Source organism: Bombyx mandarina, chromosome 23 (genome assembly GCF_030267445.1).
Source record: "Bombyx mandarina strain Sakado chromosome 23, ASM3026744v2".
NCBI classification, from domain to species: Eukaryota; Metazoa; Arthropoda; class Insecta; order Lepidoptera; family Bombycidae; genus Bombyx; species Bombyx mandarina.
Genome location: NC_143229.1, coordinates 7822591 through 8043545, shown reverse-complemented (window position 1 = coordinate 8043545; position 220955 = coordinate 7822591). Strand labels below are relative to the sequence as shown.

Below are 220955 nucleotides of genomic sequence, written 5' to 3'. Positions count from 1 at the left end.
TTCTCCACTATTTAATGGATGTTATTATACATATTTGTAGGCAGCGGCTTGGCTCTGCCCCTGGCATTGCTGAAGTCCATGGGCGACGGTAACCACTCACCATCAGGTGGGCCGTATGCCCGTCTGCCTACAAAGGCAATAAAAAAAAAAAAAAGAAAAAAAAAAAAAAAATATATATATATATATAAACCTTCCTCTTCAATCACTTTATCTATTAAAAAAAACCGCATCAAAATCCGTTGCGTAGTTTTAAAGATTTAAGCATACATAGGGACAGACAGATATAGGGACAGAGAAAGCGACTTTGTTTTATACTATGTAGTGATTTCGCAATGACAATTAACGTAGCCAACATAACTAATCTAGACTAATATTATAAAGAGAAAAGATTTGATCGTTTGTTTGCATGCATTGAATAGGCTCCGAACCTACTGAACCGATTTGAAAAAATCTTTCACTGTTGGGAAGCTACTGTATCCGTGGGTGACGCTATATAATATTTTCAAAAATTAGGGATCCTTATTAAAACTCGAATAATGTAACTCAAGGTGTAAAAAAATGAGGTACCTAGCATATTGCTTACATCGCGTGCGTTGCGAAAATTCGTGATGATAGAATAAATACCTACAATACTTCCGAAATAAATGCACGAATGAAAATGAATAATTATTTTCAAATAATTCTCATTAATATTAATGCATCTTATTTTGTTTAGATTGTCAATGATTTCTTTATGAAAGTTATAGTTAAATCGTGCTTGAATATTCTCTATATAGGTATTTAAATTAATAGCATATCTAACAGAAACAGACACAACCTAACGGGTAGATACAGAAATTTTAAATTTAGGCTAAAAGTTTTGATGAAGAAGAAGTCTACAAAAGAAAGTTTTTATCTTGGTGACATTTTTTAAGTAGTCTATACCATGGAAATAAAGCTTTTATTTCAAATTTAATGGAGCACATGTTACTTTATGACGCGCCTCTATAATTTTTTCGTAGCTACACCCTTGGTTGTTTATTGCCGTACGATGTTCCTATGGACTATAGTTATGGTTTACAAATAAAACTACTTAGCAAGTTAAAGTAACTCCCTACTTTAGCCACTTATTAAAAAAAATACAAATCACAAATTTGAAGCTTTACATGCGTATCCATAAACAACAGAAACGATTACTTTTACCTCAAACTAAATTCTGAGAAGTGATTATGTGTTAATGCATTTATAATGATGTATAAGTCGTCGTGGCCTAAAGGATAAGACGTCCGGTGCATTCGTATGTAGCGATGCACCGGTGTTCGAATCTCAGGCGGGTACCAATTTTTCTAATGAAATACGTACTCAACAAATGTTCACGATTGACTTCCACGGTGAAGGAATAACATCGTGTAATAAAAACCAAACCCGCAAAATTATAATTTGCGTAATTACTGGTGGTAGGACCTCTTCTGAGTCCGCACGGGTAGGTACCACCACCACGCCTATTTTCCGCCGTGAAGCAGTAATGCGTTTCGGTTCGAAGGGTGGGGTATCCGTTGTAACTATACTGAGACCTTAGAACTTATATCTCGAGGTGGGTGGCGCATTTACGTTGTGGATGTCTATGGGCTCCAGTAGCCACTTAACACCAGGTGGGCTGTGAGTTCGTCCATCCACCTAAGCAATAAAAAAAAAAGTATTAACACAAATTAATTTAATTACATTTACATGATGATCCATTTATTTTAAACATATTTATTAATTATTGTCCAGGGATTCAGAGGAAGTGTACTTTTTGATGAATTTAGACCGATTCCTTCCATTTATTTAGTATAAAATTCGTAGATCTACTAAAATACGCACACAGTAATATAATGTATTATAATATCATATAATTTAGATGAAGCAGTTAGCTGTAACGTAAGTCGATTAATTTTTTACACACTTTTAACAAAAAGGAGGAGGATTTTATGAGTTTAGAGCGATTTTTTTTTTTTGACTTTTACGCTTTCTCTTGAGCCTTTCCTGTGCTTTGTTTTTAATATAGCACATATATATGTGTGTATATGGTACGATCCACAACAAGGAAAATAAATTATATGAGTTATATTTTGAACTCTGGTACTTCGATCATTCAATTAATTTAACCCGTTAGGTATCTCTTCCCACGCTTTAGCTACATTCCTCACATCATTCATTGAATTGGATAATCTTCTAGAAATTTATATGAAAAATTTTAACACAGATTTTTTTCTATCTTTTGTAAACGTTAGTACCTTTTAAAATAAAATAGGATTCAAATCGTATAAAATAATTGATTAACACAATTACTTAGATAAATGTAAGAAACGAATAAATGAACCCGGTAAATGTTAAATGTGACTTTCAAAATTGTCGATACAAATAAGTAAAGAAATATGTACTACTATATACTTATGAGGACTTTCTAAAATTATTTATTATTTAAGCGCCATCTAGCGATTAGTAGAAAGACTATGTTGCGAGAAAGGAAACTAATTTTTGTCCTTCATTTTGAATTTTGCTTCTATCGTTCCTTTTATTTAAAACAGATGGCGGTCATCAAATTGCCAGTTCATCTTTTTTATTTCACATAAACAAAATAGATGGCACTGTGCTGGTCAATCATTTATTTGTAATATTGGAATCAGTGGAACCATGATTATTTATCTTACGTCTCATAAGGCCTCATTCAATATCTAGTGACACGCAGCAAGTACAGTTTTGAACGTAACAAAATGGACGTGAGCTAGTAATAGAGAATTAAGTATCATGAAGTTCCTAGTTGGAGACGATCTAACCAATTAACTTACGAGGTGATTTTTCCATTAAAGGCAAATGAGAGTCCGGCCTACTACTATCAGCCCATAGACGTCTACTGTTAGACTTAGGCCTCCCCCAAGCTTCGCCATAACGATCGGTCCTGCGCTGCTTGCATCCAGCAGATCCCCGCGAACCTTAATAGGTCGTCGGTTCATCTTGTGGGAGGCCTACCTACGCTCATCTTCCAGTACGCGGTCGCCACTCAAGAACTTTTCGGCCACAACGGCCATCAGACCTACCTTATCCTAAATAGTAATGAAAAATGGCACCGACAACATTTGTTATTCAAATGTATAATATAACATTATTTTAGTAGATACTAATCAGAAAATTTGTTGTAGAATTTATTTAAGAATCAAATACCTACCTACCTATATATCTATATAAATCTATTTGTTAATACGTGAAGCAAAAACTTTGTACCCCCTTTACGAAAATTGCGCCGTCGGAGGAGTATGTTTCCCACACTTATAGAGAATGTAGAGAAGCAGCGCAGAGTACTTTTTTTTTAATTATGCATAAATGATACATGAAAATAATAAAAAAATCATTACACACTACCATGTATTTGGCAAATTAACACACACGCATAAATACTCTTTTGTTTATCGTTAAAGTCAAATTAAGAATAGATTACTTCAACTATTGTTTGACTTTATCTTTGTTTTCCTACCTAAGCTGATAGCCTTGAGAGGCTATTTCAGCGGAACCTTAACTAGTAGGTGAGCTCACGGGGCTCAAGCCTGACGACGTTGTTAACACGAGCCCTAGCAAGAGCCGTGCTTCGCAGAATATACCACCGGATCGGAAACGCGATCCACTGTGGCGAAATCTGTAATTATAGAAGTATAATAAATAGTCTTTGACAATAGAACCATAATAATGTTGAAACTTATAATTTCAGTTAATTATAGTCGAATTGTGTTCCCCCAGTAGTCGAATAGATCGCCAACTAGGGCACCATTATAGTTAATTGTTCGTTCTGTGTACGCTCTAAAACCATTAATCCGATTGCGATGAAACTTGATACATTTGTTTTTGGAACCCCCGGAAAAGATTCTGTCATAGCACCATTTACGTTTGCATGGCATAGGTGGCTAGTGAATGATTTCAAGAAATCGATATTATTCGTTCAATTATTGATCATATCGATCGTCATCGGAGCGTGACTGAGTTTCACTGCCTCCCTCCTATCTAAAGCAAAAAAAGAAAAAAATAAGTGCCACTACGTTTATTTAAACTGCTCTTTTAATATTTTTTATAAATTATTTAAAACTGAACAATTAATTTGCATAGCTCACAGAATTATGTAGATATTAATAATAATAATAATAATAAATAGCTATTAGTTCAGTCACTTTCTAACGCCAACATTAGAAGAACATGAATAATCGCTAACTAACAGGCACGGATAAAAGATCAAATAATTCTGATATACTTTTTATTTTGTGACAAATTTTCATTTGCTTTCATTGATTACACTGATAATCTGAAAACCAGTGAAACCTGAAACCGTGCCAAAAACGTCACTGCGTTAAAAATATAAGTGTATGAACGCAAATATTACACTCCTATATACCAATACCTACCTACATACTATACATATTACATACGTATATTAGACATACTAATAGGTCTTTACCTACGAAATTGCCGTTGATACTATAATAATAATATAATGACATACTGGAAGTAGGTCATTTTGTATTAATATTTTTTTATTTCTATCAATCAAAATATGCATCCATGGTATAATGCATATCTGTCAGGGCAGACGTAATTTTTTAGCGCCCTTCTTGCAAAGTCAGTTGTACGGGAGCCAACCAATTCTTCAAAAGCACTTTGTACCGCCTATCGGGTATCGAATATTTTCCCTCGAAACATGAGGTTGAGACACAAATATTTTCCCTGCCAAGAAGTTGTCCATACTGCGTTGTAAAACAGTACAAGTCTGTCGGCGCAAGGTGTGGTGTGTACGGTGGATGACACAAACCTTCCAACCTCAGCTTTTGTAGTTTAGAGACCATCTGTTAATCCACATGCGGTCGAGCATTATCGTGCAGGGGCAGTCGGGGCAAGCGGTTGACAAGGCTGGCCAGAGATTCGCTAGCTTCTCCATAATTGTGTCCCGCTCCTAACATTAAACATCAGCAGTAATGGTGCCATTCGATAAGAAACTGTAATGAATTTTACCGGCACTAGACTTTCAAAAAGTGACCTTAAGTTTTTAGGGGTAAATTTCCGTTTTGGGCATTACCTAGGAGCTGAACCAGGGTCTAACTAACATAGTGATCTCTTGGGATTATCAAAAAGGGCCCATTTTTCATCGCATGTGACATTGCGGTTCAAACTCCCTTCGTTTCTACGACTGTTAAGCAACGCAAGGCATATCTTCAGTTTAGAAAACAGTTTCCATGTTATTAAGTAAATTTTATTTGATGTTAGAATTTATTGTCAGCCAATACATTAAGTTTCGTACTGGCCAGGATTGTAAAACGGCAACTTCATAGGTACCTAAAGACCTATTATGAGGTATGCCAAAAACAGTATTACCAAACCTTCAATCTTCAGTTCATATTTTCCTGCTATGACCTAACATAACAATGAGTAAACTTAAGAATTATTCATACCTATTAATCATTACAAATTGCTTGTACAAGCACAAAGTGCTTGCTTTGGTTGTAATTTGTTTTGTGCATCAATAATAATAAAAAAAAAAGGTGGCCACGACCCTCAGACATGAGAAACATAACTGGAAGAGCATTAATCATTACCCTTTAAACTATACTTTAAAATAAATAAAAAATGTATTATTTAAAATATTAAATGGTTACTTAAAATTACATACTTATAGGTAGTAATCAAGTTTTATTGAAAAAGTAATCCAGTTACGGGAACAATTTTAACTCTAGCAAAAATATAAATCGTGCGACCACCACGACTCACCGCATTACAGGTAAAAGCTTACATAAAGCAAATTTAATATGTCGTGTATGACAACAATAAAACTGTTGTATTGTATAATGCTTATAACAATTATAGCAATTCAGCGGTCGCAATTTAGATAAAGATAGCGCTGCTTTAAAGATAAGGGATGTTAATAAAGAGGCTCGATCAACAATTGTTTTGACAATTGTCACACTATTCTCATGTTGGCAGCGTTAAGAAGTACGTTCGCGGGTATCTGCTCGAAATCACAGAAAACCAACAGCATGTGTGCCGACGATTTGATTCATCCCAGGGTAAGTAACCATCAGTTTAATAATGAATTAGTAAAGAGTTGTTACAACAGTATAAAATATCTTAAAGTAAAAACGCATATGTTTTTTACGTGCACTTGAACCACAATTTAAGACATTTAAAGTCAATTTCAGAAAATGAAAAGTAAATTTTACCTTCTAACATCCGTGACCCAGGGAGCTCTTTTAAAGTAGATTATCTACGAAGATAACTGTCAATTATTTGACAGCTACCATAAGTAGACACACCAATACAAAATTTTTAAAGAAATACTGACTAACTCGTAAGACTTGGTCACGACTTCCACGCTGAAAGAATGATATCTATACTAATATATAAATATAAATCTACAGTGGTTTTTTTACGGATGTTCCGTAAAAACCACTGTAGATGCATCCGATTGCTGGAGTCATGGTCCAGACGGCTGGCCGATCCTTCGGCTGGTCGTAGGACCGTCGAGGCGATTCGCCCGGTTCTTGTGAATTGGGTGAATCGTGACAGAGGACGCCTCACTTTCCGGCTCACGCAGGTGCTCAATGGGCATGGTTGCTTCGGTGAGTTCCTGCACCGGATCGGAGCCGAGCCGACGGCAGAGTGCCACCATTGTGGTTGCGACTTGGACACGGCGGAGCACACACTCGTCGCCTGCCCCGCATGGGAGGGGTGGCGCCGTGTCCTCGTCGCAAAAATAGGAAACGACTTGTCGTTGCCGAGTGTTGTGGCATCGATGCTCGGCGACGACGAGTCGTGGAAGGCGATGCTCGACTTCTGCGAGTGCACCATCTCACAGAAGGAGGCGGCGGGGCGCGTGAGAGACGCGCAAGCCCGCCGCCGTCGAGCGGGGCCCAGGGACGCGGATCTCGCCCAAGCCCTGGCCCTCTAAGTGTTTCGGGTGCCCTTCATATGTCGGTCTGGGGACCGGCGAAGGGGGCCTAAGAAGACGACGTGCAAGCTGCTCTGCACGCGTTTTACGCAAGAGCATCCGGGTGATGGAAGGCCGGCTATCCTCGACCCACGCTGGTTCTGACCCAGCGGGGTATTCCGTAGGATAACCCATTCTCACCGGCGCCATCTAGGCGGGCTCCGAATAGCCTGCCGACCGAGAGGGCTGGTGGTCGTGACGCCGACGACCGCTGGTCCGGCGTCCCGAGGGGGAGGGTGATGGGAGAGATGTGCTCCGCACTAAGCGCTTCACTTTCCCCCCTTTGCCTTTTCATGGGTTCTGTCTCATGCGAGGTTCGGACGCGGGTTGTTGAGCGACAGGAGGTTTTAGTCAGTTCGACTCCGACATGCCCGCCTTCCATCCCCAGGGGAGGGCGGAAGTACGGCGATTGTCTCCTGACCAAAAAAAAAAAAAGATGCATCCGATTGACTTGAAACTTGGTATTCATATAGAAAATACATGTACTTAATGGATAGGCTAATATTTATATAAGTCTTGGACTCCCTAATAATAATGACAATAAATGATAATGTTAATTTTAAATGCCCAGTGAAGCGACCGAGTACGGCAAGTTGTTTAATAAAAATCAAATGCAAAAAAACATTACATTACATTTCAGTAATTACCAGTGGTAGGACGTATTGTACCTGCAGGGGTAGAAACGCAAATTCGATCGTCCTGCCTATTTTTGCCGCGTAATCGTCATGGGTTTGGGTTCATATGTCGGACAGCCGCTTGACAATTTTAATAAGACTTCGAACTCATGTCACAAGATAGATCGGTATTTAAGTGATGGTGCAGTAGTTAGCGGCTGTGGCTGTGCTTTTTTTTTTTTTTTTTTTTTTCCCTACCTAATCTGATAGCCTTGATAGGCTATATCAGCGTGGCCTTAACTAGTAGGTGAGCTCACAGGGCTCAAACCTGACGACGATGCTAACACGAACCCTAGCAAGAGCCGTGCTTCGCAGAATCTACCACCGGATCGGAAACGCGACCCACTGAGAAGATCCGGCGAGAAACTCAGTGGGCTGTGTCTGAGGGTTAATTTACTCGTCGAGACCTTCGTCGCAAGCGACGCATCGACAAGGACGATGACCGGTGCTTGAGGTACCTAGAAGCACCGTACTGAGGGTCGTTCGTTCGATTCCCACATCGGGCAAACATTCCTGTGGTGAACAGATTTGTTTGCTCTTTGTCTGGGCGTTTATTATCTATTTATGAATTTATTTAAAAAAAGGTACATAAGTATCTATGTCAGTCTGGTACCCATATCACAGGCAATCCTAAATTGGACCGGATGACCGTGCGCGATTTGTTCCCAGTTATTATGATTATTATTATTATCATCTATGGACCCCGGTAGCAACTGAACACCAAGTGGGCCGTGAACTCGTGCCCTGAACAGTGCAATAAAAATATCGTAATCTTGAAACTTTCCAATAAACACATTATTATTTTACAAGTTCATCTAAGGATTAAAATTGAACTATAAAATTTGTTTGAAGATTACCGCCTCGTTCGATGTGTACTATAAAAAAAAAGCGGATACGAGAAAGATAAGATAATAGTAATATTATTTCCTATTATTGCTTTTAACAACATGTATTGTTTATAGCACCCAGAGATGGACAGATATCGAACATCTAAACAGATATTATGTGTTCGAAATACCTATTATTAATTATCTATCTGTCTACGCATAATCCTTAGTCAGGGATATATTAATTTAGCTTCAAGAATGTGCAGCCAATGCATACAATATTGCAACATAATAAATAGTTATAGATTAGTTTATTCGCTCTAATCTGACAAACGTTACGCAAGGTGGTGTCACCACTTCGATAAAGCGGCACGACACGAGTACCCTCTCATGGTGGCCGCCGGTAATTACATTCCCGATCCTGCGGACAGAGTGGAAGCAGTCGACGTCGCCCCAAACACGTCATTTCGGATCCTCCCGATCCACTAACGGTGTTTTTAGGTACCTCAAGCACCGGTCATCGTTCACGTCGAACCCGTCACTTGCGACGAAGGGCTCGACGAGTAAATTAGCCCTCAGACACAGCCCACTGAATTTCTCGCCGGATTTTTTCAGTGGGTCGCGTTTCCGATCTGGTGGTAGATTCTGAAAAGCACGGCTCTTGCTAGGGTTCGTGTTAACAACGTCGTCAGGTTTGAGTCCCGTGAGCTCACCTACTAGTTAAGGTTACACTGAAATAGCCTCTCAAGGCTCTCAGCTTAGGTAGGGAAAAAAATGCAATCAAACTAATGTCGAATGTCTCTGGACAATGTAGGTACCCTTCTTGGCTGTAGTTCTTGCTAATAATAGTGGATCGGGAGGATCCGAAATGACGTGTTTTGGGCGACGTGGACTGCTTTGCATTCTGTCCGCAGGATCGGGAATGTAGTTGCCGGCGGCCACGATGAGAGGGTTCTAGTGCCGCTTTATCGAAGTGGTTTGATTGCGAGTGAATTAGTCACTGATGAGTAACCAATTTGTGATTGATCGCTACACATTCACCTAGCTACTGTAATACCTACGAACGCTGCAAAATTCTTGATACTTATTAGTACCTATGTTTCAAAATTAATATTATTTTATGAGTCATGTATCTTTTAAGTATAGCGTCATTTTATCTTTAGATTGATTAGGTTTTGATATAGGTAATTAAAAATTATCCGGTCCAAAACCCTTAATCAGTAATATCGGAACGTACCTATAACAATAAACGTGACTTGATGATCTATATATCACATAGGTACTGATAGTTTTATTGAATTATTCTAGCGACTCTACTATTTCCTGTGTCTAATAGGGATGTAACCAAAGCCCGTGAGCGTATAACCACTAATATATAAATTATGTTGATTAAAAAAAAATAGCAGTACCTCATTTAACAAGTGTTTACAGAATCAAAACAATCAGAACATTTCAATGACTTGTTCATCAGACCGTTCAAAAAATGCAACTTAAAACAATGGAGCCATTGGAATGCTAGACAAATATGAAAGTGTTAAAAACGTTGCATAAAATTTTACAATGAATAGTATTTAATATCTATTCATTATTATGTGGCTAAGGCGTATTAGTACGGCGTGATACGAGGCACGGAATGCAGATCTCGGGAGGTGAACACATGTGTGTGCACTAGTGTGATTCTCTTTGGCGTACATGCACGGAGGCACGTCACCGCGTCAGCTATCAATGACACACCCACCTTATGCTAATTAAATTCAATATGAAATGTGTCCTAAAGAGAATTATAGCGTTAAAGATCTCAAAACGAAAAACACAGTGAAACTTTACCTAGATTATCTCTAGTGTATCTACACGTTTTATCATTAAAATAAGCTTTATGTTAGAGCTCAGGCGAATTAGCTTAGGTAAAATATCTATATTATATATTAGATTGACAGGATGAAAAAAAATGCTTTAGGTATAAGTTTTTATGAGGTATTTTTCATAACCCGCTATTTCTAAGCTATGTCGTTTTCTATACATTGATTGACATAAAGTTACGTGGTGAAGGGCACACGTGATCAAAAGGAAACAAATCAAAAAGGGGCACGGTGCCGCGGTGAGCGGGGTAATATGGCCGAAACGTCACTCGACAAAATGCGGGGCGCGCGAGGCAGGACGGCTGGCGACGCGACACGGCAAGGCCGAGGGTGTGGTGCACATGCGCTGAATTGCGTTCATGCCGCCCGCGTTTGAAGGTGACCTTCAACTCGTCGCTCTGTACCGTTCACTATACTCTATGTTCCTTTCACTTGTGCATGACTACACGTTCTCAGAACCGGTTTTTGCCTGAACGCGGATATAAACTTTATCGTCGTACCCGGTGGAATTTATGACAGCACCCTGTGGACTCCAGCACTTGTCGTTCATCATCTATTATCTCAGTCGTCGAGACTGACAAGACAAATCGATATGCGTCAAGCACGAGATGTTGTGAGTACACAAATATTTGTTCAGTGACTTTGCCAAAACACTGTTTCTAGGTAGGTGGCATAGCATAAAATAATTCACAATTTAGTGGTTAATTTACTATTACAATAAAATCATCATGCACTTTCGAAAGTTTGTAATAGAAATATACATAAATGGTAATTTTACTATTAGCTTGATTTGAAAAATTACCGATCATTGTCATTATTGTAAATAAACGTTCAATAGATCTAAAATAAATAATATTTACGTAACCTTATTTTAAAGTCAGACTGTCAAAATATTCCGTATTGCGTCTATAACTATTGTAAGAAGCTGTAAAAATATACATGTAAGAAAAAAAACTAGAAGTCAGAACTACAAGTGTACCTATTTTCCTCTAGATACTAAGGTCATACGTCAAGGTCATACAAATGTAAACGTTTTTATTTTGCGACGTCAATTTACAAGTTTTTAATCATTTTATTCAACTTGTGTATGTGTTTCTTCTACTGGGACTAAAGTTTTCACGAATTCCATTGTTTTAACTTCATTTACGTTAATATATTTATTTATTTATTTATGTGGTTGCGAACATTGGACATTTCCCTGTGACGACATTAACATTATTATTTCATTAACATTATTATTTAAGGAGCTTCGAATAGTAAGTCGCTACTAATGAACTATGATCATTTTAAATTTAATAATTGCTTACCTGTATCAATATTTAATGTACCAAAATTTGAATTTTATTCTATTAATAAGCTAAACAACATTAGATCTGTTTAACTTAATAAAATTAACGATCTGCGAATAATTAGGTATGTTACTTAATCCACGTAATTTAAAGGTATTGGATATCTAGTATATGTCGGCGTTAAGCCAGGGTTTTCACACATAAGTTCTTTTATAATGAAAATACAATACAATTCTACAAAACTCATTACTTGTTTATTAGAAAAAGCCACGTCTAGTCTTTACACAATTAGCCATTTTGTGATGGTTATAACAACTACAGCTTCTTTTATACAAAAAAATGTAATTACTGCGAAACAATTCACAAAGTATGGCTTAATATTCACAATACACATTTTAATGATTTTACATGACTCTGACATTAATTTATTTTATATAAATTACATACTTTTAACTAATATAAACTAACATTGTTATTATCCAGCCTAATAATAGATGGCGCCAACAACATCATTGCATAACAATTAGGTACAATACTTACTTAATTAAATTATTACTGTTAATTATAATATAAATTATTATTAATATTTATGCTTTATTCATATTTAATTATTTATACAGTCATTTGTGTTTTTATACAATAATATAAACATTAAACATATTCTCAACATATTCAAGATCAAAACGGTGTCTGCTAATTATTAAATATGATAAAATAACAGTTTCATCTTGCTAATAATAAATAAACAATAACAGAGAATAAACTAAACTATATATTATTATGTTAATTATTGCCAATAGTGGCGTTTGCGCCCATATATACTTTGCTTTTCCGGTTTCTTTAACAGTTGTTGGGAGAGTTGTTGAAACGTCTCAGAAGCTTACTTAGCTTTACTGGTGGTAGGACCTCTTGTGAGTCCGCGCGGGTAGGTACCACCACCCTGCCTATTTCTGCCGTGAAGCAGTAATGCATTTCGGTTTGAAGGGTGGGGCAGCCGTTGTAACTAAACTTGAGACCTTAGAACTTATATCTCAAGGTGGGTGGCGCATTTACGTTGTAGATGTCTATGGGCTCCACTTAACACCAGGTGGAGTGTGAGCTCGTCCACCCATCTAAGCAATAAAAAAAAGATAAGCTTCATTCATGCAGCCGAAAAGTTCCAGGTCGTTGTGCAGCGTAACCATAGTTGGAGACTCCTCTTAGCTATTGCTGAGACTTAGGTTCATGAGCTGAAAGTTTTATTGAAATATTAGAACTGAACTGAGAATCGGAAATGTACGTTTATACAGGCATAGTGGAATTATTTTCGTGTAATAAATTCAGGCATAATTTCTAAGCGTAAATATTAATGGCCAGGCCACAAAAAAAAGTTTCTCATTCGACTCTAGATGATGGTATAGTAGTATTTAAAATGAAATTAGATTTGATTCTTATTGTATTATTGAATATTTTATTAATCATCAAGAAATCGTTTATTACTAGAATTACGAAGATTTTTTAAAAAAAATCACAGAATCATGTGTAGTCATGTCAATGCTGTATACAAATTACGCCTAAATTCGTGATTTTTTGTGTGAGTAGGAAATTTACACATTCCGATTTCAAATTGCCTTGTCGGATTGAACTAGTTAGAATCGGTGATTTGTTTTCTAATAAAATTTATCAACTCGTAATGATAACCTACAATCGTGGAATCAGAATTAAAGAACATAATATATTTATAGAGCCATGTAATATTTGAAAAATGTACGTACTAAGTCCCAATTTTTAGATTTTCTACTTGCTTTTTTTATTTTATATTACCAGGAAAATAGCCAATCACATCGAGTTCCATATTCTAAACAGTGAAGTTCTAGTTTAGACAACAAACTCACACATGACCATTACTCTTTATAGATTTATGATGTGTTGGGTAATTATTTTCCTCTTTCAAGTTAGTGCGTGCACTTTTGAACATAAATAATAGGTTAGGGATAAAGTTTCTTCACATTTTTTAAAATTCACAATTTTTTTTAATATAGTTTATTTACATTTAACTCAATTATGTAGGTAGTATTTCGTTCCATAACTTTTTGCCATTTTGTAGGACATAATCCCATTGCTATAGAAATTTTGTGGCTTCTGATCAAAATACCGCTGACCTGAATAACCTGACACTGCCTAAAGAATTCTAAAGAGACCGATATTTTGATATGATAACATGAGACCTCACACATATTTAGCCACTCAGTAAAAATTAAGAGAGCTTGGCTGGAAGGTGTTAATGCATCTGCCGTATAGTCCTAACCTTGCACCCTCAGATTTCCACCTGTTTCGGTCTCTTCAGAATTCTTTAGGCAGTGTCAGGTTATTCAGGTCAGCGGTATTTTGATCAGAAGCCCCAAAATTTCGTTATCATGATGAAAAACCACACCCCTTCTATTGATTAATTCCAGCCGCTTTCTCTCAACTTCATGCTTTAATCTCATCAGTTGTTCCCAGTAGAGTTCAGAATCGATGATCCTGCCTGGTGATGACAGCTCATAATGAATAATGCCCTTCCAGTCCCACACATACACAGCACCATCTTGTATCGAGTTAACCCGGGTTTTGCAACATTCTGTGAAGCCTGACCGGCCTTTGACCACGACCTTTTTCGCACGTTTTTGTCGTACGTAATCCACTTTTCTTCACCAGTTATCAGCTTCTTTAAAAATGGTTCGGTTTCATTACGTGGTAATAAAGGATCACAAATGAGTACACGGTTCATTAGGTTTCTTTCAGTGAGCTCGTGAGGTACCCAAATATCGAGCTTTTTGTGTACCTAGTTTTTTTCAAATGAGCCAAAACTGTTTTGTGGTCAGTTCCCAGTTCATCAGCTACGTCGTAATTAATGATATGCTGATCTTTCTCCGCTTTTTCAAAAATGGCATCCATTTTATCCGTAATAGGGCGACCAGAGCGACGTGCATCTTTGACATCAAAATTTCCGGATTGAAAACGCTTAAACCAGATTTGTGCTACTCTCACAGACACTGCACTAGGTCCATAAACATCGCAAATTTTTTTCACGGCTTGCGTTGCATTTTTACCTTTTTTGTAGTAAAATTTTAAAATGTATCGAAATTTTTTCATTAGATTCACTCATCTTGACAGTACGAAAAATAAATAAAATCAAACATTTTCCTAAATTGAATATGGAATTAACTTGTTTGAAATTTAAACTTTTAATGATACCAAAACCAGCCAGATACAAATTGTATAGCCAAAGAGTTTTTATTACAAGTTCATACACACTATACTTAGTCTGACCATAAATACTGTTACAATTAAAAATAAACAAAATATTACATTTGAATTTGGAATCTGTCATTTTTATATGATTGCTCATTGAGTTTTCTCATTTTGGCGCCAATACATTGTACAATATTTTGCGATATTAAAATGGAGTGGGGTGATAAAGAAAACCGAATCGCTGTGATTGCATTACACAAATTAGGTATGGAGTCAAATGCAATTTAACCAGTCCACGTAGTGTTCGTACGAAAAGGGTGGTCAAAGCAGTAAGGGAAAGAATTCGAAGAAATCCTGTCCGAAAGCAAAAGATGATAGCACCTAGAACCATGTCGCGTATTTTAAAAGATGACTTAGGACTTGCAGCCTATAAAAGACGTACTGGTCATTTCTTAACTGATAATTTAAAAGAGAATAGGGTGGTAAAATCGAAACAACTACTGAAGCGGTACGCAAAGGGAGGTCATAGAAAAAATTTGTTTACGGATAAGAAAATGTTTACAATTGAGCAATATTTAAACAAACAAAATGACCGTATTTATGCTCAAAGCTCTAAGGAAGCTTCCCAATTAGTCGACAGAGTGCAACGTGGGCACTATCCGACTTCAGTGATGGTTTGGTGGGGTATTAGCTATGAAGGAGTGACCGAGCCATACTTTTGTGAAAAAGGTATCAAAACATCGGCACAATTGTGTCAAGATACCATTCTTGAGAAGGTAGTGAAGCCCCTTAACAACACCATGTTCAATAATCAAGAATGGTCTTTCCAGCAAGACTCGGCGCCAGGTCATAAAGCTCGGTCTACGCAGTCTTGGTTGGAAACGAACGTTTTGGACTTCATCAGAGCTGAAGACTGGCCGTCGTCTAGTCCCGATCTTAATCCGCTGGATTATGATTTATGGTCAGTTTTAGAGAGTACGGCTTGCTCTAAACGCCACGATAATTTGGAGTACCTAAAACAATCCGTACGATTGACAGTGAAAATTTTTCCCATGAAAAGAGTGCGTGCTTCTATTGATAACTGGCCTCAACGTTTAAAGGACTGTATTGCAGCCAGTAGAGACCACTTCGAATAAGCTTTTATACTTTAAATTGTTTTATATTTATGTATTAAACTAACACGCTGTAAAAGTAATAAATGTTATTTGCCATAGATTTTTTTGTTTTCCTTTGTCTCAGTATTTATGGCAAGACTAGGTATAATGCGAAAAGACTTTTTCCCCAACCTATTATTACATAAAGAAAATTTTATTATCACAATAAACCGAAACAATTATAATTCTTCTCCTTCGACATGCGTAGAACCACGATAAGAATGCCATATCCCAAAGACAGATCAAAGTTTATCGATGTTATTTTTCAGTCACCAATCCAATTTCGCGACATATTTGAGCAATTAATATTTATTAATTGCGTTTAAGTATTAAATCGATGTTACATCGCTCTCGTAATTAATTACCTATAGCTTTAAACGCGATTCTCTAGATCAGTGCTTCTCAATCTTTTTCGTTCCCCTACCTTGTAATAAAACTTTTGAGAAGTATAATAATTTTATGCATAACCCTCAAATTTAACATTGTAAGATATGTAACCGTTTTAACTTCTTAGTATTTCCGTCATTACCATACGTTAAAGTTACAGGTATGGCAGGTTGGAAATCGCTGCTCTAGATTGACGTAAATTCCTGCTAAAACTATCACCAGTATCAGCGCTAATAGCTATCTAAAAGCCGATATGGTGCTTATCAAACGAATTCAAAGTGAAGTGGCGTGACAGTGATGTCTGCAGTCTGGCACACCCGTACTATGACATTGTTCAAGGACTAAGATAAGTTCGATTATATTGTGATACAAAAATGGAGGTGGTAAAATATTGATTATATTGATTTATAAATGTGCAGGTAACATATTTATTTTATTGCACAATCTTATTCCTTCATTGGGGAAATCATTAGTGAACGTATGTGCTTTCGTAATTACATTAATTACATAAAACTGGTAGCTACCCCCAGGTTGATCTCCGGCCTAGTTACAGGACTACAAGAATGAACACTGCTCTCATTTTGCAAAATGAAAATCTGTTTGTTACATGACTAATTACTAAATTTACACATTTTGTCTAATATGCTAATGAATGCCGTCTTTCTTAACGACCGTTTTGTAGTTTGAAGTACATAATTTAATGAAATTAAATACATTCAAAAAATAAAATATGAATAAATGACACTAAAACAATTATAAAGTTCATTTCCGAATTATGTGAATATTGGTGCTGTTTGCAGGACACTCCATCAAGAGTATACGACTGCTAAGAGAGTTTCTGGTTATCATTATTTTGATATATGTATTATTATATTGTTTATTGAAGTTGCTTCATAATGTATTAATACATTACATTATACATACATTAACTCAACCTGTACATAAGTCAAGATGTAAAACGTCGACTATCAACAGTGTGAACGTCATACGATGTTCATTTGACTCTTAAAAAAAACTGAATACATATGTAGCGTGTATATAAAGCATCTACTTCTCGAACGAGAGGCCCGTGCCTCTGGTACGAAATTTTATTTACAGTAGCCAAGCCCAAAGAAAACAAGCACATCAATGTGCGAACCACGTCGCGTCATCGTGACGGTTGATCGGTGTAGTTTCAAAAATACACACGTTGTGATGCCAAGAAATTCTCTTCATGGCACATTCTACTTACATGAAACAATGATTTGCCTCTGAATTAAGATATTTAAAAAAAAAACCATAACCCGAAAAACTAATAAAAACGTATTACATATTTCTATATTAAAATTTATCTGAGCTTAGCAACCGTTATTATCTACCAGAGGTCAAAGTAAAATATCCTATTGACAATCTAATAAAATACAAAGTATTTTTTTTATGTTTCAGAATTTACAGGTGGCCCTTCCAGTTTTACCAGGGTAGGTGGGCGAGTAAAGACTCAGCCAGGAGGGGTGGGATTTGTTAACAGCTACCTGAGCGCCTCCAAAGGAGACCTAACGATTCAAGAGTAGCTGTTTCGCGAATGAATCTGTGGCCGGTAGCCATCATACAACGCAAGATATTCCACAGATGCCTGAATCTCGCTTACGACATTATCAAGATAAGCTCGCATACACAAGTTCCGAACAACAACATTCGGACCGTCGGTCTACCGAGCAAATATCACCCGCTCGGTGGAAGATCTTCCCTTTGTCGTTTAAGCCTTCTCAAAAATCTACTACCAGATTGAAATCGCGACCCGCTGAGAAGATCCGGCGAGAAACTAAGCGGGCTGATGTTTAGTTTAGGTTGCACGTCGAACTTTCTGCCGAGTTCGACGACTACGGTTACCGGGGTCCCTACTCCTAGTGTTAGAGCCAAAGATGTGTAATGCAAGGGTTATTGGATCTGATGGATCCGTAAGGACGTGTCTAGGGCGTAGACGGTGGCTGGCTCCTGCGTGATCAGGATTCGGGGAGTAGTCAGCGGCGGCAACAATAAGGCGATTATCATGACGCATAACGTTATCGAAGTATCCGACGCTGACTTAATGTGTTTCCGGATTGATTCGAGGCCCAGGTCATCGTTTAGGTCAACGTTCCTCACGAACCACGAAGCTCCGACAGCTAGCCTGCAAAAGCGGGACTATAGTGATTGAAGGGTGTCTATGTGTGTGCGGGCCACGTGTGCGAACACCACACTCGCGTAAGTCATGACGGGCCTTGTGCAAGTTTTGTAAAGTGTCACCTTGTTCCGAAGGGACGTTTTACTCCATTTACAGATCATGGGGTAGAGTCTGCCGAGAAGAAACGCGACGCGGTCGCGGACGGATTTTATGGGGCGGAGTGTCATGGATGCATCCAGGGTGACACCCAGGTATTTGACCTTCCTGGCCCAGGGTATGAGTTGGTTGAAGAGGGTGATTGGGGATGTGAAATTTCTCTTCCTAATCCGGGAAAAAAATCCGTGAGGAGATTCCACTTTGCAGTGCTTTTCGCTGGGTTGATGTCTATGCGCCATGTTCGGAACCACTATCTTAAAGTTACAGCTGCGCTCTGAAATTTCCTCGCGATTAGGGATTTGTTTCTACTGGAATACTAAATGTTCGTGTCGTCAACAATAAGGCTAACTGGGTCGGCGGCGACAGGGGAATAATGACCTTAATAAATAGACTAAATAGGGGCGGCGAGAGGACGGAGCCCTGCAGGACTCCAGCCGTGAGCGGTCGCAGTGAGGAGCGGCTTCCCTCGACTCGATATTTAAAAGAGCGGTTCGACAAGAAGTCCCGTATGATAAACACTAGACTGTCTGGCACGCCCATGTTGAAAAATTTGAAAATCAAACAGTTGTGCCAGACTTTGTCGAAAGCTTTTGCGACGTCGAAGAAAAGGGCTCCCGTGTACCTATAACGGTTTTGGTCGGTTAAGCCCTACGAGAATGTGCTTCGTGAGGCGGTCCACCTGTTTTACGCATGAGTGATTTGCGCGGAATCCGAATTGTTTATCGATAAAAATGCCTTTGGATGGAACGAAGTCTCTGAGGCGTTTGTAGAGCAGACGCTCATACAGTTTACCTACACACGGCGGGAAAGATAGTTTTTTTTTTATTGCTTAGGTGGGTGGACGAACTCACAGCCCAGCTGGTGTTAGGTGGTTACTGGAGCCCATAGATATCTACAACGTAAATGCGCCACCCATCTTGAGATACAAGTTCTAAGATCTGAGTATAGTTACAACGGCTGCTCCACCCTTCAAACTGAAACGCATTACTGCTTCACGGCAGAAATAGGCAGGGCGGTGGTACCTACCCGCGCAGACTCACAAGAGGTCCTACCACCAGTGAAATTCGTTCCAGCTTCGAATTCGTCCACCAGTTCGTCATAGCGGCATTGAAAATACATGCCAACATCACGATGAGTTGGGCGGGTGGAAGTTTAATAACGCGGTTAGAAATACCGTCTGAACCGGGAGCCTTGCGAGGACGTAGGTCTTTGATTAGATCCTTAACTTCCATCGGGGTGACGGGTAGAAACGCGTCCGAGGGGACACAAAAGTGTCCAAGTATTATTAATACTAATTCTGTACTCTTTCTTATAATAATGGGAAAGCTCAATATGTAGTAAGTGCTACATTCTCCAAATTCCGCCAAACTAATAGTTAAAATAAATAATGGTTTATAGGAAAAAACAGAAAAGACGCGGTATTGTATTCAGCTGAACAAAACCACATAATCTTTTCTTAAATAATTTAGTACTATTTTATCCCCTACATAATCGTTGGTAGTCTAAAGGCCTAGGGATATTCCAATTACTCACGGACTGGATTCATTATTTAGTGTAACGTAACAGAATAGTGTGACCAATACGTACGATAGTTTCGTTCAACAAAAGCTTAATTTAAACAAAAAGTAATTTAAACATAGAGAACGTTTAAATCTGATGATAAATAAAGAATGTTAGTTATCATCACACATGCAGTCTTACGAATTGTAAGTTTTTAAACGTAAAAAAAATATAACATTTTTGTTACAATTTTTGTATGACATTAAATTAGTTCACATCGAATTCGATCAAAGTTCAATATTCAATTAGAAAAAACGATATATTCGGTTATTAAATATAATTGAAAGTATTCAAATAAATGACTTAGCATTTTTATTTACAAAAACCAATCAGAAATTTTGCATTACGTAGGTATGCCGCCACAATACACATTTTAGCAGTAGGCACCTTAATCTAGTCTGAGCAATACACTAACACAAATACGTTTAATATAATACGCACAAGGAATGCGTATGACGTCATGAGCGAGCCCTCACGTTACCCAATCAGAATGGTGCGCTGAGAGGCACGTCTTGGGATTGTTGCCGAAAGACACAGAAAAATATAATAATATATTCTTTGAAAATTAGTAAATATTAAATTGTTGTTTTAATTACATAATATATTGTTTGTTTCTTATATTGTTATGATTTTTCTATAACATAAAATGAACTTTAATTATTTTCTACATACGCTTTAACTGTTCACACGCATTTCGTTGAAGGATTTAAGAGTGAGATGACAATAGTTCACTATCATGAATGAAACTTGCGCATGTGTGAGTTGAACGCTAGCGGACGGCAGCCCGCAGGCGTGAGCGATGCTTGTTGTTCGTTTTCAACAAGAATCGGTATTCTTCATTTTCTTGCTGTAGAGGCAAGACGTGTAGTAATTTGTAAATTTGAAGTTGTGTTTAAAGTGATTCCCTATTGGCGTTAAGTAAGGAAAATATCTATAAAAAATGGGCATAGTTGTTGATAATTTACAAAGGGTAAGTGTAATTCTAATGCTATAATTTATTTAATGTGTGCAGAGTGCCGGCTCCGTATTGGAAAGCAACTGTAGTGTTGTAATGACCGCTTTGACCTTGTGAAACTCGTCCGCGATAATGATTAATGCTAGCTTATGTCGTCTGAGAGGGTCACATGTGTTATAAATGAAAGCCCATATTTAAAAAAAAACATTAAACTATGTAACAAAGTATGTATCTCATAAAATTTACATTGAATTCGTAAATTTGAAATCTGCGCATGCGCAATGTAATTTTTACTGCCGGATTAGCGTTACGAATACTACATATTTTTCGTTTGTCTTTATTAATGTTTATAAAGTATTTCTTACAAACAATTGTCGGCCACCGGAACCCATGAACAACCACCAAAACCTTGCACACACAAAAGCAAGTTTTCTACGCTCAGAATTAAGTACCTAGAAGGGAATTAGTTGAAGTATCAACTTTATTTACTTAGGTATATTACATTAGATTTGGTCTGCTCGTCGTCATTTCATGAAGTCTGCGCTTAGTTCGACTATTTAATAAGGTCTAAAATTAGCAACAGACTTCCACTCTTCCACGTCAATGTTTAGGTCATTTTGGCGCGTAGGTTGAAAGTGTACATATTATTTATGTTAGACCGATTTTTGTTCTGCAGATTCGCGAAGAATGCGAAGTCCTAAAGATGACCGACAAACAAATCAAAGAAATAATGTGCAGGCTTCATAACGATTTGAAGAAAGGGCTTAGCCGCGCTGATCATGACAAAGCTACAGTAAAGTGCTGGATCACATACATACAAGATTTACCCAACGGAAAAGGTGAAAGATTTAAATTGTCGAAATTAATTATATTTTTAATGAAAATAACCTGTTCACGTTACATTTGAATAGTTTGTTTAAAGTAAAAGTTTTCGTTTCAGAGAGAGGTAAATTTTTGGCATTAGATTTAGGTGGAACGAATTTCAGAGTTTTAATAATAAATTTAGGGGAAAACCATTTTGATATGCAGTCCAAAATCTATGCCATACCAAAACATATAATGACTGGCACCGGCATTGCCCTATTTGACCACATAGCCGAATGTTTAGCAAATTTTATGAAGGTAATTGTAATTTTAACTACATAAAATGTTTTGAAAAGTGTTTTTTATTATTTCATTGTAATATTTATTCGAAATTAAAATAAAAAACGTACGCTTCGTAAATAGGAGCATGGAGTTTATGAAGAGAGATTGGCACTTGGATTTACATTCAGTTTTCCACTAAAACAACTGGGTCTTACAAAAGGCGTATTACAAAGATGGACTAAAGGTTTCTCTTGTTCCGGTGTGGTCGGCGAAGATGTTGTACAGGGCCTTAAAGATGCTATCGCCAGAAGAGGGGTACGTACATTTATCACTTTTTCAACATTACATCAACCAATTTAGTCTGGGATTTTAAAAGAGACTAATATTTCGCGCCCGGTTGAAGAAACGGTTGTTTTATGAACAGATATTTTCCAGGACGTTTCTATAGATGTGATGGGCATACTTAATGATGCCACAGGCGCCCTTATGTCTTGTGCCCATAAGAACCGAAATTGCCGAATCAGCGTAATAATCGGTGAGTTGGCGATGATACCAGCTCTCTTACTTAAGGCATGACTACGGAGTCAACTGAGAGCCACGTATAGGCTTTCAAATTTTATTACGAACCGCAAACGCAAACCTACGAGTATTAATCTGAATTAAATATTGCATGATTGAAATCAGATTCTTCATTCCATTGGTTTTTTTTTCTTTCCCATTTCTCAACGATTATGATTTTCGGACCTCATCAAATAATCGGGTTGTGCATGTCAAAAACAACTTTGTTAATTGGCTTAATTTTTAAGCATTTTCATCTTACTCATTACCGAATAATTTCAAACTCTGTAAAAGTTTCAAATACGACAACTCGAAAATAAATAAAATGATATACTTAAATAACCTTAACCTTCAGAAAAAAAAAAAACTTTTTCTGTAAAGATAAGACAAAAATTTGAAAGCCTCTACGGTAAATCATCCTCAACATTGTGGGCTTCTTTCTACTAATTTTCATGGTCTAAATATATGTCTCTGGAATGGAATTAATTCTATTTACTATAGAATGCATGTTTTTTTCATTCTTATAGGATGTACAGATTGACATATGCGCTATTCTGAATGATACAACGGGTACATTGATGTCCTGCGCATGGAAAAACCACAACTGCAAAATAGGACTCATCGTTGGTAGGTTTCGTTTATTGGATGTGTATATCTGTGTCACGTTGTTGTGCTCGTTTTGCAGCTAACGAAATGCTCTGAAATACGAACGTGTTTGTGTTAACAACTACGTTGCTTAGTTGCCCTTTGGACGGACCACGAGAAGGTCAAAAACGTTCAAACAGTCGGTAAATATTTAGTGATCTGTTAAAGGGTGATCGCGTTGAGTTCAAAAACCTGAAGCGATATCGTGACGTAACATTTTTATACAAATGTTTGCACATTTCTACGTTATGTACTTATTCAAACACATTAGTATCTTCTCGGCTTAAATTCTAACACGAAACATAACATAATCGTGCTGAGTTTGGAAATATATTCATATCTGTGTAGTTTTTCAATAATGATTAGATTTAGATGTCTAAATTGATTGAAAATCAACCACAACCATACTAGTTTTTTACTTGTACTTGTCTAGATTTTATCGTTGGTCAAAAATATTAAATAGCTCGAAAAAGAGCCGTATCATTGTGTAGTCGTGTCACAGTGATGCGACTGTTATCGGATCACCCGTAAAGTGTTTCAGAAATCAAAGTAACGCGATAAGGCATATTTTCATTTTTACACGTTCAACTTATTAAGCTTTTATGGTGCATGAAAAGGAATATTGCCGAAACGGTTTTATCATATTTATAAGTAATCGTTTGTAAATAAACCAATGTAAAATTGTTTTTGACCTCGAAGGTACTGGCAGCAACGCTTGTTACGTCGAGAAAACAGCGAATTGTGAGCTGTTCGATGGCGAACCTGACAAAGAGGAACTGCTCATTAATACCGAGTGGGGGGCGTTTGGGGATGACGGCAGCCTCGACTTCGTGCGGACCGAGTTCGATAGAGAAGTGGACGTCACGTCCATAAACCCTGGCAAACAAATGTAAGCTACATTCGATGTTATGATTTGTTATAATAAGCTACTTCTATACTTTTTTTTTAAGGGAATTTATGACCTGGTTACTAAGACCTTTAAGTCATGTCTTATTTTTAATTTTATTCTTATTTTTATGAAAAATGATAATATGGAGTGAAATGAAATGAAATGAAGATGACTAATTTGAGACATTAATCAACTGGGATGAAATTAAATGAAATGAGATGAGATTATATGGGATGAAATGAGTCGACTATTATCAAAGGCGGCAATCTGACTTTTGGACAATGATTGGTAAATCAGAAAAACGAATTATTGACTTTGTATTCCATTGGCAGTCACAAAACTCTTCGGAACGACATCTTAGATAAATAACAGGTTAACTATTAACCTTTATTTAATGCAGGTTTTGAACCGTATTCTTTGAAGGAGACGATTATATTCAAATAAATCTGTATTGACATATCAATAAATTTTTTTTGTCCAAATGTACAGATTGCCGCCTTTGATAATAGACGACTCAAATATAATCTTAGTAAAATGGTGGTCATTTATTGAGATTTTTTCAGTGGACTTTTTGGAAGATCCCGAGAAGTTACGTGCAGCGCTTTTGTTTCATTTTCCCACATTTGTGCACTTTCACAAATAAAAGTCCTACTTCTATACTAACGACCTTTATTGATAAACAAAAGGTTATCATCATTCGTTCACTGTTTTTTTATTGCCCATGTAGGCAGAGGAGCATACTGCCCTACGGCCTACGGCATTACCTGACGGTGAGTGGTTACCGTCGCCCATGGACTTCAGCAATGCCAAGGGCAGAGCCAAGCCGCTACCTTCCGAAATACAACTTATAAAAATAATGAAACTTGTAAATAACCCTCGTATTAAGACATAAAAAGTTGTTTAATCTAAGTGATACAGTAGCTCGTTTTCCTTGTTTTGGGTTTTGTACATCCTTAATGTCGAAAGATACGATTTAGAACTTAGTTGCTTAAATTAATGTCTGACTAAAAAAAATCCCCCGGTATAATCGTTTTCCTCAATATAATAACCAGTTGATTGTTGTCGGGAATCCCGGTAACGTGAACTTAGAACGTGCGTGTTCAGTTCTCGAACTCAACGAATTTCGACTTCGTATTTCCTGAAGTAATTTTCCTTAAGCTTTATCGTGTCAGACACGTTAACGAAAGATAATAACGTTTATCTCTCAGTCATCCTTCATACGTTGATCTGTCAGATGTCTTTTGATTCGAACAAACAGAGCTAGGCCGATAACCAAGACTGCACCGACTATGCTGTACATTCGTCAAACAACATCAAATTACAAAAAGTACGCGGCCGTTCGTATCGAAAGTACAAGGCCGAATTGCGTTGCACGATAACAGAGGCGTGGTCGTCTAACTGTAAATGCAATATGAAGCTATGTATATGAAAAACTTTAATGTTCACGCGACAACAATACCCATTATGACTGTATCCTCCTCCGTGCGTCGTGTTCCTAAGTGCCGAGGATCGTGACCTTTACGGAATACGTAAAGGTTTTCTTGGGAAAATTGTTAGTGGTGATTAGTTCCTGTGGGTTACTGGAGCCCTAGTTCGGGTTAGTTAACCGCCGCCCGTTGCTTGGCGTTATATTTTTACGGTCGGGTAGGTGGCATACCGACGCCAGCCCTCCTCTTTTCTCATCCGGGCTTGGGACCGGCAATGGCAGGTCTAATGACTATATAGTATGTAGTAATTATGACTACGAATCAATGTATACAAATCTATCTACAGCATTGAAGAGTTGTCTTTTAAAAAGAATTCGCAAAATATGAAATCCGACACGGAAACAATCTGGTTTTTCTAGTTAATAAGTCATTTATTAAACCGGTTATTTTTAAAATTTGGCAACACTACGAGGAAAAACTAATTTTGATACTTGTGTTTTCGGATTTAATTGTTTGAATGATGATAAAAGAATGTTGTGAAAAATGGTGGTAGGACCTCTTGTGCTTTTAAAATTTACAAAACATTATTCGGTTTTTAATTATTTCATGCTTATTTTCCTTTCCGACAGTCAAGAGAAGATGATTTCTGGCATGTACCTGGGTGAATTGGTGCGGCTGGCGCTCGTCAAATTCACTCGAATGGGCTTGCTGTTCGGGGGTCAAGGTTCGGATCTTCTGTTCGAAGGGGGCAGCTTCTATACCAAATACGTGTCTGAAATTGAATCCGATAAACCCGGAGACTTCACCAGCTGCATGGAGGTCTTGGAAGAACTCGGTAATATATTTATCTAATTCTGAAATATGTTCTCAATGCATTTTACAGAAGCTGATTATGTCCAAGCTATACTTTTTTTTTTTTACAAATTATCAAGATAATATATGCGTGGTATACGGCTATACGTGGTATACGGCTACGAACGGTTCAGTAACAAGTTCTAGTAATAAATATTATAAAGGAATACAGTATTAATTTTAAAATGAACTGGCGTATTAAAAAAAGCCATTTAAGTCGATTTAATTACTGTGGTTGGCCTGTGATTTGTTGATTTAATATGCTTAAGCTATAGCTATAGGTTTATAACCGTTTGTTTCAATGTCTTTTTTTTCTACCTAAGCTGATAGCCTTGAGAGGCTATGTCAGCGCAACCCTAACGTGAACTCACGGGACTCAAACCGAAAGTGTTACTAACACTGGCCCTAGCAAGAGCCGTGCTTCGCAGAATCTACCACCGGATCGGAAACGCGAGCCACTGAGAAGATCCGGCGAGAAACTCAGTGGGCTTCTCAGTGGGGCTGTGACTATGGGTTATTCAATGTCAATACGACCTTTAATGTAGAATTTTCGTTGCATCGATCATAAAAATTGAGATACGAATTTTTAACGCGCATATACAGGGTGTCCCAAAATTCAACGATAAGCCGATACCGGTGTATGGTCGGGTCAATGACAGACTACCCATGGAAAAATAATAAAAAAATCCAGCTCTTTTTTTTTTAAACTTACATTCACTTTTTTGTAATATGTTGTAAGGGTTTTGAGACTGTTTTAATGAAAGTTTAACGCAGTTCGTCAATTGTTGCAATTGGTTTGGCATAGAATGTGTCTTTCAGGCAACCCTAGTAAAAAAAATCCAGTGGATTTAAATCCGGAGAACGGGGCGGCCATGCAATGGGACCTAGACGACCGATCCATCGATCTACATGTTCTAGGTCCAAATAATTTCTCACTGGACGTGCGTTCATATTTGTAACCACAGTATCTAATCATAAGGTGTATGTAGGGTATCAAATTACAACATTTTTCAAAAAAGTTAATGTAACTTTGAAACCAAAAGAGCTGGATTTTTTATTTTATTTTTCCACGGGTAGTTATTGACCCGATCATACACCGGTACCGGCTTATCGTTGAATTTTGGGACACCCTGTATGTATATGTATGTACCGCATTTGTGTAAACTTTTACGTAATATAAACCCGAGACTTCGGTCGATCTCGGCAGACAGGTTACTTGATAAGAATTCGACTCGTGTTTGATGTCGTGACGCGGCGGCGCGACGTAATTAATGTATGTACGTCGTGTGAATGAGAGAGCGCGAATCAACAGAGTGATAAGATGTATTAATAAATCAAAAATTCATTTTAAATTATAATACTAATACGGTAACAAGTAAAATTATCATCAGCATCGTGTAAATAATTCGTAAATACCGAAAAATAATAATACTATGAGCCTAAATGTTTAAGGTTATTATGGTCGAATTTCGATAATTCCGAACACTAGTCAAATATAAAACAGTAAAGGAATGACGAAAGGATTATTTCAAATGGTTAGTAAAAATATAGTTTGCTTACGGCGTAGGTGGGAAACTTGCAAAAAATCTGATCGCCGCAAATCAATTTTCAAGAGTCGAATTATTTTGGCAACTAAACGAAATTCTAAACGCGCTCAACGAATGGACGTCAGAGTTTTTATTCAACGTTTTACGTACATATCGGTATTTCATTGTGTCACGTGGGAAGACTAGCTAGCGGTTCACCTTACGTTGTGTTATTTTCCTACCTATTCGCGGGTAGCCTAAGGGGCTATTCTAAACTCGGACGGGTACGTGAGCTCACGGGCTCAACCTGAGGGAATTTGCTAACACTAGCCCTAGCAAGAGCAGTGCTTCGCTGAATCTACCACTCGATCAGAATCGTGACCCACTGAGAAGATCTGGCGAGTAACTCAGTGGGCTGTGTCTATGGGTACGCTGTGTGGTTACCGAAGACATAAGTGTAATTCTCAAGTCTCAGTACTTATTACCGGTCACCTTCCTCGTCGAACCCGTCGCTTGCGACGAAGGGCTCGACGAGCGAATTAACCCACAGACACAGCGCACTGAGTTTCTCGCCGGATTTTCTCAGTGGGTCGCGTTTCCGATCCGGTGATAGATTCTGCGAAGCACTGCTCTTGCTAGGGTCAGTGTTAGCAACTCTCCGGTTAGAGCCCCGTGAGCTAATATAGCCTCTCAAGGCTATCAGCATAAGTAGGAAAAAAAAAGGTACTTATTATAAAACGCACGAATGAGAGCAATCACTTAAGGTAGAGGGGGAAGAGGTCGACCGAAGAAGACATGGATGGAGTATGTGAATGACGATATGAGAGAGAGAGAGAGAGGAGTGAGTGTTGAAATGATAGCTGATAGAAGAGAATGGAAGAAAAAAAATTGCTGTACCGACCCCACCTAGTGGGATAAGGTGGAGAAAAAAAGAAAGAATATAGTCTCTCCTTGATGTTGAGCTCTTTCCAAGAATCGAAACGTTGGTACGATACGCGGTCCACGGAATTCTAAGGAGACGTCTCCAACACCATGGTATTAATGGCTGCTATTTAATTGGTAACTATTCATACGGGAGATAGACCATAGATCGACATAGACTGACATAGACATAGATTGACAGCTATTCGTATACCGAAAATACGCAACTGCTTATTAATTTTAAATGTGCAAACGAAATACCGTAAGCCTCAGGGCACTACCCTAAATACAGAGCAGTTCGGGCACTCTAAATTCATAACCGATGTACACTCACAGTTCATTCAACTTTAACAGCTGTCTCATTTTATTAGTTAGTAAATTCGTTGAAAACAACGGTAAATCCCCCACTAGGTGTATATTGATTAATCATGACCCCGATGACTTGTGAGTTGTGATCGCAAAAAGAGGTAAACAAAAGATACTTCTACTGCAACGTATCACACGTAATCACAACGTACGAACTTTACATTAGGAAATGATTCCCTCAAAATTACAATCACAATTAACACATAATAATGGAAAATATTTTTAGAAAATTTTCTCTTAAATTAATTATATACGAATCCATAGAATTATGAACCCTAAATTACACTATAGTTTATACCAAAATAATTCGGATTGATAGTTGAAATGTTTTATGTCATTCTGTACTGTGCGGAAAAAAAATTTGGAAAAAATGTACGAAAAATGGGCGTTTTTTTTTTTATTAAAAGCGCTGGACTTGTAATTTAATTTTAAACTATATTGGCAATACTCTGATCATAATACTGCAAAAAAATATGATATTTCTTTATTAAAACGGTATAATTTCGTTGAAGGTTTGTCTCACGCGTCTGACGCGGACATGGCGGCGGTGCGCTACGTGTGCGAGTGCGTGTCGCGGCGGGCGGCGCACCTCGTGTCGGCCGGCATCGCGACGCTCCTCAACAAGATGAACGAGCCGAGGGTCACCGTGGGAATCGACGGCTCCGTATACCGCTTCCATCCGCACTTCCACACGCTAATGTGTGAGAAGATCGCTCAACTTGTCCGACCCGGACTACAGGTCAGTAATTTTTTTAGAAGTGAAACTTCTTTAGAAACCTTGTGATGTGATTTCAAACTCGATGAAACGAAATGAAACGAAACGAAATAATAAGTGTGCCGCGATTGGCTTCCCGAAGCGGCTCCGAGCGGCGCCGACAAATCACGAAGCGCTCCACAGGGTCTCGCGTCCCCGACTAGTTCAGTGTGTTTTTTTTTATTCTATATTACTGGTGATAAGACCTCTTGTGAGTCCGCACGGGTAGGTACCACCACCCTGCCTATTTCTGCCGTGAAGCAGTAATGCGTTTCGATTTGAAGGGTGGGGCAGCCGTTGGAACTATACTGAGACCTTACAGCCTGGCCACGGGACATTCGCCGATACGAATATTCGCGCGGTGCGAACGGCGAAGCGTCTAGCGACTAAAACAAGCGCATAGAAATGTACCTAACAAGCCACGCGCACCGGCGACCGGCGAAGCGACCGGCGCACAGTGGGTCGATACTATGATTTGAGTGACTTAGGGACCAACTTGGTTTTTTAACAAATTTTTTTACGTAGATAGATAGAGCTCGTTAATCTCAATAATAATTGTTTTGGGCAAAAATTACAAAAACTTTATAGTTTGGTCAGAAAAATGTGTTTTGTGATTTTTTTGTATGGAGCGGGTCACATTAAATTAAATTCCTGCTAAGTACCGTGAGGTCCCGCTTTGAAACTTTATTTTTCTTACACCTTGTCTAGTCTACTATCATTTGATGCTATGAGCATGTGCATAAAGTTGCAACTCTGCCAAATAAATGGATCGAAAAAAATTAATAAATACATAGAGTAAAAACCTTTATTTTTATTTTCGTAAGTCCTTTTAAGTTAAATTTGATATGGATTAGTAAGTACAAGCACGCAACGATACCCATAATTACATATTACCTAACAAAAATACATTTAGTAGGTCTTAATTAATCAATCTCTCTAAGTATTATATATTTTGTTTCACCATTCGATCTTTAAATCAGAAGACAAAAGAAGATTGTGTAAAATATCCTCATTAGTCGGCAGTCTACTTATCTTTCTAAAATAACAACTCTCTGTATATTTCCGAAAATCTTTATTGCGAGCTTCCGCTGCCTCTTCCGACAGATTACCTATAGGAATGGCACGAAAGGCAAAGCTTTTTATTATTGTATATCACTACCATGTGCCAACAATTTATGGATACTGGAAGGCATATAATACTAGGGATATAAATTAATATACAATTCTGCAGTATATCTACAAAACTCGGAAAAATTGGAAAGGTCCACGCGCTCTCCAGATGCAACAGTCTGAAGAACCACGTGAAACCTCTCTATTAAATCTTTACGTATTCCTGTTATGCGGGCTGTTCCTTCTGCATTCCTGAAAAATCTTCTGGCAGTATTGCCATCATTGGTTGTTCTTGCTTCTTGCTTGACAACATCTATAAGTAAACCGTATTCCTTTTTAAACGCTTAAGGTATAGCGCTCTTTCTGATTGATATTTTTTCTTAGTCATCGCCCCTTGCAACTCCATTTCTTGAAGTCCAAACGAAAAGACGTAAACAAAAAAATGTCATTTAAAAAATAATCTCACAGGAAACTACATAGGATGAAAAAATTGTGAAGTAATAAAATTATATTTACCGATATGAAGGAAGCACTCCATGCGTCTTATCCAGGCATGTAAAGATGGCATTCCATACTGGAATATTTCTTCATTATTTTCTCTTTGATAAGCAAGTGACTCCAAAAAAGTCTGACGGTTTTGCTTTGCAAATATCACAGACAGCAGAAAATGTTTCTGACAAATATGAGGTTATTTTGCCGTCTATCATCGTCATGTGCAATTGATGCTTAACTTCAACTTGTTTGATTTTTGATGGCTGAAGTCTTTCTATTTCTTCTGTTATGCTAGCTTTTATAATTGCCACTGTTGACTGCGTTTCTTTTATAAATTTAAACATTATTGGACGGCAACAAAAAGTTGATGAGGGTAGGTCGTTTTCCCAAACAATTGTTCCATCAAATTTCTGAAGCCTTATAGGAACTAGACTGGTCAAGAAAATAGATGAATCATCAAACTCTGTTTCAGTCTTTTGTTTATAATTACTTTGACCTGGGGCTCTATCAAAGCCTATTTGCTTATAAGCAGTAGCTCTCTTGCTGAGTCGAAATCCGAAGTAATCACATTTAAAAGCCTATATACCGCCAAGCTTAGTAATGCTTGCATTTTAATAGCAGCTCTTTCTTCATTAATAACTACCTCGTCTTTCCCTGGATAACATTTGGTCTTTTCTTGCTTAATTTTATATTAAGAAGGGTATAAATCGGACCCATTTTCATTTGCTGCTTCTCTTAGATTTATATACTGCCACTTACTTAATTTAAGTGAAACTAATAGTGCCTTATCGGAAGAATATGTACTACTTTTCACTTTACTTGTACTTAAACACTCCTTAACTTTTTCTAGATCTCCGGGGTGATTTGACAAATGGTTCATTATTTCTCCTACATCTTCATTTCCAGTGTTACTCAAACTAGCAACTGTAGTAGCTTTCATTTAATCCGGGGTTAACGAAAGCGATTGGTAAATTTGTTCAATGTGCCTGGATCCCAATTCTTCAAAAGGTTTTCGAGGTGTAAAAGTAGATGTCGAGGCTTCTGTAGTACATTAGAGCGTGATACATTTTCAACATCTTCAGTATTAGAAATCTCGAGCCTTTCGTGTACAGTGTTGATATCTTCAGGTATCATGCCTTCGGGCCAGTTTATTGCACATTCGAACTAATCACATTTTTTTCTTATAAACTGTGCGACTACTTCGTTTCCATATTGCACTTATATTTGAACAAAAGTGCGTACAGAATTTTTGGGGCTCAACACTTTTCTCTTCGGTCACGTTCATTTGATTTTGTAGGAATTGAAAGTTTTTTATTATCAGACAGCGACTGTAGTTGCTCTCTTAAAATCATAAATAATCCTAAATTGTTAATAAAATTATCAATTATAACGGAAAAAGGAAGATCACGACGACAATCACAAGACGTTAGTAGTAGTACGAATAAACGAACACTAGTTAGTATATAATAAATATTGTCACTTTATACTTCCAGAGAGACACAAATGTGTACTATATTTTCTACTACCCAGTAATGGCTGCTTAACTAATTATCCTCAGTAACTAATGTTAACTATCCTAATAATTACAGAGATTGATTAATTAGAGACCTACTAAATGTATTTTTGTTAGGTATTATGTAATTATGGGTATTGTTGCGTGCTTGTACTTACTAATCCATATCAAATTTAACTTAAAAGCACTTACGAAAATAAAAATAAAGGTTTTTATTCTATGTATTTATTCATTTTTTTCGATCCATTTATTTGGCAGAGTTGCAACTTTATGCACATGTTCATAGCACCAAATGATAGTAGACTAGACAAGGTGTAAGAAAAATAAAGTTTCAAAGCGGGACCTCACGGTACTTAGCAGGAATTTAATTTAATGTGACCCGCTCCATACAAAAAAATCATAAAACACATTTTTCTGACCAAACTATAAAGTTTTTGTAATTTTTGCCCAAAACAATTATTATTGAGATTAACGAGCTCTATCTATCTACGTGAAGAAAAATCTTAAAAAACAAAGTTGGTCCCTAAGTCACTAAAATCATAGTATCGACCCACTGTGCGGCGGAATGTACCGAGCGAATCGCGCGGTGCGGCGGGCGAGCAAAACAAATGCATGAATAAGGACGGCGCAAGCCACGGAGTCGAGCGGTAGTCGCGGCGAATAGTGCAGTGATTAAATGAGTTTAGTTGTTTTCGCCGCGAAAAATGAACGCCGAAATTTTTATATTTTATATTTTTTATTAATTTTTTTTTTAATATTTTTAAACTCGTCGTGGCCGAACGGATAAGACGTCCGGTGTTGAGCGATGCACCGGTAGTCGAATATCAGGCGGGTACCAATTTTTGTAATGAAATACGTACTCAACAAATTTTAATGTTCACGATTGATTTCCACGGTGAAGGAATAACATCGTGTAATAAAAATGAAACCCTCAAAATTATAATTTGCGTAATTACTGGGGGTATGACCTCTTGTGAGTCCGCGCGGGTGGGTACCACCACCCTGCCTGTTTCTGCCGTGAAGTAGTAATGCGTTTCGGTTTGAAGGGTGAGGCAGCCATTATAACTATACTTGAGACCTTAGAACTTATATCTCAAGGTGGGTGGCGCATTTACGTTGTGGATGTCTATGAGCTCCAGTAACCACTTAACACAAGGTGGGCTGTGAGCTCGTCCACCCATCTAAGCAATAAAAAAAAATAGTTGAAATACTAGCTAGACCAGCTATTTGGAAGTCTAGCCACTCAAAGTATTTCTCGTACTTCTTGTGGAATTCTCCATCTATAGGTATACTCCGATTCTTATTCAAATCATGTACTTCACAATCTTTTCCAAATAATAGGTCCTGAACCAAAAAACTATTAATTTGTAAGCAATATCGAGATAATTTCGATATAGACATTTCGCTGTCGGACTTCCTTACTAGTCGCGGCGGCGAACGTGAGTACCCGTGGCCTGCAAACGGTGCTGCGCGAATGGTCGCCTCGCCCACCGCTTCGCTGTTCGCACCGCCGATCCCCGTGGCCAGGCCGTTAGAACTAATATCTCAAGATGGGTGGCGGCATTTACGTTGTAGATGTCTATAGGATCGGGTAATCACTTAACATCAGGTGGGCCGTGAGCTCTTCCACCCATCTAAGCAATAAAAAAACCCTGATCTTGCGTTGCCAACCTCTTACCCATTGCCACGGACATTTCGCTGACAACAAATCGTTACGGTAAATTTTTGTTTGTAGAAGACATGAGTTTACGTTCTAAATCGAATCCACTCGTTTACCTTCGATAAATACAAAACCGTGACATCCCCAACATATTTATTTGGTTTAGGTAATTGTCTGAATATTAACTGATAGAAACTTACATATTACAATTAATACATAAAACTCGAAATCTCATACAAATGGCTGTTCATAAACAATACTGTTACCTTAACAGTCAACATTCCGAATCCACCGTTTTGGATATCTGTATTATACATTTTTTCTGGTCGGGTTAATTAAAAAATAACAGAAAAGCATATTGCGTTATACCATTTTGTGCGAGAGAGATAGCTAATACCATTTTAAATATAGTACGTCTTTTAGAAAATAAATAAAATAATAATTGTAATTAATTTTGAAACAAAACTTAAGTGTTCGATAACGAGTATAAAATAATGTATGACATTAAAAACATAGGGAAAAAATTTATTTAGCACCGTCATTCTTTAAAAATTATCTCCCTTTGCAACAAACAACTTAGTAATTAGTAATTATATACGCTTATCACGTCTGCCAAGTATATGACACAACCTTCTAGGTATTTAAAATACTGTTAATTGCTTGAAAACCAATGACATAGTAGTTTTAATTAGCAGTGAGATTATCACCATTGTCACAGTAGAAAAAACTTCCGTATGTGTCTCCGGTAATGCAAGGTTAAGTAAAATGAATTACTTATTAAAAAAAAGAAAAATTTGATAAAATTATGTACAAGTGTGTAGCATTTAGGTTATCATTGCCAAACAACTTTTACATGCTCCAGATACCTATACCTATATGCGTGACGTATGTAAAAGTGTTAATCTTATATAAAAATGTCATGCTTAGACCACAATTTTGAATCGAATTAAAATGACGCATTAAGGCATGTAGATAAAATCTAAACAAGATTTACATATTAGATATCAAATACATATAATATAATGAATAGTAGATGCATCACGCTTCTTAGGTATATTTTAATTTCTACAATTCTTATTTATATTACGCACCGGTTTTGGAGTGAAGATAAAATTTAAATTAGTTATAATAATAACGATAAAATTAGAATGATGGTTTTCCTGTAAAATTATGTACGATGAATGTTTTATGCTCACTTAATTCCACCAGCCATTAACGTGAAAATTTAAGAACTTCCTGACTTCATATTTCTGGTAAAATTTTCCTCATTGTCAGAGGAGCTACCGGCCATTAAGTATATGGCATTAAGTAGTTTAGATCTGAGATCTTACGTGACGAATACGCCGATATTGTAACCGGAGCAATTTCAATAAACACTTGTATTTAACATCACATGTGTCATTGCTTTTTATTTATTTAAAACTCTTGTTTTAATTATTGCATAGATAGGTAAAAGAGTTTACGGCTCATCTGATTGTAGGTGGTTATCGAAGCCCATAGAAGCCACAGTCAAAACAATTTCGAAGTCGAAGTCCAAATAATTGATTTTTGTGGGTAAAGCATTAGTCTATTACGGGAAAAATATTTTGGATAGCTCTGAAACATAATGAATTAATGTAAAATGCTTCACGCTCATGCCGAGGTCAGTTTATCGGGAACGCTGTTTAATTAAGATATCACTAAATACAAAAGGTGTGAAAACAATCGCAAAATGAACATAATATATTCATGACTTGCAAATTTTCTACGGCAAATTGTTTTATTTGAGATACCATCAAAAACACGAAACATATTTCAAGGAACTTTAGTTTAAAGCATGTCGAATTTGTGAAGTGTGTCGTTTGATATTATAATTCGAAACAGAATATTTGTCATCGGCTTACGGAGTGTTTCAGTTTTGGTCTTTCTGTGAATAATAATATGATGAATACACAGAAAACTTCAATTTACTTCACAACCACTACGTTCATGCACAATACAATTTTGGCACCCGGCTCTGGAATAGCTCCCCTTCACACGACAGTCATCACTGAGCATTATGATACATCCTTTTTAAGCGACGTTTGGATAAAATTCTCAGTGTGCTTAGTGACAGTTTTTTAACGTTCTCGATAGCGTAAAAGTTACCTCATATTAGTATGGAATGGGATCGTTTGCGTACGTCTGCCGCTAGGGGCGCTGTTCCAACTGCGTACCAAATTGGCTTAACTTAACCTAATTGGCTTTACGCTGTCGAGAACGTTAAGAAACTCGAACTAAGCACACTGCTTTAGGTAGCCGCAAGCCTAGGCCAGTGAGTTTCTCGTCGGATTTTCTCAATGAGTCGAAATTTCGATCCAGTGATAGATTCTGCGAAGCACTGCTCTTGCTAGGGCTACTATTAGCAAATTCTCTCAGGTTGCGGCCGTGAGCTCACCTACCCGTCCGTGAGAAGCTGGAATAGTCCCTTAGGCTACCAACGAATAAGTGGGGGGGGGGGGTAAGTAGCCGCTCGGCTGTGTCTCGTTGCTTATGTCCACGAGCAACCCCGTAATCTCTCATCATAATATGAATGGTCGCAGTCGCGTCTTCCAAATGAATAATTAAAATACACTAACTGTGCAGTGAATGCAGAACGACCACATAATTATGCACTCTTAGTAAATCGTCACAAGTTTGAACTCCTTTATCTTTGCTCGATTAAATAACCTATGACAAAGACGAGCCCCTTTACGTTTCATGTAAATAAATGCGCTCTGTTGATAATTATGTTTTGTAATGTATTAAAGGATAAGCAATGAACTTTGGACAAAGCGATTGATGACAAGAGCGTGTTGACAAACAATATTGAACCGGATATTGGTAATCAAAACTAGTTGTTCCCAATTAATAAGTTAAATATATTGCGTACTCTCGGGCGTATATGTATATTTTATTGGGCTTGGTATTCATTTAAATCTCTTATTGCTGTACGACAATTAACAAAATATTACTGGTGGTAGGAACTCTTGTGAGTCCGTGCGAGTGGGTACCACCACCCTGCCCATTTCTGCCGTGAAGCAGTAATGCGTTTCGGTTTGAAGAGTTGCGCAGCCGTTGTAACTATACTCGAGACCTTATATCTCAAGGTGGGTGGCGCTTTAACGTTGTAGATGTCTATGGGCTCCCGTAACCACTTAACACCAGATGGGCTGTGAGCTCGTCCACCAATCTAAGCAATAAAAAAAAATTAGTAATTTAGAAGGATCCTCCAAAAATCCAAATAATTAACATTGTAATTTAATTCATTACTTGAACAAAAACGGACGTAATTTCAAGTAAAATAGAAATCTTCGGTGTGTCCCGTCTCTGCCTTAGCCTCGCAGTTCTTGTACCCAGAACCTACTGGCAATATCCAAATTGAATTTTAATGGTAGATAAATAAATTGCTCTACATCTTATATACCGAAAGTACTAAAAATTTGAAATGAATAGTAATTTATGAATTATACAATAATTATATTATAAAGAGAGTTTTTAGTTAAAATATTAGTATTTCATCCACAAATTAGTTTAGAGGTTGGGTAACGTCAGACAAATATTGCACAGTCTATGCCTATGTCTCTAAACTCGAGATTTAGCTTAGTAAACTAGTATTATTTTCTACTTATTCTAAGAGTATAATATTATTCCCCTTTTAACTAAGGGAACGGTTAGCTTGTTTGCTGCTTCACAACACGATAATTATTGCAGTCAGCGCTCTGCTTCAGCTGTTAGTCAATTAACTAATAGATCTAAAATAATCATTTTCGTTCATTCCTGATCACATATTAAAATCGATAATCTTTATCTATTTGTAAGTCATGCGCCATAAATCGAATATGGAATAGTCACGAAGAATGCTTAAGAGATAAGATTACGGATAAGTCTTTTGTAATTTAATTTTACTAAGGATTGAATAATAGTGTACTTAGATTAAATAGATACAAGATATAGGTAATTCATAAGATTAAGGAAAGTGTGCCTTTAGTCATTATTATATGTCAATCACAAATAGGCGACAACTGAAATATCACGTGTAAATACGTCATATTAAGATTAGTTTTTGTTTAGTTAAACGTAAATGATCCGTTAAATGTAAATATTACATTACGAAACATATTGATAACGAAGTTTGTATAACGGACTTTACAATATCTATTTAACTATACTAATATTATAAAGAGGAAAGATTTGTTTGTTTGTTTGTATTGAATAGACTCCGAAACTACTGAACCGAGTTGAAAAATTATTTCACTGTTTGGAAGCTACACTATTCCAGAGTGACATAGGCTATAACCTTTTTTGAAAAAAATTAGGGATCCTTACTAAAACTCCAATAATGTAACCCAAGGTGTAAAAAAATTATCTAAAATATTCTTTACATCGCGTGCCCTGCGAAAACTATTGATGATAGAATAAAATAATGCACTACGACTTTGTAGCACACATTATTATTTATAAAAAATGTCGCGACAGCATATGTCTAACTATTATAGTTATGCCACAATAAGTGTACTTTTATTTAAAAAATAAAACAACGTCAAATATCGTTGAAATTTTTGTTTAAGACCCGAGCGGAGCCGAAACGGGCCGCTAGTGTTATGATAAAATAATAAAAATAAATAAAAACGTTTGACTGTTACAGTTCGATCTCATGTTATCCGAGGACGGCAGCGGGCGTGGCGCAGCCCTAGTGGCAGCGGTGGCGTGCCGGGAAGCGGAACAAGGGTCGTAGATAAGTTCAAAAAACTAAACGCCGAACGATCCTTGCGCCCGTGTTCGAGGCGATGCAGCCTGAAGCCTTTCCACTAGTTTATAGCGTATTTTCATAAACGTAAAACACGTTCACGTTCATTTTAGCCCAACATTATTATTACCTATAATTTGAAGAACGCCATAACCCCAATTAATTATGCCTTAACGCTGTTTTCAAGCCTGCTCGAATTAAAAATGTTCACTGCATTATAAGGATTAGTGTTTTTCCTTCTTTACAAAATTTATAGTGTAATAATTACATTTACCAACACATTAATTCAAGCAATTTTTTTCCAAACTTTCGTAATAGAGGATAAGTATTTTTTTTAAATTGATTCTTCAGTTATTGAAAGCGATCGCCCAGTTCAAATACTTTAAGCATTTGCCTTTGCCTTGTACTTAATGAAAGTGTATTGAAAAAGGCCATTTCTTTTAGACTGATGGAAGATGTTACTTGAAAAAAATTCAATGATTCTAGTACTACTGGTACGGCGCTTGAGTGAGACAACATAGATGTAAAGAATAACGAAGGCTTGAGGCTGTTTTAGGGTACTAGGAGTACTGTAGTGTTGAAGGTACTGTGTGCTGTATCGACGGTTCTGTTGTCGCTCTCTGTCCACGAGCCAGGCCTCGTCTCTCCTCGGTTTGGTTGCACCAAACACTTAAAAAAAACGGTACGCGTGCAACTTGGTGCAAGTGAATGAAGTGAAACTTCTTTTTCGATGTGTAGTATTGTGGTTTTCTTCATTTTTCATCCTTAAATCAGATTGCTCTTGTAATAGGGAATGCTGTGTATAAGAGATGCGACGTCTTCAACATTTATATTCGATATATTTTAAAATAAAGATAGAAAACTTCAATATTGGACGCTACTCGTTGCTAACGCTCGCATATAACCAGATATGCTACGCGCATGCGTTGGAGTGTTACGCATTCACTCTCGCTCTGTCTCTTTCTATTCCATGGTAGCGTTAAACGTCTAACGCAACCTCATTGGAAGTCGCATTAGAAGTTTCACTTCAACATATTGGCCGTATTAACTTAAACGTTACTTATTGTACTTAAACGCGATTAATAGACCCAAAAATATCATACGGATGTGAACTACCAATTATTGTATTTACCGTACCATTTAACTTAGCCGATTTCGGTCAACCTAATAAACAATATTACAAAGACTGATTTTATTTGTCGAAGCATCGGTTTTATTAAAAATAAAATCGTCTTAAAGACAAAACGGGATATTCGGAGAATATTACCGTTTCCAGTGACTGTTTTAAAATTAGTTAGGATTTCGATGCATATACCCATCTCTGCCAGCACACAGTCGTTTAACGGAATTGTTTATCAATAACTATCGTTTCGTTGTGCTAGAACTAAGCAATAAATTTTTAAAACGTGTTTTGAATAGGAGGGAAAGCCTAACAGCTGGCATGTTAGAGACGTGAGTCTGTAGATAGTTAAGTATATAGTATAATATTTTAAATATCATATTCAAATAGTTTATATTGTATATTTATTTTGTAATGTTTATCTATTGATTTAGAAAGTTTGATTGATGATATTTAGTTTACAATGGAAGCTATTCGTAGTCTCTGTCACTGAAATACGTTTGGACGACACGTAGCATCCTGTGTGAATCTCAATATCATTTGTACAAATGTTGTACGCTTCAGTACACTCGACACGTGGTGTTTCATTATCTAGATCATTCCATTAGCCAATCACCGAACCACGAGTGTGCTTATTTAGTGACTTAAAGTTAACATGCATATACAAAATTAAATACGTAGTACAACAAATAAACGCAATATTTTCTTACACGTTTGTTCTCGAAGGTTTTGTAGTTCTTCACAATCATTTTTTTAAACTTTATATATTAAAATTCGTATTCATAGAATGAATTAAATTGTTTTTTTTTTGTGATTTTAAATTGTATCGAAAATTTTGTTTTGCATCAATTCATTAGTTTTTATCTTTATGCTGTGATAGATCTTGTAATATTTTCTAAAAATGTAATATGTAGTTATATTTATTTCTATCATTCATTTATTATGTATTTATTAAAAACACCCTATACTAGAACTCTGAAGGAATTTAAAATGTAATATCCAAACTAATAAACCAGTTCGCTAAAAATCCACACTTTGAATACTTCCACAATCTCGACTATTAAAAAGTATCAACTTACTAAAAAACAACAAAAATCTTCGAATAATCATTAAAATCAGCGATAGAATGATATTATAGTTCCTAGTTCTATGTATGAATAGGTGCGTTTTAAGTTATGTAGTGTTGTAAGTACTTATTACGTTCAGTTATAGTTACGTTGCATTGAGTTAAAGTTCTTATATAATGATAAGGTGAAGGATTTCAACGATATACATTAAAATACTGTCGCCGATTTTTTACTCTATAATATTTTATAAAGGTCGAATGGATATACATATATTTTTTTTAAATGAAACATGCAAGAAGAGAAAATTAAATTAATACTTTATTATACCGAACTTGGTTCAAAGTACCATGACATGGGGTAAATTGGGATCCTGGGGTAAATTGGGACAAACCTGCGGAAGATTCTCAAAGTACCTGTAGCACGGAATCTACCTAATTTTGTTTATGTTAATATTTATCAATGTATAGAAGAAAAACCAAGTTAACTATGGAAGTACTACATATGAGTTAAGTTGGTTCCAAAAATTCGTCAAATTAAATTGAAAATAGTGGTTGAAAAGTGCATTTTAAAACAGCTTAAAGAACTTTTAAAAAAAGTAATATTATCGTTGTTTTTTCAATAAGATCACAGTTTATATAAGTTTTTAATACACCTGGAAATACCACAACAAACGGTAAGTTGCAATATTCTTATTTTAAATACAATATTTCGACAAAATAAAAAATTTATATTTTTTCCTTTCTTTTTGGGGAAAATTGGGACGTTTGTAGGGTAATTTGGAACGAGACTGGAAAAATTAGGGACGAGAAAACACAAAATTGGAACGCCAAAAAACAAAATAGGGATGGCTTGTTAGGGTTGTCACTGATATCTTATAATAGATTTTTTAGCCTATACTATCACTTAATTGCGTGATGTAAAGAAGGTTAATGTGTTTATCAGTTAGTTTATGTAAGTATTATAGGTAAAAGAAAAGTATATATATAATTACTTTTTTTTGCGACATTTACCTTGTAATATCTGCCCGGTCGTATGTTCTTTATAGCAATAAAAAAAATTAAAAGTTAAAAGAACTCAAACGAATCAAAACTTTTGTTATTTCATAATCTATTCACGCGTCGAATCATGATTTTGTTAACATTCACAACGAACACACACAAATAAAAACAGGCCTCAGATTTTAAATGTAACATTAATAAAAAATCCGAGATATCCAATTATGAGTGAGTGAATTAATTGAGTTTAGTTATTTAGCTTAGAAAGAATTTCTTTTATTTTTGTTATTATTGGCAGTAATCAGATAAAGCTGTTTTTTATCTTATTCACCTGATATCTTACTGTTGCTCAAAGATCATTTTGAAAATGTTGATTAAATAAAATTGTATTAATGCATTTCCAGTCCTTTTGTTTTCTATTTTTTATTCTATTTTATGATTTTGTTTCAGAGTTGTGATTTTTAAGGAAATTAAATAATAATTTTCTAAAATACAACTTGCACATACTTTTTTTGATCATTGTATTGTTGATTATCATTCACGTCACATCGCTTCGGAATAGAAACCAGCTTAATTTACACTATGTTGTGTATTGTGCTTAAATTATGGATTGTATTCATCATTTCGGTCCATATAAATAATTATATGGCACCTACCTATATATCGCAGTACTGCGAGTTGACAACCCTTACAAATATCCCAATTTAACCCTTAACCGTGTCAATTTACCCCGGACGCTGGGTAAATTGGGACGGCCATTATTTTACCGATTATTTCTTTAAAATGAATAATTAAAATAATGTAACGGTTTTTATCACCTAGGTACGTTCAAGACTCAACTTATTTCTTTGGTTGAGCAGTGACTATTTAATTGGAACTATTTTAAAATTCAATCTGAAGGTCGATTTTGTCCCTATTTACCCCATTGTACGGTACTTACGTTTATACAATAAGTACTAAATAAGAAATTAAAGAAAATACTTAATTTCATAATGATGTACCCACCATGCACAAAAGCACAAAACATGCTGTCTTAAAATCAATTAAGAATTGTTCTTACAAACCGTGTCAGGTGTATCACTAAAGATCGGAAAATTGAATTGTGTTTATCGTATAATATGCATGAAATACTTCATTTTATTTCATTGTTGCATTTTGTTTTGGGTATATCGTTTTTTTTTTTTTTAATTTGCTCAATAAGCTAAAGTGCGACATTCCATCGACCTAGCACTTATAACCAAGATATTATTTTACCTTACATATAAACTTACTTTGTATTCGGGTTTCACTATTTCTGTTAAATTGTAAGTGACTACGTCAGTAATATTATTTATGCTGTTTTTTCAGTTTTTTTTATGTTAGCGAACATTAGTCCGTGGTTGTTAATTTATATATAGTTAGTTACACACAAAAATATTACTTATGTAAATGTAAAGTTTTTTGTTGATGAATATTCTTTTCTATATGAACTGCTCCATCTGTGTAAAGCGTTCATATGTTATTCGGTTTGAGAATAAATTAATTCCAATAAATTTATTGTTTTATTTGTTTTGACGTTGTAGCTAGCCTGTTACACAACTTTATTCCAATTAGGAAGTCCCATTTAATAGATTTTATTATTATGCTATTTTGTCTGTCAATTAATTGTATAATGATTTAGATTGATTGTGTATTTTTTAAACGATGATTTACGACCATGAACAAAAATGAGTATTATATCAAACTAGCTGACCCGGCAGACTTCGTAGTGCCTCAATCGATAAATAAAAGTCCTAAACTTTTGTATAAAATAAACTTAAAACAAAAAAAAAGGAATCCGTCCGACGGGGGACACATCAAAGGAAAAACAAAATTGTTATTTTTATTTAATTCCGAGCATTTTCATATTTATCTACCTTTTAAACCTTCTCTGGACTTCCACAGATAATTCAAGACCAAAATTAGCCAAATCGGTCCAGGCGTTCTCGAGTTTTAGCGAGGCTAACGAACAGCAATTCATTTTTATAATAGATGGATTATGCGAAAAGTGAAGAGTTAGGTACGTTCTAAGTAGTGTCAAAAGCGACTTCGTACCTAATTGGAATAGAGTATAGTAGATTTTGTTTTAATAACATTTTTCTGTCCTGTATTATGGCGACTGTTGCATGACGGTATTGATAGTTAAACAAAAAAAAATATCTTGTTATGTATGTACCTGATTCAAAATAAGTTTCAAATATATATTTCATTAAAACTGGCCTGAAAATTTAATAGTTCATTGTGAAGCTTAGAGTGCATAAACGTAAAGGCATTTTTTTAAATGATAGAATGATAGATAGGTTTTACCACGGAATAGATAAATAAGGTTGGAAAGGCCTTTGCTCTAATTTTGTATGAGAACCAGTGTCGCCGCTTCATCCCCACATTTTAATTTCTACACATACTGTGATTACAAGTATTTCGCACACAACAAAAACACCCACACATAAATCTCAGGACAGATATTCGTTCTGTTATAAGACGGCCCTGTACCCTTTACTGCTGACACATCCCTATTTCCCTGCTCAGTCAGTGTTTCTAGTGGCCAGCAGTAAACTACAATTCCCATTAGCCTCAGTCCATTTTCGATCTCCGTCGTGACAACACGTTTGTTGGTTTAAAAGTTTTTTTTAAAAAGGCAATATCCAGAACCCGTATAACAATTTGGTGGCAGCGGTGGGATTTTAAATATCCCAGGACGTCTCCCAAGTGACTTGTGAACCAAAGTGACATAAAAGTGGAAAAGTGTTTCTTCCCGCGACTGGACTGGACTCACCATCACCAACGGAACAACACCTTCGTAATGTTTTATCAATTATCCATTATATATCTGTAAGTGTCTCAAAATATTTTCGCGAAGTGAATCTGAACACTATCAACGCCAAAAATCACAATCAGCAATCAGCCGCTCGCTCAAGTCTCGCGTTATCGGCCGCATTCCATTGAAACAATAACCGAGCCGAGTATTTTGTTATGACTACCAAAGAGGAATCCAGACGCCTTAAACCGGACGCTGATAACATGGATTTAAACATTCTATTCAAATTTATTAAACCTTTCGATGGATCACGAGAAAGGCTAGTGCCGTTCATCAACAACTGTCAGAGTGCCTATGACCTAGCAACCGACGCAAGAAGACCCGCCTTATTAAAATATATACTAAGCCAATTAGAGGGCAAAGCGGAAAGTGCTTGCTCAATTAAAGAATTCGAAACGTGGGAGCAGCTTTCCGAGTTTTTGACCACTCAGTTTGGTGAAAAGAAGCACTATTCTGCTTTGCTCTCCGATCTACAGAGTTGTTATCAAAACAACGACTCGGTCAATCAGTTCGCATTACGAATTGAATCTTGCCTATCCAAACTATTAACTGAAATTAACATTTCACTAAAAAAGAAAAGCGAACTCGTTGGTCGCGTCGCTGCTATGCAGGATTTAGCCTTACATCATTTTGTCATGGGCTTAAAGCCCCAAATTTCCACAATCGTTAGATGTCGTGACCCAAGTGACCTAAACGAAGCTATCAACTTTGCCCTTTCCGAAGAGAAAATTTTAGAGGCCTCGCAAAGGAAGCATAACTTTATTCCGGGGCCCTCTAATAAAAACACGTATTCACGTCCCAATTACCGACCAAACCAACCTAGAGATTACCATCAGTTTAGACCGACAACGTTTAACCACAACATAAATCGCCAGTCAACCAATAACACCAACCCAAGCAGTAACAGTTCGTATTTCTGCAGATACTGCAAGGCCAACGGCCATACTCTTGAAAACTGTCAGAAGCGTGAATTCAACAACAAAATTTTTCAAATAAACCAAAATCCGCGCACTTTCCAACCTCGACTAAACAATGTCCCTACTAATCGTATTAATTTCACAGAACATCTCACGAATACCCATGACGTAATCCACGATGTTAACGATGAAGGAATAGACACAGTCGATACTTTAAACTAGATTCTGGCTCGCGTAGGTGCTGTCCGGGTCAATATACAAAAAGCAGCACATTTAATCAGCCCCAAACTGACAGACTTAACCTCATATCCAAGTCTAACCGACAGGGTAACCAGCCCCAAACTGACAGACTTAACCTTATATCCAAGTCTAACCGACAGGGTAACCAGCCCCAAACTGACAGACTTAACCTTATATCCAAGTCTAACGGACAGGGTAACCAGCCCCAAACTGACAGACTTAACCTTATATCCAAGTCTAACCGACAGGGTAACCAGCCCCAAACTGACAGACTTAACCTTATATCCAAGTCTAACCGACAGGGTAACCAGCCCCAAACTGACAGACTTAACCTTATATCCAAGTCTAACCGACAGGGTAACCAGCCCCAAACTGACGGACTCAATTCAGACAAATCTAGCACTCTGAAACCAACATCTGAGAAAGGAAACCTTAGGCCATCCACTACTGTGCCAACGCCGGCACTCTCCAACTGTAAGGAAATTTACGAAATTAACATCGATACCTCAAAGAAGCTATTACCTCATGTGCTGGTGGAATCACCAGTGTCCGACATTCCACTCACACTCTTAGTGGACTCAGGATCTGCCATTTGTCTACTAAAACAATCATGTGTTCTCAAACAACCACCTATAACTCCCGAACCAATAAATATAAAAGGCATCGATCCCGGCGAAGAAGCCACCCCTACATTAGGTTACTTTAATCTAAAATTTAAAATCAATGACAACAAATTAATAAACCATAAATTTCACTTAATAAAAAATATAAACCTACCCTATGATGGTATCATAGGAAACGATTTCCTAACAGCTAACAGTTGCAATATTGACTATAGTCGCGATGTCCTAAAAATAAATCGAAATGAAATCAAAATACACTTCTTCGATCAATATTATATCATTCCCCCACGTACGGAAACAGTGATTGAATGTTCCGTCGTAAATCCAGAATTAAAAGAAGGTGTTATAATAGATCAGCACCTTTCCAAAACACTCCTTACGGCAAACTGCCTTGTAAAGGTAAAAGAAAACAAAAGAGTAAACATTCCAGTCGTTAATATTTCTAACAAACCTACTAAAATCAGACGTAACCTTAAATTAAAACTAGATGAAATAGACACCTACCCAATTCAGACTCTCCTGAACGTCGAGAATGTAACTAGACGTACAAAAAAGGTACTAGATTCTTTAAGAACATCTCATTTAAATCAAGAGGAAATTGATGCCCTTCTTAATCTATGTTCAGATTACTCTGATATATTTCATCTTCCTGACGAGCCTTTATCCTTTTCTCCAAGCATCCAACACGAAATTAAAACCACTAATGACATTCCAATCCACACTAAATCATATCGGTTCCCGGAATGCCATAAACAAGAAGTAGAAACCCAAATCAATAAAATGTTGGACCAAGATATTATCACTCCATCTTCCTCTCCTTGGTCCTCCCCCATCTGGGTGGTTCCTAAAAAAGCTGATGCTTCCGGCCAAAAGAAATGGCGGATAGTAATCGACTATCGAAAACTCAACGACATAACTGTCGGTGAAGTGTACCCTATCCCTCAAATGACTGAGATACTCGACCAATTAGGAAAGAGTCAATACTTCAGCACCCTCGACCTTTCATCTGGATTCCATCAACTTCTAATAAAACCGGAAGATGCACCCAAAACAGCCTTCTCTGTCCCGCAGGGACATTTCCAGTTCAACCGGATGCCCTTCGGCTTAAAAAATGCCCCGTCCACATTCCAAAGACTGATGAATACATGCCTCACAGGCCTCCAAGGGTCTCGTTGCTTCTCGTATCTCGATGATATTGTCCTATATGCGTTTGACCTTAAAACGGCCATCCAGAATCTCAGAGTCGTATTCGAAAGACTAAGAAGATTTAATTTAAAACTGCAGCCCGAAAAATGTGAGTTCCTTCGGAAAGAGGTAACTTACTTAGGCCATATAATCACAAGAGACGGCGTTAAGCCTAATCCTGACAAAGTCAAGGCCGTAACCCAATATCCTGTCCCAAAATCACAGAAAGATATCAAATCTTTCTTAGGCCTTGTATCATATTACAGGCGCTTCATTCCCGACTTCTCTAAGCTTGCTAAGTCTCTTACTTCGCTTTTAAAAAAGGACACCCCATTCAATTGGACTAATGAACAGCAACTTAATTTCGAAAATCTAAAAAATAAACTAGTAGAAGCACCCATCCTTATCTATCCTGACTTCAATTCGCCTTTCCTGTTGACCTGTGACGCCTCTAACTATGCGATATCGGCCATCCTATCACAAGGACCTATAGGGCGAGAGCGCCCAGTCTCATACGCATCACGCACCTTAAATAAAGCCGAATGTAATTACAGCGTGACTGAAAAAGAATGTCTAGCAATAGTGTTCGGCACCAAAACATTCCGACCTTACCTTTATGGTCGTCGCTTTACGATCATAACAGACCACAAACCTTTACAGTGGCTATTCAATTGTAAAGATCCTGGATCTCGTCTTATTCGTTGGAGACTAAAACTTGAAGAATATGACTATGACATCAAATACAAAAAAGGGAAAACTAATTGTAACGCCGACGCCTTATCACGTTTCCCTGTAAACCCAGTAGAAAGTCTATCGCCCAAACCCACTGAAGAATCAAACCTACCAGTCGACCCTGATGCAACAAAGGACAATCACTTGAAACCATCTGAAGACCAAAACGTTACTAATCCAAATTCTACCCAAGTCGAACCTACACCAGAAAGCGAACTCATCGACCTCGGTCCTCTTAGCGACATAAGTCCTTACGATGACTGTCCATTAGATTTCAGCCCACTCGGTACCCCTCTAGAACCCAACGATAATAACGAGGTCATTGATCCTCTAGCTATCCTAGATTCATCAAATGATGACTATCCTAAATTTTTAAAAGCTATGTCCAATAAATCCAATACCCTTACCTTCAACACGAACATAAAAGAACATAACCAAAGTATAATGAAAAGCTCTTGTAAAATCATAATAATACCCACATCTATTGACCTTGACGAATCAAACCCATATATCGAAGAAATTTTAAGTAATAACGAAAATTCAGACAACATCATTAACGAAAAGGAGCTTTATACATTCAAAAAATTCTCAAGCTCCGGGAAAACCTTCTACCTTCTCTTCACAAAAGTTCACCACTTCGATGAGTCCTCATATAAGGACATATTCAACACATTAAAGAAAGCTAGAGACGAAATTATGCTCACCGAAACGACAACAGAAATAGCTATAACAGATTTCAAAAATGTTTTCGAAAAATTATCTTTTACCAAAATATACAATATGATAAATTATCTTTTCCATGACACTAATATCGCAGTCAACATTTATCACGATTCCATAATTTACCCCACACTGAGCGAAATACCTAAAATCCTGAAAGAGAATCACAACATACCTATCGCTGGACATCTAGGTTCATCTCGCATGTATAATAGAATTAAGGAGAAGTATTTCTGGAAAGGAATCAGATCCGATATAGACAATTACGTCAAACACTGCTCTCTATGCCAATCCAACAAAGCCCTACGTAAAATAAACCGAGCGCCAATGCAAATAACCACTTCCTCAACAAAACCCTTTGATCGAATTAGCATTGATATCGTTGGCCCTCTACCAGAAGCCGGTACTATCCAATTGCGGTTTATACTCACGATTCAAGATGACTTAACGAAATATTCTTGTGCCTACCCTATATCCAATGCTACGGCAGAAGATACTTGTGAATGTTTAGTCCACTTTATTTCAATATTCGGAATCCCTAAAATGATCGTAACCGACCAAGGCACAAATTTCACAGCTGACCTCTTTAAAAAGACCTGTGAATTCCTTAAAATAAAACAAATATGGGCTTCACCATATCATCCACAAACCCAAGGTGCACTTGAACGCAGCCACTCCACTCTTAAAGAATATTTAAAGTCATTTATCAACGAAAACCAAAACAACTGGCATAAATACGTTTTTACAGCAATGTTAGCTTACAATACCAATGTCCATACTACAACCCAGTTCACTCCCTACGAACTCCTGTTTGGCCACAAACCTTTCATACCAGACTCCATTTATGAACTCCACGCTGACACGACTTATCCCGAATACCTGAAAATGTTAAACCATAAACTTAGACTATCAAGAGAGAAAGCACTCCAGAACATTCAGGCATCCAAGGAAAGATCAAAGGAATACTATGATCGACACACTCGAATTGTAAAATATAAAGTTGGAGATTATGTTTACCTAAAAAATCACCTACGACTAAGGAAAGCTCTATCACCCGTATGGAAAGGACCCTATAAGATAGTCAAAATCCATGGTAACAACACCTTATCCCTATTAATAAACCGACGACATGTTAAACATCACTTTGATGAGGTCAAGATTGCACATGAAGCGGGAAATAGATGATCGTAAAAAGAAAACTAAACCTAATAACAATTACCTACCTTTATTGTTCTTCTTGCAGACTCACGATCTGTAATCCTATCCTGGGAGATGAAAAGGAAGAGTACACTCATACTATCACCTCGAGCCCTGGCGTCTATTTCGACCCGTATGGAGTTGCGAAAATTATGAATGACCACATTCACATCGTCATTCCATTTGACATATCCTTTGCCCCAATCCACATAGATAACATTAAAAACGTCTTTAGTACTATACGCTATCTCTGTCAACAAAGTGAATCTATCAATCACTTTGAATGTCATAACTTGATCCAACCACTTGACTCCCTATTCAAAGATATTATCCGAGACTTTGAATCCATTTCACATCTGACACCTTCTAATTTAAAACGCTCTGCTTGGTTTGCTGGTATTGGAACTGTTTTCAAACACATCTTCGGAACCCTAAATGAAGATGATGCACATAAATATAATAGAGCTATTGCTAAAATACAGCAAGCCAATAAGGATATCAATTTCAATCTGAAACAAAGTATTTACATTTCTAAATCAGCTATTTCAAACTTTAACGCTACTATAAATGAACTTAATAAGAACCAATTCTTACTTGATGAAGCTATCGAAAAATTATCTCTTTCGGTTAAAAACATCTCTGTGGTCACTAATTCTGTTAGCTTTAGAACAAACTTAGACGAAATTATAAATGTGTTGCAAGGCAATCTGTTAACACTTTCATTCAAAATCGAAGACCTTGTAAACAGTGTCCTGTTTTCAAAAACAAATACTCTTCATCCTTCTATTGTTACTCCTAAGCAATTATATGTAGACCTAGTTAGTAATGTTAAGAATTTACCTAGATTTAATGACTTCCCTGTAGAATTGAACTTAGATAATATTCATATCCTAATGAATCTTGCAGAAATAGTATCATATGTCGTCGACAACAATCTTGTATTTGTAGTCAAAATCCCTCTCGTGAATATAGAGACTTACAATTTATATAAAGTCATACCTATACCTGTACCGCACAATCCTAAATCTCCAAATTCATTTGCACTTGTAACTGCAACGAAACCATTCATTGGAATTAGTGAAAATAAGAAACTATACTTTATCCTTGATAGAATAAGTTCCTGTAAGATAATCATTGGACATAATTATATTTGTAACCTTGTAGACACATTCAGTGTTGTCAATCATCCAATTTGTGAAACGGAAATCATCACTAAAGCTTTAGAAACTTTACCTGAAACTTGTATTACGAAATTCATATACGGAACAGTTGATATCTGGCATGAGCTAAATAATAACAAATGGATCTATGTAGAATCAAACAATGAAAAGTTGACTATTGAATGTGACCGTAAAACAACAGATACTATAATATCCGGAACTGGAATACTTACCTTGAATCCAGGTTGCACAGCATTCTGTAAAGAAAATAAATTAGAAGCAAAAAATACTTACAAAATTGATGTTAATCCTGTTGTTTCAAATTTTAATATAATTAAGGACATTTGTTGTAATGTAATGAAGTTCTCCAAAATGAGCATCGATGTATCAATACCCCAGTTGCGCTATGTTAACCTTGACAATTTGAATGTAATTCACGATTTACCTATTAAGCCAACCGATGAAAGTTCCGATGATTTCCTGGATGATCTTTCTGATTATGTTAGTTTTAGTTTTAGCATAGTTTCATTTTTTATAATTTTAAGTTCTATTGCTATTTTCTATTTTGTAAAAACCAACAAATGTGTCTTTCGTAAAAGACTTTCAATAACAAAAGAACCAGATAGTATTTCTACAAGCTCACCAGCTCCTCACCCTCAGCCTCGTCTCCGTATGGAATAAACTCCCACTTACCATCAACTTACCTTTTCTTTCGCAAACTTACTTAAACCCGTAAGTTTACTCTTATGCGGGGGGTTGTTATAAGACGGCCCTGTACCCTTTACTGCTGACACATCCCTATTTCCCTGCTCAGTCAGTGTTTCTAGTGGCCAGCAGTAAACTACAATTCCCATTAGCCTCAGTCCATTTTCGATCTCCGTCGTGACAACACGTTTGTTGGTTTAAAAGTTTTTTTTAAAAAGGCAATATCCAGAACCCGTATAACAGTTCGCAAACTAGCACAAAACACCCGTAGGCATACACACTCACACACGCAAAAAGGCAATAAAAATGTTCATACACGCTAGTTCTTGATAAAATCGATATTCTTTATCGATAAATTATCTGATGAATGAATGGAGAAAATGAAACATGAAATAAATATTGAAAATGAAAACTATTTTACTTTTATTAATTACAAATAGTCACTGTCCCTGGAATAAAACGTATTTGTTAAGCTGTTAGCGCTTGCTATTAATTGCGAATGAATTTTTCAAAAGTAAGTGTATTCTGATTTTTTTATGGTAAAATCATTTTCAGTAAAATGTTTAGAGCAAATAGTACTCGTCTTTGTCTCCAGTTTCCTCTACCTGTCACGTCAATCCATTGTTCCCTAGCGTTAGGTTCTTTAGGAAACCTAAAATTTTTAATTTACTGCATAAGTCAAATAGCATTTTACTTAGATTTTAATACGTCTTAGACAATATAGTAAATATCCGTAAATGAGAGGTCTACATGTCCCTTTATATTATACCTTCACATTAATTCAATGATAATAATTCAATAATAATAATACATATTTATTTTACTCAAAATACGTCTCACTAAGAATATACTAGGTATCATTAATAAAATATAAAATAATGCAAAAATTATCCATGTCAAATGTAAATATAGTCCAGAATTCTGTCGATGATTTTATTTCACCACATGGTCACCTCACTATCGACAAACTGCACCACGGCACTCAGGGCAAAGGCCGAAATTTCAAAGATTGAAGTGTAGAGAACGCAATGCATGTAGTATATTGGAAGCTGACTTGGTCATTGCGTTCATTGGGCGAGTACACATCGCGCAATGTATGCTATTTATAACTTGCTGCAATAATATTGTTAATGTTTGGAATTTCATAATGCTCAGTATATTTTTATGTTTTAGACAAATAATATTGTAATTAAATGGTAATTTCGACTTACCGATCGAAAGATATACCTCCTCGCTCTATACTTGAGGTCTGACTTTTTGTTTTACAAGTTATAATTGCACAACACGGCACTATAAAGCGGAGATCTGTTCGCCCAAGTAGTCCGAAGCGCACTAAACGCGGTGAATGAAAGAATCGGTCGAGTTATGTTTGTACAATCATAACTGTGGCACGCTTGCCCCGCCTACATTACCATTCCAACCTTATTTATCTATTCCGTGGGTTTTACCGAATTTATCTGATGAAACGACTAACGTAAGCAACAACTGTGTCGTTACGAAACTAATCGTTAGCGATATGTTGTCGTCACGCCGACGTCAGTGACGTTTTAATAAATATCTATATTTTACTGTTACCAAATTTCCAAGCAATAAAACCTTTACATGAATCCAGCTCTAATAATATAAGTCCGTTTGTACGATTTTCAAGCTTATATTACAATACCTACGGTTAGTTACATTTATTCAAAAACAGTTTTCAGCGCAGACTGTTGCATTAACTAGTTGGATAACTTCGCCCACCTTTAGAAGTAAAAAGTAATAATAAAAAATACATTTTGCTATTATATTATTTCAGACCTTTCAAATACTTGACAATTTACGTAGTCTCTGAGCCAGGGTCCAGGGGCGAAGCCCTGGCCGGGGGTAGGGAGGGCAGAGCCCCCCGTTCCCATAAAAAAACAATGAACTGTTTTTTAATTTTTAAATAAACTACTACTAATTCAATAAGAACTCTCTGATGAACTCATCTTTGTTTAATACTTCAATATTAAATTTTATTGCCTTTTGTTTATTTCACTTTTAAACTAAACACAATATTGCAAATTACCCGAGCACAACAATGGCGGAGAATTTTAGGCGTGTGAGAGCAGACGTAGATACTAACGCGCATGCGCACTTGTTAGTATAGTCCCCGGCACCTAACTTGGCAAGAGTCGTTAGATGCGCAGAAGTCGTTTTTTAGGTCTCTTTGGTTGTCAAGTGGGACGCGGGGAAAGACGTAGCACCGTTCCGAGCGCGCGATTGGTGAGTCAGTCGACGCTCCCCTCCCGCACTTCGTCCACGTTCCGTTCGCTCCCGGCTACACATGCGCCTACTAAGTTGTAGAAACCCTTTGTTTATATTAAATTTTTGTTAGGAGTTGTTATTATTGTTTAAATTTAGTTTTTGTTACGAGTGTTATTGTTTTAAATTTGTTTGCAATGCCAGGACCAAATACCAATGGCCATATAGTAAATTCAGTCACTGAGTGTTTTTTTTTTTTTTTTATTGCTTAGATGGGTGGACGAGCTCACAGCCCACCTGATGTTAAGTGGTTACTGGAGCCCATAGACATCCACAACGTAAATGCGCCATCCACCTTGAGATACAAGTTCTAAGGTCTCAAGTATAGTAACGACGGCTGCCCCACCCTTCAAACCGAAACGCATTACTGCTTCACGGCAGAAATAGGCAGGGTGGTGGTACCCACCCGCGCGGACTCACAAGGGGTCCTACCACCAGTAATTACGCAAATTATAATTTTGCGTGTTTCATTTTTATTACACGATGTTATTCCTTCACCGTGGAAGTCAATCGTGAACATTTGTTAAGTATGTATTTCATTTGAAAAATTGGTACCCGCCTGCGGGGAACACCGGTGCATCGCTCAACACGAATGCACCGGACGTCTTATCCGTTAGGCCACGATGACTACACGATGTTTTATTATTTACGCCAGTGACGACAGCGACTCTTCGTTATGTCGACGACGAGGAGCCAAGTCCTTCCACCAGCTCAGGTGCTACCATAAATTTAATCCAAGGGGTAGCACTATTAGAAAATGATAGTGACGACGGCGACACATAATTTTTAATATTAAGTATATTTTTTAAAATAAACTTAACAATATTACAGCTTAATATAACAGCTAATACACTTCACGAATTCCTCTCTTTTCTTTAACTTTCTTCAAAACACAGAGGCTTAAAAATAAGTTATGGCAATTAAACAATAAAATAAAATAAAATAAAATAAAATTATATGCGGGCAATAAAAGTGACTACTGTGATACACTACACCAAAACCTTGCCAAGTTACGTGCCGCTTACTATACCCAGGGAGGAAAAATTACACTTTCTTCCCTGTAGAGCGGGAGGAAAACCGATCTTTCGGCGTAGGTAGGAGAAAAAAAAAAGTTTTGTTGCTTCGAATCGCGAAATTTCTATAGTAGAACATATCGGTACATTTTAAGAGTTTATCGGTGTTTTAAATATTCCTAAACTTTCAGTTTGGTTTCTAAAATAAATGAATTAATAATAATTAATTTTTTTATTCTTTATTTTATCACATGCAGTGTATTGTTTAGATCAATCAAGTGCTATTCCTACTTAATTATACTTATGCTTTAATCATAATTAATGTTACAAAGCTAAAAGGTGAAGGTACATAATATGTATATTCCTACATCCTTCTGTCATAATTATTGAAACATGCAGGAGTAAAAAATATATATATATGTAGATCTATTTTTCACAATTACGTACGTACTGAAGTTGAATGCAATCTTACAAAAATATTTTACTTTTTTTTTTATTTTCATTTTTTATATATGCATATTAGATCAATTAGATAACATTTTTTTTAACAAAAATTTGTCAGAAATTAACTTCATTAGTCTTTACAAATAAAAAACACAATGACAAAATATATATTAGGCAGATCCTTTCATTTTAAATTCAAGTCTTTAAATTCATAGAATATATCACAATCAAAGTTAGATATTATTAATTTGTCATTTTTGGGATGAGTTTCCAAATTATAAATCTAATCACTTTTTGAGAATCATTAGAACAGATCAAATTTATAAAAATCATTGCCCCTTAAAAATTCTTGTTTTGTTAAAATCAGTTTATGGAATTTAATAAAAATGAATGTTCCTATGTCATTCAGACACCGATTGTGATGTTGAAACTCCAAAGCAGCACCACTAACATAGAATAGGTTAACTAATTACACAATATGTAGTTTCAAGAAAAGAGTTTTCAAACAATTAGCAGGGCAGAGTAGAACTTCAGCAGATTTCATTAATAAATAACAATAATTTTGTATGCAATTATAATGATTAAACATTGTAATTTAACAAATGTTGATAACTTTGAAAAATGGAGTCTACCATGAATAAGAAATTTTCAAAATACATTTTGATAACTTTTACATTTAAATAAAGCCTCAATAGATAGAATTTTACAACACTAGTATATCTCGAAACTTGAGTGTACTGAATTTTTATTGGGATGATTTATTTACAATTTTATTTGAAACAAAGAATAATTTAAACACGGCAAGCACATTCTGAAGGGGTCCTAGCTGGCCTCTTTGGAGCAGTCAATCTCTTTGTAGTATTTGTGCCATATTGAATACCAGAACCTATCCTTTCAGGATCCAATTCACCAGTTTCAATCTTAGCTAGAATTGTTTTCGAGCATTTCAGAAAAGCTTCTTCAACATTTTCTCCTGTTTTAGCACTTGTTTCCAAAAACATTAATTCTGAAAATTTGTATTGAAAATATTAATTTATTTCTTTTGTGTTTTAATTAAATCTACAATAAATTGAAAAACTTACCATTTTCAAGAGCAAACTGACTTGCCTCAGTAAAAGTTACTTCTCTGGAATCTTCTAAGTCTTTCTTGTTGCCCACAAGCAAAATTACGATATTAGGACTTGCAAGAGTGCGAGCGTCTCTCAGCCAATTAGCAAGAGCATTGAATGAATCTCTAGATGTAATATCATACACTAGCAGAGCTCCTGCTGCGCCGCGGTAATATGATCTGGTCACAGATCGAAACCGTTCCTGTCCAGCTGTGTCCCATATTTGCAACTTAGTTGATTTGCCACCGATGTTCACAATTTTGGAACCAAATTCAACACCAATAGTGTGACATCGATCTTCCTTGACTGAAATAAAATAATAATTTGGTACGTAGATAATACATAAAATAACGTTAATAAGAATAAATTTATAATATATAAACATTACACGGTATTTTATACTTACATTTATTTCCGATAAAATTATTTAATAAGCTTGACTTTCCTGTGCCTGCACTTCCAATCACAAGAAATTTGAAAAGATATTCTGGAACAATATAAAAAATTATTATGGATATTACAGAATCCCAAGAATAATCCTTATGGGTATTTCATATCAGCACTTACCGTACGATTCAGACATATTTGTTATCTTTAAGTTAAGTTAAGTCTAGTAGGATTCAAATACACTATCTTTGGTTTTTAGTATTTTGTTAAAATCAAAACATTGTATGATTGTAATTTACTAATGATAGCTTTATTAAGTAGGTATGTACGGTATTGATATGAATAAATTTTGTTTGAGTGACACTAAAGAAGAACAAAAATACGTAATTTTTTTTAAAATGATTTTATGACCTGGTAACTAAGACCTTTAGGTCATGTCTTATTTTAATTTAGGTAGTTTTCCAATTACAGCAAAAGAGCGCATTATGCGGCATAATGCTCAACGTTGAAAGTTCCAACTACAGCAACGCTTCGCACAATCGAGCACTCTCAAAAGTACTGCTCGCGCGTGATACTCGCAATCGATACCGACTCACTGACAGAAAATTGACAAGTGCTTTTTCTTTAAGTTGGCATTGACCGAAATTTTGTTTTTATTATCGTTAGTAATATTATTTAATGTTGAAAAAATTGTAAGGCTTTCGCTTCGTCGTAGTTCCTTAGAAATCATCAATGTTAATTAAAACTGTGCTAACTTAGCGCACTCTGCTGATGCATTTGAAAACTAATTTACGTTCCAATTAAGCTTCAGCATACTTAATTCGGCATTGTGCGTCACTGAGTCGCATTATGCTCTGTAATTGGAAAACTACCTTAGATTCTTAATATTATGAAAAATGATAATATGGAGTGAAATGAAATGAAATGAAATGAAGTGAGGATGATTAATTTGAGACATTAATCAACTGGGATGAAATTAAATGAAGGAGTACTCTGAGGAATTGTTTGAGATGATACCGTTATCTCGTTTTTACCACAGCACCGCCCGCCATCGGAGTAGAGTTCATCCATACTACCTTGGAGCCACTGCGGTCATCCACAGTGCGTTTACAGAAGTCTTTTTCCCACGTACCATCCGGCTATGGCAGTGATTATCAAACTTATTTATTTTACCGCCCCTTTTGAAAAGCAATTATTTTTCAGCGCCCCCCATTTTTTATACACCCCTAAAACTTTAAAACCACAATTTCATTAATTTAATTAATAAATGTATTAATCTTAGTAAATGTAATACCATGTAGTACATATGTATTTGTAGGTGCTATTATTGATTCTTCATATATGTATGTACGTTACTACGGAGCGTGTATTTACAAATTTGCAAAGTATTATAATAAATAATAATTTAAAAAAACTAAAAAAAATACGCTTTTATAGAAAATTCAACTAAAAAATAGAAAATAAATTTTAATAAATTTGAATTAATATGTGTAAAAAAAAATGATTTTATTGTAAAAAAGTGTAGGGTGCTTTTCAGGATATTATCAAAATAGCCCTACTACTCATATCTGTTGATAAAATATTTATAAATGCTGGTACCTACTATAAAACTTTATGTTTCGACTATTAAATAATACTACTAACAATAATAACTTATTTAACTACGGAAAATAAATTAATATCTTTCGTATTATAGGTAAATATGAGTAATTTTCCATAGAATTTTAGTTTATAATTTAGAACTGGTTCAAATAAAAACCGCTGTCTAAGCCAGCGTTTTTATTATTTGTAATATTTAATATTTATAATAATTATATAGAAATAGTAAACGATGTTTACAATAAGTGAACTGTTTAGGCTTACTATTTGACACTGGATGGTAATGGGTTAATTGTAAAAAAAATATCTAACACTACTTTTTGAACAATAATTATATCCGTATATCTATTTTATATAAAATTTATGATTCTCACATCAGTAATTTCTTATAAAATGATAGGAATATGCTGTAAAATGCCCTTATGTTAAAAACAAGAAAGAAAGTAAAGAAAACTTCAACTTATGTTAGTTTACGTATGTATAATATTTTAAAACTCTGCATGATAGTTTTTTTCCTAATGTTTAAAATAATTTCTGGTGAAATGTAATTAAGGTAAAATTGCTCTAATTTTTTAACTATCATCGATCATGTTCCTTTATCCGCAGAAAGTTGTTACAACTTGATTACGTACGGTGTACGGGCTATCCTACGAAATCTATGTTAAGTATTTTAAGTTTTTATAACATCATACAGACTAGAAATATAAACTAATTATTTGTTATTGTGTAGTAGGTGGGTTTTCATTTTAGTGAAATTTAAAATAATATATAAAGTAAATGAAATCACAAATTATACATCGCCCCCCTAACCCACATGACCCCCTATAGGTTTCAAAAGCCCCCAAGGGGGCGTTATCGCCCACTTTGAAAAAGACTGGGCTATATAATGAGCTCCACTCCACGGTGTTTCCCGAGCGCTATGACATGTCCTTCTTCAAACGAGGCTTGTGGAGAGTATTAAGCGGTAGGCAGCGGCTTGGCTCTGCCCCTGGCATTGCTGAAGTCCATGGGCGACGGTAAACACTCACCATCAGGTTGGGCCATATGCTCGTCTACCTACAAGGACAATAAAGAAAAATATGTAATAAGTTGGGGAAAAAGTCTTTTTGCATTATATTATGTATGAACTTGTAATGAAATCTTTTTGGGCATACTATTTGTATCTGGCTGGTTTTGGTATCATTAAAAGTTTAAATTTTAAAGAACATAATAAGAAATAAATTCAGTGAGCCTACGTAACAATGTATACATACAATACACTTAATATTTGAGACAATATTTTAAAATGTAGGTCATAATTAAGTCTTGTGCATAATGTGTTTCATCACCAATAGTCGTCGAACAAACGATAATTAATCAAAATTAATTAATCTGAGCGATAAAAGTAAAGATATCTAGTAAAGGGGGGGAATTTAAGGGTGTCATTTGTTTAATTAATCATAAATAAATAAAAGACGAACAAGCAATTTTTACAATCGAACATTAACGAACAAACGACGAACATATAATTAAAAATTAAAAAATTTGAAAATCAAAAAAAGGAGAGCCAAATTCAGTAAGCCTGTTACGTACCTATTAATCTCAGTAAATGACCACCATTTTACTGAGATCATATTTCATCCCATATCATCTCATCTCATTTCATTTAATTTCATCCCAGTTAATTATTGTCTCAAATTAATAATCTTCATTTCATTACATTTCACTCCATATTATCATTATTTATCAAATAAATGTATTCACAGAATATTTTATTAAAATAAGACATGACCTAAAGGTCTTAGTTACCAGGTTACAAAATCTCTTAAAAAAATGTATTTTGTGCGAACTCTGTGGTGCACAGGCACTGTAAGCTAATATTTTTGGCGGGAAAGCGAGGAGTGAAGTTGTGTGATTTGTTTTAATTTGTCTATTTAGTGTTTCTTCGGGTTTAAATGTGTAATAATGGTGGTTTATTAACTGTTTAATATCTGTGAAAGTGCACAAATGTGGGAAAATGAAACAAAGCCGCTGGACGTAACTTCTCGGGATCCTCCAAAAAGTCCACTGAAAAAATCTTAGTAAATGACTACCATTTTACTGAGATTATATTTCATCCCATTTCATTTCATTTAATTTCATCCCAGTTGATTAATGTCTCAAATTAATCATCTTCATTGCATTTCACTCCATAATATAATTTTTCATAAAAATATGAATATAAAATAAAATAAGACATGACTTAAAGGTCTCAGTTACCAGGTCATAAAATCCCTTAAAAAAAAGTAATCTAATATAGAGTGTACACTATAAAACTAATATACTAATCTGTGCTTCACAGATGTTTTGTTGTGAAAAATAATTGATATTTTTAATCTCCAAACATGAAAGCTTTATTAATTTTCGATAGTGTTAATGACCTGGTTTTTTCAAAATGGGACGACTCTTTCATAAGGCACCTGAGAAATTTTAGTGTACAGGTAAAAAAAGCTTAAATTTTGTTCAATATTTAATTACGAGTCTAATGTAATTAGCATTAATACATCCATAGCTTTAGAAGATTAAATGTCACAATAACCTGTAATGTAAATTGATTTTAAACTATCTGTTTTTGCTTATTATTCAACGTTTTTTGTGACTTAATGTTGTGAAGGAATTGTCAGATCTCTTGATGCCGAAATCGATCTCTGAAGGGACTTCGAGTGCTATAATATGCCATTCTCAAATGTTGTCTGCGTCTGTAATGTTCTTAGTCCGGGCTGCCTGTTTCTCTGACATTCGTAACGTCCAAGAGCGACGGTGAACACTTACCATCAAATGGTGCGTTAGCTCGTCTGACAGTAAAAATGCGCAACAAATAAAAACCGGTTTTTAACAATAGTTTATACATTAATAAATGTAATTTTTTCAATTTTCATTGACAGGACTTTGAAGAAAATGTAAGTGACAGTGTAAACGTGTCTCAGATATTTACACCCATTATACTATCGCAGAGGGTTATGGCGGCACAATTTGGTAACACATACTCCTCCATGCAGTGTAAAGATGGTACAACAATATTTTTTGATGAGGTAATAATAATAATGAAAACAATATGGATAATTTTACTGGTGGTAGGACCTCTTGTGAGACCGTGCGGGTAGGTACCACCGCCCTGCCTATTTCTGTCATGAAGCAGTAATGCGTTTTGGTTTGAAAGGTGGGGCAGCCGTTGTAAATATACTGAGATCTTAGAACTTATATCTCAAGGTGGGTGGCGCATTTTACGTTGTAGATGCCATGCTCCAGTAACCACTTAACACCAGGTGGGCTGTGAGCTCGTCCACCAATCTAAGCAATAAAAAATAAAAATAAAAACTGTATTAGAAAGACATGCAGATGAAATCAAAAATAAAACAATTGAAGATGTGACTTGGTGATATAACCACATAACTATCTCAATTTTAATACATAATAGTACTCCACTACTAATGAAATAACACATTTCATAAGAAGTGGAAAGAGTAGGATAATGAAAACCTGCTATGCAACTCAAGTTTCCGTAAAAAATAAAAGATAGCTACCACTCCTCTTCATCACCATCCATTGAAATAAGATTAAGAATCTAACATTGAAGATCTCACTGCATTTTTCTCATTCAGATACTGGTTATGTTAAGACAATCAAAGGTGTAGGGCATACTCAAATAAAAAAAACATCATTATTTCACTGTGTAAGCAATGTGCAGTTATGTGAAAGATAAAAGTATAAAAAGATATCCCTACTACTGACCTGCTCTTCTTCTTATATATAAAACATTGAATACTACAGCATTCCATAACTAATTACAGTGCAACCTTGACATAACGAATCTCAATAATCCTCGATTTAACAAATTTTTCATAATCCCCTTGAATTCTCTATAACAGTCAGTGTATATACCTTTACATTGTGAAGATATCTTGCTAACAACCTCTTTAAACTAAATTTTCAACTATCAAAAAAAAGTGTAAATACCTCTATAACGAATTTTGTCAACCAAAAACCCTTATTTATGGTTCCCACCAATATAACCCTTAATCCCATAGTATGTGAATCTGTCAATTTCAACATATTTTATTTGTAAAACAATCAGTGTTTTGTTTGATGGGACGTAATGTAAATAGTGCTGCTCATTGTTGATTTTTTACCTTTTATTTGTGAGTTTTGTTGTGTGAATGTTTATAATTAAATAAATTACCTACATAATGTATGAACTCACCTTGATACTTACTTTTACGGACTTTACTGCATTTAGTTTCAATTATTAATCTAAGGTAAAAATATTGTTACCTCTACCTATTTGTTTTTAAATAGAAAACATATACAGTACATAATTTGATAAAAATGTGTTATCATTTATTTTTAGACTTAGTTCACTATAACAAGATGAGTAAGTAATGTTGAGGTGAATAGAACTGTTTTTTTTTACCTAGTTATAACAAATGGTAGACCAACCTTACCTTAATATAACAAACCTCAGTTTACCAAATTACTTGATATAACGAGTATTTACTTGCTCCCTTCCGATTTGTTATATCGAAGTTATTTTTCCAAAAAAATATCTTGTTCGTGATTTATTTGATCTGAAAAGATAATATTTCATATGAGATTTCGTTTTTTATTGCTAATAAGACCTCTATGCCAGGCTTGATTTTTGTTGTACATATTATTATTTTAATGTAACCGGTTGAGAAGCTAAAATTTATGCAAAATAGACAGGTTTTATAAGCCTGCACTTTTATCATACTTGTAGGTAAAATGTATATTTTCGTAATTTTAGATAATTTGATACTGGCTGTGCGGTCTCTAGATTAACTTTATTATTCTGCTGAGTTTCTTAAAGAGCGTTAATAAGATTCACTAGGGAATAGGCATCTGTGTTCTCTGAGCATATTAAGTTTGCCAACCAGCATTTGGCAGGTCAAGCAAGGGTTGATAATGCCATTCTGCAAATTTATGTAGTGAAGCAATCAACCATTCCGGTTTGAAGAGTGGAACAGCTATTATGCAATACAATAATTAAAACTTAAACAATTTGCCTAGGTGGGTGGTGACATTCATGTCTATGGTCTCCAATGATCACCTAACACCAAGAGCCATGAACTTTTGTACGCGTCTACACTGTAAATAAACATTTCTAAATGTACTTTTGTACTTTCAGTGGTTAGATCATGTTTTTATTATAATATGTGAGGATTGTTTGGATGATGCACATAGAGAACTACTCGATTGCAAAACTCTTGTACAACACATTTGTGGGCAAAACATAAACCTGTAAGTTAAACATTAATCTTAACATAACAAGTTAACTCAATAATTTAATCAAAACATAAAAATAACACGAAAAATTAATATAAAAATGTGAGCTGTTTGTAAAATTTGTATAATGTCATCATCTATTTAATGATATGAAAACCAGTTCTAATAGAACCAAAGATGTTTATTCATTGCAACTTATTCTTACAAAATATGGAAAGATTTCACCAACCTATTTTTTTTTTGTTTATGTATGTATCTATATCAGATTGGTTTTCATAGTACAGGGAATCCAAAATTGTGGGCAGAGGATTGTGTATGATTGTATCTGATTATTTGTTTTTATTATTGAATGTTATTTTTATTATTGAATGTTATTTTTATTATTGAATGTTATTTTTATGTTGACCTATTTTATTGTAGCTTGCACTCACCAATCTACCAGGACTGGCTTTCGGTACTACTGGACTGCCGAACTAAAGGAGACTCAATCCCTGGAGCGAATGGAGTGATCGGTGAAAGCGGTGCAACATCTGCCGCTCTGAATGCACTCAAAACTTCATCTACAGATTTCAAAATTTCCTATTCACATTATCATTTATTGCTGTTCGTTGGAGACAAACTGCTATCGCTGTACTCTAGGTAATTTACTATTTTTTGAAGTTATACTTCTTTAGGCGCGTTATGAAAAATTTATGAGAGTGAAATTTTACGATGCGCGCGCACCGTGACACAAAATTAACAGAGTGAAGTTGCCCACTAAATCGCTCATTACAATACGACTACGACCGACGGAACTTGGCGAGTCTGAATATAGCCGCAGGGGAACTTTCCGAACCATACCGAGAATTTCCGAATTACGATGTCAAGAATAAATGAATTCTGGAAAATTCAGGAAGGAATTCAGAAAAGGGACGTCCAATATGCGTGTTTGAGGATGTTGATTAATCGATTTTTTTTCAAATTGATTAAAATTTAAATAAAAAAAAAAGAAATAAATTTAATAAAAATAAAGTATAACTTCTTACGCGCGTACATAAGTACACGCACCCTTTTTTATTGTCTTAGATGAGCAGAAAAGCTCATGTCCCATCCTGTTACCAGAACCAATAGACACCACTGCAACCACAGGCGTAAGGTCGAATTTAGGCTAAAGTCTGTCCTACACTTGATAATTGAAACACCAAAATATTTCTAGGCAGAAATAAATAGGATGCAACTGTTTAAATAATATGATAATTTTAAAGAATGCATTTTTTTTCCAGCCGTAGTAGTGATGATCTGTCTCCTCCAGATTTAATCCTGTTAAGTATACAATGTATAGCGGCTCAAGAACATTGGAAAGACGCTAAACTTGAAGATAATGAACATTTTGTGAAGCTACCATGTGAGTTGGGTCTAGAGACTTTTGCACTTCGAATACAAACTTTATTAACAAAACGGGACTTAATCTTGACATAGGTGCATTGTTTATATGAATTGAAAAGTGTAAAATTGTAATTAGAATGTATTGTGTATTCCCGCACGGGTATTTAATGCCACTCTCTGTAGATACAACTGAGACCTAGACCTCGCATCTCAATGGACTTATTATTATGGATGTCAGTAATCGTATTGTCATGTCTATGGGGTACAGTATCCACCTATATAGTACAGTAGATTGGGGGGAATAAAAACTAGAGTTAGAATAGGAACAAATCTAGGATCTCACAATACTTTGGTTTGTTGGACTTTTAATTTAATTGCATCGTTTTGTGACTTGTGTTGGCTCAATAATCGAAATTCGACCTTAATCATGAACACCTTAAGATTTAAAGTCGTTTATTACGTTTTGACTTTGTGGTTGATAGAAAAAATAAACTGAGTTACTGAAGTTTGAAAAGGTCTACTGAAAAAAGAAACGGGAAGCGAATGGTAATTAAGTGTCGTATTTTTGTATTAAGTCCTCCATCGTGGGAGCGGTCATTGATCACGGGTTAGTTGCGTAAATACCCAGAAAAATTGGATTAAATTTCGGCATAGCCGCATTACCTGTAGCGTCTCACTCTTTAGGTAGTATTTCTAGGAATACAACCAAAATTGATATTAATAAATTGTATAATATATATTTTTTTTAAATACTACAGGGTTGTCAAAAGAGAATAGTGCAATAATAAATTTGTGTGCTGGTCCAATGGGTACCCCATGTGCCCCGCACTCCATGCACCTCGCCGAGGTCGCTCCCCGTATCACTTTTGCTGTTGTCGCTGATATGGACCTCAGGTACTTCCAATTTTATTAATTACAGCAATCACAACTACTTTAGGTTGTTAATAAAAGTTATCTTAGTGACAAACTATTCTAGGGAAGTGGGCATTGCAGCTAATTTGTCATGTCAGATACTCTCGAATCTAAGAAGAATTTTATTGCAAAGGAATCTGGAATTACTGCCTTCTACGCTTGATAATTTAGAAGTGGCCCTGAAAAAGGTAACCGACTAATAAATACCCTTTCAACTATTTTACGTTCAGGAACCGTTCGGTATAGATTGATTAATTGACGATTTTTCTTATAGACTACAGATTCTTTGCGTAAAAATAAGGCTAATGCTAGTCTATGCGCTCGTTTGACAAGTCGCATGCTAGAGTTGCGCAAGTCCTGCACGACCACGACCCCGTTGACGCCGGAAACCACTGCGACGGCCATGCACACTGCCTTGGAAGCGGTCATCGAGCAGCTCAAACCGGATATACCGAGTCTCAAGTTAGGGCAGGCATTGAAACATCTTAAGAATCTTCTGGCGCCTTACGTGGAATTCCTTCGTGTGAAAGCGATGAGATTCTTCAGTTTGGGATCATATCCTTTTCAATAAAACTAACCGTATCGTAGTGTGTACGTGTATGGGTAGAAAAATGCATGGCGATCTGTGATTGTTTTTCAAGTATTTAATATTGGGAAACGATTTTTAGTAAAGCTAGTTTTCGAGTTTCCTATAAAAATTCTCGAAGCTTCCGATAATAGAGTCACGTTGTTTTTTTTTTTAATTTTAAACTTGGAGCTCGTTAATCAGTGTGGGTGGTGTTATTCACATTGTGAATTCTATGTGCCCCGATAACCAAATAATATCAGGTGACCTCTGAAACCGTTTGCCTGTCAACAGATATAGAAAAATTGCTAGAATTTTGTTTTTAATATTAAAATTTTCTTGTGCGCGATTTTCTGCATCAAATGGTTGTTAAACATTTTTTTTTTATAATTGCATGAGAATGTTTCTACAAGATATTGTTGAGTTACTAACAAAAAATGTAATCACAAATGCATAGCTGATTCGAATTCCACGATCATTTTTATGTTTATTGCTTTATTTATTTATATACTTTAGGTAAGTACATTTTAAAGGTTGTTTCGTTGTCTCGAACTTTGTAAGTCTCGTCTGACGTATGTATGTACAGTGTGTGTTTAATAATAAAGATATAAACGATATGCTCTTCTTAAAACGCGTTTTGTACAAAGCATGCTATGAAAGGTGTTTTCTTGTTTGAATTGTAAAATATTCCACATGTTTACAAACTTTTTCGTTCTTACGCAAGTTAACAATTTACTGACGTGAGAATTGTATTACAATATTTTACTACATAAAACTGTATATTGTCGATGTGTATAAATAACTAGTTATACTCGTCCGCTTCGTACGGGCATTTAAAATTAACATTATTATTTTCATTATTATTAGGGAGTCCATCACTCATATAAATATTAGCCTATCCATTAAGTACATGTATTTTCTACATGGATACCAAGTTTCAAGTCAATCGGATGCATGGTTCAGTAGTTATAACGGAAAAAAACCACTGTAGATATTTTTATATATTAGTATAGATGAAAGAATTAATAATTTGATAACGAAACAATCTTTAATAGTAGCACATTTATACGTTGTTGCGATGTTCGGAACGATTATTTCGCTTAATGTGGGCTGTATGTGAGTGCACGGGCGAGACAGATGTCAGTGGTTCCCTAACGCTGCACAAGTATGTGGAGGAATTCCCCGGCCTCATACATTTCATTTACGTGGATCGGACAACCGGAAGATTCCTGGCTCCAGATATGGCCGATTGCGCAGAGATGTTGCCGCCTGAAGTGGTGAGTTTCTTATTAAATGCTTACTAATCAGATAGTTTAATACTGGTGGTAGAACCTCTTGTGAGTCCGCACGGGTAGATACCACCACCGCGCTTATTTCTACCGTGAAGCAGTAATGCGTTTCGGTCTGAAGGGCGGGGCAGCCGTTGTAATTGTACTGAGACCTTAGAACTTATATCTCAAGGTGGGTGGCGCATTTAAGTTGTAGATGTCTATGGGCTCCGGTAACCACATAACACCAGGTGGGCTGTGAGCTCGTCCAGTCATCTAAACAATAAAAATAAAAAATTGGAATTATCCTTAGTACTACTATGGTTGCGTACAGGACGCAATGAGACTTAATCCGAAACAGGAATAAAATATCACCTGGACGTCGACGAAAAAGAAGTTTAATATGCTAAATTATTTAAGCATAAATACTTATCACTTACTAGCTGACCTGGCAGAATTCGTAGTGCCTCAATCGATAAATTAAGGACCTAAACTTTTGTATAAAATAAACTTAAAACAAACAAAAGGAATCCGTCCGACGGGGGACACATCAAAGGAAAAATTAAAATTGTTATTTTTTTTTACTACCGAGCATTTTTATATTTATTCACCTTTTAAACCTTCTCTGAACTTCCACAAATAATTCAAGACCAAAATTAAACGCCACGCTTTTTTAAAAATAAAATATATTTTTTTTACACTATTTTCAATTTAAAATTAAATTTTATTTTCTATTTTTTAGTTGAATTTTATATAAAGCGTGTTTTTTAGATTTTTTTAAACTATTATTTATTTTGAATTTTTTAGTTAAATTTTCTATAAAAGCACATTTTTTAAAATATTAAGTATTTTAACATCAATTCCTGCCTTATCGACTGTAGATAAAAATTATATAAATTGACAAAAAACTTATTTTGCAAATTGAATAATGGAACAATCTTATCAAATTAGTGTATTGTCATCGGTCCTCGATAAATCTACAAAGTTTGAATGAAATCTGGCCGTTTAAAGTGGGTCAAAATCGCGTCTAAAGGAGTCAGTTACAAACATACATACAAGTGAAGCTTATATAAAGTGTGTAAAAACCGGCCTGTATGTGTGCAGATAAAGAGCACGGTGCGGCGAGCGCTGAGCGTGCTGCGCGAGGGGTACAGCGCGGCGACGTGGCGGCGCGGCGCGTTCCACGTGTGCGCGGTGCGGTGGTGGCAGCGCGGCGCCGCGCCCTGCCGCCCCGCACGCCCCCCGCCGCCCGCCGCCCTGCGCGCGCTGCCGCCGCCCGGGGACATCCTCGCCTCGTTCTACAGGTCAATGTTGCCTAACTTATGCATCAGCCCGCTGAGTTTCTCGCTAGATCTTCTCAGCGGGCGCGATCCGATCCGGTAATAGATTCATTCGCGAAGCAATTGCTCTAATTGTTAGGTCTCCGGCCCACCAGTAATCTTTCAATCAAAAAAAAGGTCAATATTAACCCACTGAGTTTCTCGCCGGATCTTCTCAGTGGGACGCGATTCCGATCCAGTGGTAAATACAGCGAGGCACTGTTCTTGCTAGGGCTAGTGTTAGCAAATTCTCTAAGGTTGAACCCGTGAGCTCATTTAGCCGTCTAAGCACACTGGAATAGCCCCCTAGGCTACCAAGCCATTATCGAAAATAAATTGTTTTTTTTTATGCAGGCAATTGCTCGAGCAGTCATTTCCAAGCGACAGCCAGGGAGTGAACATCAAGGAGTTGATATGCGTCCACTTGGGCCTGTTGCCGGCTTCGACGGCCGTGCAGCAGGCGCGCCGCCTCGCGCACTCCGTACACGAACTCGCCAGCGACATCCCCGCCATCGCCGCAGACCTACTCTGAAGCCGTACCCTGGTTGTGTGGCGGCCTGGAACACCCCGTCTCTTCTAATCGCCACTAAAGGTGTCGCCGCGAAACGGGTAGGAGCGTATTCCTATAGTATAACTATACTGAGACCTTAGAACTTATGTGTCAAAGTGGGTGGCGCACTTACGTTGTAGATGTCTATGGGCTTCAGTAAACATTTAACATCAGGTGGGCTGTGAGCTCGTCCACACATTTAAACAATAAAAAAATGTGTTCCGCCTTTTTCTCCTACCTATGCTGATAGCCTTGAGAGGTTATTTCAGCTTCTCCTTGACGTGTACGTGAGCTTATGCGGCTCTAACCGGGAATGTTGCTAACACTGGCCCTAGCAAGAGCAGTGTTTCGCAGAATCTACCACCGGATCGGAAATGCGACCCACTGAGAAAATCCGGCGAGAAACTCAGTGCGCTGTGTATATGGGTTAATTTACTCAACGAGCCCTTCATCGTAAGCGATGGGTTCGGCGAGGACTGTGATCAGCGTCCGACTGTTATACCAGCGTAATGCGATCGGCAACCGGCATTTTGCGTATTTCTGCCGCCAGGTGGCGCGTCTATTAAATTCTGCTATGAAACTTACTGTAAGTTTTTAAGTGCTAAATAAAATTATGTGGTTCCGTTTCACGACTTCAACGTGACGATGTCTAATCAAATAAAAAAATTATGTTCCAGGAATTAGATCACACTAATGAAAATAGCTGTCTGGCTGACATAGGTACAGTAAGTAGTAGTAAAGTGTCATATTGATATTAATAATAAGATGATTTGTTGAGAATTATACATAGGTGTTGGTAATAACTATAAGGCAAAAAACATTCCAGATATTATTTTTATTTTATATATCCATAGACACTTTGTTTTTTTTTTGTTTTTAGTAAGTTATTACTAAAATAAAAATAATATCTGATATAAAATAAAATAAAAATAATATCTGGATATATAAAATAAAAGTGTCTTCGCTTCGGTATTTTTTAGTTCAGAATGTTAAAAAAAGTATACGTAATAAGACATTTTTAATGAGAATCATAGTCGTGGCTAACAGATACCATATCTGTACACACGTACTTATGGTACAAGTACTTAGCCTAAACAATAAAAATCGTGTCTTTCACTACATAGGCCCGTTGCCAATTTTAAGGCTTCTTTTTATGGTTGAGAGATTGTGCTTGAACCTCAACGAAATAACTGACCCGGTAGTATCAGACATTGTAGGTTCTAGCTTGCCGACACGCCTAATGTGGGTTCAGGCCCAAGTCCCTAAGCTGGGCCGGGAGTTCGTCCACCTATTTTGCTTAGTTATTGCTTATACAGGTGAATAAGCCACCGCCGTATTGATCGATACGAGTACAACTGGAGTCATATATTTTAAGCCACGGCTTCAAATAACATTGCCAGTCAGAAATTAATGGTAATGACATCCACATATGCAATCAAATTCGTTTTTGAGTTTATAGATGGCCTTGTTAATGTAAAAGCGTTTAATGTGGATTATTCTAATTAATATCTTAAGCCCTTCAAATAGCTTCAAAAGCCTCTAGGCATACTTGTATTTAATAGAAATATTACTTGATTAGTTGTGTAACCATTTTTATCTGTATTATTGTACTATGTTTTTGTTTAAATAAAACTAAATATAAACTGTTTTGTTTTATTCAAAGATTCTTAGTATCCAAATGAAAATAACAAATCAAAGTAGATAGCAAATTTATTAAAAAATATTATTTACAAAAACATACCAAAATCTGTTTATAAAAATAATAATAAAAAACAATGAAGAAAATGCTTTTTTATGCTTATTAAATGAACATTAAAATATTATCAAACATAATTATATTAAAAAATAATTAATACAGACTTCAACACATCAATTAAACTTAACAATGAAACTACCTACCTCTTGAGTATACCAGAGGGAAGCAAACAAAAATAGTTTTAGAAATATGTTATTTTTTTTAAATACTTAAGTTTCATAAACTCGATCATAAAGCCTCCTTTTTTTGAAGTCGGTTATAAAATAAATAGCCTCATTTTGTACCTTAAAAGCCGTGCCATAGTAAATATTATTTGGGATATTGTGTTAGTATACTCTGTGTAAGAAATATGAGGTACGTAAAAATGTATGTACATTTGAAATTAATAAGTACAAAAAGCAATATCATCAAGATAAACAAGTAGGCAAATCATTCACCATCAAGGTTATTTCTGCTGCAAAACAGCCAAAAGTAGGTGTTGAAGTCTGCCAACGATTTTAAAAAGGTTATTTGAGACTACGACCTTGGGACGTCTACGGCTGCGAAGGCTGTGAATGTTAATGCTTTAATCTTTGCATAATCTTTTTTTCTCTCGAAGAATGTTTTGACTGAGTGGGTCTCCTTTTATTTATTTATCAAATGCACAACAATGAGGTAATTAGTTGGTAACTTGTGGTTTATATTAATAGGTTTTTAAGAGTACAAAAGCTGAAATATCAAGAAATTAAATCAAACAGACAAACACTAAATAAAGTTGATATTATGGACTTTCCACATATGTATTGTACCACATTCCAATGGAGTGGAGGATTATTAATTCAATTTATTGATATAGATATTTTACAACTTTTACATAAATATTCATAAGTTCACTCAAAAATAAAGAGATAATTGAGTTTGTGCTTGAATAAAAATAAAAACCTTTGAAAAAATTCCAAGAGAAAAATCAAGAGTATTTTTTTTCTCTTATACGCAAGAGAAAATGAAAACAAATTTGTTAGTCTGGGTTATATTCTTACAAAATGTATCATTTATTTTCCAAAAATTTCGAGTTTATTTATATTTACATTTATCTTAAACTCTTCTTTCTGCTAAAAATACAATACAATAAACAATAGCTTACTTCCGTATAAAATCAATTATTCCCATGTCAAGTAGCATTTACAATAATCATTTTCACTATCAAAATTATTACAATATTTTTATAGATACCATAAGATATGTTAGTTGAAAACATATATTCAAGTTAATGTTGCATTGTATTCTGAAGACACATTATTGAGATTAAAGTTTTAAAAGTATACATGTGTTATTAATATAGTTAAGTAAATTATAGTAACCTATTGAAGTAATTGTGGTAACTGAACAATTGTTTATAAAGGATTTTAAGAAGGCACTTTAGTACTCTGGTGAGCTATCACCAAAACACTTCACATCATTGTTTAAAACAATAGTCTTTTTTATATATCTTCTGTCTTCCACATCAAATGTAATTAAGTCTTCACTCATTGTAGTGTCTTTCTGGAAGAATAAATAAATAATTTTATTATTTTTTGTATTGCATATTGACATTATCATAATCATTTTCAGTCAAGTAATTCAAGCAACTGCTAAGTATTACAGTGAGTATAATAGCCGGCAAACTTCTTGAGCATTTGTTGACGTAGTGGGGGTAAGTTTCCGCATGGTACACTCACGTGCAAAAACATTATTTACTCTGCGTCATAATGCAATTAAATTATTAAAATCAACATATGTATTTATTTATATATTTATTAGAACATCAACAAAAAATATAGGTTAATAATTGTAATAATTTAATCTTGGGGTAAAATTGATATTTCTTCTATTAAGTCAAAACTAGAGCTGTTGCCAGGTCTTCGTTCATTCGAAGCGAAGCTGGTATTTGTAATTTTTTTTCGTTATCATAATCTTGACAATGGCAATGATAATGATCATCATCACTGTTTTCATCACCCGAGTCGCCATCATCGTGATAAGTCGACATAGGGCTCATCGGTGTAGTTTACGACTCGGTCGGTTCGATGTTCTTTTTTGTCTATAATTAATTATTTTTTGAAGATATTCGATTCGTAGTAATCGAATGTTACTTTTTTCAATTACCAGCTTCTGATTATTTTCTGTTTTTTTTTTCCATCTGAAGCCTAGCTCTTTCATAATTCGTCGTAAACTTCATTCCGAGCCATTAAAATGTATATCTTCTTTAAAATTTTCGAAGCCTTTCTACGGTACGGAGTTTCGCTGCTTGTTATGTAGTTATTATGATTACATCTTTTTATTACAGATTGAACGAAACTATCCATTCCGGTAACTTTCTTCTTCCCTGATCTTTTCTTACTCGGAGTCCCAAGCACGATGAGCAAGCCAGAGCCTTTAGCTTCGTTAATAATGGACCTAACAGTACTCACTGATGTTTTTGTTGCTTCCGAAGTCTGTTTTACTTTTTCCATAATATCATTCTTCCCCTGTTTTATAATGAAGCAATATACGTCGTACACAATTTTTCTACCCTTTCTTTTGAATACTACACCAGTTTGTCGCGGCATAGTGTATTTTTTATAAAAAATCAACAAACACTCAACAAATAGCAATGGCAACAAAGTCAACAAGCAATTATAACAAAATATAACTTAACGATTAATAACGATAGATTTTTCACTGTACGCAAGCGTACTTTTGGGAGCAAGCGGAACGAAGGCGCGGTGCGGGACGCAAGGTTCGACTGATCTACCAATAACGCGCTCGATACGATTTCCCCTGCCGTCGCGCCTCACCCTCACCACCTCACCAAAGTGATCTAAAATTCGGTTCTGCGCAGTCAAGGTCATTTGCTCACGATGTTTGCCGGTTACTATAACTACATACTAACTACAGTGGGTAGGCATACTTTCACGATTTGTCGGGAGACAGAGAAGAAATTTGTGAACTAATGTTATACACACATTTACGGTAGGCAGCGGCTTGGCTCTGCCCTTGGCATTGCTGAAGTCCATGGGCGACGGTAACCACTCATCATCAGATGGGCCATATGCTCGTCTGCCTACAAAGGCAATAAAAATAATAATAATAATATTTGAAAATCTATTGGGAATTTTTGGGATGGTCATACTATACTTACACTTGTTGATGGCATGTCACTTCTATTTTTTAGAGCTGCTGCATAATTGAGTATTTGCTTTGTTGGACTTGTAGTTATTAAGCATGGACTTGGGTTTCGATCACTGGGAACATCATCCACAGCTGCTGTACTTTCTCCTTGTGCCGATTGACTGCTAGTCGATGCCGTATTTTTGAGATTGTTGATGGTCATCATATCTAGTTTTTGTGGTGCTTTCAAGGCTTCCGCACAAGCTTTAACCATATCAGCTTTCTGTCTCTGAGTCTCTTCTTCAATCATTTTACTATATGAAGCATACAATTCTACTGACTGTTTGTCGGTTAAAATAGAAGTCATTTGTTTTATTTCTGCCTGAAGTTCCCTGATTGTGCTTTCATTTTTTGCTGCAATTTTTGCTTCCATCATCAACCTAACATCAACTGCTTCTTGTATGCTCAGTATTGCTTCAGTTGTGTTTGTATTCTGAACATTTGTTTCTTTTACAATTTTATTGAATACACAATTTGCTGGTAGTTGATGTGCTCTTTTGTAGCCTGTTACTTTTTCACCTAAATTACCTGTGATATCTTCAATATATTCATACATATCAAAACAATTGATTTTTCCAAATCTGTAAGTAAATGTGTGGGTTGATGCAGCAGAAGATGTTCTGTTTGTTAGATTGCAAGTTACAAATGTTTTCTTCCCATGATATTTTTCAAAGTATTTTTGTAGACCTTTTGCAATTAACTTATCTCGAAATGTAGGTTTGATGTTGGTATTCTTTCTATATTTGTACCATCCAACAATTTCTTTGGCAGTATTAGAGAGTAATTCAGACAACACTTCTTCTTTTATTCTTCCAGTTGGAAAATAGAACAGTGACACCGAAGGCAGCGGTAATACAGTTCTAATAACGATTTGAGTATCAAGCCTTGCATTATCACTTTGAGAGTCTGATATGTGATTGGTTATTTGAGATGTTATATCTCCAACTAGAAAACCTTCCTGAGAACATATAAAAATGTTTAGATTCAATTTATTATGTACCTAAAACTACATTGAAACATAATTAATTACTAAAAAATGTGTACCTGACTGCATCCTGAATTTACACATTCATATAACAAAAATGACAGTGCGGTGCCGCTAAGCGACACCTTTTCTGTGTAAGCCATATCTATATTAAGGACTAAGCTTAATTATTATTTCTACGATTGTTACATTACACAACAGTTATCATTATATATGGTAAATTGTTTAATGAGCTAAACAAAATCATTAGCTGCAACTGTTGACGAGACGTCTGTGGTCACGTGATGTCTTCTGTGACATTGACATTGCTCCCTTTGCTTCCCTTGCTTGTTGTTTGAAACAAACGGAAGTTAGCTCATACAATCCAAACTAACGAATGAAAATTGCTACAGGACAGAATTAAACCAATTTAATTGATCTGAAATTACAAGCATTGGACAGTTAAATTTGAGGGGATTGGGTTCTGTAGGTTGATGAGGGGCTATTTAAAAACACACTGCTTCATTATAATTATATTGCAGATAGTTTGAACACTTTTACACCATTATAAAATTATTATCTATATATTTTTATAAAACGCTTACATGATGCTTTGACCGTGTCTAAATGAGAAGTACTGATTTTTTCTTACGAGAAGACAATCATATGTTTTTAAAGATTTAAAATAATTCTAATATTCGAAATCTGTAATCATGTGTCAAGTGTTGCCTGCCATTACATTTATATTCAAACTCCAACAACAAGAAATGGACTTAAAAAAAGTGAGATAAACCCAGGCTTTCTTTTAGTGATAAGTTTAGAAGTTACTAGTTGATCAAGCTCCTTTTTGAAAAAACCCGGAATCCTATGTCCAGAAAATTTCTTTTAATCCTCCTCACGTCTACACTTCAACAGATTTAAAATAAGATACTAATTACTACTATTAAACTGACCTGAAAAGACATTAAGATAACAAAATAAAAAAATTTACGTAGCTTCACTACTAGCGATGCTGGCAAAAAGAGCTAGGCATTAGACAACTTAAACAATAAAGATTTAAATTTCTTCTAATATTTTAATAGTTTTTTACACAAAGTTGAAATTTTCTTAAAAATAACAGCATTTTAGTTTCACTGCAAATCATTATTCTGGATTCCGTAAGAAATTTTAATTGTTCATTAGTATAGTAATGTATCATATTACTACTACTACCCACATAAAGACGGTACGCGACCGTGCCACCTTCATACTAGGACACCTCTACCCAATGATATGTAGGCGAAGTAAAATGTCCCTTAGAAATAAGGTGACACTCTACAAAACTTGCATACGCCCGTCATGACCTATGCAAGTGTGTTCGCTCACGCGGCCCGCACTAACTTAAAATCATTCCAAGTCATTCAATCTCGTTTTTGCAGAATAACCGTTGGAGCTCCGTGGTTCGTCAGGAACGTCGACCCCATGACGACGAGGACTTAGAGTAGAGAGAGTTGTGACTATACTGAGACCTTAGAACTATATCTCAAGGTGTGTGGCGCATTTACATTGTAGATGTCTATAGGCTCCAGTAACCACTTAACATCAGGTGGGCTGTGAGCTCGTCCACACATGTAGGCAATAAAAAAAAATAAAAAAAGCACGTCATTTCGGATCCTCCCGATCCACTAACGGTGTTTTAGGTACCTCAAGCACCGGTCATCGTTCTTGTCGAACCCGTCGCTTACGACGAGTAAATTAACCCTCAGACACAGCCCACTGAGTTTCTCGCCGGATCTTCTCAGTGGGTCGCGTTTCCGATCCGGTGGTAGATTCTACGAAGCAGGGCTCTTGCTAAGGTTCGTGTTAGCAACGTCATCAGGTTTGAGCCCCGTGAGCTCACCTACTAGTTAAGGCGACGCTGATATAGCCTCTCAAGGCTATCAGCTTAGGTAGGAAAAAAAAAACTACTAGTACTACTTTTGTAACTATAGATATAGTTCCAGAATAGTATAAATTGTAAATTAAATTGAAAACTTTTAGTAATGAAAAATAACATTTATAATCACCTATACAATCACAACCAATTTCAAATAAATTAAGTGGATATCTGGCACAAAATGTATTTATGATTTAGTAATAATTAACGAAGATTTACCTAAAGGACAAGAATCCAGGACAGAACGTAACTGAAAAATAAACATATGTCAAATAATTGCGAGAAATATTCAAATTCAATATTTCAAAAGAAAATCTCGGTCTTTGGAAGGTGGTAGCCGAGGATAGTAAAAATTTAATTCCATATATTTGCGAGCGGTGGGTATTTGAAATTTTTTTCTTAATCCGTAATCAAACCATTTACGTAACTAAAAAAATAAGATTTTTACTATTTAAGTTATCATGAGTCATTGAAATGTCCACTTCTAAAATTAGTTGCGCGGTGTTTGTAGTGTTCGTAACAATTTTGATAGAAGCGCACATTTAAATTTACGACGACAAAAATATTAAATTATGTTTATTGTATATTTAAAAACATCAATACTACAGTATCGTTTCTGGCCATAATTGAAATATTTTTAAAGAAGCATTTTTAATTGTAAATAAACACTTATTGTATAATCTCGTGTACTCTACAATATTATTTATTCAGTAAACTAGCGATTTTATAAATCAATAATATTTAAAAAAAATTAGGCATTTATATGAACACTTATTTGCATTTCATATGTGCACTGTTTAGTAAATTAGGCTATTGCTTTCTTTCATACAAAAGCTTCTTTTTTGTCCTAAGTCATCGTCAGCTATAAATCATGTTAATAAATGGTCAACAATCAATGGTTTTATTTGAATTTTCTTGTGTAGTTTTGATGATTTTAAAGAATTTGTAATTATTTACTTGAAGAAGCCAAAGTTTGTTGTGGGTAAATTAAAAAAATATATAATAAAGAGTATGTTTAAAAAGTGTAAGTGGGTTCAAAAGTAAAGACCCAGGGAGAGTAGCAAATCCCCCTCAAATACTAATATTTAAGAATTTAAACCAAATGCCATTAATAAATTATTGTTAATTTACGTATCAAATATATGAATGAATATTTACATATAACCTGAAAGGCGAATCAGAATCAAAATTGGGATTTTCTCCCTTGAAATATATGGATCAAAACAATAAATAGTACTCTAATGACTAATGAGCAGGGCACTCTTGAGGCTAGAATGAAAATATGAATCTGTAAAACTAAACATAGATAGATTATTGTATAGTGATATATTATTATGAAATATGTAATCATGATAAGTCATAATTATCAGCATCGTAAACATTATCACAAAACTGGCTTCATTTTCATGTTTGTTACAGGTACAGTACTTAATAAAAACAGTGCATGTTCAGATGTACTATAAATTTTTTGAAAATAAACAATTATCAAAGACTTAAGACAATTTTTAATTCTAAATTTAAAATGGATGTTTGTAAGGAAAACGAGTGCCTGACTCTTCAAGATAAAAATATTATGTCCAAGAAATACTATCGTCGTGTTGAACACAGGTAAGCCCTTTTGCTAATATCTACATTTTGCTATTTTTGCATTGATTCTATTGTCATGTTAGAAAAGTATCTAAATCTATATTGACAATATGTTAATTAAAACCACCAGGTAAACTGCAAACTTGTCAGCTTAATTTTGGTTACAGAAAAAAATATACTTACAAAGTTGAGTTGTCAATGTAAGTTGATGTCGAGAAAGTGCTTTCCAAGTTTTAGCTATGAAAATTCTGTGAGAAATATTCTATAATATTCTAAGGATTTCTATTGTAATATAACACGACTCACAATCAAGGTAGAGTTCATCTCTACCAATGCTGGAAATATTTACAATGACCCTCCAGGAACCTTTACTGCCACATTTCAACAGGTTTTGAAGTAGACTCCCCTCCTCTGTGTTCTTCTCTACTTTCCCTATCCTTATAACACATATTAACTAAATTAATCCAATGCTAACATGTCATTTGCTATGACTGCCTATGAACAAGCATTATTATTATTGATTTATGATCAAATATAATACAATAGATCCATGTCCCATATTTTAGTGTAAAATTTGGAAGATATATGTACTTAAAATTTCGCAATACTTAAAATTGATGAATTCAAATGCTAAAACAAACAAATTGAGCTTGAACTCCATAAAAATATCTATACAATAAAAATAAAAACGTATTTTTAAAGACTGTTTATTGTCAGCCGATCTAGGCTTTTAAACAATTTAAGTAGTATGCGATAAGATTTTCATGTCAATTAGTAACTAGTTGCTGAGATAAACTAAAGTCTAAAAAAGTATCTCAAATTTTTATATGTGAATATGTGTAAAGAATTGACATTGCAGCACATAATTAAGATAACTACTATAAATCAAAATATGTAGTAGTTTAAGAACTAGCAGTTTATTTAGGCACTTTGAATATTAGATGTTATCAGTCATCCCAACTGCGCAGTCCACTGTGTTCTTTGGTCATACACGCACTAACTCTATTCTTATAAAATAAACAACAACCTTTAACAAATAAACACACTGAAATCATTGCATAATAATATATTTATTACAAGATTCGATTACGTAGGTATTTGTAAATATTTTGTTGTTTTTAACACGCACTTTACATCAGCCGACGACTAGGGTTATCAATAATCACCCAGTGGGGTCAAATTATCATCGTACTGTTTACTTGCCAATAGACTACAGTTCAGTCGCAGTTTCGATTTACAGCGAGTCGGTATTCGATTATTGAATTTAAATTATTCGCGGAAAATGCCTGACGCTTTTGAGATAGCTTATCCCCTGTCGCCATCGGTGAATCCGCAAGACATTCGCGCACGCGCAAACTCGTCTTCGAAGAGTAAACGACCCGTAATTAAATTTTTCGCGGGCGATGAAACTCTAGAGATACCTGACAAGTCAGTTGCTGGCATTGATAAGCCATTGTCCAGAGTAGACCGAAGCGAACTTGAATTGGATAGTTTCGCTGAGTCTCTAACCACGATGCATAGTGCTTGGTTCGATAAGAGAGTGCTCGAGCACAGGTGCGTATTGTTTTTTAACTTTTTATCTAATGTTAACATTGTTGAAGCGTATTTCAACAGGTATTAGTTTTATCAACTGTTTCTATGCTGTATTTTTGTCGGCATTTTGTGAAATATTAATATTGTTGTGTTGTTGGGCGCATATTGGAATTATAATGTGTACCTATATCTATCTATCTTCTTCTTTTTCTTCTATCTTTTTCTTCTATATATGTATATAAAAATGAATTGCTGTTCGTCAGTCTCGCTAAAACTCGAGAACGGCTGGACCGATTTGGCTAATTTTGATCTTGAATTATTTGCGGAATTAAATAAAAATAACAATTTTGTTTTCCCTTTGATATGTCCCCCGTCGGACGGATTCCTTTTGTTTGTTTTAACTTTATATTATTCAAAAGCTTAGGTCTTTTATTTATCGATTGAGGCACTACGAAGTCTGCCGGGTCAGCTGGTTCATGATAAAAATATCGTTACAGTATGTATGTAAATAAATTTCATAGTTGTAAATAGTATGTGCGATCTAAAATTAAAACGTTGTAAAAAGTAACTTTCATTTTCTTTGCTGTCCTATTACTAATGTAATATAAGAAGACTATATGACCAATACATGTGGGTGGACACTTTACCTCGATGCGTAATAATGATTGAGTTATAATAATTTTTCACCGAGTGTCGATCGGTTACCAAAGATTGAAAAGACAACATGATTGCCTTGAGGCATTAGTTCAAACACTTTGTAGTCTAAACGCATAGTTTTTCGCGGCAGAAATAGTCAAGACATGCTTAGCAGAAATCCCAGTATCAGAACTTCTAAAAATACAATGCAATAGAGCGTTTTTTTTTTCATACATTAGTGTTTTTGATGGAAGTGTTTTCATCGCCGAACCCGTCGTTTGCGAGGAAGGGCTTGACGAGTAAATTAACCCATAGATAGACTCAGCCCACTGAGCTTCTCGCCGGATTTTCTCAGTGGGTCGTGTTTCCGATCCAGTGGTAGATTCTGCGAACCCCTTCGCATGCTAGTGCCATTGTTTTCAACGCTTCCGGTTTGAGTCCCGAGAGCTCACCTACACGCTAGGGTAAAGCTAAGTAGCCGCTCAGGGCTAAAAAAGAAAGTGTTGTCTCCATACTTATGTGATTCAAGAATGTCAGCACTTAGGTAGCGCCGCGTCAGTAAATGATTCCGTTGTCCAAAATATATAGATTGATTCGAATAGTGTTTCAATACACTAATTTAACTCACACCAATAAACGAATTGTATTGATTACAATTTAGTCTAACCGAATAAATTGCGATAAGATACCCTGTAGCAGATAAAATAGTGTCTATGAATTTGTTGTCATGTGCCAATGTGCACCAAATGATCGAAAATTTACCACAATATTAACATTTCAAGGTTTAGATAAATTTTGTTTAATGCTTTTTCTCATTTGTTTTTTTAATAATTTTTTTCTCTTGTAAAGACGAAAAAAAAAAACATATTGATACGAAACACTAAAGCTATTAGATGTAAACTTATAGAAAAGGGAAGACAACGCTTTGGCTTTTTTATTTGAAAACTGACAATCTGTATATATTTATTAAATACTAGAACTCGTCAATAGATAATAAAAAATAGTAAATCGGTTCACAAATAGAGGAGTAGAACATGCTACTTAATGTAACCATTTAAAACCAGACGGGCCGGGAGTTTATCCACCCTTTTAAGTAATCAAAATAAAAGTAAAAAAACGCATCTTTTGATATGTGGCTAGCCTTAGTTTTTAGTACGAATCATATTATTAAGGTATCTTACGTAAAACACAATTCCAGGGCTGGCAGAAGAATAGTTTTTTCGGTATTATCAAGTACTCAATAATCCGAAACTATTTACTTGGGAACATTTTTATTTCGTCGAATTGATTGTCTATTTAAAGTTTTGGCTTGATGTACACATTGTAAGACACCCTTTATGTAGATTATTATAATGAATGGCTCTTCATGGTATGAATAATTACCGTTATCATCTTTAACAAAATATAAATTATTACAGCATTCCTTTTTTTCGCTCCGAAAACATGTAAATTTAATTGTCATGTTGTATTGCAATGAAATAGGAAACTAATACTAATAATTTTCAAGTAACTTTGTCTTTATTAGGGTCGTCGAAGTGAATACCTCCAGTTTATTTCCCGCCTAAGAACAATCGTAGATTTTCCCCCTTAATTATATACAATTATAGTGTTGCTGGTTACCGTCAAGAACGGTTCGATCGGTTCCGTTTTAAAAATTTCGAATTCCTTATCCAATGCAGCGAATGTATATTTTTTATTGTTTAAAGTTATTTTAATAAGCTCACGGCCCATCTGTTGTAAATTTGTTACCAAATCCATACACATCAAACATGAATGCCGCCACCCATCTTTAGACATGGAAGTCTCTATTGCATTGTAGAACGACGGTTCGCACCCTTCATATTGACACATTGACACAAATTGACACACATTGACACATAACCTCTTCGCGGAAGAAATTGGCGGGATGGTGATGCCTGCCAGTGTGAACTTACACTATGCCCTACTACCAGTATGCTGTTATAAGAACCGGAACACGCCTCCCGCCTTTGGGCGTCTCTATGTCACCATACGGCCCAAATCTTCCAACCAAAAAATGGGTTTCTATTATTTATGTAAAAAGATGTATGTACGTAATAAAAAACCTATGAATTTTATTGTTACTCAGCGAAAACTTCGTATGTTTTTTAAATAAGAATTAATACATAATTAGCGTCATTTTTTTTTTGAAAAGCAATTCTCACGATGCCAAATGTGCGAATGACTGACTTTAAGGAAGAGTTAAAATGTATTATGTTTGTGTTGTTCAGAAAATGTAGTGGTACAACGTGGGGCTTAAGAAAATAGTGGATGTGAATAAGTGACTAGTGACTAGTAATGGATATGAATGACCATCATGTCTATTACCACGAAGCACTCGTACCCAGAATCATAGGACTGCTTTTGTCGCAATGTGTAAAGTTATTCTAATTTCGCATGATGAGCATCGGCGTTCACCTTATGGTCCAGGAATTTCAGACACGTCTTATAAGTGAGCCGTAAATTTGTTCGCCTATTTTAGTCAGTAACAAAATGTATACCTTGTCAGGTCTTACCGGATAACACGAAACTCATAATAGACATCAATCGATACCAGTGACACGTGTACGTACGTAAAGCTTTTTGTTGTTACAACGAAAGATAATTTTTATTTTATGGTAGCTAGATAGATTCCGGAAAATATGACGGGTAATTTATCACGTCCGGATCATATCACCATTTTTGATAATTATGAACATGGTTTATTTAAAAGGTTGAGATCTGAGATCCGTTAAGTTCGGCAAATTTAAAGAAACAAACTCCCATTGAAAGATTCGTTAAACAATATGATTTTTTTTCAAATTTTTTTTCTTTGTTTTTGTTGAGTATTCAAATTGCAAACATTTTTATTAATACATAATTTATATTTGATATTAAATAAATAAATCATCCAATAAAGTGCAAGCAATTTGATATTTTAATCAGTACACTAACAATTTTGAAAATATACTATATTACTTAGATAAAAAAAATCAAAGTAGTCTTACACTATATATTCTGGCGGAATAATAACAATTCCTTTATAAGTGGCGCTTATGAGATTATTTAAGATTCTAGTTTAAGTCCCTGTTAAAGGAAAAAAAAGCCAGGATCATATATTTTTATTCCATTTATGAACAAACAAACATACCGCTTATCATTTAAACCTCAACGTCACATCTATCACTCAACTTGAGACACGAAATTGCATTCTCAATTGCTGATGCAAAGGCTATCAAACAAGATCGCAACTATAATATCAGTACAGTGAAACCAATCCGTGCGGACTCATATTAATACGTGAAATATTCTGAATGGTTACTAAATTGGTTGCTTTTTAGTAATTAAATATCTTATCTGCTGAAGTCGTTGTATTTTATAGCTTGATAACAATAATTAATATAATGTACACTCTGTTATAGTTTATTTATGAATATCTAAACATTAATTGCGAAATTTATGGGAATTGAACGCAAAATTCAATCTTGATTGTTTTTGATTATCAAAAACATGTACGTATACGTACGTATTGTACGTAAAATGTGTATCAGCTGTTGAGAGCAGCCGTGGTTGGGGGAAGTGATTGTGCTGTTCGGGTGTGGGTTAGGTAGACGACACACCGCAACGGCACAGTCTGACGGCAGTATACGCGTCGCTCTCGTCGTATTTTATCGTGTTTCACCATATGCTAATTGTTGTGTTTTATACAGCGTATTCTGTGACGTGAGAAAATAAATATTTACTGGATTTATCTATTCAAGGACATCGAATTGAAAGTGTTTTGTGTATTTGTGATCGGGATCCCAACTAATCACTTAATTCATTGTAATCGCCCACTCGTATGTGTTATTTGAATTAGGATATCCTTAACAGTAACAAGGCTAGACACCTTTTTGTTTCGTCGTACGTTGATATGATTTGCACTTTTTTTTTATTTGAAACAAGAGAACGGCAATTGTTCGTGCAATATTTTACAGAATTTTGTAACTTCTACTGGCCGACTTTATGTTTGTTGCATGTTATTTACTTAAATTTCATCAGTTCATAAATTCCAAAAACAAAATTAATACATCCGTTGCGTTCAATGTAATCATTGTTTATGTTGCGAGTTTGACACTCGTGAGAATGACTCAACATTCTTCGTTTATTCTTTGTTATTATTCGAACACAGGTTTTAAATAATCTGTGTACATAATATACACCAGTATGTTGCGTATTGTGTATGCATCGATGTGTAACTGCCGGCATATTATATCGATTGGTCAGTCTCCTGGCACAGACTTCCCCATGCGTCTCGCTGCATCCCATTTCATTTATTGTTGTTAATGTATTTATGTCTAATTTCTCTACACTCTATATTATTGGCCAATCCAAAATATATTATTTTTCTTAATTTTGCATTTGTAATAATATAAAAATATCCCAAATTTTTTCTTTGTCTATGCATATTTTGTAGGCCATTGGGAAAATTGAGGTCATTTGTTGATGACTCATGTTCCTGTTTCTAAGTTCTATGTGATAATTAAAAATTGAAAGCTCTCACCTTTGTAATGCATATCGAATGCCTTAAATTAAAGGTTTGCTGTTTTGAGTAACTTTTTATTTATGTGGTTGAGAGCTAATGGTCTACTTGTTATCATGTGATTACCAGACCTCATGGATACCACAACGTAAAAGATATCCTCTCCCATCCGTGCTGATTCGTATTATGCCGTGCCAATAGAACGTCCTTAATCCTTTTTGTTAATATATTTACTGTTCACCACATTCCTTAATATTCAAATGTCTTTTGTTTATTGCAATTGTAGTTAACGTTATTAACACGACGGCTAGATTTTTGAATGAAAACTAATTCTATTCATATTTACGTTAAATATACTTTAACTATTGACTGTTTTAATAATAAACACGAAATTCGGTAATTCGGTTAATAACAAAAAAAAATCGGTTTATAAACTATATTTTGGCTTAGCGTCAGCTAATACCTATTAGTTTTTTTCGTGCAGATTTAATTAAAGATATTTTTCTTTCAAAGGCCACTCCAAAGTCTTCTAGCCCGATTACATAATACATATATCGAGGAGTGAAAGAGTATTAGGCTTAGCGACATTTTTGCAACTTTACAGGACAGCCATATAAAGTTCAAAATCTGGAAAAAATATCATAACAAAAAAAAACTTCTTCAGCTATTTGAATGGAGTAAACTTAATTGAAGTTCAATTTAAAGTACGAACTGATGCTGCTAATACCAAATAAAACGCATCTTTAATTACAAAGATGTATGTATATGTATATGTCACTCCTCGATATTATTATGTTCTCCAATATTTATAGTCAAAATCTCAAAACGCCTACATAAAACTAAATTGGGTACCGGACGGTATTCCTTGCGGTAACCGTTAACTATACAAAGCGAAAAATTTCGAGAACAAAACCGGTCGTGGCCTTGTTACTGTCAATAATCAGTCAAACTAAGATGGAATTTTTCAAGATATTTTGTCTTTAAATTGTTTGCCTACTTAGATTGTTGTGCGCTTAGATTAATCGAAAATTTTAAGAGTGTGTTATCAAAGCATTTAGCATTGGCAGCTTGGCAGGTTGTGGCCATTTAATTTGTTTTGTTAATGTGATGACATGAAGGATCATAAGATGGAAAACGGGACCAGTGTGCATTTCGAAGATTATGTAAACGGGAATGGATCAGCTTACCACAAAGGCGACAGATACACAGCGGCGCCTAACGAGTGAGTTATGGCATACGACCTTGATTATAATTCAACATTTGTATCGACTGCGCTCCAATATTTCTAACCAGTAATCACGTCATGTTTAGTGTAGAAATGGAATCTTCCGATATCGGGAATGTGATAATTAGTGGAACATTTAATAAGGAAACAGAAGTGGGTTTTCTATTTTAGTTTCAACTAATTAGATTCTCAATTTACGCAATGCTTTGTATTTCAAATACTCTATCTATACCGGTGGTGTTTTCATTAATGTTGACATTCTTAATAAAACATAAAACCAGATAATTTTACTTGCTAATTAACGTGTAAAAAAAAAAAAACGATACGTTAAGATATTTTCATTTTTGCGAGTAATTACTTAATTCACTAGTAATAAACTATTACATATTTTGTTAAATTTGAAATAGGTAAATAGTGAAACTGTTACATTGCCCTTTGTTTAAATCAACAAAATGGTTTTTTGTAAATATGATCTGCCAAAGACAGTTTAATAATACAAGCTGTGAAATTGTCGCTCGATTTAAGTACTGGAATAATATTCAGTCGGACACGCCTTATTGGCATGACACTGGAATTCCACCCGGAGAGAGTTGTGGGCGAATATTCGTGTTGACGCTGTTCAAATGCAATAGGTATAATTATAACGTAAATAACTCATATACGTTATTTGACTTGAAGAGTATTAAGCATAAAATATAGTATCTAATTTTATACATGACGACAATTCATTTTCATCAAGTACTAATAACCTCAAAATCGAATTGAACATTTCATCTAGAATTTAAATCTTTCGTTCTAAAGATGTGATTCTAGATTAAAGGATAAGTCGCCCGGTTTACTCGTCTCGAGTGATCTGAATATTGCCGGGACCGAAACTCACTGGCAGGTACCAAATTTTGGAACGAAGTTCGTAACGTAAGATTTTATGTTTGTTATAATAGCCGGCAAACTTCTTGAGCATTTGTTGACGTAGTGGGGGTAAGTTCGCGCATGGTACACTCACGTGCAAAAACATTACTTACTCTGCGTCATAATGCTATTAAATTATTAAAATCAACATATGTATTTATTTATATATTTATTAGAACATCAACAAAACATATAGGTTAATAATTGTAATAATTTAATCTTGAGGTAAAATAGATATTCCTTCTATTAAGTCAAAACTAGAGCTGTTGCCAGGTCTTGGTTCAGTTGAAGCGAAGCTGGTATTTGTAATTTTTTTTTCGTTATCATAATCTTGACCATCATCATCATCACTGTTTTCATCACCCGAGTCGCTATCATCGTGATTAGTCGACATAGGGCTCATCGGTGTAGTTTACAACTCGGTCGATTCGGTCTTCTTTTTTGTCTATAATTAATTATTTTTTGAAGATATTCGATTTGTAGTAATCGAATGTTACTTTTTTCAATTACCAGCTTCCGATTATTTTCTGTTCTTTTTTTCCATCTAAAGCCTAGCTCTTTCATAATACGTCGTAAGCTTCATTCCGAGCCATTAAAATTTATATCTTCTTTAAATTTTTCGAAGCCTTTCTACGGTACGGAGTTTCGCTGCTTGTTATGTAGTTATTATGATTACATCTTTTTATTACAGATTGAACGAAACTATCCATTCCGGTAACTTTCTTCTTCCCTGATCTTTTCTTACCCGGAGTCCGAAACACGGCGAGCAAGCCAGAGCCTTTAGCTTCCTTAATAATGCACCTAACAGTACTCACTGATGGTTTTGTTACTTCCGAAGTCTGTTTTAATTTTTCCATATCATTCTTCCCCTGTTTTATAATGAAGCAATATACGTCGTACACAATTTTTCTACCCTTTCTTTTGAATACTACACCGGTTTGTCGTGGCATAGTGTATGTTTTATAAAAAATCAACAAACACTCAACAAATAGCAATGGCAACAAAGTCCACAAGTAATTATAACAAATAACTTAACGATTAATAACGATAGACTTTCCACTGTACGCAAGCGTACTTTTGGGAGCAAGCGGAATGAGGGCGCGGTGCGGGACGCAAGGTTCGACTGATCTACCAATAAAGCCCTCGATACGATTTCCCCTGCCGTCGCGCCTCACCCTCACCACCAAAGTGATCTAAAATTCGGTTCTGCGCAGTCAAGGTCATTTGCTCAAGAAGTTTGCCGGTTACTATACCTCATGACTTTTGACTATATAGGTGAATCGATTTTGATGATTCTTTTTTTATTAGAAAGCTGACGCTTTCCGTGTGGTCTCATTTCAATTTAGTCTAGTTCTGATAATGGTATTCAAGAGAAAACCATATTATTATAAGCCTTAAATTTGCATTAAGTACGTGCGCGACAATTAGATAAATAACTCAATATCACGCCAACCGATTTCGATGATTATTGTTTTTAGTGTATATTAATTTGCTTTGGAATATCTTTTTTTTATCAATAAAAAAATCTTAATAAAAAATGTATACCCGAATAATTATTTTCTTTATACCTCGAATAGAACTTAAAATTAATATTTTTATAATAAGGAACTTCGTTCCTTTTCGGTGTTCCACGACACCACACATCTTTTTATATTTCACATGTGTTCACAGTTTCCATGAAAAAGTAATAACAAAGTGTCAAAACAATAAAACTCGTAATAAAATTAAATTCGTGAAATCAAGGTGGTATGACGTTACGTTAGTCCGATCAGGTATCCACCATCCTTAGTTCTACAGTATGAATCAACTTTTAATTGCTCCCAAAAGTCTGATTTGCAACATACTGTTTGGTGTAATAATTTTTTTAAACTTGCAACTCAGTAGAGAGGTCGTTGGCAGAAGCCAACTAATTAACAATTTATTCATTTATTTAAGCGTGATTTTCATGTTTTCAAGCAATATTTAATGTCAGTGCCGTAACCTCTATAAAAAACGTAACGCTCAACGTTTTTTAGTGTATAGATAGATGAACGAACTCAAGCGCACCTAGTGTTGAATCGTCTTCTCGCATTAAAACCGTATAATCTCAAAATTTACTAATTTCACAGGAGTGTTTTAAAGGTTTAACATGTATCTAATATTTTTAATTTAATCATCTTTACAACAATTATTTTTTATTTTTTACCAGTTACATTATCTGTCTTTTAAAGTAAGATAAAATTATGTATTAATTTTGTTAATAGTAGTCAAAACATAGGTAATCTAAAAAAAAAAAAAAAATAAGCTACACTCTTTTGACAGTATTTATGAGAAAAATACTGATGTACCAAATGTTTACGCATATTAACTCAATTTCGAGTATTTTTGGAAATTGTAAACTTTTAATGCGAAAAGGCGAAATGTTTGTCGTATCTTATAGACATCACAACGTGAATGCAGCCACCAACGGCCTCAAGCCTCAAATGTTTTTATTTATTTATTGCTTAGATGGGTGGACGAGCTCACAGCCCACCCGGTGTTAAGTGGTTACTGGAGCCCATAGACATCTACGACGTAAATGCGCCACCTACCTTGAGATATACGTTCTAAGGTCTCACTGCCCCACCCTTCAAACCGAAACGCATTACTGCTTCGCGGCAGAAATGTATTGCAAAACGACTATCCCATCCTTCAAACTGGAAAACATGACTGGTTCGCGCCAGATATAAGCAAGGTGGTGGTACCTACCCCTGCGGGCTCACAAGACTCACCACCGTTCAGTAATTATTACGTAAATTATAATCTTCATGGGTTTGATTTATTTACGATCGTAGACTTCCTTCATTATTCGTGAAAATTTAAAGGATTCCTATTTCATAGAATACAGCAAACACAGGTTGTTGGAATCAAAGCTTTGTCCAGAATCGTAGACGCTAAGCCGGAAATTCGAAGAGTTAGCTCAATAAAAATGTTGGTCCCTCAAATTCATCTTAAAATTACTGACAAAAAATATTCGGCGACCCTAAGCAGCGTCGGCAGATTTCTTTTCCGCAATAAAATTTCATTCAGTTTCTTTGAAGCAATTTTATTACTGCTGATTTAAGAGTTGCGTATAGTTTTTTTTCCGTTACATTGTCAAACAATACATTAAAGTATAATAGTCTTTCGTTGCGCTAATTAGTTAATTCCATGCGTTATCGCAAGCTTCGTTGACCTGACGTAATTCTTATCTCAATGAACTAAAGTTAGCTTAGCGGTGTTTGACATCTAGAGTGTCAGCAACGAGATAACTCGTGTGTATTACCCAGAATGCTAACTGAGAGCTTCTTGGTGTATATATTTGCTATGTTGTTGCACTTATGTTTATATTTCTAATGTATCAATGTAATATGGTATTCATATTCTGCATCAAACAGAATAATTAAAGTTTTAATTATTATTATAATTCATAGAAGACGAATCATTTTGATTTTCAATATAATATTATTTAATTAAGCAACTGGTGGTAAACCGTATTGAAGTTCATATACCATATATTATTATGACTCTTAAATCAGTCACGGATTTTAGCAATACCTCCCGGTCACCGTTCTCGTCGAACCCGTGGCTTGCGACGAAGGGCTCGACGAGTGAATTAACCCATAGACACAGTCCACTGAGTTTCTCGGCGGATCTTCTCAGTGGGTCGCGTTTCCGATCCGGTGGTAGATTCTGCGAAGCACTGCCCTTGCTAGGGTCAGTGTTAGCAACACTCCGGTTTGAGCCCCGTGAGCTCACCTACACACGTTAGGGTGAAGCTGAAATAGCCTCTCAAGCTATCAACATAGGTAGGAAAAAATTAATTAGCAATACCTTATTTAACTCAACTTTTTATATGTTAAAAATGAGTTGTTCCAACTCTTAATAGGGCTGGTATTGAAACAGGGAACAGTGATATACCTAGTCAGGTCATAAATTCTGTCACATGTTTAATGTAAAATAATTGAAACAAGTTTATTCATTATGTAACCATTCATATGACAAAATGAACTTAACAAAACACAGATTCTTATGACACTAAAGTTTATTCAAAATGACCTCCGTGATTTTGAATACAGGCCCTCAATCTGCGCGGCCAGTCGTCTATCGCAGCACGAACGAGGTCCATGTCAATATCGGCGGCTGCCTTAATCAAGGATGTCTTGAGTGACTCCAAATTGGGATGAGGCTTTGAGCACGCCTTTTCCTCCAAGTGTTGTCATATCTTGTAATCTAACGGATTCAAATCTGGACTAGAGGAGGGCCAGTCTTCGTGCCGGATGAAGTCGATTTCACGCGCCGCCAGCCAGTCTGGTGTGCTCTTCGCTCTATGAGCTGGCGCCGAATCTTGTTGGAATACCCAGTGCCTGTTATTGAACATGGTATGAGAAACAGGTTCCACAAGGTTCGTCAGGACTGTATTTTGATACACAACTGCATTCGTTTTTACACCTTTCTCACAAAAATGTACCTCTGTTAAGCCCCAATAAGAAACTCCCAACCATACCATGAGCGAGGATGGAAAATGACCTCGTTGGACACGCGGAATACGGTTACTCGCTTCTTCACTATTGTGTGCGTACACCTTATCATTTTGTTTGTTGTAGCTCTCTTCTACGGTAAAAAATTTTTCATCCGAAAAAAGAATTTCCCGATATTTTTTTCCCGCGTACCGCTTCAACAAAGCGCGGCATCTCTTCAGTCTCAGGTCCATTGGACGAGCATTCAAACGATGTCCTGTTTTTCTTCTATATGCCCGAAGCCCTAAGTCTTCATTTAACACCCTTTTCACCGTGGTTCTGCTTAACCCCATCTGAAGGGCCAACAGTTTCTGCTTACGTTTGGGATTTCTTTGAATTCGTGCCTTCACAGCTTTTATCACTGCTGGAGTCCTAACAGACCGAGGGAGACCACTTCTTGACCTGTCACCTATACTAGAGTTTTCATTGTATCGTTTGATGGTACGATAAACGAATCTTTTGGTTATATTCAAATTTTTCAGTATGTTAAAAATTTGAATTGGCGCGTAACCGCAACGATGCAACGCAATAACTGCAACACGGTCTTCTTTAAGCGTCCACTCCATATTTAAAAATGAGTAAAATTCTAAAAGTATACATTTTTATTTTCATGAACAATTCGAAATTCGAATTCAATAAACTTTTTTGTGGCCAGCATGCTAAAAGAAAAGTTTTTACTGTGTGACAATACTTATGACCTGACTAGTTATATTTAAATATTCAGTGTTAATAATGCAAACTATTAAACAATCGCGTGTTTTATATGAAGACGGGAATTTTACTTGATGGAAAACTTGAAACGTGGCGATTGAAAAATAAATTCTAAATCGGATAGTCAATGTTTACATAATTTATCGCCCGAAGACGAAATCAATTTGTTGTTTTACAAACATGTTTTGGCGAGATAATATTCCGATACGTTCTCAATTTGATGCAAAATAAACATCGCAGCACTTATTTGGTCGCTCAATCGGAAGACGTAAAAATGATGTGTTACTAATAGAATATGATTTCTATTTTAGATAGATTACGAGTTACGATTCGTAGGCGGAACCTCGCCATGTCATGGTGTCTTTGGAGGTCATGACGTGAATATATTTAATGAAGCGAACTTTCGCTTGTTTTTGTTACATGTCCCTTCTCACGTAAACAAGTAAGAAAATAAACATTTTCAGTGTGTCACAAAGTTGTATAAAAACTGGTATCTCGTATAAGCAATGTAGGTCAATGTACAAGACCAGTGAGATGAGTAAGTGAGTACGTATGAGAACTGACTTCTGTATAGGATCCAGCAAGATTGTTTTACATTTACAACACAATATTTTATACTCACAATATTACTCGTATATAGTGGAAACAATAATATAAAATACTGTGAATCTATTCCACCGAACATGTTATAGTACTAGGTGACTATCTTCCGTCTGTATGTCAACGTCAACAACAATTCCTTTGTTCGTAAATACGTACATAGGCAATAAGTAAAATATTCTAAACGCTACTAATATTATTAATGCGAAAGTTGGGAGAATAGTTAGATGTTTGTCATTCCAATTTCCGTTACAAACGGATCTACTAATTGAGTAGCAGTTTATGGACCAGAAATTGACACAAACAATTACAGTCAAACCTGGGTAAGTGAGAACTTGATAAGTAAGAAAACTCTATAAGTGAGAGTAATAGCAAGGACCCGTCATTTTAAGCTCCCAAAACCTCTATTAGCGAGAAACAGAAACCTCTGTAAGAGAGAGTCGTTTTTCCCTCATGGACCTCCGTAAGTGAGACTGCTACTTATCTATATATATATTATATAAGCGACAGTCGAGCTTTATTTATTTATATTATTTAGGAGGAACAAATGACAAAACAAATTACAAATTTAACATGTGCTATTTTATGACTCATTTTTAACTTTCGTGGAACTTCCTATCATTGTTTTTGTATTGTTTTCTCGTGAATATTGAACATATTCTATTTCGTGGAACTAAATAACGTTGTTATTTTATCGTATTCTTTTATCGCATTATTTTCGAATGGACACGTGTGCCTGTGTATCGTCCTGTTTGTCGGACTTACTCAGTTTATCGTTTATCAATTGCGAAGGAAAGTTCTGTTCTGCATCATGTAAAAACGGAAAATTAAAGTACTGTCATTAAAGTCATAAACTTAAAATAGTGAATGCATTTGAATGCGGAAAATCGCGAATCGAAATTTAGAGGGAGCATTAGCGAGAAACTCGGGTTAGTGAGAAACCTCTATAAGCGAGAATAAGATTGTGCTCCCTTGAACTCTCGCTTATCCAGGTTTGACGTATATTATTTATCCCGGGAAAATGTAACTAGTTTCGTTATTTCTGAATAACAAATTGAACACGGAAACGTGACACGTCTAATTAAAGATGTTTGCTTGTACACTGTGCATTTATAATTTATCAATATGTTTGAGAGTTATAATAGAGTTATTTATATCAAAAAGAAACTTTTACATTACTTACATTTATATTATCGCATTTTTCATTATTTTGGTCTATAGTTTAAGCTTGATTACTTTCTCTTCAACTCCCTTTTTTGCTATCTGCCGCTTTGGTTAATCGATTACTACATCCCACAGCATGGACATCACTAGAATAATGCCACCGCCCACGTACGCTTCCTCTTACTCTTCTCAAAATTCATCAGCTGTCTAAGTAAATTAATATTAAAGTTTCATTCTTTACATCACTTCAGTTGCTAAGTCTTACAGAAATATATCGAGTATCGTTCTTCGACTTACAATCGCCCTATGCGTTTTGATGAGAATTTTTCCTTCAGAGTTTGGCGAACCTGCTCCACGCTGATTAGCTTCTTCATATTTCTTATTATTTTATTATGCAGTCGCTATAAAGTGTCTAGGCCAGAATTTCGGTCTCTTTTGCTCTGGCGGCCAACTGTTGGTCTTTATCGTAGAACTACACAGTCTCTGACCATCGCATTCGAATATGGTTAATTTAATATTATTTTTAAAATTGAAAAAACTATTTTCAAATTTATTTAATACGGAATGATGATGGATGACGGTTGGATGACTATTCCAATTCGGAATCTTGAATTCTGAAAATGTAACATAATATATTTATATAGTTCGAATTGTAATCCCTTAAAGTAGGTTTATTTATTTACTTAAAAGAATTCCAATATTTTAACTATATAAAACTAATTGTTTTTAGAAAGAAATTCAGAAAGAAATTTAGATATACCTCTTGATGCGTCATCCAGGATGCAGGAGGATCTATTCATATATGTTTATATGGAAGAGCTCTATAAAATTTATATTATATCACATGTCACAGAAAATAAAAATACGAGTATACTCGTATTCACAAGCTGCTATATCGTTGAAATTTAATATTTTTGTGGAATATCCAAATAAATAAAAAAAAAAACCTCACGAACTGTTTTTTTGTTTGTTTCAGAATTTTCGTTAACAGATCGTTGCATTTAGAAAATGTTAAATTTTACGGTTTTGATATGGACTATACATTGGCCGGTGAGTAATAAATTGACATTCAAATAATAATTTGGTTGTTAAAATAATAAATCTTTTGAACGTAATTTTATTTTTACAGAATACAAATCGCCACAGTACGAAACGTTAGGATTCAATTTAACCAAAGAAAGATTAGTAGTCAAAGGATATCCAAGAGAGATATTAGAATTCGAATATGACCCTTCGTTTCCAGTGAGGTGAGCGGCGAAAGTAATAATAGTTTCTATTAGAAAGGACTCATTTTGTCCGCATGTTTTAACATATTAAATCATTAATTTCAGAGGACTCTGGTTTGATACGTTATATGGAAATTTGCTCAAAGTCGATGCCTACGGAAATATTTTAGTGTGTGTACATGGATTTGAATTTTTAAAACAGTAAGTACGAATGATTTTTTGAGACATTATTTATCACATACATGGACACTCTATTTCTAAGGACTATATATGTATACTATTTGACTGGTGGTAGAACCTCTTATGAGTCGGCACGGGTAGGTACTACCATCCCGCCTATTTCTGCCGTGAAGCAGTGATGCGTTTCGGTTTGAAGGATGAGGTAGCCGTTGTAACTATACTGAGACCTTAGGTCTTATATCTCAAGGTGGGTGGCGAATTTACGTTGTAGATTTCTATGAGCTCCAATAACCACTTAACACCAAGTAGGCTCTGAGCTCGTCTACCCATCTAAGCAATAAAAAAAAATATATACATATGTTACATGTTTATTTTTACGGTCATTGGCCTTTGGTACAAAGTGTTCTTTAATGCGTGCAAAATATTTACTTTGTCTAGGTACGTGAATGAATACTCACATTATGAACGTTTGTTTTAAATGCTCTTTGTGTTATTAACAAGAAGTATTGAATAAATTATTATTTTTAATCCTGTAACCCTAGTCTTTTTAAGGCCTGGAATCGGTGTGTTGAAATACATACCGAGGGGTGAAAGACTATTTGGTTTAAGCGACATTTTTGCAATATTACAGGAAGAACCATTAAAATTTGAAAAAATATAATGACAACAAAAATTCTTCGTCTGTTTGAATGGGGTAAACTTTATTGAAGTTCTATTAAAAACATAGAACTATTGATGTTCATATGTACCTTTAATTACAAAGATAAATGTTGCGTATTAAGCGTAATGTCGCTTTAACCTTTCACCCCTTGATAAATAAATTTAGTTCGTCTTTTGTACTACCTTAAAAAAATTGAGCTTATAAAGTTGACATTTATTTTTATTATTTTATATTATTTCAATAAATAATTATTTATAATCTCCGAACCTCACCATCGGGTTTATTGGTTAGGGCTAATTACTAAATCATGACATAAATATTATCCATGAAATAAATTATAACCAGACCGAATATGAAAGAGTGATAATGGAAAACTGGAAAGCATATATCTTTTTGAAAGTTACAACAGAATCTTTACATCAAACTCTGCTAAGTGCAACTTTAACACGTGTGACGTCATTTGGGGCTAAAATAACGATCAGCCATATAATATAAAATCACGCATTTCATTGATTCATGTTAATAATGCTAAAATTAGATTTGATTTTGTTATTTAAATATGAATTTTTGATTTTTACAAAAAGTGTTTGTAATGCATATAACTAGTCAGGTCATAAGTATTGTCACACAGTAAAAACTTTTCTTTTAGAATGCTGGCCACAAAAAAGTTTATTGAATTCGAATTTCGAATTGTTCATGAAAATAAAAATGTATACTTTTAGAATTTTACTCATTTTTAAATATGGAGTGGACGCTTAAAGAAGACCGTGTTGCAGTTATTGCGTTGCATCGTTGCGGTTACGCGCCAATTCAAATTTTTAATATACTGAAAAATTTGAATATAACCAAAAGATTCGTTTATCGTACCATCAAACGATACAATGAAGACTCTAGTATAGATGACAGGTCAAGAAGTGGTCGCCCTCGGTCTGTTAGGACTCCAGCAGTGATAAAAGCTGTGAAGGCGCGAATTCAAAGAATCCCAAACGTAAGCAGAAACTGTTGGCCCTTCAGATGGGGTTAAGCAGAACCACGGTGAAAAGGGTGTTAAATGAAGACTTAGGGCTTCGGGCATATCGAAGAAAAACAGGACATCGTTTGAATGCTCGTCTAATGGACCTGAGACTGAAGAGATGCCGCGCTTTGTTGAAGCGGTACGCGGGAAAAAAATATCGGGAAATTCTTTTTTCGGATGAAAAAATTTTTACCGTAGAAGAGAGCTACAACAAACAAAATGATAAGGTGTACGCACACAGTAGTGAAGAAGCGAGCAACCGTATTCCGCGTGTCCAACGAGGTCATTTTCCATCCTCGCTCATGGTATGGTTGGGAGTTTCTTATTGGGGCTTAACAGAGGTACATTTTTGTGAGAAAGGTGTAAAAACGAATGCAGTTGTGTATCAAAATACAGTCCTGACGAACCTTGTGGAACCTGATTCTCATACCATGTTCAATAACAGGCACTGGGTATTCCAACAAGATTCGGCGCCAGCTCATAGAGCGAAGAGCACACAAGACTGGCTGGCGGCGCGTGAAATCGACTTCATCCGGCACGAAGATTGGCCAGTCCAGATTTGAATCCGTTAGATTACAAGATATGGCAACACTTGGAGGAAAAAGCGTGCTCAAAGCCTCATCCCAATTTGGAGTCACTCAAGACATCCTTGATTAGGGCAGCCGCCGATATTGACATGGACCTCGTTCGTGCTGCGATAGATGACTGGCCGCGCAGATTGAAGGCCTGTATTCAAAATCACGGAGGTCATTTTGAATAAACTTTAGTGTCATAAGAATCTATGTTTTGTTAAGTTCATTTTGGTATATGAATGGTTACATAATGAATAAACTTGTTTCAATTATTTTACATTAAACATGTGACAGAATTTATGAACTGACTAGGTATACTTATATATTATTATATCTTTCAATTTTGTTTATAGACTAGTTTTTAATGTCCGCATGCCATAAATATTTTACAATTCATGTCATATATTTAATTCTACGTAAAAGTTTTATTTCTATGGTATAATATATATTTTTTTTCCTTCAGTTCACAGGTATACGAATTATATCCGAATAAATTCTTGACTTTAGATGAATCGAGGGTTTACGTTCTGAACACTTTGTTTAACCTGCCGGAAACTTATCTGATTGCGTGCCTCATAGATTTCTTCACGAATTCACCCCAATATACGAGGTAAGCGTAATATTAACAATAAATATTTCGGTTACTTATGGCGGCATTTGACTGATTCTGTGGTGCATTAGTTAGCGCCCCTAAATGTTGCGCCGAGGGTCGTGGGTTCGATTCCCACAACGGGCAAACATTGTGCGATAAACAGGTTTGTTTGTCTCGGTGTTTGTTATCCATATTAAATATGTACATATTTATTTAAACGTATATATAAGTATGTTTGTCAGTCTCTGGACGGTACTCATAACACAAGGAATCATAGATTGGGGCGGAATATCCCTGTGTGATATGTCTTCAATTATTATTATTATTAACTTTGTCTTTTAGAGCAGGTAACTTTTTTAATTCGTTTAATCATATAAAAAGCTGAATATCAGTTATCGGAAGACACGTTTGGCCGATATCGTCCACTCCTAGCTACTCCGACTTTTTTAATTTGAATGTGGAATTTTCAATTTTATTTAGCTAAAAAAAAAACAACTATTTTATCCATATGACGACTATGTCCATAATAATTTTGGACTCACATTTGTGTTTTAATATATGTGTGTTGAATTCAATTAAATCATTCTACTGCAATCCGAAAACAATTTACGAGAAACGTGTGGAATCATAATTGTTTTTCACTCTTATAGGGCATGTAACATTATTGACACATATTAAACTGATAAAATGTTTACAGTCTTATCTTAATTCGCATTAAGTTCGTTTTCGTTTGTTCGTGTGATGTTTGTAAACAGACCGTGTGCTTAGAGCACGGACACTGAAATAGATTTGCGTTCTACGTAGTGTTAGTATTTCTACGTAGTGTTCATTAAATGTAATTAATACGTTTAAATGAAATGTAAAAATAAACAAAGTGTTGCCAAATTCTGACACAACCATATTTTGGTATAATGGAATAAATGCTAAATTCTTATTTTAATGAAAATCATTGGTTAATTATGAAATATTACAACATTATTTAAAACCTATTATCACGTTTATTTACGTCACGCTTACGTTTTATTTCTGTCGTGAAGCAATAATGCGTTTCGGTTTGAAGTTTGGGGATGCCGTTGTAAATATACTGAGACCTTATAACTCATATCTCAAGGTGGGTGGTGGCATTTACGTTGTAGATGTTTATGGGTTCCAGTAACCACTTAACACCAGATGGGTCGTGAGCTCGTCCACATACCTAAGCAATAAAAATATTAAAAAAAATCGTTTTTTCTGCTCCGAAAACACTATGTAACAAGTCCTTACCACTGCTGAGAAAGTTACTTGTGATTGCGAATCGATCGGTCCTGGTATGATATAGTCATACGGGCTTGAAATAAATGTTATTATAGTGTAATTGGGACTTCGACCACACGTATTCACCACGTAATAAGTAGACACCAAACACCAAAGTAACCACCACGTAGGTAGTTCAATAGTTGAATCGTGAAAGTATATAAAATACATATAAATATCAAGAGGAAAAAACAATGAATCGAAGTTTCCGCGCCTTATTATTCATAAACTGGTAAAGGCAGTAAATATTTATTTATTTACCTCATCATGTACTTCATAATGTTGATGAAAAGTATATGCATCACAACAGTTACGTATCAAGAATTTCAAAATATATGTTAATAAATGACCTTGATTTTTTAAGAAATGAATATGTAATCTACTAGATAATTTGAAGCGAATATATTGCAGTCCATGTCCTGTTGTTGATACATATTATATTATAGTTATGTATCAATATATCGTTTTTAACATTTTAATTTGTTGTGACTTAGTTTTTGAAAATGAAATAAATGACGACTCAATTGACGTTTTTTTTAAATAAAATTGTTGTTTATAATATGGGTAGATCAAGTACTGAGCAAAATCGAGTATCGTGCAAATCGAAGATAGTCCGGTCTTAAATAGCTTTTCAGTTTCCTTTTATACATTTATTATTCTTTTACATTTTCTTACTTGTAACTAATTAATCTTCATAGCGTTTTCGTAAATTGTTATTTCATCACATTCATAATTTGGTATTTCTAAAACGAATTTTAATCGAAACATTTTAAAGCCTAAAATTCTTTGTTGTGTCATATGACCTTTTATTTTACCATTTAAAAAAAAATGATAAATCATTCGTGTCTTCAATTGCAATTAAGTCTATTTATTTCTCTGCTATGACTTGTTCATGTCGCCGGGAGTTAAAGGAACTAATTAGACGTTTCTTTGATGTGACAGAGTTAAGACGGGAGTGAGATGCGGCGACCTAGCTATGTCCTTCAAATCAATCTTCCAAGATGTGCGAAATGCCGTCGACTACGTTCACATACATGGCGATCTCAAGAAGAAAACTACGGAAAACTTAGATTTGTACCTGAAGAAAGACGAAAGACTGCCGATGTTCTTGTCTAGGATAAGAGAAAGCGGAGCTAGACTGTTTATACTAACTAATAGCGATTACAATTTCACTGATAAAATCATGAATTACTTATTCGATTTCCCGCACGGTGCTAAGGTGAGTCCGATTGATGTTTGTATCTGGGATTATCGATAATACATCGAGTTTGATATCGATATGTTAAATTGTAAATTTAAAATTCGTTATAGTCTTTTGGTATTTGTATATTAAGTAGTTTAGTTTTATTTTAACCTTTATATTTTAACCTTTTATTTTAATCGCGGAGAAGCGGATGTACACGCTCCAGACGTTTTTTTTTTTAATTTGGAAATAAATGTCTTTATTTATAGAGATACGAATATCATTCGTGATTTAAATATAGTTGAAATTCGATGGTATTCAAATGTTTTACATGTGATAATTTACCTCTCAAATGTCGTGTTTTCAATTATATTTTTGAACGCTTGTCTTACACTTCAAACCGGAAGACTGATTGCTTCGCAACGGAAATAGGCAGGATGGTGGTATCTATCCAAGTCCGTTCACAATACGCCTCTATTGTCAGGAATGACGCAATTTTTTTTTTACTTTTTGTATTTCTGACATTATAAAATATGTTAGTCACCTCATTCAGTCTTATTGTGTAAAATCATATTGATTGATTAATGAATTTTCGTACAAAAACCATTATAGAAGAAATTCAAGCCATTTATTTATTTATTTATTGACATGTATAGAGCAATTGATAACTGCAACTCTAATTAGAGGCAATCACAGCATGCATTACATTAATATATACAGAGATTTAACAATACTAATAATAATAATAATAAAAAACAAAAGAAAGACAACAAGAACAGTAATACCCGAGTACTCAGACCACGGCTGAGGCTGAGGTTCAACAACAACTTTTTATAATTTTGTTCCTGAATATAATATTTGATTTGTGTTAAACAGATTCTCTTTTATTTCAGGTCGGTGAGCCCCACCGGAACTGGAAGACCTATTTCGACTGGATCGTAGTGGACGCTAAGAAGCCTCTGTTCTTCGGCGAGGGAACCACTCTAAGGCAGGTCGACACTCGCACCGGCGCTCTGAAGATGGGACATCACGTAGGACCACTGCACGAGGGATCCGTCTATTCAGGAGGTAATTCACAACAGCAATGGGGATCTTTTGAAATAACCGAATTGATTTATGAGTATTTTTTTTTATGATTTCTTCAAGTTCTCACTACCCTCTAGCATTTGAAAAAAATATCGAAATGAGTATCGTCACAAATATTTCAAATTAAATCATTGAAATCCGACCTAACTCTTCTAAAGTTTATTATTATACTGCCTATACACCAACACTCTAAATTTTTAGGAATCTCGAAGTGAACTTGTTATGTATGTATAGAGATATACGAGTATTTTGGCCACTGAGTTTCTCGCTGATCTTCTCAGTGGGTCGCGTTTCCGATCCGGTGGTAGATTCTGCGAAGTACTGCTCTTGCTAGGGTCAGTGTTAGCAACACTCCGGTTTGAGCCCTCACCTACACACGTTAGGGTGAAGCTGAAATAGCCTCTCAAGGCTATTAGCATAGGTAGGAAAAAAATATAAACCAATAATGGATTTTCTTCTGTCATGTCACAGTGTACTACTAGGTGTTTTTTTTTCGTTCAAGCAGCTCATTCGGTCTTTGCGTTAAACACATATAGAAATATAATTTGAATGTTTTGAACAGCTTTGTTTAAAGATAAGGATATTACCTTATATAAATGTAATTACACTAGCGTAAGTGTGTAATCAATGTGTAGTACACGTGACGACGTACAGCGTCGAAACGTGGTTTCATATAATCGATTTGATGTTAATTCAGAACATACTAAGTTTCTATATATCTATTGTATGAGCTTAGAGATGGGATCCGTCGAAGAAAAACCGAAGGTCGATGACCCGGTGGGGGGGGGGTCTTAGCTTATGTATATAGAGCATTTATGGCTAATCGTTGTTACTTCTTATCAGCCCACAGACGTCCACTGCTGGACATAGGCTAATCGTTGCTACTTAGTGTAATTATATGATTCCGTTATGTTGTAAGCACCAGTAACCGTGCTGGTTCCACATCCATGAGGAGTGGGTCGCCGTCGCTCAAATCGACGTAGAAATTTATCATCACTCTGTGTAGAGCTCGTGGTCCTAAATGATGTCACACATGATGACGTTGCGGTCGTAAAGCTTGCGCGATAATTTCGCGAAATAAGTTGAATCCGGTTCCCCAATGAACGTTTTGTTGAATCTATGGTAACACACACATGTCTTTTCGCATTAAAAGTGTACAATTTCCAAAAATATTCGAAATTGAGTTAATATGCGGAATCATTTGGTATCATCAGTATTTTTCTCATAAATACTGTCAAAAGAGTGTACCTAGTGTAGTGTTATTTTTTTCAGTTTACCTGTATTTTTACTACTATTAACAATATTAATACCATTAATACATAATTTTATCTTACTTTAAAATACAGATAATGTAACTGGTAAAAAATAAATATAAATGTGGCAAAGATGATTAATATTAAAAATATCACATGTTAAACCTTTAAAACACTCTGCTGTAAAATTAGTAAGTTTTGAGATACAGTTTTAATGCGAGAAGACGATGTATTGTGAAGTCGGTCTATCTGCTCAGAGGCTGATTCGAAAATAATTTTCTAATTATTTATTATATTATTATAATGATGCTTCCACATTTGACTCCATTGCTGGGCTATCAAAGAAAAAGAAAAAAAATTGTGATAACTTTTTGTTTTTAATTCGTGAAGTAATCGAAACCAATGTTACGTCAGTTTGTGATAACGTTGTAATTTTTCGGATTAAGACGACGCACGTATTGTGTGTGAACATTATCTGTGACCCTTTCAATGTTATCGGTACGATCTTGAAACTTTTACTCGATAAGGGTTGCCAATGTAGTTTTTATCTGTATTTTCAAGCAAACTAATAAAAATATATTTAAATTCAGTAAATAAATCCTTAAAACTTTGTGTCCTTTCATGTTTAGTAATAGAATTACAATATACTATATAATTATAATTAATAACACAATGGTTTATACTATTTTTAGTTAACGAGCGTAACCACGACAGTGACTAATGAAAGGAATGCAAACAACTGAATTTCCTTTTACCCAAAATACCAACTGATATCAATATAAGAATATATATTATTACACATAGTTACATCCACAGATTAAATAGACAACCGGACAAAAATAACGAAAAACGATATAAATTATTTATAAAAGATTCTCGTTTAATTATCTTTAAGACAACCCTGGTGTCCTCTTCTTACTTATCTACCAAGATTACATTCCGCACTATTAATGTCGAACGCATAATATTATACATAATAATATATAGACACGTTAACATTGGAGTACCTACGAGAAACGGAAAATAACTGTCAATTTAATTCGCGGTGACTAAAAATAATTATGGCCTTAGTACGACCAATCACTATTTGATCCTATAGCTTCGCACTTAATATAAACTAGTGGGCCCCCGGTAGTCGAAATTCGACTATAGTTTATTGAAACCATAACTTTGTACACTATTATGATTCCATTGTCAAAGACTACTTCTACCAGTATAATCACAAATTTCGCCAAGATTACACTTTAGACAAATATTAATAAAGACAAACAATACTTACTTAATCTATTCTCAATTTGACCATAGACTATAACCAATACGAAAAGTTTGACAGTAAACTAATGTATTGGTTATGAATAATTTAAAAAAATATTAACAGCTGCACTCCTCTATATTATCTATAAGTGTGGGAAATTTCATACTCCTCCGTCCGCGCCATTGTCGTTAGAAGTTTTTGCTTCACTTATTAATTAATATATAGATGTTATATGTATAATAATTGTTACATTATAATACTCATTGTAAACAAAACTATAAAAAAAATATCTAATATCAATAAAAAAAATTCTAATATTTAAAATAAAATAAAAAAGACATGTCCGCTGAGTTTCTTGCCAATTCTTCTCAGGACGGAGGCTAGTTTTTGTGAATTGGCGGTAGTTCTTTTGACGTTCAACAAGTATGTACTTTCATTTATGTTGAATTTTTTTTTTTTGATTTGATTTAATTTGATATGCTTAATATTTACACATCTCTTCTGTAGGCTCGTGTGACGTATTCACGGAGCTGATCAGCGCCAAAGGCAAAGACGTTTTGTACATCGGCGATCACATATTCGGGGACATCCTCAAATCGAAGAAAATCGGCGGCTGGCGAACCTTCCTCGTTGTGCCCGAATTGGTTCAGGAGCTCCACGTGTGGACGGACAAGTGCCAGTTGTTCGCGCAGCTGCAGACCCTCGACGTTCAGCTCGGCGATATGTACAAGTACGTATCGGTTTATATATCTTTTTTTATTTTTTATTGCTTAGATGTGTGGACGAGCTCACAGCCCACCTGGTGTTAAGTGGTTAATGGAGCCCATAGACATCTACAATGTAAATGCGCCACACACGTTGAGACATTAGTTCTAAGGTCTCAGTATAGTTACAACGGCTGCCCCACCCTTCAAACCGAAACGCATTACTGCTTCACGACAGAAATAGGCGCGGTGGTGGTACCTACCCGTGCGGACTCACAAGAGGTCCTAACCAGTAATTATGCAAATTATAATTTGCTTGAGACAGCTCGTGTGTTGTGGAACGCTTATCCAGGGGCCTTAGACACCGAACGCGAGTGCTGCTGTCCATCTTGAGATGAGATGTTAAGGATACAATTCAACTGGACGGCTATTATATCCTTCCAAATTATATTTGGGGTTTCCATGCGACCGAAATCAAAATAATCTGTACTGTAACATATAATCTGTTCGGTCTTACATTTGTAGTTTCCGTAAGTTGATTTCTTTCTACTAAACTTTTTTTTAAATTTTGAATAAATCTTTTTTATTGCCTAAACAACTTTTTGCGCCCAGCGTATTGGCGCAACTTTAAATGTATTTTTGTAAATTTATACAGAGACTTGGATTCGAGTACAAAAGAGAAACCGGATATATCCAAGCTCCGCATGTCGATACGCGACGTGACGCACAAGATGGATCTGGCGTACGGCATGCTCGGCTCGCTATTCCGTTCCGGTTCGAGACAAACCTTCTTCTCATCTCAGGTCAGTACCTAATATATGCTGCCGCAGTACCTAGTATGCGCCGCCGCACCACCTAGTATATGCCGTCACACTAGCTAGTATGCGCCTCCGCATTACCTGCACAACGTGCACGTGTGTAAATACGTTTCTAGGTGACAAAATAAAAAACAAGTATGCAAAAATAATAATTTAATTGAAGTTTTTCACCAAATACTTTAGGCATTGTTGTAATAAGGTCTATTTTACTTTTTGATTAGTCGTTTTGACTTCTCGTTTACAAAGGATAATATACATACAATACTATACGTTTTATCAATGTGTACGTACCAATGTACCGATTAGATCCGCGTATATAGGAATAGGGTCGCTTTCATTCAAGAATAGTGAAGGCGCGAATAAGGAGTTTTTACTGTACTTAGTGGTAGACAAGCACAAGATGGCGACAGACTCTAGCAGTGTAATGTTTATTATTGGTTCAGGTGGTGAGGTATGCCGATCTGTACGCGGCTTCGTTCCTCAACTTGATGTACTATCCGTTCTGCTACATGTTCCGTGCGCCCGCCATGCTGATGCCGCACGAGTCTACGGTGGCGCACGAACAACGGTTCACCCTCGACACGCCGACCATTGACCGGTCAGTGTTCAACGATAACTAACCATTATTATTATAATTTTTCCTACCTATGCTGATAGCCTTGAGAGGCTATTTCAGCTTACCCTAGCGTGTGTAGGTGAGCTCACGGGGCTCAAACCGGACTGTTGCTAACACTGACCCTAGCAACAGCAGTGCTTCGCAGAATCTACCACCGGATCGGAAACGCGACCCACTGAGAAGATCCGGCGAGAAACTCAGTAGGCTGTGTCTGTGGGTTAATTCGCTCGTCGAGTCCTTCGTCGCAAGCGACGCGTTCGATGAGGACGGTGACCGGTAACCATTATTACATGCCGCCGCTATATATATATCGTCTTCTCGCATTAAAATTGTATAATCTCAAAACTTACTAATTTTACAGGACAGTGTTTTAAAGGTTTAACATGTGATATTTTTAATATTAATCCTCTTTGCAACATTTTTTTTTTACCAGTAACATTATCTGTATTTTAAAGTAAAATAAAATTATGTATTAATTTTGTGTATAGTAGTCAAAATATAGGTGATCTAAAAAAAAACTAAAACTAAACTACGCTCTTTTGACAGTATTTATGAGAAAAATACTGGTGATCCGAAATGATTCGGCATATCAACTCAATTTCGAATATTTTTGAAAATACACTTTTAATGCGAAAAGACGATAATAATATGTTACGGTAAATGTACACTCTTGGGAAATGTACACTTTGACCGGTAAATGTGCACATTTGCCAAAAAGTTAAGTATATGCGATCTGAATATAATGTATATGTACATTTCCTGGCAAATGTGTACTCTTGCCTTCACGTTTTGGTAAATGTATACTCTTACCTTCATGTTTTAAGAAAAGTTACAGTAAATACAAATAAATTGATAATGTTGTTGCAGTAAAAAAATATTTATTTAAATAAACATAATAATACAAAAGGCTTTAATAACGAAAATTATTTTATTTCAAAAATGTTAATGACAAACAAAACATACTTTTCTTTGCATATTATATAGCATGTGGTAGGTTAAGTTAGGTTAGTAGTTGAGCGCATGCGCATGTGCACCACATCACTAGCACTTGCGATTTCGTATTTTGTATGCCGTGCTGACATTTACCAAAACGACATGGTCATTGTGAATTCAATGTACATTTCCCTTGTTAGTTGAATGCACATTAGCCAAACGAGGAGGCAAATGTGCACATTTACCGGAAAATGTGTACATTTGCCGCGATACCTACTTTTACCGTAACACACAGATCCTCGGACAAGTACTAAAGTTTAAAGAAATAAATCAACATCATGTAAACATTTGTAACTGGTGACAGAGGAGATACTATGAACCCGCTTATTTCTGCCGTAAGACAGATGGGTTCTGTTTCTAGAGTCTTCATGTTTCACGTTAAGCAGCATTGATGTATTGTTATCTATGGGCTCCGGTAACCATTTAAGACCATATAGGCTATAGTTCGTTCGTTAAACTGCCAAAAAATATTATTATTATTATAGTTTTTTTTTCCTATTTTCTCATCAAAAAGGTTAAGGCTCGTGTCTACGGCGAAATTTTTTGCTTTTAGTCTTACAAAGACTTGAGGTGTGTCTAAAAATAATTATCATGTTTCATGTTATTATCTTTAATTTTTATAAGCTTGTTTACAGTCTTAGTTGATAGATGGCGTTATTAGGCTATAATATTACAATTAAACTTGTACTTAAGTCGATAAGATCGTAGACACAGCTAGTAAGTGAATAAATAATAATTTCTATTGACAGATCTAGACATCCAAGCGCACAACGTAGCTATGGCGTCGTCACTCTAGCGGAGGACACTTCTGAAGAAAACAGCATCACCAACGCACAAGAACCCATTGATGCCAAAGTAAAATCAATAAGTTTAAAATTGTTTCAATCATAAAATATGTTACATTCCAAGACTTGAACAGAGAAATAAGTTTGATTTAAACATTACAGTACAGTGTGATATGTGAAATATGTGAATTTTAGCTTCATACATGTGCATACACAACAAACAAAAAAAAACGAGAAATCCGTGGGTTCCGTTGCTAGTAGGTAAATAATATTTCAAAAATCGATTCAAGTATATAGTTATTTAGAAAAAAAAAAAAAAACAGTTTGTAAATCGAATTTTAATACCTACTACCTACTTATAAGTTCGTAATGTAAAATGATAATATTAAAAATATATTTTTTATGACTTTAGGCAGCGGGATCCGTGCCCCACGTACGGCCTGAAACACCCCGACAACTCACGCACACACACGACGACGACTGTTCGGACGACGAAGACGTCACAAAGGCGGCGCAACACAAATAAAAACCGTACCTACCGTGCTATTTTGAAATATTGAATTCGAACTGAATAAAGAACACACCGAATTGTGAAATGAAATGTTTGACGTTTGATTATTTTGAAATGTTTTCTTCATGTAACAGAACGCAAATGGATCGCATTTCATGAATGCCTTTATGTTCATGTTTTTATATTTCTTATACTAGAAGTATAAGGTCGTTGTATGATTTATTCAATTATTTGATTTATTAAATTTTTTGTCAATTTATATCCAATCAATAAATTGAAATTGACGATCCACAATAGTAAATGAAAAAGTGTAATTTTTCCGAAGCTATATTTGTTCACATTGTATTATTATATTCGGTTAATAAAATTATACGTATATTTTCATTGTGATACTAAAAATTGAATCTATGCATAGCATATGTTATACTAGAACGGAAAATTATAAAAACGTTTAGAGCATTTTAATTCAAGGGCTCATCGAAGTGTTAATTTTTTATTTTGTTTGTTTTATTTAGTCTATTTGTCCTTTTAAATATGTCGAGATTTTATAACGTTTTATTATTATTATTATAGTCAGCATTCCTAGTAATTTGTGATGATCTGTAAAAAGATTTTATGAAAGTGTCGTAAATTTTTTGGAATAAGTTGGAATTTTTATCTTACAAAAGAGTCGCGCAAAGTTCTCATATGTTCTTCAATATGTTAAATTAATAATATTTCTTACTATGTAATGTACTGTATGAGTAGTCATTTAACTCACTTCAGTTAAAATGTTTGGATAACAACTAACTTTTTCTTCTACATATATCTCGCTATTAAAAATTGGTTTAAGAAAACTTCTATATTTACCTCAATTTATTAATTATTTATCTTTTGTTTATAACTTAATTTCTGTCAAATTTCAAGATTTTAATTATAATATTGTAATCAATTGGAATTCTGTATATTTAATTCAAATTATCGGTCCTGCTTGTTCTTACATTCTTTTAAACCGAGGATAATCGAAATATTCGGCGATACTTAATCGATTAACCATTTTAATGAGCATCAAACCAAAATAGATTTCAGTTTCGTAGTAAACACAGGCTGTGTCAAATTAAAGCGACATTTAAAATGCAATGTTTAACAATTACATGTACATAATTATGTAAAATGTTTTCATGTTTTGGATCGCGTAAGTTGACTGATTTATTGCTCTTGTTAATAATACTTCAACTTAAATGCAATTAAAATTTTATGTAAAACATACTGTTCACCATGCAAGTCTCCTGTTTTAATTGCGAATAATACATTGCGGGCTGGAAAAAAGTATTTTTTTAATAGGCCTTTCTAATCTTCTTTCTCAGGGATACGGCTACCTCGAATCTTTTCCTTTGCACGACTCTCTAAATGACTGAAGGTTGTGTATCGATGCAGAATATTATAATCGTAGTTAATTTATAAGAAATACGTATCAATTATTTTATACACATTGATAATAAAGACCATAGTCAAAATAAAGTTAGTTATTTGAAAGTTTCCTTTTATTTCGATACGTTATAACAACAATTCCTCTAAGTATTCTTCGAATTCTTCTTCTCGAGATTTTTCCTCGGTTTCTTGCACACCTAGAAGGTTTATTGGTATAAAGTCTTTCAAATATAAAAAAAAGGATTTTCAAATCATATCTGAATCAAGCTACCTCACTTTTCTTAGTTTAAACAATAAAAGAAGAATATAAGTTACTATTTTTGAAGTGAAGCATCTTTAGGCATGTCGAGAGTAAAATTTCGCGACAGATTCGTTACGGGTAGAGAGAAAAGATACGATTTAGACAGAGCGAGAGTGAGAAAATAGAGCGTCTCGCGAACCCCTCGACCGTGGAGAGGGAAAGGACAAAGCGAGCTAGGTCGTTATTTCGTTTAGCGGCATTTATTGGATTTCATATTATTATAAATGACTATGACATATGTATGACTACATTGCAAGGCCAACGGTGTGAACAGTTTAGTTTCTAAAATATTTACAGAGAGCGGTATTTTAAATAAGAGTAATAATCATATATTTAGCCTCAAGAACAGGCAAAAGCAAGCTAGGTCGATTCTCTTATACACAGCATTCCCTATTACAAGAGAAATTTGATTTAAGGATGAAAAATTAAGAAAACCACAATACTACACACCGCAAAAGAAGTTTCCCTTCTTTCACGTACACCACACGCACCATATTTTTTTTAGTATGTTACTTTATTTTAGTTAAAGGCAGGGATCTTGACTCATTTCAAGTGGATTTTGTCATGATAGGTACTGAATTCAAATTTAGAAGATTGACACAATGAAATGTAGTTTAAAATATAACAACAATAAAAGATCACCTCTCTAAAATTTTTAAGATTCTAAAACGTGAAGTAGCTCGAATCAATACTTTGGGAATACCCAAAATAGTTCTTCGTCTTAAATTACTGTAGTGAGTGAAGAGCATATTACTTTATGTAATGAGACAGGTAAGTGCATCCACGTCCCAACTTAACTTTTCTTAAAGTTTTGAACATATTTTAATGAAAAAGTATCTATTTAAAAATCTCATTACAGTTTAAGTAGTAATTTTATCTCTCATGTGGTGTACCGTCATCAGAGTGCTACATTAAATTGTGGAATATAATTGAAATGTAGACCCCAAAATAAATCCCGTACGGTGGTAACGCAATAAAATAATGAGCGGATTCTTGTAATGTCTTTTTTAGTTTCCAAAGTACATAAATATATTTTTAATGGACACATTTTTGTTATAGTTTTCAGGTATACTAATTGATGACAAGTGTACGTGAAAATACCTTTCTTCCACAAAGACTCCTCTATATCTTCAGAGGCCTGCATTTGTCCCTTGGAGGTTGAAGGCTCTGCAGGAACATCAAGTGGGGGAGTTTTTGGACCTTCACAATCGCTTTCGTCACCTGAACTCTCATTTTTGTGCTTTTTCTTCCTTTGCGATTTCTTTAACCTCTTTACTTCTCGCTTCTTAGATTTGTAGTTTAACTTGGCTGAACAATCTGGACATAAACCTGGAATAGCACGATTTTTCAAACCCCAATGCAAACAAAGAAAAATTAGATTATCAAAAAAAATATTTTAATGATAAGTATTAAAATTGGTCGCTAGGTTTTCCATACGAGTTCAACAGCATGGAGAGACCATTGTGTAGGGTGCGTCAAAGCTATTCGTTTAAAATTTGAGGTATGTAAAATCGAAGATGCGCCCCTTTGTTGGAAAAATAAACCTAGATAACATTCAATACCAATAGATGGCAATGCTTTCCACTGCACTGATTTCGTCACCCGCGCCGTTAAAGCTTACTATTTTTTAAAATGCAAAATAGTCCCTCTCTGTCCATTTTGAAGGAAGCCATGGCAACAGCTAGTATAACAGGTAGATTACGATTGAAGTTATAAATTAATAACCATAATCCCATAACCTGTGATGTTATTACCGTGAAAAAAACTAAAGTGCTAATTAAAAAAATACCGCCAATGTTTTTAAACAGCTAAAACACTTTCCTGGAACTTTCCTAAAAATTAATAACACTGGATATATTGAAGCATACTGCCATGTTATGCCCGCACTCGCACGAGGTCATTTACCTTCTGAATATAGACGAAACCTATTCCAAGTGTGCCTCCCGTGTCGTTGGGAACGTTTTATTTTTAGGTCAGTTAAAACCTTCAACGCTCAATATTGTGTGCAACATTTTGGATAAATAATTTTCAACGAACGTAGTATTCATTTATTGAAATGCAAATAGAAGTGTAACTTTTTATTCTTTTAGATGAGCAAAGTTTAAAGCACACCTGATAGTGAGTGGTAATTGGGGTATCTATACATCTTAATGTGGGTGTCGCAGCCACTTTTAGAAACGATTGAAGTTTCGATTGCATTATTACAACGGATGCTCTTAAAGTAAGAGAAATGAATGAGAGTAAGAATTGGGGGGTTTAGTATGTTACACTGCTACTAAGAATTGATGATATGGAATTAGTAATAGTAAAAAGCAGACCTCAGGGTCGCATACCCGTATCTTCGCATTACGTTCTCACATTTACGTAGGAATTATGGTTATCGCGCTCTTCAAATCAGATTGCATGTTTGATTCGTTTTTTTTTATTGCCACTGCAGGCAAACGAGCATCATCTGACGGGGAGTTTTTTTTTTTTCGCTATAAGCTGATAGCCTTGACAGGCTATTTCAGCGTAACCTTAACTAGTAGGTGAGCTCACGGGGCTCCAACCTGGCGACGTTGCTAACACGAACCCTCGCAAAAGCCGCGCTTCGCAGAATCTACCACCGGATCGGAAACGCGACCCACTGAGAAGATCCGGCGAGAAACTCAGTGGGCTGTGTCTGTGGGTTAATTTACTCGTCGAACCCTTCGTCGCAAGCGACGGGTTCAACAAGACCGATGACCGGTGCTTGAGGTACCTAAAAGCACCGTTAGTGGATCGGGAGGATCCGAAATGACGTGTTTTGGACGACGTCGACTGCTTTCCATTCTGTCCGCAGGATCGGGAATGTTACCGGCGGCCACGATGAGAGGGTTCTCGTGTTGTGCCGCTTTATCGAAGTGGAACGGGGAGTGGTTACCGTCGCTTGAATGTCAGTAATACCAGGGGAAGAACCAAGCCATTGCTTACAACGTTCACGAGATCATTACTAATAGGTACTACGGATGATTGGAAATAATGGATTCTTATTGGGAATCTATGAGAAATTTACGATATGTGCGAATATAATATATGTTGACTAATCTCCAGGGTTTTTGAGTTGCACCAATAAATATAAGAACAAGTCTATACTTGCTATGCCTTGCTAGCCTATGCTGGCTTTGCTGACGGCTCGAATTTGTTAAAATTTGTTAAATAAGTAACATTTTTAAATCTCTTTGTGTACGCCCTTACAACAATCTATCATAAAGTACAATTATTACTTACTTTAACCATCGGCTTAAGAAAACTATCGAGGAAGGTTTGTGCAATAGCACGTATTTTAAAGTTAAGAATTTACTAGCTGATAGTGCGACGGGGGAACAGAACACTCACTACCGAACGTTTCTTTTTTTGTTTCTTTATTGAATAAAGTTTTAAATATAAAAATACGAGATTCAATGTTGTCTGCGAGGCGGGACAACCCAAGAGTTTTTTTTTGTTTTGTTTATCAAGCTACCGATAGATGATTCTATAATTCGATGAAATATTTATCATTCCGCCTTGTTTAATAATATAATAATAATAATGCGTAGAATTAGAATAAGTAATTACGAAGCGAATGTTACGTATCAGTGTACGTGATCAGAACAATTAGATCGAAAAGAGATGGTTGGATGACAATACTACACAGTACTTTGATATTAACTATAAGAAGTAAATATGTAGCCCGTTCAAATTTCCATCTTAAGCTAAATAAAAGTACCTATGTAGGTACTTACCTAAAATGAGTTGATAATGAAATTAAATTAAAGTTAAAATACATACGAAGCTTCACTAAAGCATTCTTTTTCTCTCCGTCTTCAGTGTATGCGAAGTTGACTTCCCAAGATTTAAGTTCTTGACTATCATTGCACTGCTTGTTCCCGCATTGAAATTGACCTTTTCCAAGAACCACTTCTTTTTCTATTCTCCATCGAAGTGCTACCTAAATTTTTAAGAAATTACATTTTTATCTTCAACTTATGTTCAGTTAAGCCCACCGTTGCGTAAAAGAGATTGGAATGTTCTAGAAACCTATTTAATCTAGTCTACAAAATACATTTTTGTCTTCATATAGTGTTGTTGCTCTTGTTGTGGGAAAAAGATTTCATGGCCCAAATAGTATTCAATGGTTACCGTTATTCCATTGAGGAAGTCGTTTGTAAACATACCTATATTAAATAATTGCATATATCTATGTCAATGAATCGGGTATTTTAAACAGCATACACAGAGCGACTCTTCGATGATCCTATTTGAAAGGGGAAAAAACAATTTTTTCAGACTTCGCTTGTCAATAGTGTCTAGTGAAACTCAATAGCTTTAGAAATGTATTTAATATTGTCAAATTATATTTACTCTAATAGTAAGTAAATAGATATTATGTACTAAAGATATTCTATATTTTAGTTATTAAGAAAAATATGTTTTATTTCAAACTAGCGACCCGCCCTCGCTTCGCTTCGGAAACATTAAATTTTATTATTGATAGCTGAGTCCCGCGATGTTACCTACCCGCGTTTATTGTCGTACCGCGGATGACGCCGCGGGGCGAAGCTAGTCCAAAAAAAGTAGCCTAAGTTACTCCTTATATCATCAGCTACCTATCAGTGAAAGTCTCGTCAAAATCGGTTCAGGCGTTCGAGAGATTAGCCGGAACAAACAGACAGACAGACAGACAAAAATTGTAAAAAGGTTATTTAGGTGTATGTACCGTACCTATATATATTCATACTATAAAACGGTTATTTCAACATTACAAACAGACACTCCAATTTTATTTATATGTATAGATGAGGTTTGACTGTTTGATTTTATCGACCACCCAGGACAGAGGCTTGGCTGTATCCAGAGCTTAACCGATATTTTGTTCTACCTATTCTACTGATGTCGAGGGGTCATACTAGATTCACCGAACAAGTAGGTGAGCTCACGGGGCTCTAAGCTGGAGACGTTGCTAACATTAGCCCTAGCAAGAGCAGTGCTTCGCAAAATCCATCACCGGATCGGAATCGCAACCCACTGTGAAAATCCGGCGAGAAACTCAGTGGGCTGTGTCTGAGGGTTAATTTACTCATCGAGCCCTTCGTTGCAAGCGACGGGTTCGACGAGAACGGTGACCGGTATGCTCGTCTGCCTACAAGGACAATAAAATTTTTTTTTACCTAAAAGCACCGTTAGTAGATCGGGAGGATCCGAAATGACGTGTTTGGGGCGACGTCGACTGCTTTCCATTCTTTCCGCAGGATCGGGAATGTAGTTACCGGCGGCCACGATGAGACGGTTCTCGTGTTGTGCCGCTTTATCGAAGTGGCCTTAGCAGCACTACCTACCCTTGACTGCGGTTTTCAGATTTTCTTAGATGGGAGGACGAGCTCACGTCCCACCTGATGTGAAGTGGTTACCGGAGCTCATCGAGGTCTACTAAATCCTTTATTCATAATATTTAGAGACATTATGCATAATTTACTTTTAAAATGACGTCATTCTTAGGTACTAACTAGTTTATTCTAACAAATCGCCTGTTCGGATCTGTAATGTTTCTGTTCATTCAAAAATTATCGTCATTCTTAAGTATTGTGTAAATATAGAGAGAGATAAAATGTTTTTAATTCTACGACGGATCTAAGCTATTCATAAAAGGCATCTGCCGTCAGTAATATTATGTAGGTACTTGTGATACCTACTCAATGGGTGATAGACAGATGTGCGTTGTAACTGTATAACCTCGCGGGTGAATACGTAGTTCTATATTTAGCTTACAGAAAGGCATTACGGCTATTGTTCAACGCCCCAGTATATCACACAAAGGAAGGTCTCTCGGGCAAAAAAGGCAATTGAATCACGCAGGGGACCGTCCCTACGTCAGCCTTAATGCTAGGGGAGTACGTTAACACGAATAAATTATTTATTCAATGTGGCCTTTGGACTTCGATCGCGTACTGTAAACAAATAATATACACGATAACGGTTGTGGCTTCGCTTACGAAAATAAATTAAGCGGTCAAGATAAGCCTTTTCAAAGGTCGTAAGGACATGGAATGCATAAATCGTTGAGAACTAGTCTTTAAATTATACGTTACGACACCTCAGTACCCGCAATGATTCACAACTTACTTTATTTTCTTTGTATCTGCTTAGATCACAAATACAATATTCTTTGAAGAGTTTGTCGTGATATTTTTTGGCTAATTGTTTTTCCCATGTGTCGGCTACGTCATCGTCTTCCCACAGAAATTTGTGGTTTTCTCTAATCACATCGAGGTCAGTTCTATCTCTGGACGTGTCGCGTTTCAAGCGCGTCGTGGAGCCCTTGGTATTCAGGCTATAAACGTTTACTAGGTACTTATGCAATTCATAAGGATTAAGATTACGCAACCTGGCAGACATCGTTAGCGTAACCTAAAACAAACGTAAAACGATTTATTGAATTCATAAAATAAAAGAAGAACCTTCAACAAACAACTCTTTAATAAAATTGAAAATTATTACATTTTCTCTAAAATATTATAATTTAGCAAACGGACTTATTCTAATTGTCATGATGAGTCTATAACAAGGTGCATTTATTTAAATAGTAAAAATTTCCTTTTAATGTGTCAATAAATAAAAGGCATCTTATGTTATTTTGTGCAAAAGTTAATATCTACTCTGAATATTATTGTCAGTCTTGTAGATTTTGTGTATAATTTTCACATTTGGCTCAATATCAAATACTTAATCTACAAACAAGTCATGTGTGTAAACATTTTATAGATCATTAAATACAATAAATATTATATTAAAATATGATTATTGTCTATTACAAATTCAACACTAGAACAATATTTTATATTTTATCAATATAATTATTTACAAACAGTTTATAAAATGTGGCACAAGTGAAAGTGTAGAAAACATTCATAGTATAAGTTAATTGTAAATATCTTTGGAATTTCGAAATCAATATATTATTGGTCGTAAGGTAAACTTTTCATTTTAGAAAAAAAAAAAAAACATTTGTGATGTTGGAAAAGAAGATCATATTACTGTAAACTTATTACTAAAATTACATTAAAATTGATCAAATTGGGTGGTGATTAACCTTGTTTATTGACCACCAAGCATTTCTGCTCTTCTAAGTTGATACTTCTTTATTATATCCAAATATTTTTTAACAAATCATGTATACCATCTGACTTGCCTATAGGCAATACAAAGAACTTATTACTATTCCCTATCAATATTATTAACTACTTTATTTGGTATAGTTTTAGTCTATGTGAAGTATAGAATAGGCATTTCTAATAAAATATTATTGCTTTGGTTACAGCACAGTACATTACGAAATCACTTTAAATACTTATCTAAAAATTTGGCAAAAGTGTTCTTTATAACTGGATTTATTTTAGTACCTCGAGTAACATTATACAAAAATATTAAAGCTCTCAAGAGAAGCAGGAACAAGATAAAATTTGTGACATTACATATTTGTAGAAGGCCTCAGTAGAAAATATTTCTCTATCTAATGTAAATATTACAGTAAGGCTATCGGAATCTTTGGACGTTTGACCTATATCCACATTAAATATCACTTTTATCATTTCTAAAAGGCAACTTTGGAGATATGTGTGATCTTATCGTAAGAGCACCTGTGAAGGCTTTTTACTAGTATCCTAATGCTATTCTCAAACATGCATTAAAAGTTTATAAATAAAATCCCTAAATTCAAAAGCAACTACAGCAGCACACACGAGTGTATGAACACTCTCACAAACACATAAACACACCATAATGACTAAATTATGAACTAGATCATGATAGTTTTGGATTTGGTATATAACATTTAAACTAAAAATCATACAACTAAAATTTGGCAATGAGAGAATCAGACAATCAAGCTAGTATAAAAGAATCAACCACAACATTATTATAATAATTTGGCAACAATTGGGACCATCTCAATGATCTTATTTGTCCAAGATGCAGGCTTCTAATTTGATACATTTCACATGAACTTTTTCGATATGCAGTGCTGATATTCACTGATACACAACAATTACTTGGCTCTTTCATTCATTCTATCCATGCGTTTTTTCATGTTTCTTCATATTGTCAGAGCGTGTGAAGGCTTTGTCACACACCCCGCAGTAGTAAGACTTCTGTTTTGTGTGAACTGTCATATGACGAGATAACTCACTCTTTGTGACAAACTTCTTTTCACAGACTGTACATGCATGCTTACGTACATTTAAGTGAAACTTCATATGTATGGACAGTGAGCTGGATTGAGAGAAGGCTTTGTGACACAATTCACAAACAAATGGTCGCTCACCAGTATGTTTTCGTAAATGATTCATGAAACCTGTCTTAGTATAATCTTTTTGACATAAATGACAAAAACTAGACTTAGAATCTAACATCCCAGGGAAATGATTATTCATATGTTTTCGGAGCTCCCAGTAACTTGGGAATTTTTCTGAGCACATTCGACATGGATGCTTCCTTTCATCACTAGACTTTGCACTGCATTGGTGTGAAGCAAGCAACTGTTCATTGGAAAACATTTGATTACACTGGTTGCACACATGACTAGCATCAGAATCGGTTGATAGAGTGACTTCCAAGTAGTTTTCAATTGACATAACATTCCCATTGGAGCTATCTGGATCATCTCCATTTAATGGTATGATTTGGTCTCTATCGGTTATGATATCTTTGGTATCCATTTTCTCGATATAATCTTTGTAACCCAGTGAATCTTTATCTGAATTGTTGTTATCAGGCTCTACTAGATGTAGAACGGGCGACACGCTTTGATCTCTTTCAGGCGAACCCTTCTCGTTATCAGATTGCTCAGGCCGTGATGATACGTTGTTGTCCGATTCCCATTCATTTTCGACAATTTCTACGTCGGAATCGGAATCTTCAACACTCGACACTGTTGTTCTATTGTTTTCCAAATGGAATCCGATATCATCGAAACGCAGGACATTCGAAGGAAGTTTAACCCCCACTATTGCTTCAATCGCCTGCCATGAAAGCTCCTGGGGGTTGTTCTGCATATTAGATCGGACTAATCTAACCTACAAACCAGTGTTCAACCATTATAAAATTTAAACCTTTGATACGATAAATTAAAATTATGTTAAAATATTACCTTTTATGTGCACGGCCAACAATTTATTATTATTTTTGGATGACGCCCTTGTTTTCTACATCTAAAAATATTATGCTTTGCACTTGCACTAATCTTTTTTTGCGGAATTTATGGTCATCATAGATTAGACTTCACAAACGAGATTTATGGATTTTAATGGCATAGATCACAGAGGAAACTGGAAAGTGCATTTGTTGGATATGTCTCCTTTGTTAATTTAAAATTAGGACCAGCAAGTGTGGCTGTACGATATTCCCAATTTTTTTCTACAAAGTTCTTCCAATTACGATAATCATCAAGTTTTATTCATCAAGTATCATTTTAACACGAAAGTTGTACTCCTAAAATATTCTTAGAATAATTAGAAATCACTTAAATTTCTATATGCTTGTTAATATTCAATATCATTAAAAATAACTGAATTTATTAAAACCGCGCTAATCGTACTTTAACGAATAATTGGCCGTCTTCACTGACATTTTTTTGTTGATGTATTGTTGAAGTTTGTTGAAGTTTTCAATACCGGCGCATGCGCAATGTAGTCGTGAGGTGATTGATTGCTTATTAGATATAAAATAATTAATAATTGGGAATTTAATTGTTTTTATCATCGAACAATCACTAATAGTCGTCGAACAAACGATAATTGATCAAGTTTAATTAATCTGAGCGATAAAAATAAAGATATCTAGTAAAGGGAGCCAACTTAAGGGTGATCATTTGTTTAGTTAATTATAAAGAAATAAAAGACGAGCAAAATTTTTTACATTCGAACATTAACAAACAAACTACGAACAAGTAATTAAAAATAAAAAATATCCGAAAATAAAATTTTTAATGATCTTCAGTTTCACTATTCAATGTGTGACAATTGAATTTGACAGACAAATTGTTTACTTTAAATTAATACCTACTTAAGTAATGTAAAAGTAAAGTAAATAAGATTTTTTAGGTATACATTAAAACTGAGACGTAATCAATAATATGAACTCACTACAAGAATTACAGGCAATTATTAAATCCAAAGATAATTTCACTAAATTTGTCATAAATTCTGAAGTACCGGCTGTCTGCAAAAATGAACCTTGCATGCTCGGAGTGGATGAAGCAGGCCGTGGTCCTGTGCTCGGTAAGAAACTTAAAATGTGGTGAAAAAATAGATCTAATATTGAGTATGAATGGATGAATATGATCTATCCATAATTATAATTATAATTAAAAAAATGTACTAGTTACAGTTATTTTACAGTAGGGTCTCATAGGTTTATACGGTTTGTATCAATCTTGTTATAGTGAATTTCATAGGTTTTTTATAAAGTGTAGTTAGTACAGTTAAGATTGTAGAAATGTATGACATGTATTTTACAATATTCATCAAATAAATAGCATTAGGATTGTTACTGTTAATCTAGTGTGTTTTGTTTTAGGACCTATGGTGTATGGAGTATCCTACTGCCCTTTAAATCGAAAGAGTATTTTTGAGGAATTGGGCTGTGCTGACTCTAAAGCTCTTACGGAAGCTAAAAGGGATGAAATATTCACAAAAATGTTGACTGAGGAAGACAGCCTCAATAATGTTGGCTGGGCTGTTGAAGTCATATCACCTAATTACATTTCCAATTCAATGTACAGACGAGCTAAATGCTCACTAAATGAAGTAAGTTTTGTTTGCTCTTTGATTCATATACACTCACTGTTAAGGTTGGCGATATTAGTGGAGTGAACTCCTGAATTCATTGAGGCTCTCGTGGATAAATTTTATAATAATATTTAAGTGTAATTAAAGAAAAATCTTGAACAATTTTCTTAATATAATATAAATTTAATCATATCTAATTTAATTTAAATTTAAAATAAACAAACTAAGAATGCTTTTTTATGAATTTGCTGAAAGTTTATTAAAAATATTAAATATATGTAAGCAAAACCACATTACAAAAACACAGTAGAACCACTTAATAGAAGTCATAATATATTGTTGGTGAGCGGTCATTAATCATTACCAAACTATTGCGTGAATTTGGCACACTGTGAAGATGTGGACAGGATTTGTTGATTTAATGTGCTTCACATTACTGTTCAAAAGTTGTGAATTCATTTTTGTTTGGGGTAAGAGTTATTACACGACCCTTTGCTTATGTGTTGAAGGCAATTCATGTCAAAGTTGAATCTTCTAAAGTCCTCTGTCACTCAACAACCTGTGTTTGTGTATCGGATGAGATAAAATTTGAGCAAGGTAGCCTGGGGGCAAGGGCACACTTATTAAAAGAGTCAATGCTATCATCTTGAGGTCAAAGTCCCAATCCGATGGTATAATAGCTAACCCATTTTTTAAATTGCAATGCATTATTGCTTTACGGCAAAAAGCTCTGCTTGCTTCAACATAAGAATATTGCAATACTTATGTTACTGTTACAGGTGTCAATGAATTCTGCAATAGATTTAATTAAGAAAGCTGCAGAAAGTGGTGTCAATATTACAGAAGTTTATGTGGACACAGTGGGGCCTCCAGAGAAATATCAAACAAAATTATCTGAAATATTTCCTTCTTACAAAATAACTGTAAGTATATTTGTTACACATAATAAAACTAAAAATGATTGAAAAACTTATTTTAAAGAGTGAATTATACTGTAAGGTAAATGGTATATAAATGTCATTAATTTCTTTTTTTTTATATTTAGCATTATAATAATTGTCCAGGAAAAATGAATAGTATTTAAAGTAGTATATTGTATTACTTAAATATGTAAATATATTAGCTATTGTACATAAATTCAATTATTAAAGGAGAACTTATATTAATATGAGTTTGGGATTATATTTGATTGATTTACTTAATTAGTAATCTATGTGTAATTACAAACTGTAATTAATGTTTCAAGGTGGCGAAAAAAGCCGACTCTATCTATCCCATAGTATCAGCAGCAAGTATTGTGGCTAAAGTAACCAGAGATCATGCACTAAAAGTATGGCATTTTAATGAGGGACTACAATTGGATCACACAGAATTTGGCAGTGGATATCCGGGAGGTGAGTTTTTCACATTATTTTTTACTAAATGTTTCAAAACACTACCAAAGTTCTGAATACTAGATATTGGGTTAGTAAATGAGGATATACAGCATCATGTATTAGAAAATCTTTAGCAACAAGTAATTTGATCAAGCAAAATGAGCTCAATCACCCATATAACAATAAACAAAAAATATTAATCTTTGGGTGGGTGTAACTTTTGAAGGAATCAGGAAATCTAGGCAACACTGAAGCACCTATCTATCTTTTTTAATGTCATAGAAGGCAGCTGAATGTGACCACCGATGCTCCTACAGAGCACCATAGCTGTCCACATTCTAAATTTGAATAGTTCAACCAGTTGCACTAACAAGGTTAAAGCTGTTATTAGGAAAATTTGGCAATACCATTCGGCTCTCTGCTCATTCCACAGATCCATTAACAAAGAAATTCATACGCGATCGAATCGATAACGTTTTTGGATATCCGCTTTTGGTACGGTTCAGCTGGTCGACAGCAGAACTCATGCTGCAAGAGAAAGCGGCAGCGTGCACGTTTGAAGACGTAGACGACCCTGGCAAAGGAAAAAGTAAAAGCACCAAAACTATCAGCTCATTTTTCACGCTAAAGACCGAAGACAGTAAGCCTCGTAAAAGACATAAGTTTTTTGAAGAGAGGCATTTAAGCACTTGCACTGATTTTGATTAAAAGATTTGAACATGTACGGTTAATTCGTTTAATTTACACAGTCCTGATTTATTCAATTGGTGGATATTTAGTATCGTGCCGCATATTTTTCTTAAAATAACAGCGTTATATCCCAAAATATTCTTGCTCAAATTTAGTAATACTTACTAGTCAGGCACCCTTGCACGGTCGTAGTTGTGGTGTCGACTGAGTTATGTATTGTGAAAATCGTTCATTAGTATTGTTAAAAGATATCAAAGATGTAATGGTATTTAGCTTAAATTTGCAAGTGAAAATAACTGCAGTGCATTGTGATGAGTAGAAATCGCAAACAATTTGAATACGTTTTAAGCTGTCAACTGTTGTACAACAACATGAAGCGTGTTTTATCATCTGGCGTATCTCCAACGATTCAACATTTTGGAAACGCTGCCCGCCGCTAACACATGCTTCTTTTACAAAATAGGTGTTACACAAATTAAGTTATCTAAGATAATCGAAATTTTAGTTGCCAAACAGTACCTACATGTTCAGGTATCGTAGATTGAGGGGAATCAGGACCCTTTCCAATTCCAACACAAATTTCCAATGGTTTTTCTAAGGGTAATACCAATAAAATTGAGATTAAAATGGTTCCGGAGGTTTAATTTTTTACATACGATGCATTATTATACATAGTTCATTACAAAAGATACACAAAAACTTAAGAAAAACTAGCTTGATCCGATTCATTTTAGCTTTGGGGTAAATAAGGTTACGTATGGGGGTAATAGTTTTTCGATAGGGCTGGCACTGTTTAGTTGTTAGGTAAGTACCTAACTTTATGTAATGAACTTTTTAATATCTCTAATGAGTTACAAAACTTTGATGACTAAATAAAACTATTTAATATTCTTAATTGGTGGTTAAGAATACAAAAGTCATTTTCAGTTCAACAAAATTAAATCTAACAACTCAACAAAAGCATTGTGACATCCCAGATTTGTCCCTATTCTAACTCTAGTCCCTATTCCCCCCAATCTATTAAAACAATATGTCATTACTGATTAAAAGAATGATAAAACTTTCGCGAACAAATTGATGCCTATAAAAGATTTGGTAATGCGATGAAAGGCGTGGGCCGGTGGGGTTCATCCAAGAAGGTGAGTTGACGGGGCACGGGCGCTCTCCTTCAGCGAGCATTAACATGCGAGACGCGATGTGCGCGCACATACTTGCCATGAGCAATGCGGAACGTACCGACCTCACTTAGAGAATTTAATTGTGTTCCATTATCATATTTAGGTTCTTTTACGGTAAGTCAAAAGTGAAAACTGAATGAGAGGCTACATCGCTTGTCATTCGTCAGTCGCGATCGATGGCGATAACTTCCTTCGGGCGGTAGCTAAATTTACAATCGGCAAAATGTTGTTTCGGTATTGTGCTGCTTTACTGGCGCTCGCCGTTTGCGCCTCCGCGATAGTAGGCCCGAATAACGTTACCAAGACTGATACGCTGAAAGCAGATTCATATTTGGCCGCCTATTCAAAATCACGGATAGAAGCAGAAAAGGCAAAACAAGGCGTTATCATAGTGACCGCGAAAGACGGCGAAAAGAAAATATCGAATCGTGACGACAGTTCGTCTGGATATGATTATTCTCCACCGAGCGACAGTTTCAGTTCATCAGGATCGTCAAGTTTCTCCGGACCATCCAGTTACTCGCCATCTCCGAGTTACGGAACGCCAGTAAAATTCGAACCTGAAATTACCTATGACACTCCCCCGAATACTTATGGCCCTCCGTCCCCTAATTATGGTCCACCAAGCCATTCGTATGGACCTCCGGCACAAACATATGGCCCGCCGGCTCAGACATACGGACCACCGGCTCAGTCGTATGGGCCACCGATTTACAAACCCATACTCCCTGTCTACGGACCGCCCCCGAAACCATCTTACGGTGTACCGTATGGCATGGCCGGTTTTAATTTCTTCGACAAACTGTCTTTGAAATTAGACATCCTAACGATTGCAAAGCTGCTCCTCAAATTTCTAATATTCAAGAAGATAGTGACAATGCTGGCTGTAGTTTGTATGTTGCTTGTGATACCAAAGCTAATCAATTTCAAAAAAGACGACGCTGTTAATAAGGATGAAGAGGACCGGACCTATGGAGCTAGAAACGGTATGTTTTGATCATTATTTGAAAACAATGAACCCATATCTGTAAGTACTAATGTAAGGTAGCTGTAGCGATATGATTTGACATCGTGAGTTTAATTGTTGGTATTCATGCGTAGTATTTCTGAACATAGGTGATCGCTTAACTTCAGGTCGGTCGTGAGCTCATCTGCGCATGCATACCTAAGTAAAAAAGAAAAATGGTAAATAGAATCATTGTGGTTACACATTACCTTTTACAGTATAGCTAATGACATATTTGTATTCAAAGCAACAGTAATTTCCAGCGACGTTTTTCAACAAAAGCAATAATGTCTTATTGTATTTTACTTATGTTCTGCGGTTGATAACTGCAAAAACGTTTAAATTAGAAAATGTGGTTATTGAATTGTAATTCCATTCAATCACACGATATAATATATCATACCATGTACCCGTATTTAAAGTCTATGCGCAACATTGTGTTAGATCATTGATTTTAAAATTAAAATCAATAAAATAAAGGAGGAAAAATCACAAAAACGTAATTAACGTAGCTAACCGTAAATGCTTTTAATTGCAGTAGTCTGTCAAACTAACTCACGGTTCATTTGATGTTAAGTAGCTACCGGGGTCCACGGACATCACATCTTGAACGCTGCCCACATTAGGAGATGAATATCGGTGGATGAGTTTAAAGTCTAAATAAAAATGTGAAATGAAACCCATTAATTATTTTCGATAGAAATATGCGAGATATTGGGACCTATCCATGCATTGCTTATCTTGAATACTCGTACTACATGCATACTTATAGAAATAATAATTTTAAACTTTACTACGACTGAAAACATCAATGTCGGTTACGTTTTGGTGTTCAATAATGAATACTCTCTCTCCCTCTATCAATTCAATTCCATAATTTGTTCAGTAATTCATTAGGCAGATTTCCATGCGGATACAGATTTCCCTCGAGAGGACCGGACGTTGCATTATATGCACTAAAACAAAGATTTTCGAACCTCAGTTTTTCGGAAGTATTTTTTCTGAGGTATCCTTGCAACCCGTCTACGCTCTTCAGACAGTGTTTAAACGTCCAGTACAAGTGTTCGCCCAGTGATCGAAATTTGATCGTAATTACTAATAAATTTAGTTTAATTTTAAATATTGTATTATCTCATTTGTTTTCTTAGTTACATTTCATGTAAAGAGTGAAAAAATCGTAAAATTTTTGTATCCATAAGATTAGGGCTAGTCGATAGCTATTACAAAACAAATTGGTTGACAAACAGAAGAAAAGGATACCGAATTGTTTTGATTTTTTATCTAACTTCTATCTTCTATCTTCTATCTATCTATATATATAAATATGGATTGTTGTTCGTTAGTCTCGTTAAAACTCGAGAACGGCTGGACCGATTTAGCTAATTTTGGTCTTGAATTATTTGTGGAAGTCCAGAGAAGGTTTAAAAGGTAGATAAATATGAAAATGCTCGGAATGAAATAAAAAATAACAGTTTTGTTTTTTCTTTGATGTGTCCCCCGTCGGACGGATTCCTTTTGTTTGTGTCTTTTATTTATCGATTGAGGCATTACGAAGTCTGCCGGGTCAGCTATTTATTTTATGTATTTGTAGATAATGTTTTTTTTTTTTTAATAGTGGTGCAGTTAACATCAGCGCAGCAGTTGTTGGAACGCGCAATCCTTGTCTACGGAAGGCAGGAACCTTCGTGTGGCGTTATTTGTCGAATGCGCAGAGTCGTCGACGACATTTACGAATTCCAACCTTATACTAGGTTAGTGAAATAAATACTTTACTTGTAAATTCATAAGAGTGCCGTACGCTTTGTTTGTACAGGAAGATAATTTGAGCAATATCTTTAATATTTATTGTGTTGGTAATTTTTTTTTTATTTTGGCATATTTAACAAAATTCTTATAAATGTAAAATGATTTACTTTTTATCACTTGTTATCGTATCCAAACCTTTTGTTGCATGATTTTCTTTGTTTTTTGTTTATAGGCAACGATTTTAAATAAAATAATGTAAAGCATGCTTGTTTTTGAGTGATGGTAGTGAAGCTATACAAGATACAGATACCCTAATTTATTGTAGGAATATTTTATTTTCACAGTCCGTACATCAAGTTTTGTTTAAACTACTTTCAATTGAGTATATAATAGTAATTATAATGACTTTATGTACTTTGTGGAAGTTGTAACAAACATCATTGTTCATAAAATGTATCTAGTTATTTCCTTAATTTCAGAAGTAACAATGTTGGCTCGTCGTTGTCATTATAAAGAGAAGCTAAAAATGAGTCCGGTGCCATCGGCGTTAGTCGTGAAAACTACCTACGTAATTCTACTATTTATTGATTATAAATTATTTAGTTAGTGATTATTTATTATTAATGTAAGTTAATAAATAAACAATTAATATTGAAGTTTTAGTTTTTTTTGTGTCGTGATGCTCAATATGAATTTGCAAACTAATTATGTAATATCAAAGATGTGGGTACACGTAATAAATAAATAAAAACAGGAGAATTTAGGAGAAATTGTACTTTCTCCAAATATATAGGGGCCAAAGACCGACGAAGTATAAACTTCAACAATGCTATACACGGCTCCTTAGCCATCCACGCTGAATACTGATTAGCTTCCGATATATCATCGACGACGAATAATTAAAGAATTGGGTGACGCGCCTTATGCATGCACGGATAACTGAAGGGAAAGTAATTTGAAAGCGTTTTGATTTCCATTGATTTATGGGAAAGGGTAGCACGTCATGAACCGGATTTGTGTTGTTTTAATGTTCAAAAATAATATGCCAACGGTTCAATTTCGAATTTTCACGTATCCGGATAAACGGTTGAATAAGGTAATAATCATTATTGTCGGCCGCAGTTTCTATGGCAAGTGGTTACCGTTAGAATTTCTAACAATTGTTATCTATCTACCTTTTGAGATGCACTAATGTATTTTTAAAAGTTGATTGAAATCGTGTGAAAATTCTTTACACTTAGAGTCGTTCAGTATTTCAATGACTTGAGATTTCAATACGAGAAATGAAAGGGCTATTTCCAACAGATTTATAAAATTAACAGTACGGTTTATGAACCTACACGCGTAGACAGATACCACCAGTCTGCCTATTTCTGCCGCCAAGTAGACATTCCGATTTTGGGATAGGAGAGCATAAAACACCACAAAATTTGGACTTCCTTTATGTTCCAAGGTGGGTAGCAGTATTCCCGGTTTGAAGTCTGGGTTCGAACTAATTAATCCTATGGGGCCATGAGCTCTAATGATTACACTTATACGCATTATTAGAAGTAAGACCCAATTTCTTGCGAGTTATTTTTAATTAAGAGGTGTTATGAAGTTAAATTTTGAGGAAGATTTCGTTTTTGGCCTTTTCAAGTGCGATCATACTTTTCGGAGGCTTTGTTGAAAGGTCCAATTGAAAAGCATGTTTATCATCGACAGAAGATTAGTCCATGCCAAGCCTCATTGGGATTGGAAACCTCTGCAAAGTTTTTATTGAATGCTTCGTTTTTCTCAATGTATGACTTTAGATCGTTGTTAATAATGGCTTTGATCTGCGATATGAATAATTGAGGTTGATTAAGATGCTCTCAAGAAATTTTATTTTTCAACAAGGAGGAAATAAATTTTTAACACAATGTAATCCCAAAGATTCTTTTGATTCTTAATTATTATAAATTTTTTTTTGTTGCTTACATGGGCTCACAGCCCACCTGGTGTTAAGTGGTTACTGGAGCCCATAGACATCCACGACGTAAATGCGCCACCCACCCTGAGATATAAGTTCTAAGGTATCAAGTATAGTTACAACAGCTGCCCCACCCTTCAAACCGAAACGCATTACTGCTTCACGGCAGAAATAGGCAGGGTGGTGGTACCCACCCGCGCGGACTCACAAGAGGTCCTACCACCAGTTCGATTTATGCTTCAAATTTGATATTACGGGATTTTGGGAAAGATAATAAGGGAATTTAGGAGAAGCCATTTTATCAGCTGGATGTCTACTGCAATGCCAAACTCTTCTCTGTCACAAGAAGTCTGATTTCAGCTTTTTTTTTGTTATTTTGATGATTGAGCATTTCAGGGTGCTTTTTCAAGCAGTTTCCTATAAAAGATTTCTGAAATACTTTATTGGATTTTCTTTGACGCCACAAGATTTAAAGGGTCTATTAATATATGCTATATGTTTATACTTATATAATACATAATATATATTATCTTATCAAAATAGTGAAACAACTTGCTCCTTTTTTTTTCCTACCTAAGCTGATATCCTTGAGAGGCTATTTCAGCTTAACCTAACTAGTAGGTGAGCTCACGGGACTCAAACCTGACGACGTTGCTAGCATGAACCCTAGCAAGAACCGTGCTTCGCAGAATCTACCACCGGATCGGAAACGCGACCCACTGAGAAGATCCGGCGAGAAACTCAGTGGGCTGTGTCTGTGGGTTAATTTACTCGTGGAGCCCTTCGTCGCAAGCGACGGGTTCGACGAGAACGATGACCGGTGCTTGAGGTACATAAAAGCACCGTTAGTGGATCGGGAGGATCCGAAATGACGTGTTTTGGGCGACGTTGACTGCTTTCCATTCGGTCCGCAGGATCGGGAATGCTTGTTTCCAATCAGCACTACCATTATTCAAACATTGACTTTCCGAGTAGGTACGTATAAAGTAAAAAATATATTACTTACTAGTATGTACTTATTAAAAATGGAATGCATCGTGATCCCGCCTTGGTGTCAATTTCAATATCCACTCTATTACTGCCGCGAAATATTACATCTAATAACCTGACATATTACATCTAATAATAAAATGATGACTATAAATAAAGAAGATATTAAAATGACCGATCATATACAGGATGATGGTATTAAATTCACTGGTGGTACAGGGTTTTATGCGCCCTTACGGGTGGATATTGTCACACCTGCCATTTTAAAGGGTGGGGCAGCCGTTGTACTACAGAACTGAGATGTAGAACTAGTGTCTCATGTTCACATTTCTAAGCATAAAAATAAACTAAGACAGTTAATCTCACACAATAAAGGTGACGAACCTAAACAAAATTAAAATCCGTGTAGAAATGCAGAAGTTATATAAATTATTGTAAATAAGATAGGTACATGTTAGACAGAAGGCACATGAACAATGACGTTAATGATCCGGTGTGCCAATTACATATCAAGAATCGCTACGCGGGTAAATCCCACGGCAACTCTTTTCAGTTACTGTAATAAATTTCAGCTGCTCGTATCTGAGAATTTTACTGGGCAATGTAGGTTATTTTTTTAATATCTTTGTTTCAGTTTTTGAGCTCTTTGCAGTGTCGTGGGCAAGTACCAGTGCTGGCTCATGAACTTCAGCAATTTAAGGGGCAGAACCAAGTCGCTGCCTATTAATATGTACCGATTAGTATCTCGTCATTTGTCAATGGTGGTGAGGTGTAAATTATACTAATAATTGTGAAACACAGTTAAAATGTGAAAATTTGATATTAAATATTTTACGTTTGTACTTACAGTAATCCTGTGCTCATCCTGTATTTATGAAGCTCTCGTTAATTGAAACCAATTCAATGTAATTGAGTTGTCCAGGAGGGGGCAATATACTGACTCGAAACTTAGCAACTCTGTACCTACATACTTACCCAACATATTTAGAGTATTGATTTATCTACTTCTTACCTTTTCTTATCTTTTAAATGGATAATGCATAAGGCTACATTTATTTAATTAATTTAAAGACACTCATTTGTTGCTGTTTTTATATATTTCATTGCTTAGATGCGGTGCAGATATTTCCACCGCAGCCGTCTTCTTTCACGACTCGACCAATGTTTGAGGACCTGGCGGCTTGCCTCAACGGTCCACAGATCGCTTGAATTATTGAGTAGCACCTTTAAAACATCATGTCAAGTATGCTATTTTTACTTTTAGTCAAATTTTTACACCACGTTGTGAATTTATTATATTTAGATATTATAAGTCTAATTTCCTTACAAGTCTCTTTACAAGTCTCTTTTCTTTCAAAAGTCTAATAAAATACTACGAAATTAGTTCTTGGAAAATGGGTATAGAAGTTTTGAACTCATCTCAAAACTTTGCATTTGTAAACTTTAAACGGGATTCCTTCTAACTCTATATATTATTAAATTATATATAAAGGCACCATTTTTATCTACGTTAAAAGGGTATTTACACCAAAAAATGTAGAGAAGTAGTTTAATTTTTAAAAATACTTTTTGGGGCGCTGTTTAGGCCACAAAAAATTCTCTGCTACTCGTGCGAAGCTGGGGCGGGTTGCTAGTTAATTATAAACGCATCATTTGCGTTAATTATTATTTCCCTTGACCTAATATGTATTTTGGGCATGTGCTCCAACTGCGGGTGGATAATACAGATGACCTTCTATTAATCAAGAGTTGACGTTTTTAATCACAAAATAACGAACGCAATTTTATATGTTTTGACCTAAAATTGCATTTATTGAGTGAATATTATTATCTATGCTAAATGGCATTCAGTATAATATTGTATTTGATGTTTTAGTACCACTTTAAATATTTATATTTTTGCAGTTCTGTGTTAGGTACGTTAAACCTTTCTTCTATAGAGAATTTTTACCCAATGCCATCGGAGCTTATAAATCTCCGGTTCCGTATAAAATCACACAAAATTAAATATATAAATATTTACGGTTTTACGGTTTAAACTCGTGTTTTTTTTATTATCATTATATTATTCCCAACATTTCGAATACCTTACAGTTTTATCACGAAGACAGTAATAATGGATCGTAATTGGAAATAAATAGTCGGAAATACTACGGTACAGTATAGTCGAAATATGTGTGTGTGTATAATATAATATAATGGCATTAAAAACGCGAGATTAAACCGTAAAAGTGGTTTTAATTATCCTTGAAATCAGGTCGGTCGCGGTATCGCTGGTCCATCAACGAAATTCATCACAAACCAAATAAGACAAAGCGAAGTTTGGCATTGCTTCTAATTTAAACCCATAGTCATTTCTTTCATAATTAAAGTTGTTAGCTGCATTACTAGTGACGGTGATATTACTGACACTCTGCCTGTTTACAGACAGCTCGTTTTCCAGCTTTGTATCGTAACTTTCAATATTTCTTTCTCAAATCGCTCTCCTGGGTAATGAGGTCGCCGCACGGTTATGTAGATACGGCCGTCTTGCCCTTTTCTGTCTTTTTCAGCGGGATAGTCGTTATTCCTCAGCAATCGGTACTTCAAGAATGGCTTCACCTGTGGCGGATTAAGTTATTGTGTCTATCGGCTCCCGTGATGGCTTCAAACATAATACAGCTGACAGACGAGGTGAAGCTTTTGTAACAAAAACGTGCAATAGGTGGTTTACAAGTCGTTTTTAACAAATTTGTATGTCATGCACGTATTTAGCGATAGTTAAGGCGACTCGGATTACGATTTATTGGTTTCTTGAAAATTACGTTAACTTACGTATGTACAACTTTAGTAGGGAGGGGTTTGCATTAGTATACCTACTATAACGTGGACACGACAATGAACTTGTCGGAAGCGATTGTCACGCCCGCAGCAACAAACAATGGCCCATGTTACATTACCAGCACAGATAGTGCCAATTAACCGTTCCGTGACCATTTCAATTCAGAACAGTTACTTTAGATTCTTGGCCGAAAACTTAATGTATCGCCACGTCACAACTTTAATAAGTTTTCAAAGCTAAAGCTAATAACAAAAAACTATCTTTAAGGTGTAGTATTTAAACATAATTATTTTATTGGAACTTTAATTTGTTTTCTTTTTGTCAAGAATCTCTATGATAACGGTGATGATGATTGAATATTATTCATACTTGAATTTCGATGTAAACAAAGAAAAATGCAATTTTACACATAAACATAGACAGATGCCACCCAAACTGTATTTCCATTCTGATAAAAGTTTTTAAATGAACCGAAATAAATAGAAGCATTCACCGTGACAGATACTGTGTACAGATGCTCTATTTAATCCATTGTAAAAGGCAAAGGATGGGCAGGTTGGTTGTTACTATCAAGTGCAGGATCATTCGCCTGGAACGTTGATGGCTCACTGTGGAATCTGCACGTGTAATCGACACACGTGTGCGTCGACGCACGATATTACGGAAGCTGCTTTACACTGTGCAACAGTCCTTAGCTCAATAATAGCCGCGTAGTGAAACTACACCCAGTGATGTTTTTGTGAAGCATTAAAAGTTCGCGAATATTTTGAAACAATGGAAGCTCCACGTCAACTCCATTCACGTAAGTATTCATCTAATAATAACACAAATACCGCCCTTTGTTTTATCTCCTTAGTGACTTTAATTAGCGATCGAGACCAGGGTAAATAAGAAAGAACATTTCATTAAATCCTAACCTGTAAAACTTAGATAGCTTTTCTGTCCATTTCAAACCAACGTCCGTATTATTATCGGAACAATGGTGTTTTGAAAAGCACAAGAGATTACGATCATAGAATTTCGAAACACGTAAGACCTACATATTCAATGACTGAGAACTAGATAATATAATTATGTAATCGGATAAAACAACATTGCCTCTTTTAATAGGGCTTGTACATGATATAATTAATAAATTAGACCTGTGCACGATCATACACTCAAACTGTAATAGTCGAAGTTGCGTTTTAAGGCAACATAATTTCGCTACAGAATATTAAGGAAGTTTTATCGGTGATCTTCCAAACGATATCTCTTATCTGTTTCATATCTATGTTGATGTTGTACAACAAGCATGGTTTAGTCGATCATTTTTATTGTGTGGTTACGTATTGTTATTTGAGTTATTTTGTAATAAAATTTCAGTGAGATCCAATTTATGGAATATAAAGAGTATTCGAGCAATATTCATTCATCGGCTTGGTATGTAAATACTCGAATCTATCATTCACCGTTTCCAATTCGTTCGTTTGAAATCTTGCCAATTTATTCTACTATCGAAATATTGGTTTCTAAATAACATCATAATGTTCAGTTTCCGTAGTCATTTAATAGTAGAGGGCCGGTAAAGTCGGAGGAAGGAATTTCGGAAGGACGTTGTCTACTGATTCCGATAGAAATCGTTAAGTACATCCTATTGCGCTTGTGCTGGGTATAGTTTGTGAGCAGTGGTCGGAACGGCCTCTTCTGGACACGTACATACATATACATAATATATTACTATTAAAAATATTTTTTTATAAGACTTCTACAAAGTGTTCCAACACTTTTCATTGCATTATTTGCCAGTAAAATTTTCGCTCCAACTAAACTAATAGTGATTTACTGATTCTGTTGAAATATCGATGTTTTTTAACGTAGTACTTCTTTGTACTTGTTTTCATGTTTTGTTGCTGTAGTGCGTTATCTTAAACAAAAAAATTTAGGGACTGTGTCTGACTCATACCCAAGTCATGAATATTCTAATGATATATACCCATAGATAATGGCTTACATTTTATACACAACGAATTCCTAATTCATGAAATAAATCTAACAAGTCAAGTTGTTACTCATCATTCTTTGTATCATCATCAGTTGTTTGTACTCACAACATAAAGCATGGCATAGTAAATCTCAACTATTGCTATAATGTTTTTTTGATTCTAAATTAAATGGGACTGTTGTTTTTTTTTATTGCATAAATGGGTAAATGAGTTCACGGCCTACCTGGTATTAAGTGGTCACCGTAGCAGACATCTACAAAGGTCTTAGTTTTGACAATACAACGGCTGCCCCACCGTTCAAACCGAAACGCATTACTGCTTCACGGCAGAAATAGGCAGGGCGGTGGTACCTAGCCGTGCGCACTCACGAGACTTTCTATCATCAGTAAAAAGAAAAAAAAGCGTTTGAATGATTGCCTTTGCTTTCGGTTTTAGCTTCGGTAGCGCATATTGGTAATTATAAGCGGGTACTGGTAATTGGGCGAGGATACTGAGCCCACAGTTTATAGTTCCATTGACGTAATGTTCTGCCATAATACACTACAACCGGATATTTTATCAGCTATTTGCAAACGACGTCATGGCTCGCCATATTTTTCTTCGAGCATCACCACAGAGATGTTGTCCACTTGAGACATAATATTCGAAAGCCAATAGAAGTTCTTTGCTCCAGAGATAGGTACTAATGTGGTCTGCCCGCATTTGGAATATACTTACAGGCATCTTGTGTGACGCTAGTTATTAAAACAAGAACGTTAGGAATTAGGGAATTAAGAAGGATAATTAAACCCAGATTTGATGTTAGAATTATTGTTAATTCAATAGCGGTAGTAATTGGTGCTTTTGAAAGTCCAAATTGGCCACAGCATCACCATATAACTCTATGAATGTTCTATGAAGACTGCCATGGCATATAAATGCAATCCATGCAATATATAAACCCGTATTTAAGTAGGCTATAACCTATTTTAATATGATCGATTTTTCATGTAACATTAATTGTTTTTTTCAGATCGCGTAAATTTTGGATGAAACAAATTTTGACATTGGAAGACATCAAATAGTCAGAAGTAAAATGCCAGAGCTTGGCCCGATGATGCGCGCGCTCGAGTTGCAAAGAGTGATCGAAGACAAAGTGGCGGAATGGCGCGAAAGGTCAGCCCGGGTCGCCGGCGCAACCGTGGCCGAGTCTTATCAGCAACCACTCAACTTCAAACGGCACACACATAGACGCAAAAACAGCGCTGAAATAAACAGAATAATCGCAAAGTATTCGAAACCCTACAAGAGAACGGACGAACCCGGTCACGTCACACGGGACGTCCCGGGAAAAGTACCGACGCGACCACCTAGACACAAAAAGCTATCAGTCACTAAAGGATTGTCTAAAAGCGAGGACAACCTTGCCGCTGTTGGCGTTATGGAAACAGTTCCCGACAAAACCGAACACGTGAAACCACCGTTTAATATTTCAAAGTACAAGACGAAGAGCTGCGAAGACGTAACCGCGTTTGTAGACGTCCATCATAATATGAAAAGCAAAAATTTTGAGCAGCACAGCATATTAAATGCAAAAGTCGTCCCGAGCAATTCAAGGCTGAAACTCCACAGCATCTCAGAAGATATATCCGTTGTTTCTGAATTAACGGACAGTGGTTTCGAGGTCAGGGACAAATCAAGTTTTATTACCTCTACACCGATTTCGAAAAGGAAGACTTGTCCAGTGAATAGTTCCCTGACAAATTTAGGTGTTGAAAAGTGCTCTATTTATACGAACAGTGTCAATGATCTTAGGAAAGGTCGCTCGGAGCCGGACATCCTCGGTGCGAATAAAACTGAATCAATGGACGGTGTAAAGACTATCGACTGGCGAAAACGATGGAGACAATTAAAACCGCCTTTTAAAAAAGGTACTTTCGATTGTCTGCTGCTTTGGAGGGGCCGAAGACCGCGAGCGACAGTGGAGTCTTCTCGTAGGTAAGTTATTTAGAAACATTCAGAGTTAATTTCCTACAAGATCCGCTAATTTAATCTATTGTTATTTTTTTACGGCAATTTTTCCCTGAACTTTGCCTCGAAAATTGATTGTTGAGCGTGTTGTGAGTCTTCACGGGATAGCTGGAAACACAATTGAGACTTCGCGTGGATTCTTAGGCTGTAGCCGTTTAGCATCACGCGGGCCAATGGCTAATAAATAATAAATATCATAGGCCATTTAAATTTTAATAAATGTTAGTACGTATTTCGTAATCACACTCAACATTTTACAAATAAATTATATGTGACCTTATAATTTATCTCATTTCGTAATGAAATAGTTTAATTTTAGTGTAACTTAAATAACTTATTAAATGTGTATTTTACTATGAAGATAAAAAACAGCACAAAACTCATGACATTAATAATTACACGCAAGCAAGTTTATTTTAATTTTAACTATTTAGTCATAAAAGTCTTCCATTTAAAAAAATCAAAACACTAGTACGATGGCCTTTGTAAAATTTAAAACGTAATAATATAATATTCAATAATATCATTTAATATCCCAATAATATTTTAGGTAATAATCACAGATTTTCTATGACACTTCACTAACACTTTATCCGTCTATAATGTTTACGTTTTATAATTGCTAATTACTTATCTACTAAAAATAAATATGGTACTGTGGTACGTTTCCTCTAGAAATGATATCATTTTGTTGTGATTTAATAATGTATTAGATTGACATGTCGTAATGTAAATAAATATACTGGCGTAGCAGTCCGGTGCCTTAGATAAAAAGAGTATTATAATTTATTGCAATAAATACGGGCTTAGGGGGAATTTAAAATGTTTTGCACGTACACGGGTTGTTATTTCTTCATTGATAAGTATTATATTAGTATTATATTTGTGCATCTTAATCACAAAGCAGGTCACCGTCCTCGTCGAACCCGTCGCTTGCGATGAAGGGCTTGACGAGTGAATTATTAACCCATAGACACAGCCCACTGAGTTTCTTGCCGGATCTTCTCAGTGGTTCGCGTTTCCGATCCAGTGGTAGATTGCGCGAAGCACTTCTCTTGCTAGGGCCAGTGTTAGCAACTTCGTCAGGTTTGAGCCTCCTGAGCTCACCTACTAGTTAAGGTTACGCTGAAATAGCCTCTCAAGGCTATCAGCATAGGTAGAAAAAAAAATCACAAAGTACCCAGATCAAGAATGAGAGCTATTCATTCTAGACAAAGTTGCTTCAAAATATTTTTTCAGTGATAATTTTATTCGGTCGCTTTTTAAAGTATATTTTTCATTTTCACATGGCAGTGTGCTAGTGACTTGAATGCCGGCGGCCATTAAGATCTATTAGGTAGGTACCTGTATCTTGGCATTTTGTGTAATTCTATTCGATCTATGGTTAGTTTTACGGTGGTTAGCGTGAGTTAATGAAAGCGTTTGTTTATTTATCATTACATAGGTACATAGGTTAGGAATGCAGTTCCTCTTTACTCAGTTTTCAATATCACAAATTTACTTGTTTTACTCATAATCCTATTAAGTGCCGATTAGGAATTTCCTTTAAATTCGTATTTAAATAAATTTGGAATAGAGCAAGCTCTGAGTTTCGCCTTGATTCTTCTCAGTTGTGAAGCCTTATAAAAATTTAAAGAGCCTGTGAAAGCTTACGTGAATCAAAAACGTTTGAAAAAAAAATATTAAAAAATTATCTAAAAAATTGCTATTTATGCCTAACCAGTATTTAATACCATTTTTTAAAATGTATATTGTGAGCTACCTACTTACTTACTATGAATTTAGTCAAATTAGATTTAAAAAAATTGAATTTTCAATACTAGATTAATCTGTTACCGAAATTCCAACGCATATGCATATTAGTAGAAAATTTAAAGATATTCAATTTTATCATGTAAGTATCGTGTTGCTCCCAATTAGTATTGCAATAGCATCCGCTAGCTTTATAATTACCTAGTTTATGTTTGTAGTTTAAAATGTGCTATTCAAGGAAAGTTCTTAATTTAAAAAAAAATCATCAATAAATGCCATCGTATTTCTATAGTTTTGTAGGGTCCACGAGGCGTAGATATGCATACATAACTTGGTTAAAAAGGATACCAAAATCACCCATAAAAATTTAATTCCAAATTTCATATAAAAAAAATCTTAGGATGATACTGAATTAATAATATATACATAATAACAATATTGGTTACGATCTATTTGCTCAATTAATTATCAATAAAATGTATTGTAATGACGAATTAATATCATTTATCTCGGGTCAATTCTGTGGCATTATTTCGTTGTCGGTGTATCGAGTTCGGATCTGTGTGCTTAGTCTGTAGCAGAGTTAATGGCACAAACTAAGCTCACTGAAATGTTGGTTCTGGTGGTATCCTAGAACACCGCCGACTGTGATGACCGATATAGAGTTGTTTTCGCCAACGACTTCGTCGCCCCAGGGAGGCCACAGGCTTACTTTCAGCATTGACCGCAGTCGCACTTTCTTGATCTCCGGTGTTCAGTAGCAAATGAGATTCAAACACGGGAGTTATTTAGTGAGTCCCTTACATCACTTCTTCCGTCTTTGGTGGTCCCCGCTACGACATAGCGAGGTGACGCATATCTCGCGTGTAATAGTAAATGTATAATAATTTGAAGAACAACAATAACAAGTAAGTGAAGCGTTCGTTTTTTGGAAGTTGGGTAATAAATGACAAAATTCCATTATTTTATAAATGTATCTAATAAAATTCATTATTCGAAAACGGGAATCTTTTTGCAATAATATATACGAGAGCTACTATATATCTTAGAATGGCAAATATGTATTAAAACAATGAATTTCGTTGGTACGAAACAGGTGTAATCGTGAAATCGTTCATTATTGGATGGATAGATGGCGTTAGCAGTACCAAGTTAAAATAAAATCCTTTTATATGTATTTCATTTTGACAACAAAACTATGCTTGGTTTATTTCGATCAATAATAGTTTACAAAACAAAACGTTAATATTATTCAATTTCTTTATAACAACAGAATAAAAAAATTGTAATATTATGAGATTTTATGGAATTACCTTTTTTATAGCATAGATGGGTGGGCCAGCTCACAGCCCACCTGGTTTTAAGTGGTTGCCGGAGCCCATAGACATCCACAACATAAATGCCGCCACCCGCCACCTTGATATATGAGTTCTAAGGTCTCAGTATTAGTTACAAAGGCTGCGCCACCCTTCAAACCGAAACGCATTATTGCTTCACGGCAGAAATAAGCAGGGCGGTGGTACCTACCCGTGCTGACTCACAAGAGGATCTACCACCAGTAATAAAATGTAAATGCTAATTCAAAAAATTCCATTCATGGAGTGTTATACAAGTATATTTAATTCGAGACACGGAAATTGTACCTACTTTTTTCTTATTGTTTCTGGGACCCTAAAAAGGGGACATTTTCTAAATTTAGAGAGCATCGTAACATATAAATTTTCTTTCATTTTGTTATGTTTAAACGAGAATTACAGTTTTTTTTTTCAATAAGCCTAGTAGTTCCCCGCCTTCGGTGACTATATCTGACCTTGTATTTGGTCATTGGCTTAACTGTTGTAAATGTGCTTTGCTCACAATACGAGTAGTACGTTGTATCTATTGCATTAAAGTAATTCAGAGCGGGAGTAAACATGTCGGCCTAGTTCATTTTATCATTACTACTGTACGTACTATTTATGCATTGAGTACTTTTCCGAATTTATAAATATATTTTTTTATTTCACTTGTAGGCAGACGAATCAATCCACTAAGTTGCTCGTCGAATCTTCTCAGTGGGTCGCGATTCTGATTCGGTGGTAGATTCAGCGTAGCACTGTTCTTACTAGGGCCAGTGCTAGCAATACCTCTAGCTCGAGCCCCGAGAGCTCAACCACACACTAGGGGAAGCTGAAATAGCCTCTCAAGGCTATCAGCATAGGTAGGAAAAAAACTGCTTTACTGCTTTGCTGTTAGAAACTTTCCTCATGCTGAACCCAGTGAACTTGCTTACCAGTCCGATGACGCCAAAACCAACCCGTTACCAACAGTTGTTTAGGTAGGGGAAAAAACGGTAAATATGAAGTAGAAGTAGAATATAAAGTAAATATAAAGAAAAATTCGTAAAAAAAAATTTCTTATTAAAATGAGTCTAACATAATATACAAATAAAAATGTTTGCCCAAAAGGAATCTCCAAATGAAAATCGAACAATATAATAAATCAAATGAATGGAACAACTTCAAATTTCTAACTGAAATTAACATAATGGGAGTTTTACAAAAAGTTGTTCATTTTTTTTCCGGATTTGCAGGGTCGTAATAATGCTTACCGCTCATAATCTTATTATTTTCACTAATTTTTCGAAATCGATCAACCTACAGTCCCCTTGATGGTCGTGTACATGTAACCACTAGCAACCAACCATGTCTTTTTAAGCTCTATTATTTATAAAAGCACATGTACTTGGGGAAGTCCGAGGAGGCGATTCATTTGCGGTCGCGCGGTGATAAATTAATTTGTCCAATTTGCTATAATTTTATTTTAGTTCAATTCATTCAAGCACGTTCCTTTGTTTGATATTTTAATATATAGATTGATTACTAGTTCTCAGGGCTAAATCTCGGACTATAACGAATCGAGAAAAATTCTGATAGCGGCCATAGATTGTCGCCACTTGAATGACTCACCTCCCAAACAAAAACTCTGCTACGCGGCAGAAATATGCCGGATAGCTATCTGCGAGGGTTTACAGACAACAGTTCATACCGTTTGCCGATCGCAGTTTGTTGTTGTAATACTTAGATATCGATGCTGCCCCTTTTTAGATGAACCCCTAATCGCCTTTAGTACGACACCCACGGGAAGAGATAGTGTGGTATTTTAGGCCGACATAACACAGCCGACTTTTAATTTAATTTGTCTGTCCAGCTTATGGGTATGCCATATTTGGGTATGATACGCTTAAATACGATACGTTCACGTATACAACGTCTAGCAACACTCAGCATAAAGCGAATGCGCTTAACAGAACTGAATTAAGCACGTATTGAATAAAGCAATTCATCGAGGCCATAAATCATAATAAGAATGGGTTCTGATCATCATGATTCTGTTCTTATCGTTATTTAGGGAAAACTATTTTACAAATCAATTTGTTTCGTCATGAAACGCCTTAGCATTTAGGTACCTACACGTTTATTATGAAAGGACACCAGATTACCATTTTCTGTTTCGAAACCCTTTGTACCTTATTGCCGATCGACCTTTTTTAAGGGACTTAAATTTTGTCACGTAGGCACTTAACATTGTTTCGGAGCCCGATTAAGCAAAGGACAACAGGAGTTGCGACTAAATAAGTTGAATGCATAGGCAGTTTATCGTTCATAATTACGAAACGTTATTGATGTTATTATTTATACGACGAAATTTAATCTACAACATAATTCTAATTTAGTTTCAACGGATGTATGTGTTGCCTTGCGGCATTTTCTTATAGTGACTATTTGGTACGTCTAAGCGAGAGAAAAATCTATTGAAATGAAATATATATCTATCTAATATATTTATATATTTTATTGAAGTATCTTCAAGTGAATTTACTATTCTATATATGTATGTAATATATTTTATAGGTATATTTAAAAAAAAACAGTTAATGCAACACGATCTATAAAAACGATTTCCTTTATAGAAAATCCCAAAAATGTAGTCCCATAATTAACAGATCAGCTATATTCCCTTGCATTCATATAAATAAGATTTAAGACTATCTTCACAAGAATTGATATTTCTATTAATAACGCAATATTGTCTAGCTAAGGTCTAGTCTAGGTCATTATCTGCGTGTCTATCCCTAGGCGTAATTATGACACATACAATGCGGTTGTAGGTGTAATACAAAATAATAGTTTATGTCCTTTCTGTAACACGACAAATTCGTAGGTTATTTAAAATACGTAAGAACAAACATTGTTTGGTTATTAGAGATTAAGAAAATTAAGTTCTTTTATCGATACAGTTAGGCAGTTCTACTTATAGTTATTTCTGGCATGAAGCAGTAATGCTTATCGGTTTCCAGTTTAGGGCAGCCATTGTACTGTAAAACTGACACTTAGAATTCATGTGGGCGGGTAGCGACATTTACGTTGTCGATGTCTGTGGGCTCCAGTAACCACTTAAAACTAGATGGGAAGTGAACTCGTCCACCCAATTAAGCAATAAAAAGAGGCAGAAGAGCTCACGGTATGTCCGGTCTCAATATTGTATAACGTCTATCCACCCTTCAAACTGTAAAGCAGGACTGTTCAGTCGAAGCCGTATCGAGAGTTAGATCTCAAGTTCTATGGTTATTATCGGCGTTCATGTCGCGTCGACTATATTATTATAGTGAAACTAGCTAGCCCGGCAATCGTTGTTTTGCCATATAAATTATTTCTTGGAAAGATAAATAACCTAGATACCGACTGTAGCGCCATCTGCCGGGCCGGTTTGTGAATCTAAACCATCCAGGGTGCCACCCAAACGCATACAAAAAAATCATTCAAATCGGTCCAGCCGTTTAGGAGTTCAGTGACAAACATACGCACAGAAAAAAAACCATATATTATAAAGATAATGTGAAGTATTGTACGACGTATTGGGTAATTTGTAGATGACGCGAATTAAAGCGTGTGTATAATAATATAATAATGTAAGCAAGGCAAATTATGTTCAAGTCAACAAAAAAATTGTGACAACGTTTCTCAGTCGTCTACATGATTCAGACGTACACAAACATTGGGATTAGGAATTTCCTACTAAGAGCAAACTAGAGTAATAAGCTATTTTTACTGTGGTGTGACGGGTTCCGTTGTTTTAAATTTAATTTTGTTTATTTAAATTGATTATTTTAACAAAATTTTCGTCATACCACTGTTATTCCTATGATCATAATCGACAAAATTCGATCACAGTCGCTAATACCTAAGATTTAGATTCAGTTTATGAGTTGAATTTTCTATATTTACCATTCAGATTTCAAAGACAAAGAATGAACTATTTCCCATTTTTTTAATTCAACACTAGCTGAAGCTCGTCAATAAAAAAAAAGAAGAAAATCGGTTGACAAACAGAGGAAAAAGTTATACATATTTACTTATTTAGAACTTGCACGAAATCAGATTAGCTTTGAAGTTTGAGATTCAACCTTTGAAGTTTCCAGAAAACAATACAACGGTGCGGCTATACAGATCACAATGAAGATTTGATTGACCTTTACTTTTGTTTTAGTCAGTGATTACCTACTAATGGCTTTCGTAAATTCATAATTGAGATTATTGATTCGAAAAGATGTAGTGAAATAATGTATACCAGACGTGAGAAATATCAATTGAATATTCGTTACACCTCTTAATTTTTAACAATAGAGCAACAAAAAAGTTTTTCCGTGCGAAATCCTTGGGACTCTAAAAACTGGAGTAGGTAAGCCCCAGTCAAACAAAGCTATGACACCACCATTTACTTGAGCAGTTGCTGACAGCGCGCAACGTGTGAGTGAAGCCTGAAATTACCGATCTAAGCGCATTATTGTGGAAAATATTTATTCATTCATTTTGCATTTAGCATTCGGACAACGAGGTTTCTATTTTGCTAAAGATATTCGTATGTTTCGTGAATATGCAGAAGAAACGTTTAGATGATCCGTGGATGTTTGTGTACAAGAAGCTTCAAGAGAAAGAAATCTTTAGCAGACGAAAGTGAGTTTTGTATGATATTCCTTATTTTAAATATTTTTTCATAAACTGGTAACGTTATCTCGCTCCCCTTATTTTCACTGGTAAATATCGATTTTTTTGATGGTAATTTACCTGGTTCAATAGATAAATAGAAATTCTGTTGTTGTTCTTAAATGAAGATTAAGTTTAATAATTTTAAATTTTAATGAATGTGAAAGTATAATTTGACTAAGACATTGTACTCGTGTAGCAATAGCTCGTTGTGCATGTGCATTCATTTTTATTTATAATATTGCAGATGCCATGACAGTAATTAGGAACTAAATTTAATGAAAATTTACCAAATAATTTATCTTATGATTCGTGCATCAGTTCATAAGTGAAAAGTGTCTTTGCAAAGTTGTCTCTGTAATGACTTCATTTACTATAGATAATATTATGATGCTATTTACTATAGATAATATTATGATCATATGCTAATTTATGTATTTACTACATAGATAACAGGTTTTAATATCGTTTTGGAAACAACCTCCTACTTCTGATTGAATATCCATACGGGTACTGAAACGATAATTATATTACTTCTCCTAAATAATGTTTTGAAAACAAATTAATTTGTCGGCTTCCACTAAATTATAATTGAATTTTGTGACTTCTAGTTGCTGTATAATATTTGTAGTGTACTTGTACTTGTGCAGAATATTCGTAATGTAGAATAATGTTGAACACGTCAACAAGTTAACAGTTTTGTAAGAAAAAGGGAAGATATTAAATAAAGCCGTTCAAATGCTGTTGTTAAAATTTGGATTTTTGTTACGTTTCCCCACACTTGTGTATTTTCGCCGATTTTAAACGGTTGGTGGCCACCACTAAGAAAAAAAGAAAATGAAATTAGCAACATAAAACAATTCACAAAACTTCTTTAATCGCATTCTCGCCAAAAGTATATTATACGTAGGATTTCTTGTAGCGATAATTGCATTTTTGCCTTATGTTTTGCGATTCTCAGAGTTCTTGAGATATACCTACGAGTGGGCTTAATGTTTCTTCTTTACTCTCAAACTGGGGCTCACCATTGTCTTTAAATAGGTAGGATCTTAGTACCCAGCGTTGCGGACTTGCAACACTTTTTTCCTTCCACCAGTACTTTAGATAGGAACTGGGGTGTTCATAATTGAGGAGTTGGACTAGAAAATAAGCAATAATATGAGTTTTCCGGATGTATGACGCGGAAGTAGAAGTAGAATCAGTAATTCGAGATAGCGGAGGTCGTGAACCAGTATTATGATTTAATAGCAGGTCTATTTGTGTTATCATTAGGATTTTCTGACCCAGATGATTATTATATTCGATATTTTCGATACCCGGTCGAAGTTAGTATTTTTGTGGACTATATTTAAAATTCGAGGTATGAGAGTACTTAAGGCCGGGCTTTTTTTTACCTAAGTGCCGCGATAGGCTACAGAGAAAAATGCCGCTCTTATATATGTAACTTCTTATTTTTGTAAAGTTCTAGAGCAGAATATCCGAATACAGTTATTCATAGTTAAAAGTTTCAATGTTTTGATAAGTTAAAATCGAAAAAAATGTAATGATTCAAAAATTTCAATGCGATCAGATTTTTAGAACTATTTTTTTATGACGACGGTATGAAATCATGCTTCGGGACAATGAAATGTGAGATGGAGCATGGAACTTCAATAAATGCTGATGGTGAGTGGTTACCGTCGCCCATGGAATTCAGCAATGCCAGGGGCAGAGCCAAGCCGCTGCCTACCGTTAGAATAGTCAATTTATCTTGCATTATCTATATATAAGTATATAAAAATGAGTTGCTGTTCGTTAGTCTCGCTAAAACTCGAGAACGGCTGGACCGATTTGGTTAATTTTGGTCTTGAATTATTTGTGGAAGTCCAGAGAAGGTTTAAAAGGTAGATAAATTTGAAAATGGTCGGAATTAAATAAAAATAACAGTTTTGTTTTTCCTTTGATGTGTTCCCCGTCAGACGGATTCCTTTTGTTTGTTTTAAGTTTATTTTATACAAAGGTTTAGGACTTTTATTTATCGATTAAGGCACTACGAAGTCTGCCGGGTCAACTAGTATTTAATAATGTAAGAATAGTAAGAAACTTTGTTATTAAAGTTTCTTTAGGATCCAGTATAAATATTTCCTATTTGTCACGAACATTGTTCGATTTTCGTTGAACGCTTCACGCATCGCTGAAAAGAATAGGTTCACTTGTAATCAAAAACAATGAAACACAATTAGTTTGCTTCTAAAATAAGTAGGTAAGTGTGAATGCTTTAAGCTGAAGGTCTCTTTTATAGTCACACTAGCGACCCGCCCTCGCTTCGCTTCGGAAATTGTAATTTATTATTAATTTCTCCACTATTTAATGGATGTTATTATACATATAAACCTTCCTATTCAATCACTCTATCGATTTAAAAAAACCGCATCGAAATCCGTTGCGTAGTATTAAAGATTTAAGCATACATAGGGATATAGGGACAGAAAAAACGACTTTGTTTTATACTATGTAGTGATTGGCTTAATATCGTTTAATCTACGGTGTTCTGAATTTCATTGGGAAAAAAAGAACAATGTTCATATTATGTTTATATGTCAGTCGTCTATGCGTTCCTAAACCATTCATCCGATCGTGATGAAGCCGCGTGTAGTTTTTGTTGGCACTCCATGATAGGTTTCTATCATAGTAACATCAACATACAGTAAGTGGTGGTTAAGGAATCGATGTTTTCCTCACGATTAACGTGTCACACAGCGAAGCATAGCCGGGTTTCATTAGTTATTGGATGAACAAATAGTTAATGTACTTATTATTATAATGGGTGCATTTAACTTATAAATTTAAAATTTCAAATAACACATTGGAAATTTATTTTTATTATTTCTACTTTTTTTATTGTTTAGATGGGTGGACGAGCTCACAGCCCACCTGGTGTTAAGTGGTTAGTGGAGCCCATAGATATCTACAACGTAAATGCCGCCACCCACCTTGAGATATAAGTTCTAAGGTCTCAGTATAGTTACAACGGCTGCCCCGCCCTTCAAACTGAAACGCATTACTGCTTCACGGCAGAAATAGGCAGGGCGGTGGTACCTACCCGTGCGGACTCACAAGAGGTCCTACCACCGTCGCACGGCTAAATACCACCACCGTGTCTGTTTCTGCCGTGAAGCAGTAATGCGTTTCTCTTTGAAGATTGGGGCAGACGTTGTACTGTAAAAACGGAGTCTTATAACTCATATTATCAGAGTAGGTGGCGGCATCTACGTGATTGATTTAAATTTTAGAGAATTCTATAAATCAATGTTTATGTTCAATCACACTACTTAATTTATAAAAAGTTATAGCTATTAGACTATTTAATATTCATCATTATAAATTTAGCAATTAGATAGACAGACTATCCTTGTAATTTCTTAAAATTCAGTATTTATTGTATATTTATTATGAAAGAACAGTAAGAGATTTTAATAAATTAAAAGATGTCCAGATCCAACGGCCAAAAAGGCTATCAGCAAAGGTAGGAAAAAAATCATGTGACATTTGTGAAGGTTTCGCTAATATATTGTCTTCAAAGCATCTTCAAAGACAGATCTGACGATGATAGATTAGCGTCAGTCATAGGTACCTACACCAATACCATGGGCACGAACATGTTTGTATATTTTTCACTCTGACGTCACAGTAGTTTGAGGCAAGCGTAAGGCGTTTTAGGTTACAAGACTAAACTGCTAATTTTGTTTATTTAAAAAACTAAGTGGGACTAAAACAGAGACGTTCATTTAAAAAAAAATCTAAATTATTTTATTCATTTCAAATTGAGGATGACTTCAAAACAAACAATTGTTTGCAACATCAAAATCTCATATTTTATTAGGCAAGGCCAGATACGCCTGTTTAATCTAAATGAAAAGCTGTTGTCATTTACCAGGGCAGGTGATTAACTGAATGACGTAACTTTGCTTTGGTGAATATTCGTGCGCCTCTTTGTTACATTGAAAATGGCACGACGCAATTAGCACTTAATCATATCGTTTCTTCCGATTCAATTTGAAAAATGAATTAGATGGTTATACGCGTTTTACTTTAGTATTATGGCACGAAAATGCAAATCTCAAAACTATTGTCATAAAATTGGAACTGATAGTTTTTACATACATTTGCAGTCCGCAGAAGAGCTTAAGATTAACTTCTTAACCGATTACATGGTTATACGCGTTTTACTTTAGTATTATGGCACGAAAATGCAAATCTCAAAACTATTGTCATAAAATTGGAAATGATAGTTTTTACATACGTACATTTGCAGTCCGCAGAAGATTAACTTCTTAATAAGCGCTTAGTGTAGTTCCCGGATATTGCAACGTGAGTAGGTACCTACCTATCGACGCTTGCAAACCGTAATATTGCTTTTATCTCAATTTTTTGGTACAGATTACGAGACCATTATTTTAATAGTACCTTGAAATTATATCGACGGGTGAAACGCTATATGTACTATTTAGTTAAAGCGACAGTTTTGCAACTTTGCAGGAGAGCCATGTAAAGTTTAAAACTTGGAAAAAATCTCATAACAAAAAAATTTCATAGCCTATTTCAATGGAGTAAACTTAATTGAAGTACAATTAAAAGCATCGAACTGTTGATGCCAATACCAAATAACAAGGACCTTTAATTACAAAGATAAATGTCGCTTAAACCAAATTACTGGTGGTAAGACCTCTTGTGAGTCCGCACGGGTAGGTACCACCACCCTGCCTATTTCTGCCGTGAAGCAGTAATGCGATTCGATTTGAAGGATGGGGCAGACGTTGTATCTCTACTGAGTCCTTAGAACTCATATCTCAAGGTGGGTGGCGGCATTTTCGTTGTAGATGTCTATAGGCTCCGGTAACCACATAACACCAGGTGGGCTGTGAGCTCGTCCACCCGTCTATGCAATAATAATTAAAAAAAACCTAGCCTTTCAACCCTTGATGTGGTTATTCGTACCTACCTCACCCCATAGCAATGAACGTAGGTTGGGTATGACAGGATTCACAAGATTTCGATCTGAGGGTAGCACAATTCAAATATAGGATATGTGTCATAAATAATAGAACAAAGCCTGTTCAAATATTGAATGTCTGATTAGTATTCGTTATTACATTTAGATTAAGGTTAGTTATTACAAGAGCACGTGCTGTGAATGTGATGCAGATCGTTTAGTTTTAGTTTGCTGGCGCGGTGCGGTGTGCGCAGGCCACAAGTACGTTCATAACGTTTCAAAACATTTCAACGACCTCGAAATACCCCGGATTACGTCAGTAAACTTTGGCTGTTCTCGTCTGCGAAATCAAAACAATCGATTATAGTCTTGTTTACCAAAATAAATATTTAAAACGTGCAAACATTTAAAGTCACATGTAATATCTAACATGTCTGTGCTCAAGTGTCGGTGACCTCAATGTAGAGTGAAACATTTTCTCGTCTCCGAGACCTTATAAACAGTATAAAGTTACTGTGTACACTGTGCGATCAAGATTTTCGAGTTAACTAGCGATGTTTACGTCATTTCTTTGACCATATGACTCGTTTCGTTCCGGTGATTCAACATCAATCGTTGTAGGTAGATTGTATACAATAGTTCTTTATGATCATCGAACGTCTACCGGCTACGACAGTGAGTCAATTTCTTGAGTTGAAATTAAATAGTGAATAGTGTTAATATTCGAGAAGACATCGCAAAATGGACGAAGAATCCATGTGGAAGGGTTTTTACGATAAGCTGCAGCAGCAAAAATCGGTAGATGAACAAGTGCATGAAAGCAAGTGAGTCTAAATGTTAACTAACCTTATTATTTAAAAAAAAAAAAATGGAAACTTAATATAACAGTAGGTACCTACTAGATATAATTTCAAAAGCTGAGAATTCATTACCTATTTAATATGTTTACCAATTTTGTCATAATTATAACATGTGCCCTATATTGCTATCAGGTATTTGATCATATTTTAAGATGAAACAAATTTACGTTAAAACGAGTAAAACACATATCGACGCTTGAAAGGCAAACATGACTAAGTGACAATGCGTGAACTTTACAGTAGACTAATTTAATGTTGAAATACCTGAAAACAAAATTTATTTTAACGAATCCAGCTGTAGTAGAATCTAGCTAGTAGCTGTAGGATTGAAATTATTTTAATAGACCTAGAAATTTATTTATTTTGTACATCGAATATGGTTATTGCCTATCATCTATGTACAAATCAGTTATTGTCGCTTAGTCACTTTTGCCTTTCAAGCGTCGATATGTAGGTAGATGCTGGATTTTATCACTGAGAAAGTAATTTTAATAGGTAGTAAAAGGGTCAGAATTCAATTAGATGCATGGTTACTACCATAATAGTATCAGAGATTATTTAACGGGGTAGCATAGTCTGCAGGTTATCTCTCTTCACGTTGTGGTGTCTATGGGTCCGAAAAAATCCTAAACTAACCTAAGTAGGTATACAGTGCCATAAAAAAATTCGAGCTCACGTATTAAGGTAGGGGGGCGTTTGCATCGGTACGGATATTGTTAGAAACATAATTATGTAAGGTGGACTTTTTTGTATATCTACGTACAAAAAAATTCGAGAGGACATTGTCGTATGACTGTCGCGAAGTAGTCACGCCTTGTTTGAAAGGTGGCGCAGCCGTCGTTCATTATACCAACTCAAACCTGACGACGTTGCCAACACGAACCCTAGCAAGAGCCGTGCTTCGCAGAATCTACCACCGGATCGGAAACGCGACCCACTGAGAAGATCCGGCGAGAAACTCAGTGGGTGGAGCTTTAGTGATATCTATAGGAAGTGGTTGTGGGTATTCACTTTGAGAAGCCTATGGGATTACCAATTGGATCGTAAACTTGTTCTTTCATCATTTCGAAAAATAAAATAAGTATTATCTCTCACAGAATTGCTATGTTTATCAGAATTATTCAGGACAATATTAGTACTACATGCCTAGTATTTTATTATCCTTCTTTTCGTAAGTTGGAGTAATGAAAAACTATTTTTACTGCTTAATCGCCTCTAAAGCTTAAGTTTAAGTTATGTTCGACGGTGGATTCGTATCGTGCGATGCGACTGTACCGGTGTTGGAATCCCGCAGTCAAATACCAAATTTTCTAATGAAATATGTACATACTTAACTCATGAATGACTTCTACTTTTTTTTTTTTTTTTTTTTCCCTACCTATGCTGATAGCCTTGAGAGGCTATTTCAGCTTCACCCTAACGTTTGTAGGTGAGCTCGCGGGGCTCAACCGGAGAGTTGCTAACACTGACCCTAGCAAGAGCAGTGCTTCGCAGAATCTACCACCGGATCGGAAACGCGACCCACTGAGAAGATCCGGCGAGAAACTCAGTGGGCTGTGTCTATGGGTTAGTTCGCTCGTCGAGCCCTTCGTCGCAAGCGACGGGTTCGACAAGGACGGTGACCGGTGCTTGTGGTGCCTAAGAGCACCGTTAATGGATCAGGAGGATCCGTAATGACGTGCTTTGGGCGACGTCGACGGTTTACCATTCGGTCTACTGGGTCGGGTATGTAATTTCCAGCGGCTACGATGAGAGGGTTCTCATGTCGTGCCGCCTTCTCAAAATGGCGCAGCGATGCCGACTGTAGATACTTACTGACAGAGTCAAGCTCCAGGTCATCGTGGAGATCCACGTTCCTCAGGAACCATGGTGCTCCGACGGCTATCCTGCAGAATCGGGATTGAATAACCTGAAGGGGCTTCAAGTTGGTGCGGGCTGCGTGAGCGAACACTACGCTTGCATACGTCATAACGGGGCGTATGCAAGTTTTGTAGAGAGTTACCTTATTACGGAGGGACAGTTTGCTTCGCTTGCAAAGCATAGGGTAGAGACGTCCTAATATGAAGGCGGCACGGTCGCGTACCGTTTTAATATGGGGACGGAATGTCATCCCTCTGTCGAGGGTGACGCCTAGGTATTTGACCTGGCGACTTCTACGATGACGAAATAACATAGTTTAATAAAAATCAAGCCCACAAAAATTATAATTTGCGTAATTACTGGTTGGAGGGTATCTTGAGAGCTACCCTATATTCTGCCTATTTTTGCCGCAAACAAGTAATGTGTTCAAGTTTTAAAGGTGAGGCAGCCTTCTTCAAACGAGGCTTGTGGAGAGTATTAAGCGGTAGGCAGCGGCTTGGCTCTGCCCCTGGCATTGCTGAAGCCCATGGGCGACGGTAACCACTCACCATCAGGTGGGCCGTATGCTCGTCTGCCTACAAGGGCAATAAAAAAAAAACCGTTGTATTATAGAACTGAGACTTATAATTCATTTCTCCAATTGTTGATTGCAATGGACTCTGGTAACTATTTAATATCAGGTAAGCCGTGAGCACGTTGACCTGTCTAAGAAATAAAATATAAAACCATTAAAGCCTTTATCGTTGCACGCATAAGATTCAATACAATTTACCATACAATAAGGAAACGTGGGACTTTTTACTTGCCCTACATACATTGGAGATTCACGAAATATTACTTTATTAAAATCACACTTATTTATATTTTCTTAGACAAAAAGTATTGATTGTTTGCGTTTAAATCTTCTTCTTTTCCTACACCTTATTCCACCAGGTAGGGTCGGCACAGCCAATTTTTCTCTTCCATTCTCTTCTATCAGCTGTCATCTCAAAACGCACTCCTGTCTCATGTCTTCTTCGGTCGACCTCTTCCCCTTCTACCTTGCAATTACCATTTCCATGCATCTCCTAGTCACATGCATCTTATCTCTACCTATCACATGACCATACTGCGCTAACTTTATAGCTATCTTTTGCGTTTAAATATTTATAATAATTTATTTCCGTTTTGGCTTTGAGAAGGGATAAATTAAACACCATGTAGATGCGTTTAAATATTTATAATAATTTATTTCCGTTTTGGCTTTGAGAAGGGATAAATTAAACACCATGTAGAGTAATATTTATAAATATTTTTATTCAATACTCTAGTAATTTATTGTAAAACAGTCTTCAATTTATAATAATAACATCAGGAATAGTCATAAAATAAATTTGTTTTTCTATTTCAAATACAGTCAAGTACAAAGAAAATTAAATGACTTGAGACGTCAAACGTTTCAATGTTTAAAAATGCAAACTTAACGCGAAGGGAATCCGAAGAGTCATATGAATAGTTTTATTTTGAAAACCACTCCCCAGTATCATGTCATATTTGTTTGTAGTTTTACGGTACCTATACATGACTACATTAAAAATACGGTTTAGAAATACCTAATTTTCGTTAAATCTAAATGTAATTATAAAAAATTCCAATTAGATTTCGTTATGTAATTTCTTACACTACAATTGACTTTGAATTGCATTGCAACTGTTCTATGAGAAATAACATGGGTTACCTAAAACTGATTTTTTATTTTCCAATGAATAAAAAATGAAGACCTTGGTGGATGTAAAATTATAATATGTTTTTCGTACAATATTAAGTATTTCATAAAATAAAAACCAAACGGCTTAAGTTCTAATACAATTTTTCATACTGCACTTATTAAACTTTAAACTTTGGATTAAAAAAAATACCCTCTTCAAATGTCACTTAAGTGGCTATCATATTTAATTTGTTTTTAATACATTCTTGACGTCAAGGATAAAGAGTATTTGTTTTACAATAATTTAAGCATATCGCCAATATATATTAAACAATGGCACGTTGTTATATTCTACAGATCTTGAGTATGAATGTATCAAATATGAGACTCAAAATTAGTACAAAAACAATGTCTCTTATAATTTAAAATTTTGCAGAATATGTGTTTACAAATGTTATAATAATTATTTATTTAAGATTTACATAAATAAAAATGGGCATTCTTTCCAATGAAAGAAGCTAGATATTTGTAAGAAAAATATAAAAAACGATGTTCATAAACATAGTAGAAAATGAACATAATATAATGCTGCTTTTTATTCCCACCTAGGCTGATGATAGCCTTGAGAGGCTATTTCAGCGCTTTTTTTATTTATTTTTTATAATGCTGCATGAAGGCTAAAAAATATGGATGCGACTTGTTATATGATATGAATAAAAATAATCAATATGATGTTTTATTGATAAGTTAAATAAAAAAGAAGTTTCCGCACTGTACAAACGGCTTAATAAATATATCAAGAGAGACTGCAAAATATAGACAAGAAACATTAGAGAAAAATCTCCAGCTCTGGAGCAGCAAAAAAGAGCATACAAAGAACTTAGAACAAACCGTTCTTGGATAGAAGGGTTGAAAACCCTTAATAAATACCTATATAAACCAACGGATATTGTTGGTACTACAGCAACTGAATTCTACAAGAAACTCTACAGAGACAAAACACGAATATTCACTAATAAAATTGAACCAGAAACCGTAGACTGCCACTCTATACAATCAATGCACGAAACCGAAGTAATAAACTCAATAAAGAAACTGAAATTTGAAAAAAGTCCGGGTTCTGACAACATCACAAACGAATCACTAAAATATGGTCATCAGATTCTGGCAGAACCGTTAACCTAAGTGTTTAATTACATATTTTTAAGTTCTGAAACACCCTTAGAACGGTCTGAAGCAGATATTATACTCATATATAAAAAAGGCGTTCCAAAAGATATCAACAATTATAGACCAATTAGTTTCCTATCAAATATATACTAACTTTTCTCATCGATTATAAATAATAGAATAAGTCCGATAATAGGTAGGTAAAGGTTACTCGATACTGATATGTGTCTACTACATCGATAGTATCGACCATAATTGGGTAGAGGATTGGATGGATTGAATTGGATTGGGTAAAGGACCCAAACCGGTGTTTCTTGTTAATTTATAATTATTTTAATACACGTACTTATATTACTAACATCATTTAACTAACTTACTAATAAAAAAAGTCATTGCTTAGTGTAATATTATATGCCACCTAAGATTGTAAGACCATAAATAAAAGGGCTTGGCATTATTATTGTAATATATACATATAAAACCTTATCAGTTATACACTATTTAAAAAAATATATTACTTATTATTATTAAGTTAAATAAACAATTGTTTTAATAATTTCGTGATGGAAGACACAAAAAAAAATGTTTTATAAAAAAAAGTAGCATCAACTAGGTAATTTACAACTAATTGAACCCAGATACCACACTGTTAAAAGATCATACATAAATAAAAATAATAAAAATAAGAAACACAATAACCCCGACCCATAACAATGCAACGGGGCACTTAATTTATGTGCCATTTCTAATGACTTCGAGTTGCATTGGTGACATGACCCTGGTAACTACCGCCATATTATAAGCCTACATACACAAAAAAAGTGTAGAACACATAATGCAGCATTTTCGTTTAGTACTTCACAACAATATGGATGGTAATAACAACTCACCAGCTTTATAATTTTTTATAAGTATCTCTAACACTAGTGCCCAAATACCCTGTGTGTGTGCGTGCGCATGTGTGTATATCAATAAGTGGCAATGATCTGTAAAGTTTCAGTGTAAAGTGTGGTATGTCTCATAGCAAGTATAAATACACATTGTCACATTGCAAGCTTTGCAGTACGTGTTAGACCGTTTCGGGCAGACGGCGCATTTGCGTCTAAGGCGGTCTGACTTTCCGCTCTTGACAAAAGGGTACGGTGCTGGGCAATGTACTTGAGATTTTGTTGAGATGATTGTTGGCTTAGGTTTTTTTTGTACTGCCAACAACTCAGTTATTAACGCCTTCCGGAAATTCCGGTGTGGCAATGACTTATCTTTCAGTAAAATATAGGAGTTTAGGACACTAACGTTTAAGAGCCTTCTAAACAATTTTTTGTACCACACTGTAGTCCTTCTTCTTTCTATGGGGTACATTGCGAGTAGCTGGTCCTTACGGTCTACTCCGCCCATATTAGCATTGTAATCTTGCACGACAGTCGGCTTAAATGTATCGCCACACCTGGTAGTTACGAGACCATGGTATGTTGAAATTAAAGCCACGCGGTTTCTATCCCTCCACACCATAATATCCACATCTCCCGAGGTGCAGCCCAACACTTGACCGACAATCATGTCGTTTTTTGTAATCTTTTGAAATTCAGATGGTACGAATTTTTGGTTTGTCCGGAGGGTCCCCACGCAGTCAAATCCCCGGACTTTCAGTTCCCGTGCCAGTGATGGAGAGTTGTAGTAATTGTCCATCCATATTGTGTGCCCTTTATGCTCAAGACCATTTAAAAGTCTGAGCACGAGGGCTGGTACTCCCCCTGAGACTGGATCATCTTCTTGAAGTGCCAAGGTGTCCTGGCCTGCATGTACTTCAAAACGCCACAAATAACCGGTCTGGGATTCACACACTTCATATGTTTTTATCCCAACTGTTGCTGCCTTGTTAGGGATGAACTGGTTTATATCAAGCCAGCCCTTCCACATGGTCAGGCTCTCATCGAGAGCCACATTTTGAGATAGATTATATAATTTTGAAAACTTGCAATTAAGGTGGTCTATTATAGGTTTAATTTTAAAAAGTTTAGCCTGGGATCCTGTCAACATTGCAGAGTTAAGATTTTTATTATTATTAAAATGCAGGCATTTTGACAGGAGCACGAATCTGTCATATGCCATCTCCGTGCTGAAGCCAGGAGTACTGAAGATGTCTCTAGAGCTGTTCCAGTACTCGTCTATCCGGTTTTTGATCACCATTCCCATAGCCAAAACCATGGCAAAATACACGTAAAGTTCGTTTACATTTGTATCTCGCCAATGAGTAATTCGGCTATGAGGATAGAGGTTCCCATTCTCTAACATAGCCGTTGTCACCTGCAGTGCATAAATGTTAGTTTCCCTAACGATTACTTCCATTATTTCATTATCCCATATGGAAATAAAAGCTTCATATGGTTTCGTGAAAGAAACTGTAGGGCCACTAATTTGCGAGAACGGTTCTCGCCTCAAATGTGGTTCAATTTGAGGCATTGGAATCGCTCTCCATTCAAATTGAAATTTATTGCTTGGCTCGATGGGAGACGGCAAAATAGGCGTCGGTGAGGCAGCCGTTGAGACACAATTGGATGGCTGAGGCGATTGAGGAGGCCACTCCAAAGTAACGTTATCGCAAGTTTCTTCAACTTCCACATCTTCTTCATCCATAAACATTCTTGCCACCCGGGGCACCACGAACGGCGGGGTAACCTCTTCTTCCTCTTTGTCAGAATCGTCTTCGCTACCTGAAAGGAAAAAGATACAAGTTCAGGTCGATTGTAATAGGTATTTTACTTCTGAGATTGTTGAAAAAAAAAAGGTTGATGTCATAATAATAATTAACGTGACCTTTTTTTTTTTCGTGTCAAAGCGGGACGCCTACGGAATTACGTATATAAATACATATATAGGGTACGTCAGAGTAAGATTACATCTTTTAAGTGCAAAATAAAAAATATAGTTTAAAAACGACTTGAAATAATTTATTGTCGTATCTTACCCTCATGTTACCCACATCTTAATTCTTAAACCAACTTAAAATAATATTTATAAATAATTTTTCAACAAAAAACCACTTTTCTACAGCAAAATTAGAGTTAAGTACTTTAGTATGTATTTTGTAATACAATAAGGATTTGGGATAAGTATTCGGTATGTTTCTAATAAACACACGCACAACAGATAAATGATAGCGGGACATTTTTGATCTCATTGGGGACAGCGAGACGGACAGCCTGAAAGTGGGACAATCTCGCCTAAAGCGGGACGTATGGTCACGTTATTTATAATGCACTTACCATAGTTAAGTATAGTGGTTATTTTAGAATCACATCGGGGACTGTCACTGAACGAAGAGTTTCTACAAAAAAATAATTTTGTTTTTTCAATCAAAGCTAGCAATTACTTTATAATAAGATGGTAAGTGGTATACTAAGATGAACTTACTGATTACGACGTTTTCTTGGGCTAGAATCGGAATTACGCGGATTTCTGAAAAATAAAGCAAATATTTAATAACATATACACTTATCAAAAAAATAAACGCAAAAATATGTTTGGTAAATACATACTTCACACGCTTAGTCTTTGGTGTGCCTGCCCCGCTGCTTGAACCACATACAAACTTTCTACAAAAAAAATATTTTTTTAGATTTTAGTTTAATAGGTTATTACGGTTTAGAAACCGAAGGCTTGCCGTTGAGACGACCGCTACCATGTTGGCCACCACACGTTCGCACTCCTGAGCGCTCTACTCTTATGGTCTATCTATTAAAGTTCACTTGGCCATGGGCTCCTACCATGGGCTCCAGTAACCACTTAACACCAGGTGGGCTGTGAGCTCGTCCACCCATCTAACATTAAAAAAAAAACATTTAAACCTGAAGAAACACTAAATAGACAAAATAAAACAAATCACACAACTTCACTCCTCACGTTCCCGCCAAAAAGTCCTAATATATGTATTTGAGAGACGCCACCATAGATAGTAGTAGTAGTTTTATTTTAACAACTGGAAAGGCAAAGGTGTCGTACAATACAGCGTTATGAAGTGAAATGTGTTGGAGTTGATAGATATAGAAACTCCTTATCAAAAAAAAAAAGAAAACATACACATAGACAGCAGTGAGAATAGGTGTCATGAATCAGTGAAAAAATGTCTAGTCGGTTCGTGAAGTAAAACAAAATAACAAAACTGTGATTTCAATATAAAATTCTAAAACATCCACGTAACTAATTCTAATTTATAAAAGTGTGTTAGTATATTATTTCGTAACTGCCTGCACTCTGCTATTTAAAGATTGGATTCTGCTACAAAGAACTTTAAATTATATCAAAATGAAATGAAGTTAATTAATATGAAACATGGCATGAAATTAATTGAAATGAAATGAGATGAACTTACTGATTACGACGTTTTCTTGGGCTAGAATCGGAATTACGCGTATTTCTGAAAAATAAAGCAAATATTTAATAACATATACACTTATCAAAAAAATAAACGCAAAAATATGTTTGGTAAATACATACTTCACACGCCGCTTAGTCTTCGGTGTGCTTGCCCCGCTGCTTGAACCATTTCCGTTTCTACAAAAAAAATATTTTTTTAGATTTTAGTTTAATAGGTTATTACGGTTTAGAAACCGAAGGCTTGCCGTTGAGACGACCGCTACCATGTTGGCCACCACACTTTCGCACTCCTGAGCGCTCTACTCTTATGGTCTATCTATTAAAGTTCACTTAAATAGTGATCTAATTACATATATTCAATAGGATTTTAATTTTAATAATCTTACTATCATATTATTATATCACCAACAAAAAAATCCTCAAATTCTTTACACTTTTAACAGTTGCATCTAACGTTGTTTTTGACATAAAATGTATAGAATATATCCATGTTAGTAGATTAAATGAAATAGGACTTACTGTTCCATGATTTTCGTAGTATAATTAACAAAACTTACAAAATTGACCACAAACTCACAAACATACTGTAGGCGCGCGAGTTCATGTCCATCCTGAGGAATGCGGTAGTGCTGTGACCTAATTAATTATTGTAATGTCGATAATAATTACCGATTTAGTCAACAGCTGTCAATTTGGTTTAATTTTTTTTGGGTAAATTTGCAATTTATGAAATAAAATAAATGTGATAAGTAATTACTTGTTTATTTCTAATAGATTTTTTTTAATTTCCAATTTAATCACTATCGAATGAAAAGACAACCGACAGATCCGAGTCGGAATCAGTATGTATCTTTTTTCAGTAGGTTTTTTTCTACCTGAACTTGTTGATAGCGGAGTGGTCACGGTTAAAACAATAGCGTTAGCGTAAATTTTCGATATCGATAAGCGCGCGTCATAACCGTCACGGACAACTCTCGACGTCAGACAAATGCGGGCAGGCGGGTGGAGGTGGGGCGAGCTGTCCCCTGCGCGTCGCCTCTGGCCCCAATAGACATGAACTCGCGCGCATACAGTAACAATTAAGACGCCAGTGACGCCACTATTAAGGGATTTTATGACCTGGTAGCTAAGACCTTTAAGTCATGTCTTATTTTAATTTATATTCATATTTTTATGAAAAATAATATTATGGAGTGAAATGAAATGAAGATGACTAATTTGAGACATTAATCGACTGGGATGAAATTTAATCTCAGTAAAATGGTGGTTATTTACTAAGATTTTTTCAGTGGACTTTGTGGAGGATCCAGAAAAGTTACGTCCAGCGGCTTTGTTTTATTTTCTCACATTTGTGCACTTTCACAGATATCAAACAGTTAATAAATCACCATTATTACACATTTTGTAAGTCGTCGTGGCCTAAAGGATAAGACGTCCGGTGCATTCGTATGTAGCGATGCACCGGTGTTCGAATCCCGCAGGTGGGTACCAATTATTCTGGTAAAATACGTACTTAACAAATGTTCACGATTGACTTCCACGGTGAAGGAATAACATCGTGTAATAAAAATCAAACCCGCAAAATTATAATTTGCGTAATCACTGGTGGTAGGACTTCTTGTGAGTCCGCACGGGTGGGTACCACCACCCCGCCTCTATTTCTGCCGTGAAGCAGTAATGCCTTTCGGTTTGAAGGGTGGGGCAGCCGTTGTAACTATATTGAGATCTTAGAACTTATATCTTAAGGTGGGTCGCGCATTTACGTCGTAGATGTCCATGGGCTTCAGTAACCACTTAACACCAGCTGGGCTGTGAGTTCGTCCACCCATCTAAGCATTAAAAAAAAAACATTTAAACCTGAAGAAACACTAAATAGACAAAATAAAACAAATCACACAACTTCACTCCTCACGTTCCCGCCAAAAAGTCCTAATATATGTATTTGAGAGACGCCACCATAGATAGTAGTAGTAGTTTTATTTTAACAACTGGAAAGGCAAAGGTGTGGTACAATACAGCATTATGAAGTGAAATGTGTTGGAGTTGATAGATATAGAAACTCCTTATCAAAAAAAAAGAAAACATACACATAGACAGCAGTGAGAATAGGTGTCATGAATCAGTGAAAAAATGTCTGTCGGTTCGTGAAGTAAAACAAAATAACAAAACTGTGATTTCAATATAAAATTCTAAAACATCCACGTAACTAATTCTAATTTATAAAAGTGTGTTAGTATATTATTTCGTAACTGCCTGCACTCTGCTATTTAAAGATTGGATTCTGCTACAAAGAACTTTAAATTATATCAAAATGAAATGAAGTTAATTAATATGAAACATGGCATGAAATTACTTGAAATGAAATGAGATGAACTTACTGATTACGACGTTTTCTTGGGCTAGAATCGGAATTACGCGGATTTGTGAAAAATAAAGCAAATATTTAATAACATATACACTTATCAAAAAAATAAACGCAAAAATATGTTTGGTAAATACATACTTCACACGCCGCTTAGTCTTCGGTGTGCTTGCCCCGCTGCTTGAACCATTTCCGTTTCTACAAAAAAAATATTTTTTTAGATTTTAGTTTAATAGGTTATTACGGTTTAGAAACCGAAGGCTTGCCGTTGAGACGACCGCTACCATGTTGGCCACCACACTTTCGCACTCCTGAGCGCTCTACTCTTATGGTCTATCTATTAAAGTTCACTTAAATAGTGATCTAATTACATATATTCGTTAGGATTTTAATTTTAATAATCTTACTATCATATTATTATATCACCAACAAAAAAATCTGCAAATTCTTTACACTTTTAACAGTTGCCTCTAACGTTGTTTTTGACATAAAATGTATAGAATATATCCATGTTAGTAGATTAAATGAAATAGGACTTACTGTTCCATGATTTTCGTAGTATAATTAACAAAACTTACAAAATTGAGCACAAACTCACAAACATAACAATTAGGACGCCACCATAGATATTATTTTTGGTACAATTTTTCCTTGTTAGGAAAGGCAAGGGGATCTAAGCCCATACAGGCTTGTCTGCTCTATATATTCTCTGATATAATTTTTCAAAAAAGCCGAAGCCAGGTCTTTTAAGATATATATTAATGTATCCTGAAATAAAAATGTCATTAAGGCCGAAGCCAAGTCCTTTAAAAAATCTTCCTGAAATACCACCATAGATTATACACTTAATATATATGTATTTTCTTAAGGGTTTTTATGACCTGGTAACTAAGCCTTGTAGGTCAAGTCTAATTTCAATGATAACTTTTTTATATGAAAAATGATATTATGAAATGAAATAAGATGATATGGGATGTTGTATAATATCAGTAAAATGGTGGTCATTTACTGAGACTTTTTCAGTAGATTTTTTGGGGAATCCCGAGAATTTACGTTCATAGGTTTGTTTCATTTTACCGCATTTGTGCACTTTCACAGATGCTAAATAGTTAATAAACCACCGTTATTACACATTTAAACTTGAAGAAACACTACATAGCCAAAATAAAAAAAATCACGCAACTTCACTCCTCGCGTTCCCGCCAAAAAGTCAATATTTAATTGAGAGACGCCACCATAGATAGTAGTAGTAGTTTTATTTTAACAACTGGAAAGGCAAAGGTGTCGTACAGCGTAACCTTTTATATTATTTATAAGTATATTTTTATCAGAAAACTGATAATATGAAGTGAAATGTGTTGAAGATGATAGATATAGAAACTCCTTATTAAAAAAAAAGAAAACATATACATAGACAGCAGTGAGAATAGGTGTCATTAATAAGTGAAAAAATGTCTGTCGGTTTGTGAAGTAAAACAAAATAATAAAACTGTGATTTCAATATAAAATTCTAAAACATCCACGTAACTAATTCTAATTAATAAAAGTGTGTTAGTATATTATTTCGTCACTGCCTGCACTCTGCGATTTAAAGATTGGATTCTGCTACAAAGAACTCTGAATTATATCAAAATTAAATGAAGTTAATTGAAACATGGCATGAAATGAAATGAAATTAATTCAAATGAAATGAGATGAGATGATATGGGATGTTTTTAATTAATTAACTTCAATTCATTTCCCTCCACATTATTAAAATTTTTCATAATAAAAAACAATATAAAAGATTAGGCTTATAGTAAGATACATTTGCCTTTCCAGTTTATAAAAATAGAAGTGCATACTGCTAAAAAATTAAAGGTATTGAGTGTATCGTACTGACTGAAATCAAACGAAGATTTTGTTTGTTGGCATTCTCCGAATAACAGATTTTAAATATTGAATTGTTCATTAACTGTACATTAAAAATTAGTAATTCTTATAACATTGGTGTTCTTAAACTCCTTTTCAGCCTTAAGTTGTTACGGAAGCAACAGTGAAAACGTTAATTTACAAATCACAAATTTGACCGTTCCGCTTTTATTTCCTCGCTTGTCCCTTAAAATTCCTTTTCCTACTTCAATTTATGTCCTTTTATCTAATATTAATATTGATGTATTAGAATTTTAGCAAGTTTTATTTTTCATAATAATATCAAATTGTAACCATTTATATACTTAGTTTATATAATAAATATACCTGATCCTTTTTCCAAATTCCGTTCCAATTTCCAATCCAAAAAAATCAATCCATTAACACACTTCCTAACCTTTTTGCATGGCTGACGCACAAACCGTGCAGGCCAAGAAATGGGAGAAAATAAAAAATCACAAATTACTTGTTAATGTACTTAACCATAGACTATACACTTAATAATAATAAATAATTTGAGTACTTCTTTTACGTTCCGGGAACCTAATTGAAAGCGAAAAAATGTACATAAATCAATGCAGACGTTTTCATTTATTGAGGAATCAAGCCTATGTGAACGCACTTCCTAACCTTTTTGCATGGCTGACGCACAAACCGTGCAGGCCAAGAAATGGGAGAAAAAAATAATCACAAATTACTTGTGAATGTACATAACCATAGATTATGCACATAATATATTTGAGAACATATCTTTTACGTTCCGGGAACCTAGTTGAAAGCCAAAAAATGTACATAAATCAATGCAGACGTTTGCATTTATTGAGGAATCAAGCCTATGTGAACGGAGAATGGGTTAAGGCAAAAAGTAATTTGGTGTTTGCAGTTCATAATCCAGCTGACGACAGTGTAGTAGCAGAGGTGCCGGATATGGATTCAAAAGATGCACAGAACGCGTTACTAACCGCATCTAATGCGTTTCAAACATGGAAAGATACTACCGCAAAAGAACGGTCTCGTATTTTAAGGAGGTGGTTTGACTTATGTGAAAAAAATACCGATAATTTGGCAGAAGTGATAACAGCTGAATCTGGGAAACCACTCGCTGAGGCCAAAGGGGAAGTTGCTTATGGTAATTCGTTCTTGGAGTGGTTTGCGGATAGTGCTCGTCATATTAATGGAGAAATCATACCGAGCCCATGGCCGAATAAGCAGATACTTCTCACACGAAACCCTCTTGGAGTTGTTTCTGTAATTACTCCCTGGAACTTCCCCTTTGCAATGATAACTAGAAAAGTTGGGGCTTTAATGGCAGCTGGGTGTACCTGTGTCATTAAGCCTTCTGAAGACACACCATTATCTGCACTTGCAGCTGTTGAATTGGCTCATCAAGCTGGAGTTCCTAAAGGTGTAGTTAATGTTGTTACGACAAGTAGAAAAAATGCTCCTACAGTTGGAAAAGTCATGTGTGAAGATGAATATGTGAGGTGCATATCATTTACAGGTTCCACAACTGTAGGAAAAATTTTATATGGACTTGCAGCCAAAGGCATTAAAAGAGTTGCTTTGGAATTGGGAGGCAACGCTCCATTCATTGTTTTCCCAAGTGCTGATATTGATCATGCTGTTGATCAAGCAATGCTGGCTAAATTTAGAAATAATGGCCAAGCTTGTATTGGAGCAAATAGGTTTTTGATACATGAGATAGTATTTGATGACTTTGTTAAAAAGTTTAAGGCCAGAATTGAAAAAAAATGTGTATTAGGACCTGGTACAAAGGAAGGTGTCACTTGTGGACCACTTATAAATAATGAGCAAGCCAAGAAAGTATCCGGACTTGTTGATGATGCTGTTGCAAAAGGGGCCAAGGTGCTTTCAGGAGGGAAATTTGCAAAGAATCTGGGGAATAAGTTTTATGAATCCACTTTACTTGTTGATGTTAACCAGGATATGCAAATATTTCAAGAAGAAGTGTTTGGCCCAGTAGCTACTTGTATAAAAATGAAGAGTGAAGAGGAGGCATTAAAAATTGCCAATAGCACAAGAAGTGGATTAGCTGCTTACATTTTCACGAAAGATTTAGGTCAAGCATTTAGAATGTCCAAGAATCTTGAATTTGGCATGGTTGCTATAAATGATGGGATTTTGTCTGCAGCAGAACCAGCATTTGGAGGTGTTAAAGAGTCTGGTATAGGGCGTGAAGGCAGCCTCCATGGTGCAGTGGAGTATACTGATTTAAAGTACACACTAATGTCAGGATTGGATAAATAAAAATTTGACAAGAAAAAAAATGTATTATGAATTAAATATTGATTTAGTTACTTTTTAAGTGTAACCAATTTTGTCTTGTTTTTCTTATTTAAGTTTGTTTGTTGTTTTTTAATACTCTAGTTATTTATAAATTGTTATATTAATATGTATGAATCACTTAGTGAAACATTCCAGTCTTCCAATAAATGTGATTGTAGAATAAAATAATGTTCTTAATTTGTTGTTGTTCCTGTTTATCTTATTAAAAAAAGATAAGATTTGATCATACTTATATTTTTATTCAAGTGTATGTATATCTAGTCATAGTTGTGGTCACAAACACATTTAAATATTTAAATGACAAATGTAAACAGTAAAAGCCAGCAAAATAAATATCTTCCTGGCTGAGCCATTGCTTGCCTATCTGTCCTGGTGAAACTGGAAAGATCTCCGGGCTACTAGTAATCCTTCATTCCCAAAACCAAATGTCTTGTAGGATTATGTGTTATGTTGCAAAAGCATACTTACAAAATAAACGCCCAATATGCGGATTTAGTAATTGATCACGTCTAAACAGAAGATAAAAACTTTTATTCAGAATACTTAGCAATGCAATAAAACTAATGTTACGAAAGTAATATGATTTACATTAAACATAAAAAAAATAAAAACAAAACGAGGCCTATCAAGTCATTAGCATAGCATCTATTTTGATACATTTTACTTTGTTTTTTCAACTCATCATCAGATATAATTATATTTTTATAGGAAAGCAGGTGTGTATGGACATTGTATAAGTAAATATAATAATGCATCAAATTGGTTTTATAATATAATAATATCCTTTAAAGATTTCCCGTCTTTTACAGAATACAAGAAGTCGATGACAGCTTTTTCGAGAAATTCGGCTCAATACTGAAACAGGCATCCCAGAGAGCTGCTCTAGAAGAATCTACGCCTTTGGCTCCTCTCAAAGAAATTGAAGAGGACGATAGCGAACAGAAGATCGGAGCAGAATTACGAAGCGAGCTTAGAACTGTAACCAGAGACACAGACAGTGGCAACGAGACATTATTGGACACAGATTCTGAACCTGATGAACATGATAAGATAGGACGGATAATCGAGGCAGTTGGCTGGAATGTGAGTATTGGTTATATTTCATACTTTATTTAAATAGGCACAACCTTATAACATACCTACTAGCTGTACCCCTCCGCTTCGCTGGGCATTTAAAATTAAGATTATTATTTCTCACCACCACAAATATTCTCATCATTAACGCCCCCGCAACTGGTGTAGGGAGTCCAACACTCATATAAATATTAGCCTATCCGTTAAGTACATGTATTTTCTACATGGAAACCAAGTTTCAAGTCAATCGGATGCATCCCAGAGGTTCCAAACGGATCGTTTGGAACCTATGGGTTTGCGGAGGGACTTCGGTTCCCCTTTTTTTTATTTTTTTTTTATTGCTTAGGTGGGTGGACGTTCTCACAGCCCACCTGGTGTTAAGTAGTTACTGGAGCCCATAGACATCTACAACGTAAATGCGCCACCCACCTTGAGATATAAGTTCTAAGGTCTCAGTATAGTTACAACGGCTACCCCACCCTTCGAACCGAAACGCATTACTGCTTCACGGCAGAAATAGGCGGGGTGGTGGTACCTACCCGCGCGGACTCCCAAGAGGTCCTACCACCAGTGATTACGCAAATTATAATTTTGCGGGTTTGATTTTTATTACACGATGTTATTCCTTCACCGTGGAAGTCAATCGTGAACATCTGTTGAGTACGTATTTCATTAGAAAAATTGGTACCCGCCTGCGGGATTCGAACACCGGTGCATCACTACACACGAATGCACCGGACGTCTTATCCTTTAGGCTACGACGACTTCCCTCTGTATTTTGTACCGTGTGTTCCATGGGGAGTGCTCTGAGGAATTGTTCGAGATGATACCGGCATCTCGTTTTTACCATCGCACCGCCCGCCACCGGAGTAGAGTTCATCCGTACTACCTGGAGCCACTGCGGTCATTTTTTGCCACGTACCATCCGGCTATGGAATGAGCTCCCCTCCACGGTGTTCCCGAGCGCTTTGACATGTCCTTCTTCAAACGAGGCTTGTGGAGAGTATTAAGCGGTAGGCAGCGGCTTGGCTCTGCCCCTGGCATTGCTGAAGTCCATGGGCAACGGTAACCACTCACCATCAGGTGGGCCGTATGCTCGTATGCCTACAAGGGCAAAAAAAAAAAAAAAGCATGGTTCAGTAGTTAAAACGGAACATCCATAAAAACCACTGTAGATTTAAATATTAGTATATTTAGATGTTAAATACAATGCCGACGATTTGAAACCATATGACTGACTTGGCGGTGCAGTAGGTAGGTAGTAGTTACTTTTGTACCGACGGTCGTGGACTTGATTCGAACATCGTCCAAAAATTCGTGTGATAAACGGGCTTGTTTGCTCACCTTAAAATGTGTATCGGAATTTTTATTTGTTTATTGAGAAAATTCCGTGCCCCAACGTGAAAGACGTTCGATCTCTTCGTGTCGAGTAATTTAATTTGTGTGTCGAGACACTTTTATTAATTACTGTAGGTGTAAAATCGGCGATTTTTTGAAAATCGTTTTTCAATACAGTGGAGATTTCGATCTTGTGTTTCAAAGTGGGCGGCGGCATTTTCGCTGTGTTATATATACCTAGTCAGGTCATAAATTCTGTCACATGTTTAATGTAAAATAATTGAAACAAGTTTATTCATTATGTAACCATTAATATACCAAAATGAACTTAATAAAACATAGATTCTTATGACACTAAAGTTTATTCAAAATGACCTCCGTGATTTTGAATACAGGCCTTCAACCTGCGCGGCCAGTCGTCTATCGCAGCACGAACGAGGTCCATGTCAATATCGGCGGCTGCCTTAATCAAGGATGTCTTGAGTGACTCCAAATTGGGATGAGGCTTTGAGCACGCCTTTTCCTCCAAGTGTTGCCATATCTTGTAATCTAACGGATTCAAATCTGGACTGGATGAGGGCCAGTCTTCGTGCCGGATGAAGTCGATTTCACGTGCCGCCAGCCAGTCTTGTGTGCTCTTCGCTCTATGAGCTGGCGCCGAATCTTGTTGGAATACCCAGTGCCTGTTATTGAACATGGTATGAGAAACAGGTTCCACAAGGTTCGTCAGGACTGTATTTTGATACACAACTGCATTCGTTTTTACACCTTTCTCACAAAAATGTACCTCTGTTAAGCCCCAATAAGAAACTCCCAACGATACCATGAGCGAGGATGGAAAATGACCTCGTTGGACACGCGGAATACGGTTGCTCGCTTCTTCACTACTGTGTGCGTACACCTTATCATTTTGTTTGTTGTATCTCTCTTCTACGGTAAAAATTTTTTCATCCGAAAAAAGAATTTCCCGATATTTTTTTCTCGCGTACCGCTTCAACAAAGCGCGGCATCTCTTCAGTCTCAGGTCCATTAGACGAGCATTCAAACGATGTCCTGTTTTTCTTCGATATGCCCGAAGCCCTAAGTCTTCATTTAACACCCTTTTCACCGTGGTTCTGCTTAACCCCACCTGAAGGGCCAACAGTTTCTGCTTACGTTTGGGATTTCTTTGAATTCGCGCCTTCACAGCTTTTATCACTGCTGGAGTCCTAACAGACCGAGGGCGAACACTTCTTGACCTGTCATCTACACTAGAGTCTTCATTGTATCGTTTGATGGTACGATAAACGAATCTTTTGGTTATATTCAAATTTTTCAGTATGTTAAAAAATTTGGATTGGCGCGTAACCGCAACGATGCAACGCAATAACTGCAACACGGTCTTCTTTAAGCGTCCACTCCATATTTAAAAATGAGTAAAATTTTAAAAGTACCTATACATTTTTATTTTCATGAACAATTCGAAATTCGAATTCAATAAACTTTTTTGTGGCCAGCATTCTAAAAGAAAAGTTTTTACTGTGTGACAATACTTATGACCTGACTAGGTATATATACTTCGGTATATATTCGTATACCTTCTGAAATATATACTTTGGTAACCACTTAAAAGCAGGGGGGCCGTGACCTCGTCTACCCATCTACAGGAAAAAAACACGGAGAAGGTAGAAGGTATACAAAGATTTTTTCGTCGTCTATTCCTAAAGGTTTAAGAATAAGGCGAAAATACTTATGACTTAGACAATCGTATGTCCCCACGAGACAGCGAACGTTAGTTACGATATGACGGAAAAGAACGTGTAGTTTTATTTTGAACTAGACATTGACATATTTTTGTTCGTTCTAACGTATGGTTCATTCTTAGATTCGCCTTTTTTTTAGAGACGGCATTTTGTAGGTTTTCTTCTTTTTTGGAGACCACGACGACCACAGAGATTGTGGTAATGTTTTAATTCTCTTCTCATTCCGCAAGGGAACCTTTATATTCTGCACAAGGTTCAATTTATCTTCTCTCATTTTGTGTAATGAGGTATGATCTACATTTGTTTTTGCAGCACTGTTAGGTGACCAAATATTCCGTATTTGAACAAATTGAATGTTATCGCTTGGTACGTTTCCTATTATGTTCTGAAAATTACTTCAAGGTTTCACTGTTATGTTACTCGTTAACTGCATCGTTAGTTATCTGGTGGGCAACTCTGTTGACGCAAACATCATTCATTTAACTCGCGTTATGGCAAATAGCCAAATATTCACTTTTATCATGAAATTTTGTCAACTTCGAGGTTTTCTTCAATGATTGCTGTAATTAGAATTGTTGTTCTCCAATGTCATTCCCCTCTTTTGTATGTATTTTTGTTCCTCTTTGTATCCACGGAACTGTTGATAAAAGTCCTCCAAGCGCGGACACGAATAACCTATTATGGTAACCCGGTATTGGTAATGTTATTTTATAAACGTTATCTTTCACAGTAGGTCTACGTTTAATTCCGAATGTTCTGGAAAGTTTCAAGATGTATTAAATTAGCCGACCAGTCAGCTTATCAGAAACAATATTCGAAGCTATATGTAACGTGTTTACTGGTTCACTAAAGCACATTGATTTGAATTGGATAGTGACGAGTTTTATTAACTTTATTATGTTTGAGACACACAATAATAATAATGAATATATTGTTTTGAAATATTGCTCAATAACAAACACTAACTTAAATATTTTTTTAAATCTTCAAGAAAATTCTAATAGTTCAGGAAGTAATACTGAATTAAATGTGGAATTAATTAATTAACTTAGATAATCAGACAGTAAATAGCTACTGAACAGTCGCACTTTTTTTCGTTACTTTCACTATTTTCGGCTGAAACTTAGTTATATTAAATATCTACACTAAAATAATAATAAAACCATTAAGTGTTGCATAAAATTAATACCTAGTGCATTTTTATTTTTCACAGCAGTATCACGTTCATCCATGCCTCTTTATGTGAGTGGATAATAATGCTTTGCCTATATCGCACCTTTACAATTAATTATAGAGTCCCATATCGAAATTTTTGGATTGAGACTAAAGTTTAAAATTCAAAAGTGGACCTAGAACGAACCTTTTCAGTGACTCATATTAATCAAATGACCAAAATTTGCTTATAAAGGGAAAATTTATCCATCGGTCTCTTTCGCTCCGTCTCCTTCCTCTATAATACGTATTTTCGGTTTGAAAACTTTATTCGATGTTTTCAAAAAAAAACATATTTTTTGGGTTGGGTCTCTATGATTGTAAAGGTGCAATATGGCCGTCCAGTACGTCAGGCGGATTCGATATTTTTTTAATACAGGTTAATGAGCTCACCTGGTGTAAAGTGGTTACCAGATCCCGTGGACATCACAAAATGAATGCCGCAACTAATTTGCTGCTTATATTGCTAATAAGAAAGAACGGCGAAGTAAAGTCAGGGTTTTCCATACATTCACTAGTACTATTTGAGGTGAACGTTCGTTGTAAGTCTAAATCATTTAATGCGTTTCTACATTTACGTTTTCTGTTAGGGAGCTTGTTGAATTACGTAAATAAATTAGATTTAAGTGCCGAGGTAAATGTTACAATTTCCGTTTCTGGAAAATGTAAACGCACGTGGTTGATAAAGTAAATAAATCTCTGAACGCGTGCTGCGAGGAATTCCGCACGTAGCCTACGCGCTTGACCGTCGTTTAAGTTTGTATACACAAATAATCCACAATATAAATAATAAAATTTCGTAGACCGAATAAATATAGCATTAAGGAACACCTTATAGAAGTAATTATAATTGTCTATTAGAATTAGATTGTGTTAATTTGATATAAAATATTTCAAAGCTATGTAATTAATGGAGGGAGGGGGCATTGGCTAATGTGAACCCGCATGAATGGGTACCATATTCTCGTCTATTTCTGCCGCATAGCACTCATACGTTCAGGCTTGAAGCTTGGCACCAATATACATAAAATCGTGATTTCGACGTCATTTATTAATGGGGTGGGGGAGGCGGCAGCATTCGTTAAGTCCCGATAACCACTTAACATCGGATGGTTCGTGAGCTCGTTCACTCCTATAGTGCAACAAAAAGCTTTGGATGCTTAAATTTTTATAACGAATTTAAAATAGTTTATCTTACAAAGGAATGGTTTGAAAACTATTCACAGTTCATCTTTATCTGTGTTAATGGAAGAAATATTATAAATCAATCAATTGTGTTTCGGATTCAATGGTTCTATTTATTTAACTAGCACAGGTTGCTTCACTTGTCTATTAAACTTTCCTTAATGTACTGGCGTTTAAATATCACTCATATAAAAATGTTTGTTCAGTCATAAATCATAATTATTTATTGAGAAAACCGATCTAATAAAGTCATTCATGGTCCGTATCTGGGTAGAAGAAGCAACTTAAAAATATTAATTCTCTCGTGTTGTGTTGTCGGGATGTTTTTGATATTCTAAAAATGTCGTTTCGGGTCGACGCGTATGGTGTTTTAAAATATTTTTGATAATTCTTTTTTATTATTTGGAATCGCATTAGTCTTCGGTGGCGGCGCTTTGCAAAAATAGATTTTGGCGGCAGTGCGAGTTGAATCCCGAGTCCCGGTCGGACTTGCCCAGTGCATCGCCAGCTCCCACCAAATTCATTTAAATTAAACACCACGTAAAAATACAGCTGTGGAAATTATATAGTGTTCGGGGCCAGACAAAATGATGTCGGAAACGGAGTTATTTTCGTGATATCAATAGTTATTAAGTGAAGTGTTATGTAAAATAGGAACGTGTGGAAAAGTTCAAGTGTAGTCATAATTAAAATGAACGGTACAGGGACACTGCGTTCCAAGTTCAGGGGCGTGAAAAAAGAGTTGTTAGACAGACAGACTAGCATGATAATCCAGTCAATGACAGTAGGTATACTACATTGATATGACTATAGAAAAAAAATACTTTAAATTACATACTACAAACTGATAAATAGAACAGAATTTGCATTATTTCTAATTTTAAAAATAGCGGACGTTTGGTTATTGATGATTGATAAATGATAGTAATTGCACTATTGTTTACATACTGTATGAAATTAGGTCAAATACATTAACGCAATCTTAAAACATCTCACCGTCGAAACATCTTTTGTGCTCTCACGATACCGGAGTACATTTTTTTGTATGAGTCATTGATTTTCAAGAAGTTCTTCGTCAATGTTTATTTTCCAAGCGATTGGTAAAACACAAGATCCACGTGAAGTGCGATCAGCTGAGCGAATAATCGAAACCACCAGCTTGGTTATCAGATCGATATGGTTCCCACGACGACGCGGTAACCCCACCATTTTATGAGGTCTCTTGAAAGTGTACTGTCCGTTTGTTTAGAGAGTAGCATTCGCCATGGCTTCTTCCGGTGTTGCGTCCCCCACAAAACAACCATGATTCATTCGGGGCAGGCTATTGATCTAGTGCAGTTGTTGTCGCACCGGTGATTTCGTTGCGTTTATGCAACTACGTTATTACTATGATTCGTCGGTATGTATGACTTGTTAACTGCGATTTTCCATGTCTGCTTTTCAACTAAAAGGCAGCCAGATAATCGTTAAACATTTTACTTCGATGTCTTCGATAACAATCAAATCAAATTGCTTATCGATGATTGTGGCACACAATTAATTCGATTATGTCATTAAATGATTCATATTTGTCTCGTGTATCTTTGGTTGGCGTATGCTGAAGTGTTGTGAGGAAGTTTATGAAATATTCTTTGAATTTTACTTGACATGAATAGTAATCAATTTATTTATCAACAATGATCAAAGCTTATTATGCATAAGCAAACCTCCAGGGGTACATGCTGCTAAATCATGGATTGTTTTTTTAATTGTACATGTAATAAAATGTATTTTGTTTACAGATTGATGAACTATACTTGGAAATACTTTACGAGATCCTACACAATGTCGGGGGATGTGATGTAGGCTGTGAAGTCGGACAGCACGCGATGCTATCCTACGTGCAAGAAGCATTTAAAATAGGCAATGATAAACACACGCAACTTCTTACCAAAGCGGAGGCTAAAGAGCCTCCGGAGTTGATGCTGAATGTCGAGGTGGTTGAAGCCAAAGATTTAGTTCCTAAAGACCCGAATGGTCTCAGCGATCCGTTCGTTACGATTTATTTGATGTCGAACTCGTCACACCGGTACAACACATCGGTGAAGTCGGGAACTCTAAATCCTGTTTGGGAAGAACATTTTTCTTTGTGAGTATACTATTATTATTGATTCTGAAATATTTATGAGCTATTAAATTCTTGTATAGCGTGATAAGGGGACATGCTGCGCCGACTCCTCATAATGGGGGACTTCTCAAAATGGGATAAGGGCAAAAATATATATTTTAGTCTTATTTACAAATGCTTGTTGAGGGCAATAGTACACGAAAACTAAAACAGATTGTAATCCTGTTCATTCTTGCACGATATCGAATTTGGACTTAGAGACTTTATTAAATTAAATTTGTTAGCATTGTAAGCCATGTAATGCAACGAAAACGCATTTTTTTTATTCCCCTTCCGCTCGTGGACGTCAGCAATGCCAGGGGCAGAGCCAAGCCTCTGCCTACCGCTTAAAACTCTCCATAAGCCGCGTTTGAAAACAAGTGTGATGTGTGATGTCTATAGTAGTCTTGTGTCAAGAAGTGGGTCGTCTACATCAATATTTACTGTAGATTGCGGATACATATTGATGATTAGCTTAGGGAATTAATTTAGTGTTCCGTCTATGTTGAAGTAGTATATTTTACCATTTTGGCAGGTATACTTAAAGTGGCGATACTAAAATTCGAAAAAATGTATTTATTTTTGTTAAATATTAACGTATGTCATGCAATATAGCATCAGCCTGAAGATAGGACGAAAAAAGAAACACATATAGTAAAGATCGTTCGGTATTTGGATGTGGTAATAAAACGTTTACGATTTTTCTGTACCGCTTCAATGCAGAATGCAGGCCACGTTTTGCTTGGCAAAGTTTTTTTAAACTTCAGTAGTTTTAATTCGATTTGTCCACAGACTTCCATTCGAATAAATAGATGACTTAGTTTTTTTTTTTATTGCCCTTGAGGCACCGGCAAACGTCACCTGATGGTGAGAGATTACCTTCGCTCATGGACATCAACAATACCAGAGGGCAGAGCCAAGTCGCTGCCTACAAAATTACTTATATCAAAATCGTGATAAACGTAAAAATGCAAAATAATATTATTACTTTGTTTCAGACCCATGTCTGGTACTGTGAATGAAGATTCCCTTTGCCTAGAAGTGTGGTAAGTTTTTTTTTATTACTTGATTGTCGCAATTGGTATGCAAGTTCAGCTGAGCCCTCATACATCTGTATATGTCGACAACGTGCAAACAGGAGGATTTCTGCGGTAATTTTACTATTCATTGAAGATAAAAGAGGAAAGTGTACATAACTAATATGCTCAAGATATTATTATTAACCTCCTGTGTCATGTGGCTTGACTCACATTAATGTACCAGTGAATATTTCACTCATACCAGCAACACCAGAGGCATAGGCATTCTTCATTCGCTGCTGCCTACCGTCACAACTAAAGCTACTATTACGATAGGTCCTTAATACTGTATGTCATATACAGATACCCTTATTTATTAGCAAACCTCAATAAATTACGTACAAAGTACAAGTTTTAAGTGCATCAAAGTACATATATTTGATCTTAGATAACTTTGAAAATTATTCGGTAGTCTACTTTTTTATATATATATTTTTTTTTTATTGCTTAGATGGGTGGACGAGCTCACAGCCCACCTGGTGTGAAGTGGTTACTGGAGCCCATAGACATCAACAACGTAAATGCGCCACCCACCTTGAGATACAAGTTCTAAGGTCTCAAGTATAGTTACAACGGCTGCCCCACCCTTCAAACCGAAACGCATTACTGCTTCACGGCAGAAATAGGCAGGGTGGTGGTACCCACCCGCCCGGACTCACAAGAGGTCCTACCACCAGTAAAAAATTATATTATATATTTAATATTTTTGTATTGTTTAGATGGGTGGACGAGCTCACAGCCCACCTGGTGTGAAGTGGTTACTGGAGCCCATAGACATCTACAACGTAAATGCGCCACCCACCTTGAGATATAAGTTCTAAAATCTCAGTATAGTTACAACGGCTGCCCTACCCTTCAGACCGAAACGCATTACTGCTTCACGGCAGAAATAGGTAAGGCGGAGGTACCTACCCGCGCGGACTCACTAGAGATCCTACCACCAGTCTAGTCATTTGTTTCCAAATTTAAAGTAATTTCTACGCAGTTTGAGTTCACGAATATATTCACTACGGGTTTTTTTTTTAAATTGTGTTAAATTATAAATGTTATTTGTCTCGAGAAAGAAACGTCGTGAGTGTGTACTCAAGTACTCATAGTTAGATCGTTGATATTGTTCTACTTTTGACACTAGGTATAAATATTTTAAAATACAAACTTTAAGTCTGGCTATATTTTGTTGTTGTAGTAGAGTCTGTATGTAACAATCGGATAAGCGTCAGCGCTTTTTGTTCACAGGGACTTCGATCCAGCAGAGACGGTCAAAGAGAAGATGACGAAAATATTTGATGTGAAAGGCGTGAAAGGTCTCCGTAAACTGGTCAAGGAGATCGCGATTACAGCCTCAACCGGAAAACATGACAACGAACTGATTGGAACATCTAATATACCACTCAAGGTATGTATTGCTCATATGGTTCATACTAGAGGTCGGGTTGGGGTTCATCTTTGGGGTTTCTCATTACATCGAAGCGTAAAGGAGCTAGCTACGTGTTCGTAAGCGCATACCACATAGTATAGACATCTCATTATTGTAGTGCCTTGAGACATGAGAGTTGAGTCTCAATTATACTGTCTAAAATACAAAACATCCACACACACTCTATTGTACTGTTTAAAGGGAAAGCTTCGAACTCATGTCTCAAGGTGGATGGCGGCATTTACGTTGTAGATGTTTATGGGCTCCGGTGACCACTTAACACCGGTTGGGGCGTGAGCTCGTCCACCCATCTAAGCAATAAATAAAAAATGCTTAGTATAACCGGAATACATGATTGTTTCGCGGCAGAAATAGACAATGTAGTGGAATCTACTTCGGCGGGCTTACAAGACGCCCTAACGCTACTAATTCTTTGTAATAAACATTGTCTTCTACTACACGATGTTATTTCTTTAGAAGTCGTTCGTGAACACATCTTAAGTTAGGATTCACATAGAAAAATTGGGAATTTTTGGGAAGCATTTGGGATTTGAACTCTGTCATAGTGGCAGCGTTCGTTTTCCTTTAGTTTACGATGAGTAACACAATTTATTATCCTGGCTGAGCCTTTGCTCGCCCACTTGTCCTGGTGAAACTGGAAAGGCCTCCGGGCCACAAGTAATTCTTCAATCATAAAAAAAAACAATTTATTATCTCAGTATTAGCTTGCAAAATAAGCGCATTATTAGTTAGGCGATTTTTTTTGTCATACCTAATTGTTGGTAACCAAAGGGACATTTGTATAAGGATAATAAGGGGTAGCCAACTACTTGCTAACTTACGTCAACCTAAGAGAATTGCTAACGTTGCCCTTAGCAAGAGCAGTGCTTCGCTGAATCTACCACCGGATCAGAATCGTGAACCACTCAGAGGATCCGATTAGAAACTCATTGGGCTAGCGAGTGGCGAACCTTATAAATAATTTTTTTATTGGTTAGATGAGTGGACGAGCTCACAGCCCACCTGGTGATAAGTGGTTACTGGAGCCCATAGACATCTACAACGTAAATGCGCCATCCACCTTGAGACATAAGTTCTAAGGTCTCAGTATAATTACAACGGCCGCCCTGCCCTTCAAACCGAAACGCAATACTTTTTCACGGCAGAAATAGGCAGGGTGGTGGTACCTACCCGCGCGGACTCACAAGAGGTCCTACCACCAGTAAGAAACATATACAGTCTTATAACACTTACTTAAAATATACCAGTTGACAAATGTCCGTATCGTTAACGTCTGAACAACTTACGTTGTATTACCTAAAAATATTACATAACCAAAGAAACTATTAAATTAATGATACACTAAAATATGTAGTTTTATGTAGTTAATAAACACAGTCTGCCTTTATTGGCTCTGATGTGTTTATTATACGTTCTACCTTAAGTCGTTGAACCCTTGTTCTAGTAATTAATAAGGGTTGACCTGACCCGGATTAAGGGACCGGGTGTTTTGTATTTTTTATGCCGGTTTTTTTTAGCTTCAGCGACCAATCATTTCGGCTTCAAACTTTGTTGCTCTCACAAGTCTAGTCTGAATTAGAGTATGAAGTTTTTGAAAAAAATATTCGTTCATTATAGACAGATAATACACTGTGTAAGTAATAAAAATATTCTCTACCTACGGGTGTATTCACCTTCATCGCTTAAAATAAACCTGATTATTTATTATGTTTAAAAGAAGTGGTTTAGTCACGGTACCGTACATAGAGCATTTAAATGTAGACCATCAATGAGAGAGCGGAGTAGTATGACGCTTTTAATATAATATCTTTAAAAATTCACCGTGTACTTACTTCGTGAGGTCACTGGATCGTATAATATTGTGTATTCAGTTATCGGAAATTCAAATTATTTAGTAAATTTTATGTTTTCTAAGTATGTGTTTTTCTTTTTTTTTTTTCGTTACTATCTTGTTTCCGATCCGGTGGTAGATTCTACGAAGCACGGCTCTTGCTAGGGTTCGTGTTAGCAACAACGTCAGATTTGATCCCCGTGAGCTCACCTACTCGCCCGATTGTACTGATATAGCCTCTCAAGGCTTAGGTAGGATTTTTTTTTGTGATTTGTTTAAGACCTTCATAATTTCACGACAATTTATGACCTTCACGATTTTCGTAATCGTAAAGGCCTAAGCGATGTCTGACTTCAATACTAGCCGTATTTGCTTTGAGACCAAATTTCCAGTTAGTTATTGATGTGAAAACATCTTATTACCTACACCGTTATTCGCATCTACCTGGTGTTTCTTTGTACACATATTACTCATATATTAAAGTTACATAAAAGTATTAATTTGTACGAAAAATCTAAATTACGATTAATAAATAACGTTTCTAATTATTATTATTATTTTTTATTTATTGCTTAGATGGGTGGACGAGCTCACAGCCCACCTGGTGTTAAGTGTTTACTGGAGCCCATAGACATCTACAACGTAAATGCACCACCCACCTTGAGATATAAGTTCTAAGGGTCTCAGTATAGTTACAACGCGCAACATCCGCGCGGACTCACAAGAGGTCCTACCACCAGTAATTACGCAAATTATAATTTTGCGGGTTTGATTTTTATTACACGATGTTATTCCTTCACCGTGGAAGTACGTATTTCATTAGAAAAATTGGTACCCGCCTGAGATTCGAACACCGGTGCATCGCTTCAACACGAATGCACCGGATGTCTTATCGCTTAAGCCACGACGACTTCAAATATTTGGCAAATATTGTTTTGTCAATTACAAACAACGAAAATTTAGTTAATAAATGCAATTCCCCTGAAGTATAACAACATCGTTTTATTCTATGTTAAACCCGCATGAATTAAAGGCGTGTTATTAAAGTCCCACAGTTCCGTGTCCTTAGAATGTTCTCAATGGACAAAATGTATTTTAAAAACATTATTAATGGTTAAGATGCTCTGTCGTCGTAATAGAAGAGATACCGACATATGTAAACTTAACATAAATAAGCTAGTACAGATGTGGCCCATTTGTTGTGTGTAAATGTGTGTGTTGAGGGTGTGTTGTAAATATGAAATACATAAACAAGGAAGTTAATGAGTTTATTTATTATAACTGTAACGGAAGTATGTATACCTATCTGTATGATGACAATATGTACAAAGATTATAATATTATGTTTTGGTTGACTTGACCCTCGACCACCGATTTATCTGTCTGTTTGTTTGTTTGAGCGTCACGCAAAAACTACTGACCTGATTTTGATGAAACTTTTCGAGCTCGCAAGCTGGTTATTGAGCGCTTGACATGTCATTGTTTGAATTATTTTTGAAAATATCACTACCTACGTTGCCGATATCCATGTGTGACCGTCTAAAATTAAGTGATCCGTTCTAATTAAAAAAGAGATAGTAACGGCTACTCACATACGATCGATCGGACGACAACTGTTTTGATTATATTTTAAAGAATATTTATATACTTGTGGTGGTAGGACCTCTTGTGAGTCCGCGCGGGTAGGTGCCACCACCCTGCCTATTTCTGCCGTGAAGCAGTAATGTGTTTCGGTTTGAAGGGTGGGGCAGCCGTTGTAACTATACTGAGACCTTAGAACTTATATCTCAAGGTGGGTGGCGCATTTACGTTATAGATGTCTATGGGCCAGTAACCACTTTACACCACGTGGGCTGTGAGCTCGTCCACCCATCTAAGCAACAATATATATATATACAGAATAAATAGATCTAATACATTTGTATTTTTACAGTCCATTCCAGCCGGCGGTATGGCCATGTGGTTCAGTTTGAGCAAGAAGAGTAAGCTGCGTCGTCAGGGCGTCGTCAAAGTGCGACTCAACTTTTCCTCGGAAAAGAATAATCAAGTGGCGGCACAGGAACATCGGCATTTGTTAAGGATCGTTCTGTTGCACGAACTTGAAAATTCGAAGGTAGGAAATTTTCCGATGAGAATGCTCTTTGCGTGGGACAAACTTAAGATGTAAGTTTGAATTATAGCGCAATGTATAACGTGCAGCGATTTAAATACAAATATTTCTATACCAGAAAGGAGATGAAACAATCTGTCATTTATTTAATGGAAGCACAGATAATTATAAGATTAATGTTTAATATTTCGGATCTCGTTAGTTTGTACATGTATATACCTGCTTGTTTAAAAACGATACGAACTTGACGCAGTTTGGTTTGTAAATAAAATCACAGACAGACGCTTTTTTTTTAGTTTCCAAATAATCGTTTTTGCTATATAGAAGAATACGTCTTCTCACCTTCATTCGTTCGTTGGTAATATTTTTACTGCACCTGATTTTATTGTAACAAGTTACTGCATTGAGCCCCTGAGGTCATGACCTGGTTGTGTCAACATATAAATCAAAATATCATACGTCACGCATAATCGTGACCACTTACAGGTCAATTTTAATTTGAAACACATGAATAGTATTTTAAACTGTCAGTAATATAAAAAACGAATAAATATGTAATAGCAGTAATAAAACGCTCGAGTTTTCGTCACTCTGTGGCGCCGATGTTTAAGATTTTTTTTATCTACGTAGCCATACCCTGGTACGTCATCTTTGGTCTGGTTTCTTAGCTTTTGATCTTTATGAGGTATGCGGTTTCGTAAACATAGTTTTGTGTATGTTTCAATTTTGTCTGGAGTACGAACTTTTTCTGGTTTTTTAAATGGTTGATTGAGTTCATTAATGTAACAATCGATATCTTGCCCTTTAGGCCATGACGAATCTATGGTACAGAAATACATCTGAGCGTAGTAGTGTTTATTAAGTAATAAATAAGACATGTTGCCAAAAATCGGCCAAAAAATAAAAAAAACAATTAATGGAACTAAAAATAATATAATCGGTTGTTTTAATTTTGATGTTATTTGCCGTACTTATTGCGAGTCCGAATAAAATCTATGGCTTCCAGGAATAGCCGCTATTCTGAAAAGAGCCAGCAGCTAAAAAACAAACTTAATTAAAGTTTTATTTTTCTTAGATGGGTGGACGAGCTCACAGCCCACCTGGTTTTAAGTAATTACCGGAGCCCATAGACATTGACAATGAAAATGCTGCCACTCACCCTGACACATGAGTTCTAAGGTCTCAGTATATACAATACAACGACCAACACGCCCTTCAAACTAAAACCTTTTTTTTTATTGCCGTATAGGCAGACGAGCATACGGCCCACCTGATGGTGAGTGGTTACCGTCGCTCATAGACGTCAGCAATGCCAGGGGCAGAGCCAAGCCGCTGCCTACCGTTTAGTACTCTCCACAAGCCTCGTTTGAAGAAGTACATGTCATAGCGCTCGGGAAACACCGTGGAGGGGAGCTCATTCCAAAGCTCATTCCATTCCTCATTCCACACATTACTGCTTCACAGCAGAAATAGGCTGGATGTTGGTGCCTACCCTTGCGGACTCACGAGTCTTCCTATCACCCGTTGGTCTCGGTTGGGATGTCAATAAAAAAAGAAACCATCATATGCCTTACAATCATTCAGATCGACCAAAAATATGCATTTAAATCAGGTGGCCCCGTATTGGTGGTGTGGAAACTTCAGCGCTCCAGCCGAAGCGATCCTCACTCAGCACGTGGCGCAGAGCGGCCTCTCGCAGCTCGACAACAGCCTCGTGCAGTGGTCCGTCTACTGCGCCGTCACACCCGACCATCCCTTAAGCTTCAACCTCTTCAACACGCTTCTGGATAAACTAACAAAGCCATTGCAATCAAGTAGGTAACAAAATAAAAACATGTTTCCGCCTAAACAGATAAGGTCTTTCACCAACATAATTAACGTATTCGCTACATCGACCGTCTCTGCATCGAAATGAAACTGCTTAGAGCCTACGGAAAAGTAAAAAGTCGATTGTCTAGTCGTTTTCCAAAATCAAATGATGTTTATGACGTAAAGGAAAGTTGCAAAGTTAAATAAAATAGTCGGCGATGGTAGTTTATTGGATTAATAGATAAACCGTGAACCCACAAGTCGGTTTATTAAATAATAACGTTCGGTTTCGTGCCACAACACTCTACTTATATAAAATAAAAAAACGATTGATCTTAACATCTGAATAGTTACACCATAGTTCTCGGAAATAATTTTGTACTCCTAAGCAAGGTTTCTTGATATAATGTAAAATATATAATAGTTAGTTCCATTGAGGTTGCCATTCATGCCGAAATTTCATCAAAAAACAATTAATTTTTACCAATCCTACAAAATGTTATTCCAATTAGGTCTCATTATAGAAGAGGATGTCAAGTTGTTCTGGGATGGCGCAAGAAAATTACTACCCACGTGTTATAGTCACATTAGAAAATTAAGAAAGAAGACAGCCGGTGATAAAACCGTAATGAAAACTCTTAGAGAAGTCCTTAAAATACTGTACAAACTATCTATATTGGATGTTCCGGAGTGTATAGATTTGTTCCCTAAGACTTCTTATGGTTGGCTGAGAGATGACGCTGGGAAACTTAACGTGTACGAAGTATTGAATCAAGCAGTGATACAGGGCGCCTCCGACTGGTTCGTTCATATATTAGACAACAATGAATGCAAGGATAACACTGAAGAATCGCGTCTGCAGCATTTGATCAGGGTTATCCAGCTCGTGAGGTCCGACTTGCAAAGAGCTGTGGAATATTACGACAGAGTTTTCATAGAGTAAGTTTCTTCTTACATTCTTAACCGTTTCAACTGGGACGCGAGAGGTTTCGCTCGATGTGACAACTCCTTTGAGCGATTAAATAATATTAATAGATTTATGAAGGTCATGATTGACGGTGTAACTCATTGGTACTCATTAATATGTTTTTCAAGGAGGAATTTTTTCATAGCTTTACATTATGACTATTGACTTAGTAAGTATAATTGTTTCTTGCCATGAAGGTTTTGTTGAAATAATCTTTTTTGGGTTGTGACGTATCTGCCGCGTCGACTGTCCCCGCCCCCCGCACCGTACACCTCTATGAACCATAGCACTAGGGCTGTTATAAAGCTTAAAGTATTCTTTTAAAACGGGTCAGATTTTGAGGTTTACAGGTAGTGAGGCATGTTAAGCTCATATGGGTACCTACCATACTGCCTATTTCAGCCTCGAAACAATCATGGGGTCTACGCAACTGAAATTTCCAATTCCTATCTCTTGAGTGGCACCATCCCTGTCGTAACAGCTACGCTAGTAAAAAAAAGTCATATTGAAATATTAATTTCAATTCCAGGGTTATGAGTTTTCCATACACGAAGGCCCTCTATGGTCTGTACGAGAGCAAGATAGCCTCGTTAGTCGAACCTGAGGTTATAGAAGTGTGCAAATGCCTTAAGAGGCTCCAATATAACGAGGGTTCCACTACAACCGTTCATTTGGCTGGAGGCATTGCCGGAGTTACAGGACTGGGTGCTCCGGAAGTGGCCAATGAGCCTTTATCTATGGGGACCACACTGTTTGAGCTATATTTGGCTTTACAGAGGTTTTTGCTGTAAGTATACCATAATGATTTCTGATAGTCCATTCAGGTTCCATAAATAGTACGCGGCATGCACTCTCCTATCACTGAGGGGAGAAAGGGGAATATCAAATTTAGAATGAGCTATATGCTTACTGAGGTGGAACGGTTCAATCAAATAGCTATTTTGTTAAACCGGGTATGCAGTCTCGTCACTGAGAATAAACTGCACAGAATTTATATTAACAGTCTAAAACCTATTTATGTAGTATCATTTACGTGGACCATATAACCATATTCTTAGATCTGTCTAAGACCACACTCTCGCTGCGACATAACGGACGTGAGGGCTACTTTTGAACAACAAATTAGTTTTATTATAGATATAAACATTTTATAAGAAAATTGCATTACTTTTTGGAATTCGGAATATATAATAAGACTACTATTTTCAGGTTAGGCCAGGGCTTGAATGAGACTGAATGGAGTTCCTATGCGATATCTAAATTCCACGGATGGTTTTTCGGCGGTGTCGCCCAGTGGCTGGACATCGCGGCTTTCAAAGCTCTAACACGTATAGAAAAAGCAGTCGACTTAGACAATTTAGTTCCGGTCGACACTAACGTGAAGTACAGCAGTTCCGGAGTCGACACTCTCGCTATATTTTATCAGATTAAAATATTCTGGCAACAATTAGCGTGGCCTGACGTTGAAGGTTGTTACACGTTCGTCGCTAAGATTATTGATGTGAGTACGATTTTTAGTTAATTTATTGAATATATAAAGTAAGGGTCTTAATAACTATAATTTAACAATAATAATATTTTAGTTATAACAATTGGTGAGTGATAATTTCAATAATTGGAAACTAAGAACAAATAGGAAAACTATATGAAAAGTAGTTTTGAGGCATATGAGGCACTAATTAAACGATTTTATTATTTATGTACTTATAAATAAAATTTGATGATTTTATATTTTTTTATAACGACTGCGATGGCATAAAGTAATGTGTGTATCATCGATTGTATCGAATAATCGATATATATCGATTAGGTCGTCGTTTGTTTTCACGTAAAGTTCGTCCTATTTTTGTAAAGTTTACAGGTGGGCCACCGTAATTACCACGGTAAACCAGAACCCATAGACATCAACAACGTTAGTGCCGTCGCCCACCATGAGACATGAGTAAAATAGCTAACCCACCCTTAAAACTGAAACGCTGTAATTGTTTCGCGGTACAAATAAGCAGTGTGTTGATATCTACCAGTGTGGGCTCAAGTTAAACTGGTAAATTGAGTTGCGATGAGCTGATGGAATTCAGTTGAGTTTTGCATTTATATAAAATGTTGTAAGGTTAATTTTTTTTTAATACAACGTCTATTCATCTATTTTTCATTTTAGATTCGGTATTCAGATTTGAATATAATTTAAGGTCTCTCGTAAACACTTACTTTATTCATAGAAGTGTCATTACAAATTGGTTAAATTTTTAGGACATTTGTCGTTGTTGCGTATTCTATTCGGATAAAATGGCGAATAGAGTGGACAGCGTCGGGACTGTGACTACTGTGTATGAAGAGAGATTCGAGGTTACAACAGAATGGTGTGTCGCCATCAACAACATAGATTACGTTAGGCAAAGCTTGGAGCCATTCGTCGAGGAGCTGGGTATGGACGATATCATACAGAAGATGTGTGAAGCTAGATCGCCAATTGAAGCTCAAAGGTAATGTTACGGGCTGGAGTTCGGGATAAATAAACGTTCCACCAAAGTACTAATTAAAATTCTATTTAACACCTAAAAAACTCACAGAATACTTTACACTTCGTAATTCACTTCAGGTGGTCCTTTCGCTGTAACGTTTTGCGTAGTTCCGATTACTAACTGCCTTCGTGACATCCCTAAAATGTTTTTATAGTCGATACGACTTCCCTAGAATTATCGAGGACATTCCTCACTATTCGAGTATTTTCGATATGTGTTTCCGCCATTTGAAAATAGATGGCGTTGTACTTCTCAAGCGTTCTCGATTCTACTAGTTTTTATATTCGTTTCTGCCATTCGACGATAGATGGCGTTGCTCTTATCTGTGTGACAGTATTTACGAAAAAAAAATGTTTTTCCTACCTATTCTGATAGCCTTGAGAGGCTATTTCAGCCTCGCCTTAACGTGTGTAGGTGAGCTCACGGGGCTCAAACTGGAGTGTTGCTAACACTGACCCTAGCAAGAGCAGTGCTTCGCAGAATCTACCACCGGATCGGAAACGATGACTTGTTATGATTACATTATATTAATAATAACTGGGAACTAATCACACATGGTCATCTAGCCCCATATTAAGATTCTCTGTGTTATGGGTTACCAGAGGCTGATATAGTATTTATATACGATTAAATATATACATCATTATATAGATAATAAACACCTAGATATAGAGCAAACAAATCGGTTCATCACGCGAATGTTTACCCGATGTGGGAATCGAACGGCCCTAGGCGTCGGTCAGTAACAGTCAGGGGCACTAAGTAATACACCACTGAGTCAGCCGGTCATTATCATTTTTAATAATACATTACACTACATTATAATAAAATTTGCATCAAAAATATATTACGTATTACTATGTAATTACAAATATATTAGACAATAAAGAAAGCTTATACTCGTAAAGTGTTTCTTGGTTTATAATTCAGATTTCAACTTCATGTCTTCAGGTGGGTTGTCGTATTTTGTAAACTGCTTTACCATGCTCTGTCCTCAAGGGTTGATCTTGGCTCGTATGAGTTTATCGAGACGAGTCACTCGTTGGCTTTCTTCAAAGCGTTTTGTTCATTCTCATTCCTTGAACTTCATAATAGTACCATGAAGGGACAACTTAAGTCCAGACTAAAATACTTATGTGAAAAACAGAGACACATAAGTAAACTTACTCATGTAAAAATACCTATATTTGATAACTATGTAAAAAATAAAATCTTAGAATATATTTTCAATGATAAATTAGAAAGACTGGCCATCCTTTTTTTCCGTATGTTTGCAAGTTGTCGCAAAACTGCAGAAAAAATTAACAAATTTCCCAAATTTTACATCGAAATTGCAGCGGTAGAAACAATGGGTCACAAAATCGACATATAATTTTAACACAAAAATCCAATGACTAATCTTAAAGCTAAATGCTATCGGGAAAGCATTGAGCAAAATTCCATAACCAGTGCTTGTCTACTATTCACAAAGGTTCTAACTTGATCTCTCTAAACAAGAATTTTGTTGGAAACAGTACTAAGTGTTTTAAAGTTAATAAAAATTGACTATAAAAATATCTAATTTATTTTCAGATGTAAAGAGACTCTACAAAACGTTATTGCCAATGCAATAGACACAGTTAAAAACAAAATCGTCGATCTCTTAGAGGTCATGATCAAAAAGGTGAGTTTCGAGAAATAGAATTACATTATTAATGTAATTAAAAAAATGCACTGTATAGAAATGTTCTCTGCCTGATTACTTTTCATGTTTTCTAATTATAGATATTGGGTACCTGTTGAAAGTACCTACGCATAAATATTTGGGATACCGATTTGAATTAATGATTAGAAATTTGATAATTTCAGATGATGCCATCCATTACCCGGTTCTTAGTGGAAGGTGCCGAACTACTACATCAAGACTGTTCAAGCATGGATCGCGTTATGCGATACCTAGAGGCGAATCTCGATACATTGTACCAGCATTTGAACAACGAAAACTTTTCTAGAACTCTAGATATCGTTTGGGAACAACTCGGAGAAGTCTTGTATGAATTGATACAAGCTAACTTAGAAGTGGGTAGTTCCTTTAAGTTTCGTTGTACTTTTTACTAATTTTTTATTAATATATTTTCATACAGCTTCAATTTCAAAATTGTTCATAACAACTTATTTAACTCACACATTATTTAATATCAATTAAATTCCGTTTAATTATTTCATTCTAATTGTCCCAATATCGCATAATCTCATCCATTATCGAACGGTACTAACATAGTACTAATTTTGATTTGTAGAAAGAAAAAATCTTCACTCGTATCAGCTTGATTAGGCGTAGATATTTTGGAAAAAACAGAATATCCCCAAATTATGTATTATTTCGGGTAAATAATGTTGCATTTGTTATGCACGCTACTGAGATATTTTAATTTGTTTCAACGCACAAATACTAAACTAAAATAAATTCTCCTTAAAAGAAACTTAAATAGATATAGCTTGCCTTCAATAAAGAGAATATTAAATCAATACAAGTACAAGTTTTGGTTCTTAGGATATGATTTATACTTCACAATTGTTTTAATAGTTTAAAAGCACGTTTTTAACATTTACTATTGTTTGTTAGCACCGAAGGGCAAAGATAACTCGATTTATCGACCCGAGACGCTTGAGCAAATCGGCAGCCGCCCAGTTAGACGCGGTAATTTTTATATTTTAAGAGCACTTTTATGTCCTGTTTCCGTGATTGTTTCGCATAGTTTTGTTTACATTGCTAGTTATGCTGTGACTGAGAAATATTATAAAGTAATAAACACGCAATTTATGTGAAGGCAGAGAAAATGCTGTGGTTCTTGTAACTCGACAATAATTTATTGCTTAAGTAAGCATTATTTAAACTACAGTAATCCCCCTATAACACAGTGGATTGGTTCCGCGTTGTGTAAAACGCGTTGCGGAAGTATTTGTGTATAATACGCCCATATGATTCAATATATTAATTACGTTCGAATAATTCACGTTTAACTTTTATCGATAAACGGGGTTTAAAATCGAATATTAACGAAAACTATGTTATAAACAAAATATGTGCGTTTATTAATATCAAATCGAAAAAAACCCTTGTTTTACGGAAAAAACATGTGATATATGAGAGAAATGAAATCGTGTTATTAGATTACCGCATTATAGTGGGGATTGCTGTTACTTTACCTTTTTTTGATTATTTGTCAATTTACAAGTATCCATTGAAAATTATGTATGAACTCAGTTAATTGTATAGTATTTACTTATTGTGTCAATGGCTTGTCCAAGAATATATACAAGAATATGGCTTATCTAGTACGTTGTTCCTTGTTGTGGCATGTGCAATACCTTCTTCATTGTACCGTGTATTGTGGTGTACCCCGAGAATGCTAAAGATCGAACAAAAATGTGTAATTATAAAATCGTAAGTGAAATACGATGGATGCTGGATGGATGATATGTATGCAACTTTTTTCTATCTATCTCGCTGACGCAAATATCGGAATAAAATGCGAGCAGTACATTTTTTATTTAGACAAAATACCATCACTAATTTTCTAATGTCGATCATTGCATGCTATCTGCATTTTTGCCATACTTTAAAAGTATGTAAGACATTACATTAAAATGACATTTAATATGCACTCAGTATAATTATAATGCATGGTGGTGGCTAACATTATCTTTACTTGATGTCAAATTAAGTTTTATAATTAATTGTGTGTCTCATCATTTCCAAAATTTGTTTTAATTTCTTTATTTGAAATAGATCGATTCAAATCTTTTTTTAACCAGTTCAATAAATCCTTAATAGTTCGTAATTATTTTTCAACAAGGTTTAAAAAGTCTTCATTACCACCAAAATAGTTACTTTCATCAGTCGTTTAAAACCCTGTTAAAACGTAGAGAAAAATACAAATATTTAGAAGTATTGAAATACATAGCGTATTTCGAAAGCATTTATGTCGAATGTGATTTTGCAGAAACGTCGTCCGCCATCTTTCTTTTCGAATCTCCACGAATGCTTGAAGATAATGATACGATCGTTCCGTCAAGACAACAAAGAGATGTACTCCTCGGATACCCTGAAACGCGTGGAGTATTTACTTAAATTACACGGTATGGAAACGAGGGAGCTAATTCACGAGTATCACCTTGGGAGGTGGCAAGAACAACAGTCTATTGTTGAACCGAAAATGGGTATTTTGACAGTCCGAGCTCAGTTCATCGATGACAATTTGAAAATCGAAGTCATGAACGCTAGAAACCTTGTGGCCACTGATTCGAATGGTGAGTGTCTTTTACATTTGAATTAATTCTATATAATATTAAATTAAATATACACCTAATTATGAGTGTTTGTGGCATACCACCATAAACTTACGATAGGTGGCGTGTGTGTGAGTGGTTACAATAAATATGTGTATTTTAACAATAATTTAATAGTAATGACACGAAAGGGCAAGCAGGTTTCTCTAGTAGCATATAATTAAGAAGAGAAGACGGTTGGACTTAAAAATATAGTGATGATTATATTCAAAATATCAAAAGAGTTGGAGGAAAAAAAAGTCGGACCTAATTTTGAAGTGTGCTTATCCCTATGCTTGTAATGATTATTAAAAATATGGCGTAAAATTTCAGGGTTGTGTGATTCGTATGTGCGTGTGGCGCTGCTACCAGAAGATTCCTTCGCGAATGTTGTAAAACCAAAAACGCAGACGCACAGTAAGAATCTGTTCCCGTTGTACGATGAAATGTTTCTCATGTAAGTAATTACGCGTCGGGTCAATGACCTCGAAGGTTCGCGGGAGCCGAATTTGCGTTACATTGCGTGCACATGATAGACGTTCTATATTACGTGCGTGTGGTTTTAAAATTAAACTATTCATAGGATCATTTTCGACTTTTCGAATACTCTCCGATAAAGTCGTAAACTGTAATACTAATTTTAATTAATTCTATAACACGCAAAAATCGGTTAACTACGATATACATATATAGCTAGTTTAGTAAATTTACATTATATTTTATTAATTTTGGACTAGTCGCTCGTTCTTGTCAATGTCAATTTTGTTCACAAACTTGAATAATATTTTGACAGCTACATATATTTTTCTAATTCATTTCTGTTTCCTCTGAGCACTTAAATATAAAGCGATTCGTTATTGATTTGTCGCGAAAAAATTCATTCCAGTCCTCTGAGTCCGGAGCAGCGTGGCATCGCCGACGGACTGTTGCATTTCGTTGTTAAGGACAAGGATATGTTCAGTGTGAGCAACACGTTTGTGGGTGAAGCGTATCTACACTTCAGCGAGATACCGGACACGCCCGCGCCCATCGGAAGCCTGCCGCAACAACATCTGCCTTTATCCAAACCCAACACTGTCGGTAAGAACAGAATTCTTTTTTTTTTGTGTAAATTAAAGAATACTCTCTCTCTCTCTCTCCCCTCTCTCCTCTCTCTCCCCTCTCTCCTCTCTCTCCTCTCTCTTCTCTCTCTCCTCTCTCTCCTCTCTCTCCTCTCTCTCCTCTCTCTCCTCTCTCTCCTCTCTCTCCTCTCTCTCCTCTCTCTCCTCTCTCTCCTCTCTCTCCTCTCTCTCCTCTCTCTCCTCTCTCTCCTCTCTCTCCTCTCTCTCCCCCTCTCACTCGCACGGGTAGGAACTACGGCCCTGTACGGCCCTATGCAGATTGATTCGCATCAATGCTGAATAGCACTCGCGCGGGCTCAATATATTATATCCACGACTGTTGTTAATTGTATCTAATTAATTAAGGACTTTTTAGCGGGAACTCGAGGAGTGAAGTTGTGTTATTTTGTCTATTTAGTGTTTCTTCAGGTTTAAATGTGTAATAACGGTGGTTTATTAACTGTTTAGTATTTGTGAAAGTGCACAAATGTGGGAAAATGAAACAATGCTGCTGAACGTAACTTCTCGGGATCCTCTAAAAAGTCCACTGAAAGTCTCAGTAAATCACCACCATTTTACTGAGATTATGTTTCATCTCATATCATCTCATCTCATTTCATTTCATAATATCATTGTTCATAATTATATATAAAAATATATATAAAAGATTAGGCTGTATCATGTATGATGCCTTTGCCTTTCCAGTTGGAAAATAAAACTACTACTACTACTACAAATTAATGAATACGGTACCTACTACCTTCATTAATTCATAATACTTTAGTGATATTTTTGATCGAAATTTCCTTATAATTGAAATGACCGGTGTCGTATGCGTTTTTATAGTGCACTATTTATTTACAGATGGCGATGCGATCAAGGCTTTGGACTCACGACAAGGAGACAGGCAAGCTCGAGATTTCATCAAAAAACAAAGACAGAAAATGCCGAGCAAGCAATTCTTTTCCTTAGGTTAATAGTATTCGTTTCTGTCATAAATAGTAGTTGTGTGTAACTTAGTCAGAGCCCCGCACTTGCGAGTGGTAGATCGATATAGAAATGGTCACAGCCCTGTAACTATTGTGAATATGAATAACACCGTGGAAACTATATATTTTTTATGTAAATCTATACAGCAGAGTTTATAATAAATATTGTCATAAAAAAAGAAAAAAACACGTTAAATAATCATAAAATTAAACGAAATTTTAAAGCTTAAGATTAAGTGTATTGTAATATAATTGAATTGCCTATTAATAATACTCTTTCATAAACCTCATGTTTCGGGTGTAAATCTGAAAGTCCGGGAACGCTGCCGAAGACGAAACAATTAACTATTTTTAGCGCGCATTGTAAAGCGTATCAAACTGAAGACGGCGTTTATTCGCTGATATTCGACCTTACTGATTCGTACTATAATTCAACTGTGACTTCTAACTCGTTTTTAATCACGGTAGCTACCTACGCTTACGTCGATCTTTATAGGCTTCGTCTTAATGCCAGGAGTAGTCGTTGGCTAATATCAAAAAGAACTTGTAGCAAAATTTTCAAATAAAATTTCGGGTTAATAATTTTTGTAACGTTTTCGACTCCCATGTTTTGTACGCTTTACATGGCACGCTTTAAAATATCAAATCGTTGAAACTGTTTATACCGTGGGTTGTTAGATTGCATGGCGGATCGAAGTCCAATTGAATACCCGGAATGATGGTAGCACAGGACTGGCACTGGGGATACTCTTAGAAGGGGCTATATCCAGCAGACGGTGTTTGTAGACTCATGATGATGATATCTATCACAAATGTTCAGACATACTGCCATTTTTGTCTTCAGGAGCGTTTCCTATACATAATATATTTGTATCAAATCACATTTGAATCTCATTTGCATGAGATAAAGCTGATTGGGATTAACAAAAAGCTATATAAAGCGATGTGTGTATTTATGGACAATAATGTAGTTTAGCTTAAATAATGTTGCTTATTAAAATAGAAAGATTTATTTAGATCTCTTAAGTGAAATCGAGTTAGTTGTTTGTGAAATAGAGAAGTACATAACGTTTAGTTTTTTAATTTCCACAAAATGTATGGTGCTTTATTTGTTAGCCTGTCGATACGGTCGTGTGTTGAAACTGAATTAAAGGATTTTGAATGTAAAATATAGATGAACTTAAAAAAGAGAATGCGAAGACTTTTTCCAACTTTTTTTTAAATCCTTATATGGCTGATTTAAAGATATCATAACGTGGATCCAGCCATCCACTTTTGAGACATGAGGTCGAAGCCTCAATTGTATGATATAACGTGCCTTTCGCTCAAACCTGATTACAGACTGCTTCGGAGCACAAATAAACAGAATCCTGGTACCAATTCGCTCGCAATCCGCCCCACAAATAATCCATATGTCTTATCAAATGTTTTATATTAAAGATATTAAATCCATACAATATAACACGGTTTTGTTTATAGGTTGCCATGTTTATAATCGTTAATAATATAAAAATTGGACTTAAAAAAAAATAGATGCTAAAGAGTCTGTGATAAAGAGTCGTGCCTTATTTATATTTCGTAGAATTATTTTGAATTTCCAAATTCCGTTTCATTTACTTGCCGATGTTTTTTATTGTATTTATTTTTAAATCCAAATTTATAATGACTCATTCGTCCTTGCAATGAAATGGGAATGAAATTGATATTAATTTTTAATTTTCTTAATGCAATAAATTTCAGTTTTAATTTATTGTTTTTTTTCCTGCTCTGATTGTCAACATACAACATAATTAATATCTTTATAATATAACTATAGAGGGTAGACTAACTTTCGGTAACGGATACCAAGACTCCTAGAAACCACAACACGTTCTCCCACTTTGAGACGTTAGGTTCTTAAATATTATGTGTATTATCTATACATTTGGTTGAAGTCCTAGTTGTATCGCATACGCATATGTTCGACCATCAGTAATTATGAAAATTATAAATTTTGGGCGTCTAACACGATGTTGTTCCTTCATCGCGGAACTCATTTGTGGACATGTGTTAAGTACCTATGTATTCCATTAGAAAAATTAGTATCTGTCTACGGAATTTGAACACTGACCTAGATGCATTGCTCGATACGAGTACCTTTAGATGTGGACGACTTCTCAAATCACCGAGTGTAAAGTCGTTTCCGAACTCTTATGACGTCACAGAATATTGTATCGTGAATGTGGTGGCCTAGCTCTAGACATGATTTCTGATAAAATGAGGATCACTTTTCTACGCTTCGGGTCAGAAATACCCGGGTTGGTGGTGTTTTTGTACGAAATTTTATTCAAATTCCGTTCATCGATTTTGGTGCGGTGAGGTACAAACAAACAAACTTACACCGTTATAATATTAGAACAGAGTAGTGTTCTGCATCCTTAAGAAATAAACCAAAAAAGCCAAATACAGATAATACACAATTGAAATTCATTCAGAGAACCATTTTTTTAACTTTTTACGGCCTTGTGTTTCTAAAATGTTTACTCGTCTATTACAAGGCAAGTTTTTCTTTCTCCTATCTATGCTGATAGCCTTAAGATGCTATATCTGCTTCGCCCGAACGTGTAGCTCACGGGGCTCAAACCGGAGTGGTGCTAACACTGGCCCTAGCAAGAGCAGTGCTTCGCTGAATCTACCACCGGATCGGAAACAAGATAATATTCCATGCCTGAACTAAACATTTCGCGGAAGAGGCGCAGCCGAGGAGCCGCAGTTTGCCAACAACTGATATAGAATATAGACTATTGAATGTGATCGACGGAGTGCTAAATCATCGTAATTTCTGTAATTAAGGGAACCGTTCTTTCCGTCACGCTAACAGACATTTCTGACTGTTATTTTTCATCCACCTACTGTAATGGGCATGCATACACGTTTGAATGTTCAATTCTTTTGAGATAGTATTTGTTATTATATGTATATTTGTTATATATGTTATTATTAAATTCCCCTTAGTTGTGGGAGTCGCATATAGCTCTCTATTTTTTTCTATTGCTATTTTTCTATTTCTAGTTTTCCAGGTAGTACCAGAGTCCTGCTTATTTGTGTTCCGAAGCAGTCTGCAGTCCGGTTTAAAAAAAAAAAGGTTAAAAAAAGCGCATCGTTTTTTTGTAAAGTACATAATAATATTATAATTTGAAATACTAAAATGTCGAAAGGAGTTGTAAAATTTGTTTACGAAAATATCACTGTTACGTAAACAGGTTACAGCTTATTTGAAGAGCCATACTGTATAATTTTCAAAAATATTGTTATGGAAATTTTCTCACTTTAAAAGTGTCATTTATGAAGTAAAATCATTTTCGTACAGTTTTCGGCAACTGTAACTTCTAATTAAAATTTACGCGGAATTTTAGTACAAGTTGTCGAGCAGTACTAGGTGTTCGTAGAGTAAAAGTATTTTCGGTGACGCGAATTAAGAAAAAAAACTGGAATCAAGTCACGCAAGGTTATCCGGCCCCAAATTAGAACACTGCATTACGTTTAATTCATAATAATAATATATATATAATAATACACATAATATGTATATAGATAAACAAAAACGCAACAAAAAACCAGTTCACCACAGGCTCCATGTGAGAATCGAACCCCCGACGCTCCGCGTAACAGTCCGAGGCACTAACAGAATTAACTACCGATGCCAAAAATAACTTAATTGGTATTTAAAAGCGATGTTTACTGAGGATTGAAATATTTCTCATAACGGCTTGTTACCATCACTCTGAAATCGCGGTTGTTCAATTAAGTAAGTATTATCTTTAATATTAGAATTAAATAAATAGAGAATATAGAGAAGGAGTGTAGAATGTTATTTTTTTTTAAATTATGCATAAAAATGCATTAGATCAATAAAAAAAATCATTACACACACCATCGTGTATTTGACACAAACACGCATGCATACTATTTGTTTATCGTCAAACTTTTCTTATTGCTTAAAGCAGTCTTTCTCAAAGTGGACGATAACGCCCCCTGGGGGGCGTTTGAAACCTAGAGGGGGGCGTTAAGGGGTCCAGGAAAAAATGGGGGGCGTTGATGTGGGTTAGGGGGGCGCTGTAAAATTTGTAATTTCATTTACTTTATAGTATTTTAAATTTTACTAAAATTAAAACTCACCTACTACACAATAACGAATAATTAGTTTCTATTTCTACGCTGTATGATGTTATAAAAACTTAAAATAATTAACATAGATTTCGTAGGATAGCCCACACACCGTACGCAATCAAGTTGTAACAAGATTCTGCGGAACATGATCGATGATAGTTAAAAAATTAGAGCAATTTTACCTTAATTACATTGCGCCAGAAATTATTTTAAACATTAGAAAAAAAAAACTACCATGCCAAGTTTTAAAATATAACACATACGTAAACTAACACAAATTGAGGTTTTCTTTACTTTCTTTCTTGTTTTTAACATAAGGGCATTTTAAAGCATTTTCCTAGCATGTTTTAAGAAATTACTGATGTAAGAATCATAATTTTTATATAAAATGGAACTGCTTATATAATTACTGTTCAAAAACTTGTCTTAGATTATTATTTTTTACAATTTACCCATTACCGTCCAATGTCAAATAGTATAGTATTGTAAGCCTAAACAGCTCACTTATTGTAAACATTGTTTACTATTTTATTTCTATATAATAATAGATTGGGGAAAAAGTTCCTTCGCAATTTTTAAGAAAATTCACATTTTTTAATATAATTTATTCACATTTAAGTAAAGTATGTCGGTACCATTTTGTTCGATAACTTTTTGCCATCTTGTAGGTAGGGACATGATCCCATTGCTATAGAAATTTTGGGGCTTCTGATCAAAATACCGCGACAATTGGCAGTCCTCTCGTGATGTTAACCTGACACTGCCTAAAGAATTCTGAAGAGGCCGAAACAGGTAGAAATCTGAAGGTCAGAAGGTCAGAACTATATGGCGGATGCATTAACACCTCCCAGCCAAGCTCTCTTAATTTTTGCTGAGTGGCTAAAGATGTGTGAGGTCTAGCGTTATCGTGATGAAAAACCACACCCCTTCTGTTGTATAATTCCGGCCGCTTTCTCTCAACTTCTTGCTTTAATCTCATTAGTTGTTCGCAGTTGAGTTCAGAATCGATGGTCCTGCCTGGTGGTAACAGCTCATAAATCAAATCAAATCAAATCAAAAAAATTTTATTCAACATAAATGAAAGTACATACTTGTTGAACGTCAAAAGAACTACCGCCATAATGTATAATGCCCTTCCAATCCCACCACACACACAGCATCACCTTGTTGCGAGTTAACCTGGGTTTCGCCAGAGTCTGTGAAGCCTGACCGGCCTTTGACCACAACCTTTCTCGTACGTTGATGTCGTACGTGATCCACTTTTCATCACCAGTTATCAGCTTCTTCAAAAATGGTTCGGTTTCATTACGTCGTAATAAAGAATCACAAATTAGTATACGGTTCATTAGGTTTCTTTCAGTGAGCTTTTTTGTGTACCCAGTTTTTTTCAAATGCGCCATAACTATTTTGTGGTCAATTCCTAGTTCTTCAGTTACGTTGAACTACTGATATGCCGATCTTGCCCCACTTTTTCAAAAATGGCATTGATTTTATCCGTAATAAGGCGACCAGAGTGACGTGCATTTTTGACTTCAAAATTTCCGGATTGAAAACGCTTAAACCAAATTTGTGCTACTCTCACAGACACATCACTAGGTCCATAAACATCGCAAATTTTTTTCACGGCTTGCGTTGCTTTTTTCCTTTTTTTGTAGTAAAATTTTCAAATGTATCGATTGTCTTCATTAGATTCACTCATCTTGACAGTACGAAAAATAAATAAAAATCACACATCTTCCTAATTTTAATTTGGAATTATCTTCTTTCGAATTTAAACTTTTAATGATACCAAAACCAGCCAGATACAAATAGTATAGCCAAAGAGATTTTATTACAAGTTCATACATTTTTAAGCTCTTGCATAGCTTTTATCGCGGGCCTTGAGCGCGGCGACCGAATCATGAAATTCTGTAACGAAAAAAACCTAACACCCCTCACTCCGCCTACCATGTAGCTCGCGTTCAACACATTCACACGTTGCGCTTGTGTAGTGTTTGTGAATAAGCCCGTGGCGTGATGTCACACTGCATGCAAATCCTAAAAAGTCTGCCCATCTCTCTCTCGCGCGCTTTAGCTTATGAGTGTGAAGGGGACAGTTAAGGTTTTGCCTTTATTAAGGTTTAATATAGCGTGGCCTTGTTTTATTATTGTTTTAATATTAAATTATAATGTCATAAGTTGATAAAAAATGCTATGCAACAGCTTTACCGCCGCAGTTCCCGAGTGCCACACTTTTTTTTGTGTCAGGTGGAAATCGCCGGATTTCCGCCTTTCACTAACCGACTAAAACCTCCTGTCGCTCAACAACCAGCATCCAAACCTCGCATGAGACAGAGCTCATGAAAAGGCAAAGGGGGGAAAGTGAAGTGCTTAGTGCGGAGCACATCTCTCCCATTACCCTCCCCCTCGGGATGCCGGACTGGCGGTCGTCGGCGCCACAACCACCAGCCCTCTCGGTCGGTAGGCTGTCCGAAGCCCGCCTAGATGGCGCTGGTTAGAATGGTTATCCTACGGAATACCCCGCTGGGTCAGAACCAGGGTGGGTTGGGGATAGCCGGCCTTCCATCACCCGGATGCTCATACGTAAAACGTATGCAGAGCAGCTTGCACGTCGCTGCGTCGTCTTCTTAGGCCCCCTTCGCCGGTCCCCAGGCCGACATGTGAGGGAGACCCGAAACACTTAGGAGGGCCAGGGCTTGGGCGAGATCCGCCTCCCTGGACCCCGCTCGACGGGGGCGGGCCTGTGCATCTCTCACGCGCCCCGCCGCCTCGTTTTGCGAGATGGTGCACTCGCAGAAGTCGAGCATCGCCTTCCACGACTCGTCGTCACCGAGCATCGATGCCAGAACACTCGGCAACGACAAGTCGTTTCCTATTTTTGCGACAAGGACACGCCGCCACCCCTCCCATGCGGGGCAGGCGACGATCGTATGCTCTGCCGTGTCCAAGTCGCAACCACAATGGTGGCACTCTGCCGTCGGCTCGGCTCCGATCCGGTGTAGGAACTCACCGAAGCAACCATGCCCAGTGAGTAACTGCGTGAGCCGGAAAGTGAGGCGTCCTCCGGCGAAGATAGGGGGGCACTCCGTGTCTTACCAGGTGCATTTTTTTAAAGAAAAGAACACTTATTGCGGCATAACTATAATAGTTAGACATATGCTGTCGCGACACTTTTTATAAATAATAATGTTTTCTACAAAGTCGTAGTACATTATTTTATTCTATCATCAATAGTTTTCGTAGGTACGCGACGTAACGAATATTTTAGGAAATTTTTTTTACACCTTGGGTTAAATTATTGGAATTTTAGTAAGGATACCTAATTTTTTTCAAAAAAGATTATAGCCTATGTCACTCGGGAATAATGAAGCTTCCAAACAGTGAAAGAATTTTTCAAATCGGCTTAGTAGTTTCGGAGCCTATTGAATACAAACAAACAAACAAATCTTTCCTCTTTATAATATTAGTATAGATATTAATTATTACAAATAATAAAAACGCTGACTTAGGCGGCGGTTTTTATTTGAACCAGTTCTAAATTATAAACTAAAATTCTATAAAAAATTACCCATAAATATAATACGAAATGATATTAATTTATTTTTCGTAGTTTCCTTCCTTCTTGCGTCGATAATCCTCAGTGCTGAGGGTGGTGGCCTCCTTTAATAACTTTCTCCTGCATCATCTTGCGCCATTCCTGCCTATCCTCGGCTGTGTGGATAGTAACGTGGACTGAGATATTGAGAGTGGAGCGTATTTGGTCCGACCAGCGCATTGGATTTCTCCCTCTGTGTCTTCTCCCGCATACCTTGCCTGTTACCAGCAGCTTTTCCAGATTGTCACCTCTCTTTCTGGCGATATGTCCAAAGATCTCGAAACTTCTCGGCGCGCATGTAGTGCTGAGGCGCATTGGAATCTTGAGCTCGGTAAGAATGGATTCGTTGGTTCTGTGTTCTGTCCAACGAATCCCGAGCATTTTCCTTCAGCACCACATCTCAAACGCGTCGATGCGTTGGCGATCGGCTTTCTTGAGGGTCCAAGTCTCTGCGCCGTAGAGAAAAATGGAAAAGACGATGGGGTGACGAGCTGCTTTTTGGTATTCCTCGAGATGTTTCTGTCCGCCCAAACACGGTCTATTTGGGACATAGCTCTCTTTGCCACACTGATTCGCCTTCTGAGGTCCTTTTCGGAGGATCCATTACTAGCTGTGACGGAGCCCAGATGAATGAAATCCTCTACGACTTCCAGGTTTAGCTTATTCGTAGTTTAATAAGTTATTATTGTTAGTAGTATTATTTACTAGTCGAAATATAATTTTTTAATTATCTTATGATGAGAATCTTATATTAATGAGAAAGATATTCAACAAAAATAGTTTCGTTCTAATAAATTAGCATAGTAATAGTGCAGTGAACTAGCAATTTATTTTGGTGATTCTGAATTTAAACAAACATATTGATGAGAAGAATTCATTTTTACTTTGCAAATTTGTAAATACACGCTCTGTAGCAATGTACGGACATATAATAATATGAAGAAACAATAATAGCATCTACAAATACATAATTATGTACTACGTGGTACTACATTTACTAAAATTAATACAACATTTATTAATTAAATTAATGAAATTGTGGTTTTAAAGTTTTAGGGGTGTATAAAAAATGGGGGGCGCTGAAAAGTAATTGATTTTCAAAGGGGGCGGTAAAAGAAATAAGTTTGATAATCACTGGCTTAAAGTATGTGATCAAATTGAGAATAGATTTAGTATTTATTTATTTTATTTATTTATTACACTTCATGTAAAATTTACATTGGCGGACTTAATGCCTAAGGCATTCTCTACCAGTCAACCAAAGGTAGTGCAGAGTAAATAGTGGTAGGTGCAATGAAATTTATATTAGGTAACGAATACATACAAAAAAAGTATATCTACATATATACAAAATCACATATACATATACATACATACATATATACACACATACATACATATATACACACATACATACATATAATAGTTTATACAGTATTAAAAGGAATATATTAATAAATTTCCTTAACAAATAACTTCATCAAGTTCATGACGATTCCGCTAACTTTTCCAACAGCATTCGCCGAACCCTTAACTTGAACGTGCAGCGGTTAGTAATAGTCCTGATCTCGAGAGGAAGCGCATTCCATAGCAGAACAGATTGCACGACGAAAGAGTTACGAACATAACTAGAACTATGTGTGGGACAACGAATTAATAGGCTATTGAGAGAACGTAGGGCCTGCTCATGGCTGGAGTGAAGATATTGAAAATAGGAAGTTAGATAGGAAGGAGGTTCGGGAGAGAAAAGTAAGGAATGAAGAGTCGTCAGTGCACGTAAATTACGACGCTGGCGAATCGGTAGAAGTTTGAGCTGAGCACGATAGGAAGATATATGATCATATTTACGAAGATTAAAAATAAATCGAATGCAGTTATTAAGAAGACGATCAAGTTTATTAAGAAGGTCTGCATTCAGGTCAAAATAACACACATCACCATAATCAATTATAGGGAAGATCAAGGCTTGTACTAGCATAGTCTTGGTCGCTGATGGTAAGAAATTCTTGAGGCGATACAGAGCACGAAGAATTCCAGAGGATCTTTGTCCAACGTAAGATACTTGAGCTTTCCAGTCGAGTGTGGAGTCTATGTAAAGGCCTAGGTTCTTCACCACGGAACTTAGGGGAATTGCTGTACCATTATAGAATATAGGTGGGAGTGACATAGTAGTTAAGCGTTGGATCATACGAGGACTGCCCACAATAATGGCTTGGCATTTCGTTGGATTCACAGTTAAGCCAAACTTAGTTGACCAACTGCATATGTAGTCCAGATCCTTATTTAGCTGGTTTATTGCCTGAGAAATAGACTCCACAGTCGTCTGTCTATAAAGCTGCAAGTCATCAGCATACAGATGATACGCACACTGAAGATTATGTGTTAAGAAATTTATAAAAATAGAAAATAATAATGGAGACAAAATACCGCCCTGGGGCACGCCAGAGTTGACACTACACCAACTTGAAGAGGTGTCATCAATACGAGTACACTGCTGGCGTCCCCGAAGATATGATGAAAACCATTCCAGTGCTGTAGGAGATATCATAATATAGGACAAAATAGATAGGAGGATATCGTGATTGACGGCATTGAACGCATTTGAAAAATCAATTAGTACCAGTACTGTGACTTTAGTGTCTTGCATACCTGTCCTAATGTCGCCAACCACTTTAAGGAGAGCGGAAACGGTGGAGTGACCTGGTCGGAAGCCAGACTGGTAAGGGCTCAATAGGTTGTTCCGGAAAATAAACTGCGACAATTGTTTGTGTACGCAGGCCTCGATCACCTTGGATAGAAAGGGAAGAATAGATATGGGCCTGAAGTGATTTGGAAGGGAAGGGTTAGGAATTTTAGGTAAAGGAAGAATATAAGCCTTACGCCACAATGAAGGAAAAGAGCCTGATGATAGGGAAAAATTTGTGATGTGCCATATAGCTGGCAGAAGATGATCCAGGATTGTGACGATCATACGGCGACTTATATTGTCACAACCCACTGCGTTCGATTTTATGGACAGGATAATATTTTTGATCTCATCCACAGCAACCGAAGAAAATTCAAAGGAGTCAACATTAAGTCGAGACAAACCATTCAGGTAGTTCAAGGTGCGACATTTCGTTTGATTATTTAGTGGTGTAGCAGAGGAGAAATGGAAGTTGATGTCATTCAAACTTATCGTCGCCTGAAAATCAGAGTGACGCTGTCTGCCAATACCCAGAGTTCCAAGGAATTTCCAAATATCGGCAGGCGAAGCGGAATTTATGTTTTCTAGAATGTGGCGTCGTTTAGCGTTACGTATCATCTGATTGCACCGGTTCCTCGACACTTTAAATTTAGTCCAGTTATCATTACACCGATTCCTCCTAAATTTTCGAAAAGCCCGATCCCGGCGCCTCATAGCCATCCGAATACCTTCAGTCATCCAAGGAGCTGGTGGGCGTTTCAGTTTAATTTTTCTGATAGGCGCATGAGTGTTGTAAAGCCCAAGGACAACCTCATTGAATATGTGAACCTTTTCATCTACCGAGGGTGAAGATATTAGTTGGTCCCAGTCCACTTTAGAAGCGTCTTTGCATAGATTTTCCTTATTCATACGACCAAAACTACGCATGGACAAAACCCGGGGCTGTGGTTTAGGAGGTTTAATCGTATAGGATAAAAAGATGAGGTCGTGATGGGAAAAACCAGGAGCAGGATATTGACCGTGAGTGGGTACAGAGGTAGGAGTGGAGGTCAGCATTAGGTCTAGCCAAGTATCATCGCCATTAATGTTGTGGTGAGTAGCCTGTAGAGGCAAGACATGAAGACCAGTAGACCTAATGATTTCCTGAAGTTTACGGGAACGAGAGGATAAAGGAGCTATGAAGTTGGTGTTGAAATCACCCATGATAATGTGATGTGAATAATCTGACCCTAAAGATTCCAGAATCGGCTCGAGACTGGAGAAGTAGTCGACGTTGGGGGGACAGTATACGACACCGAGAACAATTTTTGCTCCCTTCATAGAAATTTCAAGAAAGAGATATTCCACAGGTGTAGAAGAATCAGCAGACGAGCAAGCTATTGTTTTATAAGAAATGTTACTGCGGAGATATATAGCAACGCCGCCCCCTCGGGCATCGATACGATCATTCCGTATTAAAGTAAAGCCATGAAGAGGGTAGATAGCAGAAGGTAAATGAGGCTTAAGCCAACTCTCAGAAATCAAGACAGCATGAACATTAGTGTTAGTGAAAGTTATGAATAAGTCATTGTAGTGACTTGGTATACTTTGAGCATTAATGTGACATACATTTAAAAGGCAGTCAGATGATTTATCAAACGTCTGCCGTATACAGTCTCCAAGGGAATCGGGAAGTGAACAATAACTATCGTTATCAGATGACAGCATAGAATCATTAGCAGAAAGAAACGAATCATCAATACATTCCATTGTATACAAATTAAATATAACAGAATAATATAACTATAACTATACTATTATAATAAATAAATAAATAAATATATAAAATAAACTAAAATAAATATAACTATACTACCATAAAATAAAAATAAGGATTAAGTTTAAAAGTAATGCACGCGCAATGTCTCTGCACCACCCGCCAGCTGATATACACAGGATGATGAAACAAAACAAAAAAAAAAAATTACAATACCTTATAAAACAGAAACAGAAAATAAAGAATATTAATAACGAAAAACATAATAAAGGCCATAATTTACAATAAAAAAAAACAATTAATTAGAATAATGAAGAACAAATCTCCACAACAATATTCTGATTAAAACTTCAAAAAAGTAAACTAAAAGGCAAATTTTATCTGTGAACGCAGTCTATTAAAACAGTCTGTCAAGTGTCAAATTTACAGAATTAATTATTTTAACAAGACTACCCACAAACACATTAACATTTGCCAATGACAATATTATACTCCGTGATGCCACTAATCTACCCACGAAACATATCAACATCAACAATACGTGAATAAAAGTAAAAGTGAAAAATAATAAATCCAATGATAAACATTTAAATCATCAAATCATAAATTGTGAAATGAAAATAATGATATACATACGTTGTGAAGTCATAAGACTAAATATATTAGTGAAAGTCGATTAATCTTAAGTAATTAAAGTGAAAAAAAAAACAAAAACACAAACACAGGCCACTAGGTCTTCCGCAATTTCGAGTTCACAGTGATAGCCGGTGCCGCCTTACAGACGCTGCCCTTAGCTGATGTTGGCTTACCATCCACAATAGGATATTTAACTGCGAGGTCGCTAAACTCATCCATAGTGGTCAATCTGTGACGATTTCCATCCGCAGCCTTGATAATAATGACCCCGTCTTGCGTCCAACATTGACGCACACCAAAATACTGACGGCTCTTGCCGAACACCGCCTGTCGAGATTTTGTAAGGAATTCCTTGATGGACACAGGAGAACCTTTAAGTTTGGACTTCGTCCTCCAAATCGACATCCGTGTATCTAGGCATTTCAATCTGACCAGGATTGGGCGGTGATGATCCTTATTAGTAGCTCCTATACGGTGACACACATTGAAGTCAGCAGCAGAGGTATTCAGAAGCATTTTTTTATGCAAAATATCCAAGATGGCAGCGGTGCAGTCTTTGTTTTGAACTTCAGGGACTCCCAGAAAGATGAGGTTTTTTCGACGATGTCTGGTCTCGATCGCATCAACCAGTCGAGTGCACTCACCAATGTTTGGAATTCCTCCGCAACCTTGGAGACTGTATCCTTCGCAGGCCCTCCAGCATGAAGCTGTGCCTCAAGATCGGCCATTCTTTTCGTGAAGCACTCTTCCAAGTTTCTTTGAGCAACTTCAATCGCAGATAATTGCGACATAGTTATGTTTCTGTTTCAAGGGGTGCTGGCAGGTGGTATTTTTATTGGCTTAAATCATGTAAATATTGCCAAAATGCATATATATACTTAATGACACACAAAAGGATCACAAAATCTTTATAATGTAAATAAAATGAATTAATTTTAATTTTCAAACTTAAAGCACTTGTTTCACTTTTGACACCTACCCCCAAAAATTTATTTATTTATTTATTTACGAGGGCGGAACTGAAAATTTCGGGAATTAACGAAGTGACACAACATTACTATTTAAAAATGTATTTATTGCTTTTCGAAGTATTCTCCGCGAAATTTGACACATTTTTCCATACGATGGAACCAATCATTGAAGCAACCATTCCATTCGGAAGTTGGGGTCTCCAAAATGGCCGTTTTGTAGGCGTCCACAGCTTCTTCAGGTGATGAAAATCTCTGTCCACGCAATTTATTCTTTATTTTAGGGAAAATATAGAAATCATTAGGGCTTAGGTCGGGGCTGTACGGCGGATGGTCTAATAATTATATGTTTTCTTGCTCTAAAAACTCTTTTGTTCTGTGCGCGCTGTGAGAACTCGCATTGTCGTGATGGAGGATGATGCGGCGGTTGCAGTTCTTTTTACGGAGTTCAGAAACGACCTGTGGCAAACAAATGCTAGCATACCACTCTGCTTTTTTTTTTTTTTTTCCTACCTATGCTGATAGCCTTGAGAGGCTATTTCAGCTTCACCCTAACGTGTGTAGGTGAGCTTACGGGGCTCAAACCGGAGAGTTGCTAACACTGACCCTAGCAAGAGCAGTGCTTCGCAGAATCTACCACCGGATCGGAAACGCGACTCACTGAGAAGATCCGGCGAGAAACTCAGTGGGCTGTGTCTAGGGGTTAATTCGCTCGTCGAGCCCTTCGTCGCAAGCGACGGGTTCGACGAGGACGGTGACCGGTGCTTGTGGTGCCTAAAAGCACCGTTAATGGATCGGGAGGATCCGTAATGACGTGCTTTGGGCGACGTCGACTGTTTACCATTCGGTCTACAGGATCGGGTATGTAGTTTCCAGCGGCCACGACAAGAGGGTTGTCATGTCGTGCCGCCTTCTCGAAATGGCGCAGTGATGCCGACTGTAGATACTTACTGACAGAGTCGAGCTCCAGGTCATCGTGGAGATCCACGTTCCTCAGGAACCATGGTGCTCCGACGGCTATCCTGCAGAATCGGGATTGAATAACCTGGAGGGGCTTCAAGTTGGTGCGGGCTGCGTGAGCGAACACTACGCTTGCATACGTCATAACGGGGCGTATGCAAGTTTTGTAGAGAGTTACCTTATTACGGAGGGACAGTTTGCTTCGCTTGCAAAGCATAGGGTAGAGACGTCCTAATATGAAGGCGGCACGGTCGCGTACCGTTTTAATATGTGGACGGAATGTCATCCCTCTGTCGAGGGTGACGCCTAGGTATTTGACCTGCGAGGCCCACGGTATGGGCTGGCCAAAGAGAGTGACGGGGCTAACGGCGGAGGTGTTTGCGCGCCTATTAGGGAGTGGGATGCTCGAAGTGGTATTCGGAGGGCGACCCCTTTTGAAGAGCACCGCTGTGCTTTTCGTGGGGTTGATGTCGATGCGCCACTTCCGGAACCACTGTCCTATGGTGGCTACTGCGATCTGGAGTCGCCGATGAAGCAGCGACATCTTCCTACACGAGTAGTAGATAGCCGTGTCATCGGCGAAGAGCGCTAGATGGGTCTCCGGAGACCGGGGTATATCATTGATATACAAACTAAATAATAACGGGGAGAGCGCGGAGCCTTGCGGGACTCCGGCAGTCAGTTGACGGGGACGAGAACGAGTTCCCTCTACTCGATATCGAAACGAACGGTTCGACAAGAAGTCTCGTATGATGAGCACAAGTCTGTCTGGCACTCCCATGTTGTACAGTTTGTAAATTAAACCGTTGTGCCAGACTTTGTCGAACGCCTTCGCGATGTCGAAGAAGAGGGCGCCGGTCGGGATTTGTTTACGCCTATTTAGTCCTATCAGGATGTGCTCCGTGAGGCGGTGCACTTGTTGTACGCACGAGTGTTTAGAGCGGAATCCGAACTGTTCGTCTATGAGAATTTTGTTCGCGGTAACAAAATCCCAGAGGCGTTTCCTAAGGAGCCGTTCGTAAATTTTTCCTATCGTCGGGAGGAGACTAATCGGACGGTAACTAGATGTTTCGTTTGTCGGTTTGCCCGGCTTATGTATACCGATAACGTCCGCTTCTTTCCACACCGCAGGAAAGATGCAGTGCGTCATAGCGGCATTTAAAATTGTAGCCAACATTGCTATCAGTTGGACTGGCAAGAGTTTTAGCGCGCGGTTGCGAATGCCGTCGGAGCCGGATGACTTCCTAGGTTGGAGATTGTGGATCGCGTCTCTAACTTCGTCAGTGGTAATGGGGGGTAACGCGTCCGAGGGCGGCAGGGAAGCTCTGCGCTCGACCTCCCTGTCGACTAACTCGGTGTGTTCGGGGTCCGCGTGTTGAGTGCTGGTGGTGCACTGCTCTTGCAGTGCATCGGCCAGCAGCTCAGCCTTGACATCGTCATCGAATGCCGGTGGTTGGCCTGAAGGGCGTACGAGGGGAGGCATAGTAGCGGTAGTTTCGGATTTGAGAGTCCTAGCTAGTCGCCAGTATGCTTGATGGGAGGGCGCGAGTTGTTCTAAATAACTATGCCAATTATCGTTACGCGCGTCGCTTAGGCGGGAGTGGACTTCGCGTTGTAGACGACGTATCCGAATCCGGTTTGAATGCGTGGGAAGCCGATCGTAGGCCCGGATTGCCGCGTTCCTAACTCTTAAGAGATTCCTAAGTTCGGAGGATAGTCTGATGCGGTGGAAGCTGTCCTCCACATCGACTTCTTTTGAAGATCTAATGATCGCGGAAGAGATGTGATCGGTAATGATGTTTATGGATTCGACGGTGTCCTCGGGGGATAGATTCGAATCCGGGCCGTAAGGGAGGATTGGCGGAGCGGCTTCGGCTAGGCACGTGCCCAGCTTATTCCAATCCACCATGGTCCTCGTAACAGTGACTGGGTTGTGAGGGCGACCGAGCTGCATAAGGACAGGTCGGTGGTCTGAGTCGAGCTCTGACAGTGCTTCGATGGAACGTAAGCGCAGAGTTACGTTCCTAAGCAATGCCAGGTCTATAGTGCTCGGACGGAGCGCGATGTTATACGGATAACATGTTGGAGTTGGGGGACCGACTACTTCAAAAGTGAGGTCGTCTATAAACGCGTCGAGACGCCTACCGTTAACGTTCGTACGATGGCAGTTCCACCTAGTGTGGTGGCAATTTAAATCGCCTGCCAGGATGACGGAGTCTCCCATGCCGAACAGTGACTCGATGTCACTGCTCAGGAGGGGCTTGTCCGGGGGGAGATAAACGGATGCGATGACGATCGGCTGGTGTCCCGTCAGCGAGATACGGCACACTGACGCCTCGATATGTAAGAGCGAGGGAGTATCGAGAGGGACAACGTGCAGGGCCCGCCTATAGTAAATGGCAGTCCCGCCTTTGGAGGCGGTGAGTCTGTCATTCCTAACCATGACGTAATTCGCGACTTTCGGGTCACGACGCGAGGGCTTCAGACAGGTCTCCTGCACTAACAAAATATCTACAAGATTGTCGCGGAGGAATTCGAAAATTTGATCGCGTTGCCGCGCGAGTCCGTTAGCATTGTAGAATGCTAACGTAAGGGAATACGGTTTTTCTCTACCTTTTTGCGCCATTGATTACCGGTAAAGAATTTTTATAACGTGCGAGACACGGACTCGTAGACGTCCATGTGATCGAAAGCGGCCGCGAGCCGCTGTTCGGGGGTTACCGACCTACGGATAGCATCTGCGAACGATCGCAGACGGTCAAAGTTTACCGCGGTGACGAAGTCGCGCACGAGCGCGAAGTCGTTGACGACTGAGGGTTGCGGGGGGCGGTACGCGGGCGCGGGGCGAGGTGCAAGCAGGGGCTGAGGCGCGTGACGTGTCGCAGGCGGGAGCTGGGGTACGTTTTGTGTTCCCTCCTTCGTATACGGCAGCGGTTTTTTCCACGCCGAGACGGTGGGAACCGCAGCCGGTACGAAGGCTGGTTTCGGCACTGAAGGCGCCGAAGTCTTTGGGTCGACGGTTCGGGGGGCTGGGTGGTTCAGGCGTTTACGCGGAGCCCTAGGACATCCGCGGTAGTTTGCCGGGTGCCCTTGCTTAAGGCATAGGACACAGCTTGGGGGTTCCGTCGCGGTTTCCCTAACACGCGAACATTCTGTGGTTGCGTGATCGCCGAGGCATTTCACGCAGCGGGGGCGCGCGTGGCAATTACGCGCTGAGTGGCCATAGAGCTGGCACCTGTGGCACTGCCCGGGAGTACCACGTTTATGGGGGCTTCGATGGTGACCCCGGAGAGGCCGCATATCGTTTTGAGACATGAGATTCTTTTCTTTGCCTCCGGGTTGATTCTAGCGCGACGAGAATCATATTGTACGGCTGTCTGCCGCGTCCGCTGTGCATCCGGTGCACACTAATTATTGGGAGGGACTGACCGATCAGATCCTCCTTTACGTAGTCTATGTCGAGTTCCTTGGGGACTCCACGTATCACTACGCGGAGTTCGCGGTCCTCCTGAAGAGCATAGGTGTGATAACCTATGTTCTCCTTTCGGAGGTAAGCAGAGAGGGCCCTATGGTCGCCCGGCGTTGCGACCTTAATCTGAATCCCATGCGCGACGTTACGCGCATGGGTATAATTAATTTTGTTGGCCTCAAGGGCCTGGGATACGCGATTCCACGCTGACTTCTCCTGGAGTATCAGCGGGGGCGGGACAACTGTTTTAGGCGCGGGCGCGGTTTTTGGGCGCGGCGGTGGGATTACGCGGCGGGCGGAGTCCGACTCTGGCGTTACGACTACCTGCGGTCGGGAGGCGGTCGCGGACTTGGTTTGCTTCGTCATGGAGCTCCGGGACTCCACGACACGAGTACGCTTTTTACCGCGCGTTACAGTTTGGAACCCATCCGAGGTTCCGGGTTGAGGGCTAGTCGCGGACTCGAAGTCCATCTCCGATTCGGTATCGGAGCCTGAACTAGACGCTATTGAGGTCGCGACGGACGAAACTGACGTGATTGACGCGGGCGCGGGGGTAGCGGGGGCGGGGGCGTTAGACGCTACAGCGGCGGCGTGCGTACGTGCGCTTGAACACGGACCGGCGGCGGGGCACGCGAGGCATGCCTGCGAGGCATGTTTGGCGACGGCGGCGAGAGATGCGGGGGGAGAATAGTTACCAAATGAGGCCCTATAGGCTTCGAATTCGGGCGCGATTGACGGGTATTTTTCCCGAATGAAGTCGATGAAAAGTTTTTCCTCCATCTTTACGTGATTTTCGCCTGGGGGGGGCGGCCCCGGGACTTAAACACGCGCTCGCCTTGCGGCGAGGCCCCTGCGTCGGTAACACTAAATTGGCCGAAGCGATTCTAGGAGTTTTAGAAATTTTAGTGAATAGAATAAATAGAATAGAATTAGAGTGAATAGAACCACTGCACAGTTCCCGGGCGGCAATGCCTTGCAATTAGGCGCAGGTACAAATTCCGAGAAACACTTGGGCCACAGATGTGCCACGAACAATGATCTATTATCACCGGTAGTCACTTCCGACAAAACAATGAGCACGTCCACGCGCGTCGGTTGCTCAAATCGGAATGACCATTCTGCATTAACCGTTCTTTGTCCCTCAAGAGGAATAGTCGTAACATGGCCGGTTTTGGAGACAAACGTGGCCACCATTTTTTTTGCAACACTCCGTGAACGAAAAATCATCCGGTCAACACACTGTTTTTGTGTTAAGCCACTTCGAAAGTCATAATAAATCATCGCTCTTGAATTTTCTCGAGTCAATTCCATTTTCTCAACGACTAAACAAGTCTGACAAACCTCGTGACAAGACCGAGAATCTTTTTTTAAATAAATAAATGGTATTCGATTTTTAAAACCAAGGAGTTTTCAATTAAAAATATTTTAATATGACAGGAACAGTGGAAATATACCATCCCCGATACTTTTAGTGCAGCCTAGTACATATGGTTTGTCTTTATGAATATTTGTCTAAAGTGTAGTCTTGGCAGAATTTGTAATTAAAAAGTATAATAGTCTTGGAAATTGAATCATAATTGTGTACAAACTTATAATTTCACTTAATTATAGTCGAATTTCGGCTACCGGGGACCACTAGTTCATTAAAATACTAAAACCTTTGGGAACCAAACAAAACGATTTGTGAATTTAATTATAAATTTAACAGCTAATATTCGGTACGACATATGACAAGCATTGTGTCGGGGTCGTTCTCACTCCCGTCGGATTCACCTTCATCATATAGGATTCTTGTAAACGTGTCATTCAAAATTAAAATCAGATTAATTAAAATGTCACTTGACAAAAGGCCAATCACACGTGACGATCAGCGCTGGAATGAAAACGATTCAGCGAAACAGGGCTGAACTAGTGTTTTCGAAGGGGGGCTCAATCATTATTCATTATTCATTAAAGAATTCTTTCTTCTTCAAAGAACAAAAATATAATTTCTTGTCGGGTTCGAGTTTGATTACATAATAATATTGACCATAATACTAAGGTAAGTGCTGTACCCAATTGTTTCGTATTTTAACTTAATATTTAAAAGTGAGTAATTTTCGTCGAATTGAAACTGTCCTATGAATTACAAGATCTACAATTCTCTATAAAAAAAAACCACTTAACTAATTTAGTTTGATTTAGATTTGTTCTAGATAGGGCCCCGTCCTTTGGATCCACCTTGATTACGCTCTATCTTCCATTCCGATTTGAGCAACCGACGCGCGTGGACGTGCTCATTGTTTTGTCGGAAGTGACTACCGGTGATAATAGATCATTGTTCGTGGCACATCTGTGGCCCAAGTGTTTCTCGGAATTGTACCTGCGCCTAATTGCAAGGCATTGCCGCCCGGGAACTGTGCAGTGGTTCTATTCACTCTAATTCTATTCTATTTATTCTATTCACTAAAATTTCTAAAATTCCTAGAATCGCTTCGGCCAATTTAGTGTTACCGACGCAGGGGCCTCGCCGCAAGGCGAGCGCGTGTTTAAGTCCCGGGGCCGCCCCCCCCAGGCGAAAATCACGTAAAGATGGAGGAAAAACTTTTCATCGACTTCATTCGGGAAAAATACCCGTCAATCGCGCCCGAATTCGAAGCCTATAGGGCCTCATTTGGTAACTATTCTCCCCCCGCATCTCTCGCCGCCGTCGCCAAACATGCCTCGCAGGCATGCCTCGCGTGCCCCGCCGCCGGTCCGTGTTCAAGCGCACGTACGCACGCCGCCGCCGTAGCGTCTAACGCCCCCGCCCCGCTACCCCGCGCCCGCGTCAATCACGTCAGTTTCGTCCGTCGCGACCTCAATAGCGTCTAGTTCAGGCTCCGATACCGAATCGGAGATGGACTTCGAGTCCGCGACTAGCCCTCAACCCGGAACCTCGGATGGGTTCCAAACTGTAACGCGCGGTAAAAAGCGTACTCGCGTCGTGGAGTCCCGGAGCTCCATGACGAAGCAAACCAAGTCCGCGACCGCCTCCCGACCGCAGGTAGTCGTGACGCCGGAGTCGGACTCCGCCCGCCGCGTAACCCCACCGCCGCGCCCAAAAACCGCGCCCGCGCCTAAAACAGTTGTCCCGCCCCCGCTGATACTCCAGGAGAAGTCAGCGTGGAATCGCGTATCCCAGGCCCTTCAGGCCAACAAAATTAATTATACCCATGCGCGTAACGTCGCGCATGGGATTCAGATTAAGGTCGCAACGCCGGGCGACCATAGGGCCCTCTCTGCTTACCTCCGAAAGGAGAACATAGGTTATCACACCTATGCTCTTCAGGAGGACCGCGAACTCCGCGTAGTGATACGCGGAGTCCCCAAGGAACTCGACATAGACTACGTAAAGGAGGATCTGATCGGTCAGTCCCTCCCAATAATTAGTGTGCACCGGATGCACAGCGGACGCGGCAGACAGCCGTACAATATGATTCTCGTCGCGCTAGAATCAACCCCGGAGGCAAAGAAAAGAATCTCATGTCTCAAAACGATATGCGGCCTCTCCGGGGTCACCATCGAAGCCCCCCATAAACGTGGTACTCCCGGGCAATGCCACAGGTGCCAGCTCTATGGCCACTCAGCGCGTAATTGCCACGCGCGCCCCCGCTGCGTGAAATGCCTCGGCGATCACGCAACCACAGAATGTTCGCGTGTTAGGGAAACCGCGACGGAACCCCAAGCTGTGTCCTATGCCTTAAGCAAGGGCACCCGGCAAACTACCGCGGATGTCCTAGGGCTCCGCGTAAACGCCCGAACCACCCAGCCCCCGAACCGTCGACCCAAAGACTTCGGCGCCTTCAGTGCCGAAACCAGCCTTCGTACCGGCTGCGGTTCCCACCGTCTCGGCGTGGAAAAAACCGCTGCCGTATACGAAGGAGGGAATACAAAACGTACCCCAGCTCCCGCCTGCGACACGTCACGCGCCTCAGCCCCTGCTCGCACCTCGCCCCGCGCCCGCGTACCGCCCCCCGCAACCCTCAGTCGTCAACGACTTCGCGCTCGTGCGCGACTTCGTCACCGCGGTAAACTTTGACCGTCTGCGATCGTTCGCAGATGCTATCCGTAGGTCGGTAACCCCCGAACAGCGGCTCGCGGCCGCTTTCGATCACATGGACGTCTACGAGTCCGTGTCTCGCACGTTATAAAGATTCTTTACCGGTATTCAATGGCGCAAAAAGGTAGAGAAAAACCGTATTCCCTTACGTTAGCATTCTACAATGCTAACGGACTCGCGCGGCAACGCGATCAAATTTTCGAATTCCTCCGCGACAATCTTGTAGATATTTTGTTAGTGCAGGAGACCTGTCTGAAGCCCTCGCGTCGTGACCCGAAAGTCGCGAATTACGTCATGGTTAGGAATGACAGACTCACCGCCTCCAAAGGCGGGACTGCCATTTACTATAGGCGGGCCCTGCACGTTGTCCCTCTCGATACTCCCTCGCTCTTACATATCGAGGCGTCAGTGTGCCGTATCTCGCTGACGGGACACCAGCCGATCGTCATCGCATCCGTTTATCTCCCCCCGGACAAGCCCCTCCTGAGCAGTGACATCGAGTCACTGTTCGGCATGGGAGACTCCGTCATCCTGGCAGGCGATTTAAATTGCCACCACACTAGGTGGAACTGCCATCGTACGAACGTTAACGGTAGGCGTCTCGACGCGTTTATAGACGACCTCACTTTTGAAGTAGTCGGTCCCCCAACTCCAACATGTTATCCGTATAACATCGCGCTCCGTCCGAGCACTATAGACCTGGCATTGCTTAGGAACGTAACTCTGCGCTTACGTTCCATCGAAGCACTGTCAGAGCTCGACTCAGACCACCGACCTGTTCTTATGCAGCTCGGTCGCCCTCACAACCCAGTCACTGTTACGAGGACCATGGTGGATTGGAATAAGCTGGGCACGTGCCTAGCCGAAGCCGCTCCGCCAATCCTCCCTTACGGCCCGGATTCGAATCTATCCCCCGAGGACACCGTCGAATCCATAAACATCATTACCGATCACATCTCTTCCGCGATCATTAGATCTTCAAAAGAAGTCGATGTGGAGGACAGCTTCCACCGCATCAGACTATCCTCCGAACTTAGGAATCTCTTAAGAGTTAGGAACGCGGCAATCCGGGCCTACGATCGGCTTCCCACGCATTCAAACCGGATTCGGATGCGTCGTCTACAACGCGAAGTCCACTCCCGCCTAAGCGACGCGCGTAACGATAATTGGCATAGTTATTTAGAACAACTCGCGCCCTCCCACCAAGCATACTGGCGACTAGCTAGGACTCTCAAATCCGAAACTACCGCTACTATGCCTCCCCTCGTACGCCCTTCAGGCCAACCACCGGCATTCGATGACGATGACAAGGCTGAGCTGCTGGCCGATGCACTGCAAGAGCAGTGCACCACCAGCACTCAACACGCGGACCCCGAACACACCGAGTTAGTCGACAGGGAGGTCGAGCGCAGAGCTTCCCTGCCGCCCTCTGACGCGTTACCCCCATTACCACTGACGAAGTTAGAGACGCGATCCACAATCTCCAACCTAGGAAGGCATCCGGCTCCGACGGCATCCGCAACCGCGCGCTAAAACTCTTGCCAGTCCAACTGATAGCAATGTTGGCTACCATTTTAAATGCCGCTATGACGCACTGCATCTTTCCCGCGGTGTGGAAAGAAGCGGACGTTATCGGTATACATAAGCCGGGCAAACCGAAAAACGAAACCGCTAGTTACCGTCCGATTAGTCTCCTCCCGACGATAGGCAAAATTTACGAACGGCTCCTTCGGAAACGCCTCTGGGATTTTGTTACCGCGAACAAAATTCTCATAGACGAACAGTTCGGATTCCGCTCTAAACACTCGTGCGTACAACAAGTGCACCGCCTCACGGAGCACATCCTGATAGGACTAAATAGGCGTAAACAAATCCCGACCGGCGCCCTCTTCTTCGACATCGCGAAGGCGTTCGACAAAGTCTGGCACAACGGTTTAATTTACAAACTGTACAACATGGGAGTGCCAGACAGACTCGTGCTCATCATACGAGACTTCTTGTCGAACCGTTCGTTTCGATATCGAGTAGAGGGAACTCGTTCTCGTCCCCGTCAACTGACTGCCGGAGTCCCGCAAGGCTCCGCGCTCTCCCCGTTATTATTTAGTTTGTATATCAATGATATACCCCGGTCTCCGGAGACCCATCTAGCGCTCTTCGCCGATGACACGGCTATCTACTACTCGTGTAGGAAGATGTCGCTGCTTCATCGGCGACTCCAGATCGCAGTAGCCACCATGGACAGTGGTTCCGGAAGTGGCGCATCGACATCAACCCCACGAAAGCACAGCGGTGCTCTTCAAAAGGGTCGCCCTCCGAATACCACTTCGAGCATCCCACTCCCTAATAGGCGCGCAAACACCTCCGCCGTTAGCCCCGTCACTCTCTTTGGCCAGCCCATACCGTGGGCCTCGCAGGTCAAATACCTAGGCGTCACCCTCGACAGAGGGATGACATTCCGTCCCCATATTAAAGCGGTACGCGACCGTGCGCCTTCTATTAGGACGTCTCTACCTATGCTTTGCAAGCGAAGCAAACTGTCCCTCCGTAATAAGGTAACTCTCTACAAACTTGCATACGCCCCGTTATGACGTATGCAAGCGTAGTGTTCGCTCACGCAGCCCGCACCAACTTGAAGCCCCTTCAGGTTATTCAATCCCGATTCTGCAGGATAGCCGTCGGAGCACCATGGTTCCTGAGGAACGTGGATCTCCACGATGACCTGGAGCTTGACTCTGTCAGTAAGTATCTACAGTCGGCATCGCTGCGCCATTTTGAGAAGGCGGCACGACATGAGAACCCTCTCATCGTAGCCGCTGGAAATTACATACCCGACCCAGTAGACCGAATGGTAAACCGTCGACGTCGCCCAAAGCACGTCATTACGGATCCTCCTGATCCATTAACGGTGCTCTTAGGCACCACAAGCACCGGTCACCGTCCTTGTCGAACCCGTCGCTTGCGACGAAGGGCTCGACGAGCGAACTAACCCATAGACACAGCCCACTGAGTTTCTC

The 220955-nt window shown here is 36.6% G+C and overlaps 13 protein-coding genes across 43 annotated transcripts; 8 read left to right on the top strand and 5 right to left on the bottom strand.

Moving 5' to 3' along the window:
* Window positions 1–10668: 10668 nt before the first annotated feature.
* Window positions 10669–44459, top strand: Hex-A (Hexokinase A). Of its 3 annotated transcripts, none has more exons than XM_028177772.2 (9): window positions 10669–10955; window positions 21876–22038; window positions 22140–22321; window positions 22427–22600; window positions 23371–23470; window positions 24188–24377; window positions 26434–26639; window positions 29982–30208; window positions 39644–44459. In XM_028177772.2, the coding sequence occupies exons 1-9, from the start codon at window positions 10935–10937 to the stop codon at window positions 39731–39733; spliced, it is 1353 nt and encodes a 450-aa protein (XP_028033573.2). In that variant the 5' UTR covers window positions 10669–10934; the 3' UTR covers window positions 39734–44459. The 3 variants fall into 3 exon arrangements, with proteins under 3 accessions (XP_028033573.2, XP_028033572.2, XP_089593654.1); XM_028177771.2 differs by lacking the exon at window positions 10669–10955 and adding an exon at window positions 21054–21214; XM_089737528.1 differs by lacking the exons at window positions 10669–10955; window positions 23371–23470 and adding exons at window positions 21054–21214; window positions 22721–22820.
* A 3864-nt stretch (window positions 44460–48323) lies between these two features.
* On the top strand, window positions 48324–50628 carry LOC149500163 (retrovirus-related Pol polyprotein from transposon 17.6). Its single transcript, XM_089737656.1, has 2 exons — window positions 48324–50487; window positions 50552–50628. The coding sequence occupies exons 1-2, from the start codon at window positions 48324–48326 to the stop codon at window positions 50626–50628; spliced, it is 2241 nt and encodes a 746-aa protein (XP_089593782.1).
* Window positions 50629–56755: 6127 nt separating this feature from the next.
* Window positions 56756–58854, bottom strand: Rab4 (RAS oncogene family member Rab4). The gene is made up of 4 exons (XM_028177761.2): window positions 58659–58854; window positions 58498–58578; window positions 58065–58397; window positions 56756–57988 (listed from the first exon to the last, which is right to left on the bottom strand). Exons 1-4 carry the CDS (start codon window positions 58672–58674, stop codon window positions 57774–57776), a joined length of 645 nt encoding a protein of 214 aa, XP_028033562.1. The 5' UTR covers window positions 58675–58854; the 3' UTR covers window positions 56756–57773.
* Window positions 58855–62362: 3508 nt separating this feature from the next.
* Window positions 62363–72958, top strand: HPS1 (Hermansky-Pudlak syndrome 1 protein). 2 transcript variants are annotated; one of them, XR_003624780.2, is made up of 12 exons: window positions 62363–62536; window positions 62981–63127; window positions 65239–65351; window positions 65757–65975; window positions 66599–66720; window positions 67460–67595; window positions 67678–67801; window positions 67888–68168; window positions 69305–69455; window positions 70551–70750; window positions 71120–71374; window positions 71993–72958. XR_003624780.2 is itself a non-coding variant. In XM_028177814.2 (11 exons), the coding sequence occupies exons 1-11, from the start codon at window positions 62441–62443 to the stop codon at window positions 71295–71297; spliced, it is 1767 nt and encodes a 588-aa protein (XP_028033615.2). In that variant the 5' UTR covers window positions 62363–62440; the 3' UTR covers window positions 71298–72958. The 2 variants fall into 2 exon arrangements, 1 of the variants encoding a protein (XP_028033615.2); XM_028177814.2 differs by having other exon boundaries at window positions 71120–72958.
* A 49-nt stretch (window positions 72959–73007) lies between these two features.
* Window positions 73008–77605, bottom strand: LOC114245607 (BRISC complex subunit FAM175B). Its single transcript, XM_028177840.2, has 3 exons — window positions 77284–77605; window positions 76211–77197; window positions 73008–74592 (listed from the first exon to the last, which is right to left on the bottom strand). Exons 1-3 carry the CDS (start codon window positions 77365–77367, stop codon window positions 74470–74472), a joined length of 1194 nt encoding a protein of 397 aa, XP_028033641.2. The 5' UTR covers window positions 77368–77605; the 3' UTR covers window positions 73008–74469.
* Window positions 77606–79053: 1448 nt separating this feature from the next.
* On the top strand, window positions 79054–112777 carry Nt5b (5' nucleotidase B). Of its 21 annotated transcripts, none has more exons than XM_028177869.2 (13): window positions 79054–79495; window positions 80538–80726; window positions 97496–97569; window positions 97649–97766; window positions 97851–97946; window positions 100637–100783; window positions 103001–103277; window positions 104135–104309; window positions 107343–107565; window positions 108195–108342; window positions 108801–108955; window positions 110716–110821; window positions 111164–112777. In XM_028177869.2, the coding sequence occupies exons 2-13, from the start codon at window positions 80563–80565 to the stop codon at window positions 111275–111277; spliced, it is 1797 nt and encodes a 598-aa protein (XP_028033670.2). In that variant the 5' UTR covers window positions 79054–79495; window positions 80538–80562; the 3' UTR covers window positions 111278–112777. The 21 variants fall into 21 exon arrangements, with proteins under 21 accessions (XP_028033670.2, XP_089593627.1, XP_028033674.2 ...); XM_028177873.2 differs by lacking the exons at window positions 79054–79495; window positions 80538–80726 and adding exons at window positions 86472–86594; window positions 88461–88615; XM_089737516.1 differs by lacking the exons at window positions 79054–79495; window positions 80538–80726 and adding exons at window positions 86472–86594; window positions 88452–88615.
* On the bottom strand, window positions 112768–122250 carry LOC114245630 (protein FRA10AC1 homolog). Its single transcript, XM_028177875.2, has 5 exons — window positions 122116–122250; window positions 119094–119378; window positions 116763–116922; window positions 114075–114302; window positions 112768–112869 (listed from the first exon to the last, which is right to left on the bottom strand). Exons 2-5 carry the CDS (start codon window positions 119364–119366, stop codon window positions 112799–112801), a joined length of 732 nt encoding a protein of 243 aa, XP_028033676.1. The 5' UTR covers window positions 119367–119378; window positions 122116–122250; the 3' UTR covers window positions 112768–112798.
* On the bottom strand, window positions 119430–122311 carry LOC149500162 (uncharacterized). Its single transcript, XM_028177874.2, has 2 exons — window positions 122116–122311; window positions 119430–122041 (listed from the first exon to the last, which is right to left on the bottom strand). Exon 2 carries the CDS (start codon window positions 122018–122020, stop codon window positions 121037–121039), a length of 984 nt encoding a protein of 327 aa, XP_028033675.1. The 5' UTR covers window positions 122021–122041; window positions 122116–122311; the 3' UTR covers window positions 119430–121036.
* Window positions 122312–122981: 670 nt separating this feature from the next.
* LOC114245580 (ribonuclease H2 subunit A) lies at window positions 122982–125854 on the top strand. Its single transcript, XM_028177801.2, has 5 exons — window positions 122982–123244; window positions 123543–123772; window positions 124534–124677; window positions 125001–125148; window positions 125564–125854. The coding sequence occupies exons 1-5, from the start codon at window positions 123100–123102 to the stop codon at window positions 125836–125838; spliced, it is 942 nt and encodes a 313-aa protein (XP_028033602.2). The 5' UTR covers window positions 122982–123099; the 3' UTR covers window positions 125839–125854.
* A 147-nt stretch (window positions 125855–126001) lies between these two features.
* On the top strand, window positions 126002–130406 carry LOC114245624 (uncharacterized). Its single transcript, XM_028177860.2, has 3 exons — window positions 126002–127984; window positions 129620–129755; window positions 130230–130406. Exons 1-3 carry the CDS (start codon window positions 127135–127137, stop codon window positions 130261–130263), a joined length of 1020 nt encoding a protein of 339 aa, XP_028033661.2. The 5' UTR covers window positions 126002–127134; the 3' UTR covers window positions 130264–130406.
* A 5699-nt stretch (window positions 130407–136105) lies between these two features.
* Window positions 136106–197387, top strand: stac (C2 and C2B_Munc13-like domain-containing protein staccato). 5 transcript variants are annotated; one of them, XM_089737491.1, is made up of 19 exons: window positions 136106–136314; window positions 138510–139474; window positions 169598–169871; window positions 177121–177467; window positions 178484–178531; window positions 179801–179960; window positions 183767–183946; window positions 185556–185757; window positions 186265–186691; window positions 187249–187506; window positions 187929–188220; window positions 188970–189202; window positions 190814–190904; window positions 191090–191299; window positions 191847–191921; window positions 193228–193534; window positions 193886–194009; window positions 194439–194632; window positions 195517–197387. In XM_089737491.1, exons 2-19 carry the CDS (start codon window positions 138573–138575, stop codon window positions 195627–195629), a joined length of 4437 nt encoding a protein of 1478 aa, XP_089593617.1. In that variant the 5' UTR covers window positions 136106–136314; window positions 138510–138572; the 3' UTR covers window positions 195630–197387. The 5 variants fall into 5 exon arrangements, with proteins under 5 accessions (XP_089593617.1, XP_089593618.1, XP_089593620.1 ...); XM_089737492.1 differs by lacking the exon at window positions 191847–191921 and having other exon boundaries at window positions 136107–136314; XM_089737494.1 differs by lacking the exons at window positions 136106–136314; window positions 138510–139474 and adding an exon at window positions 147034–147255.
* On the bottom strand, window positions 156741–165180 carry LOC114245587 (piggyBac transposable element-derived protein 4). 4 transcript variants are annotated; one of them, XM_089737734.1, is made up of 8 exons: window positions 165111–165180; window positions 164712–164768; window positions 162329–162385; window positions 162204–162248; window positions 161371–161427; window positions 161246–161290; window positions 161098–161159; window positions 156741–160545 (listed from the first exon to the last, which is right to left on the bottom strand). In XM_089737734.1, exons 1-8 carry the CDS (start codon window positions 165116–165118, stop codon window positions 158831–158833), a joined length of 2046 nt encoding a protein of 681 aa, XP_089593860.1. In that variant the 5' UTR covers window positions 165119–165180; the 3' UTR covers window positions 156741–158830. The 4 variants fall into 4 exon arrangements, with proteins under 4 accessions (XP_089593860.1, XP_089593861.1, XP_089593862.1 ...); XM_089737735.1 differs by lacking the exons at window positions 164712–164768; window positions 165111–165180 and adding an exon at window positions 162728–162810; XM_089737736.1 differs by lacking the exons at window positions 161371–161427; window positions 162204–162248.
* Ssadh (succinic semialdehyde dehydrogenase) lies at window positions 166951–168953 on the top strand. Its single transcript, XM_089737519.1, has one exon. It carries the CDS (start codon window positions 167205–167207, stop codon window positions 168747–168749), a length of 1545 nt encoding a protein of 514 aa, XP_089593645.1. The 5' UTR covers window positions 166951–167204; the 3' UTR covers window positions 168750–168953.
* Window positions 197388–220955: the final 23568 nt, after the last annotated feature.

Bases quoted from the DNA above. Each gene is read 5' to 3' on its own strand.
- LOC149500162 (XM_028177874.2), bottom strand. From the start codon at position 122,020: ATGCAGAACAACCCCCAGGAGCTTTCATGGCAGGCGATTGAAGCAATA.
- LOC114245587 (XM_089737734.1), bottom strand. The intron at 162,386-164,711 runs GTATGTATTTAC...TTTTTTTTGTAG, and splicing joins AAGACTAAGCGGCGTGTGAA to AAACGGAAATGGTTCAAGCA. The intron at 161,291-161,370 runs GTATGTATTTAC...TTTATTTTTCAG, and splicing joins CCAAAGACTAAGCGTGTGAA to AAATCCGCGTAATTCCGATT.
- Hex-A (XM_028177771.2), top strand. From the start codon at position 21,185: ATGGGCATAGTTGTTGATAATTTACAAAGG. The intron at 22,601-23,370 runs GTACGTACATTT...TCATTCTTATAG, and splicing joins ATGCTATCGCCAGAAGAGGG to GATGTACAGATTGACATATG. The intron at 24,378-26,433 runs GTAAGCTACATT...CCTTTCCGACAG, and splicing joins ATAAACCCTGGCAAACAAAT to TCAAGAGAAGATGATTTCTG.
- LOC149500163 (XM_089737656.1), top strand. From the start codon at position 48,324: ATGTTGGACCAAGATATTATCACTCCATCTTCCTCTCCTTGGTCCTCC. The intron at 50,488-50,551 runs GTAAAATAAACC...TGATCGAATTAG, and splicing joins CCAATCCAACAAAGCCCTAC to CATTGATATCGTTGGCCCTC.
- Rab4 (XM_028177761.2), bottom strand. The intron at 58,398-58,497 runs GTAAGTATAAAA...ATTTTATTTCAG, and splicing joins TAATTTTATCGGAAATAAAT to TCAAGGAAGATCGATGTCAC. The intron at 57,989-58,064 runs GTAAGTTTTTCA...ACAAATTTTCAG, and splicing joins TCAGTTTGCTCTTGAAAATG to AATTAATGTTTTTGGAAACA.
- Nt5b (XM_089737501.1), top strand. From the start codon at position 81,988: ATGCCTGACGCTTTTGAGATAGCTTATCCCCTGTCGCCATCGGTGAAT. The intron at 100,784-103,000 runs GTAAGCGTAATA...TTGATGTGACAG, and splicing joins AATTCACCCCAATATACGAG to AGTTAAGACGGGAGTGAGAT. The intron at 108,956-110,715 runs GTCAGTGTTCAA...TTCTATTGACAG, and splicing joins GACACGCCGACCATTGACCG to ATCTAGACATCCAAGCGCAC.
- Ssadh (XM_089737519.1), top strand. From the start codon at position 167,205: ATGCACATAATATATTTGAGAACATATCTTTTACGTTCCGGGAACCTA.
- LOC114245624 (XM_028177860.2), top strand. From the start codon at position 127,135: ATGAGAGGCTACATCGCTTGTCATTCGTCAGTCGCGATCGATGGCGAT. The intron at 127,985-129,619 runs GTATGTTTTGAT...TTTTTTTAATAG, and splicing joins GACCTATGGAGCTAGAAACG to TGGTGCAGTTAACATCAGCG. The intron at 129,756-130,229 runs GTTAGTGAAATA...CCTTAATTTCAG, and splicing joins GAATTCCAACCTTATACTAG to AAGTAACAATGTTGGCTCGT.
- LOC114245580 (XM_028177801.2), top strand. From the start codon at position 123,100: ATGAACTCACTACAAGAATTACAGGCAATTATTAAATCCAAAGATAAT. The intron at 123,245-123,542 runs GTAAGAAACTTA...GTTTTGTTTTAG, and splicing joins AGGCCGTGGTCCTGTGCTCG to GACCTATGGTGTATGGAGTA. The intron at 123,773-124,533 runs GTAAGTTTTGTT...TTACTGTTACAG, and splicing joins CTAAATGCTCACTAAATGAA to GTGTCAATGAATTCTGCAAT.
- stac (XM_089737491.1), top strand. From the start codon at position 138,573: ATGCCAGAGCTTGGCCCGATGATGCGCGCGCTCGAGTTGCAAAGAGTG. The intron at 179,961-183,766 runs GTATGTATTGCT...GTATTTTTACAG, and splicing joins CATCTAATATACCACTCAAG to TCCATTCCAGCCGGCGGTAT. The intron at 193,535-193,885 runs GTGAGTGTCTTT...GTAAAATTTCAG, and splicing joins TGTGGCCACTGATTCGAATG to GGTTGTGTGATTCGTATGTG.
- HPS1 (XM_028177814.2), top strand. From the start codon at position 62,441: ATGAAAGCTTTATTAATTTTCGATAGTGTTAATGACCTGGTTTTTTCA. The intron at 65,976-66,598 runs GTAATTTACTAT...TTTTTTTTCCAG, and splicing joins CTGCTATCGCTGTACTCTAG to CCGTAGTAGTGATGATCTGT. The intron at 67,596-67,677 runs GTACTTCCAATT...AAACTATTCTAG, and splicing joins GTCGCTGATATGGACCTCAG to GGAAGTGGGCATTGCAGCTA.
- LOC114245607 (XM_028177840.2), bottom strand. From the start codon at position 77,367: ATGGCTTACACAGAAAAGGTGTCGCTTAGCGGCACCGCACTGTCATTT. The intron at 77,198-77,283 runs GTACACATTTTT...ATATGTTCTCAG, and splicing joins TAAATTCAGGATGCAGTCAG to GAAGGTTTTCTAGTTGGAGA. The intron at 74,593-76,210 runs GTAAGTATAGTA...TTATTCTTCCAG, and splicing joins GTGACATGCCATCAACAAGT to AAAGACACTACAATGAGTGA.
- LOC114245630 (XM_028177875.2), bottom strand. From the start codon at position 119,366: ATGTCTGCCAGGTTGCGTAATCTTAATCCTTATGAATTGCATAAGTAC. The intron at 116,923-119,093 runs GTAAGTTGTGAA...TTAAAAATTTAG, and splicing joins GCAGATACAAAGAAAATAAA to GTAGCACTTCGATGGAGAAT. The intron at 114,303-116,762 runs GTATGTATTTTA...GTGCTATTCCAG, and splicing joins GAATGCTTTAGTGAAGCTTC to GTTTATGTCCAGATTGTTCA.